We start from the raw sequence: 288,358 nt of genomic DNA on the forward strand, positions 1-288,358 counted from the left end.
ACTTGAAGGAGAAAAAGCTCAACAGAAATTAACTCCTCTATATTTCATTTTATTTTGACTGGCACCCTGTAACAGCTTTGGATGGACGACACTGAAATGAATTATTTTACCGCGTGAAATAATGCCATGCCTGACCGGGATTCGAGACCAAAGCCATCGGGTAAAAAGCAAAGATCTCTTGATCTCTGCAAAAAAAAAAATGAGACGAAATATTATTATTGTTCCTACGACCACTAGTACTGCTATTATTATTTGCAATGTTCTCACCAATTTTAAATAACAATGAAACAATTTTAAATATTTAAGAAGTTCTAGTTATATTCAACGTTATCAATTAAAATAAATTCTATTCGAATCGCATAATTAAGTTTTACCTGATATTTTAATTTTTTTATAATTTTCATTAACGCATTTATTTTGTAGAAGCGCTTTGTAAATAAGTTTGTATGAAAACTTACGTTTTCACTTACGTATTATAAAAATTATGAAACAAGAAAATTTTCAATTGAATCTCTGAAACCTCGATAATAGAAATAAAACTAGAACTGTTCTCTAAAATTAATTCACGGGAACCCCATACTGTTGTCTCTTAGAAATCATGATTTCTTCGGAACACAAACTAATGAAAAATAATAACGTAAAATACATCGCCGTTTTTCTTTATAAGCCTTATCTAGATAATTAAGTTATCTGAAATAATTTTTCGTAAAAATATGTCCTTTAACTTTATTTTTCGTAAAAAATAAAGTTTCTGTAAATAATCCAATGTAACAAAAGAATAATTACGTTCGCCCGAGCGGTCCCAACGTTTAATTGAACAACTGTACGATCAACACTTAACAGAGATTGTGATTTCTATAAAAATGTTTTCGAAAATATTACTGATACAACTCTTCTCCATTTAAATTGAAAGATAGTTAAAGACATACGTATTTAGCGGCGGAATCGGCACATTCATTATCCGGAATCCCCACGTGGCTAGAGATCCAGCAGAAACTCACTTGTGTGTTGCGATGGTTCAACTTGGCAATTGCATTATAAACTTCGGTGATAGTAGGATGTCTAGAATACAAATCTTCTAAAGCTTGGAGTGCACTACACGAGTCGCTACAAATAAGGATGTGAATTTGTTTTGGGTTAATGATATTCAAAGCCATATAGATGGCGTACAGTTCAGTAGTATAGATTTTTTCCTGGGCGCACAAGGAAGCGTTGTTATCAGCGCGCGGACACGATATTTATATAGTATGTAAATAAATATTAAAATCCAAACAGTGAAATATCTAAATTAATCAATAATCCAAACATCAATAATCTAAATTAAAACAATAAAATTACCATCTGAAATACGCCAAATGGGATAATTAGCTGAAACATACTGCATTAAAATTCAAATATTTTCGGACGGTCCTAAGAAATCGTAAAACATAAGGTAACATCAATTCATTATTCCTTAGTGTATTTCGCATGTTAGCCCCTAGTTTCAACTTGCAACGCAATGCCGCGTAACAAACAAAATCCCCAAGGCTGTAGTGAAGTTAATTGGAAGTCGGAGAGAACACAGGCGGGTGCATCTGATTGAGTCATCAGATATCCATTAGTGAGCCTAGTGAGGTGATTTCATAGACGATAGATTGTATAACGCAGACAATAGGGTGTATGGAGTACATATCACTAATGGCATGCAAAGCATTCATGGAATCTGAACAGGCAAATACGTGTTGGAATGTTGAGCTAAGTATATTTTAGCCCTACAGATATTTAAATCATCTACAAACAAGGAATACATATAAGGCTTTCCCATGCATTTTGTTATACTATTTATGGCTATAGTAAACAAAAATAACACTTAGGACTCTTCCTTGTGGTCTTCCGTTCTCTAGTGTGAAACTATCGGATATCGTCGTTCCAACTCAAATTCGAAAACACCGATTTTTGAGGAAACCCCTGATGAATGAAGATTATTTTGTATACTCCATTCATGAAGTGCATTTAGGATTCTTCTCCATTCCGTGTCATACGCTTTTTGCAAATCGAAAAATACAGCAACCAGGTGTTTGCGAAGTATTGAGGCGTTTTGAATAACAGGTTCCATGATCAATAGATGATTTAGCCTGGGGGAAACCGCATTGTTCAGGGGCAATTAGAGCGTTTCTCTTAAGGTACCACACTAGAAAACGGTTTACCATCACCTTGCACAGGGAACTGGTCAAAGAGATAGGACGATAACTTGAGGGGCATGATTTATCTTTCCCAGGTTTCAGTACGGGAATCACCAATGCTTCTGAGCAAGAATCTGGAAACACCTGGTCAGAGAATATTCTATTGCAGATACACAAAAGATGTCGTAATGCAATATCTGGGAGGTGTGATAACATACTGAGCCTGATACCATTTCCAGGGGAAGTGTTACGAGGATTATTGAAGGCATAACTTAGTTTACTAAAAGAAAGAGTATATTTAATTCGTTTTGCGAGTCTCCAGTGTACAGTCTCCAGTCCAATTGGCTACGGTGACTGTACCGATTGTGAACCGTTCTCACTAGTAGAATACGGGTGGCTACTACGAATTCCTTCATGAGAAAACCACACCACATCTTCATGTGTTCTCTGCCCTCAGTTTGAGGGACGCATCTTTCGCAGTGTATCCGCGAAAGGACACATCAACTCGGGGACGGAGGTGAGTCTCCTGCAGACACAGGATCGAAGAATTTTCTTCCTTTATTAGGATTTTAATATCCACATGGCGAGAACGGAGTCCGCAAACATTCCGATAAATAATATTAGTACCCAATAAAATATTATTTTCCTTTAGTATACAAAACTCTGCGTCCAGATTATTTGTCAAATATAATCCGGTTTTTCTTTTTACTATCGATAACTTTTAGGAAGTGCTTTGCTTCCTCGGAAACATCGGACCCATCCATAGTTCATAGAGGACTAAAAATATCGGCCTCCATATTTTCGAAATGACTTCGAGATGGTGGAGGGGACTTGGAAGCCTGGCTGGCTGGAGATACCAGTTTTTAGTAGAACCCTTCATAGGGATCTTGTTTGCTGCGTTATTGGTGCAGCGGGAATTCTCTTTGGTGGAGGATTGATTGAAGTGGTTTTCTGTAAACCGCTTTCGGACTATATAGCAGAAGTAACCTCCTTACTTGTACGCAGTGCTGTAACAGCAGGTGTGAGCGATTTTACTTGGTCTGACCCTCTACCATTTTGGTTAATTCTTTGCATGATGCCCATTCGTTCTCTTTCTGTACTTTGTTAGAGAGAGAGAGAGAGAGAGCTTGGACAAAACTAACAGCGGGTTGTACTGGATTTTCATAAATTCAGTAAATATATATATATATATATATATATATATATATATTGTTGATATATATGTTGAGGGATTTTCTAAATTTCCTAAGAACACAGGAAAGGATACCTTTTCTGCTTGGGACTCATTTTTTAATACAGCGTTTTTTTTTTACAAAAACAAATGAAAATATTGTAATTTTATTCACATTTTTCATTAAAAAAGAGAATAATGCAAAAACACGTGTAACCATAACAATGCTATTAAATTTAAATTAAAAATACTACTGAAAATTAAATGTCTATTTCTATGGAGATTTATTAACAAATAAATAATTGAATATCTCTTATTATAAGTAATAAGAATCTATTTTGTTGTACATCTATCGGTCTGCAACGAAATAAATTGAAAAAATCAAATTATCTGATAAAAAAGGAAAAACTCACCATTGAACACGTGTAATGTAACAAAACCCAAATTCCGGTCTGTTAGAAAAAAGTTTGGGTTGGCTAGTAGTGTAGGAATATTTTAGTACATTTTTTTTTTTTAAAGCAATACAAGCAGCTCCACCACAGATGTATTTTGAGTTATAACTAACACATATAAAATGACGGAAACAATAACATACCTAAATTTTATATAAAACTTATAAAAAATTATATAATATAATTTATAAGATTTTTCAAGCGGTCTCTAATACAAATCCGTACTCATCTGAAGTCGATTTCAGAAAGTTGCCATTATCTTCTGTCGTAATTGTTATGCGAAATTTTCAAATATTTGTAAATTGTTTTGCAACAATAAAATTGTTGTAAAACAATAAACAAATATTGTTAATCAGTTTACAAATTGTATTTGTAAATTGTTTGTGCTTACTGTTGAAGAAAACCACGTCTGAAATTAAAATTCAAAAATTATTTATATTTAAAGAAATGTTAAATAAAAGGAAACTTTTGTTATTTATACAAATATACGAGAGAATATTTAATAAAAGGATACAGATTTATTAATTCTATTTATTTATACTAATAAATTCTGAGTAATAAAATAATAAAAACAGTAAATTAATAAAGCATATTTTAAGTATATACTTTAAATATCCAGTTCATTTTTGGTAAATTAAGAGGACAAAGAGAAGAAATATATAAGAGAGCTGGTACCACATAAAAATATTTTTTATTTTTTCTTGACTAGTGATTTTCAATTCGGTTCTGTACAATTTTCTCCTCGCTATACTCGTACATACACAATATTTACTATAACTTCTTTTTTTGGGAGTGAGAAAAAAGCTTTTGCGTTATCGTAGTCCGGAAAAAACATAATACAATATTATAAAGGAAATAATTATTAAATAATAATAAAATAATTAAATTATAATTAATTTAATTATAATAATTAAACATAATTGTTTAATAATAATTAAACAATTATTATTTAAATAATTATTAAATAGCTGAATACAGACGCACGGTCTAAAGAAACAAGATATTCGATAGAATTTCCTAGATATCTCGGATGTTAGCTCCTAATTTAAATTTACGACGCAATGCCGCATAACACACATACAGTTACAAGAATATGGTGTATCGTTAATTGGCAGCTGTAGCGAACACAAAGGGTCCATCGGTCTGACTCGTTAGGTGTCCATGTGTAAGATTAGTGCGCCCTATTCGTAAATGGGAATTAATAAAACTATACCTTAAAATAAATTTTAATATATTCAATTTTAATTTTTTTTTTTTGGGCATACAACGAAGGTTTATTATTAGCGCTCAAAAGCAATAATTTTACAATATACAAACTAATTTTTATTAGTTTGTATTTAGTATTAAAATGCAGATGTTAAAAATCTGGAAGTTTTTCACCAAAACGTTTATTTTATGAACACTCGTACCGAAAAATCGCAAGGTGAACCCGTGGTAGTCGGTCGAAAGTAATTTCCTATTAAACCTTTAGTCCAATTCTCTTCTTTGAGATTATTTTTAATGTAAAAACAGTTTGCTTATCATGAACTCATATTTACTATTCATATTGACGGTATTAAGATAAAATCTAGTAATATCTAGCAATACATAGTAATTTCAGTAATCCTAACTTTTCCTGATTGTTTCCTTTAATTTTTTTTATCATTTCCGTTGCATTACACGCATTGGAATATATATATATATTTTTGGTTAAATTTATTTTCTCTTTTGTAATGTATTCTAAATCCTCTCTGAAGCTGGCACTTTACTTTTACATCATTTTTGATAAATCTCGTCAAAAAAAAAAGATTGTACCTAAATGTCTTTTCAAGGTGTTAAAAAATTCTACAACAACCTTAATTCATTTTATCGCGTTTTATATAACGAAAAAATTAACACTTAATAGTAAATTATACGCCATATTTTGTAATCCAATAAAATTATAGAATAAATTATAAGTAGCATTTTAAGTATGAAACATGTTCTATTATTATATGCACAGTTTCTTGATCTTTTTTATTATTGGTATTTCAGAAATTTCTTTATCTCTTTAACTGTAAAAATGATATGCCACAAACGAAAAAAAATGTTTAAAATAAATTGAAATATTCACACAAAATTCTAGTAATGATTACTGGTATCACGCAGGTAGGATGTGTTGCCTGTAAGTCAGTGATTAACGACGCTACCTCACGAGAGCTGTGAACATGCAAATCCAATTACCGCCTGCATCTAAATTTTTATGACAGTAAAGAATAACTCTTAAGTCATTATTTGATTAACCTAATTTTAATAATGATGACCTAGTGTTTAAATTTACCAAATATTCTCCACCCTGCTGTTGCGAAATAAGAATATTTCACAAATATTCTGTAACTCGAGTATATTTTTCGTGTACAAATATTATTATTATAAGAATATATATTTTTTATTTCTTTTAATAGTATTCACGTAACAGAAATATCTCAGCATTACTTATACACTACCACTTCAAATAAAGTATTTACTTTTTTGTCGATGTTTCTTTTAATCTGTTAATATTCTCTATTGCATTTTACATATTATTTACATATATAAATGGTTGTTGCTTAGTACTACAAAGAAAAATTGGGAATTGATTATTCTTATAAAAAATTTCTCTTCCTCCTAGTAACGGTGACTAAATTTTCTTTGATAATTATAGAGCTGGGTCTTTAATTCATCTTTTTGATTAATACCTTTAAAAAACTTCTAATTTAGAGAAATTACAATTTTCCCGATAACATTTAAGCCTTATTTTATTCCCTTTTTATTTCCCTGTTCATTTTTGACTTTTTAAAAAAATGAAATCGTTATTGATATTTCATAAATAAAGTAACTTAATGTATAGTGCACGAATGAATAAAGCCTTTAAAAAAAAATCAAGAAAAAAATTCTCAGTACGATTCCGGAGATCGCGTAGGTTGGATAAATTGCATGTAACTTTGTTTCATATACTACAGTAACTTAAAAACTTATAGTTCTAAAATAATGTCGCCGAATGACTAACTAACAATTAGTGGAAAAAATGCTGATTTACTCCTATACTCGTATACATGATCCTGGAGGATCCCTTTCTAGAACGCAACCATTAGTATTATAGAACGCCTATAGAAACTTAATGCAATGTTTTTCTTCTTCGTCCTTTAAAATAATAGATTATTATCAGGATTTTAAATAGTAAAAATGTTCTATTCTCCAAATATAATTCTGATGATTTTATATTTCAGATATAGACAAAATTCTCAGTACTGTTGCCAACGGTTCGTGGTGGTAAACAGAGAGGTAGGGTGGAGGCCCCACCTTTGATGTTAAAATAAATATTTAAATTTCGTAAGTACGAAAATTAAAATTCTGTATGTAAATTTCTTAAGTAAGAAAATATTGCCAAATGGATTACTGTAGTTAGTAATGGAAATAAGTGGGAATATAATTCTACGCTTAGTTATAATATTATCATTGACTTGCTTATTGCGTAAGATTTAAGTAGAAATAAAAAATAATAATTTCTGGTTTGCGAACTATTCCTTTCAAAAAGTAGCTTAGGAATAATCAATTTATTTAGAAAAATCATTCCTGTCTAAATTTCTGAAAGTAGTACATCTTTTTTATATTTTACTAATACAAATATATTAATAAAGATTTATTTAATAACTTTTCTATTTAGTAACTTTTAAATAAGTAGTTGAAATTTACAGAAGCAGTAATATTAAACGATAATTATTTACTTTTATAGTATTAACGTTTACAAAACACATTTTTTATTTCATCTGTCAAGTATTTAACTTTAGTTTTGTTTTTTTCTTATTAACATTTTCGTAAATATCGAATGTTTCAATCTTTCGGAAGTTATACCAATTCACTGTAAATAAAAAATGATTCTTCTCGATGAATATGTAGGTAAAATATTTTATATTTCATTGCTGGATTTGAATTTATACCTTACTTTATCATCTTCGTTTTCAAATTTTTTTTGCTTTGCAATCTCCTAATTACAATTACTACAAAAATTAACCGTTTCCACTTGTATTTATTTGTTTGAAAATTTGCTTTGCCAAGATGGCTTAACTTTACGTTTTTATAAGACTTCTTTTATATTCCAGTAACTTAAAAACAAAGTGAGTGGTTATAGTTCTAATATCCGAATGAACTAATGTAGTAGTTACTAGTGGGAAATGTGAATATAATTCATCACAAGACTTATACTAATTAGATGTAATATCGTGAGATCATGACTTATATTTCATATACGATCGGTTTGCTTATCGCTTTATTAATAAGCCGAAATAGAATTATAATTATATTTTATTTAATTTCTGTTTGAATTTCTACGAGAAATACAGGTAATTTAGATCAAGAAAAAAGGTCAATAAAGTTCGCAATGTAAATCAATACCTTCGGATGAAAAATATTTATTAAAAGAAACACACAAGAAACCAATACTCCTGCCAAGTATAAAAAAGGGATATTTCAATTTAACCATAATAATTTTCGTGTTTCTTATAAGTTGAAATATTTTTAAATAATATATAAAAATTATACAAAATATTTTTTAAAAATAAACTTCTCGAAATTTATTTTTATTTTTTATTTAAATATATCTTTTAATACTTAGCGTTGGAAATAACGATTTAGCAATCAAAGGAAGTTTGTAAAAACTTGAAATTTTTTCATGTTAGTGTACGTAGATGAACGGATTTCGATAAAATCCAAAAATAGAATGATTGGATTCTGAAAATGGTGATTGAAATTTAAACGAAAGTAAATTTATTAATGAAGGATCAAGTTTACTTTAAAACTAACGAAGAAATTAAAAATTCGCAAATGTATAAACGGTTTAAACTTTTATGCCATCTTCTGCTTTCCCATTACATTTATTGCAAAAATATATAATAATATTAGTAAAAAATAAATAATATAATATTATTACGTAAATAATATTAATAAAATAATAAATAATATAAGTAGAACTTAAATTTCGAGGGGTATTTAAATCTGATTATCTACGGATGAAAAAATTTAAAACTAAACATTAAGTATTGAATCACCTAAATGATACGAAACATTATCATTGTTCTCAGTGGAAAAATTGTTTAAAATTTGGCCGTCTACTTACGATTTTTTCAACTAATAAAAGCGAACATTAACTCTCGAATCTCTCAGGGGGTACGAAGCTGTATAATTTTTTCTAAAAAAAAAATCTATTTGATAAGTTTAGGCTCCTAAATGAACTAACTAATCCGACCACGAAAGACGTAATAATGATGGAATTATTTAGCCAGTATTTAAATTCAAGTCAGTTCTTTCATGGAGGTATTCTCCTTTGGGCAAAATAATAGGAATGATTAGACATTCTAGATAGAGTTTTAACATTCTACGATAAGTCTGTTTTCTGGATGATTTGTCTGAGAAGACATCTTCAAACTTGGCCGTTACCTTCTAGCAGGTTGGAAATGCTTTAGTTTAAGAATATTTTAAAGACAAGGGCTAATGAACACAATACAGTCAATGCCCTCAATCCTCCCCTACAAAAAAAAAAGAAAAAAAAGGTAAAAGCAAGTGTAGTAAGACAGTCAAAAAAATACGCTTATTGTTTATAATTGTAGGAAATAATTATTAAAGCGAAGGATTCATTTTATAACAAGCGAATATTATAGATATCATTCGAAAGCGACTGGATCAAACTGATGTGGGAAGTTACCATGGTAACTAGTCTAAACTGCATACGACTGTAACAGACATTTTACAATAAACATCCTCTCATTATACACGTGCCGTTTCCCTCGTACTATTTAACATAATAAACAAATAAATTATGCTAAGCATAATGAAAATACCTTTTTGTGGGCATTGTTTATATTTATAACGACTTATTTAAATTTTTAAGGTATAATTAAAAATAGTCATTTTAAACGAGGAATCAATAATAAGATTATTTTAATCATCCTTTAAGTTTATAGTTAAGCAATTCTACTTGCACCAGACAAAAGTTTTCAGTACATTTAAAAATAAGAGCGTAATTTTTACGACGCGATTTATGTTATTACTTTAATATCAACTTTAATCTTCAAATAGTGCAGGGTTAAATAAAATAAACCCTTTTAAGAATTCACAATTTATACTATTTATAATATTTTAAAAACTCGTTAATTTTAACAAATAAATGAAATATATTTTTAAGTAAATTCATTGTAGAAAAAAAGCTGGAAAAGCGTTGCACAACTTTCCCGGTGAAGTTACCGGGCCCCGTCGGTGACTGTAACTCCCCGCCACCTACATCGATTGTAACTAAAATTTAACGGCATCGATGATCTATTAACCTATATTTACAAGTTATTAGACAAAATTTCTGTAATTGTTCAGTTGAAACTGCGTGTACTTGAACGAGAGAAATCCCGTTCTTTTTTCATTTATTAAACAGCTTCAAATCTACGTCTAACACGTTTATCCACCATTTTATTTAGATTTTAAATTCTTATCCAAATTCTTGTTGTAATGATGATTCCAACAGTATCCAACTTATAGCAAAACGCCTGTCAGATCCCTGTTTGCACTTCTACATAAAACGTCAAGGGCGTATTAAAAATCTTTTGTGGAACTGGTACGCGGCAGAGTGATAAATAAAGGTTAGATGGAAAACGTCTTAGAATAAATAAACTACCATTTTTTATGGTTGTAAAAAATGGCTGAAAAATGCGTTTCTTTCTGTTTTCAAGTCGATAAAAAAGGGAAATGAGATGCAATTGTTATTCATATTTTACGCAGTAAGGATTGATTATTTTAATTGTGTAATTCAATTTTTTCAACGACTTATTTTTGACGACAGTCAGTCGCCGAGTTATAAGGAGTTTAGTTCTGGATTAGAAAGACTGAAACCAGGCAGAGAGTAAAAAAGAAACAGAGAATGTAGAGATCTCATCTACGCAGGGGGCATTTATAAACAACTACGGTAAACAAAGGTAGGAGCTAAAGAACGTTGCATCTGTAACACTGATACAAGAAGCGCATCAATTTAAAAGCCATAGTCGTAGTCCTAATGCTATAACACGCCACACCTTACTTTTGTAGTCCTGACACACATATACAAGCAGACCCCGTCTACCTGTTGCCTATCACTGGTCTACAGGGCCGTCACCTCGTATGTTTTACTAAATAACATCGACGTGGTCCGATGTAGACGGACGATGCCTTTGGAATGAAACTGCCTTTCCTTTAGGAGTACGGAAAGACGACGGTCGAGGGAGGAGAAGGAGAAAGGAGAAAAGAGAAAATCGTGTCTCACATCGTCTGAAGGAAGTTTGGCGCCAGGTAGTAAAAATCCAGGTACTAAATATTAGGTTGTTCCTCGTTCGGATACGGTCCGCTTTTACCGCACGTCATCGTCAGCCGCATACACAATTCGACGACCATAAATCAAACCGGTAACTATTATACGTTATATAGGTACATAAACATGTAATCTTCGGCTAGTAAAATCACTCAAATTTAATCATAAATCTTTCTTTTCTTTTTAAATTGATTTCTATTTATTTAACAGACAAATAATCAACCGATAAAATAAATGAATTAGGAAAACAAAACATCGACAGATAACGTAATGAAAGTGCATCAAAACAATTCAAATCTTTATAAAAAAAATCTCTTCAATTTGAGAGAAATTACTTGATATAAGGTAACATACAAATTGTGAAGTCGGTTGAAATTAAATAAAGGAGTATAATAATTACATTTTAAAAGAAATTCACTTTAACAAGAGCTATTTATTAGTCCCTTAAGTAATTGGATTATTTTTGGAGGTCAAACCTTTGCCGTCGATCTTTAACCTACATCCATACAACCTAAGGAACTCAAAATTGGCACGTACATTATAATGAATGACATTACAATAAGGTACAAAACGTTTTCGCGAATAATTGTTTTAAGTGGAAAATAAATTGTTTCTATGATATATGATTTTCAAATGTATATACACGAAGTTGGCTGAAAGAAAGGGAAAGAGTGTGAGGGTGTTGTCTGCTAACATGCTTCGTGTGCTACTCTGTTGATTCGCTCGATTTTTTGACGGTGGGTGTTGAAGTCGGGGCTCCATATCAGCGGAAAAGTTCCAAGGCATTTCTTCTCGGTCTCAATGAAATGTTTAGTGATATTACGCTAGGTAAGCTACTTAAGATTCCTAATTAACCTCGACCTGAGGTTGTTAAATATTGAAAAGTTCTTTTAAATACAGTCTATCGTACTGAAATTTACAGAATATAAATTCTAATTAGCAAACCATATAAACAATCGCGTTCCAATCTTCGTGTTATTCTGCTTAAAACTAAAAGCTTATTAACAATTTTCCTCTTAAGTATCTGTAGAATAGAGTTTCCCAGAGTTACCGGAATTTTTTGTCTTCATCATAGCTTAGTGATAAATTTTTTACACCGAAATATACCCGGATTTCATTCTCGTATTAAAAGTATTTTCATCAACTGCAAAAAAAAAATAATCGAAATTAAATAATAATAAAAGATTTCTGCATTTTAAAGATTCTTACCTCGAACACGGTAACAGAAATTTAATGTGTCGTTTCTATGTAGTACATTCTTTTAAATTTTATTGAGAGGTTCTCGCCTTTTTTATTTTTAGTTAATTATTTTATCTTATTAAAATAAGATAAAATATTATATTTATTATTTTTTTATTACTTACTAAAAAAATTTATTTTTTTATTATTTACTTTTTATTTATTAAATAAATAAAAAGTTTATTTATGTTTAGTTACTTTATTTATACTTGCCCATTTATTATTTTTTATTTACGTCTAGCAGCATTATAAATAAAAATAAAACTGATTTCTAAAAGAAAACAAAAATGATTTCGAAATCGAAATAAAAATTTATTTTTTTCAATTCTTTAAATTTTTACTTCTTCAAGTCATTGCGAAACATTGAGTTTTTTTTAAGAGCAATTAATATATATATATATATATATATATATATATATATATATATATATATATATATATATATATATATATATATATATATATATATTATATTTTTATATATATATTTATTTATTATTATTTATATTTATATATTTATATATATATATATATATATATATATATATATATATATATATATATATATATATATTAATTGCTTATTAATAACTTTAACCTTATTAAAAAAAGTTTATTAAAACTTTAATATTTTACAAAAAATATATTAAATATACTGCTCGTTCGAAAATAGTAATTTTATTTATTTATGAAAGCAATTTAAACACATAAAGAATTATTGCATTAAAAATAACACTACGATCATTTTAAAAGAAACATAATAATAGTAAAATAGTAATAAAATACATAAACAACTGATAAATAGAATATAATTTATATATAAAATAAACTATTAAAATAACCAAAAAAAAAAGGTATAACTTATGATGCGAATATAAATGCAAATCAGCTTAAAATTGAGGAAATAAATGAAGTTTAAATAATAAGCGAGGAACACTTAACGATATACTTTAAAAATGTACCTCCACGAGCACACAGCATTTAATACGATAATAATATATTAAGTGCGCTTATCCGTAGTGCATGTACATACACGGCACACTCACAAAGTGCCTAGCGTACTCTTATGAATACATATATAAAATATTATTATTAATATCCTTATACCCACACGTAAGATCACGTTAAGTAATATATTATTTAAAATTACAACAGTAATGATGATACTTAAAACTTTTGTATCTGTATTCGGTCATGATATAAAATCTGTAAATAACTATTAAAAATACATAAAAATAGAAAACCACCTAATGTAATCATTATCGTGTCAAATACTGTATTATCTTTATTATAAATTAAGTATTACTCTAATCGTTTTACTTTTCTCACACGTAATTTACTGCATTTTAAAATTTAAAAGAGAACCTACTCTTTCATTTTACATTACGTCCCTTACCGACGCCTTTCTCTTCAGTTTTTAATAGGACACGGGATCATAAGTTTAAATTATTAATACCCGTTCGTAATATTGAAACCGACGCCGGTATTTAAACATTTAAAATATAATAGAAGGGGATTTAATTTATATACCGTTTATTCTTAGTCGGTAATGATTCTCGATTACGTACTTCCAAAAGAATAAACGTACGTGAGCGTGCGTGAAAGCGAATGACTTTTATTTGACCCCGATAAAGTATACGCTAACTTATTCTAATAGTACATGTTACATCAATTGCATGTTGAACGGACGAAGGCGCTACAAAAAAATATTTTTCAATACTTTTTAAATTTGGAATTTTAAAAACAGATACCGAGTTTATTTCTCTATTTATAATTTTTATTTATTTAATTTTAATTTCTAGTTTTACGTGAAATATTGATAAGCGATTTCAACGCACAAATAGGCAAGGACAAAACAGATGATAGAGAATCGGTTAATTACACAGAACATAGGAGAACGAATAGAAATTATTTAAGATTTATCTCTCTGTTTAAAGTGTTAAACGTAAAATTATGACGACACATTTAAAAAGGAACCTCCGAAAGATGGAATCCCCGTGCGAGAGAATCTGTGAATTTCAAATTGATCATGTAGCCATTTCCAAAAGGAACACTCAAGAGATCACGAAGGTTAAATTGAAGAAGGGACTTAATTCTGACTCGGATCACTATTTCACCACAACAAAATGAAATTCATCCTTCAGAATAAAAAGACCACGTCCCAAGATAAAATTCGCAGGATAGATATCAAGAATTACTAGAAAATGCGACCGGTTCCAAGAATGACTGGAAAACTTTAACCCCTAAAATTGGCAGGCAGACCCTGATACTGGAACCAGCGTCCGGGGTTTGGTATGTATGGTCGCATACGAATAGAGAGATTTCATTCGCTCAGGAACCGTCGGAGTAGAGAAGGTTACATTAAGTGAAGATGTTGGTACATCAACACCGTTCTCCTTCCTCATTATCCTCTGAACAGAAGAGACTGACTGCGGGGACAATTCTTCTGATATCTCTGATAGTTCAATACCAGCCAAGTCACGGCAGACAATAACCCCCTTGCAAGAATTTAAGGTATTACGATATTATATAAGGTATTAATTGAGGTAACGTCGTTCCACGTTCACTTCCTTCTTCCCTATGAACTTAAGGGCTAGTAGCATCCGACTCTAGCGCAGAGCAGATTTTTAGCCTGAAAACAGTCATCAGGAAATACAACTTGGCGTACAAGAGAAAAGTGACCTTTGTAGATTATAAAAAAGGCCTATAATTCAGTTGACCGGGAAACACTGTTTAACGTTCTTAAAGAATTTGGGATAGACCCAAAACTAATAAACCTTATCAAGCAGTCTCAGACACAAAGTCCAAGATTAAAGAAAAACATCCCATCCTTTTGGAATCAAGTCAGGAGTAAGGCAAGAGGTGGACTGTCTCCTTTTCTCTTTTTACTGTGGCCTTGAAAAAGGTCGAAAGAGAATGGAGGATAGCTTGCCTGAAGCAAGTCAAATCGGGATATGCGAGGGAGAATCTGAAAATTCATTGTCTGTCCTTTGTAGATGATCTTGACCTCCCGGCAGAAGATATAGAAACGACAGAACAAGAATTTAATGTTCTACATGGAATTGCCAAAAAGGCAGGCTCACAAATTTCCATAGAAAAAACAAAGTATACGACGAATATTAAGAACCCAGCAAAATCGTTACGGGCAGAGCTCGGAAGGATTAAGAAGACGAGCAAATTTAGGTACTATGGTGAAGTTATCCAACCAAATAGAGTGAACAAGGAAGCAAACATCGTCAGGATCAATAAGATTCTAAAATCCAACGGCCTAACGAAGGACGTGTACAAAAGAAATGGATGTCAAGGATAGGCAAGATCAGGCACTCTACAGCGGTAATCCGATCAGGAGTTTTATACGCGGCAGAATGCGTAACATTGAACGAAGGGGAAATACATAAACTGGAACTTGTTGAAAGACAGATACTAAGGTAAATCCTAGGCCCACAAAAACTAACGATGGTTGGAAATTAAGGAAGAATGAGGAACTTTGCCAGGAGTTAGATAGAATTATGGAAGCAATACGTAGGCGAAGGCTGGCATCTACCGACGTCTGACAAGAGTAGATTCAAGCACGTTTACGATGAAAGTTTTTGACAAGGGTAATGGTAACAACAAGAATGGTAAACGGTTCAAACAAGTTAAAAAGGACCTAAAGGTAGGAAAGATAAACGTGACGGTTTTAAAAGACCAAAGACTGTTAGAAAAATTCTTAGATTACGAAAGGATCCAAAAGGAGAAGAAAGAATGCGCTAACAACAAACAGTTCGTAAGAATTTAAGAAACTTACGCATTAGTAAATAAATAAAGGGGAGAGTAAATAAACGATATAAAGAAACCGTTGCTGAACGTGAGCTACGGCTCTCTAGAATTAGAATGTGTTAAATCTTTACAAACATAGTTGTTTTTGTTTTTTTTAATTGTCACATTACTTTTATATATATATATAATATCCTTTCAACGATAAAAATTTATCATCACATTATAACAATTCAATAATAATAATAATTGGCGTTTACAAAAAATTAAAAATATCAAATGATAGTATTTGATCATTTTAAATAATATTTAAAATTTTGTTTTAAGTTGTTTCTCTCAAGTGAAACGATTGAAGCAAAATTAATCCGTTCTAAAATTTGCTAAGAAAAGTACATATCAAAAAAAAGAAGATATCATTATAAAATCTATCCACGAACGTGTAACGCGAGATACTACAGCTGAAAAATGTTAATAAAATTTTGACAGCATTAGTTAAACGAAGAAATATATAAATTAAATAAATAATAATGATTATTAATACCCACATAATCAAAAGAAAACTAATAAACGGTTATAAACCGTTACAAACATGACCTTTAGTTGATAATAACAATACTGAAAATATAGGAAACATTATTACAATAATAATAATGTATCATAATATTATCGGTGTAACATTTGTTATGCTTTTACAGACAGCCCAAGTTCAACCACTGACCACTACATAATAATTTACTTAATCAATTTACTGTACCGATCATATAACTAACACTATGCGATAAATTACGTCTTTTATTTATTTGTTATATTAAAGTCGAAGTCTAGCAAACTACTATCTACTGTAAACGTAATTGTAATTATTATAATACAAACTAAGCGTGTCTACATATAAAATTAAAATTAACATGCGTTAAATGAAGTTTATCATTCAATAAAAACATAAACTTTGAGTTGAATTTACCGGATATACCCTTGTACCAATGCGCACCAGATTTGGAAAATAAAAAAAGTTTTGCATTTAGTCAACTTTTTTTCATTTTATTAACAAAATCATCACAGAAGATTGAACGTATTGTTATTTGCATAACGTTATTAAATCAGTCTATACTGTAAATATTTAATTAAAAAAATAGAAAGTGTAGTAAGTGTGTATACTTTAGTTAGTGTATACACTAATTGGTGTGTTTACACTAATTGGGAGATCAAAATTCAAGTCTGATTATAAATGGTCGGTTTACGAAGATATTTAGACGTTGAAGAACAGATGTCACTCGATCGACGACGACGGCGACGATATATAATAATAATCTGATCACAGTTTCCAACAATCAGTCTTCTCTTTAAATGATCGGTCGTATGATCCCTAAAAAACTGGTCGACGCACTCAGGGGCATTTAATCTGGTCCAGTACTAATTCTTTGAAGAATGAATTAGTACTGGACCAGATAAAGGACCAGATAAAAGGAATGAATGAAGATTCATTCCTTTTCTTGTACTCGAATGACGATACGGGTGGAAATTTTCCACCTTCGGTAGGGATATTTTCTTTTAAAATTACGAATCAAAATTTTCAATTCGAGTTTGGATCAATAAATTAAAGAATTTTCTATTTATAAAATAAAATTATAAAGGAAGGAGAAAATAAAATGAATAAGAAAAAAAGGCACAAATAAGGAGAGCAACCATTCAGAAAACAATATCTGAAATTATCAAAAATAGATCGAAGAATTAGAAAGATATTCTTTAAACTATATGTATGAAGTGTAGCGTTTTAAACGAATAAGGAAAAACAGATTAAGGTACGAATAGAGACCTTATCGATGCGATATTAAAATATTATATTGGAAAATCGGGTGGGCTGATAAACTACGAAGTATAGAGATAGGTCTTAGGACGAATAAATGAGCGGACAGCTTTATGGGAACATTTTTTAACAAACTAGATAGTTTGATCGTATGTTAAGGATCAAAGTTTAATCAATTTGGTAATTGAGGTATGTTTAAAAGATAACAACTACGCAGGAAATTTAAAACTGCGTTGTAAGTTAATTCAGAAAGTTATTTTTTTCAACAGAAAAAACACAGAGAATTAATTGTTAACACGTCGTCCAGTTTTTTCAAAAGAAATGCGCGGTAAAAACCTACGCTGAAAAATATTTAAGAAACCAATTCAAAACTGAATGCAAGCCGATTATAACGTTCAACTTGCCTAGAAAAAAAATGATAGATGGCGTTGCAATAATTCGATAGTGGCAATGCATTATATCCGATTTCAAAACATTAAAAAGCTGATAACGTAGTTATACTACTTTCTTGGCACCGGTTATTTATTTTTATATATGGAAAAATAATGATACATGAAAATAAATTAAAAAAAAACTTTAAAAAATCTATATCTTTAAACTTTGATCGCTTCCCCCACCATCAAAGTACTTTTTTTGGGTCACTTGCAAAAAATATGCAATAAATAATAAGTTAGCTTTTCTGATTTTTGGAGAAGGGGGAACTATGGATTGTTTCTTTTTTAAATTTTAAGATAAGTATGCACACTAGTATTGAGCTTAGTACAGAATGGGGATATGTTCGCAAAATTTTGAGAAAATTAATCCCGAAAAACTATCTACCCCATCCGCAAGAGATATTGACCCCAGAATTTTACCAACAAACTGCCCCATATACACGAGTCTCTGTACAAAATTTCATCGAAATCGGTTATTCCAGCCACACGTTATTAAACTTCAAATTCACCAACACACGAACATACTACATATGAACATTACGTCTCACTTATTTTTTGAAAAAAAAAACACCTATACACAATTTTTTGACTGTTTACCATAGTTTCCTCTAGAACTAAGTGTTTTGTTTTTCTTTACAATAACGCTATAAGAGATAATTATACTGCTTTTATCTTTTATCTTTTAACTTAAAACTTTTTGTTAAAATACGGCTGTTATTTAAATTTGATTGATTTCGTTTTAGATTTTATATAATTTCTCTCTTTGGTACTAACACCCACGTTAAGTTTCAACCTTCTATTTCATCGTTTGACGATGACGACGAATTGGAAAATGGCGTTATTACGTGCGTTTAAGTCACTGGTGGGAGGAATTACTTGAAGAGGAAACGAAGAAGCTAGTGAAACTGCTATGAAAAATGTGTTTAAGTTGAAAATAGCTTTGTAGAAAATAGTAAATAAATGCAATTTTGTTGCTTAAGTAATAAAGTTCGTTCATATTTTTCAGTTTTGTTTTTATTTCAAGATGGAACCCTTAAATTTAAAAACACGCCTCAAATATATACATAAAAAATTTCAACTACAAATTGAACAAAAAAAAAATTATAACGTTTTTAATGACTTAAATCTAAAAACGCGTCTTTGTGACCGACCGATATTGCTTTCTCACCCTGCATCAGCTGATGTTATACTGATGGCTTTTTTTTTTAATAAGGAAACAAATTTAGAATATAATTGAAAAATATGTCTGATATGAATTGATTATTAGTGTTGTCGAGTAATCATATATTTCATACATTCAAGTCTATTGAGATGTGGGGGTTTAGCGCGTATTTATATATCAGAGATCGTCAATGCCGGTGGATCTCTGATTTGTATTTATAAGACGATTGACAAATATTGACGATGTTAATGTGGAGGATTGTGAAGTGTTTATTGTTACTTTATTTCAAATTGCATCCTCTGTGAAATACACAGAACATCGTTTGGTCAGTATAGTTTAATTTATATATTCCAGGAGCGTTGTGTTTGTTTGCGAGATCGTGTTCAGATTTTGTTTTGTTTGTTGTTCTACATTGTATCCACAATTTTTTAAATTCTTTGAGCCATTGTTTATGTTTATTAACGTGATATACCTTTCGTTTGTTTATCTTTATTTTTATTTATTTTGTGCAGGAGTGTGTGCATGAGCTGTTGTATTCACTTGTGTTAGGTATTTTGCAGTGCTTAGAAGTAATACAAAAAAAAAATATTAAAACTTTAAAAAATATTTAATAAAAATACTCAAATTTTTGTAGTGGGCATGATAAAATGAAAAATGTTTAATATCATAATAGCCAACATTTATGCGAGAAAGAGAAAAATCCAGAAACAACAAAGAGGAACGATTGAAAAATTTTCCAGAATAATTAAGAAGGTTAGGATAATATATATTTTGAAACCGTTACTCTTAAATAAACAAGGCGATAAATTGTATGCTGTTATATCAGGACAAGCCGTACGACGTCAGCGGTATACATACTGCCGAGTATCAGCAACTGGATTGTACGATAAAATTCGAAATTAATCAGCGAAACGTAAGTACACGAACGAAGAGTGCTTCACGAACATATTCCGATTTGCGTTAAAAGTGCGACAGTGTTCCGTCCTGCTGTCAAGTACGAGAAGTTGTTCGGTGAGTTCGCTGTAAACAAGAGACAGGGAATCATTATTCAAAGATAAAACTGTAAGCTAGTTTCCATTTGTAAATAGTAGAAGTAAATACTCGTAATTCTTGTATAAAGTTTAATAATTATTTTGTAATTGCTATCTCACTGCCATTATCAATTGTTAATTTTGTATTAATTATCACTAACTGTAAATTTCATAGCAGAATACGAATTTTTCTGAAATTATTATTTTTTTTAAATACAAGTATCCGAAAAGAACTATGGGGTTTCAGGAACAAATATTTTTTTAAAATTTTTTAGCACTCAGTGTTTTATGCGTAATTCTGAAGCGGCAACAATTAAAATTTGGTTTACACATCCGTCAGATAACAGCTGTGATACTGCACTGCACACGCCTAGATGTTATGAGCCCGGTCTTCAGACCATGGTATCGTCACAAGAGAAAGTACAGTGCGTGAACAGGTTCGGAGAAACAAAATCAGTTACTGTCGTATGAAGGAATTATATGCAAGTCTATCGTAGAAATTCTTCGAGTGACACAATCATGTGTAAGTGGTGCGAACAGTTTTTGGAAACCGGAAGCGTTTTGAAAGGACACTCACCAAGTGCCTAAAACAAAGAAATAATTGGACTGTATTTCCAACGAAGTCGAAAAAGTACAGTTTTTAGTAGTCGTCGACTAAACATTCCTAAAAGTACTGTCACGATGTAGTTCGTAAGCGAGTGAAACAGAATAGAGCCTGCTGCACAACATGCAGAAATGCAGAATGCGCTTAACGACAGGTTCCCAGAAGGCCGGATAGGCATAAGAAGTTTCCATCGCTTAGCCACCGCGAAGTCCCGATTTGACACCGATGGAATTCTTCTTTTGTGAGCTACGTAAAACATCGTTAAGATATCTTATACCGAGAAAAATTCCAGTTACTCGATCACCTCTGGCAATGTATAACAGCGGAAGAGGTTTCTGCACACATGCTCGCCAGAGTTTGGAATGAGGTGGGTTATAGGTTTGACGTCTGGAGAGTTGTAAAGAGTACATATTAAGTTACATTAAGAGGTAAATAAAAAGCTTTAGACTCTACGTTGATGCAATAAAAATAATACTTTTGGAATTCTAAATGTAATAAAATTAATTTAACACAGCAAAGCTGTTTTTCAGACATCATATATTAAGATACAAAACAGATTAAGATATAAAACTTTATATTTGTACGAATTTTAACGATTTTAATCTCTCAATATCCTTTGTCCAAGCGATACTAAGCGGCAATTTTAATATCATTTAAAACACTAAGATACGTATCATACTAACAGATGACATTTTTTGTTTTGGTTCTACCAGGAGACATAATATACACACAACTGTTCGCCATAATGAAAATAATTTTATTAATCATATCTTGCATTTGAATGGTTTGTTTAAATGAGTTAAAAGGTCAAATGAACTGGGTTAGATTACAGGAAGTAAACACATAACATTCATATAGAATTTTGAAAATAATTATAGGATATATATAACCTAAAACGAAAAAAGATTACTTAAATTTTGGGATGAAGAGGGTTTAAATTAATAGCAATACTTCTATACGACTTTGAGAAGTAAAAATGATTCTTACAGTCCAAATTGTTTTTGATTTTAGGTTTTTTGGACACTTTTGCTTTAGTCGATTGCAGTTAAAAAGGGAGGTGCACAACTAGATGTTACAACAGTCTTAAATCCAAAATTTCAACATCCTACGGCTAATAGATTTTGAGTTATGCGAGATACATACGAACGTACGTACATACAGAAAGCTGAAAAATTTTTGCTATCACAATACTTCCTTTACTTTGTAAAAGGAAGTAACAATAAAAAGGAAGTAACAATAAGTAAAAATAACAATAAAAACCTATAAAAGCAACGTTTTTAAATGTACACAAACAAAACCAAAGAGGGATAAATAAGAAAAAATATTGACATGAATAACGAGTAACAAATATTGAAAAATTATTACGGAAAATCATTAATATTATTCTCCTAAAATGAAAAAAACACATTATTAAAATAAATGAAACTCGATGTCATTTTTAAAAATATATCCATTTTATATATAAGGGTTTTTGAAAAATAGTAGAATTAACATTAATTAAAAAAAGGCCAAAATTTAATTGAAACCTGATTGTCCTTAAACAGATGAACAATTAATTTTGAATCAGAAAACCAGATAAAATAAAATAAAACGAAATAGCAAACTGCATCAAAGCATAATCAATTGCGTTATCGTGTATATAAAAACAAATTGAATAATGAACCAAAAAAGAATAATAAAGTTGGATTTCATTAAATTTCTTACCGATAGACATGAACCGATGAGTTTCAGATAGCTGTTCAGATTAAAATAAATAAGTAAAACAAAAAAAGGTAGCCAAGACTGCAAAACATTTCTGATGCTGTTCGTTATGTCCAACAAAATTTAGTTAAGTACAATTTATTTAATTTTAAATAAGATGGGTAAATATTATTATTATTATTATGATTGATATTTTACGAATGCAAAAATAGAAACCATATTTTTTAAGTGCCACGTATTTAATTATTAAATTATTTATAAATTATTATTAATAAATAATTTTATTAATGATAATATAGTAAACGAAAATAAAAACTGCGAATATTATTATTGAGTCATTATTATTATTATTATTATTATTTCTATCATCGGTACTTTTTCCAAAGTCTTCGAGAGGATTCTATTTAGACATGTTTATGACCATGTTCTCCCGATATTGTCGTCATTTCAGCATGGATTTATTAACGGTCGTTCACCAGCTTCTAATTTGGCCGCCTTTTTGCAGGACTCAGTTAATGCAATTGAGCATAGGGGTCAAGTGGATGTGATATATTTTGATTTTACCAAAGCTTTTGACAAGATACCCCATCATTTGTTGTTAACAAAGACCAAGGGCTTCGGCTTCAGCGATCGTTTTAATGATTGGCTATCCTCTTATCTTCGTGACAGGCGTTTTTCGGTTCGTTTTGGTGGACAGATGTCTGAGGAATCCTTCTTGGCTAAGTCTGGAGTGCCGCAAGGCTCTGTTTTGGGTCCCATTCTTTTTATAAATGATATCGGGCATCTTTTGACGTGCAATTTTCAGATGTTTGCGGACGACGTCAAAATATATTGTCCGATCAGAAATAGTATGGATCACCTGTTGCTACAATTGAATATTAACAAGGTTGTTGAGTGGGCTGACCGCAATTGTATGCCCTTGAATTTTCGGAAGACCAAACATTTGACTTTGTCTCGTAAGACGTCGAGCTCTGTTTTCAGCTATAGGATTGGTACGCACGTTATTGTCGCTGAGACATTGGTTGAGGACCTCGGGGTTTTATTTGACGCGAAGTTGTATTTTCACGAATATGTTGCTCGGATTGTCAGTAAAGCACGCCGGGACCTTGGTCTTGTCCTTTGGATTTGTGGACGGTTTAGCAATATTTCCACTTGTAACCTGCTGTACAAGTCTTTGGTGAGGAGTCGCTTGGAGTACTCGACCGTGGTGTGGAATAGTACACGATGTTTTGCCTCTGATCTGGTTGAGGGTGTTCAGGATAGGTTCTTGAACTGGATGCGTTTTAAGTTTGGAGATTGTTTTGTTGGTGCTAGTAGAGAGGATATGTTGAGGCAATTAGGCCTTTCCAGGTTATCTGATAGAAACCCACCGGGTTGGTCTAGTGGTGAACGCGTCTTCCCAAATCAGCTGATTTGGAAGTCGAGAGTTCCAGCGTTCAAGTCCTAGTAAAGCCAGCTATTTTTACACGGACTTGAATACTAGATCGTGGATACCGGTGTTCTTTGGTGGTTGGGTTTCAATTAACCACACATCTCAGGAGTGGTCGAACTGAGAATGTACAAGACTACACTTCATTCACACTCATACATAACATCCTCATTCATCATCTGAAGTATTATCTAAACGGTAGTTACCGGAGGCTAAACAGGAAAAAGAAAGAAAAGGTTACCTGATAGAAGAACGTACTTTGACTTGGTTTTCTTTTATAAAGCTCTGCACAACAGACTTCCGACGCGTTATCATGTTGTCTTGCGGAACCAGGCCAGGTCAGTGAGGTCTTTTAGGCAATTTGTGACGCCGGTTGGTGTACCAGTGTTGCAGTGGAGTTCCAGGATAAGCTAAGCTTTTGGGAAGATGAGGCAACCTTCGTTAAAAATTTGAGAGGGTTACGTGGCGATGGATCATTGTCCTTGGTGTGATGCTCACTTTCATGATTTTAAAATTATTGTTGTTTTTTTAAGGATTATTGCTTATAACTTGTTTTATTTGGAATGTATTAGTAATGTTGTCTTTTTGTTTTTGTATGTTTTCATCTATGTGTTTTTATTATCACTCCGTAGCTACCGTTTTTAAAGTTCTAATTATTTTTTTGTATTTGACTGCATAATTGTTATTATTATTATTGTGTTTTGAATATTGTATTTTTAATTTATATGTGGGTTGTTGACTTGTGGCTGTTCTTTTGTGACTTTATGTGATATTGTGCGGCATACAAAGGTTTTGTAACTGTTCTGTTGCACAAACAAGGCAAATAAAAAAAAATAAATAAATAAATAAAAAAATTATTAAAAGAATTATTATCAATTATAATCATAATTTTACATTAATTATAGTAAAAATATATATATATATTTTAAATTAACCCCCTTGATAAAATAACCATTTATCTTAAAAGTTATAAAGTATTAAAAGTATGATTGTGTAAAACATCAAAATTCATAGTAAAAAAAAAAATGTCTGGGTTCTAGTCAACCACTTTAACCCATGACATTTTTATCAAAAATTATTAGTGTATTAAAATATAATTACTAAAACAAACAAAAATTATTTTTAAAAAATTTCTCTTTTTACACCTTTTTCTATAAATATCTCGTATAAAAAACGTTTTAATAACAGTCTGGAAAACAGATAAAAGTTATAAAAAAAATATATATATAAAAGAAAAAAAACCAAATTTTTTAAATTCTTAAATCGGATCCAATGGGACTCCCTTTTTTAAAAAGGTTCTTCGTGGTCTACATTAATATATTATATTAAATTGGATTTTCAGTTTGTAAATTTAAATTTAAAAAAACTGATATTTTAAGTATGGGACAAATTCAGTATCCTTTTTTCGAGGCTTAAACGGAGTAATTATTTACTTCCAGAGTTGGGGCAATGTTATTCTAGACTAAAGAAATAATAAACTGTACTAAAAAAAAAATGGTATCGTGATTCACCTAAGCCGGATGAGGTCGAAAATCGGCCTAAAGCTGGGAAAATTGTTTAATAATAATTATGAATATCCCCCCCACCACTAATTCTGATCGATTTAAAACTTTGAAATTTTAAATAACTTAATAAAGTACTTTCACCGTACTTAAAATTCAATTTTCTACGACCGTTATAAAAAAAGTCAAAAACTCCTTCGTGTTTAATTTTGTCCAAAATTTAATATATTTAATGTCCCATATAATAAACGTTTTTCCCCCAATTTTCAAAGAATTTATGTTAATCCAATTCGGATATATTAATCAAAATGCAGACCGACCAACGTGTTCGTACATAATCTTTAAAATTTACAAAATTTAGAATTTTGACCGAAAGCTATACTTACTTCCCTTTGAGAAGTTATACTTCTGCGGCAGCAATAAAGCTTTTACTAGTAAAATAAAACGTTAAAATAGACATACAAACAAATTAATGACTAAACAATTTAACATAATTTATAACATTAAAATTATCTATTAAAAGTTAAAACATGTATGGCCTAAATGCAATCTCACAAAAAAAAAATCATGTTATTCTTCGTTTAACTATAGATTTCTGTATACCTAAAACAAAGACCAGGTAACGGTGTGGTTGACAGAGCTTTACGATATAACGCAATCCTTCCATCACGTCCAATTTAAAAATAAAATTGTGCGTTAGTGTGTTTTAAACCGTCGACATTAATGAAAAGCTGTTTGCAAACAAGTTCTGATTGTTCATTAAGGGTCTTTTTGCTTCGAGTTCAATTGCTGATAATATTAAAAATTCTCTCCACTACGGGTTTTATGTGAACGTTTTATGTTATGGTTTATTAAAACTACCTTTTCTGTCCTTCGAATAACAAGGACCCCCGACAATTGTTCCCCCTAATCCATTCTGTCTGAAAATAAAAGACCGTACTGTAATCATCATCTCCGCCACTGAATCGCGTCAATTTTAAAAGAGACAACCGACACGAATACCGGTTCCACCAGTACAAAATTCAATGTTCTATTGTTTAAGTTTGTTCAATAAACAAATAAAAAGAAAACAAAAGAAATAAAAATAAAACAAAACGTTCACGTTAAAGCATCAGAAAAAAAAAAACAAAACGGGAAAATGTAGGAAAAAAGGATCAAAATGTAACACGAAGTAGTCACTCTAATTACTGCTTTTATTTTGAACTCGGCAACGGATAACCGATCATTATACAAAACATGTTACAGAATTAAAAAAAAAAACTCAAGATAAAAGAATTTTATATATAAAAAAAATAATGGTAGTTACTACGAGTTACTCAATGAAAAGAATTACAAGCACTAAAAAATTTTAAATATTTCTTTCGTAACTTAACAATACATTTTTATACAGTTTACAATAGTCAAATATATCTTTCTAAATAATTATAAGTTTACAAGCTTTAATTAACCTTTGTTCAGCTAGGAACCGGCCTTTCATATATTACCAGGTTAGCAATTAAATTAAAATTATTTCAAAAAATTATTTATATGAAAATTTTATTTGCTTTAATTATTGTATCCTACAATATTTAACTCTAAAACATCTTCCAGAAGCAAATCACAAAAGAATAAATATTCCTACAAGATAAGAGAACGAATCACTGTTTGAAATATTAAAAAATATTTTTAATGATAATTTTTTTAAATTTTTAGAGGAGCGCGGGAAATTTAAATAGTTAAATTTAAATAGACTTCAGAGCTACTGCTTGAGTCGGCTTGGACTGTAACATCGTTTTATGTCCCGTAGATACCGTTTAGTTACGATACAGCGCCAATCACGAGTGAATCAGGCGTTTGCAGTAAACATTTTTTTATGTAAATTGTAACTTATGGAGCTGTGCGTCAAGATTTCGTCATACTTTCTACTTTGGCATTATGATCCTATTCCATCGGCTCACTCTACATATCCGTGGATCGAAAATTTTTAAGCAGTAGGTTCGGTGCCAGTAAGAAACAACCGAACCTGATAAAAAAGTACCTGAGCAGCAAATGCTCTAATTCTGCGAAGTCCGTTCAGCACGACAATAGCCTTCCTCTTCTCATTTGTACTGGAATATCGATCCTAGATCTAATCCTTTGTCTATATGAGATTCCGGTGGTCCGGGAAATTAAATCAGGATTTTAATATAAGACTTATTTTTGTCGAACAGGTTTTAGAAAAATGTGATGAGAACTATAATTTTTTGAAAAATCTTTGTATGTTTGATAAAAACCAATTTAATGTAAACGATTAAATGTTTCTGGAAACAGCATTTTATCTCGAACGACGATATGATTGGCCCGCTGAATCGCCAGATTTACAATTATAATGGATCATTTTGAAAATCTGACTATTTTTACCATATATTAATTAGCGAAAGATCCTAAGCGATCTCTGTTCAGATGTTGCAAGAATTATAAATGGTTTTATCTAAATTTGCTGAAGTCGAACATTATTCACAAAATTTTAGGAGATATCTATTCTGAATGTCTATTCTGAAAAATAAAAATTAATTTAAATTTTAATAAATGTTAACTGAATCATCTGTTCCCGCCAATCACTCGGAATTAAGTTAAAATTGTTTTAGTTTGAAACATTTTTGAAAAATTGGATCCTTAACTAACATATTAACTCAAAAACGTTATAAAAAAAAGGATGAAAATTCAGTTTCTCGTTTGAAATTAAAAAGAAAATTTCAAGAGGAATTGTTTTAGATTTCATCATCCGTTGAAAATTATTGCTTAAAATGAGCCCCAGTCGTCTTTTCCAAAAAGAGAATGGGTTTAAGCTCCTTTTTTTGAGATCATCATGAGCATGCTAATTCCAACAATTATTAAGTGGAGGATTAACGAAGAGGAAGTCTGTAAATATTCCGAGTGGACATAGCTAAGGTCTAATCTGACAAATTCTTACGCCCGGTTAAAATAAGTTCAGTACCCATGTTTCATTTTAATTCGTTACAAGTTTTACTTGTTCTTGTATTCGTACAAACAGAAATCGATATAAATGACTGAAACGGTAATAATAATCTCTGATATGGATCGGATTGAACGTTTGTTCAATCGGATTGAACACGCTTGTAAATGTAATTCTGGGAAGGGACAGTGGAGCCTGATCCTCGCCAGAGACATCGCCTTTTGCCATCTGGAGGAATGGCAATTTATAACAGAACATATTTAAGGTGGTTTAAACAGAGGAGTATACATGCCACTCTTGTCTCGAGCAAAGATAACCGACCTCCATGGGGATTATAGGTAATGGATGTCCACTACCTAAATAATTATCTAAAAAGATTATAATAAATGAACGAGCATACACTCGTATATACACAACCACACAACGCATTCAAAAGATCATATGACCTAAAATGGACGGACGCCTATCCTAAACAACTTATAAGTTTGTTGTTATAAGGTTCTTGGCGAGGAGGATATTTGTGATAAGATTATGGAGCTGTTTCGTGAAGTTTTCAATGACCATGTTCCACGAACTATGTGCTTCACGGTCCCCAGATCTCACACCGCCAGATTTTTATTTATGGGATCATCTGAAAGATAGACTGTTTTCAAGAACGACTAGCACGCATTGGATGAATCGAAAGAAAATATCGAAAAAAGATCCAGCAACTCTAATAAAAGTTTTAATGATTATGAAAAAATACTGATGGATCAACGCTCAAGGTAGGCATTTTGATAATTTATTGCGACATGTAGATGGAAAAATTAAAAATATAGTCTGCTTAGTTACCTTATCACTTAAATAAATAACTTTTCATTAAATAAATATCATCTCTTATACGGGTTGCGTGACTTAATGATACTTGTATGTTTAAAGACCGTAAAATCTGTAGTAATTTACGGATGAAAACTTTCGAAATTTCGACAAGAGCTACAGTATCTTTTCAACCAAACAATTTTTGGCGACTGAGTACAGACTCTAGTTTTATAAATACAAAAAGAAAAAATAATATATATATAAATAATACCTTTTTGAAAACTCAAATAATTCATCAACATATTGACCAGTGTGCTAATTAAATTCAACAAATAATTTAACCACTAAAACAATAATAGAAAAAAAAACTAATACCAATAGCCGACTTTTGCGGAATCCCGCATCATCAGCCGGTACACAATTTTATAATTACATCAAACAAATAACGAAGAAAAAAACGTAAATATTTAGAAAACATAAACACACTATTAACCAATTAGTTAGTAATGTGTTTAACACTACTTAACTGTGTTTAATACTACTTACTCAAATGTAGTGTTATTAGTGTTACTACTACCGATAGTTGAAAACTACTACAAAATTTGTAATAACCCAACTCCACTGCCATTACCGGAACTGATGTAAATTTAAAACGTCACACTTATTCGTAATCATTGTTGCCAATTGCTACAACTCACTGTGTCCTTAATTAAAACATTATCTCCAAATACGATCTAGTGGTTCATTAATTCATACTCGTACTTTCGTTTAAATTTATAAATATAAAATATATATATATATATAATTATAAATTAAAGTACAGAAAGTTACCTGAGGAAGATTCCTCTCCCAGTAATACTCAAAACACTTGGCCAATAACCGAATCAGAATGTCGTAAAATGAGGTAACCCTAAGAACCGGATAAAATACATTTTTACCCGTACGATGGACGGGGAACCAGCGATGTAATATTTTTAAAATGGAGGCAGACTATTTTGAAACTCGCATTCTTTAGATCACTCAAAGTTTCGGGTCCTCTACTGACCAAAATGTTGCTGTGAAGAAATATACTGATGTTTTTTTATTTTATAAACTGAACAGGCTTTCGTTTTTATTCATCATTATCATTCTTATAAGAATGAGTTTAACGAATACAGAAGGATCCAGGAGGCAGAGTCCCCTGGCTAGACCGGAAAGGTGAGCGAAGAGAGCCCTGACCTGCCAAATATCCCCCGACTGCGACGGGAAACGTAAATAACCATATATCACGGACGAAGCGGGACAGGGGATGTTAGCACTTATGTGTCAGATAAATAAGTTTGCTATTAAAAGAAATATCGCGGGCAAAAGCCGCTAGTGTATTATATATACGTATATGACAAAAAAAACAACGGCAACAGCATTTGACAGTGGAAAGAAATAAATTAATTCATTTAAATACCTGTAAAGTGTAGTTTACTCTGAATGGAAAGCAAACGTTATTTTGAGAAGGCAACATTTAATTATAACAACAAACATTTATTGAAGAAAAGACCTACGAATTAATAAAGATAATTTTTAGTTGTCTTATATCGAGTTAAATGGGTTATACATGAACTGTATAACACGGTTCATATATAAAATCTTCCTATTTCTTCAATAGTAATTTAATTTCAATACAATACTATTATTACTATTAGATATACAATATCTAATAGTAATTTTGTAACCGGACGCTGATAACTACACCTCGTTGCGCGCCCGGGATAAAAGTCACGACATGTAATTTTATATATATATTTATAGAAATAATAATAATTTATAGATATAATATTTATATTACAGATATAATTTATAATTATTATTAATAAATTACATATCGAGATACATAAATATACTCGTACATTTGTCTCAATATTGGGAAATTTAAGAAAAATGTCGGGTAGGTAGCAAAGAATAACTTATTTGGGTAACCACAATATTGCCGTTAGGAGTTCTGGTACTTGCTATTTTGCCAATGTTAAAATTACAAATTTTATTTTCCTTTTTCTTAGTAACTATTTAAGCTAACCGCCTGAAATTTTTTGTATTCTTTATTACATACTAAAACCCTGAAATCTATACATTTTATATTTGATTTTTAAAAAAGAATGTTTGTTTATTTTTTATGGTAATTTTTTTTAGATTTTTAAAACAGCTGAAATATATTTGAAAAGTATTAGTTTCCACACATTCTCTGTGACAGAAAAACAAAAATTAAACTAATCGCTTTAGTAGTTTTTTACAAAAGGGAATATAAATTTGAAAAAAAAAATCATATTTTCGGAAAAATGCAATTAAGACAATTTGAATTGTAATTACTTTTTTAGTAATAGCTTGATGCATATGAAGGGCCAGCTTGAGTATTCTGAGCTTGCTATATCTTCTAGTCTTCTGTTGGTAGTTTCTGTTCTTTCATGGGCCAGCCTTCGAAATTCATTAGCTGCTTTTTCTGCTCTATGTACGCGTTCTATGTCAAGTGACGTCACTCTCTGAACGCAGTACCTTCCAGGTTTTAGTCCAATCCTTTGAAGTAAAGCCCTTTAAAATATTATCCTCAATAAAGCTGCAAACTACATCATAAATTGCAACAAATACTACTTTTGGTAAACGATATCAGATAATGTAATTTACAGATTCGTTACGATTCTGAGTCTTTTTATGTAAATACTTTTTTAAAAGATTTTCTTCAGTTAAATCCTTGAATATAGATTTAATTGATTGCAAAACAACAGTGCTCTGAATGTGAAAATAATGGTCATTGTCATTTGTTTTTCTTCTCTTGAGTTTTTACGAATTTACACCATGTCCCTTCGACTTTTGGAAACAGTCCTGTTGTGGATCATCATTAAAGGATTTAACATGAAAATGCATAACTTAAACGGGTATCTTCGCACTATTAAATTGCACGAATAAATTTGCAACTAAATATTATTTCATCAAAACTATTTGTTTTTCAAAATATCACTTATTCCTGAGACACCTGCACGCGTGCGTGTGTAAAAATACACATGTTTCAACATTAACACGGAAGAGAACTGAATGGAGAATACCATTAGTCAAACGGCTGATAAAAGCTACAAATACAAAAATAATTTTTTGACCGAAAAACAATAAGTTCGGAAAAATGTTATATAAAATGAAACTTAACTAGCACAATTAGTGAAATATTTTTAACAGATAACACCTACGAACATTTATCAGTTATTTACAAATGTTTAAACATTTTTTTATTTACGTAATAAAATTTAAAGAGAACATTACGTTTTAAATATTACTGATTAATAAAGATATTTTATATTTTCGTATTAAATGAATTTGACCACAGTTAATAAAAAAAAACCCATTAATTTACAATAAAAAATGTCTTTAAGATATAAACCTGATTAAAAAGAAGGTTAAAATTTTATTGTTGAAAAGATAAATTTTATAATTTACTGTTTCATAAAATTAATAATAAAATTCTCACATTATTTGCAATATAATTTGATTTTTATGACAGTCACCGTTATAATAGATGTTATTTACATCCACACAACTGTATAGGTGTTTTTAATCACCTATACAGAAATAAAAAAAGTAAATATTTTTTTTAATTTTTACTATAACAATTAACACCATGTTTGTGTTTTAGTTATAAACTCTAAAATTGGATTAATATTCTGATTCATCTCGTAGGCATACTGCAATATGAATTAAAATAAATATTAGCGCAATAAACTACATTCAATACAATGATTTCCAAATGAACAAAGAAATTTTAAGTAATATCTGGAGCATGATTAACATGTGGATGATCACCGATAATTTATACATGTCCTGCAGATAACATCTACACTAAGAGCCATTCGACTTCGCTAGTGACTAAAAAAAGTGGACACCGCATGACTTCCTTGTACACCTACTAAATTACATATACATATTTTTAGAAATACATAAAATTTTATTTCACTAATAACTTCAGATATTTTTTCATATTTTTTTATTGTTATTACAAAAAAAAAAAACGTTTTTACAATCACAGGTTAATAATTATTAATAAATCAATATATTTTAATTACAAAAAAAGGAGTTGAAGTCATGATTGGAACCGATGTACCTTCCCCTTGTACGATCAAAATATTTCATTAATTAAACTGTTATTTAGCTATAACTCTGGAACCGATGAAAATAAGTACCACTTATGATATATCGTTGGAAAGCTCTCAATAAGGGCTTATTACTTCAGTTAAGAAAACGTCCGTTGGAGTTCGGCCTTTTTTGGACACTTTTGGTCCAGTTAATTGCAATCAAAAGGGAAGGTGCACAACTAGATGTTACAGCAGTCCTAAATCCAAAATTTCAACAATCTACTACTAATTGTTTTTGAGTTAAAATGGATATTTTAACTAGTCAAAATGGATATTTCCGTTGAAATAAAAAAAATTTCGTGATTACAATACTTTCTTTACTTCGTATAAGGAAGTTAAAATTATACTTTACTGCAAAAGAAATATGGGTGCTGCAAAAAAAAAGTGACTTCTTGTCCGATGAAGTTGAAAATTAGGTCAAAACCGGGATGGTTACAGCCAAATGTTTCTACAAAGTATCAACCTGTTTTGGTAATCGGGTCAAATCAGATCGATTTAAAACATTGGAATTTTTATAACTTCATCGTACAAAATCTCAATTTTTACATCCATTACAAAAAAAAGTGGCAAAAACTACCCCTCCTTTTTTTAATTGTGACCAAAATTTAATGCCATCAGTTTCTCTTGTATAGAAGTTTTTTGAAAAAATCTACGTTGAGCCAGTCTGCAGATACTCATCAAAATAAAGGACAAGGGATACGTATAAGTATATACAACTTACACGTGCACAAATACATCTTCCGCCCTTAATAGGTATGGTGCGTGCTACAGGAGCGACCGAGAGAGTAAAAACCGACTGCTATAAAAACTTGATATTCTAATATATTGTTCATTTAATTCTTATTTACAACTATACTGAATAAATCCTAAAAAGGTTCGTGAAAATTTATGTAAAAGTGCATTCCGTATCTTGAAGCACGTCTTGCAATAAATTTAGTACTAAATCTTCAGTGTAACACGCGGTTCGACTAATAATAATTTGAAATGTAAAGAAAATTATAGAAAAACTTAATGTTAAATATTTTATAAATTAAAAAGGAGCGCTTGGAAAAACAGTTCTCTCGTACAAATAATAAAGTAGGAAATGAATTGGAATCCACCGACTGAACAGAATTGCAATCACAGGAACTTTTTTTTTTCAATGTACGCAGGCTACGTTGTAAGAAGAGACGATCGATTAGTGCACGTTAAGATTTTAATACTGGCTGCACTAAATCTAATTTCCGATGGGTTTTGTGACAACTTCACGCCTCAGCAATAGAAATACAAAGCAATAAATAATTTTTTTTTAAATAAATTGCTATCACTTAAAATTAAAAACAATTTTCAATTGACGTAAATTAAGAAAATCTTTGAATGTAAACAATTTTGTGTATCTATCTTAAACAAGTGGTTATCGATAACAGTAAACATAAAAACGATTTAATAAGAAAGTAAATATCATTAAAATACTACACTTTAGATTATATCAGGATAGATTCATTTCAAGGACAAAACCGATTCTTTTAAAAGGAATTCTATTAACTAATACTACTTGTTCAATCACAATCTAATCTAATTGTGTGTAAAAGTATATAAGAAAAAGTGTTAATAATTAACGAACATGAAATTTTACCATTCATTTTCCAATAAAATACAAAAAATTATAACAATTAAAAAATAAAATGTACTTTTAAATAAATAAATCCTACTTTTTTATTTTTGATACACCCCCAAGTCAGGAGGTCCCCGCCGGTTAGACATAACTCGGTTACCTCAGGGTACCATCGCAGCACCTGCCCCCTCTAGCTTGGCCCAACCCAGAGGCCACCCACCGGGGTCCCCCCTGGATCGCAAAGACGCCCCGACTCCCTCTTCCTCTTTAGCCAAAGATTTGTCAATCAACATACAGAATTTATAACCAAGGTTTCACTATTTTTGAATATGAGGCCCTCAAAATGATGAGCGATACAAAAAACCGGCAAACTATTGCAAAACCTTTTCTTTTCTTTTCCTGTTTAGCCTCCGGCAATTACCGTTCAGATAATACTTGAGAGGATGAATGAAGATGGATATGCATGAGTGTAAATGAAGTATAATCTTATATAGTCTCAGTTCGACCATTCCTGAGATGTTTGGTTAATTGAAACCCAACCACCAAAGAACACCGGTATTCACGATCTAGTATTCAAATCCGTGTAAAAATAACTGATTTTCCTAGGACTTGAACGCTGGAACTCTCGACTGATTACAAAACTTGCCCAACAATGTTCCTTACGTTCAACAAAATTGAAATAATATATAAAATTAGGTTGATCACTAGCATTTATTTAATTTTAAACAGATTGTAAATGTTATCAAAACACATTCTGTCAAGCTTAAAATTTCATTCGATCATTTCCCTACTACATGAAGTTTCTTTTATATTTCAACATAAGACATTTTTTTCTACACACAACTCTATACCTAAACCTATTTATATCGAGATAATTTTTTTGCAAACCATTTATACTAGGTCTCAACGAAAGAGAGACGACGAACAAAATGTATCAAAACTTAATTTTAAATATTATTCTCAATAATAATAATAATAATAATAGTATTCTTAATAGATGGAACTGCCCATAGAGTTTCATTAAGAATTAATAAAAATTATCTTATACTTAAATAAAAATAAACTTTGTATTGTCGAATGAAAGTTTAATACACCATGCAGTGAAAATATTATACTAATAATAAATTATGAAAAATACTTGACAGAATGTGTTTTGATTTCACTTTTATCATACTGCTGTATCTGAAAGTGAATTGCAAATAAGTCACAGAATTTTGCGGAGCATCATTAGTCCGATGTAAAAGACACTCCACATCAGAGACATGGCTGAATACCATATGTTCTAGTATGGACGTTTTATTTACATAAATATTAATATAAACTTTTTCATTCTATTTAATTTTTTTTCTCTCTCATTTATAATACATAATATATCATTTGATCGATCGGAGCACTCGTAAGTCTGAAGTCTACAAACTTTCTGAGTAGTTACTGTGTAACATTGATGGGCTCCAATAAAAGAAAAAAAAGAAGAATTCTAATCGTAAAACTATTTTGCGCATAAGATTACATTTTTACAAAATGTAAAAGACAATTCATATATCCAAAATCACTCTTATTTATTTAATAAAATGAATTTTAAAGTACGGAAGGTACCGAAAACCCTATTTTAACGATTAAAGAGGTAGCGTCGCCGTCCCTCGATCATCCGGCTTTTACGAATGCATAAAACAAACAATTATTTAGTGTCAAAAAGCTAATAATTTTATAAAAAAATAAATAAATTAATATAAAAATTGTTAATATTATTAAATAAAAATCATTAGTGATTATATACTATCAATAATAGAGAAAAAATAGTGTTTTTATCGATTTGGCTGGCCGGGTACAAGAAGTAGATTTAACCCGAAAATACGAAAACAAAAATAAACAGAAAAAACATCTGGGTCTCAGTTGAGGTTCTCTTGATCAATGACGTTCTTACCTTAAAAATTAAGCAGTATAAAAGTATAATTTTAAAAAAAAGTCAAAATTGTTATTTTAAAAATTTGGGTCCAATTTGAACCCCTTGCTCAATAGTTAGTTCATACAACATTTTTAATAACAGCCAGTAACGACTCAAATAACAAATATGAAAAATAATTTAAATAAAACCTCAAAAAAAATTTAATTCTTAAATGAGATCGCATGGGACCATCTTTTTTAAAATGGATTGTTACCAGAAGGATTTACTAATCTTGAAAATTAGTTTAAAAATTGATATTTTAAGCGTACTTGTTTTTGTTGCTTAAAGTTTATTTGTTAAAGTAACTATTTACTTCAATAAGCCGGCCAGAATCGGCGCACTATTCAACAAGACTTAAAAAAAAAAATGATGCCCCTTTGTCCGATCGAGGCGGATAACTGGATTAATCTGTTGCTTAGACTTTCTGCCCCGTTCTTTCTTATAGCTCCGATACCTAAGGCACTTGAAAAAAAGTAGCAGTAAACAGAATTTTTTTCTATAATTATAATGATGACTTTCCCTATACAGACGATTTCTACAATAAACAAGGTTTTGTAGTTGATTTTTAGTTCGGCATTTAGTTAATAGTAATTTATGGGCAATAATGACCGTTCGGTTACTACTGCTTTAACATTACATATACTGCTTTAATTTACCAGTAAAGTACACTTGTATTTTACATGCTGCTGTGTGTAGTATAGTACATGTAATTGACGTTTACTTTAGGGTGAGTTGCGAATTAGATTAATATATAACGGGATAGATTATACCGTCTAATTAATAATAAGTGTTTTTTATAACGTATTGTAATTATTAAATTCAATTTTGGTTATCTCCGTATGATTCCCCCTTCGTTAATTAATATGAGTACGATGCAAATTAATTATAAATGATAACGTTTATTATTATTAAACAATTATATTAAATTAAACAGGAAGAAATTTCGGATGGCGCCAACTTAATGATAAAACATACAAGACCCTTGTCCTTTGACATTCATTTATTGATCTTTACTTGTCTTCATATTCTTTGCGATATTTAGTTCTCTGAAAATCCTGTTAATTTAACCGGATATTACAACATATTCTAATATTAAAAAAAAATCGGAGGTCAATTAATTGATCTACCTCGATTACCTCATATATATATATATATATATATATATATATATATAATAATTTATCCGTATTAAGTATACTAACAATTCGCGTTCCGTACAAAGATTTTTGTTTCTTTGTACGGAGTCGTTTGTAAGTCAGTGGTGAAAAGTAATTTTAAGTAAAAAATAAGATCGGGTTAATTAATTGATCATTACAAAATTTGAATATATTATATCATAAGTTAAAGTAGAAAACCAGTTTGTAAAAAAAAAAAAAAAAATTATGATTTGTTCAATGTTGAGTCAATTCTATTTATTTTGACTTTCTTGGCTTTAATTGTGTGGAAAACAAAAACAATTATTGATGTCAGCCAATAAAAGTTTTTGTTTTTTCCGGCTATGGTTCTATTGCTGCTGCTGCAGCATAACTAGAAAAGGTAAAGTATATTAATCCGCCAAAATTTTTGGTATCGAGGTTTTTGTAAATTTCAACGATTTAAGACTCCTTTGTCCAAAAAAAATTTTCAGAAATTTCCGGAAGGTGTATGTATTACATGTACGTACGTGTTGACTTGTATTTTGACTAATATCTTGAGACTGGTTCATCATAAATTCTTCAAAAACGGTTCGAAAAAATTCTATTCATGGGAAATTAATTGTATTAAATTTTTTACAAAATTAGAAAAAGGAAAGGATAATTTTCACCGTTTTTAATCTTTGTGCAGTAGTCGAAGAAAACACCTTTAGTACCAAAACATTTTTTATTAAGTACTTAAATTTAAAAAGTTTTAATTCAATCGAATTTGGGAATCGTGACGGGATTCATATTGTACCCTGAATATGTATTATGAATCTTCATATCCGTCATTATTTTTAAACAGTTTTTGCCTAAAATTTCGAAAACCCGTTTTCTCTCAAATCTCCCAGTTTGGCTCATCCGATCCTCATTTTTAGTGCAGTGTAGAGGAAATCCGCATGAATACCAGCTTTCTGCAATAACTCCGTTGTTTACTGACTAATTTTCAAAAATATAGTGTCATTTTGTTTAGAATGATAAGACTTAACATTTTAACTAATAAAATATATTTTGATAAACCTCACAATTACAGAGATTTAAAAAATTAGAATGAATGTAATTTTGAAATTTGCGAATGTGTTTACACCATAATTTATGTATTAGAGAAAGCTCACTTCGATATTGAAATATAAATATTCCTTAAAAAAAAAACAAAAAAAAAAAAAAAAAACAGAAAATAAGAGAGAGAAGGAAATCGAAGGGAAACTGTCATTTTTTCATAACACATTTTTCTTTGGTTTTGATAAGTAGTATTCAAAAATGAGTAGATATAACTTTCTGTTACTTCTGCTTATTTATTTCTTTGAAACATAAAATTTATCTAAACACTGAGTTACACATATATATGGCGCTTAAAGCTTGATGATGTACAATAAAAAAACACCCTCTGTGTGCGGGGATACTTATATATTCTATACAGCCTTAGCATACGCTAGGCAGTAGTCTCTTAACACATTTTCTAATTTTTATTTTGACGTAATATTATTTTTACTTCCTTATACGAAGTAAAGGAAGTATTGTGATGACGAAAAATTTCGATTTTCAGATTTCAACGGAAATATCCATTTTGACCATCCCTTAATCCATTTTGACATCATTTTGAGCATCGGCGTGACGTCTTTACGTACGTACTTATTTATCTCGCATAACTCAAAACGATTAGCCACAGGATGTTGAAATTTTGTATTTGGGACTCCTGTAACATCTAGTTGTATACCTCCCATTTTGATTGCAATCGACTAAACCAAAAGTGTCCAAAAAAACCCAAAATCCCCAAAAATTGGATTTTGGACTTTTTGTTAACTGTAGTAATAAGCCATCATTGAGAGTTTTTCAACGATATATAATAAGCGGTACTTATTTTCATTGGTTCCACAATTATAGCCAAATAATTTTAATTAATAAAATATTTGAAGCTTACAAGAGGCACATTGGTTCAAATCCGACTTTTATCTCCTTTTTTTAAACTTTCTTTTTAATTTAAATATACTGATTTATTATTAACCTCCGATTGTAAAAAAATCTCTAAAATAAATAATTCAGTAACAATAAAAAAAAAGAAAAAATATCAGAATGAAATAAAATGTTATGTACTTTTTATTTAAAAAAATGTGTGTATGCTATTTAATAGGCGTACAAGGAAGTCATGTAGTGTCCACATCAGATATTTACATTACAATCAACAACTAATATTTTTGTCTGCCGAGCAATATCTAAAATAAGAATAAAAAAATATAAAAGAAAATGACGCTTAAAAAAACGCACAGAAAAGTAAACAATAATACTAATGCAATTCTTATTTAAATCTCACCTTTTTTGCTTAGCAGTACATCAATTCATCGGTTGGTCTAGAGACGAACTCATCATTGCAAATCAGCTGATTTTCGAAGTCGGGAGTTCTAAGGTTCAAATCCTAGTAAAGCCAGTCACTTTTATACGGAGTTGAATACTAGATCTTGGATACAGGTGTTCTTTGGTGGTTGGGTTTCAATTAACCAAAGATCTCAGGAATAGTCGCCTAAAACTGTACAAAACTACATTTCATTTACACTCTCACATATCATTCTCTGAAGTAATACCTTACCGTAATTCCGGAGGCTAAACAGAAAAAGAGAGAAAGCTGATACTTGTGTTTGTTAATAATTTGACGCCGTTTTAAAAAATTTAAATCGAATAGGTTTTTTTTGAAAACGATCTAATTAAAAAAAAAAACTTTTATTATTGAAATAATAATCCTTTAAAAAGTATACTCTTTACTTAATAATAAGAACAAATTAAATATAACAGTACGATTACAGTACTTGTAAAACAAACAAACATAAAACAAATATGTTGAAACAATATGAAAAAAGTTTTAAATGTAAACACAATTTATCTTTAAGGTTTTTTAAATTATAAAATAAAATTAGGATATGAAAAGAATTTTTAAATAAAATCTAAGAGCAGATGTACATCAATAAAAAATGTTGTAAGATAAAACATTAACAATTCAAAAGTCACGTAAACATTTTATTAATTAATAATCAGATAAACTAACCTTTTTCAAAGATAATTTTATACATTTAAAATCACGTATTTCAGCAATAATTAAGGAGTAATATGTTGTAATATCTAAGAAGAAAATTTCATTATCAACCAGAATGTACTAACAAAAATAAATGTACATATATGAAGGAAAAAACTGGTATAATTCTTCTATTAAATAAACATTTATTATACATACAAAATTTAAAATTAAAATTTTAATTCATTAAATCATGAAGTAACAATTTTGAATCGATCTTTTATTTATAATGAGATAGCTAAATGACATTTTTAAATTGTTTTTTTTCGAAATGTTTTAAATTTTAATTGAATTTTTACCGTTTGAATAAAAGTTGAAACAAACGGCGCGGTTAGAAATTGTTGTAGCCTTTGTCTAAATATGGGGATACAAGAAACAACAAGCGAGTTAGCTGTTCAGTTCATTCGAAGAAACTCCAACTTTGCCGGTCACAATGACCGAGAGAGGTCATCGGCTACAGGAGGTCTAATAGTACAGGATACTAAATACTTAGTATTTATTATTATTCACTGATGTTTGCAATATAAAAAAGATAACAAAGAAAATTCATTCATTCATTCAGATCATTTATCACATTTTCAAATAAAAACTAGTATGAAAAATAATATCTTTTACGAACAATTGCCGCGATACAGGAATTTAAGTAAATTCCTGCATCCTACTTAAAATTGGTAACCTTACATTCTTTATAATATATATGTATATATTTATTATCTGTAAAACTGAAGCATCAAAATAATAATTTGTATTTAGAAATATTTCCATGATTTTTTAATTAAAATGAAGGAGAACTTAACATGAAATAAAAATAATGAGCGGTAATGATGGAGAGGAATGCGCATCTCTTAGATAAAAAGACCCATTACAAAAAGAAAAGCTGGAAAACTATTGCCAGCTAACAGGAGTATAATTTTGATTTTTAGTAGAATCTGAATTTTTCGCGATTACGCCGATCAAAATGTTGTATTATAAAATCATAAAAAAATTGTAAAATAAAAAATTCTACAAATTTGTAAAAAAACAGAAAATAACAAAATATCGTAAGAATTTCGACGAAATTATAAAATAGCCTTAAAAAATTACATGTCCTTGTACAATTTTTCAGTATTAAAAGGCTGTTTTAACAAAACTAATCCCAAAATTAGTTTCATAAACTATGAGATCAAAAAAACTAAAAACTAAAGAACTCCGAATTTTTAAAAATTTTGGAGCCCAAGTATCACGTAGGCATTTTTATTGATTCTGATGATTATCAAAATAAAATTGAAGCATCAAAAAATTCCCAAATTTAGAATAAAAAAGTTTTTAATTTTAGAGCCTCCTTATTCAGTGGGAAAATTTAGGAAAATATTTTTAATAAAGAAATGACCTTAAAAAAAATTAATTTGAAAGAGAACTGTTTAAAAGTATTGACAAAATAAAGTACAGTACTTTTTTAATGAAAGTAATAAAAAAACTGCTTTTTATTTTGGGTCCGGTATATAATATAGATGACAAAGTTACTTTAATAGTCCTTTCAGTGTTACGTAAGGGCTTTTAATAGCTCCGTAAAATATAATTATTTTTCTTAATAATAAACATCAAAAGAGAATATACATTTTTTAGAGGGGGGAAATTAATTTTATGAAAAATGTTTCTAAAAATATTCATATCTATTTATATAGGTAAAGTATAACAAATTTGCTTAAGTAAAGTTTTTTCTAAATCTAACACCCTCATCAATAAAGACTAAAATAAGAAAAAAACTTTTCAAAAAAAAAAACTTAAAGACTTTTCTTGATAGTTCTATGCATAAACTTTCATAAAAAATTGAAAAAAACGCACAACCGCACAAACCGAAGGAAGATAGAACAAAAAAACAAAAAACACGGATTTCAATTTTAAGAGGTGTTGCTTAATTTTTAAAATTTTTTTTTTCTTTACTTATATATGCCTTGTAGGTAATAAATTTTCTTTAATAAAGTTTTCTCTAAAATATCTCTGAAAAATAAACTCAAAATTGGTTATTTCCCGATATCCTGCTACTTCCTTCATGAATTTCTAAAAAAAGATTAATGTGATTAATTCTCCATTTACAGAAATATTTGAACCAAATTTGAAGAAAATCGGTTCGGTTAATCCTGAGATATAAGGTCAAAAGCAGAGCAACACACATACGTATGTGTAAAAAACTCTGATGTGGAGAACAGCACATGACTTACTTGTACGCCTATTAAATTACATATACACATTTTTTTATTAAATGAAAAGTACATAAAATTCTATTTCATTAATAACTTCTGATATTTTTTCATATTTTTTTCTACTGTTATTATTGAATTCTTATTTATTGTAATTTTTTTTACAATCTGAGATTAATAATTATTAATAAATCAATATAATTAGATTAAAAAAAAAGAGATGTAGTCGGATTCGAACCTTCGAATTTGCCTTCTTGTAAGAACCAAATAGCTACCTCATTAATTAAAATTTTATTTGGCTATAACTCTGGAACCAATGAAAATAAGTACCACTTATGACATATAATAACAATAAAAAAAATATGAAAAAATATCAGAAGTTATTAATGAAATAGAATTTTATGTACGTTTCAGGCTCTCAGTGAGGGTTTATTATTGCAGTTAAGAAAAATTTCATAATTAAATTATTTTTTGGATTTTAGGCTTTTTTGGTCACTTTTGGTCCAGTTGATTGCAATAAGAAGGGTAGATGCACAACTAGATGTTACAACAGTCCTAAATCAAAAATTTTAACATCCTACGGCTAATCGTTTTTGAGTTATGCAAGATACATATGTACAGACGTCACGCCGAAACTAGTCAAAATGGATTCAGGGATGGTCAAAATGAATATTTCCGTTGAAATCTGAAAACCGATATTTTACGCGATCACAATACTTCCTTTACTTCGTACAAGGAAGTAAAAAACATATGTATGTACGTACATACATATATATATAAAAGAAAAACATATGTACGTATGTACATGTTTTTTTTTGGTCTAGGTGAACTAAATGGACCAAAAGACGTAATGACTTGCAAAAAAAACCGATACCCCATTTCTGACATAACTATACTTTTCCCTTTAATATTCTACCTATATTCGCCGGGAAATTAATAAGTTGGCCAATATTCAAAGAAAATTAAGGTATTACTTCTGGTTGCATGTGTCAGTGAAGGAGGTGGAGTAAAAATGAATTTTCTGCTTTTTGCTTATTTCTGTTTATTGTTATTTCTTAATTAGTTTTCTTTGTAAAATTTTTAATTAGAATGAATTGATGTTTTTCAGAACGAAACAAAATAGAATAATTAAAAGCCAGTCTTCTTGCACAGAATCGCGCAAGTTTTTTATTTTAATTTGCATCTTAAGAACGGATTGATATACTTAAATGACATTTGGAGTACAAGGTAAATGTATCCAATAACACCTACAAAATAAATAAGTTTTACAAATTTGACGCTGTTCTAATCGATCATTAATAACTCCGTAAATATTAGTTTAATGAAATCAAGTTTTGTTATGTTATGCTGGCGGAAAGAATAAAATAATATCTTAAACAGCAGGTATGTGTACTATGACGAGAGACATGTGAGAGACTATGTAAACGACATGTGGCGTGAGGAATGGAAGAGGACTCGAGTTCGGGGTTTAACGATGGAAACTTCCCTCCATCGAACTTCACCATACCTGTGCCTAAGAAAAACAGCGGTATTTCACCCAGACTAACGGATAATAAATTTTAAAATGTCACTTTATTTTTTGATAACTGGGTACTTTATCCTTACTTACTTTTATGGACGCAGAAAACTCAATAAACTTTTGGCCACTATTTCGGTCTTCCTAAGAATCTGGGATTTTGATTCTCCACTTCATTACTTGTTTTCTTATCTTCTCAATATATGTCAAATTAATCGAAATTTGAAAAAGTATTAATTTATTCTAAAATTATGTGACGTCTTCTAAAATGCGAGAAATGTTTTGAAAAAGTCTAATCACGGTATGGGAATCTAGCGGCTAGTGTATCTCACTGGGAGCTGAACTTTATAAAAGATTTACTTACTCGTGTTTTTTTTCCATCATAAAAACAAATAAACCACAAACACAACCCTATTCTAAAAAGTCTACTTTTTTTGCAGATCAAATTTTTTAATCATTATTATTATTCTTAAAATAAGAAACGTTATTAGGATACTAATAACATTATATCCATGCATCAGAGAGTTAGATGTTAATCGAAAATAAGTAATTTTTTACTAGAGCAATCAATGGAATTTAATAATTCTATTTTTTAAAAGAGAAAGGAGAATTTTGTTTACGTTTCTGTTTTACAAACAGCGTAAAATATCCCCATTTTTGCTTTTTGTAAAATGGGGATATTAAAAGGAGATGTAAAAGATGTAACATTTTACATCTTTTGTCTTTCTCCATTAGTATAAACGTCTTCCCCATCCTAAGAGGCTAATAAATTTAAAAATGTTAGAATACTTTCCAGTTTTTCTTGTAAGCATAACAAGAAAAACGTATCTGAAGTACAAGCAACATATCACAGTTGCCTCCTTTAATATATATATATATATATATATATATATATATATATATATAGAAGCATTGGAATCTTATTTTCAAACGTTAACCTTGGAAAAATTAAATTTAGCAGATGCTACTACATCAAAACAATTTTTTTGTATTAAATCACCACATCCCTAGCCATCACGGAAAAGGGATAAAAAATAAATTTTAATAGAAAAGAGTTACCAAAATCAAATCAAATATTTTTTTTGTTAAGATCTTAATTTATTATCTTTTTTAGTTGTCACATAAAATTATAAAGGATAGTGGAAAACAAAAATGTTGACGTAAAAAACTTCTTGCTACAATTTGCTTCAAAAAAAGGTATACTACAATACTTAAATAATAATTTACTTAGTAGCAAATGCTTCTACCTCAATGCGGTATTTTTTGATACCAGACCGCTTCTTGGGACACACTGTAAGCCACTTTAAAAAGAAAATGTGAAGTACATTAAATAACCACCTCACGGTTTTACTTCAAAAAAATGTATCACAATCTTACCCTTTCCATTTAATTTTTTTTTATTTTCTCTCTACCCTTGAAGATCCTCTGGATGCTTTTGGTGTGCTGGTCTCATACCTAAATAATACATTTTTTCGAATAAGAGCAATGGCGGAAGTTAATTTTTCTATGTTTAACGGTTGAAAAGTTTAAGGGATTTCCATACTTTATGTACACCTGAATATTTACCATATTATTACACAGTCAGTCCTTTAGTTGAATAACATAAGCGGCAGTAGTCGGGATATCGTTGGTCCCGGTGTAGTGATATACTTTAGTACATTCGACTCGGTAAAGAAGATAAAGGACATTAAATATTTGTCATTTCTGAGATGAAAAATGCCTTTTATCGTCAACAATTTTTGTCTTTACTAAAAAGAAAAGTCATTTGTTCCCGAAGGGTTATATCAATAATGGTTTTGGCTACTTTCCCCGTCAAACCAATAATTTAATTTATCATATTTAAGACAGGTGCTGCTGGTAGATAAATTCGTTTCACGCCTATCATGATAATATCTCTTTTTTTATGAATCGACAACAAATTTTGTTTATAAAGTAATAGATCGTTTAAAAATTAAATGAACAAGGTATACCGAAAACACGTTATTTAAGCCTTTTAAAGTTTAAATACGTGTAAGTTTTCTTCGTAAGCATTAGAAGAGATAAATAATAAAATGTTTATAATCAAATAGCAGTAAAGTAATGCTTAGTTATCATTATCACGTTTGGCTAGATTTTACAATATAATGCATGAGATATATAAAATACGCAAGACTTACTGAATTAGAATGGTATTATAACAGTAATAATATTACTATAATAATATAATTAATGCGGTGAATGCGTGTAACTACATCGGGCGATAATTTTCAAACCGTGAATAATTAAACACCGCCGCTATAGCCGCGTGACTGTTCATCTCTTTTAAATAAAAGCCCTAACTAATGCATTAAAATATAATTCACACGTTTTACTAGTATTGACCCGAATTGCCACACTTTACAACTATTTAATTGCATAAAATATTGAATGGAATCATTACAAGTATCGCCCATATAAAATAAATTATCTCAAACACGTGTATTTTATTTCATAATGTAATATGTTTACTGCTTGTAGTGTACCTCGGTTATACACAAAATACTGCAATTGCTGATATGCTGTGAAATTGAGCATTTGAAATTCAGGAAAAGCGATACGTAACAGCAAAAATATCAAATATTTAATTTTTTTCATATTCTAAAAATAACGCCACTTTTTTAAAAATAGTTTTGCTGTAAACCGATAACAATTCATTTAAATTAAAATTCCTTGTTTTTAAACCGCAAATATTTAACTATTTTTCAATAGAATTCCCGTTAACATCTCAGTATTTTTAAGATCGAGAGAGGACCTCTATGATCCCCCGTCGAAAAACTCTGCTGCCCGATCCTTGAACCTATCGGTGACAGTTTGGTGAACGTCGACTACGTCAGCATTCATTTTCCGCTCAAAAACTCTTTTAATTTCAGGAAAAAAATGAAATCTTATGACGTAAGATCCCATCAGGAATGGTCCAACACCTACCGTTGAAAAGTTTCCAAATGATCTGCGGTAATTTGAGCGACAAGAAAGGAGACGAGATGTCGTGGAAAACACATTCCCTAATCGAGCGGATCAGGCTGACGGCTCTATATTAAGGTTTCTCAATATATTTCTGCCTCAACGAATCCTTATCGAGGCAGATAGTCGATTAGAAGAATGCCTTTTCACAAAAATTTCAATGATAACAAATGAGCCTCCAGATCTTGCTTCATCGTGAATGTTTGTTCTCTGTTGGTTGAATAACCGGCGTTTTCTTTGTTTATGAAATTTCCTTAATAAACTTCGACTAGTTCTCGATGGTTTCAACGGAACAAGTATTTTTTTTTAAATTAAAAACGAATCACCGATCTCCATCTCGCAATCGGGAAGATTCACAATCGATTTAATTAATGAAATGTAACTGAAAATTAAGATCTGATGGATTCAAGAGCTTGGACTGGACTGACCGCTTCACGAACAAATTAAGGCGCGTTCAAGTCCGGGTTGCACCCCAAAGCATCAACCTGTGTTGTTCATATACACAAACAATTCTTACTTTAATAATGATCATTGTGTCTTGCAAAGAAAATATTAGCATTTTAAGAAGAAAAACTAATATACCGTAAAAGCAAGTTGAAACTGTTATTGAAAGCAACAAAAAAAAAAATGAAACTGATAAGAAACGCAAAGATGGTAAATAGTGATGACGTAAATAAAGTATACCAGACTTTTTAAGTCTATTCGGGTACCAAGTAAGACTACTCCGTTGGAAGGCATTCCATTTGTGTGTCGATCGTTCCCATTTTTTTCCTTCCTTTCTTTATCCTTTATTCCCCCAATCTAGTCGAGTGCCATAAGGATTGAGCCTATCATTCCTTATTAGAACTCAGCAAAATAGTAACCTTTTGAGACAGTGAAACTGTCCGAGAATCCTCTCTCTTACCCAGGAGTTGCATAGATAATCGAATTAGCCGCAGTTCCCAACAGGATAAAACCGGGTCTCCTATTCTTTTTAACTTAAAATCGAGTCAAGCTTCTGGCCTAGAAATTAGGCGTAAATGAAGGAGATTACTTTCACCGGATTCAATAAATTTAAATATATTCCTTGTCGTATAAGGAACATACACCCGTGAAAACAATCGAACAGTTTATTTACGATTAAAAAATCGACATAATTTTTTATTATGAATAAAATGTTTTACATACTATTAATATATCTATTTAACTACGGATATTCGTAAAATAATCACGGTTAAGGATTTATGGAAGGTAGAGAAAGATTTTGTGATAAGCTATTAATCTATTGTAAAACACCTACCGCGACTATTTTTATAATTTAAACGGGACGTTGTGAAAAAGTCCTTCGGCTGGACTTATTAAGGAATCATCAATCCCATGCCGAGCTTGGAAATTAATCCGTGAAATAATTTCCTGTTGCATTATTCGATTTTACTGATTAGGCTTATCACAACGTTCAAAATATATTCAGTCTTACCAGTAACACTAAATCTTGTTTACCGAAATTATCAGGTGTTAGTGAACAATATAATTTTCACACAAGTTAAGCTAGCCCTCTTCTACATCAGATGTATTTACTCGGTTAACAGTCAAAGTTTAGGACAGATAGTGAAAAGCAACAAATAGATTTATATTTTCTGTAGGGAAACTTACATAATTTATAGATAAGCGTATATATTCGCTAAACGATAGTTTTTAAAGGAGAGAGAGGATCTGGATTATCGATTATGATATAAGAATTTTACCCTCCGTAAAATTATAAAATGAGCAATGGTTTTCCTTAAATCTTTAACGTTTTCCTTGATAAATCTCACAGATCAGCCTAATATTCACAGCAGATATATATGTAGTAATACGAGTCTTAACATACGGAGAAAAAATAATCGGTTGTAACAAGTATAGTTAATACGAATAAATCATCTGTGTTCCATCCTTAGTAGAGGTTCCCTGAAGTCTGTGGGCGGATAGATACTAATTCCTTACACACCTGAGGTATTCCTACGGGTGTGATAGTTCGTTTTGTAACGCTCTTACCACTGAATCATACTTTTATCAACATCCATCTCATTCATTTATCTTACCCGATAGGTTTTGCTGATGTTCACAGGATCCACGTTAAATATGTAGATATAATTTTATTACTGCATCCCGGTATTTATGTGATGTAATGGAAACAGTTTAATTTATGGATCTATCTAAGGATTCCTGATTCATTTAAAGACTAAACTCAGTTCCATGTATTAATCGTATAAAGTCGGTCCTCAAAATTCTACGTTAATACAATATTAATCACGAAGTTCGTTAGGACTTTCCCAGTAGGAGTCTGCAGAACTGGACGGCATGGCGAAGTCAATGAACTATGTTTGCAGTTCTAAACGTGGCCTAACCTAAAAGTGAAATGAAAATGGGGGAAAAATAAAAAAATAAGCATGAAAACATTATATTTCAGTTCAATTAGATTTGTAATAAAGAATACTTTCAAAAAATACTTCGAATTTTGTTAGGCAACGTTTTTTTTCTTACATTTGATGAACCGCGGGACTCGAATATGTCACTTTTTCCTCAAAAAGGTGGGTTTACGAATCGCGCCGCTAGGTAGCGGCATACTAGGTAGCATGATAGTACTAGGTAGTGTACTAAAACCTGATAATGTACTTTAAATAATAAAATTTAAAAGAAAATATACTACAGCTTGACTTAATAGTAAATGAAAGTACTGAAGATGAAACAATATTTTTAATTCCCATCTCTTCATTAAAAAAAAAAATAAATAAAAGTATTAGTTTACAAGAGATTATAGCTGCTAATAAAACACAAACACAAACGGTAGGAAATTGTTGCAAATGTGGCAACAAAGATTTGTTACATAAATAAATTCGATTAGTAAAATTTTTATTCTACAATTAGAACTAATTGATGGCAAAATAAATAAAATTTCATTTAATACTAATATAAAAAGTGTGTCCGCGGATACGATAAAAATCGAAGGGTACACTTACTTTGTAAGTGTACCCTTCGATTTGCATATTGCAATACTACATCACGGATCTTCGATTCGTGAAGGTCCATTATTATACTACTTTAATTACAAAAGAAAAAATATAATATTAAGTAAATGATATGAGTATCAAAAAAGAAATTGGCCGAAAAATTAAAAAAATGTATATTTATTTGTTATAGAAAGGCAATAAATTTTGATAATAAATCCATAAGATAATAATCAGTAATTCGTAAAAAAAAATTTAACAAAACGCAGGATATAAAAAAAAAAAGACAATGAAATTGTAAACCGTACGGTAAGAGTCTCGCAGATATTATTTCTTCACCCACCGGGTTGGTCTAGTGTTGAACGCGTCTTCCCAAATCAGCTGATTTGGAAGTCGAGAGTTCCAGCGTTCAAATCCTAGTAAAGCCAGTTATTTTTACACGGATTTGAATACTAGATCGTGGATACCGGTGTTCTTTGGTGGTTGGGTTTCAATTAACCACACATCTCAGGAATGGTCGAACTGAGAATGTACAAGACTACACTTCATTTACACTCATACATATCATCCTCATTCATCCTCTGAAGAATTATCTAAACGGTAGTTACCGGAGGCTAAACAGGAAAAAGAAAGAAAAGATATTATTTCTTAACCTCCGTGGCGCGAGTGGTAGGGTCTCGGCCTTTCACCCGGAGGTCCTGGGTTCGAATCCCAGTCGGGCATGGCATTTTTCAAATACGTTACAAAACATTCATCTCATCCTCTGCGGAAAAATATTGCTTAACTGCAGACCCAGAGGTTAAAAAAAAGATGATATTATTTCTTCAGTTCAAAAAACAAAAATTTCTGTAATATAAATAAAACTATTTTTAACAAATGATGCTGATATCAAAAAAGGTAAGACTACATTTCTATTATCAAAATCTGTTATTAATTTACAATTTTGTTAAAGAAAAAATACATGTTAAATATATTAAATAGTTAATAGATATACAATAATAGATAATAAACTATGTTTAAGCGTTCCGTATAATAAGCAAAAAATTAAAAAAAATTGTTACAAAACTCTTACCGGCCCGATTACATTTATATGTAATACACGCCACATTTACAGAAATAATACAATTATTATGATTATTCGTTGTTTAATAAATTTTGATAACAGAATGTAGTATCTTTTTTTTCGACTTAAGTATAATTTTATTAAAAACAGTTTTATTTATATTACAGAAATTTTTGTTTTTGAGCGGAAGAAATGATATCTGCGAGACAACTACCGTAAGGTTTACAATTTCATTGTAATCTCTTTGAATGGATTGAATTACACAAATATTCATAATTTTCTGCAGTACGGCCATGTTTTTTGAGCCGATTTTATTTTTTGTTTTTTTGATTAATATTGTAAATATATCTAAAATGCTTATACGAAAAAATAAAACACTTTTACCGATTGGCAAACGAATATGCAATTTATAAATAATATATCGGTATTTATTTCACCATATAAAACTTCAATTATTCAAAATATAATTACTGCAACAGAAAATTAAATAACTTGTAAATAAATATATAACCACGATAAATTCTTGGATGTATTTTTATAATCAAGATATTCACTTCTACAAAAATAGTTCGTATTCAGATCGAATTGAAATGGCCTCTTTAAGACAAAATAATAATTCTTATTTATATAAAGTCAAGTCAAGATGATAGACTGATACTAAAGATTACTTGATTATAATGGAATACTTAAGAAATTTCCTTAAAAAAAAAACTACCATTAGGATTGTACACCTCTTCCTTACATACATAAACGGAAAGCTTGGCGAATGGTATAAGAAATAAATAATATTTTTGTTCTTTTTTAATACTAAAGATATCAAAAAATAAATGAGTATGACTATTAACATACACTATTATAACTGTAAAAAATTTGTTGGTCAACAGTTCATATACACCCGTGTAGGTGTGTGTAGGTAGTACTTATAGATACGTGGATGCTAAATTGTATATCGATACATGTTTACACAATCTCTATTCCTTTTTCTAGATTTAAGTTATACATTTGTATAGAAATACATATATTAACCTAATAAATAAATTATTACCGTTTAACAAATCTGAAACCGTTCCGAAGAGAAATCTTTCTGTTCCGTTATATTTAACCAAGAAAATACGAAGTCCAAGATTTACGGGAAAGTTAGGTTCTTTGATGTTATCATACTCCTGGTGATCTATCGTACGCTATTCTGGCGTATGAACTGTGAAATTTCCCTTAATATCTCGTAGATCTCATCTAAGCCGGTAATTTAACTTAGAAAGGCCACACAAATAATTTATTGAGAATTTTCCGAAAGTGGCACAAATGTTTTGTTTTTCATTTTTGCCAAACGCTTCATCCGTTTAACGTTCTGTGTTCTGTGTGCGCTTGCGTTTCCGGATCGACAAAATTCATTTTACGGTCAAAGGTTAGGTGATTAAATGCTCCATCATCACCGACCGCATTATACACGCCTTCCGCAAATCTTGAAATACTAACATATTCAGGTCTCACATGCTGTTCTAACACGGAATAAAATTTCAGAGGAACGGTTCGTTAAAGAACTTAGGAAAATCTCTATATACAAATCCTGACAAAGAAATCATCCTCGATTAGTTTCCCTCTTGCTAAAAGACATCTACGGTATCACGGGTCACCCCTGATTTTCTAACGAGCTAGGACAAACTTCCCGAAAGTAAGAACACCGATTATCGGTGGTACCGGCATCAATTTCTAACTTGCGTTCGCTACACAATACTATATGTAATATCGACTCACCGATAAATCACTTTTAGATTTTTCAAAAAATTAATCTACTAAAAAAGTCGACTGCTGTCCAATCGGGCACCCCGAGTTATACTTGCTGCACCGTAAATTTTTTTAACCGTATAAAAAATTCCTATCATAAACGACAACTCATTTTCTTATGATATGAGTAACACCCACCCCCCGATCAAAAAATTCAGCAAAGAATATTCACTTTACTATTCCCCTCCCCCGTTCAAAGTATATTTTTCATTAAAATACAAAATAAACTACCATAATTAAACACAGCAATACTATTTCAACCGACCTATATGCAAAACTGAATGAACAATACTCTAACTAATGTAAAAATAACAGCATAAGTTACTTTCTTCTGCAATGTTATATAGTTAACATTTTTCTTTTGAATGCAATATACTAAGAAAGCAACAACCAAAAGTAACCAAACCCGTGAAACAGATACGCAGCTTATTCAGGTAGTAGATAATACAAAAATACCGAAATTTTCATTATCATATTTTCAATAAATAAAATATATTATAAAATAATATATTAATATATTTTTCATTAATTATTTATAATTTTAATTCTACAACTGTTTTGCTACACAAGAATATTACTACTGTTGATCTAATCGACGTGCAAAACTTAACGTTAATGTGTATTCTAGACACATGTGTTTTCTATTTTTTACTCCGATGTCAATAAATAATTTAGTAAATTGTATTTTAGCAGTAGAATATATACAGAAAGATTCAAGAGAAAAGGGATGTATGTAATTTGGGAACAAATTCTAGAGCTTGTAAAAAAGAACTCCATACAAACATATGTTCGAAAACGTTTCGTTGTCAAGTTAGCGAAAAATTTCGTCCGGATTTGTCTTCCTGGTGAAATGAGGTCTACTGAAATTTTTAAGGCGTTACATAAAGATAAAATTGATGGTTTCTTACGTTTTTTGACCAGAAAATCTATAAAACAAGTCCCAGAACTCTATCTCCTGAAGTTATCATGATACAAACGTAAAACAGAAAGATTCAGTGTCCAAAAACACGTCTTTTTTTACGTTTGAAGTACAATAACTATCTTAAATAACTAATGAAAGCGTAAATTGTATTATCAAAACTTGTAAAGAATTTAATTCTAAGAAAATTGATGTAATAAAGCCTACGGAAACCAAAAAAAAGATTCAACTACGGAAAAACAAAAAAAAAAAAAAACAAAATTTAACAGAAAAATTATATGAATTTGAAAAATTAAAAACATATGTCTTTAGTACAATAAATTTAGCGGCTGGATTTTTTTCTGGTATACGACATCTTTTAAGTAGCCCCAAAATAGGAAATCAGAGAGCGTCAAATTGGGAATTCGCGGAAACCAATCAATGGGAACTTCTCTTCCTCTTCGGCCTTCTGAACCTATCGCTGAGCGCAGTCCGCACAAGTTGTGAACTATTTGAAAGGGTTCTGTTTGAAAATAAGGCACTCCATATTTTTAATTTGTGGAAACACAAATTTCTATAAATATGGCTGTAATAGTCTGCTCAATGAAAAAAAAATTGCCCAAAAATTTGATTATACCACATCAAAAATTCACTTAAACAGCTACGGAAGAATTCCACCGGTTAGTGTAGATTTCTGAGCCCCATACTCGATAATTATGGCGAATCACGACTCCATGAGTACAAAAAGTTAGTTCAACAGGAAATAAAACGCGCTGCGGGTAATTTCATCAGTAGAAATGATGTCTAACGTGATCATTACAAATTTAACTTTTTCAAGCTTATCGTTAGGTTTAATTTCATAGAATTCCTGCGGTTTATAATTACAAAGTTTTAATCGCTTGCGAACAACTTCATGGACAGTACTTTGAGGAATTTTAGTCGACTAACACTACGAACTGAACGTTTTGGACTTCGCTGGAAAAACAGTCGAATTCTTTCTGTCTGCCTACAAGTGAGTGTCCTTTCAAGGGGAGTGTCCTTTTGGAGAGCTGTTCGCACCACTTACGTATGCTTTGTCATCGAAGAATTTCTACACACTCATTTTTTTTCTGCAGTACACGCACTGTGCTTTCTGTTGTAGCGATTCCATGGTAATAAAGCCCGAGCTCATAAGCGCCTGTGTAACAGTCTAATGCAGCTGTTCTCTGACAGAGTAGTGTAAATTACAACCTAATTACTGTCGCTTCAAGATTACGCATAAAACACCATTGAGTGTTGCAAAATAAAAGCATTTTAGGTTCTTGAAACCCTGTAGTTCTTTTTTGGAGTCCCGGTATTTATTTTTGAGGAAAATAAACCAAAAAGAAATAAAAAAATAAAAAAGTGGGTTTGGAAAAGGTCAGGTTTTTGGAATATTAAACAAATAAGGAAGAATTTAAAATAAAATGAAGAAAAAAACTCTTCAGGACCGAGAAAATACCCAAATTTCAAGTCGATAAATGTCAAATTTACATTTACAAAAAAAAAGAATGAACGCAAACGGGAACGTAGAAAAATAAATAATTATTAAAAAAAAAAATTAATCATAAAATAACCTTTATAACATAATCTATAAATAACTTACAGTAAAAGAAAAAATGTGTGAAGAAGTGTTCACGTTACAAGTAAATTACGTCTTATTAGATTATGTATCCTATGGGCTAATATGTCGTAGGTCTTAATGGCTGTACGATATACTACGATAGGCCTAGTATAATAAAAAGGTGATCGCTACAAGAACGGTGGAGAAGGGAGATCCGAAAGGTATACGAAGCGGTCGGCGAGATCATGCCGCACGGCACGATAGGATAAGGACAGACGGACGAAGTAAAAAGGAGCGTAAAGAAGTAGTAGCAAAAGCCGGCAAGGCTTGGGTGACGTGCGGTTACAGAATTTATTCGCGTTAATAATATTATCCGACGGGGTGGCGGAGGAGTTTCGTAGGAATACCGGAAAAAAAATAAAAGATAGGATGAGAGTAGAAGTAAAAGATTAAGAGAGAAAGAAAGACGATCTCTAACACCCGTAACAGAGGCGGAGGCCAGCAAACAGCTTGAGGTCTTGATTACAGCGACCATCGCTTGCCTCCCCGGTGGATGTTATTACCATAAATAAAGGAAACACGTGAATTAAAAGTCGACGGTCGGCTACACGGTTTACGGTGGTATAGTACTGTATTACTATGCACATAACCACTTGTGACTGCTTGTTTTCATCACGGACGTTACACGGAGTAACAGACCGACAACTGGTTCAGACATGATCTTATAATACAACGTATTCCTCCCGATGGACCGTGCGCTCGATTACTGAAAACTCCTCCTCTTCAGATTAACGATAAAAACAATCACCGCTCAGTAAAATCATATTTTAATAAATTTTATATGCATATAATTTTAAAAAAAGCCGGCAAAAGACTGCAAAACTTTCCCGGAGCTGTCTCGTAAAAAAGTAAAGTCATTTTAAAAAAGTTTTAATGGAAATATAAAAAATTTACGTGTTGAGTAAATTTATTTACTTTTAAATAAAAATTGTAAATATTATTATTCGGCTTTTAAGATTACAACAAACAACAATATTTAATCCCACGATGTTAATAATTTTATTAAATAAATTAAACTGCAATAAATTTAAATTAATTTTATTAAATAAATTAAATTTAAATAGCGAATATTATTATTAAACATAAATTATTATTAATAATGTAACATTTCATACCCATAAAACATTGTAACAAGCATAACTTGAAAGGTACATATCAGAAAGTATTTTTTAAATTCTTAAGTAGTCTTCATTAGCCGTGGTGTACGCCAAATACAGAGGAGCCCTGGCCGCACACAGACGGTGCTGTCTCCGCGCCATATCTGCGTACCGAACTGTCTCGGATGCGGCTGCAGAAGTCTTGGCTGGTCTTCTTTCCATCGACCTGATAGTCGAGCAACGAAGAAGGCTGAGGCAGATAAGAACTCTCCCTACCGAGGAAAGGAAGCTGAAGACGGCTAACATAATGGACGAAATATATGGCAGCGGAGATGGGACCGGCGTGAGAGAGGACGGTAGACACATCGGATGATTGATGACATTAAGCGCTAGAGCAGCAGGCGATACGATTCCCTGGATTACTTCCTAACTCAGTTTCTGGCGGGCCAGGATGGTTTCAGGACATTACGTTTGGCCTGGACCACTCAGATGAATGCCCTGTCTGCCAAGAGGAGGAAACCACTCACCACATGTTTTTTAGATGCAAACGATAAACGTGAGAGGAGAAGCCTTTTTTGAAGCCCTACACAAAGAAGATATGTTCACACCAGAAGAACTGCAAGATATATTACTGCACTTAGAGAGAAACTGGAGAGCTATTGCAGACTATGTCAAGGCAATTAAGCAATATTTAAAAACCTGGGAAGAGACCCGTGCATGAGCGAGGCATCGGAGGGTGCGTGGACGGACAGGCCTTCGGATGAGCGCCTAGGGGCCTCCCCAAACGTGTGGGAATCGTTTTGGCGTGATGAAGCTGTGGGCACTCCGCTCATGTGCCAGACGGCGGCCTTGGCAGTTAGCATGACAGGTGTGTGAACTGTGCCTGCGATATGGGTGTTTGCTGTGACTAGATCGTGGTGGTTCTTTGGTGTGACAAGTGATATGTACATCATGTATCCTATATATTATTTATTGTATATTGTATATTATTGTATCCTGTTGTATAGTATTAGGTGTTGTCTATTATATTGATTTTTATGTTTGTTTTCCTTTCTGAGTAGTACGAATGTATTGTATATGATGTTTCAGTTTGTTATTGCAAGAGGATACCTGGCGTATGTATATAGATGGTGTTCCATTGTTATATGATTATGAATGTTTGGTTTGTATTATGATTATACTGCTTTATAGTTTGCTGTAGTTGCTCTGCATAGTATGTTTGGATTGTATAATGGTTTGCGATTTGTTTCATGATCCGTGTGTCTTAGTCCTACTCGTGGGCGATCCTTGCTGTACTTAGCTTAAGTTGATTCTGGTTGTATTATGTATTATGTATATTGTAATTGTATAATGTTCTAGTTGTTCCTGCACGAAGGTGCCTGGTTTTTATGTATACATGATGTACTAAATTGATTTATTTTTATGTATTATGTCGATTATTGTACTAAAATTGTTATGTTACTGTATTAGAATTAGTACTTGTAGTGTGACTGGTGTACGGTTGCGTGTGTGTGGGCGAGCTCCCCCTCCCTGATGAAATGCCTCATTGGCTATTCCAGAGAGGATGGATAGCAAGGGGTGGTGGGTGGTTTATTCGGTAGTGCGCAGGTTTACATACGCATATTAATAACATATTGCGGCACCTGTTATCGAGCCCGACACTGCTTAGGCGTCCGTAAGTGGGATTCTCCATCTCTTAAAGTAGTCTTCATTAATTTTAGATACAGTTGACTTCAATCTTAAAAATTAAAGTTAAAAAATTTGATTTTTTATGAATCATTCTGTTCAGTACCCTTGTTTTTGGGGGACTTAGGTTTAAGTTTATGTATTGGAGTTGGACAACATTTACTTAAAAACGTCGGCGTTTTTCGGTGCAACGTAATTCAACAAAGCTAAAAACAATTATAGTCCACTAAAATAAAATATGGATATCTTAATGCTTATTTGTTTGAAGGGGTTGAAAATCAGATCAAAAAAACGTTTCGGCCAAATTTCAACTATTTTAGTGAACAGGTTTTTGAGACGTGAACCAAAAACCGTTCACAAAAAGTTTAATATCCTCGACTCATAAAGCCGTTTGACTTAAAACTTAGGAATTTTAAATAGATTGATAATTATTTTCATTTTAATAAACATCAATTTTCTACGACAATTATATAAAAAAGAAAAAAAACTGAAAATTGCAAAAACTACTTCTACCCCTTTGATTTTGTCAAAAATTTAATGCAACCAATGCCCCAAAAATAATGTTATTTTTGAGCCATTTACAAAGAAGTTATATCGGGTTAGTCCGGAGAGATAAATAAATATACTGGCCAACACAAATACGTACATTTTCCGGAAATCTCTAAAAGATTTTTTGTGTTTATTGGACCAAGGTCGACATTTGAAAAACCCTTTTTACGCAAAATTCAAAAAGTTTTGGGTCAACCGGGACCCAAAATATTTTACTAATAATTTTGATTTTTTTTTTTTGTTTTACTTTTAATACTGCATAATTTTTAAGCTACAAACGTCATTAGATAGAGGGAGTTAAATTTCTTTTATTGAATATTTTTATTTTTCCTCAGTAACTGTATTCCTAATATTGCATAATTATGTTATTAATATTTCAAAAATTTATCGCGTATTTGATATAAAAATATGATAGGAACAAAGCCAAGAAAGATATGCAACTCTTTGTCAGTTTTATTTTATTATCAAGCCGATTCAGATAGAAAATATTATTTGGTATATAAAAAATTAGAGTAGTATATAAGAAAACCTTAGGAATTTTTTTTTTTTTTTAAATTACTTAAACAATAAAAAAATTCGTTTAATAATCGAAAAAAGTCCGAACTCAAGGTAACTACTTACGCATAACGTTGTATCATAAACCAACTGCAACTGAAAAAAATTAACTAGTACGATTTATAGAAAACGAGCAGTTATGAGAATTTAAATATTTTTGGGTTAACAAAGAAATAAACATTTTTTGTAATTATGATTTTAATTTTAGACCACAGACTCTGTTAGCTTTCGGATTGAAGCGACTGGACAGCTTGATTTAGTCTCCTTATCATAAGTCGTTCAATTTTATGAAAATATTATTCTGATCCTGCATTACATACGATTCCATAAATAACAATAATTTTTAGACGTTAGATGATAACTGAAAAAATGTATTCCACGATATACAATTGTTGAAACCATTGTCTAACTGCGAAAAATATAATAATTATATAAATAAAAAATATCTGTCAGGAAATTACAGAATTACAAAATTCGATAACGCGATAGACGGTTTTTAAATAAAATATACCTTCCAGAAGTGTAACTTAGTCGAAGATAATACTAATGAGCCCATCAGCGGGCGGTATGAAAAGGAAAAATACGTTGTTTACCTATATATTCTCCTTTTCATTTTATTCCTAACTTTTATACGAAAATGAAATAAAATGAGAAAAATTAATGTTAAAGTTTTTCTCAAGATTAAAATCGATCCAGACAAACGCTGGACAATCTATTTTTAATCCGTGGAGTCGCATATTTACCAATTTAACGTGATTTATATTATGTACCTATTATAATAAAATAATTAATTAATCGTACAAGAAATGATATACAGCAGTATAAGAAACGATTCTACAGTACATACAAGGGTAATGGATTCTATTAAGTTTTTGAAAAATTGCTAGAGGGATAGGATGAGGAGATCAGAAGATAAAAATATACGAAGGATACATTTTTTAAAACCCACCCTTTCCTTAAATATTTCAAATGTACGAATTTCAATCTATAGTGTTGTTTGTTAAATTGAAATGAGATTTAGTTGTTAAATATTAAAAAAAATATTTTTATAAGGAAGAATATGTCTCATTTTGATGAATTTTGCTAAAGGAGTGGGAAGAGTAACAAAATTTAGTTGAATTTTATATATCCGAACTCCGTTAACGTAAACACTTGAAATGCAGTAGGATAAAAATATTTTACACGGGATTCTGATGCTATTAAAACTTTTAAAAAATCAACCGATCGGGCGGGGAGATATAAGGTTGGGGCATCGTGTCTCAATAAAAATATAAGAGGAACATATTCTTTTACTAACTTATTTGTTATAAATAAGTAATAATAATAATAAGTAATATTTTCATAAAATTCTACCCGCTTCCACTTTGAGATATGAATTGTGAGAACTTAAATCTTAATTCAATAAAAATTTCAAGAGAAGTGAAGAGGGTAACAAGAATTTTAATTATGCCGTCTCTGTTAATCTCCGTCTTTGTTGACATAAAAACTTGAAATTACGTAACATGGTTTTCTATAAATATAAGTGCTATAAATAATTTTTTTAAATAACACATTTTTTTATTTAAAAATAATTTTTTGATGTGGAAGAAAAAACCTGAATAGCAATAGGTTAATTACTTCCATAAAAACAAGTTAATTCGAAAAAAGAATAGTTTAGATCAATTTTACAAATCAAAAATCAGACATTACATAATTTTAAAAGAAAATTATTTAAAAATATAAATTGAAAATGCTAAAAATAATAACAAAAAACAATGGAACCTAATAAACAATTTCTTAAAAACACATAAGGATATATTCTTCATAAGACATACATTTTATTTTAAATTATTATTTTCTAAATACAGGAATTATTTAATTACATTTCACATAGAAATAAAATAAAAGAAAAATGAATAGTACATATCTGAAATTTCAAACAAAATAAAGCTGTTAATAATAAAGTGGAAAAGATAGATATTAGAGGAATCGTTGGAATTTATTGAATTCTTATTTAAAAGAAAGATATTGTAATAAAAATGATGTATTAAAAAGGGGGAAAGATAACCTACGGAACATCAACAGGGATCCTTTTAAGCCTATTATTATTAAATACCCGCATAAATTTATTTATTATTATTCATAGAGTCTACATTGCAATTTGTTCATCTAGTGAACAAATCTAGTGAATCTAGTGAACAAGCAACCCCCAATAGACCTCATCTCATTAGATCCCACGATCTAACGAGATGAGGATGATATAAGACATGTAAATGAGGTGTATCTTGTACAGACTCAGGCCGACCATTCTTGAGACGTATGGTTAATGGAATCCCAACAACCAAAGTACATATGCATCCACTGTCTAGCAATAAAATCGTATAAAAACAGCCAACTTTAACTAGGATTTGAACCTCAGAACCTTCGACTTCGAAAATCAGACATTAAACAACTGATTTAAACTGAAGTTTAATCACTAGACCAGCCCGCTGGGATGTATGCATAAATTGTATTACAAATATAAATGTAAACGGAGAAATTATACTTTTTGCGGACGATACAGCTTTAATTGTTAAAGCAGACAAGGACTGACTTTCTAAAACAAATAATGATTTATATAGTGTTAAAGATTGGCTACAAGCCAGTAAACCATTTGTAAACATAAGCTAAACAGAATACATAAAATTTTCTAAAAATTATGACTGTAACAAAATTATAATATACAATTATGACTGCGACCTTGACAAGAATTGTATTTGCCTAACAGTTAAACCCGTTGACTCCTACAAGTTTTTAGATTACGTAATAAATAAACATTTAAATTTTAACTTTCATGGAGACAAAGTAATTAAAAATATAAAATAACACAAAAAGGCTTTAAGTGTAGCATAAAGGAAGTATTTAAACAATCAGTTTATTCCACTTTCATACAGTCTTATCTATATATACTATTAAAATATGGGGAATACCAGATTTATTGCAGTTATTAGAACTGCATAAAACAATTGTAAAAGCATTCAAAACACAAAATTTCACTAATAGATAAATTATTTTTATATAGTATAAAAAAAACTGACAACAGTAGTAGGACTTTCCCGTCACGCGGCTAAAAAGCCGCGATCCAGGAAAGTCCTAAACTGTGGATTGTTTGTGATGCAAGGCTTACACATACAACTTAATTAAAAATATTTATCATTTTATTTAAATATAATATTTTTTAATTTATTTAATTCAATGATTAAAACTAAAGTGCGCGCGCATATCGTATTTAGTTCGAGCGGGTGTGGCGGTACTAGCGGCGACGGTCAACACTAACTAAACTTATGTAATTTCACAACTTGCATAGAAAAAAATTCGCTTGTACGGTCGGCAGAAAGGTGTAACCGCGAGGCATTAGGTACCGAGTCAACTCAGCGATCGAGTCGAGACCCAGCCAGATCGACTTACTTTTTACACTTTAAATATCACTGATTTATTAATTCTATCGCTCACCTGTGACGTCAAACATAAAAGGCAAATACAACAGCTGTATATCAGTACTACTAACCTTTGAAATATTAACTAAATAAAATAAAATAAATAACTAATATTTAAACTGTAAAAAATAAATTGATTAACAACCCTGTGGAATTTCAAACTTCCCGGTCCCAGAGGACGAGGAAAAGGGAATTTCCCACAGGGAAAAAGGGAAATTCCAAGATGGCAGATTGCGAAACTGTGCTCCTTGTGGTGACAGGGCAAACTATTGACGCAGTATGCCTACTTAGCCGCTAGTTTGAAGCATATTTTTGGAATAGGGGTGCGATTTAAACAAAAAACATGCGAATATTGTTATTTTTTAATTGTTAACAAATGTGCCTAAGAAAAATATGACCTTAATTAGACGAAATCTCGAGATACTGAGAGTGATCTTGCTCTACAGTCTCATCCCCTCAACCTCTTAGGTTTAAAATTTAATGGTATCAATGCCCCATATACAGAAGTACCATTTTGACCAGACAAAGTCTGGTCAAAATCGGTCCAGTAGTTCCGGAGATATAAGGTGACTTAGAGGCCAAAACCCAACACACACGTATATACGAATATTAACATCTGGAAAATTTCCATCCGGATTTTTGAGTACCTTAGGTGTCACATCTCGATTCCCCCACCCACTAAGAGTAGAAGATCCCGCCTTCATAGCGTGTCCGGTCGCTACACCACCCCCTCCGTTCCTTGCCAACCTTAGGTGTCACAATGTCACGATCCGGTAAAAACCGCATATGCCGAAATTGGACCGATTACAATACTTTCCTTTCTAGATTTATAGCACTGCTATAGAGCCATCTAGACGGAAAGTAAAAGGGGAAACTTCGAACGATGGAAGATAAATGAACATTTTTAAAATACTATATTAAATTATAATAAAATTATTTACGTATGATCTAATTAAGTACTTTTCTAAAGAAGATAACAAAATGCATTAAAATAAAAATTACCGACGTGATAAAAGTCCGTTTTAAAACATTTTCAAATGTCATAAAAACGTCCCTTTTAAACGTAATCTAGTGTTTAAGAAACGTAAACTAACATTTCACGTTCTCAGTAAACGTTTATCGAACGTCAAAACGTTACTGAATCTTAAAAAACGTAATTAAAAGTTTAAAAATGTTGGACGATCTTAATCGATCGTTCATAAATTACTTGCTAGACGTTGCTAAAATAACGTGACTACCTAAAAACACATTTTTAACTATTTACTAAAATAATATCCTTTAATGGTAAGATTATGAAAAAAATATTAAACAATGTAATCTGACAACCAAAATTACTATATATTCGTACTAACGTGGAAAAATAACACATATTACTAAGCATTGTAGTTGTACGGTAACTAAATTTAAATTATTGCTATTCTGTACACAACTTATACGAAACAAGTTTTATTTTATATTTCGTAACTATTTATCAAATAGAAACTTCTTTTTAACTAATAATAGACTAAGTAAGAGAATTTCTCTTCTAACAAAGAGAAAAAATACATTTTGATGTCACGTAAAACCAACGCTTAAAAAAATTAAACTCTTATGCACACGTTAAATGGTCACTTAGAACGTAAAAAAAATAAATAACAACATAGAATAATCCACCATTTCTCGGGACAATATAACAAAATTACTAACACAGTTCAGGATCTTTAATCGTTTGGTAAATTAACTTATCACAGTAATTAATTATTAAAAGCAACACAACGTCCTATTAAATAATTACGTTTCGTTATCCTTTAAATCTGTACTGTTACATAACACATTAACAAATACATTGCGGCTTTCCAGTTATTTTATCCGGTTTTTTTAATGTAGAACTCAAACATATTTTGTTACAAACATTGTACCCAGAATAAAAAAAAAAATGTATCTGTTATTTATCATTTGTTCGAAGACTAAATACTGTGAGAATTTTTTCTTAGAATCCCTTTTGAAATACTTAAGACAAATATTCCTGTGTTATCTTTTCCCCCTATAATCAATAAGTCAATAAAATTGCACACAAGTATTATTTTTATTCTACAGTTCTTGCTCGATTAGCGCCTACTTTTTTCTTGATTTCTATTCAACTTACTTTTAATTTTGTAAAATTTTCAATCAAATTTTGTAAATGCAGCCATCGCTTCCTGAAGTTCTGCTTCTTTCTCCGGTTTATCTACGCGAGTAAATAAGTTTTATAAACACTTATCTAACTCTTTACAGCTATTGATATATTTCCCTAAGTGTGTATGGAATTAACATATTCAAGGATTTCGAATTGATCTATATTAAATTTATTGTTAATATTACCATAAGTTATTTGTTATTTCCTCACGTATCTCCCGGTTCGGAATTTTTATCACAACTATATATTACCATGTATCATAGTATGTAAAATACCCTAAATCTAACATAAAATGTAAAGATAGATATACGAGTACATCCTTAACAACTAACTCACCGTATTTTCTGTTTTTAACTATTTTACTTAACACTCGAATCTCATTAACTGTAATTTTATGAGAAATTTCAATTTCTTTTATCCCACTGTTCAAAAGAAGTACTTTCATTTACAAGCACTTCCAATAACTCCTCTACCGCTCCTGTTTGTACACAATAATTAGAAAATACTATAGTTTGAAAATATTTAACTATTGAATACATATTTGGTAGCTTAACACTGCTACCAACTACATGGCTTATTTAGTAGCTTAGAACTACTACCGTGCTAAAATTCCAGTCATTTTGTCAGGCGTTCTAAATTTTTCTGCCGATCTATTAACATCTTCTAACGTGAAACCATAATAAAAACTAAACGGATGATTCCGTTTAAAAGCGTATTATCGGTTCAACTACGGATATTGAAGATTACACTCGTTAAAATTTTTACAAGCATGCAATTTATTTACTCTTTAGTACTTTAGTCTTTACAAAATAAGTAAATTATGTTAAACAATAATCGTGATTCTATTATGGAATTCACAATAACTAATGAAAATTCATTCACAATTTAAGAAAGGATTATGACGGTAACATTACAGTAACGAAATCAATAGTAAAATTTACGAGTATACAAGAATTATTTAAAAAGAAGGATAGCGATGACAAAGGAAATCTTCAGTAAGAAAAGGGAATTACTGTGTAGCAAAAGTCTACACTTACGAGTTAAGTAAGATGTTAGCCGAATGCTATTTATGGAGTGTCTTATTGCATGGAAGTGACGCGTGGACGATGAGAAAGCCAGAGAAAGAGAGAGAGAGAGAGAGAGAGTGAGAGAGAGTACTGGATTTAGGATTTTGAGATGTGGACATGAAAAAGGATGGAGAAAGTAAGATGGATGGATAAGTAAGGAATGAGGAAGTAATGAACAGAATTAAACAAGAAAGAGGACTTATGTGGAAAGTACACAAAAGAAAAGGAAACTGGTTAGAGGAAGTGTAATCTTAACAACTGCATCGTTAGGGACAGCAGGAGGAGAAAGGATGAGGAAAAAGAAGGATGGAGTGATGATGAAGAATTGAGTAACAGATGAGGTGAAGATTGAGAGCACAAGAGAGCGAAGGAAAAGGCTTGGTACAGAAATGGATGGAGACAACGGTGGCGTAAGGAATCTACCGCCAGGCAGAACACCAGATGATGATGATGAGAGTAGAATGACGTAAAAAAACTAAGAGAACTGACCCAAAATCAAATGGGATAAACCCAGAATAAAGGAAAAGTTATTACTACTTCTATGTGATTATACTTTTTATTTATAAAAAAAAATGTGATGTTTTATTAAATTACACATTTGCTCGTTCATATATGTTCCCTTTCACTCGAAGAAATAATATTGAATCGCAGAGTACTTCAGATAGAAACCTCCATTTTAGCCGACCGTTTGGTTTCATATTTTAAGTATGGGGGTTTTACGGCCGGATACCAGTTGTCTTTCTGAGACTGCGAACGCTGGGGTTGCTCCAAGTCAGCTGTTCCACAGCCACTTTTCTATATGCTCCTGTCTAAGCAGACAATTTCTAATTGCTGCCTCTATTTCAGATATGTGAAGAAGATCACAGATGAAGTTTTTTATCAGAAAGTTTACTTTCCGACCTGTGTGGTCCGCGGAGTTAGTTTATTACCCTCCAATCCTCTCAATATCTTGTCTGTTATCCGGCGATCATTAATTAATAATTAATGTTAAATAATTATATTTCATTTTGAAGTTATAATTATATTAAAATTGTTTAATATAATTAATAATAATGTACGAGTAAATTAATTAATAGAGCGACTGTGGTAGATAATTAATTCAAATACAAATTTAAAATGCTAACTTCCACTTCGTAAAGCTACTAGACATTTCCGAGAAGTATAACGGTTACCGACTGATCTTTCGAGCTAGCACATATTACACACTCACAGGAAATCCTATGAGTATGATAATCTGAGGACTTCATAGTATTGTAGCATTTACGGCATCGATACCTTCTTTTATCCGGAAGTTCCTCGTTCAACGCCTAACTACTTCCTTCAAAATTCTACACCCGGACTTTTAACGGTACCAGCTGATGATACCGCAACATTCCGATGGATATGGCGTCGAAATAACCGTAAAATTATCACCATTTTTGTGCAACGTTTTAATCGCAAACGCAATTAAGATTTTCTTAAGGTAACCGACACTCCGTCATAAAGAATCATCTACTATTATCCAATGTTACCAGAACAAAAACTATGTTTGTAATCGCCCTTTTCACTTTTTTTTTCAACGGTTGATTCGTTACAATAATTAAATATGTAAATAACAACTACGAACTATGAACTCTCACTAAATGGGCTGTTATGTTTAACTAAGTAACCATGTCTTATGATATTTCAATAAACAATTTTCACAACAATCCGAACATTCAAACATTAACCGCATATTAAATTATAAGACGTAACGAAAACGAATTACAGAAAGGAAGAGACGGTTATGAAATAATGACCGGCAGCGATAACAGAAGCAGAAAGAAGAGAGAGCGAGCTACCGACGATAAAAACACCGGAGAAACAAGACAAGTTAATTAGTATGCATAACATGAAGAAGGGATGGGACAGTAAACGAAAAGCGGGAATCAAAGTGTAAGGGGTAAATACAGATAGTCGCTATAGTCGACATATCCCCGCTTTATAATTTAAACTTAACGAACCCACATTATACAATATGAGAAAAACAAACGCATAATAAATTATATAAAGTGAAAAAATAGATAAATAAAATAAATGAAAATGTTTATTCACCGGAGGCAATTAACAATAAGTAATGGAGATTCAATATAAAATTAAAATATTTCATAAAATAAATTTAATTTATTATAAAACATAAATACGCGCACAACTATAATTAAATATAGCGTGGTAGTACTTAAACAGCCGTCTAATTGTTTTCCATTAAAACCTGTATTATGTGTCTGTAATAACTAGATGACAATGTATTAATTAAAATTCTTTAATAATTTATAACAGTTATAAGTTAATCAATAATTATACTATTACTAAATGCAAGGTACAAAGAGGTAAGTAAGATTTGTTATTCATGAGATTATTAAGTAAAGTAGCTAAGATAATTATTTATTATTGAATTAAAGAAATTGAATTTAAAATAATAGAAAGAGTCGTTTACATCTCTTCTACTAAAAGACTGTATTCAAGTGAACAATTAATATAGTAGTAATAATAAAAAATATAATGATCCAATTACAGATTTAAAGATTAATAAATTCTTGGATTTTACGAATTAAAATTTTAAAATATAAATACATAAATAAAAACAAATCTTTTACTTTGATCGGTACATAATAAAATACTTTACCCAGAGTACGTCAAGAATGAGTAGATATTCTACTCCATGGATAACAAAAAGGCACAGTTTCAACGTTTCCCTGGATAGACCAAGGGAAACCGTAGTAAAACCTTTATCAGAACAGCATTAAAAAGTACACAATTATAAAATAAAAAATAGGTGTAAGTAAAAGTCCGTTTCATTATTTAAAATATAAACGCGTGAAATAATGTTAAATGTAAATAGGAGGGTGATTTTAAACATAAAAATAACTACAAACTAATTCACAAATTCAGAAGGCCTTAAAGAAAACTATTTGAGCACATATTTATGTACACGTTAAACTGGACGAGAAGAAAAGATTAGAAGCTTTTAAAATGTGGTGCTATAGGAGAATGTTAAAAATCAGATGAGTGGATAAAGTGACAAATGAAGAGGTGTTGCGGCAAATAGATGAAGAAAGAAGCATTTGGAAAAACATAGCTAAACGAAGACACAGACTTATAGGCCACATATTAAGGCACCCTGAAATAGTCGCTTTAATATTGGAAAGACAGGTAGAAGGAAAAAATTGTGTAAGCAGGTCACGTTTGGAATATGTAAAACAATTGTTAGGGATGTAGGATGTAGGGGGTATACCGAAATGAAACGACTAGCACTAGATAGGGAATCTTGGAGAGCTGCATCAAACCAGTCAAATGACTGAAGACAAAAAAAAGTATTATTAAAAACTCACCGACAGAATAATACTTTAAATAGATCGACTAATATTAAAAGTACCATTATATTTTACATAAATCAAGAGGAAGATTTTTCAAACAGTTCAATAATGATTAAAAATTTGAAAGAAAAGCATAATTAAATATTTTTCCAAAGTCGAAGTATTGTGTCTTAATTACAGCAAAACAGTTTTTATAAAGTGTATTACTTTTTAAAAATAAGTGGCTATCCTTTTTTTAACAAACAAATACATATATTTTACAAGCATTTTTAATTTTCTAAATATCTAATTGCGTGATTCAGATTTACGAAAGCCAAACAATGATCTGATACCCACATTTATGAAATGATTTGAAAACCATCTCTATTCTAAAACTCGTTCTCACTTTTGAAAATGTTATTTCAATTTCAAATTTTTATCCTCGAATTTGTATTGCACTTATTCCAACGATACCAAATTTATCGCAAAACGTACATCAGATCTCGGAATGTGCTTCTTTTGTAAAAAAAAAATCTATCATGGGCGTTTTATCAAACTTTGCTCGGTAGAGTAGTAAGTATAAAAATGTTAGAATATCAAATATTAACGGCGTCAGTTATTTTCGTGCACTTGTCTAAATTTTACATTTTCGAAAATCTCCAAATAAACCTACTAATTTCCTATTTCCAATCAAAAGAAAACTGAAAACGACACTCAAGTGTTTTTTTGTAAACTTTACTGGGTAAAATGCCAGATTATTTACTTTGTGATAAATTGTGTGCCGGTGAAAGGCGGAAACTAATTAATTGAGATTCCAGGGATTAAAGTATTATTAAAATTAGAACGTTACCGACAGTTCTAATAAACCAGGATCGGTGTAGCCGTACAGCGCCATCTCTAATATGCAATATCTTAAAAAGCATGTTGTAACAGTTTAACTTTAAACCCTGTTAAAAAATTACGGTAATACATTAATAACGAAGTATTATCGGTGAGGTAAAAAAATCTTTCAAAAAAAAAATCTACTACGAGAAACGGGTGATGGTATCGGACATTATTTTTTCTACATAAAAAGATACTAAAATAGAACTAACTAAAATTACAAAAAAAGAATCTTAAAGACGTATAACAAGGTGTAATCAAAAACACAGTAAAAAAAAAAAAAGAAAAAAAAAGACGTACAAGCAGATAATTAAATGTACGCATATACTAGTCCCCTGCGCCTATTTTTTCATAGCAGTATAATGATTTTGCCAACAGTGTGCGCGTTACTACGGACGTTGTTTACAGATATTTAAAGGTTCTAAATGATTTTCAACATTAAAAACCTTTCTTTTTCCTGTTTAGCCTCCGGTAACTACCGTTTAGATAATACATTCTCAGTTTGTCTTGTACATTCTCAGTTCAACCAATCCTGAGATGTGTGGTTAATTGAAACCCAACCACCAAAGAACACCGGTATCCACGATCTAGCATTCAAATCCATGTGAAAATAACTGGCTTTACTAGGACTTGAACGCTGGAACTGTCGGCTTCCAAATCAGCTTATTTGGGAAGACGCGTTCACCACTAGACCAACCCGGTGGGTTCAACAATAAAAACCTGCTACACGATTAGTCATCATCGAATTCTCAATACCGTTTTAATTTTAAAACTTTTAAGTATAAACAAACTTCAATGGTTTAAAAAAAAAAAACAACAAAATGTCGCCATTCCTTCCGACCCGATGTAACTGATAAAAAAAAAAATGTTCCTGGTGAATAAAAATGAAGTATTGACTCATTTAGGTTTGTTAATTTTATTTTTATTATAAAAAATACATTAATAAATAAAAAATAAAATACAGGAAATATTTTTGACATAGTAATTACATCATTCACTGTAAAAAATTTCGTATTAGTTTGGTATAAATCACTGGCAGAAGCAAGGCTTGTGCATTAGCAGCGTAGATTAACAGAGCTAGAAAAAATCAACAAAGTCGAAATATAGATACAAGAGAAAAAGAAGGTAGTTAAGAAAAAAAGGAGAACCGTCGAAAACGGTTAGCCTTTATAACATATTAGTTAATAAAATTTACTAGTAGGATAATCTGATTTAAGGTGAACATTTTTCCTTAATCCACTCCTCAATCTAAGTATTACTTGTAATAGGACAAAAGTCATAATTACTGTAATTAGATTGAAATTTATTTTTATTTTTTAATAAGTAGTAAATTAAGTATTGCAAATCAAGTTGACGAATTGTCCAGACTCCTAATATTTTAAAAAGGATTCTACTACGAAACAAGTATGGAAAACCAAAGGCCGCTTTTAAGAGGTATTTTTGAATAATTAATTAATGAGTGTGAGTATCTAGTGCTGCTCCCCAGACCATTACACAATACTGAAACAGAGATTAAGCATTTGCAAAACATATAGTTTTTTTTATAATGCCAGTATCTTTAATTCTGTTAACAGGGAACGATTAAAATCTTTCATTTTTTTATGGGTTGAAGGGGATCAAATGGGATCCAAATTTTCCAAATGGGATCCAACAAAATAAATTCAATACAATACAGTAAATAAAATAAAATTTAGATGAAAAAGAACATCATTTTATCAAGATCAATTACGATCCACATTTTTAATTAACAATTCACACTTTTCTCAGTTATATTTTTAATATTGAATAATTTTGAAAGTAATTTCATTTGATCAAGGGGTGTAAATCAGACCTAAATTTCTTTTATTGCAGATTTTTATCTTTTCCCTTATTTAAATATTGCATAACTAATTCAAATAATATTGAATTAATAAATAAATTAATAATATTCAATAATTGACGTATAATATAATTATAAATATTGCATAATATTTAATATCTTTTTTATTTATTATATAATAACCCTTTGGAATATTTGAAATAAAATATCTTCCAAAGACAAATCCAGAAAAGTTATGCAACTTTTTTCTTTTACCTTTTTTTTTTACGCATTTGACCTTGAGTTCAAATGGTGCACGCAGGGTCAAAAAAGCTGCAAGACTCGAGATGTTTTGATCATTTACCATCAATGAAGTAAGTTTTGTACTCGACACTAAACCACTTCTATTTCCAGATTAAACATACGGATATCCGAAAAAGAAATGTTAAATAAAAAGAAATAATGTTAATGTTCATTATTATATAAATTTATATCGGTCCCAGAAACGGGATCCGAGTGAAACAGATAACATTATACTGGAGGCATGTTATAAATGAATAAATAAAAGAGCGATCGATTAATGAATTAAAAAAAGGGCTACTTAAAAAGTACGTGCATAAATATTTAACAAATTTATAACGACTGACACAACAGGAAGAGAAATTAATACGCTGTTTAGCATTTGTCTAACAAGCTATGTACTCTAATTACCGGTACTAAAACTCGACAAGTATTCAATTATACATTCGTCGACTAAGTTACGTACGTACCTATATATAAAGTTATTAGATAGAAGTGCATGTCTGCATATTAACTACAACACCATTAAAATTTAAATTCACAACATAAATAAACTTAAATGAAATTTAAATTAACATCAAGATATAGAAATCGACGGTAGAATGTAATCGACAACTTTATTATTACAGTCCGATTATTATTAGTATTATCGGAGAGTACAGTATTTCTTAATAAAAGAGAAAACCTGGAAAAGAATATCTAACAGAAAAAAATCCCCTTCGGCACGCCGGAAGGCGGAGGTAGATTTCACCGGTGCTAAGTACGGGATAAAAAAAATGTCCACCTTAAAGTTAAGAAAAACTTCAAACTTACTCAATTCGATAACGGTTGCATATGAAAAAAGTTTCACGTATTTAGCATACGATAAGGCCCATCTTATAATTCCAGCAACATTTTGGTGGCCGTAAGGGTACATCATATCAAAAATTGTTTCAGACAAAAGTTTAAGTACGTTAAAAGGAATAACAATCACTTCAAACCGATTCGATACTGTGCCTATTAAGGACGAATGATTTGGTTTGTCTTCGAAACCCCATTTTTCCCATCTCCTGGGCCAATGGTTGGGAAGAAATCTTTACTTACATAAATTTTAGGCCCTTATTAATAGAAGAGAAGGAACTTTAAACGAATTCGATGTTTTACTTAATAAGAAAGTTACGATATTTTGTTTTATTGAAAAAGCCATCTGCACCCCATGGTCCAATTTTGACCGTTAACGAACTCGACCGAGATTTTGGGTCCAGTTATTTTTAGGGAACAATTTGAAAGTGATCGGCGTAAAATCACGGCAGTTATCGTATCCACAAGCAAGTGAAATATATATAAATATAAACTTTTGATCTGATGGTGGTTTTGGGGCTGGAGGACGTGAAATGCGAAGATATGTCGAAATTTTCCGGAAGTCGAATCATGGTACCCATTAAAATAGGCAGATTTCATAAGAATGCTACCTAAAAACACCGGTCTTTTGTATTACCCAACCCAAGTTTCAGTAATATTTTAACTAATTCTATTTATTCATCAAAATAAAAATAATCCAGTTTTTAATCAAAAAGAACTGTTCAAAATTTACACTGAATTTATGATAAAAAATTTATTACAAAAAAGAGAAGAATAAAATATAGGAGGGCGAAAAATGAAATGCCTACGGTTTGATGACGATATGGCAATCTTTTGAAGTACACACGCGGTTCAAAATTGCTAATAACCCTAGAGGAAGGAATGAGAGTGTGTATGTAATAAAAATAAATATAGGAGAAACTAATGTAATGGAAATAGATTAATAAGAGGATTTAGTGATAAGAAAAAGTGAAGGTAGAATAAATGGCGTAGCGTGGGTTTCAGCCGCCGTCAATGTGAATTGGACTACTGATGTTGCATGTGTTATTAAACAATATTGAACTCTATTCTTTATATGAAAGAATTTATTCACGCTAAAAATTCGACGTGAACAATCCGAGCACAAAATAAAACACGGGGAATTACCGCAAGGCAACCAGTTAGTACAAACGGTGTTGCCAGTCGCTAGAGCGAGCGAGATGACTACATTCACTTAAAGAAAGGGGATTCCCCGGTTCCGTCACAGATTAAATAATAAAAAGTTCCGTGCTCATTTTAATCGGTCAGAATTGTAGGTGCGAGAAAAATAAGAAAAGAAATGGTTCAAATTTTTAGTGTAGATTACAAGATATTATTATTTATTGTGAAATTTTGCCGCCCCCAAAAAGTGCCGCCCGAGGCGGGCCACCCCCGCTACGCTACGCCAGTGGGTAGAATAGAAAAAGAAAAAAATTACTGATATTTGAGGACAATGGTGACAGAGATGGTGTAAGAACACAATGGAAATAAAAGCAAGGATAGCGATGGCAAAGGAAACTCTTCAGTAAGTAGACAGAAATACTATTCCCTCTATAACTGTAAGAGGAAATCATTATTACGTCTTCATTTAGTAAAAGTCTCGACTTAGAGTTAAGAAAGAGAGAGTTAAGAAATGTTATGTAAGGTATGTTTTGTCGTGTGGAAGTGAAACGTGGACGATGAGATAGATGGAGAGGGACTGGATCGAAGCTTTTGAGATATGGATATGAAGGATGGACAAACTAAGATAAACTGAGATAATAATGAGTAGGATTAAAGAGGAAAGAGCACTTATGTAGGAAGAACAAAAAATAAAACGAAACCGGTTAGAGGAAGTAGAATCTTAACAACTGAATCGTTAGGGACAATAGGATGAGAAAGAAAGCGAGAAAAAAAAGACGGTTGAAGTTAAGAGATGAGGTAAGAATGGAAATTACAAGGAGACGAAGGAGAAGAGACTTGGGACAGAAATCTATGGAGTCGGCAGAGGCGTAAAGACCTGTTGCTAGATAACACCAGATTTGAAAAATAAAAAAGCACTTAACGCATTAGGTTTAAAGAATGGAATAATTAACATCAGTAAATGAGATGTTTATATTATCTGCAGAAGTCTTTTTACGAATGCATATCGATCAACTGAAAGCAAAATCACAATATTCGTCATAACTAAATCGCATGTTGACGCGAAAATTAATAAAACTCATCATGTGATTTAGTTATGACGAAACTAAGAAAGGTAGATAAATGAACTCGATATAAAAATTATGACAATCTTAACAAAAAAAAAATATATTTTAATAGTAATCACAATAAGATTTGACAATAATTAACAAAAATCCATAAATTAGTACCAGTCTACAAAGTTTGAAGAAAATCAGTCAACGGGGTCCAGATTTTACGACCACATACAGGCCAACGTACATACGTACAAATGTCCGTTTGGCAAACGGAATTTTTTTTTATTTGGGAGAATTGAAATAATTTTTTTCGCTGATTAATTAGAATGTATTTAATTAATTAATTTTTTTTATGTCTACGGTACAAAACCACGAAGGCAAAAAAGACGGCAACCTTATTTGATTTTTTTTTTTTATCGTTCTATACACTTACCCGATTTGTCTTTAGTAACAATATTGCATATATATAACCGGGAAAGTAAAAAGTCTGACGTCAGTGTACCAGTTGTAGAAATAGCATCGTTTAAAAAGATTTCTGTAATACCACCAATAGTCCGTTATTATTACTTCAAATTAAAATCCTTCTCTATTTTATTGACAATGTCAACCTATACTAATTTTTTCTATGTTAAGAATTCTTAAATCATATTACTGAAAAATGTATATAAATGGGATTGATGTAAAAAACGTGTATTAATTTTCAATAATTTTATTATATTTTCTTTTATTGTTAGTATTATTATTGTTGTGTTATTTTGTAACTTGGGTGATCATTGTATGGCGTTCAGCTCTCGTATTATTCATTATTTGTTTAATTTTAAAATAGATTTTTTAAATACAGAGTATTTATTATTTACGGATGTTTTCTGGTATGAATTGATCTAGTTTAACGTTTTGAAATTGGCTTGTGTTTTTAATCCGAGTGTGAATTTGATGGTTTCTCATGTACATACTGAAAGATTTAATTTTTAAAGCTGCTTCTGCTTTCAACACAAGTTTATCTTTTAAGAGAAGCTCTGATTGCAATATATATATATAATTCTATTCAACCGTTTTATTTATGGTTTTGTTTAATTTTATAAACCTATTTATGGTTTTGTTTAATTTTATAAACCGTTTTTTAATTTTTCATTATCAAAGAAATAAATAAAATAACAAAGTTGTATATTTTCATTGCAGTAAGTTTTGTACGAGTAGAAAATGTCCTTTTAAATATTATTTCTAAAGAAAATAATTATAATTTTAGTTAGTTAAAAATTAATATTTACTTTCGGTATGGTTTAGTAAGATATCGTTTCCTCCAAACACTTTTATTTTTCGTTTTAAATAAAAGTAGGTTTTAAGTTTGCACATGTTTTTCTTTACCTTTATTTTAGTTTTTATTACGTTTATTTACTCGTACATTATGAGTAAATTTAGAATAATTTTATTGTATAAAAAATTGGTTTAGAATGGATATTTGTTTATTGACAAATTAACAAAGTTAAATTTACCCAAAATCTAAACAAAGTGTGTTTTGAACTTTCAATAATATTCCTTAAAGTTAATTAATTAAGTCAAATACAATATAAATCACTAATTTTACCCCAATTTATATATATATATATATAAATTGGTCTAGTTTTATATATATATATATATATAAAATCAGGAATTTTATAGCATTATTATTTTAGATTGGATCACAGATCATGGGAAAATTTTTTTGATAGCTGTAATAACTCGAAAATGAAAAGACTCATACCCAAATTAATTTTATTCTTAGCATAAAGATATTTTGGTAATTTGGTAAACCAATTTGTTTATCATCCATGATAAATTCGCTAAAAATTAACCTAATGTATAGAAACTCCTGGTTTCATTGATTGAACTGAATAAACTCTGATCAGACCGTCACTCATTACCCTTATTGGAACATTTAAATAATCATTTAAATTTCATCTAAATTTCTGAATTCATATTCGACTCAAAATATATACGTAGACCAACGTGTTAAGCCCCTTTAGTAGTATGTGGCTAAAAGGTCTCCGGCCTGATATCCGACTAGAAATACCGGGAGAACATTTTGTTGAATTCAGTATTTCCAATGATTTAAAAAAAAATTCAAAGTTGGTATAAAAAAAAAATTAAAAACGAGGCTAGTCTATAAGATGCTGAAGAAAAAATTTTTAGACATGTTAGAGTAATTTCATCTGTTTTTTTTTTTACCGCTTCATTTGTACAATTTGCTTTTTATTACCGACCAACATAATTTTGATATTTTTAATAATTATTAAAATAACGTATATTATTAAAACTAAAAGTTAAAAAAATAACCTACCTTTATTTGAATTCAGAAAATAAAAACGAACGACAGTGCGATATTCATGATTAAATGTTGACAGTACAGATCATCCCAAGATGCAACTTCGATCAACCGTGATTTAATTATCAATTTGTGGTCTGTTTAATTCTATAAAATTTTATTTTAATAATAAATTAGTTTATTAAATCATTTTACTAAAAGAAAAAACCGGCAAAGAATCACAAAACTTTCCCGACGCTGTTCCTTACATTCAATAAAACTTTAAATGAAAATCACTCAATAATCGACCCAAATTCTGGAGCTACAACGATTTATTTAATCAATATGCCTTTTTTCATTTTTCTCCAGAAACGTTAATACACTTTGAAAGTTAAGTTTTTATTTTTAATTTAATTTTTAAAAAAAATTAATGTATTTAAGTTATCTACAACTTACTTATTTACTACAAGTTACAAAGTTAATACACTTGTCCCATCTCTCAATCGCATTCTTCATGCCTGTTGGAAAGAAAGCTAAGTCTTGATGTCGGAGCCAATTTAGCATATTTTCTTTGACGTCATCATTTCCATTAAATTTCTTAACAAATAGCGCTTCCTTGAGCGGACCGAACAAGTGGAAATTCGATTGGGCCAAGTCAGGACTTTGTGTAAAAATGCATCACTCCTGCTGATACCGTAATTTCAGTTCTGTGCACATTCCAATAAGGACATGGCTGTGCACATGTTTTCCTTATGGTGATTTAATCACTAATGGTGTTTTACGATAATTCAGCCGGTCAGTGATAATGTTATGAACTGTACCGATACTTAATTGTAATTTTTCAGCTATAATCTGAAATTCAATCCGTCGATCTTCTTGGATGAGAGAGTCTACGCGAGTTTCAAGCGCTAGAGTTTAAACTTCAATCACACGTCCACAACGGTTCTCGTCAGTCATTGATATTTGACCGATACAACTTTTTTCAAATTACTTACTCGTACGAGAGTACATATTAAATGGTTTTTCACCTTCGGAAAGCAAAATCGGATCACTGCACGCTGTTTAACCGATTCGCAAACTTCTGGGCAACTCGTTATCGTAAAACGAGATTTTGAGGTTATAATTAAAACAATTTTATTCAAATAGCTGATCAAAAGTCATCACAAACTTGCTCTCCTGAGAGTACCATTACTAAGTGTTTTGTCTCCGTAGCTCTTTGTGTCTTTAATTATTCAATGACCCTCGAAATAAAATAAAGTTAAGTTAGAAACATTTATTTAATTTTAAATAAAAATGCTAAATATTATTATTATTCGGCTTTTAGGAAAGCAAAAATCAAGCAATATTTTGTGACATGAATTTGAAAATAATACTAAATACAATGGAATAAAAGAAAAAAAAAACTGAAAATATTATTAATAAAATTCATTAATTAATTAATCAATATTTATACTGTAGTAGTGAAATTGTGTTTTTATCGATTTGACTGACCGGTTACAAGAAAACACATTTGACCCACAAAAACGAAAAAGATCAAACCATTCATTAGAAAACTTTGGATCCCCGTTGACCTCCTTGTTTGAAAGCTACCTCATATAATATCTTTAATAACAACCACAACTGGAAAAATAGATAAAATATCGGAAATTATAAAAAAAGATTAAAGATTTAAAGATTACGGTGGAACCACCGTAATGTATTACTTCAGAGGATGAAATGTATAAATATAAATGAAAAATAATGTTGAATATTCCCATACCTAAATCCAATCGGTTTAAACCTTATAATTACATCGTACTAAATATTATTTTTCTACAACCTCTATAAAAAAAGTCAAAAATTAATAATTGCGAAAACTATTCCTATCCCGTTTTTAATTTCCTCCGAAATTTAATGCCAAAAATGCCCCACATACGCATTTTTTTTGAGCCATTCTTGTAGAATTTATGACGAACCAGGGGCGATATATTAACGGGAATACACAGTAACACACGTGCATACATCTTCCTGAAATTTCTATAATTTTTTTTGAAATAAGGGATCTTGAAACGTCGATATTTGGAATAACTGGAATAACCAGAATCTTGCCCGATCGCTACACTTTTCCTTTATAGTTATCCTGGGCAGCAGCACTAAAAGAGCTACATACGGGAAAGTGTAAGGTTATGGTAACAATTCATGACTTCTGGGATTACCGAGTAAAATTATTACTTGTACATTAAACTATGAATTCTTGTCGATATGATACGCTCATGTTACCGCAAAAATACTTGCAGCGACTGAATATAAGTAAAGATGCAGGGAAAAGGAAAATATCATATGTAGCCGTAACAGATTTTAAATAAGTACTACTAAGTTAATAAATGATTATTAATAAAAAATAAAGTTAAAAATAAAATTAAATGGGAGTGCTCGATATAAATATAAATCGCAAATAACTTTGCTATATATTAATCTTATAGGCTGCGACTATAGGATAGGATATTATTATTACTTTAGCATTAAGTAGGCGAATGGACATGACGGCTCATATACGGTGCACTGCCTCGCCTTTAATCTTATCCTTTTTTCTTACGTATAAGTATATATATATATATGCAGCTTATGTATACTTGAACGAGGGACGTTGTCATCTAGTTCGCCCACAAATTTCTTATTTTAAAAAGATATTTAAAAAATAAAAAAATGTAATGAAGTCCTTGTCTCCTCTATTGCTAACATTATGTATTAAAAGAGAACCACAACCCCGATCTGATAGGCAACAGACACTTGTTCTCCTACATTTTTCTCCCTTCCTGTTGTTAATAATTCTGTTTCCTTTTACAACAGTGTAAAATAGAAGCTTATAAACAGATATCTTAACTTCGTACCATCATGATCGGCCATCTTTTTAAATAACAATCCATTTATTCAATTTTATAAACGTTTAATAACGTTAAATTAAATCACTTTTTTTATAGATTAAATTTACTTATACTAAAACAATTAACCTAAAAATAAAAATCATGTATAACAAAATCATTGATCGATGTGTCTGAAGGCGTATCTATAATAATTAATTCATTCTTTACGCTTATGAAATCGTTTTATTTGTGTACAGAGAAAAAATATTAATTTTATGACGTTATTATTTATTAAACATTTTGTACGGGTTACGATGTGTCTATAATATGAAAATGTTTACCTGATGCCCAGAAGCATAGGCGTCGTGGAGTGAGTATACGTAATTTTTTTTTTAGGTACTTTGGTATCGGTTCGATATCCGGCTTTACTTGATGGTACTTAAGGAATGATTGTAACGGCTTAACTGAAACGTTTAGTTCCCTCCTAATCCCTCCATCTAAGTACGGATTTAGTGCAAAACTCCGACTGCACCTACGGAACCCGACAAATTTTATACATAAAGGATGTTAATGAAGTATGAGAATCCTTAAATTAATATTCGATAGTTAAACGTAGAAAAATGGAATTTAATAATTAACCCTCAGGAGGGTCATATTTAGGAAAACTAAACAATATTTACTGAAACTACACAGAACCGGTTTAAGAATCAACCGATAGGTTTGTTTGGCGCTAGGACTACGAAAATTCTACAAAGTATAAGTTAACGAAAAAACATATTCGTTAATTTCTACTAAATAAATTAACGAATATTAACTTCTTTAGTTAATATTCGTTAACTAAAACAAAAAAATATAATAGCCGACTACAACAACAACAAAAAAAAAAAAACGGGTAAAGTTTTTATAAAAATAAATTTGTAATATTTACAAGTTTTATGTTTTAAACAACCTCGTATATTTCGATTTGCTTTCTAGAACTTCGTTTCGATATCCAATACCTAATTTTTATAACGGATCCTGACAATCTTAAATATGTACCTTGCTAGATTTATAATACAGAGAAAGACTTGTAAAGAGAAAATTAAATTAGAAGATGTGTAACTAATTAAAAAGTAAACACAAAGAAAAGCATCATCAATAAAGATAAGAAATAACAACAGAAAAAATATATACCACAAGCTCGTGTAATATTCACGTTCATAGTTTTCTTTTTAACAATGTTGATATAACCTATTTATAATCTGAAACCATTACGGCGTGTACTTGTTTTAGTTGCTATAAAAAAGGCAGTTATGGCCTTTGAAGGTCGTCGTCAATTAATACAAACACCAATAAAGCTGTACAATTAAACACTGAAATAGGCTAATAAGCAGCGGTATTTGCAGTTTTATGGGACCAAGATGAATAAAAGTTTATTAATTAATAACATCTGTAAAATGTAGGTCTACCTGTGACAAAACAAAATTAAAAAAGCTTAAAATTACTGAGATGGTTTTATTAAAAAAAAAAAATCAACAGTGAAATGTGTATAATATCGACAGCATGCAGATACTGAATTCGCATATACACTTGTTCGATAACGTATATCTAAAATCGGTCTCAAATAATATATAAGCACTATTCATTTCATATTAGAATATGAAGAGTTAGTTTAAGCAATGGATACAATTTTTTTATGGTATTCTTCTATAAATCCGAAGAATCCTGTAGATTCCTTACCACTCCTACTTTAGGCTACCTCAATTAAATAATTTACTATTTAATTCATACTTTATTAAATGCTTAAGGTAAAGCGTTCAAGAGTGATGTAGAATTTGAGCTCTCTAGTTCCCCATGCATCTTAATCCCTTCTTAGCTGTCATCAGTAAATAAGAATTGTAATATTTGATATTAGATACTGAAGAAGAGTTGATATAAAACAATATTACGTTTGTCCTTTTAAAAACTCTTGTTTATCTTCAAGTAGATATAACTCAATGATGTCATTTAGTTCACCCGTTAGCTTCTCCACAGACCTTCTATACTATTTCATTTGACAAAAAAACAAAATATGCAATACAAACTGTCCTTTTTGTAAACTTATTCTGCTCTTGAGAGTAAGCAAATATGTTAATGTTCTTAAAAACTGATGACTCTCCTTACCAGATCGAACGCCCAATGACTCTTATCTGACTTTAATAGGAAAAAATTTTGTATAATATTCCTGTAATTAGCTTACAATTTTTTTAACGCCTTCTACAGCCAAGTGAACATACAACAAGTGAACAAGTGAAATACTCGGTGGTAAAAAAAGATGTATGTGTGCGTATATATATATATATATATATATATATATATATTTATTTAGGAATTTAGATAGAATTGGACTGATGGTAACCTATGATCAGGATCACAATTTCTAGGAGTAATCAGTCAAATTGATGAGAGATGAAAAGAAATTGACACTTTATCACATGAAACCGTCAAATTTGATTTCTAGTTTTAGATACCGCTAAAAATATTCTAAATATTACATCATAATTAAAAACAAAAAATGTATATTTTATATATATTTAAAACAATTTTTTCCTTATTTTTTAAAAGCATCAGTTCTTTTATGACAATGGTTGATTCCTATATAAAATTCTCAGTTGAGTAGAAGTAATGAAAAAATATTCAAGATAATTCTGGAATCCAACACCTTCGATATACGGGACGGTTAATCTTATCGACTGAGATCTGTCACCGATAACAATCGGTACCTCACAATCGGAAAGTGAGTTAAACTTTTTAATTATAAATTGGTCATAAAGTTGAATAATGTTTTAATTAAGATAAGTAGTTTGAGAAAGTAGAAAACATAACAAATTCCAAGAGATTTCATCTCTTGGAAGAGATGAAATCTCTTGGAATTTTCCTTTACTGTTTATCCTTAATATATCCATGTGTTAGAGATATTTTAGGAAGGGTACAAGTTCTAAAATTTCCAACAGCAGAGATCTATCTGAAAGATTTATAGTTAAATTATGTTTCTAAAAAATAAAAAAAAAGTACTGTACAATGCATTCTTTAAGGAATGTACACTCTATTCTAAACTTTTATCATCTTGTGGGAATATATGTTTGCAGCACATTTTTGAGATTTTCGATACAAAATTTTCGAAAGCTAAAAAGAAAAAATACTCAGAATTGTCTTCCTCACATGATACCACTACTATCTTCCGAAGAATTTAGCCGAAATAGATATCCAATACCCAGATAAGGCCTTGAAGCCTTTACGTGAGTATCTTCGTCTGGTTTCGTAATACCTCTCTGTTTAGATCGTCTCTTTTTCAAGATATCAAATTTTCCTTATCTTTGATAGCTAACGTCTGGATATTGTTTTTTTGGGAATCGACTAGACGTCCAGTGAATTCAAGGTAAATGTATGGGAATTGGCTGAACATTTTGTAATTCACTAAAACAGAATTCGTACAATTCTAGCAACGATGAAACGTTTTCCTTACGAACATCCATTCCTGTTGTCGGGTACATAATTAGTATAAGGAAATAATTAATTATAAGAAAAAACCTTTGGCTAATCGGTATAACATTATAGTTGAGAAATGTGCTGCTGCCATCCTCAGTAAAGATACACCGAATTCTCTCGGGAATTATGGACGCAGTGCTTGGAAGATGATCGATCCATTGCGGGGGGGGAAGGGGGAGGGGGTTAGATTTGTTTGTCCTATTTTGGGCGAAATTTGATGTATATTTTACTGAATGTCTGCCCAGGCATTTACATACATCGGTGGTATCCCGACCAAGGCCTGGCTGATGACTATGAGATGTAATCAGTTGGAGGGTCTAAAGACGACCTCCGGTAAAGCCTTTCAGGGCTTGGAATGGAGGGGATGGTATGGCGACCGGTTAAGTCTCAAGGTGGGTGGCTTCCCCCTAAGGAGTTGGGATGTCCTATTTTGGGATCCTCTTCGGGTAGATAGTCCACTTCTCCGTATTCATTTCATTCCCTTATCCTTGAGCTGTTCCCCGAAGGATTGTGGGTTTTTGATTAGACGCCCGATGAATATATGTGATACGGGGTTTGGTATTTGTGTTGTTCGGTTGTCGGTTCTTTACTTATACACCCGAACGAGGATTTTGTTTGTAAAATAATCCCTACCTGGTACTAAAGAGTTTATCGGGTAAAAACCAAGTTTCTAATCCCTCCTGGTATCATAATTTGCGCGTATAAGTTTATAGTTACTGGGTCTATGACCGATGGTTTTTTACCCTACAGAAAGCGCAAAAGTTTTAGATGAGGATCGATCCTACAGCCGAATAAATGTGAGTAAAACCAAAATATTCTTTACCAAATTAGAGTTAGGTATTACAAATAGGTCAGGAACAAGGCTGTCCTAAATCCATCAATTAGTGATTACTAATACATACTATATCATAAATTAACATCAAATTAAAGAATATTATAACAAATTTTCATAATCTAGTTCTAAAAACTTACGAGACATGCTTCAATAAATTATCAGATATAAATAAAGCTGTTGCGTTTTACTCGTACTGCAGAACCATTACAGTTAATTTTGTGTACTAGAATCTGAAAGCTCCCTTTAATGATGCTCGTTAGGGTTCTATTATACGATATCTCATCAATTAATAATCTGAAACAGAAGAAAATCAACTTCTAAATTTTAACTGTCTTACAGTTTGTTAGGAAACAATGTAACAACTCAAAATTAAATGAAGCTGTAAACAATTCATAAACTTTAAAAGGAAATTTATAAAATTGTACATTTTTAAAAAAAAAGTTAATAACGGTTGATGATAATAAAGTCTTATTTAACACGAATATAATTCTACATCTAACCATATTTATATTTCTTTTAAATCTTTAAAATAACTTGTGTTAAAATTTTACAAGACAACATTAACTTAAATATAAAGGTAGTCATCAACAAGCAAAATAAAACAAGGAACACGGGTCAGTCTTTATTTTCATCGGTCGTAATTTTCGACTAAGAAATAAATTAAAAATGGATAACCTAAAGTTGATGTTGCTGTTTAATAAAATACTACTAACGACTAAAGGTATCATACAATGAACACACATACACACACAACCTGTGTATGTATACGTACACACATACACACACTCTCTCGTTCTGAAAGAAATGCTTCCAGTTTACAGATTTATTTACGAGGTAAGATTGAAGCCAAGGTAACGCCTTCTACGGATAAAATTGAAATAGCCTCTGTTTACATATACATTATGACCTGCCATAAATATAAAATATACACCTTTAAAATAGCTACATATCTGTTAACGAATTTTAGTCAAATTCAGATATCAGTGGTAAATAAATTATCTAAAAAGTAAAGCGTTCATTTTTTCCTTACTTTATTAATTTACTTTTTTTATTTGTGACCAATGCCTATCAACCAAAAGATGTGATGTTATCATCAAACTTTTCTGAAGATGCTCGGCCGAAGTTTAAATAATGACGATAATAGAACCCTTTAAGATATAATATAAATATCGGATATGTCGTTCGGTCCCGGAGGTAGAAAAAAAAAAGTGACTCCAATACGTACTCGAGAACGTAAGTGCTGCGCAGGGATGTATTCAAAATTCTTTTCTAAAATATGATAAATATGTACACTTTTGCTAATGTAAAAACAAAATTTAATTTAATTTACGTTTTAATTTTTATTCAAAAAATGTTACATGTAGCAACTGTGTTAAAACCTGTAGCGGTTCGGTTTTAAGTTTCTCCCATGAAAATATGTATATTATATTATTATTATTATATGTATATTATATTATTTTAATATGTATATTATTTTTCCCCCGCCAAAAAAAAATAGTTATTTAGGTGTTTCGTTTTATTTACATTTTATTTTTTTCGTCCATACGTTTTCCGCAAAATCTGTTGACTTCTATTTTTTATTATTATAAAATATTCTCAAATATTTTAATAAATGTTTGTAAATAAAATATTTTATTAACAACTAAATATTTCGGCTCGCTGGTCTAGGAGAAGAAAGTAGCAACTACGGCGGAAATCCACAGTCGAATTGGTCAAGCAACCGCAGAATTTGCTTCCTTGAAGTGGTGCTAGTGGAAACGGAAGAAACACCTCGCTGAAGACCCGAGTTCGTCTTTTCTGGACCCTGATCCAACACACCTTAAGACAGACCTGAGCAAACTCGAAGCGTTCCAAACTCGATGCCTACGCTAGATCAAGTCTCACTCTGCGATCGCATTCGAAACGAGGACATCCGCCTTCGCGGAACAGAGGAACAGATTCAAAAACCAAGACTGCGATGATTTGGCCATGTCTATAGAATATGTGAAAACCGATTACCATACAAACTCCTCTGGCGTGAACGACCCACCCGTTAGAGAGCCCAACGAACAGCTCCAAAGAAAACGTGGATCAGGCAGATCGATGATGATATAAAAAAACAGCAGGCTGAACCTTAATGAGGCCAGGCCAATGGCCGTGTATCGCCGTGCACGGAAGCGTCTTGTTAACGAAATCAGACAACCATTGGCACCCACAGCAGCGTACGGGCTTAGGAGTCGACCCAATCCAAACGCCAGCTAGGGATCAAGAAAAGGGAAGAAGATTATTCCAGCAAAAAATATTTGTTTTATAGCTTTTCTATTGTTACATTATCAATTAGTAATGCTAATTTCACCTTCCCCTGTAGTATCTGCTGGTGATGGCTGATAAAAACAGAAATGATCACTTATTTTTATATTTTAGTAATTTCTTTTTTTGTGAACGGTTTTTGTACGTAATCTTGATTCCAATTTATTTCAACAACCCTTCATCGTAGTTCTTCTTTATCCATTAACAATTGCTTTACTAAATTTATGCTGCCAATCTAATACAGCTACGCTTCGGTAAAACAAGTCTAAATAAAAAAAAAAGGTTTTACAACCCAATTTTCTTGCGGTTTTCTGCAAATGTAACTGTCATGCTTCTTTCTGTTTGTATTGAGATACGAGTATACATATTAGTGGTTCTTTTTTCACCGTCGGTTATTCAGCTAACAACTAAAACTCGAGTGTTTTCTTTCGCTACCCAGATTAACACGGGTTCTACAGTTAGAAATAAAAACTGACCGTTGCGAGAGCTACTCTCATTAATTTACAATTCCACACGACTATCAATAAATGAATAATTAATAATCCATCAACAGTTGGAATAATGTAATCTATAAATAAAAAACATCTTTTTATCGAGTCGATGTGCATTTCTAGATAAACATTATAAGAACCGCAAAGAAATTTAACGGCAACAAGTAGGAGGAGAGGAGTTTTAATAAATATATATTCGACCCGATAATTGGTAACAGTGTGTAGAATACTTACAATAAAATTCATTTCCAAACATGACAATCGGTAATTAAACAACAATTATACCGTTTTAAATCATCAAACCCATTACGTAAAGCCGTAAAAGTTCAGTACAATCGATAAAACCAGTACGGTTATAACAGTCGCAATTAAATTCCGTACATCCCCGTAACTAGAAACACCACTTTATAAATTAATAACGGAAACGTAATAAATTATTATCAAATCAAACACGACAAATCATTATTACTCGTATACCGTGCTTTTAATATAAATACCCTCATCTAATACAAATATTAAACTATCACTCGCGTTATAAATATGCATAAACTACTTCCACGAATACATAAATGCATTATCACTAAATAAAATACAAAGACCTCACAGACAAGCCGTGTCTTCATTTACATATTTTATCACCGTATGCGGCGGCAATTAGTACATCATAGCACATTAACCGAAGAGCCCTAAGCTAAAATATAAACTGGATAAAATATTCTTGGCAGTCTAATTACATAAAAAATGTACAATTAAAAATAGATTTTCTAATACCAGAAATTATCTTGACTGCCTGCCATAAAATCATTATATATATATAAAATATATATACACACACACACAGTGTCTCAAAAAATGTATACACAGTTGAAGGTAATATTTTAATAAAGAGAAAAGTTTGATGCATGATACTTTTGTTAACTTAAAACTACTTATACAAACCCACCGGGTTGGTCTAGTGGTGAACGCGTCTTCCCAAATTAGCCGATTTGAAAGTCGAGGGTTCCAGCGTTCAAGTCCTAGTAAAGGCAGTTACTTTTATACGGATTTGAATACTAGCGCGTGGATACCGGTGTTCTTTGATGGTTGGCTTTCAATTAACCACATATCTCAGAAATGGTCGAACTGAGAATGTACAAGACTACACTTCACTTACACTCGTACATGTCATCCTCATTCATCCTCTGAAATACCTAAAAACGTTAATTCCCGGAGGCTAATTTTTTCAGGAAAAAAGAATACTACTTGTACAGTACGAACTTCGATTATATCCATTTTTTAGAAAATTCAAAAAAAATATTTTTGCTTTACTCGTTCGCTACAAACAAGCAACTAAACGCACGCGTTCGAAATTTATCAACACACCATCTTGACAAATATCATTGTCATTCGATCATACTTGCGCCATCTCTGGGTCAATCCGAGAACTTTCCGAACGACCCTGGTAAATATAAGCAGATATTTTTACTTTTATAAACATCGGTGTACAGGATTCATATATATGGGCCACAAACAACGATTTAACAACTCATCTTTCATATTTTGAAAATTCGTTCTGACTTTTTTAAACGATTCACAAGAGATTAATATTGTTGAACATATTTAAATTTATTAAATTATATTACATTTTTTATCCATAAAAAAAATTTATAGAAACAAGTAATGAAATTACCGTTTACTAATATACGTTCAGGTAGAAATAAGGCAAAGAAATTTGCATTTTTTTAACTGGCTATTACAAAACTAAAAAATTTTTTCTTAACAAACAATTTATTTGGAACCTCTATACGTAATATATATTTAAGTAGGCTAATATATAACGTAACAAAAAATTTCTAATATTATAAATATTATTTGTTTTAAATATTGAGGTACCACAGAATGAAGTTCCCATAAACAGTAATACATACCGGTATCTATTTAAAAAAATATATCAAACAGGTTTATCCAATCAACACCTTCGAATGCATGGAAACAAGGTTTAAAGTGAGTAATTAACATATATTTACATGTCATAATTTACTTTATTCGATTAATATAAATAACTTTCCATTCTTGTTGCGAAATAATAATTTTAAAACTTGTAATTATACATGAATAATAAAGTTGGTAATAGAAATTAACAGAAAATATACACGTTTACAAAATTTATGGAGACGGTGTAAAAATATGATTAAATTATAAAATTTACTGCGAAAAAATATTTTTAATTGAAAATAATAAAATGGACACTAATAATATTATTATCGATTTTATTTTTAAATTGTCATTAATTCTTAAATTAAGATACTATATTAATCACAAAACCCCTTTTATTGTAGATATCTTTATATAAACGAGAAGACAGAGCAGTATAAAACGTAATTTCTACATGCCAGAATTAACTGCAATTGAAAATATGTCATCGAAGCCGAATAACGTTCATTAAAAAATAATAATGCATTTTTACATAATCTATCTTTCTTTTTCATCGAATTCGCTTATATTTACCTACACCACAGGATCCTTCCTTTATCTTTATTTATAATTATTTATTACTAATTATATAACTAATTAGGTTTAAAGTTATAACTAATTATATAACTAATTACGGTAGTAATTTAAATACCTAATACAGTAAAAACCTAGTCCGGTAACATCCCTTTTGAACGACACTTCTTTTTCGGTAATTTCCCGATTTTAAATACAGAACGACCCCTAGTTTTACTGGTTGTACATTTTTCAGTGGAATGTTTTTAGTAACATAGTAAACGTAGAAAAATCAAAAAATGTTCTTGGAAGATGATTTTAGAGATGGGAGGAACAGAATGAAAAAAAATACCAATTTTTTTTTTAATTTTAAACTTTTCTTTGGTTTATTTAAACATATAATGATGAATTTTACAAGAAAACTTCAACATAATTTACCCCCACCTCAAAAATGACAACTTAAGTAACTTTTTACATTACTATTCCACTATATGAGAATAAATAACCAACCCATACCAGGAAGGCATTATAATCTTTTTGATTCTTTTTTAATGCACTCAAAAATCGAGGAATTTCCTTTTAAATTCCTTTAAAATCCTTTTAAATTCTTTGTAGCTTTTCTGGTTTATAAAATTCCAATAGTGTTATAAAATGAACAATCACTGTAATTTAATCGCTCATATTTATTTTTTTAATAATAAATTTTGTAATGCAACTGTTTTTTTTTTCTCACAGTTTTCAAACTAAACTGCCAAACCCTTTTTCTACACGTACAAAATAACAAATATAACCTTTTTTGACGTAATCTACACCGTAATTTATAAATTTCTAATTATCTACTAAATAAATTTATGTTTTATTTTATTTTTTTATCAATCTAGGAACAATTTTTTCTATTAATCAACGTGAAGTATTGAGAAACAAAAAACTTTAGCATTTTAAGAATGAATGTTATGTAAACGGCTGTAAAAATTGTAACAAAAACAGTGTATTTGTCCTAAAAGATTACGCCCGCACTACTTCCGTCGCATTTACATTTTTGTGATTGTCACACCTTTATACTGTACGTTTTTTATAAATAGAATTTTCCTAGTTATTTTATACCGTGTGAGCAACTTCAAACCTAACCGTTACGGACTGAACACAGTTAACCCAGTTGCGTCAGCGAAATGTAACAGTTTATGAATGAAATGAAAAAACGAAAACGTAAATTAAATTCTATACTTACATCAGCAAAATTTTACATATTTACCATTTTATACAAAATATGTACGAAAAGAGCGCCCTGCACAGCGATGTACTTTGTCGCTCGATTGATTATATTGAGAGTCACCAGACGCAAAAAGTTGACAATACCGTCGATTTCTTGTTGAATGTTCACCTTAATTTCATCGACAGTGTGTGGGGATTTCATAATTAAATTCTATCCTTCCAACAGTCCCGAAAGAAAAACTCGCAACTCGACAAACCTGGTATACAGAAGCCACTTAGTTCTGCTGACAGTTCGTTTTTCTGTGAATCGTTTGATGTGCGATACATCGATCCGTGTTGTTGGAAGAAGCAATTCTTTCTCACGATCTGTTAACCGCGCATAGATTTTTTCGAAAATTGAAAGGTATATTCCTGTATTGACAGTTAAGTCAAAAATCGGCTCGACTATACGATTTCGATAAACATCATGTCATACACCGATTTTCTCTCTGCCGTTTGCGAATAGGGCACACTAGGATCACTCATGGATATCTGATGACTCGAACAGATGCACCAGTTTGTGCTCGCTGTGACGACTGACAGTGCACCACATCCTTGTGAATTTTTATCTGTTATACGACATTACGTTGCAAGTTTAAGCTTATTTTTTTTTCTCTCTCAGCTCCCCTGGGCCGGACCGACTTGTTGGTATTACGCCGCCCAGGGGAGTGTCTTTAAACTCAAATAGGCCTCCCCACCTACCGGCTATATACCGGCAAGGCAGGTCGGCCTACCGGTTAGCTCTTTTTGAGAGTTCTTTATCAATATTGCCCCTTTGGGGACACAAAAGGGCAATATTAATACACCACATTATTACACCACGCCAGACCCAGTTCGCCGCGACGCGGCGCCGGGTCCCTTCAGTATTCAGTGTGCTGTTGCCTGACTGTTACTCGTGGAGTCCTTGGTGGCTCATCAGTGCCAACACACCGCAGCATGCTGGACCTCACCAGCAAGGCACAGTCCTATTCTAGCCAACACCTTGTCTTCTCTCATCGGAGTATTTCTGTAGAACAACTTGTCTAACAAAACTAGCAAAATTATTCCAGTTTGACTCGCTTCTTAGCATGTAGTCTATTGTTGTCTCTGGAGTTATACCTGTGAGTGCCTTACTATGTCTAAGTGTGTCCCACCTATTGCACTCAAAAAAGGTGTGCTCAGCATCATCTATCTCGTTGCAGTAGTTGCAAATTGGCTCTTCTCTCTTGCCTATTTTGCGCAGGTAGTTATTGAAGGAACCATATCCTGTAAAAAACTGCGATAGGTGATGATCAACCTCACCAAATCTTCTCGACAACCATGGCTTGATGTTGGGGATGAGGGTTCTCGTCCATCGACCCACAGCTTCCTGCGACCATCTTTCCTGCCAGATATTATAAACGGCATCCCTAACCTCTTGTTCTGGCTTGCCTTGTGCCCTCTCCACCCTCTTTTTTGCGATTAGGTCAATAGGAGGTGTACCCGATAACACGCACTGGGCGGCATAGGACACTGTCCTGTATGCGGACACAACACCTAGGAGCACACACCTGTGCGTCCTCGCCAGTCTCTCTTTGTTGCGCCTGATGGCGATAGAGCGCCACCAGGCCGGAACGGCATACATAAGCGAAGACACGACGGTGGTCGCCAGTAAACGGCGCTTTGAGGCCCGAGGGGCATTCTGCGATGACATAATGATGTTTAGACTTTTTATCATCCTTTCTGCCTTGTTGCATACATTGACTATGTGCTCGGTGTATCTACCGTTTTTCTGGAGGAAAACTCCTAAGTACTTGATGTTATTCGCTTCTTCTATAGCATGCCCGTTGATGGAAATATTGAACGGTTCTAGCACTCTTCTACCCGTAAAGGCAATACACCGGCATTTTTCCGTAGACAGTTGCAGACCACTGGACCTCAACCACTCCTGTATAATGTCGATGGCCGCATACATCCTCTCCCGCACCTCCAAGACCGTCCTTCCCTCTACGAGGACTGCAAGGTCATCTGCAAAAGCCAGGACCTGGACGCCGACAGGAAACTCCTTCTGAAGGAGTTCATCTATAATCACCAGCCACAACAACGGCCCCAGAACAGAGCCCTGCGGAACTCCACCGTGCATTTCAAAATGTACTGTTTCTTCCTCTGCTTCCACCAGACATCCTCTGTTGGACAAGTAACATTCAATTTGCCTACGCAGGTACGGGCTGAGGCCCCTACCCGCAATTGCGTCATTAATGTGACCCCAACCAATAGCCTCGAACGCGTTTTTTATGTCTAGTGACAGCATCAGTGGAATTCTCCTGGTTCGCCAAGTGCCTCTCTTCACCTCGTTTAAGCTGTGGGCTAACATTCGAACTATTCTAGGCGATGATAAAAAATATTTTTATCTTATGTTCTATGGTTACTTAAATTTACTATGTTTATTTAAATTACTGCAGTGTATATCAGCTATTCATGCCTACTGCCGTATGACAGTTTGAAATTTTAATATTTTAACTGAAATATAAAATGTAATATATGTTTGTTAATTACAACAAACGTGTCGAGTCCGGGCGATGATAATGCCGAAGCGTTTATCGCCCACAAAAAACCAAAAAAAAAAAAAAAAATCATCGTAAAGTGGACATTTAACCGGTGAGAATTTTCAGTCATCCGAAAACTGGCGTAGACAAATGAAAACATCTGGCGTGAAATACAGAACATGGTCTTTCTAACCACCGACAATGTTTTTGAGAACCAGTCCCAGTAATTAAGACGTTTCGACTTGTCTGTTTTCTTAAATTGTTGAACAGTTGTTACACGATACGGTTTAAAATTTAAATTATGAATTACAAATTCATATCATGAATTATAAATTTAAATTATTATGCATTTTACATCGCTTTGTTGTGATAACTTAATTACTGATATTTTTAGACCAGCAGACATTCTTCTTTGAATATCAGATACGACCTATCTTTTCTCAGTACGCCACTTTTTAACCGAATCGTGTATGTTACTCTTTGCTGGAATACTGGCATTCGAAAATTTTACCGCGAATCTTAGATGCGTTTCAGAACAACCGTACAACTATCATTACAGTAACCCTTTCCTCGATCGAATAAGTAATTTTAGAAAAATACAATTATAAACAACGAAACTATACTGCACTAAAGCATAAACGGTTTATAATTGATAACTACAGAGGATAGTAGTAACATACACAACCAATAGTGGCGCTAGTAGTAATAGCAACAGCGTTAATGTAACCTCAAATAATTGCAGTTTGAGTTGATCGGTTAAATTTAAAGTTGTTAACTCTATACACTGTAATATAAAATAAATTAAATTTAAAACGATCGGTTTAAAAAAATCTCATTAATTGTGTTTTATTATTACTAATTTTTATTTGAACTGCAATTATTATATTTTTAAAAATAATCGATTTACAATTAATTTTTGATAATTAATTAATTTATTAACAAATTAATTAAAAGAAAACAGACATATTCATCATTACGCAGTTGAATCATCACGAATTTTGAGGTAAAAAGAAAATCTCGAATAATTAATATTTTAATATTATATGGCTGTATGAAGTACAAGTAATGAAGTTTCACATTGTAGACGCTTGTTTACATAAAAAAAAGTTATGTTTCAACATAATCATTTACGAGATTTCTTTGTTGATTTTTATAGCTTGTTTTACGATCTTTTATCGTAAAATATAACAAGAGTCGAATCTACGAGTACGTAATTTAAACATAGTAAAAAACCACACCTACTTAATAGATTACTTAGAAGGAATTTACCAGCAACTATAAAAAAAATCAACATATTTTCAATTTACCGTTTATCACTCTTAAAACTGTACCCTTGTTTTATTTATTATTATACAAAATAGTAAATTATTGTTTATTTTACCCGGAACAGAACCAAATGTTATTTGATGAACCTTTCATCGCCAAGCGCGACAAATAAAGAACGTTTTTCACTACAAATACTTTTACAAGATAAGAAATCAAGTATAAGTTAACAGTATATCTAGGTCAGTGAGTTTGAAACTTACTTGTTGCAAAATAAATGTGGAACTGTAAAAATTTTCGAGGGTTGTAATTTTTTTTTATGTAACAATTACTGGCATTTGTCTTATAAAATTGAAGTACTAAACAAAAATACAGCTTTTGACTACTGTTTTTTAACTTGACACAAGTACGCCTGTGTGAAATACAAAAAAATATACAAAAGTATATTCTATTAACTGCTTAAATAATTAATATTTTCTAATTTTCCCTCCGGTTTTTAAATTTTTTAAATCAACATTATTTCGGTTACTGGCAATTATTTTTTAATAGCTATTTCAATCACGAATACGTGTTTAAATTATAAACTTGTACTTTCATTTTATAAGCTGAAAAGAAGTTTTGAACAGTCCCCGAAATTAACACCATGTACAACGAGAAAAGTACTGTAAAGATAGCTTAATAATAGAAAACTAGGAGTAGCTGTTTTCGTAGAACATCACGCAGCACGTTACAAATTAAAAGAGATATTTTAACTTTTGAACTACTTCCTCTTCCAACCCCGGTAAATACGAAAAACGTTTTTATTAAAATGGAGCTACGAGAGGGTAAGAGCCATACTACACGAGATAGTGTTTCTTGAACACTGTCTCGATACGGGAACATCATGTCCGGCCGAGCTACCTGACCTTTAAGCATAATATTTTTTCTTCCTCTAAGAGCGTATGAGAATTTAAGTATAGAGACCACCGGTATTTCAGACGATTTATAAGTTATCAGACAGAAGCCGCTAAAAATTAATCGAATAATCTGCCACCCGACCCAAAGCGCCGATCCTACACTTTTAAGTTTATTGTTACAGGTTTTTCAGAGAAACAGATATTTTGCTGAGACTGACTAGATGAGGTCAAAACGAAGAGATTATGTGTCAAGTCATCCCTCCGTCTGTATTATTAGTTTCGCAGCAGTACAAGAAGCATGGTATTTTCACAAGCCCGACTTATATTTATTCAGAAGGATTACATGCTTTCTGTTTTATAGTGAATGTTTTTAAGACTAGATTTCCCGTTATACAGTACCAAATAAATCGAATACTTTTCGTTCAGCATCAAGATTTAGTAAAAAAAGAAATTTATTTCATCGTAAACATAGCGGTCGTCCGTCAGTATTACATAATTATAGTTTGCGCTTCATTCAGCAGTCACTTAAACGTTCTCCAAGAAGTCACTCGGGAAAACATTCTCAATTCTGTTGAGAATGTTCTTTCACGATGAAATCCGTTCGGTCAGGAATGTTACATCGCTAGTATAGACTCAAATTTCGCCGTATCGAATTCAAGTAGCGCAAGAAATTGAAGAACCTGACTTTAACGGATCACTTCAGTACTATATGTGGCTCAAACATTTCATTCCAAGTGATTTGTACGCCTTTTTGTACAATGTTTTTTTTTTTAATCAGATTAAGCCTGGTTTCATCTTTCTGGATAGGTTAAATCGAGTAAGGATTATCATGAAAGGCATTTTTTTTAAAGTTGGTGGTCGTTGAGAGATTTCGCGACGAATGGAGATCGGACCCATTTTTTCATGGAAACATTAATTGCAGTAAAGTTTTCATAAATTACTGAAAATTTTGTAGCATCGCTTGAAACTAAAATTGAAGAGCGAAATGCCGGTTACAGGAAAACTGTGTACACACTGCCGATTCGGCTGTTGTAAAATGAACGTTTCGATAACCGTGTGACTTTTCGAGAACTAGGGCCTCCACCTCCCAAATCTCTCACGCCCAGATTTCAATCTACGGGATTATTTGAAAGATATTGTTTTCAAGAAGAACCCGCAGAATCCGGATGAATCGAAAGAAAATATCGAAACCGGCATCTCTAAACTCAATGCAGGAACTCTAAGGAACATCTCACTTACTATAAAGAAAGGAGATGACATCAAAGCTCATGATGGACCCTTTTACCTATGAGTAGAAACACACGCGCGCGCGCACTCGCACAAATATAAAGTATAAAAAATTAAAAATGGTCAGCTAAATTTCCTGCATCATACAGGAGGCGATGAAATGTAATGCACACTGGATAATGAGAGAACAAAACGTCGTTCAAAGCAACAGGTGCTGCCATCTTGTAGTTTCATTCCCTTATTACGAAGATTCCGAAACCCGATGACCCTCGCTTGCCCTCTCATTTTCTATCAGTCGCCTTGTTTAGGAGTCGAGAACGTCTGATATGTCAACGTGCTCAAAACAACTTGCAGTGATTTAATTTCTAACAGCGGAAAAGTGAACGTTAGTGACATTCATCGTCGTCAAAAAATTATATATGGTTATGAAACGTTCGATCGAAAAACTTTCGGCAACAATTTTTTTTACATCAGAAGCCAGTAGAGCGAATATTGAGGATGAACTTCTCAATGGTCGACGATTTTTTGTAACCGATGGGAAGCATCAAAAGGAGCTTGAAGAATCGATTCAAAATCACCGTCGCATCACACAACATCGCACCGCCATCCAAATAGGCATCATGAAAGAATAGTTAGGATACATTACTGCACAAATGAGCTACTGTAAAATGAGTTCGCAATGGGTGGAACGCAAACTTATAAAAAAACAAACAAACAAACAACAACGAAAGGATCGTTGTGAACAGTTCTAATGCGTTACGAAAGAGAAATTCCTTTTCCTTTTCGATATTGCAACGGAAGACGAAACTCGAGTGTATCATTACAACCCGGAAGAAAAACGGCAGACCATGATATACCAGCACTATGGTTCGCCATAATCAAAAAATATATATCACATCCCTTTGCAAAAAAAAATTTATTGACAGTATTCTGGGATTCCAAACACATATATTTGATTGAATATGTATATATGGAATCTGGTTTAACAGTAAATTCTGTGCGATACATATGGGCGTTAAAACATCTTACGAGTCGTGTGACAATCCACGGTGTCGATAATTCTGCCATCCAGACACATTACGTGCAACCGTCGAGGCTCTTGTGAAAATGAAATTTACCCCTACACTACATCCTCTAAACAAACCAGATTTGGTAATTTTCTGCAAATTTCTGCAATTTTCAGTCCTTTCAGAAAAAAAGGGGGTTATTAAGGGTATTAATTTCACCATGGATGAACTAGACTCGGAGAGGTCGAAAGTCAAGGAAAGACCACTAACATTCTTCGCTGACGGAATATATAAAAATTGGTTCATCGTCGAGAGAAACCTGTAGCTCTAAATAGCGACTACGTGGAAAAATAAATATAACATTTTGTTGGAAATTAAATGTACTTTTACGCCGTAATAGTTTCATTTGAGTACATCTTTTCATTTACGAATTGAGAACGGATGTACATATATTTCAGCCACCCCTAATATAATTAAATTATTCTTGTCATTTAACGTGTATTGCATTACTTTATTAAAACTGTATAAAAAGGGTGTAAATAAATACCCCTATATTATTTTTTAATATTAGTTCTAATATTTTTACTTCATTGTTCATACAAGAAAGTATTGTAATCGCGAAAAATTTCGATTTTCAGATTTCAACGAAAATATCCATTTTGACCATCCCTGAATCCATCTTGACTAGTTTCGGCGTGACGTCTGTACGTATGTATCTCGCATAACTGAAAAACAATTAGCAGTAGGATGTCAACATTTTTTATTTAGGAATGCTGTAACGTTTAGTTGTGCACCTCCCCTTTTGATACCAATGGACTGGACCAAAAGCTTCCAAAAAACCCAAAATCCCAAAAATTTTGATTTTTGACTTTTTCTTAACTGCAGTAATATGCCCTCATCGAGAGCTTCTCACGATATATCATAGCGGTACTTATTTTCATTGGTTCCAATTATAGACAAAAAAAAATTTTATTAATGTAATATATATTATATGGATCTTACCATGGGAAGGCACATCGATTCAAATCAGACTTCATTTCCTGTTTTTTTAATTTAAAAATATTCATTTATTAATTATTATTGACCTGTTTGTTTTAAAAAATTTACAATAAATAATAATTCAGTAATAATAATTTTAAAAAAATATGAAAAAAATCAGTTATTACTGAAATAAAATATTATGTACTTTTAAAAATGTGTATATGTAATTTAATAGGCGTTTAAGCAAGTCATGTGGTGTCCGCAGCAGATTTTTTTGTCTTGTTTTAATGTTTTTTCTCTATTTGTTTTAATTTTTCTTTTCTTGGGTTTTTATGAATTACTCAGCAAACCTATCGAATGTCAACGGTGAATCGGTGGTCGTCTGAAGGATCTAATTTTTAAATCATAAAATGTTGCGAATTCCACATAATTTAAGTGCTTTTGCCTATAAAATTTGTTTGTAAGTTACGATTATCGTACTCTACTGAAGATTCATTTCCGATAGTTATAGTTCGTATCAAAAAAGAATATAATTAAAAAAAAAAATTATAATATCGAGAAAATGAAAATGTTAATTTAGACGTGTCGAGATCGCAAAATAAATAAAAATGTTTTATTTTAATAGATGTACTATATACAGCAGACAACGTACGGCTTTTAGCAGTATACTTAAAATATATAGTCGTATACTATAAATACAACACCAGGACTACGTAAAATACCATAAACGCTATCTACAGGCAAAACTAAGAATTCATTCTAGTCCGGAGGACAAGAAGAGTAGACTCATAATAATACAATATTTATATCATGCACAGCATGGCCGTATAACGTGCACTCCGTTACGAACATGGTGAACGTAGGATGTCTCAAGGCTTGCGGGGTTTACCTCCTTTTCGTGGCGGTGGCGGTTCCAGTAACGTATGCATATCAAATACCAGAAAATGGAATACACTTAGCTGAAAGAGGTAATTAGTTGTATATTTCTCACATTTTATTTATTATTGTTTTATTTATTAACATAATATTTACAGCCAAATAAAAATTATCTCACAATATTAATACAAACATTTCGGTAATTAATTACATTCATCGCAAACCAAATTAGTAAATTACATTAAATAAGTAAATATTATAGTATTATGAATATTATGTTTCTGAAAAAATTAATTTTCAAATTTCAGACCGCTTTATCTCAAAAGAGGTAGCAACCCAAATGACAGTTTAGCAGTCAGCCTAATACAGCATTAGATGAAATTCTTGTTCATAGAGGGTGTCATTAATTAACTTAGACAATTTACACATAAGTAACTAAAAAAACTTTTTTTATAAAAATCGAGATAAGTTATATTACAATTTTTTCTTTCCTGGTAAAGATCTATTGCTTCTGCATAAGCAAATCTATAAAGGGAAGGTAAACTTTGGCCATGATCAACCAAAATTTTGGGTATCCGGGATTTTGCAAACATCGACGTTTCAAGAACCCCTTAGTCCAAAATCATAAAAAAAGCTATAGATATTTTCGAAATTAGTATGTACATGGTTTGCTTATATTGTTTTTAATATCTTCAGAGAAAAATTCTACATACACTCATTGTCGGTATTAAATTTTGAACAAAATTAGAAAAAGGAAGTGAAATTTCACCATTTCTAATCGTTTACTTTCCGTATAACGGTTGCAAAAAAATTGAGTTTTAGTACGATGTAGTTATTATTAAATTAAATGTCAAAGTTTTAAGTCGATTAGATTTAGGGATGGAAGATATTCAACATTATTTCTAAACACGTTTTGCCTTCATCTAGAAAATCCGTGGACCATGAAAGTCTAAATCTGGCAAAAATATTTGGCTATAAAATATCCCAGCTTCGACCTGATTTTCGATCCCATCGGATAAGGGGCATCACAATAATCATATTAATTTTGTAGTAAACAAATATTTGTTTAGTCTTGTTGGATATCTTCGCACCAATCTCGAGAAAATCACTCCAATAAATAAAGTTTTAAACCCCAGAAAATAAGGAGGCTGAATAGTATCAATACTTAAGATATAATCTTTAAGATTAAAATTCAATTGATTATTAATGTAAACGACAAGGAACTTTGTCTTTTAAAAATAGGAGGTCGGCTCCATGAAACCAGGACTTGTAAATAGTTAATAAACAATAAATAAGTTAATGATAATAAATCGTTAATTAAATTGGTTAAATACATATACTGGAACTGTAAAATCCATTCTCCAATCAGCTTCCTCCTTTAATAGGGGAAATGTCATAGATAATTAGGTTTATTATCTATAATAAATTTTAAGTTTATACCTCTACTGGTTGAGAAGTTATGTAGATATTAAAGCACCATTCCTCTAATGGGCTATCAAATAAAAGTATTCAAAATGAGAATTTAAAAAAGTAATATTATTGGGTTTTAATAACATTTTGCTGAAGAGTTGTTTAGTATATATATACATGGGTATATAAATCCTAAAATTGAAAACCCTCACAAACTCCCTTATCACAAATTCTCCCATACGGAAGAAAAGGGTAAAATTTGGCGTACTTATTTTATTTTAAAGGTGACCCTTTTCAAAATGCCGATACTACAATTCTTACAATTCCGCTCATGGGTACTATCTTTTACAGAAATTTCTAAATTCGAACACACATTACTGAGAGAATGAGGTAAATATGCCAGGCAAATTCAGTAGTATACCTCTACTGAAATTAATAACTGAAAAATGTATCGGGTGCACTTTTCACCTGCTTAATGGCGGGTCAGAAGAATCCTACTTTAACCGGTGACCAGTCTCTCAAAAGGAATATTCCTGCCAAGTTTTAATTTTCCAGCTCTTGGGCTCCGTAAAAAAAAATTTACAAAATAAACCATAGGAAGTCGTATTTTCATTTAAAAAGGCCGGGGCAATAAAATGAAAAGCAATAATGTATTTAAAAAAAAAGGATTCATCAATAGAAAAATTTGTTTCGTTACATTATCTATTAGACAAAGATAGAAAGCAGACAAAAAATAATATTTAACAATACACAGAGTCAAAGTTGACGGTTCAGATGAAATATTATCGGAATTCTGTAAAATATATTTAATTATATAGCATCATTAGATAGTAATAAACAATGTGTCTTGTATTAAACTGAATTCCTAAGAATTTCAACATATATCAATACTTATGTATTAGATCTAGAAGAAATCCTTGCCGTTTAGCTAGAGGATTCTGCCCCCTTCCAGCGTTCTAGTCCTAGTAAAGTCAGTTATTTTTACACGGATTTGAATACTAGATCGTGGATACCAGTGTTCTTTGGGGGTTGGGTTTCAATTAACCACACATCTCAGGAATGGTCGACCTGAGACTGTACAAGACTACACCTCATTTACAACCATACATATCACCCTCATTCATCCTCTGAAGTATAATCTGAACGGTAATTACCGGAAGCTAAACAGGAAAATGAAGAAGAGGATTCTGCCCCCTCGTCCAACACAGTGTTCGTTACCCTCATGGTTATGAGAATAACACTAATAAATAACAATTAAAGTGTTCAGGCTTTATAGATAACTAAAAAAAAATTGCGAAAGACAGAATAGTAGTAACCGTGGGAACTAAAGTACCATAGTTTATTATTTTCCTAATGTATAAGTTGCAATCTGTTCAACTAATGAATAATAAAATCCCCCCCCACACCTCCACCATCCAGTGAAATGGGAAAGATATGACATGTAAATGAGATGTAGTCTTGTACACTCAGGCCGACCATTCCCGAGACGTGCAGTTACTTGAACCCCAACCGCCACAGTACACCAATATCCACTGTCTACTATTCAAACCTGTATAAAGGAACTAACTCTTACTAGGATTTGAACCTCAGAACCTCCGACTCAACACAACTCTGATGACGAAAACTTCGTAACTTAATTCTGTTGCCATGGTGACTAATATAATAATGAATAAAAGCATTGATTATCTTTTCTTTAATGAATATCTTTAACTCACCATTACTGTATAAGTAAATCTAAAGTACTGTATAAGTAATTACGAATTACAATTAAATATCTATAAGTGATTATAAATATAAGTAAATTTTTTTCGAAAAATTAAAGTAATTTATTTTATAATATTAAATAATTAAGTAAAAAAAAGATACAGTAGTAAAATATCTATTTTAGAGGATGACTACGCGCGTATGTTGCATAAATATAATACGAGTCCACTATACTATTACTGGTAATTACATTATGCAATCCCACACTCAATTATCGCGTATCGACTATTAGTCTACCTAATTTAAACTTGGTGAATCATGCATCTGTTACTCTGAATAAAATATTATTTAGATTAATTTTTTTAATATGTCTTAAAAGAGTTAAATTTAGACGGTACCAACAAAATTTAAGCCTCTTTTTTGTGAAAATTATAAAATTTTCCTGTTTTTACAAAATTACAAAAATTCCCGCATTTTCATATTTTCAGAAACACGTAATCATTTCAGAGGTTTGTAACAATTTTGTACGGTAATGTAATTAACCATTGCCTGCGGCTGCCGCGCGAGACGAGTTACATTTGAAAACAAAATCTGATGTGGACACTTCGTGACTTCCTTGTACGCGTATTAAATTATATATACACGATTTTTTTTTTTTAATGAAAAGTACATAAAATCTTATTTCATTAATAACTTCTATGTTTTCATATATATTTTTTTTATTGTTATTATTGAATTATTATTTATCGTGACTTTTTTTACAATCAGAGGTTAAATCAATATATTTAAATTAAAAAAAAGAGTTCTGCCTTCCCCTTGTAAGATTAAAACATTTCATTAATTAAAATTTCATTTGGCTATAACTGTGGAACCAACGAAAATAAGTACCACTTATGATATATCCCTGAAAAGCTCTTAATGAGGGCTTATTATTGCAGTTAAGAAAAAGTCCAAAATTCATTTTTTTTTTGGGGGGCTTTTTTTGGACACTTTTTATTTAGTGGATTGCTATCAAAAGGAGAGGTGCAAAACTAGATGTTACATTACTCCTAAATCAAAAATTTCGACATCCTACGGCTAATCGTTATTTGAGTAATGCGAGATACTACATACGTACGTACAGACGTCACGCCGAAACTAGTCAAAATGTGATTCAGAGATGGTAAAAATGGATATTTCCGTTGAAATCTGAAAACCGAAATTTTTCGCGATCACAATACTTCCTTTACTTCGCATAAGGAAGTAAAAAAAGTTAAAAAAATAAAAGTTGCTTTTATTTGAGTTAAAAATGATTCGATCATCGAAGAAATATGCGACAGACAATAATCGGATGTTCCTATGCTTCAGTTATTAATGGATTAAAAGATAACACGAATATATGTTTTATTCTCTACAATATGCAAATAAACTAATTTTCTAATTTATATAAATATATAAACGAGTTAAAGTTTGTTAAAATAAAACTTTTGTTGCGGAATGTGATACTGTAAGAGAGATTCATAGATTCATAATTAAAGATACAACAAATTAAACATTTATTTTAAATATATCATGAGGCCTACAATATTAGGTTATCGAAAAGGTTAATGTGATGTTAAAAAAAAAAGAAAAAAAACCGAAACGCAGATTATTTGAATCTGTTTTCATCTTATTTTTTTATTTAAAACTTATTTCAAATAATCATTTAAATACAACAGACGAGTAATTTATTTTATTAAGTGATAAACGAACGGGAAAATGACTCAATTTCTATTATCATCTGTTTATATAAATATATTTATGCGTCTGTATTTAAAATATATCCGAATTAATGTTCGGCCAATTACAGCCAATTATTTAAGCGTCTGCTTTAATATAAAAATAATATAACTTGGGAATGACGATTTAAATTTGAACTTTTTTTTGTTCATTTTTTCCTGTTGTTCGGTAATCAGTCGTGTCTTTTAAATTGTGGAAGTACATACTAATTAAATTTAGGAGAAAATTAGGTTATGTCCTACTGAACATTTGCCTTTTATTTACACAATACTCACAAAAAAAAGCGATATTAATTTTCTAAAGAATCAAAATACGAATAATAAACAAAAAAGATAAAATAGAGCAAGTGATTTTAAATTAAAATTAATGGTTATGGTTATGTGAAAAATAAGATATATAGTTTTAATGTAACAAAAAAAAGAAAGAAAATTAAATATGAGGCGTTCTCAAATCTCGATCCAAACGCAATGTCCCGAGATAATATATAGAATATTCTGAACTAAAAATTAGGAGTAGTATATAGATAAATACTTATAATTTTGGATAAAGTAATAAAATTCAGGACGATTTCGCATCTTAAGACTGATCTTAATACAAATATTGATGAAGATTCGATTGGAGAAACATCGAATCGCAGGTAGATATAACATAACGAAAGTATTTCTATTGCCGATAAAACGAATTTCTGGGTTTTTTAGTAGACGACAAGTTCTCGTAGAATGATCACACTGATTTCGTTTACAATAAAATCAATTACTGTTTTGTTTTAAAGCGTCTAAGTTTGTTAATATATTTTTTTACAAAACGTATAAAGTGTAATATTACCTCACTGGGAGCTTCTTCAAAAAATCAGTGCAAGCTTTCAAGATACAAAAATGGACTGTCAGATCACCGTTTGGCTCCCGAAAGTATGAATAATGTAGAACCGATATTTAGGAAATTAAACATGATTTCTTATCTTTTTGCAGATATTAAAATAATAATATCCAACAGACAACAGGACTGTTTTCGAGTAACTCAACACTGTATTTAAGCTTACAAGAAAGGATCTTATGCTTTAATAAACCAGCAAATCATTTAAAAAGTCCTTCGCATTTATTTAAAACTATCTTTAACAGAAAAAATATATTACGCTATCGATCAATTTTTAGATAAATCTAATTAAAAAGTAAAACCTAGAAATCTATACATCTAAATTAAATGTGTGCGTAATGTGATCACCGGATTTTTATTATCATCGGAATTATGATTTATTTTTTAATTATTTTGTTACATTTAGTATCGTAAATTTAACTATCTTATTGCCATTCTATGTGTTTATATTTTAAATAATTAATACGGGCTTTAATCATTTCTGTTTTTTATTTTATAATTAATCGTGTATTTTGTGATGTTGTTCTAATCAAGATTTAACCATGGTTTCCTATGATCCAACCATACAAACCCTGAGCAATTACTTTTTTTTGTGGAGTAGCATATTTACCATACTCATATTTATTCACCATATTTAACTTATTTATTCCTGACGTATAATTGTAATAACGTATAATTACATTAATTGTAATGAAGTATAATTGTATTAAAAAATTTACTAGTATCATGTTTAGTTTCTATCTTTTGTTTCGTATTCTTCGTTACCGTCTACCATTTTTCTACCTCTTTCGCGTGAAAATTCTAGGAATAGATTTTAAAACATTTTGTTTTACAACATTTTGCTTCCATTCCTGACGTGATCTATTTCATGAATTATTATGCACCGGTCATTTTATTTATTTATACATTACCCGTTTCAGGTAATACAAACCGTATGTAATCGTAGAACGGATGCTGCAGCCTTACACGATCGTAGGCGACCTGAACTAGACAAAAGACATTCCGAAAAATGGCATAGATATCTGGATAATAAAATATCTTATGAAACGCTTACCAGGAGAAAAGTAAAGAGTACAGGCCGTTTCCTGATTTTTTTTTATTTTCTAAACTAATTATGCTGAGACGTATATAATCATACAAAATCTTCGACGTACGAGTATTATTCTGCCTACCAAAAAAAATCCGCAAGGATTGGACGACTGATGAACATAAACATTTTCATAGAAATTCTAATTAATATCGCTATAATCCTTTAAATAAACTATAGTTATATATAAGATTACGACATAGCATAGCGATAAATAAATAATTGAATCTTACGATAGTAGGATTCAATTACTGAATTATAATTATTCAATTATATGTAGATATATCTATAAGTATAATAGAGTGTATCAATAAGATATAAGATAATAGAGTGTAAGTATAAGATACTTGTGGAAAGTCGGAATCAAAAGAAAGAGCGCCATACAAGCTGCGAGGAGGGTATTTAGAAATTGTGGACTGCTTTACAAATTTTGGCAGTAAGATAACGTCAGATGGCAGAGAAAAAAAGGAAATAGGCAGCCGTATCCACCAGGCTGAGAATAGATTTTACAAAAAGCCAAAACTATGCATTTCAAAGAAACATAATGATGACCTCAAGAAGTGGATGTTAAAAACATGTATAGAGTGTGTTTTTATACGGAAGCGAGACGTGGATTCTTAGGATAGAGGAAAGGAGAATTAAAGTTATTGAGACGTCTTGCTACCGTAGAATGAAACATCCGGTAAATAGAAAAACTGATTAATCAGGAGGTACTAAGTATGGTGCACAGATAAACCTTACTCTTGAACAAGTTAAAGCAAAGTAGGGCCAGCAAAGTTAACACGTAACGGGTTGACTAAAACGGTATTAGAAGTTGTAGCGGAAGGAAAGAATGCTAAAGGAAGACCGAGGCTCAACTATATCGACCAGTTAATAAGACATTTCTTTGGATGTAGTACCTGAACGGAGTTAAAGAGATCTGCTGAAAATAAAGTAGAATGGATGTCAACTGGAAACCAATCCTAGGATTATCAACAAAAAAAGAGAGAAGAAGAAGATATGTGAAACAATTTACGATATACACTGTTTCCAACTGATTGGTTAAATTATAATTTCAAAATTTAAGCAAAATATAATAAAACAATTTATCTTAAAACAAAATTAGTCTCAAATAACAGAAAAAAAATATAAAATATTTTACGGTAAAGTATTATAATATTAAATCTTATAAAAATTTATCCTACCGTTAAAAATATAATAAACAATATTAATAAAAATAAAAAAAATCAGCCGGTAATTTACAAGATGCTGGTTTAACAGGTACAGGTTAAACACCTTAACATTAATTAATGCCATCTTAATCTGTTACTAACATTAATTTTACAAAAGCTAAAATTTAAATAATAATATACTTTAAGTGATTATTATGAGTAGGTGTATTGTAAAGTTAATTTAGCAAAAATATTCTACACGTAATGAAGGAAACTCCATTGAAAGTATTAAACTTAAGAATTTATAAATATATAATCCTTGATAACGTAATAAAAGTAATTTGTTTTCGGTATAATATTATAAAAAAAAACCGTACAACCGGTTTCTTGACCATGAAATTGTAAAGATGAAGTCATATGGATTTCACACCTTTTTAAAGACAAAAACCCTGTGATGCAGAGGGAAAACCAGCAATTTTAAAAGATAAGAAGATAATATAATATATTTTCGAGGATTTTTTGAAGGCAAATTACTGCAAGGTAAAAAACATTACTGAATATTCCAAGAAATAAAATATCGCTTTCTATGCAACATGATGTCATTAAACATTTAAAGATCTCCACTTTAAAACAAATTATTATCTTAACCCGCTTTATAAATCAATGTATGGTCCACCGTGAATAAAAAGTCAAAATCGATGATATTTTTTAATTGTCTATTAACTAAATCTAAATACATAAAAGAACATGTCGTGAGTAATTCATAATCAAAGCCCAGGAAAAACTACTGAAGATAAATTAATGAAAATTGTATACCATGTTCTTCTTACGGCGTAAGTGCACACTAAGAAAGGATTTTCTGAAATTCCGAGTTTAAAAGGTTAAAATGGTTAAAAGATTAAAATGGGGTAACATTAAATTGTACTATTTTTGTAATTTCTAGGTAGCAAATAAAGATGTCAACTTAATTTTTAGAGTAAGTAGTCTTCATGTGAATATATAAAAGCCAATTTCTAGGCTTTTAGATTTTCTACCTTCAAAGAGATAAAGGAAGGTAAAAAAAATTTGAACAAAGATAGCACATTTTCCTCAATTTCTACTATATTAAATTATATATTTATTCACCATATCTGAGATTGCAAACATTCTTCAGATAAATATCTAAGAAAAATTTTCGGTTTTTTTAATTACGATTTTTTACGGGGAGCGATTGTGTACGACGCAGCAACTCAACACAGCCACAGTGCTGTGTGTCGCATCACATATACAAAAGTATATGTGACTGGCTGCACCTGTCTCCGATTACTTAAAAAAAAAAAAAGAAGGAAAACATTGACCACGACAGGAAACGCAAGTAACCATATTAGAGCGTGCGAAGCTACGATGAGGGTGGTAGTTAATTTATAAATATAGAGGTATCGCAAAAAGAAACAAAGAATTTCAGAAGATATTTTACAAGTGAAATTAAAGAAAAATGTTCTTGTAAACATGAATCCGTAAACGTTCACTTTTGAGTTAGAACTTACGAATAATTTCGTCTTGATTTCTGATATAAGAATAAAATGAGTCCGCACAGAAATTAATAAAACATAAATTGAGGAATAAATTTCACGGTTTTATATAGTTTTTCACCTGAAAAATTGAATACAACTGATCCTAGAACTGCATACGGTAGTAATCTCAAATAAAAATAATGTAAAAAATAAAAATACGCTGACAACACAGTTGTATTACTTTCTTGGCATTGGTTATTTATTCTCATATAGTAGGAAATGATGATACATGAAATAAACCAAAAAACGTTTTAAGAAATTCAAAAAAGCAATATTTCTAAATCTGATCTGCTCCCCATACCCGATACTGCCCCCCAAAATTTTTTTTTGAGATCACTTCCTACAATGACATAAAAAAAATCTTTGTTAAAAAAGTATGCAACAAATAAAGCGATAGTTTTTCGATTTTGGGTCGAAGGGGGAAAATTTAAAAAAACATGTTAAAGTAAGCATCCACGTATGTTCTGACTTTAATCTTAATGTGGGGTTATGTTTGAAAAATGTTCAGGAAATTGACTACCAAAAAACTATCTACTCCACCATCTGGAGATATAAACCCCAATATTTACCAATAAATTGTCCCATATACAGGAATCTGTACAAAACTTCATCAAAATCGATTTACCCAGTCAAAAGTTATTAAGCTTCAAACACACGCCAACATACGTACATACGTAAAACGAACATTCCTCCCGCTATTTTTGTTTTTTGGGGTCTCTGGGTCATGAATTGTCGAGAAAAGGGGAAAACTTCGCACCCCATTTTTGACACATTACCATAACTTCCTTCTTGTAGCATAACTTCGAAAAAACCATTTTTAAGGTTTGACATACAATAATTTCGTTAAACTGCCAGTAAAAGAATAACATTTTGCGACAAAATATTAAAGCGGCTGCTTTAATATTTTATAAAATAAAACATAATTCTATAAAACTAATATTTACGATCTACTAATGATTTAACAAATTAATTTAGCCAAACATTCTGGAATTTTTAAACTAATTTATTTGTAGAAGTAGTTATCTGGTATATATATATTAAATTTCATTAAAATACCTCAATCCAATAGATATAAATTTTTATTGAAGAAAACAAAATGGACACTGGGAAAATGAAGCGAGATAAGGTATTTTGGCCATATAATCTATTTATTTTGATGTACTGAATCAGCCCCTTAAGTTTGGTAATACCTCCCGGGACACTATTTTTTTGCGCATATTATTGCATACTCAAGTTCTACGATACACTATCCAGGTCCGGGTTTACTGTCTTCCTAGTGAATGAGACGATTGAAAGCGGACAGAACGGTGAATATTGTGTTAGTTAAGCTGACGAAACCGCTTTGAAAAGACGTAAATTAACGTTTTGATAAATTATTATTAAATTAAATACAAATTATTATTAACAAACGCAATTACATTAAACTCATGTTACGTGATTCCTGAATTCGTTTTAAAAAAAAAGAAAATTTTTCGATGATACAGAAATTACACCGTTCATTTAAAGATAAAAAACGGCTAATTTTCGCTCGAATTATATTTTAAAAACTGTATCTATAGTTTTTTCAAGTTGTCCCAAAAATAAGCGCATCACCGCATATAGTAAAATCACTTACGGAAGGAATTCTAAACTCGCAATGAATAAAATAATTGACTATATTATATTTTCTTATATTTCATTTTTACTTTACCGACTATAGCTCCATTACGATTGCAGAAACATAAACATAAAGGGAAAGTATAGCTCTCGGCCAAAATTTTGAGTATCGAAGTTTTTGCTTCGATACTCAAATGTCGACATTTGAAGTATCTCCCTAAGTAAAAACTCAGAAAAAAATTATAGAAATTTCCTGAAGATGTATGTACGCATACTGGCCTATAGTTTGATTAATACTCCGGACTGGCTAAATGAAAATAATTTTATACATGGCACAATGATGGTATTAAATTTTAGGCAGAATGAAATGAGGAGAAGTGGGTAATTTTCGCAATTTCTTAATTTTAACTTTTTGCGGACAGTTGGACGACGCCTTCCACGTGGTGTATGAATGCAATAAATATGAATTAATGTGCACGGAGACTGTATGTCGGCTCGATATCATCGGGCCGACGTTGGATCTAAGTGCGAATTGAAGAAACTAGGCTGAATGGACGATCGTGGAATATTTTCTTGTTTACGTGGTATTTTTTTGTAAACCATAATTTTTTTACTCTTATTGAATAACACTGCACCAAATCGGGCCGTCGTATTAAGTAAATAATTACTTAAATAAATAAATTTTTAAGTCCAAAAAACAAGAGGCTTAATGGAACCCGTACTTAAAATATCACAATTTAAAAACTCTTCCAAGACTGAAAATCCAACTTTATCTAGGCAGGGTATTCAACTTAAAATAGACCCCATCACTCCATCTAAATACATATATTGCTGTAGCATTGGTAAAATAATGTGGAAGATGTTGGTACGACTGAAGCTAGAGTGGAGAGGACTGCTTATTGTTTGGACATTCGAGTAACGCCAATCTGTATTGAGCATTGTCTTTTGAACAAGGTTGCGTAATCGTGTTGTTTTTTAAAATGCGGTTAACTGTTGAAGAACGTATATTCGTGATGAAAACTTATTTAGAGATGAAATCTCATTCCAAGTGTCGGCGAAATTTGAAAAGGAAGCACGTGAAAAGTGTTTTTCAGAAGTTAGTTAAAAGATTTCCTGAAACAGGTTCGGTATTAGACAATAAACGTACCCGACACAGGTCAGTTTTAAAGGCACGGGTCATACATGACATTAAATATTTGGTTATGAAATATCCTAGTAAATATTTGCGAAGAATAAGCCGGGAAAAGAACATTTCACTAGGTTCAACCCTCAATGCAGTGAGGAGAATGTTGAAATGTTATCCGTATCCAATTCAGGTTTTCCATGAGCTAACTAATGCTGATTTTGCTAAGAGTTCACTACTGTTAATTCAGGAATTTCATTAGAGGGAATATTAGCGTTTTATATCAAGTGTTTTTCATAGATGAAGCGTGGAGAGTATGTTAACAGTCAGAACTGCTACACCTGGGATACTGAAAATCCGCACATTTTCTTTGAATCTCCCTACACCCACAAAAAGTAGGCGTACCTTTAGTACGCACACCTTTTGAAAGTTGTCCTATCTTTTAAAGGTAGGTGGTGTGCGGCATCAAGGCGACGAATAATAAAACCCTTGTTTTTTTGAAAAAAACTGTGGGTGCTGCCGTCTACCAAGAAATTATCCAACAGTTCACAGCCTTACTGCTAGAGGATGAGCGTGACTACTAGTTGCAACAAGACAGAGCCATTTACCACACAGCTCGCTCTATTATGGAGATGCTATAGGATTTTTTCGGTGGAAGAATCATTTCTAAAGGATTGCAGCCACCAAAATTCCTTAATCTGATTAATGTAGACTTCTTTCCGTGGGTTAACTTAAAAGAAATCGTTTATATAAGTAATCTACAATGTTTTTTATAGAAGACAAACATTACCAACACCATCCAGGAAATAGACAGAGTACAGCTAACAAGAGTAGCCAAGAATACGATCTAACGTGTTGAAAAATGCATGGAAGTGGATGGAAATAATTTTCAACACCTGTAAATTATTATGCAAGTGTTTGCCAATAAACTGTTATTTATAGACTAAACTAAGTGATGGGGCCTTTTTTAGGTTGAACATTCAATATTAATGTAGACATCGGAGACCCGTCTTGATTTAAGAATTTAAAAATATTTTTAATTTTTGATACTTCATTTGCTTTTCAAGTTGTAGCTTTTATTAGTAGTGTGATATAGATAGGTGGGTAGCTGTCGCAAAAGGGTCAAATGGGACCCAACCTTTTTTAGAAATTATATTCTAAATACAGTATAATCTTGATTATAGAAAAGTTATTCGGTCAAGTCATCAAAACCTTTGGCGTACAAACAATAAAAAAACTGTCAAGTTCAAAACCGGTAAAAAAGCTTTTTGCAACATAAAAAGTAAAATAATAAAAAAGTGGTAAACCGGTATATTAAATTTAGACAACCCAGTTACGCAAACCCACGGGTTGGTCTAGTGATGAACGTGTCTTCCCAAATCAGCTGATTTGGAAATCGAGAGTTCCAGCGTTCAAGTCCTAGTAAAGTCAGTTATTTTTATACGGATTTGAATACTAGATCGTGGATACCGGTATTCTTTGGTGGTTGGTTTTAAATTAACCACACATCTCAGGAACGGTCGAACTGAGACTGTACAAGAATACACTTCATTTATACTCATACATATCATCCTCATTCATCCTCTGAAGTAATATCTGAACGGTAATCACCGGAGGCTAAACACGAAAAGAAAGAAGAACCCAGTTGCACATCTAATCTTATTTATAATCGACACAACAAACAGCAGTTAACACAATTTTTCTCTTTTTTCTGCTAAAATGAATGTTTATAATAATAACGAGGATGCAAAATTCAATCCACCTAAATTACTTAGTTATACTTTTATCTTTCCTTCTTAAAGAAATATTATTTGTTCCTGTCGGCCACGAACTGCTGTACAGATTATTGGCACTCTCGATGCTGTAATTAATTTGAAAAAATCCTAAAAATAATATGCACAAGTATTAATAATAGTATTTACTCAAATCGTTTAAAATATAATTAAAAAAACTTAAAAATAGATTTGTATTAGAACATTGGATATTATTATCCTGCGCGAATACGTTTTAATAATACGTAACAGTATTACCGATGATTACTCGACAAAAAATTTGAAAAAATAATTCCAGTATCTCACAAAAGTCCGTTTGTCCTATCACAAATAAAACGAAATCAAATATGCTAATACGTTTTGGCGAAAAATCTAAAAAAAATTTTCTGTGTCTTTCCGCAACCGAATTGTTTTTCGTCACCAAAAACCGAATACCAGTTCGAACCTCAAGAGTTGGGCTTATTTATTTCGAAAACATTATAACTTGAGTATTTAATAATGATAATATTATTTCACTCATACGCCTAACAATTTGTGATAAATAATCACTTACACACAAGAAATACATAATCCAAAAAATTCTCTTGTAAATTTAAAACAGATCCTGTACTAAACATGCATTTCTCCAAAATAACAAAAAATTTAATCTTTTAGTGTATTTAAAAATAATATTCTGGATATTTAATTAACGTATGCTGTAGGCGATTAAATTTTATATTCCAAATAAAATTACACAAAATTTTATCACTATAAAATATTAGATATAATTGCGTATCAAAGTAAACAAAATAAAATATTTTATGTAAAACGAACCTTGATGATTATGATGATGATAATAATATACTCGTAAATGTGTATACCAAGCTGCAAAACCTGGCAACATAATAAAGATTCGCGTTAACATGCGGTTCGTCCAGGGTCACTGGCAGGCCAATTATACTAACAAACATACAGCGATATAATACACGTACGATTATCGGCACCGGCAACGGATGTTATACAGTTGCATTATTTTTCTTATTAAGGATTAAATTCGCCATTCAAACATTGACTTAACAAAACGAGTTTCAAGATGCCCATCAACGCAGCAAATCTTCCGTCAGATTTATTCTTAAAAATCAACAGATAGTCTTGACAATTACTACCTAACTTTTTATATTACTATTTCTAACATCAGAAATAATAATATATAACTGAATTTATATTACCGCTGCTCAGAATATACTCACTTAATTTTAAATATACATAATGAAAGTCATTCAATAATTAAAGAGACAAACAGGAAAAACTATTAAATAGATAAACTGAAACTGTTTGTCGTTCAAGTTGGGACCCCTGACATAAAAAATATCAGCTGTACGAAAAGAATTTCTTTTGTTTATTAAAAAATGTCGGCTTCGCTTGAAACATTACCTCGAAACATTAACGTGTTTTGATAGGAGATTTATTTTCTGAAAGTGTAAAACTGATCCAAATTTACTCGTGGGTGTTAAAACGGTACGATAAAAAGAGAAAAACAATGCAAATTGTTACAAGTGGCCCGAACAGTTTAAATCGGCCAGAACAAGTGTCACTGATTTTCATCGTAGCCGAAGACTGTGAAAGTTTCGATTGACGCTTATTCGAAAGACCAGAAACAATTTGAGAAATCGCTGAAATTTAAATTGCTATTATCCATTCCATTATGTACCGTATAATAAGCTGAATTACCGACACCGGTATTTGAGATGGGTTTCCAGACGGTTGACTGATAAAACAAATAGACCCGAATTTACATTTTAAGGAACTTGAAATGCCGGTTTATAGTGGAATATAACGATTTTTTTAGATCCCATAATAACTGGCGATAAAACTTAATCTAAATGTTAGATTATAAATGGAAATATTATCCGATTATGCCGGCCAAGAAAAAATTCAAAACCTACGAGTGTCAGCCGGTAAAGTGATGCTAACGATGTTTTTTGAGACTATAAAGGCCCAATCTTTTTGCGATTTTTTTGGAAGAACCACATATAATCATTAGAGAATAGTATTGTGACTTACTAGAAAATAAACCAAAGTAAGAAAGAAACATCCTCTTTCTCTTCAAAAGGCATAGTTTATCTGCATGATAACGTCCATATTGCTAAAACAAATAAAAATAAAAAAGGAAGCTATTAAAAACTCGGGTAAGGTGGTTCGTCAGATGAAAGTCGAGAATTCTAAGGTTCAAATCCTAGTAAAGGCAGTAACTTTTATACTGGATCGTGGATACCGGGTATTCTTTGGTTGTTGGGTTTAAATTAACCACATATCTCATGAATGGTCGACTTGAGACTGCACAACACTACACTTCATTTGCATTCACATATATGATCCTCATTCATTCTCTGGAATAATACCTTACGATGGTATCGGAGGTTAAAAAAAAGAAAAAAAAGTGGTTTGTCACATTCACATTCCCTAACAATCCCGATTTAACACCATCATTGTTTTTTGTTTTTTTGATAATCTCAAAGAGTTTTTACGTGTGACCGACGCAACAATGAATCCGGTACAAGAACGATTCAAACACCGGGGTGTTAGTAATTCATTACTACTACAATAAGAAAGTTCACAGAAGGATGGGACAGGTTCCTAAATGTAGCTGGAGATTAGTTTTAGCATTAATATAGGAAGAGTTTTTATTTTTAACTCTTTAAATTTATTTAATAAAAGTTAGTAAATTAAATGCCATTTTTTTTTGTACAAATTTCGAAGAAAAATGTTTAAGAAAATCATTCACAGTGTAAAATAATAATAAAAGCTAAAGCAGCGTATTTTTCTCCTCAAAATTTTCGAGCGATATCATTCTAATTATATCATATAATAAATCAAAATAGTATACTATAAAAAACAAAAGAGATAAGCTACTTATAAATTGTTTCGGAGAAAAAGTGGTTGAAAATTTTGATAACCAAAAATATAATTTTTATATTTTGCTTCGTTAAGTTTTTCATTCCTTGCATTATAAAAATGGTAGAATTATTAAACTACATTAAATTCGCAAAATCTCTCTCTCTATGACCAATTAAAGCGGAGATATGAAATAATTCTCACTTGTAAAGAACCTCCGCAACTTACCTAATAAGTGAAATAAACAATGTAATATGTGAACTCTTGTTACTTCCTTATATGAAGTAAAGGAATTATTGTAATCGCGAAAAGTTTCGGTTTTCAGATTTCAACGGAAATATCCATTTTGACTAGTTTCGGCGTGACGTCTTACGTACGTACGTATGTATCTCACATAAATCAAAATCTATTAACCGTAGGATGTTGAAATTTTGGATTTAGGACTGCTATAAGATCTAGTTGTGCACCTCCCCTTTTTATAGCAATCGACTGGATCAAAAGTGTCCTAAAAAAGACCAAAATCAAACGAAATTGAATTTTGGACTTTTTGTTAACTGCAGTAATAAGCCCTCATTGAGAACATTTCAACGATATTATCATAGTGGTACATATTTTCATTGGTTCCAGAGTTATAGACAAGTAAAATTTTAATTAATGAAATATTTTGATCTTACAAGGAGAAGGAACATCGGTTTGAATCAGACTTCATTTCCTTTTTTTACCTTTTTTCTTTAATTTAAATATACTGATTTATTAATAATTATTAATCTCTGATTGTAAAAAAATGTTTTATAATTAATAATAATTCAATAACCAAAAAGATAATAAATCAGAAGTTATTAGTGAAATAAATTTTTTTTGACCTTTAAAATGTGTATATATAATTTAATAGGCGTACAAGGAAGTCATGTGGTGTCCACATCAGATTTTTTATTTTAATTTTTGGACAGAACTTTGCTAGTACACGAACATCAACTTTACACGTTCGGAATGACTTCATGGAAAGTGTGATGATTTTCATCGCTCCGTACTCGGTTATATTAACCGTTCGCGTAAATAACAACATGAAAAAAACAAGCATTCAATAAGCACGATTTAGTGCGCCTCGATCTTGCTTTATAACAAAAGATCAAAACATTCAAACGAATTTCACAGTTCAGTTCTTTCAATTGACGAAAAACACTGATGCGGTAAGAACGCGATTTCTATTTATTTATTTTTTACTTTTTTTGTAACCGAATTGTTAATTCCAGGCGCAATTAACAATCTGATCTGTCAGGATAACGTTTTAAAGATTTTTTGCACGAGGGAATAAAACCTTCTTTCATGTCTTCAAGAATTTCGGGATTAACGGAGTCTTGTATACGTATATCCGATTCTGTACGCCTCCGGTCACACAAAATTTACATTGTGAAATCGTTGGTTTACTGTGAACTGCAAAATTGAGGGTTTCAACAGAAGCTAGTTTTCACACGTTCGAAAGAAACATACGGAAAATCTCTTATGTATTATGGCTTGTTCTTTTCAAACGATGTAGTTGAACGACTTAAAGGAACAACAAACGAAAATACAAAAATGATGTCGGTGCACGAAAAGATTAATCGACTTCTACGTGTGCGGCTAACTTCGATTACAGCATGCTAATTCATAACAAGAGGAAGTAAAAATTTATCCTTATACAATATATACCATCGATTTTATAACTGTCCCTTCTGAAAAACCTATTTACTTCTCTTCCAAAAACGTTTTGGGGAATAATAATTGAGGTAATAAATCCGATCCTAGAGAGAAAAGTTATGTAACGCAATTTCTTTTTAACTTTTTATTAGTTCAAATGATTTGACTCGAACATTTTTTTAAAATTAATATTAAATGGCAAAAAAACTACATATATTCAGTTTTCCTCGAGTTCAAAAGGAAAACCTATTCATATCGAATTACAATTCACTAGCAGATATCAATGCCTCCTTTCCATATAATAAATACTTACTCTATTTTATACAAAGATGTTAATATTAAAAATATTTGGATGATAATGTGCATAATGGACAAGAGTGGTAATCATGGACTATTCGTGTGCAAAACTATAATTTTTAATCCAAAAATTTTACAAAACAAGAATAATTAAACATATGGAATTATTAAACAATATATTTTGGGTGTGATCGATTTCTGCTCCAGCATTGTGGTGAGCTGTATAGGAAACTCGCATCCTTAAATTATGCATTATTCAGAAATATGGTAAAAGCGGCCTTTGGTTTACAGTTTATTTTCCAGAAGAACCCTTTTCGAATTCTCAGAAGTCTTAAAAATTCGTCAATCTTTATGTACAAAGTTTAATTTATTACTTATTTAAAAATAACAATAAATTTCAGTTTCATCACAGTAACACTAAAAGACAAATTGTATATATATTCCAGTAGCAAATTAATAAAATTTAATCCCTTGCCATTTTTTTTTTTTTTTTTTTTTTTTTGCTAACGGAATTAAAGTAGATAAGGAAAACTTTTATTTCAAATTAGATTATCTTAGTAAATTATATTTAAGTAATACATATTACGAAGACTAACCATTTTTGAATGGTTTTCCTCTTTTTTTTCTTCTATCTATTTTCGACTCAATCTCTGAATAACTACACCGCTAGCATATGAGCCTATCTTCTGCTAATGGATTTTATCAAATGAGATGATAAATTTTTTTCAATATTAATGAATTTAGTTATTATGGTGTTAAAATTTAGTTTTTACTTCCTTGAACGAAGTAAAGGAAGTATTGTGATCGCGAATAATTACAGTTTTCAGATTTCAACGGAAATATCCATTTTTACTAGTTTCGGCGTGACATCTGCACGTTCGTACGTATTTATCTTGCATAACTCAAAAACGATTAGCCGCGTTGAAATTTTGGATTTAATAGACTGTTGTAACATCTAGTTGTGTACCTCCCCTTTTGATTGCAATCGACTGGACAAAAAGTGTCCAAAAAAGCCCAAAATCCCCCAAAAAATTGAAAAACATTTATTAACATATCATAAGTGGTACTTATTTTCATCGGTTCCAGTTATATCCAAATAAAATTTTAATAATGAAATATATGGATCTTTGTTCGAACAGACTTTATCTCCTTTTTTTTATTTAAATATACTGATTTATTAATAATTAATATCGTAAATATTTTACGATGAATAATAATTCAACAAAAGAAAAAAAAAATTAAAAAATATCAGAAGTTATTAATGAAATAAAATTGTATGTACTATTCACTTAAAAAAATATACGTATATGTAATTTAACAGGCGTACAAGGAAGTTATGTGGTGTCCACATCAGATTTTTTTTATATTTTAGTAAGTAAACATGAAATGTAGCCGATACCATGGCATAAAAGTCTTCAATCTTTATTCCAGAGATAGTGAGTAAATTTAATAGAAACTATAATCTTTTTACAAAATCTAATACGTTGTAATTTGTTATTTTTAAATTACTTTTAAGAAAACCTGAAAATATAGTACTACTGATTTTTTTCGTGGTTTTATATCTAATAAAAACCAGCGATTTTTATAACTAAACCAGCAGTGCTTTTATATCTAAGATAAACCAGATCTATTTACTTTTTAAGGTTAAAAAAGTGCTAGAAATTTTTTTAATTATTTTTCTTTAGTTAAGAGATTAACTAAGAAATTACGTAGTACACCACTTTTATGACTAATAAAAATAGTAAGTCAAATCATTAATAAATAATATATGTATTTTAATAAATTTACATACTTCAGCTACCGGAGGTAGGTTTTTTTTGGCTTCAAAATCTTTAATTTTTTTGCCTTTAAAATCATTGCGATAAGGGGACTTCACAAATAATTACATTATCTTCCATATAATGTACAGAGTAAATTACCTAATAATACTAACTATAAAAAATATATAAATACAATGCATACTGTATTATTATTTTGCGGTTTTATACAGCACTTAGAAAATTATACTACAATTAGATATATTAAAAATAATAAACTACGATAATGTAGCTCCTTGGTGATTAAAGTGATATTAATAGAATGTATAGAAAACATAATAAAATAATACTGATGGAAAATTTGAAAAATGTATATATTAGAACCTCAATTTGATTAAAAAATAAAATTCCTGTCATAAAAAAAATTGCTCGTTTCGTTAAAAACGGCTAATTCTCTTGCACCACTTAGATTTCGATTACTATATTTTAATATCAAGCGAATTCAAAAGTCTGATAAGACAGAAATTTATTTAAAAATTTGAACGGGTATTTTTTTTTAAATTTAATGTACGATAATTTTCAACGATTCAGATTTACGAATTTTAATTCAATCCCCCCAAGAAGGTAGCATGATGACTTTATAATAAATGTGTATACAGAGTGTATCAAAAGGTTTTCTCGGGAATTTTATAACCCCCTTCTACTCGTGAAAATAATGGGAAAAAATTATATACGTCCTAAAATGTTTCGTTTGCGAGGCACAGCTAGTGAAAGATTTCCCTCGCATTTCAGCTACCCATAACTACACTAACTTCAGCTATAACCTTTTTAAGTGGGTAATAAACGCATAAAAAAAAAACTTGTAGAGAATTTAATTCTGAACAAAATGGCTGAATAAAACAAACAAGGATTAGTAAAATTCGAATTTTATTTAGAAACACTACATTTGCCAGAAAAGTACTTATTTAATGTAAAATAAACCCAAATTTTTTTTTGGTGATGTGTTGATTGATAAATTAACAAACTTTATTTTATTTCAAACATAAAAACGTGTATTTTCCGACAAAACGTTTTCGTGTTTTATTCCGTTTTTCTTAAAACCTATGGGAGATAAAAAGTCTGGGACCACTTTTATTCAATTTCTTAGATAAAAAACCATAAGGAAGCACCAAACCCTCAATTTGTACACCAAGAATTTTAGTACGGTTTAATTTCACAGAGGGAGCAGAAAGGAGAGCTAAATATTTCGAGAGCCAAAACGCTCGAACGAACCGTTTTCTGCCCTATGTTTATATGAACTTTTTTTTAATTTTTTTTTCTACAGAATCATCTTCCGAGAAATTGCCGTGCAATTTGGAATCATCTGTATATAAACTGACTATTTTTTATTGTTATTTAGATCCGACTTCGATCCGCTCAGTTGTACTCGAAAAGATCCAAAGGGACTCTCTCTACCTAACCGCACGGGAACCACAGACGCAGTAACTTTATACGACTCCATTAATTACACAGAACCGGTAGACTTTTAGCCAAAATCCACAGAGAGAAGGAATCTGATAAAGGAAAAAATGGATGTATAATAAAAAACGCGAAAGAGTGCTTTCAGAACCCTTCAGGAAGATGGATGCCCATTTTTCCAATAATTCATAAGGAAATCGATTTTTATTAACCCGGGACCGAAACCAATACATTAATGCATTGGTCTCACGAGTACCATTAGGTGTACTTAATGCAGTTTTTTGCCCTGTTTTCATATATGTATTCAGAATTTCTCCATCACCCACAGTTTTTTTTGTTATTTTATTTTTTTTAAATATTTTAAAACGTTTTTTCGTCCAGTGTCAAGTAAAAGCTCCTAGAGTATTGTAAATATGATGGAACCAAATGAACTAACTCAAAGGGTAGCATTGCTACTGTTGTGCAGGTTTAGACGTGTATAAACATGTAAAAACGTGATCTAGTGTAGCACATATTCATCAGAACGATTCCAGTTGTGAGACAGTAGTGAACCAGTAAACATGTCACCGTGAGTGCTTGTGTGTATGAATTATTGTTTATTACATATTTACAAATTCATTTCTTTTAATTAATTACAAAATGACGCCTATAGTTTATTTAAATCATCCTAACTATTTTGTATTGTATGTGACGAAGTGACGCTCAAGTCCCAAAGGGGAAACCTTACTCCATTAGTAAAAAAGTGTTATAACCTTTATTTTGGGTGTAAAGTCGGAGACCAAACAAGGGCCTGGGCCCCACATATCTGTTGTTTATCGAGTTCTAGGGTTCTCACTGCATGGAAAAATGGCACACGCCACATGCCATTTCCTATCCCTATGATTTGGAGGAAAACCAGAGATCACTCTTCTGACTGTTATTTCTGTTTAATAAACATTAAAGGGATTACGTCAAAATCAAAACGTACAGTGGTGTACTCTAACTTGCAATCTTCAATGACACCGGTTCCACGCTGCGAAGAAGTGCCCTTACCAAAGCCTCCAGAACATGTGACATTAGATAAAGAGAACTTGAGTTTCATGGAAGTAACGAAGAAAAAGAAAGAGATTCTGGTGATACATATTTTGAACAAAGCAGTTCATCTGAGCCTCGTTTACTAACTCAAGAAAATCTTAACGATCTATCTCAAACAAAATTTAATGATATCCAAAAAATAGTCTGAAATGCTTGCTTCCAGGCTAAAAGGATAAAAATTTTTTCAAAAGAATACAAAGATATGTACTTATCGTGATCGGCAATCTGAATTTAAAGACTATTCTTCTGAAGAAAATGGCTTACTGTTTTGTAATGACATTTCTTCTCTTACAGAGACACATTGTAATGAACATAACCCAAAAGAAACATGAGTACTTTAAATTTATATTGGAAAAGCTTCAATATTCAGTGTATGAATGGAATAATTGTGGTGATTTGAAGGTAATTGAACTAATTCTTAGTCTACAGCTTGGTTACACAAAGTACTGTTGTTTTTTGTGTTGTGTGAGTGGGATAGTAGGCACAGAAAACCCCCATTTCATTAGAAAAGAAGGCCTAAACGCGAATCACTCATTCCTGAATAGAATGTGAAACATGACCCATTGTGTAATCCTAAAAATGTGTATCTATCTCCGTTACACATCAAACTAGGATTAATGAAGAATTTTGTCAAGGCCATGGACAATGCTCCTGGTTTCATGAACTTCAAAACAAAATTTTCCTAAAATTAGGGATGCAAAAATTAAAGAAGGAATATTTGTGGGTCCAAAAATACTATCAATAATGCATGATGAAAAGTTTGAGGAACTATTGAATCCACTGGAGAAAGCAGCTTGGCAAGCATGCAAAAATGTTATTCAAAAATGAGAGATTTTGGAAAATCGAAAGGCGGAAAATTACCGTGATATTGTCAACGATCTTATAACATCTTACAAAAATTTGGGTTGTAATATCTCCTTAAAAGTATACTTCCTGAACTGGCAGCTAGATTTCTTCCAGGAAAATCTTGCAGTGAGCGATGAGTACGGGGAACACTTTCATCAGGAAATTTCAGCTATGGAAAAGAGGTATCAAAGCAAATGGAATCCTAATATGCTGGCCGATTATTGTTGGACCATCAAAAGGGATGCTCCACAGGCAAGATATAACAGAAAATCGTAATTTCTTACTTTCTAGGCGAGTCAAATGTTTGAATATTGTGTAGTTAAGAATGCAGAAAGTATTAAAATGTTTGAAATTATAAATTCCTGTCTCTCGGAAACCTTGCGTGATGGGGAAAAACCGATAACACATTTGAATTCAGGAGAAAAAATACTATCAGAATCGCATATTTTTCTTCCCAAATCTTTTTTTGTTCCCAAGTGTGATCAAACGTTACACTTTTGTGTTCTCCGATTTGAATATATGCAGCGGAAATTGGTGTTCCCGTTCATAATAAAAATTCATCCGAGAACGACCTCAATATTTCCTAACGAACAGTCATACATCCCCGGAGCCAAAAGGCGAATGAAAATCACGAAACGCAGTATTTTAATGATATATGTTCGCTTAGGACGATCGATAATTGTAATAACTTACATAAAAACGACTTAAAATTAGAATCATTGCAACAATTTATTATTTTTTTACAATTAAGAGATGCTTACTGGATTATGATTATATGTAGCGGGAGAAAACAAAACGACGCTTCCTTTTGATATTTAGGAATGCTTTAGGAAATTTATTAGAATTAATAAACAAGGATGTTAATGACGTAGAAGTTAAAGAAAATAAGTTTTCCAAAAATAATAATTAACGAAACGATATTTTTCAAAGAACATAATAATCTTTTTATTACAGAAATCATTATGATTTAAAGGCGCAAATTAAAATATGATTATGGCTAGATGATTTTTTCATGTTAGGAAATTATTTAAATCTATTAAAAAAACCCCAGCACGATTGAATCTAATTTTCTGTTAAATTCTGTTAAACTCTTTATCATTTTACCAAGTGACATTTATTTTATTATATTTTTACATAATATTTATTTTTACTGTAGTTTACAATATTTTTATTTTGCTTATCGAATTATATTTTCAATAGTTTAATAACACGGGTCAACAGTGTATCTGCAACACAGACAAAATTATAATATCTATTATTTTCCTTGTAATTTGAAGTTAACCCAGCAACTCACATTTGTTGACATAGTAATAACATTAATTGCAACTCTCCATCATAATTTAGTATTTTTATTCATTATTTAAGCAAACAAACAGTTTTACGGCATAATGAACAAGAAGCCACTTTTAACAATTACTTAAGAAACATATAATAAATAACCTAGTCGCAATTGAAGGCAATTAATTAAAAAAGTTTAATCAGCAAATTTATAGGAATTTGAAGGTCATAGCTACACTAATATGCCTTAAGATGGGTTCACAAAATATTATTATTTTTCATGATATGGGAAAACGCAGATGACGGCAGCATTCTGCCAAAAAAAAAGATGAGTTAAAAAAATCAAATATTTCATACGCTGCTCTTCAACAACTCATGAAGATTCTTCTTACCCCGTTTTACATCTGGTTAAGATGGATGAAAAAATATTTAAAGGTCGTGGAAAAAGAAAGGAAAGCCTTCACAAAAATAAGAGAACTCTTTTGTAGATAAATAAAGTCAAACTTAAAGGGAGTGTATTTGATATGCCTGATGTTAAAAAAGTGACTCGCAACCCTGCTTTTGCAGGAAAACAACCAAAAGGAAGTAACAGAACGGAGTTCATTTGTGAATTTGGTAAAAGGATTTTAAGGCAACAAAAAGGAAGAAAACCAAAAGACCTTTCTTAATTCCTTTTAAACCGTGGGATGTCGAATGTCATTTACAATAAATAATACACATTCTACATCAATTATATCAGCTGTCAATTATATCAAAGTATATAAATTTCTATACGGGAAATTATGGTACAGTTAGGAGTAAACAATGTGTGGTTAACTGGTTTCAATTAACCACACATCTCAAGAATGGTCGAACTGAGAATGTACAAGACTACACTTCAATTACACTCATACATATCATCCTCATTCATCCTCTGAAGAATTATCTAAACGGTAGTTACCGGAGGCTAAACAGGAAAAAGAGAGAGGAGTAAACAAAGAAAAATTCCACAAGAACATTAGTATTATGGAGATCAGACACCGAGACCGCTGGGACCCAGAAATGACGCAGGTGACAGCTGGTTTGTAAAAATATATTTGACTACAGAAAAAAGTAAAAAATCTTATGTGAACCAGACGACTTTCTTGTACGCCTATTAAATTACATATACACCTTTTTTTACAATCAGAGGTTTATAATTTTGAATAAATCAATATATTTAAATTAAAAAAAGGAAATGAGATGTGATTTGAACCGATGTGCCTTCCCCTTTTAAGATCCAAATGTTTCATTACTTAAAATTTCATTTGGCTATAACTCTGTTACCAATGAAAGTATGTACCACTTATGATACATGGTTGAAAATCTCTCAATGAGCGCTTATTACTGCAGTTAAGAAAAAGTCCAAAATCCAATTTTTTTTTTAATTTTTGGTTTTTTGGACACTTTTAGTTCAGTTTACAAAAAAAAGGGGGGAGGTGCACAACTACATATTTACAACAGTCCTAAATCCAAAATTTCAACATCCTACGGCTAATCGTTTTTGAGTTATGCGAGATACATATTTACAGACGTCACGCCGAAATTAATCAAATGGCTTCAGGGATGGTGAAAATGGATATCTCCGTTGAAATCTGGAAACCTAAATTTTCCGTGATCACAATACTTCCTTTACTTCGTTCAAGGAAGTAAAAATAGTTTGCCGTTCTTATATGTTAACAATTTGTTATTTTCTTTTAGCATTGCCTAAGATTTCGCAGTCTAATAAAATGTTAGTTCACTATAAAAACAAAAGATTCTTAATAAAACGAATGTTCCGATAAACATTTTCTATGACGTGTACAATAATTTTTCACATAAAAAACTATATTTTCACAGCTTTTTTGCAATCCTTTTTAATTTTTCGCTACAAAATTAGAGAAATTTATAATTTAATTGATATTACAACAAAAATGATATTTTTTTGTAAACCAGTGTAATCAATGACCATTTACGACCAAATATTTAGTTGTTACTTAAGACTAAAACAGTAGTATTTCAACTTTGTAATAAGTACCGAAATCGTTACAACCACCATAGAACTTCATTTTGCTTAAAAAAAAAACAAAAAAAATATAAACTGAATCTGAAAAAAATTGGAAAATTTATATGAAGAACTCTTGAGAAGGTTACGGTAAATATTTTGCTCTCCTCATACCAACTGCTTATAGAGTAACTTACTTGGATAAAAATACAAAAAACTAACTTAATCCAAGGAACAATTTAAATGCCAAAATTAATAAAACACGAAATTTTAGGAATGTGTTACGATTTTCTTTTTATAAACAAAAAAGAAATTTATTTCTTTAAAAAAATTTTTTCAAAAAAATAAATAAATTTTCACAGCCTTTCATGTCCGTTTTTTTTTAATCAAGCCCCTTAAGTAAACAACCTCAATACAATGAACGTAAATTAAATTATTTCGGAGATATAAACATAAAAAGACGCCAATGCACATACAATTACTCTTACTCAAGAAATTATTGTTAAATACAAATGCATTTTACCTCGAATCTTTGAAAAAAAAAAGCCTTGAAGGAGGAAATGTTTTACCGATATAATAAAACAATCGGCAAAGCAAAATTGTAATATAAAATTATCATAAAAATATTAAAAATTGTAATGTATCACTTAAAATAATTTTATGACATCAGATAATGATTACCTTAAAAAAAGAGAAGATATGCAGCATCTCCGTAGCAGATTCAGAACCTTGGAAGCTTCAAGGTCAATTCTCTACGATTTCCCAAATTGGAAATTGACTGTGAAGAACGTCTTACTATATAAAATTAATAATACTTTATTTAACAGGCTAACCGTTTCAACAGATGCCTGTAAATAACATGTTTTAGTATCAAATTCAAGTTTTGTTCGTTTGTGTCTAGGAGGTGATTATTATTTATTTACTACAGAAACTTTCCTGTACTAATTTAATCGTTTCTTCAGCAGCGTTATAGGCTATAGACATATATAATCACGTTATTCTCTGACGGGTACTTCCCCTAATTTTTCTTCATTAATAATACGATTTAAATACATACAGACATAAAAAATAAACTCCAATGGTGAAAAAAACCCGTTAATACGTATCCGTTAACAAAGTTTGTAATTCGACTTTTAAGGATAAGACATTGAAATCGAACAAATTTTAAAATACTTAAGCACATATTTTTAAAAATATATTCTCACTTTCTAAATATGTACCTGAAACCAGTAGTTTTCGTTTTTTTGATAAAAGTTGCAATCGTATATCCCGATCTGTATTTAACAGCTTCCATATTTGTTCAAATTTAGTTACTTTCCTATCTAAGAAAAAAAAAATCCTATAACTAATGGCAGCTACGTTACAAATCTGTGAGGTTAAATTAATTTTCAGGACTTAGCTGATAAGATCCGTAAGGTAATGGCTACACTGTACTAACACTAATGACGTAGTAATTTATAAAAGTAATTAAAAATTACAGTAAATGCGGTACACTACTTGAACGTCAAAAGATGAGAGCGCATGATTTAGTTAAGATTTACATAAACTTCAAATCGTCAACAGTTGACGTCAACGTATTAACGTTAAAATTGTTGAAAATATCCTCATAGGGTAATAATGTTATTTCAATTGTTTGAAATACAAATTACATTCTGTACAATACTGAAACATCTTATAAAAAAATTTAAATCTATAAAAAGAACTTGGTGTTGAACGAGTATTGAATGATAATAATGCGCTGATTATAATAAATTCTGATTTTTCCAAGGTAATATATGCATACAAGGTCGATTATACATGTAATTATACATAAATTTTTACGTTTCTTTTTTTTAACTGAAAACTATAAAACAATGTTTCCTTCACTACAATTACTAAGAATTTCAAATTTGTCTCCGGCAGCCAAGTTAGAATTAAAATCATTTTTCAAAGAAATTTCTTTATAATACCGGATGCTCAGAAAGTCGGTTTCCCCAATTACTAACAAGAAGTAATTAATAAAAGAAAGGTTTTTCTACTATTACAGATATAATATGCATCAGATGAAGCGTTCAAAGTATCCTTTAACTTTAATTTATTCATGCCAGCGTTTAACTACTGAATTATACATTTTTTTAATAAAATTTGTTCTAGTATTTTAAAATCAACTGAATTTTCTATCGATCAAAATGGATCAGGATTTAAAGAAAATACCATTTGACGATTCCTCGGAAAAAAAATTGCAAGGCGTCAAATCACACCAACGAAGGGGCCGATTCGACTGTTGCTCCCACTCCGATCCGGGAAAACTTTCAACGAGATCCTGTTGCCAAACACAGGGTTCATATTCGAATCAAATAAGGGGTGATTTAATAGCTCGAGTATATCATATGATATAAATGACCCGTCACATTTCCGTCTATGAAATTAGATCCCATCACATTTTTTGTGATCCACAGGCGAACACGAAACCTTTTAAATAAAATTCCTCGATAATTACGCAAGAATATTTTATTTATCACACCTATAAACACACATTAATGACGGTTTATTAAGTCAGCGAATTAATGATGCAGATCAATGAAATGAGTTTCATCAGACAGTGTCACTGTGCAAAAAAAATTACATTTTGACACCAAAATTATAAAGTCTTCATAAACTTCTATCCTTCTACCAAAAATTATCTTCATTAAGTGGATACAGTAATATTCACCGATACAATTTAACTTCATTAATCTTTCGTGAACTTATTCCCGGTACTTCTAGCCTAACTGAAGCTTTTCCGGTTAACGTTAGAAGGCTCTTTACATTTGATCGTCGAGCGATCTCCAACGCCTTTAGTATTTTCACAAATTTTATGTTCAGCTTACGAAATTTTGACGGGTTGATAATGGAGAGTTAGGAAACGGTGCGTGTGATTCTTCATGGACAGAAGCAATATCCGGAGAAAGACTTCGACTCGTCGGTTGACAGACTAGCTGAGGACGCAAAATCGAAGTCTATCTCCTTCCACTATGCACATCAATGGGCGAATGGAATAAGTATTTTACGGGGTCCAAAATAATTTAGCTTACAGTGAAGAAAACAAAATCGATAGCTGCGAAATAATTTTTATATTAAAGTAAAAGTATTAGAGTACAACGTGTGCAAATTTCAGACCTTAATGTTGACAAATGAGGTCGTAGAAATTTTTTGAGAAAAAAATTATCTTGGCTCCATTTAGGTCGTAGAGCCAATATATTTTAATTTAAAATTCGTAGAAAAATGGCAGCTATCGAATGGAAACAGTGCCAATTCGATGGAATTCCAACTTTAAAAAATAACTGAAATTTTTCCAGCCGAAGAAAAGTCGATGTTTTGGTCGATTTTTCGCATATTTGCAATTGTTTTGCAATACGCGCACTATTTTCAAAAGTTAGTACAATTCTTAAACAAAACTTTAATGCCCGGATAGGCCGTTTAGGTGCATTACAGTTTGAGTTATTCGAATTTTAAGAAAACGTATTTTTCGAAAAAATTGATTTTTGCAAAAATTATTGAATATTTTGCAAGTCAAAAAAGTGCTTATACTACTCGTCAAGGAGTACATATTCTGGAAGTTACGTCAAAAAATCTTTTTTTCATTTTAAATATATTTATAATTGAAGACAACCTTATTTTTACCGCTAAAATATAAAATATATAATTATCAGATACTGCTCTTATGAAATGAAATTTATTTTTATTACCTATCAATTTTTGTGTTTTCATTTCTTCCAAATATTCCATTTTTAAAAATATATTTTGCTTTCATTTTCTTGGTACGTATTACTTCTTGTTTGACTAAATATACATTATACGCTTGTGGCGAGTTGACTTCCGAAAAGATTCGGGATATCGAGCAACATACTCGTAGTTATGATATATCGCACGCTAGATGGGATGAGAGAGCTGATGGGCGATATACGCACGATCTCTTCCCAGACATTAAAAACTTGCGGATCGCCTCATGGGTGTCCCCTAACAAGTACGTAACTCAGTTTCTTACCGGTCACAGGGCCTTCATGGGCAGACTGGCTGGGTTCGACCTGGTGGATTCGGGTCTGTGCTCTCAGTGTAGGGTGCAGGACGATGCCTTCCGTGTGGTGATGAGTGCGCCAAATACGATCTGCAGCGCACCGCTGTAATTTGTCGACTGGATACCATCGGAGCAACGCTTGACATCAGTCAAAACTGGAAGGGCCGGGCTGAATGGTCAGCGGTTGTAAATTTTTTCCACTATTTGGCTATGGAACGGATTGCTGAGGGAACCTAGGGTGCTGGTTGGTCTTGTTACTGCGTTACAATTTGTTTTGTTAGGATTTCTTGTTAGTGTTGTTTCTGTTTTGTTAGTTTATATCGTTTTGGTTATTTTTTTATTAGGTTTATTTTCGTGTTTCTGTTTTTTAGTTTTTTCCGCGTTTGTGTCGCATGTGGACTCATTTAAAATACCTTTCGGGTAGGTAGGTGATTCAATTCCTTCGACAAGGACAGAAGATGTTTCAACAGAGTGTTTTGTTAATTTTAGTAATAGTTACACCGATGGGAATATCGCTTGTGGCGTTCGCATCGGTGACATCCAGGGTCAAGGCGACTAAGAGATGTCATATGCAGAGGTTTAAAAGATGACCCCGGTAAAGCCTATCAGGGCTAGGTACGGAGGAGGTGGTTGGAGCGTGTCTTTCCCTACGGGATCAGGATGCATTAAATATTCTCAGTTTATGAGATGCCTTATCCATTAGACAAAGATTTAGGGCACTTATGGCAAGTCAGGTGTACTAAATCGCCTGAATGCCGTTACACACATGGTATTTTTCCTGATGCGCAGGTAGTAGGTGGATTTCCCCCAATCGGCAAATTACATAGTTTCTTTCTGGACATGGTGATTTTCGAGATAGTTTGAGCAGATCTAGTTTGATTAATTCAGGCTTCTGTCCGAAACGTAAGGCCATTACTGATGTGCTTCTTGTCATATATTTGCCCCAGGTAGAAGCTGAACGTACCAAAGTAGCTAGAGAGCTTGCAAGGATCAATTCTGGTTTTGTCTGCAAGTTACTTGGAAAACCGAAAGAGAATAGAACATAGTTGCTGGCTTTCTTAGATTCTTAGCCCTGCGGAGAATGGCTGAGAGGGTGTGATCATTTATAGATGTGTAGATAGAATTGCAACCCGGGTGGCTAAGGACCCGCCTGAATGCTTACTTCGCCAAGATAGCGTTAATATTTGCTGTTAGGATGAGATGGATGTGTGAAGAACTCTGTGATGGAACAGTGATGTGGTAGGATATAGGCATGGATCTCGCTCCCTAAAGCGGACCATAGCAGTAAGAGATAGGGTATGTTTTCATTAGAGGCTTATTAAATTTGTAAATCTGTTTCTTGATTCTGAAGTAAATTAAAAGTACTGTGAGTAAATTGAATTGTAGGGCAAAATTGTCGTTGTTGCAATCAACACTTGTTTTGTTGATATAAGTATAGTATTTTTGTTGTTTAAATTACACTCAATCAAGTAATGATCTGTGTGTGTAGTGTAATTGAAGTTAGATATAGAAATAGTTATTGTGTGAAACCTTCGGTGTCAGATGAAGACGCGGAGATCGCGCTTCCGCGTATCGCTTAATTTGACAGTTGAGGGTTGGAAGTTATGGTGGATGATAGTGGTTGGAAGAGGCCATACAAAGGCGATAGTAAGTTGTGTAAATAAACTGACAGAAATGTCTGCCGAGGCATTTGCATCGGTGGCATCCTGACAGAGACCAAACTGATGAATATGTTGTTACCAACTCCAGAGTTTCTAAAATACGATCTCCGGTGAAGCCCATAAGGGCTACGAACGTAGAGGGTGGTGTGGCTACCGGGACCGTCACGAGGCGGTTGTCTTCCTCTACGAGGGTCAGGATGCATTAAATATTGGACAAAATTAAAAAAAGAAGAAGGGTTAAATTTTGCCATTTTTAATTTTTGATTGTTTGTATAAATGTCGAAAAAATTGAACTTTAGTCCGGTGAGAGTACTTATCAAATTATTTAAAATTCTAAACTTTTAAGTCGATCGGATTTAGGAATAGAGATACTGTACTTAAAAACAGTTTTTGCCACATAACTCAAAAACCTGTTGAACAAAAGATTTTAAAGTTGGCTTTAGTCAATTTTTTATTTGACCCCATTTGAAAAAGGGGCATCACGGAACCTATTTTTTTTTTTTTTTTTTTTTTAGTAAACTACAACTTTTAACCTTGTAACCTTGTTGAATAATGTTGCACTAAATCGGGCCGACTTATTGAGATAAACATTTACTCCAATAAATAAAGTTTTAAGCCTAAAAAAAAAAAAAAAACAATGAGCAATAAACTAGTACTTAAAATATCTTTTTTTTAAATTTTGATTTAAAAAATTGAAAATCCAACTGGTTCTACATTAATATAACCAAATTGGGAACTTTTTCAAAAGAGAGGACCCATGAGGTCCAAATTAAGAATTTAAAAAAATTGTTTGGATTTTTTTAATTTTTGGAACTTTTTTTTTAAGTTGTCGTTATTAAAATTGTTATATGAGGTAGTAGTTCAACAACGGGCTCAAACGGGATCCAAATTTTTTTACTAAAATTGTTGATAATTTTCTTTAGCAATTATTCTATACACTATAATTTTGATAACAGAAACGTTATTTGGTCGTCAACCGGGACCCAATATTGTTTACTAAGAATTTTTTTTCTCATGCTTTTAATGCTACTTAAGGTTTTAGGCAAAAACATAGTTTGATCTAGGGGATGAAATCGGATCCATATATTTTTACAGAATCTTTTGATATTTTTCGCAATTGCATTCTGAGTATTGCAAAATTGAATCATTAACCCTATGAAAAACCCTATGACGTATTTTAAAAACAAATTTCTGAAGGACAAAGCCGGGAATGCCAAACAAATCCGGTTATGCAAACTTTTGCCGGCTTTTTTCTTTTTATTCCTTAAAGATTCATCATCATTATTTTACGATTTGATAATTCCACTTCCAGGCTTTAAATACCTGATCACAACAAGGCCATCGACCTCATACACGTATTCTCGAATAGCTTGTTAACTTGTTTCAATCTGGATATCGAATATTTAGACTGAATTAATATACGTAATACATTTTGTTACGTTTGCGATCAGGACACAGTCATCTCCCCGAAATTATAAAATTTTAAATTAATAAACTGCGTGTATACATGCAACTAACAATAAATTAATTACCCAAAAGTCTATTAAAATGAGATTAAAGTAATATCGACCAAATTAATTAATGTATTTATTATTATACTAAAGTGTAACAAGATAAGAACATAAATATTCTATGGGAAAAGCAATCTATTGAATCTGATGTTAGTTTTGTCTAAATGTATATAATACAATTCTTTCTCATATTAAATGCTCTTTCGTATTTATTCAGGTTTTTATTATTCGTTTTGCATATCCTACACAACCAACGATAAATTAATGGAAGTAAATATATATTATTTATTTATTTACATTTTATGGCATTATATACAGTTCAGACAATTTATACGTTATTATTAACGTATAATAATAATAATCGCATTAAGAGTGGTCGATCAATGACTTTGGAATTTAGTCTGCAAAACCAAGCATCAAATATACTAGCAATTCCAAGAAATATTTTTTTTTTAATATTACGTATTATGATTATTATAACGAGAAAAATTCGCGTAATACAAAAAAGTTGTAAAGTAAATGAAAGCACTTTCGACTGCCTAAAACGCAATAAATAAATTCTTTTATTCTCATCGGTACATAATAATCCATTATATAGATCACTTCAGGAATAGTACATGTAACTCCACAGATAAAATAAAATTAATCTTTTTTTAAGGATATAATTTTTATTTACGGAATATAAGGATTATAAACATTTTTTTAAGGAATACGAGGTCTGTTCAGAAAATAACCGAATATTTTTAATTACGCGTCAACGGAGATATTTAGTGATGTGCGGTTGGCAGCATTGTGCTCCACATAACCTCTTCTATAACCACACGGTATTGGATTGTTGATATCTTGTTTAGTTTTTGTTTCATTGTTATTTGAGAGTAACGTGATTAAGTGATAATAGCGATTTTCGGGAGCAACGATACAACGTAAACGTTTGCGTGAAACTGGGGAAAACTTTCACACAAACGTTTCAACCTTTGAAACAAGCTTATGGAGATGATGCTCTGGGTCATACGCAATGTTACGAATGGTTTTCACGATTTAAAAGTGGTCGTCATTCAATTGAAAATGACCCTGACCAGGAAGGCCTTCGGTTTCAACTGATGACACCCGCGTTCAAAAAACAACGATCTGATGCATGCAAATCGCCGATTGACTGTCAGAGAACTTTCAAAAGAGATTAGCATTTCGATTGGATCATGCCGTGACATTTTGACTGAAAGATTGAACACGCATCGAGTTGAGCAAAGTTTGTTCGTTTGATAACGGGAGACGAAAGCCTGATATACGGCTACGACATAGAGACAAAAATTCAATCATCACAATGGATCGGCAAAGGAGCTCCACGTCCCAAAAAAGCATGTTAGTCTCGATCCGATGTCAAACTGATGCTCTCTGTTTTTTTTATTTTAATGGAATTTTGCATTTTGAATTCTTGTCTCAAGATGAAATAGTGAACTGTGCGTACTATCAAGGCGTTTTACAACGGTTACTTGAAAAAAATCCGCAACAATAGACCGGACTTGTGGCGAGAAACTCGTGGTTCCTTCACCACGACCACGGTTATATTTTGTTACCTAATGATCTGTATGCCTATTGATCTAGAAACTGCTTTTAAATAGATGCAAAAAGCAACAATTAACTCCTTTTCTGAAGCAAGATATAACTAAAAAAAAAATTTTTTTTTCCTGAAGTATCAAAGTAAAAATTTGAAATTTTATTTCTATCTAAACACTCACAACCCATTCTTCAATTTTTGTAAAAATTTAATATATTCTTTCCCCTCGAAAGTATACCTGTCTACAGAGTTTGAAGAAAATCGGTTAACGGGGTCCAGAGTTTAAGACCAAATACAGACCGACGTACATACGAAATTAACAAATACTCGTACGTACAAATGTTCTTCAGAAAAATTTGATTTTCTGGAGTTGGTATTTTTTGGTCAAAGGAAAAACATAATTAAGGAGAGAAAAAAAGACTAGGAATAAAACAAAGAGGGGACAAATGAGAGATGTGGAAGTAATGATAATAAGGTTTAATAATAACAGAATACATGATGTGTCTGAACATACTACTTCGCATTAAAGCGACCTTGAAACCGTTTCGTATTTCACAAACAGAATAAAAATTATAATATACCGATATTAATAAATTTACATAGTACAAGTAAAAAAATATGTGGCATACAATTATGCCACACATATAATAATGTAGTGTACAAAATACGAGTATGTGGCATATGCAAGTATAAACTGGTTTATAGAATTTTGTAGTATTAAATAAAACAACTGAATTCTTGGAATATTTTTATCAAACAAAAATTTTAGATAAATAACCTTTAATTCTTTATTATTAAAATAACAACGCTTCCGAGAATATTACATAAAAATTAGAATGGCTCATTTATTACATGTCCTTTACTGTAAAATCCTTATTAAATTTATCTATTGTTAGGAGCCGACATTGAACATTTACTTAATAAAAAGTGAGATATCAATTCTGCATAACCATGATTTAAAAAAGCGAAGAAATAATCCCGTTCCAGATCAATTGAGAACGATTACAGATTTTAACAACAAATACATAAATTCTGAATACATAAATAAAAAAAATATTAACTGTCCCAGCATTTTCTTGGATAGATAAAAGGGAAACCGAGGTAAAATCTTCACTACAGCAGGATTACATAATTAAATATAAAACAGAAAATAGATGTGATTAAAGAACATACTAATTATTTAAAATATAGATACGTGAAATAATATTGAGGTACTAAATTCAAATAATTTTAAGAAGGCGTAAATAAAAATTATTGAGTACACAATTTTCATATTTTGTACATTTCGAACACATACAGAAAATTCAGGGGTTTATTTTTAATTCTTCAGTAAATACAGTTTAAAAATTCGACACTAATATTGTTTACACAAAAAACCTGTAACTGTATTTTAAATAAATCGGTTGGAAGATTATTTTAAATGGTTTGGTACTTTAAAACCGAAGAAATTGCGACGAGTTACATGAAAACAGTTTTGTAATCTAATTTGACAGAGATGGATCCTGCTACTTTTTAAGAAAAATTGACTTGTTTAAAGCAAAGATTGCGTATTCATAAATATAAACAATTAAGTAAACATTTCAGATAAGAAATTTTCTAAACAACGATCAACACTTATGGGCACCAAACATGCTGTGTATTTTGACAACCCATTTTTATATCCTGAAAACTTATTCTGACTTTTTGGGAGAGCCCCCTGAGATATTATATTTCAGACGGGAGTATACATAAGTTTAATAATGATGACAAGCTTAGCGTCTCTTAGGGCACTTCAAAGCAAAAAGTACAGTTTGATTTTATTACAAACGAAATAAATTGATCATCCAAAAAAATTAAGTCATCTAATAAAGCACTTAAGACATTTTCCTTTATGGGCAAAAAAAATACTATTATCATTAATGGGAATCTTATCCACACACTCTTATAATCACAATCCAATGATTTTAATCCATACTAAAGTTACATGATTACTAGAGAACGGATTATATGCAATGTCATGTTAAGCCCATTCTCACCGGTTATTGCATATTTTCCTTAAAATCTAGTGATGATGCATATTTTCGATATATTACAATATTTTTCGGTAGAATACCTTGTTAATAAATGAAATCTTCCGGTTTTCCGGAAGAATAAATGAAGTCGTCCGGCTTAAACCTATTAGCCGCACGACTTTTAGAGCGCACTTAGCAGTCGCGCGTCTAATCTTTTGGTAGGATAATATTATTTTAAGGCCAAGTAAAACACAGACTCACGCGAAACAAGGACGGACGATACCGTTCCGCATCACGCACGCCTACTGCAGCACTAAACCCCACTAGACATTTAAATTACGCATGTTATTGTTTATGCGCTCAATGCAACAATTTAGTTTTTTATTTTTTTGTGCAAAGTCTAATGTGTACCGTGCCTCCCGAAAAAAAAACTTCGTGGATAGCTGACTATCCTGGAACATTTATATACGACGGAAATGTGTTATATTGTTGAGCTTGCGAGAAAAATATTTGGTGAACAAGCCTTCATATCGGAGGATTGCAAAAGAAGGGAGACTGTACAAGACTACACTTTATCTACATTCATACATATCATTCGTTCTCAAAGTGGGCTATAACGCCCCCTTGTGGGCGCTGGAAGCCTTCAGAGGGGCGGTAGAAGGCCCATAGACAACAACTTACAACAGCGGCAAGTAGCGGTGATTTCAACGCCAAAAGTAAATAAAAAAAACACTTTAGCGTGGATTTATGTGAAGCATTGCTTACAAGTAATATTCCTCATCACAAATCCTACCTTCAAAGATTTTTTGCGAATATTGCTTTAATCAAAATATACCGGATGAATCAACATTGCGTAAAAATTACATATCAACAATTTACCTACATGTTCTGGAAGAAATGCACAATGAACACAAGAATAAGTAGTTTTTAGTATTAAAAAATTATGCTGAATTTTGAAATAAAAAAAATAAAAATTACAATTTTTTTATTATTCAAAGTTGAATATGTTGACACTTTTCATGCATATTTCAAGCTTTTTATGTCGCATATAATCCAGTCTCTAATGATTAAAAAACATTCAATGAATAATTTTTTGAGCTACTAATGTACAATATTTAAGTTCTTCTAAATAATTATGTTTAGATATCAATATAATTGTGCTTTTCAGCAGAGAGTAACAATAAATTGAGTCAAGATTTTGGGGCAGATCATTAATAAATATAAGAAATGTAAGGGATCACGGAACTTTCTGAAGCACTTTATGTTTTCATATTGAAGTAAGGATCTACATTTCACACATATATTCTTTCAAAATATTTAATTCTATCAGCCTGTTTAGAGTCAGTAAGATATGACATAACTAATTGTAAACAGCTTTTCTGATAATCATTTTTGCTGACTTTTTTATAAATAAAAATTTTGACATGCTTTACTGATATCACAAAATAATGAAAACATAAAATTTTTGCTGTTGACGCTATTTAAAATATTTTCTAAATACTGGGTAATGACTGTGTCAATAAAACAATGGATAGGATACATTTTAGAACAGCAAAACAATCAAAAGAAAAAACAAATCCACATATAAAGATTATGCTGGCCTCTGTGGCACGTAGTGGAAGCGTCTCGGCCTTTCACCCAGAGGTCCTGGGTTCGAATCCCGATCAGGCATGGCATTCTCACACACACTACAAAGCATCCATCTCATCTGCGGGAATAAATGCTTAACTGCGTGCACCCGGAGGTTAAACAAAAAAAGATATAAAGATTATAAGATCTTGTTTTGGGGAAAAATATTTAAAAAATACAATTAAATTGTATGAATTCATTAATAATAGAGATATTTAATTTGAAGTAAATATGAGTGAAAAAGGGTAATAAAATCTTACAAAAAAAGAAGATACTGGGTGAGTTAACATTGTCATCCATAATTTAACTGTTTGATGAGCTTCTATCACTTCTGTATTCTGTTCTGATTTTATAATCTTAAAATACATTCTCAACTATCTGTTTCATGAATTTTTAAACTTCAGACATTCCTCATTTTCTTGTAGTATGTAATGATTCTTTATTCTCTCATCACTTTTTCAGTAGTCCCGACTCTAGTTTTAGAGATCCAGTTTAAGGACTATTTTACACAAGAGGAATGAATAAAAAGTTACGACTGCTGAATTTAAATGTGGTCGTACGCAAACATCTTGATACAATGTGTCCATTTCATTTTAAATGATGTTTTACATATGAAAAAGATTTCCGATAGATGGGACCAGCGTTTTTTAACAGTCGACCGAAAACCCATTTGTCTGAACACTTCTAAAGTGTGTTTAGACTTACTTAAACATGATTCCACTGAGTTTCTTTGACATTTTAATAATAGATGAAACATGGATTCACTGTTGCAAACCAGAGATCAAACATATTTGTTCCAGTTCATTATTTACAACTGAAAATTTACTGACAAAATGATAAAGTAAATATTAAAATATTATAAGCATGAAAGGAAGGAGGTAGGTCAATCATCACTGTTTTCCACTAATTAATTATGTGTTGAACTGAAATTTTAAATTAATATTTAAAAGAGTTAAATATTAACAAATTTATCATTCTTTTTCTTATTTTTTTAATAGGTGGAATCAATTCATTTTCAAGAGATAAAAGGGCATTACCATCTAAAGGTAAACCACAAGTAAGTTATAAAAACAACTAAAATAATGCGCTAAATTTAAATTTTAAAGAAATATTATATATAACTAGATAATAAATGTACATCAATAATCCATAATTTTTTGACAAATGATCATCATATACAAAACTAAAGATAAATATTAGTACACAATATAAAAATGTGTTAAACTTTATTCGTATCAAATTTATTGACTTATTCAACATTTAATTTTTTTTTATTAAAAGAATAATTATTATTTTAAAATAAATAAAATTATCCTTTATGATAAAAATTACTTTTTAAAGTTATTTAGGAAATAATATAATTTCTTCCACAGTACAAACTGAAAACCGTTTCGTCATGTATTCATATATCAGAATATAAATTATTGAAATAGGTATTAGGAAATGAGTTAAAATTAAAATAACTTTGGAGATATATTACCATGTACAAGCAGTTCTAGAAAGATCCATTTGATAGTACAAAATACAATAAAAGCATAGTTTTCCTGTTTGAACCTATAAATTATTTACCAGCGTGTGGTAGCAGCAATTAAAAAATTTTCTTTTGATATTTTCAAAGTTAAAAGACTTTGTTAAAGGGAGACAGAACAAGCAAATTCTTTTTTATTTTTTTAAAAATATTTTCAAGAATTTTCTTTCTAAAATGATGCCTAACTTATAGAAAACTATTAATTAGAAATATTTTTAACAAATTTTTATGCCTGCATGAACTGTAGAGAAAAAATGCAAATTTTTCTTTTGAAATATTCTAAATATCTTTAAGAACATAAAGGATTTATGTAAACTAGCAGAACTAAGTCTCATGGGTGAAGATGACAGAAAAAATTAGAATGCATAACAATGTCATCCCACTAACGAACGGGTTCTAGGCTAAGGAAATTAAAAAAAGTTTTTTTTTTAATTTAAAAAAGTGCTTGGTGGTAAAAATTGCCTTATGAACCCAACTATTAACCTCTTGCAAGCAAACTATAGAAATGCAATCAGAAATATTGTGATAATGTTGAAACCACAAGAAAAACAATATGGGCTGTCAATTTTTATAACTTTTCCACCAATGACAATCCATGTCATTGGCTACACCATAGAGATAACAATTCAAGGTGTATTTAAAAAACCTAATTTCTCAAGAAAAAGGACACTAATCATAAAAGTTCATGGTTTCAGGCATAATGAAGGCTATTAAACTTACACTTAAAGCACTTTCTGAAGAACTTTTGGAAAAACACCTGCATGGTCATATCAAAAATCTCAATGAGTATAAACATTGTTCTTTGAAAACAGTTTTCAAAAACTGTATTTGTAAGTTTCAAGTGCTACATTTAGCACACCACCTGATGCTTTATTAAGTTTTACTTGTGATATATAAAAAAATTAATTTTTAATATGAAAACAGAATGTATTACAAAAACTTAGGATTAACCCTGAAATAGTTATAGTAAGAAGCTAAATTAAGTGAGATGATAATTATGGTATCATTAGAGCCAAATGTTCTTTTCAAAAAATATAAAAACCAAGAAAAAATTCATTAAGACAAATAAATACTAAAAATGAAGAAAACAAGAGGACCTGTAATTTGAAACTTTTAAAGTGTGAGTTCATTCAATAAAAAATAATTCCAACAATTTGTTTTTTTTTACAAATCAAATTCTTTAATATGCAATCACAATTTTTTAAAGAAAATATCAAAAATACAGAAGATTCCCATGGATAAACTTTGAAGAGCTTGAAAACTGTATACCACAGTGCTACAACATTAAATTGATATACAAACATTGCTTGTACAAACTGTTGTTCTTGAGAAAAATGTACCAAATCTAATATGTGAAAGATGGAACTCAGACAAAAAAATTAATACACTTACGCGTTTCAGAAAAAAAAATCATGTTTTTTTAAGGTTATGTAGCTTGTGGTAAAGATAATAACAGTTATGAAATGCCTCTTCAACAGAATACATTTTTTTGAAAATCAGCAAAAATGAGACAAACCAGGAACAACCACTACTAATTTCACTAGTACAATAAAATTACAATGATCAAGACTGGATATTAACCAGGGTTGACTACAACGAACTTACATTGGTAGGCTGGAAATATTCAAGACATGTTCAATATTGTAAATGTTACATTCCTGTTTGTTGTATGGTTTATATACAAAGTTTGTGTTTTTTCTGTATCCAATTTTTTATACTTTTTCTAAAAAAAATTATGTAAATGTTACATATTAATCTGCAGTGTAGCATTTTTTTATAGTTTTAATGTTCAGGCACAATAACAAACATCTGGTTGTTTGCTCTTTAAAAAAGAGCCAGTGCAATACTGAATTCGTGTATTATTCAGATTCAGGTGAAGAAAGTTTCAATTAGTTTAATTTATTGTCTTACCAAAAACATTAGTATTTCTGATTTAAGTTTTGTCTATAATATGTGATTTTGTATTACAAATTATAAAGATATATTAAATAATTACACGTACTGAAATGATTCAGGTATATTTTAAAACTAATAATGCCTAGACGATGCCCATGGCCACTGTTCTACTACTGGGTTCTAATTAATAATATATCCTGCTTGGCAATCCATGCACATAATATGAAAACAAGTAGGGATGCAACTGCTAACAACCCCCAACTTACGACTAAATCTCTTGAGATGTCTAGAATATCATATGAATCAATTAAAAATAAATGTTATGTAAAAAGATAATGAATATATTTTAATTTTGTTGCAGGTAACAGGTGAAACATGTACCGGCTATGACGGTCAAAAAGGAAGGTGTTTACAGTTAGAGAATTGTGTACTTCAAGCATTAAAAGAAAATTATATTAAATACAAAGCCTACTACTGCATAACACCACAAAGGTAAATCCAATTATTATAAGAAACACATTTTAAACAAAGTCCATCTTACATTTAGAGAAAATTTATTCTTAAGATCAAAATTATCACAGTGATCCAGACCAGTCCATCCAGCTGCTGACATATTAACATATAATAATTAATTAATAAAAATATAAAATACCTTCCAATTGTGATGTTAAAGCAGAAATGCAGTTCTTTATAATAAAAAGAAATTTTTTTATGGAAATTCAGAGGCAAATTTCTAAGATCTAAGGGCCAAACAAGACATTAAAGTTAGACAATGTCATTATTTTCAAGAACAAAAACAAATATTCCTATTTTGATATAAAACTTACAACCACCAATCCTAAAACTCTAATAGTACGATACCTATCAGAAATAATAGGTGTTATACAGATAAAAAAGTGAACTGACCCAGCATTTATATCGAAGGATCAAGTGAAAGTACACAAAAACTTGATCAGAGCAGGATTACAAACTACAAAATTATTGGAAAAAAAGAAGTTGGTTTTTGGTCTATTATTATAAGAAAAAAAAAAATATATATATATATATGAACTATTGAGAGATAAGGGAAGATAACAAATAAATAAAATAAAATCAGCACAGAATGAATTAATAACTTTGAGAGCAGTAATCTACAAATGTTTGAACCCAACAATTCAACAGCACCTTCCAAAACCCTACCTACTGCTCTGAGCTAACATCAAGCAGTTAAGATATTTTGCTACATTTTAAACAATACCTGATACCCTTAAGATTTTCGAAAATTGTGGACTGAAAAAACTGTGTTAATAGATGGTTGAAGTTAATGGCAGACACTTTCAAATATGAAATAAAAAACTATAAAAATGGTTTGAAAAATGTGTTGTAATCATGTTAAAATATATTATAACATAACACATGTAAATATATTTGTTGATCTTGTTTTATTGTAATAAGATGTATTTTAAAATACATTAATATTACTTTAAAAAATTCATTATTAAAAAAAATTTAGTTCTTTTTTTATAAAATAACAGAAAGAGAAACTACTACAACAGATAATTTAAGTTTAAAAATATAATTCATTGGTAAATTTGGAAACTGTCAGTACCATAACATAAGATATTATACAGAACACTCCGTATTTAAAAAAAAAAATAATAAACTATTTGAACAAGATCATTTTCTCTTAGTCATAAAATGTTACAAAAAACCCACATTGGAATCAATGATTTCTAAATTATTTTTTGATAATATACTAGAATATTTTCTGTTAATAAATTGAAATTATCTATTATGAAATAAATATTTTGTAAGAAAAGTAAAACAAAAATACCTGTGATATTTTGGGATGAAAATTATACAAACAATTAAAATTTTTTCTTAATTAAAATGATTTGGTTTGTCATTAAAGATAAAGGAAAATTTACTTCAATTTATATGTTTTAAAAACTAATAATACTTTCTGTCACCTTCAATGGTTGTTTCAGGGAAGTTGTTTTCTTGAATTATGAAAACATCTATTTAATATGTGAACAAAATTTTATATAAGATTTAAATCATGTCATTTTATTTTGTATTCAGAGCTACCTGTATCACTGTCTCACGCAAAAAACCAAATTCAGAGAATATGCAGCTCAGAAAATTGACGTAATTTTGTGTTTGTTTTCATGTCCTCCACTTTATTTATTTATTGTTAATTATAGTATTTAAATTAGTACCAAATAGACTAATAATTAAAAAAATAAAACAACTACCTGTAATAATCTTACATTAATTATTGTAGAACATTAGGTGTAACTAAACAGTTAACAATTGTTAAAAGTTAACAGAGATGTTCAAAGCGTCCATCATTAGAAATTACACAAGTCTCCAGTCTTTTTCTGAGAGATTGTCTTAACCGTTCAAAAATTCCAGGAGTATTTCTAATGTCTTGAAATTCGTTTTGGATCCTTTGTTGAAGATCCTTAATGTAAAGTTGAATAAACAATAATATGTTTCAAATGGCCCCGCAGATAGAAGTCAAGAGGGTTTATGTCAGGTGATCGGGCAGGCCAGGGCACTGGCCCTCAGCAGCCTATCTATTTTTCATGGAAAGTTTCATGCAGGAAATCAGATACCAACTGACTGAAATTTGCTGGAGCTCCATCATGGTGAAACCACATATTTCCTCTTAAATGTAGAGGTAGGTCTTCCAAAAAATGTGGAAAATTTTTGGTTAAATGAACAAGACAATTTTCTCCGCTTAAACAATTTGTTAGTATGACAGGACCTAAAAGATAGTTATTAAAAATACATGCCCATATGTTCAGGGGAAATATTTGTTGGCTACTTTGGAAGGTACCATGAGGATTTTTGTTACTCCAAATACACTGGATGTGATAGTTTTGAACACCATTCCTGTTAAAGGAAGCTTCATTTTTACACTGTTAACATGATCAACAGTAATAGTTACTGTGTAAAATTATTCAAAAGTAAAAAATTAATATCGATTGTTTTATTATTATTTAATATTACATCTTATTGTGAGAAAATTGTTACTTAATTTGATACTGATTTACAATACTAGAATTAACAATAAATAAAAACAATTAATATTCAATCGAATTGAAAGTAAAGTGGAGGACATGAAAACAGACACAGAATTACAATATCAATTTTCTGCCATAACTTGACTATTTGTTAACCAATTTTAAAAAATAAAATGTTATTTTATTTAAAATAAAAGGCTTAATATTTTAGCAACTAACATAAATTTTGATAAAACTATATTTATGGAGATATAAGGGATTGAAAAAAAAACATGGCCGCCATTTTATAATTTGCTAAGGTATTTAATTACTGATTTTTTCTAATTTTAAAACTTTATTATCAAGACACAAATATTAATATGATTCATCAAACTGAACTTGAGATAGAAATTTTTATATAAAAATAACAAAACACCGGACAGGGGGAAAACGAAGGAGAAATCACAATTTTTCCCCAAGGATATTTTTTGTTTAGTTTTACAAGTAGAACTGAAAAAGTACATTCAGCCCACCATTATAAAACACTCTGTATAATATTTATCATCATATATGTAATCAAATACATAAAATACGAGGGCTATTCAGAAAGTAAGTAACGTTTCCACCTGACGCCGCCAGGCTCACGCCAATCGCGTATATATTGGTGTGCTCGTGCTCGGCACTTCAGTCAGCGTCCAACCGTGACAACGGGAACATCTCCGCACTGCCTGTTTTTTTTTTTATATACAAATTTGAAATGTATGCTGCAATCGAAAATCCCGCCAGTTGTGAGGTGCGGTCTGTGATATAATAGAAATTCATCGGGAACTGTGTGAAGTGTATGGGAACAACGTAATGAGTGAAAGTTCTGTCAAGAAGTGGTGCATTCAGTTTAAAAATGGCCGAACAAACGTTCACGATAAAGAGAAGAGTGAACGTCCGAGCATTGTGACTGACGATCTGGTCTCCAAAGTTGACAAAAATATTCGTGAAAACCGCCGTTTCACAATAACTGAGCTTTCTCTATGTTTCCCACAAGTTTCACGGATTTTATTGTTTGAAATTGTTTCACAGAAGCTAGGCTACCACAAATTTTGTTGAAGATGGGTGCGTCACCGAGTGGTTGAGATCACAGGCGGCAGAATTCTATGACACAGGAATTTCAAAGCTTGTCCACCGCTATGATAAGTGCCTGAATTTGTATGGTGATTATGTTGAAAAGTCGTATTTTAGTCCCTCATTCACATGTACATAATAAAAAGTTTTTCTTGAACTTGGTTTTATAAAATTCCAAAACGTTCCTTACTTTCTGAATAGCCCTCGTATATAATTATTTATCATCATATTAAACCATTTATATATATATATATATATATAATTGTTTCCAATAATTAAAATGACTTTTTTCTTTAATTTTTAGCACCGTCGGTGTATGCTGTCCGAGTACAGTTGCTATACCAGATGTTTATGATGAAAGAACATTTTCATCGCAAGGTACCTCCGGAGGGAGAAGGAGATCATCTAGAAGTATACAACAAAAAAGCCATCATCGTCGATTATCAAGAAGCATTGCTGATGAAGCAAACAGTAAGATATACACTGAGAAATTGAACAGTAATAAATGTATATATACTCATAAAATAACATTAAGAATAAAATCGTTCTAACCAAGTTACTAAGCGCTAACACAATTCTCTAACGATGTTAGAGTTACCACAGCAATGATATTTTTCAACCAGCATTTTTATCTAATTAGTGATTAAAATGAAGAACAACTCCTGTGCAGTTACCATTTAAAATATACAATTTAGTTTCTATCTCTGCCAAAAAAGAAGGCTTCTACACGCCCTTTAGCCATGTAAAATATGTAACCCCAAGGGTTATAACAGTTACAAATTTAAAAAATGTATGAATATAAAATTAAAATTTTATTTGGAATTAGTCAGATCTTAAATGATATACTTTATATTATGTCCATATATATAGACATACACAAAATTGAAAGATCTTATATGAAAAATAATGTAACCTGTAAACTCCTTGTATTCATTATTTTTCTTCTTTTTATTCCAGAGGATGAAAAGTAGATTGGTAGTATTCTATGTTTTTCTGGTCAGTAACAGTAAATTTTCCTACTCCTCATTCTTGAATAATTTTTTGATTCTCTACTATTTTACAAATGACAAAAAACTGTAGTTTTAAATGACAATAACTAGTATGTAACATTTAAACTGCTGAGCTAGGAAAGACAACCATTTCTGAAATAACACACACACACACACACACACTTGAATGAAGTAGAATAAGAAAGAAATTATATAAAAGAGGTCAATGCTCGTTTCAGAAAAGAATATGCTAAAGGCCTATAAATACATATTTTATTTATTTCTGATTGATCCACATTAATATATGCATCATATCAAGAATGGGTAGTTATGTCACACACAGATAAAAAAAGAAAGGCATTTTCCTGGATGAATCAAAGAAACCCTAGTAAAATCCTGGTCAGAGCAGCATCTCAAAATACGTAATTAATTACAAAATAAAAATGGCTGTTATTAAAAGTCAATATTAATTATTTGAAATATAAAAACATAAAATAATGTTAAGATAAAAATGTAAAGATACAAAATATAAAAATAAATTACAATTTAAAAATTATTTGAGCACATATTTATGTATAAATTGAACCGGATACAGAAAAATTAACATTTATTGTTTAAATTTTTTAATTGGTGTTATTTAAAAATTCATCTATGGAATAATACTGTCTGTAAAAGAAAAATTTTTAATAGTGTTCTAAATGAATTAAGAAAAGATTTTTTTTAAATGGTTCAGTAAATTATTGATAATGGCAATGGAAGCATAAGACCTTTTCCTACAAGCCAAAGTACTGTGTTAAGAGTTACACAAAAACCATTGATAGAAATGGATATTGTTATTTTTTTAAGAATAGCCATTTCTTTAAAGCACATTCATAAATATAAACAAAAGTATAAGTTCATGTTTTTAATTTATTTCAGTTTATTTTGTGATCCTATTTCAATTCATATTTGTTGATGTAATATTACTTTACCACACAGAAATTAACATTTTCTCTTTTGTTTGCACTGATAATGATAAAACAGTAATCAGATAAGAGTGGTTCTACTTTACTTGAATTAAATGAAATAATTTTTATTGCTATTAATTAATTAGGTTTAGGCCTCTTCTGGAGCAAGAAAAGTTAAAAAAAAACAAAGCATTCAGTAATAATAGTTGAAACTAAACAAGAGATGTATTTTCATTAAAAAAATTAGAGCTACTATAATAATTAGTTTTATTAATTCTTTTTTTTTTTTATTACATGATTTTTCTTTTATAAACAGAAAATCTGTTTGAAACAAATATATATTATACATATGATCAATAACTATGATGAATAGGTAGTAAGTACTTTAAGAAAGATATTCTATTTAGAAAATCTTTTCATTGACCTTTTAGCGTCTTCATTAGCAAGAATATTGTGCCTTCATTATATCTGACGTTGCTATAGAGTGAAATTTCAACAAGAAAACTTTTCAGAATACAATGCACATGTATGACATTAGTATTGAAATAAAAAAATATGTTAAAAGTGTTAAAAATACATTAAACAAAATATGAAAATATTCTTACTCTTTCAACAAATACTGAATGACTTCCAACTCAATGCCAATAAATAATTTGGCAAATTGCATCCTACCAGCAGAGTATAATTATTATTAAAAATCAATTTTTGTTTCATTTAATTGTTTTTTCTGATAAATAATAAAACCATTGTTTTAGGTCCCTAATTTTAATACATATTTAAAATCTTAATTTGAATAATTTAATTGCCGAAAACGATTTAAATTTGCTGATCTCTGAGTGGTCTTGGCCTTTTCATCAAAGGTCCTGCATTTGAATTCCAGTCAGGTATGGTATTTTTCATATGCTACAAAATTTACATTTCATATCCCATGCACAATCTTCCAGCTTATATGGTGAATTAACATAAAAAAAAAAACAAATAAAATGTATATTTCCTAACCCAGATTTTACATGTTGATTAATTACAAAATTTCTTTTTTTTGCTGCTTTATATTATGATATTTTCTCAAGAGCAAGTTAAGTTTCTAACACTTGCTTATTTTAAATAATTGAAAGAATGGCCTTATTTTTTTAATGTGATAAGAGTAATTAAAATTCTGTTTACTGCGTTCCTGAAATGTTTTTTTCCATTTCTATATGTCTTACAATTTTTCCCTCCACTATCTTTTTTACAAACTCAGTACTGTGCAAATTAATCCAAGCACAGATGTTATTTAATAAAAAGTAATTTTATTTAGGAAAAAATAATTAATTAATTTGTCCTCCTTTATTCTTAATCACTTCACATACATGATTTTCAACAAGTGTACTACACATTATTTTGATCTCTTCATCATAAAACCATAATGATATATTGCTTTAATGATGTTAGTTTTTATGGTACAATTGATTTTTGAGAGTGGGTTTTTTTATTATTGCCCAAAGATTTTCAATTGGTTTAAGTCTGGAGGAGTTGCCTGGCCATGGAGCAGTTTAATGTTTTGTTCTTCAAAAACTTTTTCCACTTTTTTGGTAGTATGGCATGGTACCATACTGCCATATTGTTGTTGAAACACTCTGTTGCCTAGGAATTTGTTTTGAAGTTGTGTCACAATCCTCTTCTTCAGAATCTTGATACACCGATCAATTTTAACATACCATCCACTGGAAGTGATGAAAAAATACCTTCAAATGTGAAACAACCCCAAAACATATTTTATGGGAATGTTTAACTAATAGTGGATATGAGCAGATGATGTATTTTCATCTGATGCTTTTCTAATGCATGGAACATAAAAATGTGATTCATAAAAATGCACCTGAACATAAAAATGTTATTCATTGGAAATCATAACATTTTCCCAGTCTTCTTTTGTCCAGTATGTGTTTTGGTCCTCAAGAGCCTTTTTTGTACATTGTTGGTGTTAAAAGCAGCTTTTTAGCTGGCCAACAAGCTTTCCACCAGGCTGCAAGAAGTCTGTGTATAACAGTTGACACGTGTAAATTTGTTCCACTGGCTGCTAATTCTCAATTTAACTCTGCAGCAGATAATTTTGGATCAAATTTACTTTTTCTCATAAATAACCAATCCTATGTAGGAGTAGTTTTTTTATTTATGGCCACATTTCCCTTTCCTTTAAGGTGAAACGGAACCAGTTTCTTTAAACTGTTTTAAAATAGCATTCACTGTCCCTATTCCAACACCACAATACCACATTCAGAAGCTATTTGTCATTGTTCATACTGGTATGCTCAGAAAGAGAAACAATTTTCGAACGCTTTCTTGGAGTTATGTCCATTATTATATACTCAAGACACACTGAACAAATAATACAAAATTATTATTTTGTAATAAAAAATAGAATAAACTTTCACAAGACACTATTTATAACATGAAAATTGCTAACTAACCAAAGAACAATAACCTCACATTTAACAGAAAACTTAAAGAATGGGTGTAGTCAAGCAGTATAGCCACAGCATAGAAATAAACAAGAATTCCCTTAGTTTATATTAATTTGCATGCTACTGTAGTAATTTATTATAAATATTGGAATTAGAGTTATTAATTATTTTAACTATTTTATTTTATTAAAAAAGCAAAAAGTGTTAATTTTAATACATGCTTTTTGTTTTTAACTTAAAAAAAACTGCAAACCAGTAAATGATAGAAAAATGCTCACTTGTTGATTAAAGAGAAAAAATTTAATCTAAAAATATATATTTCAAACACAATTCCCATAAAAAGGGTTACTTTTAAAACCTAAAGAGATAGTTTGTTCAACAGCAAATCTCTTTAGTAATAAATCAAAATGAGATTATTCATTTCATTTTAAATGCGAGATAACATGCTATACTTTTACAAAAGAATTAAACAGAAACTGTAGTGCGTCCATAGAATTAAAGATACTCATCTCATCAGTAAGAAGTCACAAAAATTGGACTCATGGCTCATTTTAAAGCTAACATTAATAAATATAAATTAATAGTATTAATAAATATCAAATACCTGTAATAAAAACAACCAAGCCTCTTTACAACTATTAATAAAGAAAAAATCTAAATTATTATTAAATTTTCTCTAATTAGCCTTTCAGAATATGAAGTTCTGAAACTTATGCAATGTATGAGGAAAATGTTTTCTTCAAAGTAGATACTCTGTTTATTTTATGCTTGCTTGTATATTAATATGGAAGTAAGGAAAAAATGGATATAGTTTATGAAAAGCCATGTAAAAAATTTCCCCAATCATTGTACGAAGTAAAGGAAAAATTTTAAAAAATTCGGTTTTCAGATTTCAATGGAAATATCCATTTTGACTAGTTTCAGCGTGACGTCTGTACGTATGTATGTATCTTGCATAACTCAAAAACAATTACCATAGAATGTTGAAATTTTGGATTTAGGACTGTTGTAACATCTAGGTATGTATCTCCCCTTTTGATTGCAATCAATTGGACCAGAAGTGTCCAAAAAAAGGACAAAATTCAAAACATTTGGAATTTGGGCTTTTTATTAACTGTACTAATAAGCCCTCATTGAGAGCTTTTCAACGATATATCTTAAGTGGTCCTTATTTTCATTGGTTCCAGAGTTATAGGCAAATAACATTTTAATTAATGTGGTATTTGGTTCTTACAAGAAGGCAAATTCGAAGGTTCGAATCCGACTACAACATCTCTTTTTTTTTAACTTTTTTTTTTTAATCTAATTATATTGATTTATTAATCTCAGATTCCTCCTCTATGAATCATGAGACCTTGCCGTTGGTGAGGGGGCTTGAGTGTTCAGGGATACAGAGTAGCTGGACCGAAGGTGCAACCATATCGGAGAGGTATCTGTTGAGAGCCAGACTAAGGAATGATTCCTGAAAGAGGGCAGCAGCTCTTTCAGTAGTTGTTAGGGGCGTGAGTCACAATGACTTAAACGGCCGTATCAACATCACTCAGTTCTCTGAGTACTGCGCAGCTGAAAGCAATGGAAAACTACAGCTGCTTTTTTTCCAAGAAAATGTGGCTCTCTGCATTTTCACATAGCAATAATGGAGGCGCCTTCCTTGGTAAAATATTCCGGAGGTAAAATAGTCCCCCGTTCGGATCTCCGGGTGGGGACTACTAAGGAAGGGGTCACCAGAAAATTAAAAAATAACATTCTACGAGTCGGAGCGTGGAATGTTAGAAGCTTAAAAAAGGTTGGTAGGCTAGAAAATTTAAAAAGGGAAATGGATAGGGTGAATGTGGATATAGTAGGAATTAGTGAGGTTCGGTGGGAAGAGGAAGGCGACTTTTGGTCGGGTGATTTTAGAGTAATTAATTCAACGTCAAATAATGGGCAGGCAGGAGTAGGTTTCGTGATGAACAAGAAGATAGGGAGGAGAGTGGAGTATTTCAAAACGCATAGCGATAGAATCATTGTAATAAGGATAAAATCAAAACCTAAACCGACAACGATTGTTAACGTTTATATGCCTACAAGCGCCCATGATGATGATGAGGTAGAGTGTGTATACGAAGAGATTGATGAAGCAATTAAACACGTAAAAGGAGATGAAAATTTAATAATAGTTGGAGATTGGAATGCAAGCATTGGAAAAGGCAAGGAAGGAAATATAGTGGGTGAATACGGGCTGGGCAAAAGGAATGAAAGAGGGGACCGACTTATAGAGTTTTGCACGAAGTATAATTTAGTAATTGCCAACACCCAATTTAAAAATCATAATAGAAGAATATACACTTGGAAAAAGCCAGGCGATACTGCAAGGTATCAGATAGATTATATCATGGTTAAGCAAAGATTTAGAAATCAACTCGTTGACTGCAAAACTTACCCTGGAGCAGACATTGATAGCGACCATAATTTGGTGATAATGAAATGTAGATTGGGGTTTAAAAACCTGAAGAAAACGTGTCAGATGAATCGGTGGAATTTAGAGAAGCTTGAGGAAGAGGGGGTAAAGAAGATTTTTGAGGAGGACATCGCAAGAGGTCTGAGAAAAAAAGATAAGGTAGAAAATGTAGAAGAAGAATGGGAGAATGTTAAAAAGGAAATTCTTAAATCAGCAGAAGCAAACTTAGGCGGAATAAAGAGAACTGGTAGAAAACCTTGGGTTTCAGACAATATATTGCAGCTGATGGATGAACGTAGAAAATATAAGAATGCTAATGATGAAGAAAGTAAAAGGAACTATCGGCAATTAAGAAATGCTATAAACAGGAAGTGCAAACTGGTGAAAGAAGAGTGGATTAAAGAAAAGTGTTCAGAAGTGGAAAGAGAAATGAACATTGGTAAAATAGACGGAGCATACAGGAAAGTTAAGGAAAATTTTGGGGTACATAAATTAAAATGTAATAATGTGTTAAACAAAGATGGTACACCAATATATAATACGAAAGGTAAAGTCGATAGATGGGTGGAATATATTGAAGAGTTATACGGAGGAAATGAATTAGAAAATGGTGTTATAGAGGAAGAAGAGGAAGTTGAGGAGGATGAAATGGGAGAAACAATACTGAGATCTGAATTTAAGAGAGCATTAAAAGATTTAAATGGCAGAAAGGCTCCTGGAATAGACGGAATACCTGTAGAATTACTGCGCAGTGCAGGTGAGGAAGCGATTGATAGATTATACAAACTGGTGTGTAATATTTATGAAAAAGGGGAATTTCCATCAGACTTCAAAAAAAGTGTTATAGTTATGATACCAAAGAAAGCAGGGGCAGATAAATGTAAAGAATATAGAACAATTAGTTTAACTAGTCATGCATCAAAAATCTTAACTAGAATTTTATACAGAAGAATTGAGAGGAGAGTGGAAGAAGTGTTAGGAGAAGACCAATTTGGTTTCAGAAAAAGTATAGGGACAAGGGAAGCAATTTTAGGCCTCAGATTAATAGTAGAAGGAAGATTAAAGAAAAACAAACCAACATACTTGGCGTTTATAGACCTAGAAAAGGCTTTCGATAACGTAGATTGGAATATAATGTTCAGCGTTTTAAAAAAATTAGGGTTCAAATACAGAGATAGAAGAACAATTGCTAACATGTACAGGAACCAAACAGCAACAATAACAATTGAAGAACATAAGAAAGAAGACGTAATAAGAAAGGGAGTCCGACAAGGATGTTCCCTATCTCCGTTACTTTTTAATCTTTACATGGAACTAGCAGTTAATGATGTGAAAGAACAATTTAGATTCGGAGTAACAGTACAAGGCGAAAAGATAAAGATGCTACGGTTTGCTGATGATATAGTAATTCTAGCCGAGAGTAAAAAGGATTTAGAAGAAACAATGAACGGCATAGATGAAGTCCTACGCAAGAACTATCGCATGAAAATAAACAAGAACAAAACAAAAGTAATGAAATGTAGTAGAAATAACAAAGATGGACCACTGAATGTGAAAATAGGAGGAGAAAAGATTATGGAGGTAGAAGAATTTTGTTATTTGGGAAGTAAAATTACTAAAGATGGACGAAGCAGGAGCGATATAAAATGCCGAATAGCACAAGCTAAACGAGCCTTCAGTTAGAAATATAATTTGTTTACATCAAAAATTAATTTAAATGTCAGGAAAAGATTTTTGAAAGTATGTTTGGAGTGTCGCTTTATATGGAAGTGAAACTTGGACAATCGGAATATCTGAGAAGAAAAGAATAGAAGCTTTTGAAATGTGGTGCTATAGGAGAATGTTAAAAATCAGATGGGTGGATAAAGTGACAAATGAAGAGGTATTGCGGCAAATAGATGAAGAAAGAAGCATTTGGAAAAATATAGTTAAAAGAAGAGACAGACTTATAGGCCACATACTAAGGCATCCTGGAATAGTCGCTTTAATATTGGAAGGACAGGTAGAAGGGAAAAATTGTGTAGGCAGGCCACGTTTGGAGTATGTAAAACAAATTGTTGGGGATGTAGGATGTAGAGGGTATACTGAAATGAAACGAATAGCACTAGATAGGGAATCTTGGAGAGCTGCATCAAACCAGTCAAATGACTGAAGACAAAAAAAAAAAAATTACAATAAATAAGAATTCAATCATAACAATAGAAAAAAAATATGAAAAAATATCAGAAGTTATTAATGAAATAAAATTCTATGTATATTTCATTTTAAAAAAATGTGTTTATGTAATTTAATAAGCATACAAGGAAGTCATGTGGTGTCCACATCAGATTATCTTATTATTAATAAAAGGATAAGAGTGTTAGAACCATTTTGCTGTATACCTCAGAATGGAAAGAAGTGCTTTAAACATTTTAATTACTGAAGGAAAGTTCTTCTTCATATGTCCTACAAGCTACATCGTATCAACCAATTTAAGTGGAAAATGTAATAAAAAATTAGGATAAATCTAGAAAGTTGTATGATTGTTTTTTATATAAGTTTTAGATATTTTATGATCAAGAAAAAACAAGTCTTTAAAATAAGTCATGAATTCATTTTATGTGATATCTCACTGGTGATACACGACTGACTCATTTCACACAATATAAAGGTATAATTTCAGTTTGACAATACCACAATCAAATCAACAGAATTATTATGCAGACTTTACAATGACTGAAGCATAACTTTACAGAAACAAAACTGTATTTTATGTAAAAATCTCTTATTTTATTTTTTTCTGTTACAGGTTGTGGCCGTAATGGCAGATTATTATCACAGGTGTCAAACAATAGAGCAATTGAAAATAAAGCATGGCCATGGGCTGTGTCAATTATTAATGCTGATACACAAGAACACCACTGTGGAGCAACATTAATTTCAAGATATCATATTTTATCAGCTGCACATTGCTTCTACTAGTAAGTAATCAATTATTAAATGAATAATTGCAAACATGAAGAAAAATAATGAGAAACTTACAATGATAAGACCGAAAATAACTCAATAACATTTTGAAATAAAATGACCCCCTGAATTATTAATTTTTATTATATTAGAAAAGATTAATAAGCCTGAATTCAACTGATATGCAAATCAGCCCTGAGCTTAGCTTATTATACAACCACCAGATGGGAAACAAGAGTCCTCAGACAGGTCTATTAAGTAGGCCTCCCCCTCACATCTCACAATTGTCAAGACATTGTATTTTATAGAGATACCACAACCACAAGATGGAGTGAGTAGCAAAAACAAATAGAAAATCATTGGGAAGGAAATTTTTAAGAAAAAAAAAGTTAACACAAGAATGACTATTTGAAGAGGAATCCAAATTGAGACAAATAACCCTTCCCAAAAAGAATATTTCTAATTTGTAAATAAAATGTATACACCTGATGTATAAAAATTATGAATTGGCTGTCATTTTACTTTTTTTTTGCAATCTTATGTTTCTATACAAAAAAAAGGATAAAAATGTCAATTATTTTAGAATTTATTTCTACATGAATTGTTTATTTATTCCAATTTAGCACAAAAAATTCTAAACTAGTCGGCAAAACTTGAAAAAGATTCTTGTTTCATTAATTACTAAATCATCAAAAACCGGGTTAATTACTAAAACCTGTCAGAAGTACAGCACATAGTTATAGCTGATGGCCAAGGGTTTTTCTTAGGGAAGTCTGACACTGTTCTAGTGCCTCTCACAAGTGCTCTATCTTTCTAGTAGTCATATTTACAGATGTACTGGGCTCTGGATTACTGCCTGGAAGGCTAAGAAGGATCCTTTTATGGTTTTTTCTTGCTTTTGAAATTAAATAATTACTTTCTCACATTCAACTCTTTTCTTATCATTGATTCCTTCTCTCTCAAATGTACTGCTAGTTTAAGGCAGCTGCTCGCTAAATCCTTGTTAAGAATAGGGGAGACCAACATAATTACTTTACCCATTCTATTTGTGGATTTCACTACATGTAGCTTTGCCAATGGATTTTGTTTCCAACACAGCAGCTGTACAATTGTTCTGCCTATGGCTGAATCCCTTTCCAAGTAAAGGAGGGCTTCTTTCACAAAAACATTCATTTCATTTCATTACACAATGACTATTTCAATTCAGACAATCTTGAACATTACCAATCACAAAAAAAATTCAGTTAAATACCATTAAAAATATGATACACACAAATTTTGTTTGATAGATTTCAAAATTAATTAACATGAAACATTTCCAGAACCCTAGGGATCTCAGATCTCCACATAGAATTAATTCAATATAAAATTAATTTCCAATGCTTTTAGTTTTTCAAAAACTAAAAGTCAAGTGAAAAAGCTGATGAATTTTTTTCCATAGATCTACATACCTTTCATTAACCAATTCAAAGAAAATCAAGTAAATCTGTTGGCTTCTCTAAATGCTTTGTTTTTGGTAACAAACAATAACCAAAAGTAATAATTTAAACAAAATTCAAAAAATTATACAGACATTGATATGAAAAACACTGCAGTAATAAATGAAAAAAGTTCTATCAACTTACTGAAACACCACAGACCATAAAATATTGCCAACATTCTAATTATCAAACAAACAGCAATAAAATACTAGTCCCTAAAAATCCTCTTTCCATCGATACACAAAAAAAAAAACTGAAATCATTCTTAAAACTTAAGATATGCTACTTGAAATAATACTTGATTGTATAATCCCAACAAAAATAAATAAACCTCTAACATTTATACATATGTAATATTTCATTAAATCTAAATCTTTTTTACAGTGGCGGAGCGTACGTATTAAAAGACAGAGTAAGAGCTAGACTGGGCGAATATGATTTCCTGAAAAAAGATGATGCAGGATCTAATGATTATGAAATAGCTAACATTATTGTACATGAAGATTACGACGAGCCTACACATGAAAACGATGTGGCCATTATTGTTTTAGCACGTCCAGCACGTTACAATATATATGTGCAACCTGCCTGTATGCCAACTCCAGGTGAAGAGTATGATAACAGAACAGCAGTTGTTGTAGGTAAGCCAAACGTACATAACTGTACATAAATATTAAATATATTTAAGGTTTAATTTTCAACTCAATATAAAAATGGTGACTAAAAACCAAATCTTTAAGTATTAAAGAAAATAATATTAAATAAACATAAGAATAAATATTTATCTTTTATTTCTACAGTTGTTTTTTATAATACTGCAATTTGATTTGGCCAGACACTGGAGTAATATTTTAAGTAATTTTATCAAACAAAACACCACATCTAAGACAAAAAAAAACAAAAACAAAACTATAAAATTATGATTACAGTTTTCACAGCTGTGATTGAAAGTGATTGAAACACCTTATGTTAGTAAATATTGCAAGGTGAGATAAGACCCACACGAAAAGTTTAGTTTAAGCAAATAATTAAGCGTGTAAGTTTAATAAAGATTTAATTAGCACAAAAAGACTTATAAATTCATCGTATACAAGTTTAGTGTATAAAGTCTGTATCATAATGTTTAAGCTAGATTTGTTTAAGTACAAGTAATACTATGTTTAAACAAATCTGTGCTGAGCCATTGTCGTTAGTCGACTCATAATGAGAGGGTCTCCCCACCACTTAATACATAAGACATTAAAAATTACATTATTACATTTTATTAAATTACATTTATTAAAATTACATTTTATTTTATTAATTACATTTTGGCATTCAAAACGTTAACACCTTACTAAAATATTGTCTCTAAAAGCAACTGGTATTTAGGAGAAGATAAATTAATTTTGATACCAACAACTGATTTATATTACAACTTAATCAGATAACCACTACCTAGTCAACTGTTATAGCGAACAGCGTATAGGTATGTCATTGCGTGTGAGAGAGATAGTCTGATAGGATGGGTGAAACAGTTATAGTTATTCCTTTATGAAAACATCTCGTATGGCTCCGTACACTTACATAGTATGCAGTACATTGTTATGCATGGGGGATAGTTAATAGCGTGGTAACCCAGCTGTCAGCCTACGTGCACAGCAATAGGCCGCCTGCTACACCATTTATTAACCCACAATGGGTTGTGGAAAATTATGATATGAGATCACGCAGAGAGGTTTCCTTCAAGTTAGCAAGACAAGTCTAAAATAAATTTATTTGGATTTTACCAACACAACATTTATTTATTTAGTTTTTACTTTTGTTTTACTTTTCCAGCTATGTATAGCTATACCGTAGTCATATACTTGTATGAGAAAATATGATAATTAATTAAATTTTGCATGTCAGGCTTTTTTCAGATCTTGACATTTGATGTCCTTTCTAAAAAATAAACAACTTTAGTATTGAAATATTTCACTGTAGAAATTTATATATAGACATATATGTTGGCTTAGTTCTTTCTTGATGGCTATGAATTTGAAAAAAATACAAAAAAAAATTGCAGCCAATAAATCCATTTCAAAAGAAGTTACAGAAATCACTGATTGTGTAACATGCTTATAGTAAAGTCACTACTGGGTCAATCCATCAATCCGTTTGAAGTGTCCCAAAAAAACATAAGCTGGTGCTTGGCCAATTAAAAAAAAATTGAGACTTGTCTACTTGTTTCAGAATCTAAAAACAATTTTTTTTTTTAAGCATTTTACCTGTGGCAACCATTTTTTTGTTATGGTGCGCACACCTATTTTTGTAATTATAAGGGTTCATGGAAAAAATCATAACTAAAAAATTATTGGTCCTGGAAGATGAAACAAAAAGCAATTTAATCATATTTTCTCAAGGTAAAAGATTGGTTCAGTGGTTTATTTACCTATCTCTTTTCTTTCTATGAGAAAATTACCAATAAAGTTGAACATGAAAAATGGTGAAATTTCACTTTTGGTAATTTTTTTTAAGAGGCAAGGATGGCATACACAGTTTTAATTATTTTTTTAAATGGTGATATACTTACCCCTAAATTTTTATGAATCTTTGAAAACTAATTTTTTTTAAAATTCAAACTTTGGCTTCAAGTAACTCTCATGGAGCTTGTGATAAAAATCTCATATTTGCACAACTTTCAGTGTTTTTTACATGTTTATGGCAAATAAAAAAGTTTCTTGCGTATTGTACTAATAAAAAAGTTATAACCTCTCAAAAATCATGAAAAACCTTTTAAAATCATACCATTTTTACTCACTAAATAAGTGCTCCAAGGGGGATTTTTTTTTATTAGTAGAATACACAAGAAACTTTTTTATTCATAATAAACATCTACAAAAATACTGTAAATTGTGCAAATTTTAAATTTTTATCACCAGTCCCAACAGAGTTATTTGAAGCCAAAATTTGAATTTTTAAAAAAATTAGTTTTCAAAAGTTTATAAAATTTTAGGGGTAAGTATATCACCATTAATATTTTTTATGATAAAACTATTAACATATACCTACATATAAAAAAATAATTTAACTGTGCATGCCATCCTTGCCTCTTGAAAAAAATTACCATAATTGAAATTTCACAGTTTTTCATGTTCAACTTTATTCGTAATTTTCTCATAGAAAGAATAAAGATAGGTAAATAAATCACAGGACTAACCTTTTAGCTTGAGAAAATATGAATACATTGCTTTTTTCTTTCATCCTTCCAGGACCAATAGATGATTTTTTCCGTAAATCCTTACAATCACAAAAATAGGTGTGTGCACTGTAATAAAAACAGCCGCCACAGGTAAAATGCTTAAATAAAAAATTAAAAAAAAAAACAGTTTTAAGGTCCTGAGACATGTAGGAGGAGCAAGTGGGTAAGTTTTAATTTTTTCACTTGGTCAAGCAACCACCCTTGGGTCACTTCAAATGGACCCTGCTTCTAGTTTACATAAATGATGATACTAATTTATGTTAACAAGTTACAACAATCTACTTGTAATCTAGAAAAAATACAAACAATTTACTAGCATCAATTACTCTAGAAAAGCAAATAACTTTATAATTTATGATACTGGAGAATGGCCGAATTTTGTTAACACAATAATAATACAGATATCTAAAAAGGTTGGAAACAAAAAATGTGAAGAACATATAACTATCATCTTAATACCACATGCTGAGAGTTATGAACAGAAGGTTGATCACAGAAATGGAGGAGAATGCCGAGGAAGAACAGTTGGATTCAGAAAAAGAAAAGAAACAAGAAAAGTTGTAGGACTGACATAATGGTTGGAGAGAGATGTTTTGATGGAGAAAAAGGATTGAGCTTGTGTTTTATAGGTATGGAAAAGGCATTCGACAGAATAAAGTGGGAAAAGTTGTTTGACATTTTGAAAGAAAAAAGAGTTGATGAGAAAGATAGCAGACTGATCAGAGAATTGTATATGAAGCAAAAAGCAGCTGCGAAAAATGAGACTCTCAAAGAATGGTTAAAATTAGGCAGAGGAATAAGGCAAGGCTGCTGTTTATCATAAACACTGTTCACCCTTTATGTTGAGGAAATGTTGAAAGAAATATTGGATGGACAAAAAAGAGCAAGCATAGGACACAAAATTATAAATTGTGTCAGATTTGCTAACTGTAGCTAAAGACAATCAGAAATTACAAGGAATGATAAAAATATTGTAAGTAGGGATTAAGGAATAGGGATGAAGATAAATGTGAGGAAAACAAAAGTTACGAAGGTGAGTGAGAGGGAAGGTATGGATGTTGTTATGATGGTGAATGAGAGGGAAAGGAAAACTGAGGAAATAAAAATATACAGATAACTTGGGACAGTTCTAACTGAAGATTGGAGGAGTAAAGAAAAGATTAAGATGAGAATTGCAATGGCAAATGAAGACGTTTTAGAAAGAAAAACTTATACTGCAGCAACATGGTTCTGAACCTGAGGAAGAAATTGGTAAAACGCTATGTTTGGAGTATACTTTTGTAAAGTATTGAAACATGGATACTGGAGAAAAAGGAAAAAGATAAGATAGGCTTTTGAGATGTGAGTCTAGAGGAAGATGGAGAAGATAAAATGGGTGGGTAGAGTAAGTAACATAGATGTATTAAGAAGAATAAATGAAGACAGAACAACAATGGTGACAATCAGTTGTAAAGGAGTAATCAGGAGTATTGGGCATATAATTATGGGAAAAGGAATAATGAACACAGTTCTTGAAGGCTCTGTTGAAAGTGAAAAAAGAAGAGGAAGTAATAGACTGAAGTTAATAACCAACATAAGGGTAGTGAGGCTTATGATGAGATGAAAAGAAAAGCATGGAACAGAAACACATGAAGACAACAGGGATGCCAAGGACCTGCCAACAGGCAGAACATCATATGATGATGATGATTAACTTTTAATATATGAATAGAAAATCAATGTGGTCAACAAGCTAAAAAATTAAATTATTTATTATATTTTATTATTTGCTTGTTATTTCATCTGACAACTGTTTAACAATGAATTGTTTATAAACATAAATAATTTCAAAGAAAAATTTGAAATGGTTATTAATATACAGTGAATGCATTTTATCAAGTATCATGCACATTGCTGTAAGAGTATACTATTTTAGGGGAACAAGATATAATATTACAAATCATTAGAACTGTATCAATTGATGGAGAAGGTCAGTGTTCAAAAGTAAACAAAATAAACAAAAATAAGAAAACAGGGAAATTTTTCATTAAATTATTTAATGCTGATTAGATTTAAAGTACGTAAAGCATTTCAAATAGTACACTAATGTAGCCCTCACACAATTATCCTATGTCCAGGTGAGACAAATCAGTTTTTGCGATTTTCAGCAGTTCCAGAAATTCTAGAGTATCATCGTTTAAAAGCAAGGGGAATTGAAAATTATTTACAACCTTTTTTCTGTATGTAAAATAAATTATATTAAGCTCAAATTACTCATTAATGTAATAATTACAATGACAACATTTTAATATAATTTAAAATTGTAATTTCAGGATGGGGAATGATAGAATTTGCAGGACCATCAAGTTCAGTGTTGAGAGAAGTAACGGTACCAGTTTGGGAACATGCTTCTTGTGCAAACAATTATTTACAGACAATATTTACTACAAATGTATGTGCTGCTTCCTATGAAGGAGGAAAAGATTCATGCCAGGTAAGATACTTATGTAAAATATCTGCCATAACTGCATTTTTTTAAATTTATTTAAATAAAAACTAAAATACGAATCTAATCATAAACAATAAAATGTACCTCTTCATATCCTGTAGATTTCATCATACACAAAGATATTAGAGATAACAAATTTAATTAAGTAAGAATTTAAAATAAAGATAAATACTGACATCTAAACTTGACATAATGAAGTAGTTCCTATTAATACTTAAAATTTATAAAATCAGGTAAAATTTTCAATCCAATGAGAAACAGCATTTCGTTGAAAAGTATAAGAGAAATTATAAAATATTAATAAATAAGAAAAATTTACAAAAATGCCGTAATATTACACCCAAAAAATCACAACGAGCCATGGCTGTTGTGAAAAAATTTGACGACAGCAAGATCATGCTGGCAGTCCTTATAATTATCAAGGCATGGTTCATCGTGAACATGCTCCTCAAAGGCCAACTATGAGCTATCTATAACAAGTGACTGCAGCTTTGGGAAAATGGCGATTGGAAAATTCATCTTAAACAACTTTGGGACCAAACAACTTCAGCCTGCTTTTACTCACCAGACATGGCTCCCTGCAATTTTTGGCTGTTTCCTAAGCTTAAAATTCCAATTAAGGAAAAAAAATTGAAGGGAGAGAAGCTACCAAAATAAATGTGACAGGAGAGGAAATCTTCATTATTCGGGAAAAATAAATAAATCTAAGAAATTTAACCCTGATACAAAAGTACTAAAAAAAATTATTATTATGGTGCTCATTGAAAATGACTGAAAAATGCTTCAACAGGAGAAATATAGCTGGGATAAGCGTGTTATATCAGAAGGAACCTACTAAGGGAACAAGTCTGAACAACTCTTGAACTAAATAAGATATGTATTTATGTTTTTATGAGCCGGATACTACTTTTGATCACACTTTGTATGTATAATATAAAAAAATTGTATATATAAATATCTGGAATAGCATTAATTATGTTTTATTTTATTCCAGGGTGATTCAGGTGGACCTCTTGTTGTACAAAGGCAAGATGGCAGATGGGAAATAATTGGAATTGTGTCATGGGGTGTTCAGTGCGGTTTGAAAGGAAAACCTGGAATATATGCTCAAGTCAATAAATATTACGACTGGTTTAATGAAAGATTAAATTGATTACTCTAATTTCATTTTATTTATAATGTTATTAAATTTACTTTTATGTTTCGCAATTTTTTTTGTACATATTTACAAAAATTAATAAAATATACATTTTAATTACATATTTTTAGTACATGTAAATCCTGTCTTTTTCCTATCCTGAACTTTCAGAGAATTGTAGTTATATTCATTTATTTACTCACATCAGAAGCAAATAACAATCCAATATTCTAAATTTTTACAGAATATTGTAAAATTAAATAAATTCATATTATAACTACAGAGATCTCCGTCGATCAAAAATGCTTTATTTTCTAGTAACATAATTTTTAATCCACTTCAACAAATTAAAATTTTGACACAGGGAATGTGAAAGCGGAATGATGAAATCATCCAACAGGACACAAGAATCGATGAGTTGGTTTTCAGGTGGCCATCAACCACATAACCTTAACAATAAACTGGTTCTAAAGGTCTCGGCATCTTCAGTACAATGAAGGACGTAGCAGAATCAGATCTTCACCCACAGAACCAATAATGGGGAAGAAAGGACCAGTGATGAGGAAATGAAATGGGAATGAGAAAAAACAATGAAAGGGTAGGTTGAGGTAATATAATGTCATGCCCAGGTTCTTTAACTGAACTGTGCAGTTGAGAAAATTATAGCTTGTTTAAAATACAAGGTGATTAAATAATAAGACTGATACAATAACTCTCCCTTTTTTATATTATAATATGATAGGGTTTTCCCTTCAAATATAATGCACATTAACACTTTCAAATCAAGCCAGTCTTGTTTTCTACTGGGCAATGGAGTAAAACAGTTTCTGCCAGCAGTATTAATACATTGACCGTTTTCTTCTTTATTGCATCAACTAACTCAAAAATGTTCCTTTCATAGATTTCACAAATACAGTAAATGTTTCAATTTAGTAGTAATTTGTTTGTCAGCCAAAAACTGCTTTATAAGAGTATTATGCGAGCAGCACATTGTCCTGATGAAGAATGAAACCATTTTTCCTCAGTACTAGTTTTTTTTGACTCCTTCTCTCAGCTTTGTCAAAACTATCTTAGAATGCTGGTCACTAATGTACCTTCTGGACCATTATACTAAAATTACATTCTTAACATAAATAGTGACCATGGCTTTCAATTTAGATTCACTATGACAAGTTTTTGTCATTGTTAGTGATAATGGTATATTCCATTGCATTAACTATCATTTCATCTCAGGATCATGCTGGAAGATCCAGGCTGCAGTATAAGTGATGAATTTCTTTTAAAACACGTTGGGAGTTGGCATCAAGCTCTTTTAGAATGTCAATGCAAGTTTCTTTGTAGCATTCTTTTTTTTCTGGTTTGAGGACCTTAGGGACCATCTTGGCATAAATATTTTTTGTGCTGATATCTTCCAAAACTTTCCACACAGTATCTTTGTCAATGTTTAAGGCTTCAGTTATCTTTTGGACACACAAGTAGACAGTCTTCTCGAACAAGCTGGCTAATTTTTGCTACATTTTCTTAATTTTTTTAAGTGGAAAGTCGTCCAGGTCATTCTTCATCTTCGATTTTCTGACATCCTTCACTGAATTATATGTGCCGCTCAGACTCATGTGCATGAAACACAGAGTTTTCCTTGTAAACCTCAGCAAAATTTGAAATCATTCCACTGGAGTCTTGTTCAATTTTATTAAAAATTTCAAATTGATACATCACTCAACTTTTCAACTTAGCATCAATAAAGACCACAAGAGAAAACAACTGTATAAAATGATGCCTCACAACCAACTGAATGGTAGAGATCGATGTTTGTCATTGATGTTGAGACATATCCAAGACACATGCCAAAAAGCTCACAATCAATTCTTACTGCTTACTGTTTTCTCTAAGAAGTCAAAACACAGTCTTATTATGTAATAAGACACACACCTCACAAATTTTCTATTTTGTGGATGATTTTGCACAGTTACAAGTAGTGGGACTGAAATCTATAAATAGAGGCTTGTATGAGTAAAATCAAAAAAATATGTATAAATTAGAATTATTAAACAACTCTTTATATCTGACTATTTTCTACTGCAAAAATAGTGAAAAAAAAAGAAGGTATGTAATGTATTTAATGGATGTCTAATATAATTAATAGTAAAGATCTATCCTGATATTTCTTATAGAGCTTAAAATTTAATCCTTTAACCACAGATAATTGTAAATTAGTATATATATATATATATATATATGTGCCTAACCACATAATATAATATTTTTTCAGCCACTCTACAAAGTACAGAATTTAAAGAACATTCTTACATTTACTTTTTTTTGTTCATTATAGCGCTTTCAGGCATAAGACCATCTTTAGTAATGCTTTCTTGAAATTTTTTCTCTTTTACATTTATGGATTAAAAATAAAATATACTATATTAAAATTTATAAAACAAATATTTGCTCAACCAATAACTTTTTTTTAAATTTAAAACATTTTTTTAAACATGCTATCTTACGTTAAAACAGTACTGTACTGATTAATTGATTTATTAATATTCTTATCAATGTATTACCAACTTAAATAATATTTATAAGAATGTCCCCATCAAATTCTGTCTGCAGATTCATGAGGCTGAATTTACGTTTATATTTATATATATAAAATTTTTCTAAAATTTCTAACATTTTATTATTTATTTACATTCAATATTTACTTTATCAATTATTTCTAAATTATTTTCAGTCTGCTACGTTTAAGAAACCTATTTTGTTATTTTTAAATGATCTGAAATGTTCATTAAAAATATCTTTGAAGGACCTATTTGTTTTTTCCAATATGTATTTATTCACTATTATTGCATTTTATTTTACAAATATCAGAAGAAATGTATTTATTTTTTACTATTTTATTATTATAATATTTTAAATGTTTTATTATATCAGGTTTATATCAAAGGTTTATATTGATTATCAATATGCTTTAATCAAGTTTTCTATAATTTTATTTGTGTAGGAGTAATTTATATAAATATTCACATTGTTTTCATTTTCATTTATGGGTTTTAATATAGTAATGTTTATTTTATTAAAGTATTTGGAATTATATTTTTTATAGATAATATCGATCAATGAGGTAAGAGAGAGCTAAGATTTAAAACATGGAAATTGCTATATTTAAAATAAATTCATCTGCAAGTTTCATTAAAAGTGATAAATGTAAAGTATTTTACCAATCTTATATAGTCCTACATATCACAAAAACACAAAAGCAAGATATGGACTAACATGAAAATCCACACAAATTGAAATTTTAGTCTTTTACTTTAATTTTACACAAAATAAAAAAAAAAATTGTTTAGTAATTTACATATTTAACTCTTTATACAGTGGTAGTGCTCAATATAATAATTTAATCCCTAGGCTACATACCCCCTGACAGTAAAACAATAAAATGTTCATTTAATCATATATAATGTAACAAGACCGGTATAGGGAGCCAACGGATTCCTACCAATTATGAAAATAATGATTGGAAGAATCCAGAAAGGGACAAAAGAACCCTTTTTGTAAAGAATAGGTCCGTTTTACAATTGTGTTTTGTTATATTGTCCACTAACACACAATGAACACCTGTTGTACGGCGAGAGAAGACCAAGATTGGAATTCATGGAAACAAAGCCTCGGTTGACTCTTTTCATCCTTCGACTTGGGTCCAGTCCTACAGGTAAAGAGATTAACAGCATAAATAGCTCAGTAATATCAGCTAAAAATCAGTTCGACAGAGTTCTGTGAACCAATCTGCGTGGCATTACGGCGTTGGTCCTGCAAGGACAGTTTTGCAAGGAGAGGCTGCGAGATGTGTGGAATCATGTGAGTTTGGCTGGAGTTCTGCAAACCAATCTGCGAGGTGTTACGGCGTCGGTCCTGCAAGGGCAATTCTGCAAGGAGTTCGGCGAGAAGAGGCTGCGAGTTCGACGGAGTTCTGAGAACCAGTCTACGAGGTGTTAACGCGTCAGTGTCGCAAGGGCAGTTCTGTGAGGAGTTCAGCGAGGACAGACTGCGAGTTGTGTGGGTTCGACGGAGTTCTGTGAAACTCCCTCGAGCCCACGGTCAAGCATGGAGAGTCACAGGTGTGAGTCTTGCGAGGACAGTACACAGTTTGATACGATTAAAGTGACTCCACCAGTAATTCCAGTAACCTAGAAATACTATGGGTGAGTTACAGTAAAACTATAAGTGTATAAGTGAAAGAAATAATGCAATAGACTTCATTCATAGACTGTTAGGTAGACAACAAAATGGGATTTGCAAGTGAATCTTAAAAGATTGTTTGATAATATAACACTACTGGTTAAAAAGGGCTAAAACTAGCGATTTCTTTTGTTAATAGGTCAGAATACTAGTTTTCTGTTTATATACCTGGAATAAATTCCAAACGATTACTTATTTTGAACTCTGTCTTATGTGTAATCTGTATTTACTTATTTACTATCATTATTTGATGACTATTTGATAACTTGATTGTTAATCTTTGTTGATTACGTCATGTATTTTTCTGTTTTTATGTCATGCTTACTGTTTTGATTATGTTATGTTTTATGTCATATAACTATCGTTTACTACTATTATCCTGACTATTATTGTCACTGTTTTATTATTGTCACTTATTTTTTATTATTATCATTATTGTATTTATCACTTATTGTTATTATTTTTTAATTTGCCAGGTTGTAATTTGTACATTTTAAACCAACAGACTGTAATTATATAAACATTCTAATTGTCTACAACCTCTCAATATCCTGATCGAACCGCGTGGAACCACGCGACAATATATATCTCGATATATAAATGTTCTCAGAATACCAATATAAATAATATTGTCGTATATTGAATATTCAAAATACACTGAAACAGATGACTATAAACACAGTTTTTATTTGCTACCAATAGATTGCTCTCTCAATGGGATTTAATTGAGATGGAGAACTGGACAGGTGAACAGCACACACTCACTTATGAATAAAGCATTTTATAAAATAGGCAATAGTTTTAGTGCTGCACAATGATCAGTTCAATACCACTTCAATATTCAAAAGAATGGCACTATATTTAATTAAAGTTGGGCATGTATTAAATGATGCTGATAAGTTATTTGTGTAATTTTTTTGTCACCAACTGCTGAATCTTATGAAACCATTGATAAAATTGAAATGATGATAACATTTCCACTTGGAATGAAACACAAGTGCGTGCGTGTATTTTTGTGTGGTTATCGGTTCTATTTAAATTGATTTTAAGGTAGATGGAGTTTGGGATTGCGTTCCAATCTTTTTTTGATCACAGGTTTCATAATACGTTACTAGTGGGGTTATACCTTGGGAGATCAGTTTAATATTTTCATCCTCCTCCTTCTGACGCGATTCTTCTCCTCCGGTGAAGTCCTTCGATCCAGCAGGAAAAAGTAACTAGTCTGGGTGAGTCTTGAACCTGGTTGTCTGGTAGAGCAGGAAACTGGTGCGTTAGACCGCACGGCATCGGCGTCCCCCGTTTTTGCTAGTATGAATAAACAAAACTTCTCTAACCCTAATGGAATGCATCAACAACCACTGCCCAGTACTGAAGTCACCATAAGGTATTCAATTGATCCTCTGATATAATGGGCTACATATCTTTGAAGACAACATTGGAAATCGTGTAACCGTCAACTCAAAGTGATATCTCCGAACGATTGATGAAATACCTCCTGAAGTGGTAGAAAACATAAAATCGACCTTGATATGTTTGTTTTCCATAAGATGGGGCGACTGGTCATGCAACTGGGAAATTGTTTACAATGTATGCAAAGTTATGTATGAAATTAAACGATTGTTTTCAGGCCACCTTATTACAGATACGGCGAATTATATTCCTTGGATCGAGGTAGTGAATAACATGTTACAATACCACTTTTTATCTTCACTGTTGTTTTTCTACAGTTGTCTAAAATTTATTTTCCCGAAAATTTTCTGAAAAAACGTCTTTTTTTTATTTTCACACCAATATATAGAAAACGAAAATTACACGCAAGTATTGCTTTATACATTTGACGTAGAAAAAATTTTGACTGTAATAGTGAAATTAAATTTTTTCTAGCATTTTTTCTTGACGATACAATAACACAGCAAATTCATCCCTCCCCCCAAATTATATATCGCTTGGTACATTATGCGTACGCCTACAAGTTATTTTAAATGCCCCGCCAACAAATAACGAATGGTGGGAGTGAGGTAGACGTAATACGCTATCTATTAGTTAAGGTTTGAAGTAATCGGTAAAATGTTCAGCTTAACGGCCAAAAGAATCATTCATATTTAAAGATGACCATCAACCGGTTGTTCGGACGTACTTCGCTATTTCTACTAATTTGTATTCCTCTCGCAGTTCTTTCATACTCGCAGTACAAATATGAATATAAATACGGTAAGTACTAAAACAATCACATTTATTTATTTTTATTAATATTAATGGTAATTAATTATTATTGACATTAAAATAAATGACCTAGTGTAATTATTACATCTATTCAATAATTTACTTTTCATTTTTTTAATTAAAAATAACAAGGTTAAATCTTTAATTATTTCCAATACAAAATGTATTTATAATTACACTTCATTTATTTAATTGTACTAACAAAAAGAACACAGTAGTGAATCTCATTTTACTTGTTCGTTTACCAACTGCCGGTTAGTTTATAATATGCTAGAATAAACAAGAATCATATTTTTTTAAAATTAAGCACCTAAAATCGGAATGATTCGTTACGATTAAAATAGGTAATAAGAAGAGGCATAAAGAAAGCGAGAAAAAAGAATAATATTCAATTTCTTTTTTTCTGTTACCTTAAACAAAAATATACTTATTCGGGTTCGAATCTTGGTTAAAAATGGCAGTTTTTCATACGCTACAAATTTCCACTAACATATTCCCACATACAAGCTTTGAGCTTCCGTAGTGATTTAATTTATCAAGAAAAAGACACTGAAACGGCAAAAAACTCAATTTCCATTCAATCTTTATACTCGTAAATGTTTTAATCCTATCGAAACATAACAGTACATAATGTAAATAATGTTAGGAACCAGTAAGTTTTTATTCCAGGAATAAAAAACATAAACTGTACCCCTCCAATAAGGAAAACCGTGGTAAAATTTTGATTAGAGTAATGCACAACAAAATGTACAACTTTTTTCATAAAAAAAAAAAGAAGTGTTTTTAAATTCACATTAATAATTGAAATAGTATCTGGTTTTTATAATACATTTTTTTCTAATAAAAAATATATTATTTAATATTTTAGTATTATTACAGAATTTTATAAAATAAATTATAAAAGAAAAACATTAAAATAGTTACAAAATAAATATTATTTTAGAAAGCTTAATTACAATTATTTGTACACGTTAAACGGAGATTCAGAGAATTTAGGGTTTTTTAAATCTTTTAATTAGTACTACTTTTAAGCTCACCAAAAAAGTTCCTGAAAATGAAAATCTATTAATTTTATTTTAAAGAGATTGATTAGAAAGCTCTTTTTCGTAAGTTTAAGTATTGTTTTGAGTTACATGAAAACATTTCTGCTATCTGATTTGATAAACGTGTATATATATACACACATACACATACACACCCACCAAGTGTTCATTAGGAATGACAAACCTCTAATAACTTTTCAACCGTTAAACGTAGGAAAAAAAAATTTTGCAAATGTTCCTAACTCAAAACTACTAATTTTCGGTATGAGACCACACAACCCCCAAGTCCCGATAGGTGCAAATACAACAATTTTTAATAGAAATAGTAGGTTGTAATACATAATTTTACAGGGCATTAAAATAAAAAAAAATGGATACAGAAAAACGATTGGATATACAACCTCCCGTCTAAACGTCTAAAATTCTGTATTTAATATTTTTAACAGCTAGTTTCAAAAGTGGCATAGAATACATTCCTATTAGCGATTTCATACCGAAAACCGAAAAATATATCGTTTCGAGGTAGGAGAGTACTTTGTTAAATTTGATTTTTTTCAGAGTTTCACTGTTAAACAGTTATTTAAAAGTTACTGCAGAATACTTTTTAACTAGCCATAAAAAAAAAACATTAAACAACCGCCATTTTCGTTAGGGCTACTGTAGCACAAAGTTTTTTTTTACTTCAAAATTGTTTATCTTCAATTCTCTTTAATAATGTGCAACAAAATCTTACAACAGTATTTTATTTAAAATTCTTGAATTGCCCCCACTTCAAAAAATGGGGGCTGAGAGATGTGATACTCTCACTGAAACAAAATACATCGTTTCGAGGTAGGTGCATTAAATAAGTTTTATTTTTCTACGTTACGGTTAACAAATTCTCAAATAACTGCCGCACATTTGACCATAATCTCTCTTTCGCTCTCTTCTCTCTCTATCTGTGTGTGCGCGCATGTGTGTATACATATGTATCTATATTTTAAAAAGGTTGTACCTTCGAAAAATCTAAACGCACGATTAAATTAAAAATTTTTATTTATTAAACATGCTCTAATAAACAATTCATAGTAATATGACTTGTAGTAATATGACATAGTACTATGACATAGTAATATGAGAGTGTAACGCAAACATGCGTTACACTCTATCACGGAGTTCGTTATAACTTTGTCGGTAAAAGTCAACGAACTACGTTGACTTCGCTTTTACCTAAAAGTAAAATGAAAATGGAGAAAAAATTAAAAATTAAGTATGAAAACATCATATTTCAGTTCAATTAGATTTATAATAAAGGATACTTTCAAAAAATACTTAGAATTTTGTTAGACAACGTTTTTTCCATCTGATAAACCGCGGGACTCGAATACGTCACCTTATTCATTTTTTTACTGTAACTTTACGAATTGCGCCGCTAGATAGCAGTACTTGATAGTACTAGGAAGCGTACAAAAACTGGATATAATAAAATTTAAAAAGAAAATATACTACAGCTTGTTTTAATAGTAAATGCTGTTATGTAAATGAAAGTACTGAAGATGAAACAATTTTTTTAATTCCCATCAGTTCTTTAAAAAAAATAAAATAAAAGTATTAGTTTACAAGAGATTATACTAGTTTTATTAAAAAAGGAAAAATATGTTATGAAGTGAATGAGTATCAACAAAAAAAATTGGCCGTGAAATTCAATTTGTTTGTTCTAGACAGGCAATAAATTTTAATAATAAATCCATAAGATAATAATCAGTAACTCATAAAAAAATAAAAGAATAATCTAACAAAACCCAGTGAAATCCAAGAAAATTATGAAATTGTAAACCGTACGGTTAAGAGTCTCGCAGATATCATTTACGTAATAAATATTTAAATTATTTAGTAAGCCGGCCTCCGTGGCGCGAGTGGTAGCGTTTCGGCCTTTCATTCGGAGGTCCCGGGATTGAATCCCGATTTAGGCATGGCAATGGCATTTTCACACACGCTATACGTAATTCATCTCATCCTCTGAAACAATAGCTAACGGTGGTCCCAGAGGTTAAACAAAAAGATATCACTTCTCCGCTTAAAAAACAAAAATTTCTGTAATATAAATAAAACTGTTTTTAACAAACCGATACTGATATCAAAAAAGATGAAATACTACACATTTCTATTATCAAAAGCTGTTATTAATTTAGAATTTTCTTTAAAAAAAGATACATGTTAAATGTGTGTAATAGATAATAGATATGCAATAATTGATAACAAGCAACGTTTAAGCGTTTCATATAATAAGCAAAAAAAAAGAAAAATTTGTTACAAAACTCTTACCGACCCGATTTCATTTATTAAACAACGAATAATACAAATCACATTTACAGAAATAATATAATTCTTATAATTATTCAATGTTTAATAAATGATATCGGGCCGGTAAAAGTTTTTAACATTTTTTTTTTTTATTATTATATGGAACGCTTAAACGTTGTTTATTATATATTATTTACATCTATTGTTTATTACATATATTTAAGATGCATTTTTTTAAAGAAAATTCTAAATTAATTACAGATTTTTATAATAAAAATATAGTCTTTTTTTCATATCAGTTATCGTTATGTTAAAAACAGTTTTATTTATATTACAGAAATTGTTGTTTTTTAAGCGGAAGAATTATATCTGCAAGACTCTTACCATACGGTTTACAATTTCATTGTAATTTTTTTAAACATTTAATAATGACAACTATTTTTTTATTTATTTATTTTTTTTAAGACACTAACGTAAATCAGAACCGTTCGATTTTTTTTTGCAAACGAATTAATCCGATCGTCCCGAAGGAATTTTACATCTAACTAAAACCGAGAAATGCATTTCTTTATATGTCCGACAGTAATACTACTACTGCTGTTAATAGTACTGTTAACCGTATTGTTAATAGTATCGTATTCCTAACGATTAGCGATGTTACGTCTACTTGAAAAGCAAGTACTAAACTCAAGTCAGTTGAAAACCACCTGGTGAATAATTGTTTGCATTAACATAATTTTTTTTTACATTTTTACATAAAAAAATCAACATACGCACCAAAAGGAAAAAGTAACAGTATTCATATATATATCCTTCATAACTATTGGCGGAATTCTCCAGTAGAAAAATAATAATCGGGATCTTTCTAGATGTCAAATCATACTTTTGAAGAATACAAAATTTAATTTTAATAAGCTGGTACCCAGTTATACACAAAAAAAACCAGAAGAAGAAACAGTTTTCTTTAAATCGATCTAAATTTATATTAAATTATCTCTTCATATTCATTTTCATAATTATTGGATTTATTAAATTATATTTTAATTATTTTCATCATCCTTTCTGAAACCATTTTCCCACTTTTCTTCGAATATAATCAGAAAAACTACCCAAGTAAATATTTAATATATATATTTGTGAAATCTCTCTGAAAAATTTCCATTTCATATTCCAATCGGTAATTTTGGTATTGAAAAAAGAAATATCGTCTACTATGAACTTCTTGTTAAATTTTTATAAAAGTTATCTGTTACTGGCTGATTGAGACGAGTTATTCGATAAACATTTCATGGAAATAAGTACAAGTATCTCGAGATAAAAGGAGTACAAAAAATACACCATCGGAACACCTCTTCCACGAGATATTCAAGCAGAAATAAATATGTAAAATATGTAACATAAAAGGATTATTTTTAAGACGACTAGAACAAAATTTTAACGGTAATATTTTTTAAAATATTTCTTACATCTAACAATAACTTTGAATTAAGAATTTCCCTTATATGCATCTTCTAATGCGAAAAAAGTAGGATAAAAATATGTTTCGGAACAAAGAACAAAAAAACAACAAAATACATAAGCGATTCACAAACTTAACGGCCCTAAGCGCAAAAAGGAAGCGGACAGTTCAGGTAACAAACAAATGAAAGTGTTATTAGGTAACATTCGGAAACAGGTAGCCAGTTCTTAGAAACAAGTTCACAAACAAGGAAACAGTAGTACGACTTCGATTGTTAAGTAAAAATGTATAAAACAGAAAATCGTTCGAATGTGACATTAACGAACAATAATATCGATATACTAAACGAATGAACAGCAATGTCAAAGATCTAATAAAATTATTTTAAACCTCATCCGAAAAACCGGTCTTACAATAAAACATATTTATCGATTAAAATAACGCAAACACACACACATCGTTTTTTCATTAATAGCTAGTTAAGATACGGTCATTTAAAGAGGTGATCTTCTCTTAACAGTATGTTTTTGATTAAAAAAAATTGTCAAGGAAAATGCTACCACATGATATAATTGCGCACAAACTTATACATTTTTCGCAGATTATCCATACATGGTTTTAAAATCATCCTAAATTACAATTTTTCTTACCTCAGCATTTACAGGAAATTATCCTTCTTGACGGATAATGTACAATGCATCCCTGTAACGTATAGGTATGATAATTTCTAGTTTATTAGAAATAACATTTCAACCGTTAAAAAAAAAATTAACAAATGCTCCTACTAAAAAACAATCTTTTTTTCGTATAAGAGTTGCGTATAAGAGTTTTATAAGAGTTGAGTATAAGAGTTGCTGTACTGTACGAACAACCTGCAAATTTATTTATTTTTAATTTATTTTATATCAAAATAGTAAATTTAATAAAATAATTAATAATAATAATAAAACTAACACAAATTAAAAGAATTTAACAAAACTCTCAGCAGAGTATTTGCAATCGTACATTATTTTTACAACGTCAGTATAAACAAATAAAAACACGCAAAATATAAAAGTACCTGCACAGCAAAAACGTAACACTTTTTTGGAGAAACATTATAATAATTTCGAATAGCCATAATTTCTCATCAGACTTAAGTTATTTTTAAGCAGTAAATCCGAACCCATAATGAAACCAATATCCAACCATAATCAAACGTAGTGTTGGGTTGAGACCGAACACTACGTTTGAAAGAATCAAACACAACTAGCGCCACTAGTGAATGCATATGTTACTACTGATTGTTGCTGTCGTTTGTCAGGTGGTTACTTGTCAGTGCAGTATACGTTTTGTTGCAGTGCAGTTGTGTTTGTGTAAAATGCCTTATTCAATCCAGGAGAGGATAGATATAATTGAGGCCCGAGTTCGTTCTGGATCGTTTGAAGCATCGCGTCAAGTACTCGTAGAAAATTTCCGAATGCCTGTATCCCAACGAAGAATGCCATAAACGATTTAGTTAAAACCGGCGTACAACAGGTTCAGTTTCAAATGCAAAACGAAACAGGCAACCTTCCGTTAGGAATCCACAGGTTGTTGCCGATATTGAAAGGAGAATTACTGCCAGTCCGGATGACGCCATTTTCGAAGAATTCTATGCGTAATTAACTGATAATGAAAAAGAATACAGCTTCTTCCAACAAGACGGAGCAACGTGGCACACATCGAACGTTTCAATGAATCGCGTTCATGTAGCTTTCACAAATGAACGAGCCGTCACCAGAGGACGGTTGTCTCACGTTCCCCAGAAAAGTCTACTTGCGATTTTTTCCTTTGGGCTACTTAAAGTAGAGATTTTATGCATCTAATTCCCACAATATTGACAAACTGAAGGTGAACATTCAACTAGAAATCAACGCAATTGACAACAACGTTTTGCGTCAGATGATTCTCAATATGATCAGTCGAGCACAAAAGTGCATCGATCCCCAGGGTAATCATTCTGAACATCTTTTGTAACAATAAGGTACATAAATGAAACATTTTAATTACGTTTTATGTTTTTCTTATTTATTTAATTTATCCGTATCATTCATAAAATTTCATTCCAATATAACCTACCGATTCTGCAGCGGTTACGTTATGAGTTCGGTTTTGATGCTGCTCACTCTGTCTTATTTTCATTATTTTTATATAGTTCATATTTACACAACATCGTAAAGTATTTTTAAGTTAATATTTTATTCTAAGCGTGTGAATGAAAGAAAAATCAAACCTACCCCATATTGCTGTAAATTCAGAACCGATTAGTGTTAAATTATCGCGTAACATGTATATCAACAACAGTTATTACCGGACAGAAGACCTCTCCATCTACCTACCGGCAGTCACCCCGGATCTTACCGAAGATTTCGGCATGAAATTCAAAATTTGTTTTCGAATAATCAAGGAATATAAGTTCACTATCGGAAGAAATGCAAAAGAGGGCGAACAATTACGCCCAGAAAAATAAAATAAAGCGGCCTCCGGACAGCATATACCCATTTCGCTCACAATTCGTCAGATCGGGACATCTTTATTCCGATATGAGTAACACATTACAGATTGAAAATTTGATGTTGACCGAACTAAATATGTACAGCAACAAAAATTTGTTTTTCTCCAATAATTATGGCCACCAGCAAAAAAAATGCATGCCTAAATTATTATTTTTTATTTACTTTAAATTTATATATAGAGTATATATAAGCCAATTTGTGTGTTTTCCAATAAACTTACGAACGTATTGAGATACCTAAATGAAGTTTTACTTAAATATTAGTTTTATGGGATTATATTTATTTAACATATTTTAAGATTTTTACTGGGAACACCTCTTGAAAAAAATGTTACCTCATTTATTCAAATGTATTAATAACCGGTTGATATATATGGCTAAACTGTCAAAGATGATCGTAAAAATTAAGTAATTTGACAAATTTGTGCCTGTTTTCACTTCCTTGACTAATTGAATCTAAATTAATTAATAATAATAACAGAACAGACGGATAGAGAGAAAATGAAACGATATAAGAACATTTGTCCACGTAAACCTTTTCTTTTTTTTTTTTAATTTTAATGTCCTGAATCAGTCCCTCAAGTTTGGCTAACATCTCCTCCCAAACAGGAAATCCAGTATATACATATTGGATAAGGTAATCTTAAAAGGTAAATTTTTACGGAATGAAAAACCCCCGAAGTAGGCTTAGAGAAGGGTATATAATTAAAATTTATACTATGTTTATATTACAAGGTAAGCATTGAATGAAAGAATAAATATAATTTTTCATTACAAAGGAGATGAATGTGAAGCGATTAAAAAAGAGTGTTCGACTTGTTTACTTGATCACTACTCTATAGAAAAGAAACGTGTATAACACTTTTTTTAAATTCTTTAAAGTAATAACCAGCACGAAGATCAATCAGGAAGAAACTGGTATTATGTAATAAGCATGTTGATATATTTAATAACTATAATCAAATACGCGAATTATAAAAAATATGTACATTTAAATTTAACTTTACATAACCTTGCAATCCAAATGAAAAAGATGTATGATGGGTTAAACTAATCATCCTAGCTTAACCACCAGCTATTCACGGACACGTAATTTAAATATTAAAATCGATAGGTCAGCATTTATAAGGTCATACAAGACCGCGTAATAGTGGGTAATACTTATATTAACATTTTCTGGAAGAGATAGGTAAAAAGATTTACTGCACGGTCTCGAATGTTGATCACTGTAATTGCTGTAATATATATATATATATAAATAAATAAATTCGCACACATGCACAATTAAATAAATTTTATAATATAGTTCTCCTGATGATTTAAAAATAAATAAATTATGATATAGAAGTGATTTCTGAAGTGGGTATAAGGGCTTTGACGGGTATTACAAGAAAAGGGCACTAGAAGAATCGATCTTACAGTATGGCGAACAAAGCGGTCGCCTTATATGCCGGGTATGAAGAGGGATCCGTAACGAATGAGATAGTGTCATTTAAAAAAATTAAATTTAATCGTAATTTATGACCTTATTTGTGGTTTCTTCGACATACGTGTATATGTTTAAAATAAAATATTATTAGGCTTATCTACCTTAACATACTTCTTTCTAACAGGCGTAACGAATCCACGTAAACGACTCGACAATGTATCTCCTACAAGTTAAACTGATTCTGACAGTAGGTGACACGAGGGATAATAACTAACATATATTAGGATTTGAACCTCACAACCTTCGACTTCGAAAATCAGCTGTTAACTGATTTGAAACGAGTTAATCACTAGACAGCCCGATGGGCTATTCTAAATAAAAAAAGATAATTATTTACGACTCATTTATTTTGAATGGCATGTACTTTTTTCGTGGCAAATGACATGAGAAAATGAAAACCGGCCCAAAATTCTGTCTGATTTTTCTCCACTTTAGAACTTGAGCTTTCTCTCGTTACGATTCCGACTCTGTCAACTACTATAATGTATCCAGATTTTACCGAACAAAACACAAATTCCATCGGACAAATAGTTACGGGAATAAAAAACTGGAACGGCCACCGATCTGCAATTTGAAAAAGAATAAACGCGAAATTCATTTATTTCGTAAAAAAAAAACGGATTTTCAACATATTTTTATAGGAACTTCTTTCGCTTTAATAATCCCAATCATTTTCTGAAGTTACGCCGTTTACTTGAGTTACATCTTTTTTTTTATCTACAGGAGAGCTCACGCGTGTACGTATTAAATAGAGAATGTAAGTGCTGTTATAATGGATTATCCTTCGAGGAAAAGTATTGAAGAATTAAACATTTTAACGCTTATTAACAAACTTTTTTCAAGAAAATGTTAAAGTTTTACTATACAATTTTGCATGGTAACATAAGTATTATTTTTCTTTGAAAAAAAATCTTTTATAATTTAAGTAACTTAATGATGCCATCAATTTTCTAGTCACACGTTTCGACCGCCTATCACTTCCTAGCTTCATTTAAAAAGTAAATGGAATAGATGCTAGTTAAATTACGCTTAAACGCTATATTATTATTCAAGTACCGTAAAATAAAATTTACTCTGCATCCAGCACAATTAACTGAAGGATCCACCGCAGTAGTGCCGCTTTTCTTGTTCCGAAATTTTTAACATATTGTCGCGTGTTTGCTGCTCGATCAGGATATTGAGAGATTGACTATTCAAAATGTTTATATAATTACAATTTATTAGTTAAAAAACATAAGTAAAACAAGACAAATCAATAATAATGGCAATAGTTAATAATAATAATAGGGAAAATAATAAATAACTCACAATAATATTTAGAATAATGACAATAATGGCAACAGTAAACAATAATAATATTAAATGTAAATAAAAATAAAAATAAAAATAATAATAATAATAATAGTCAACAATAATAATAATAATAAATAGTGATTGCATATAAAACAGAATTTAAAGTAATCCTCAGGATTTATTCACAGTTAGATAAAAAATGAAAAGCATAACTGCTAGTCTTATCACTTTTAACTACTAGTCTTGTATTAACAATAGTACAATAGATAAGACAAGAATAAAGTTCTTTTATTTCAAATACCTTTAATGTTCACAAATAAAACTACCCTAACAGTTTATGAATGAATTTATCTCTTTCACTTACAGTCTTACAGTAACTCATCGAACCATTTCTTGTTTTCATGTACTGCAATTACTTGTGACGTCACCTTAAACGCGTTGAATTCACATCCTCCTCTACCGCAGCACTCTCATCTCGTAGACTGACATCATAACGTCTCGCTTAGAATGATTCGCGGAACCCATTTCAACTGGTCTTCCCCGGAGTATTTATACTCCGATCTTCTTTACCTGCAGGAGCAGACCCCAGTTGAGCGTGAGAACGATCGACCGATCCCTTTCATTCCCATGCATTCCTACCCTGGTCCGGTCATTCTTCTCACATAGCATTTGTTTAGGTGTGTCAGTGGGCAGTATTACAAAAGACGATTGTTAAACAGACCTGTTACCTTTACTAAAAGGGTTCCTTCCAACCCCTTTCTGGATTCCTCCCATTATTATATTTTCTAAATTTTACTTCATAATTGGTAGGAATCCATTACTCAGGTCCGCTATACCGGTCTTGTTACAATATATACGCGTACGCTCATCGGAACAAAGAGTAACATTATTCGATCAACCAACGATCCTGTTTCGTCTCGATCTTTTACGATTACCTTCCTTTGTAAAGTAAATATGAACGAACACATTTTCTGGTATTTACGAAAAGGTTCGATAAGGTTTTACCCGTTAGGCGGAGCGATACCCATGTAACGATTTCCCATAATTTTTTCCATTTAAAACCAGTGATCGCTTATAGAGAAGGTGAAGTGGAGGTATGATGGAGGGAAAGTTACTCCACCGACTTATCGCTGCCGCGAACTGAATTTATGGTCTCTCCTCCGCAACTGACACATCGAACGTCTCAACAGTAAAAAATAGTTAAGTAGTTTTAACGTTTTAAATTGTTAAATCTATCGTATATTACTCCATCCTAGGCCCTAACGGTGCACATCCTTGTCCACGGCCGCCACACTAGTCGAGTTCAAATGTTTTGCCCCCAGACAATGGAGATGTGCCGCCTCGAGCGGCAAAAAGAACTACTCGTGTCCATTTTTAATCCAGCGAGAAAGACGGTTCTTTTAAACAGTTGTCTCATTGTAGAAGGTTTTAGCATGTTTCTCTTGTTCGACGCGCGACAGGAAACGGATAACAAGAAGTATAAAATTTTAATTCAATTTTACAGCTCGAAAGAGTTATGGAACTCAAAATTACTAATTATCACAAGAGATAGCTACGCGAAGACGCCGAGGGTAACGGAAAAGATACTGTAAATTTGTGTAGCAAGAATTTTAAATGTTGTAGTTAATCTTTCTTATATGGAAATAGCTTTACCAAAAACTTGTATTCATTTTCTTTACATCGGTTTCAATCTATGAGTATAACGTAGCAGAGTTGTTTCTCATTGATCGGCTAAAATTTCTTATTATGTTTTCAATCGATTCAAATGTTACGTCTTTTAACAATCAAAGTTGATTTTCATAAACTATTACATCAATTTTATCAGAAATAAATTCTCTACGAGTTTTGATAATAAAGTTAACGCATATATTAGTCATTTAACAAAGTAACTGTTTTTCAAACCTAAAAAACGTGTTTTTCATCACCGAATTTTTTTGTTTACGTTGGATATCATTCATTAGATATTAGAGGTACAGGTCTGAAACCTGTTTTATTTGATTTTTCAGGTCAAAACACACTATAAACCGTTAAGTTTATCCTTTATATAACACCTTAAAAATATCAGTATGACCTCATTTCATCGGGGAACTGAAAACCGGGCGAAGTTTTTCGCCAGACGTAACTCGATAACAAAGCGTTTCGAACATATGCTATTATGAACGTCTGTTGCTTATTTCAAGCTCGAGAATCGGTTTCTCAATTATTACACTTTCCTCCTGAATCACTCTGTTTATATTTTGCTACAAAACTAATCGTCTTAGGTAAACCGACAATCATTCACAAAAATACCAAAACCAGCCCCAAAATTACGAAGTATTCGCGATACTTCTATTAACGAAAGCGAGGAGAGAAGTGAATTCCCGTAATCTTATTTTTGATGAACTGAACGTCCTCCTATCAGACATCAGCATGCCGTATACACTGAAAGCAAGTGATAATCCCCCCTAAAAGTCGTACCTTCACTCAAATCATCACCGAGGTCCGCCGCATAGTGAACATAATTAATTTTTCTTATAATAAATCAGTACCTTTAATATCGCGATGATTTATACGCGTCAAAGCCGTAATAAAGACTAAGACAGTTAATATAAAAAAAACAAAAATTTTTTTCCCGAAAAAAATCAACCATAATACAAAGTAATTATAGTCTATATCACAAGTCAGTAGAGTACAATTCTTCGAAGTCGGATAAAAATAAACTGGGAACAATAAAGTTGACAATGTACAGTTATATTTATTTATTTGTAAACAACAAACAAATGAAGGTAATAATCAACAAAATTAAATGATACGTCTTCAGTAAACAAAAAATTGAAAAATTACGAGTATTTTATCTCATTTACATTTATCATAGGAAGACTAAACCTATTTCAAGGAAATCAACGTAGTTATATTACCTGGAAATGATCCATCGTATGTAGTTAAGTTAATGTTCATACCGGCCCACGCTCTTTATAATAAATAACAATCATCAAAATCTCATTTAGAAAAAAGAAGAGTACAATAAAAAAATAATTTTTAAGAAATTATTTTTTATACCGAATTATGAACACTGCACATTTTTACATCGACTATAATAAAATAATTTAACTAAACGTTGATAAGATCATGCTGAACCCTCACAACATTAAATAAAATATAAATAAATAAACAAAGATTTAGTTATTTTCTTCATATGATAAAACTAAAAGCCGTAATATTACTTCCATAATTATATAATTTAAATTCTTGAATATTATCGGCCATTATTTCATAACCCTTCAATAGAGTCCAAATTATTAATATCTTTTTTAAACTACTTTATTTTAATGTATAAATAAACAATAAGAAATATTCTATACATATTATGTCTACATACAGCAAACTTCGCTTATTTTTTGGAATTAAAAAAATTTATTTCTAAATTAATAAAATGCATATTAAAATAAAGAAAAAAACGAAATCATCCATCGTAACCGATTGTGGAAGATTGAACTATAGCTAAAAATAACGATGTAAAAATATTATCGGCGGTTTCCAGGGAAACCGGATATCACTTAATGACGGCTATAGAGAGCCATCATTATCTTGGAAGTGTAGTTGAAGTACACCTCCGATGTTGTGTTTTTCATTTTTAATATTGCAATGAAAAAAAAATTATAAAAAAAAAATAAGAAAACGATCTGACACAAACGTCAGGCTAAAAGGTGGAGTAAAATCTGAAAAATATCTTTACTTCCTATAATAGCATAGCTTATAAGGCAAGACTGAAAGTGATTGTGACATCAACAGTGGACGAATAACTACGGGTTTTTTTGGGTTTTTTTTTATAGCTAATTTTAAACACACTTATTATCCGCCTGCTTGGAAGAAAACGTTTTGCATGAAGGAAGGAGCGACAAATAATCGCGCGGGATTGAAATCTATCACCGAAATTAATGCATAGCCTTCCACGCGTTGTGTGCCATCTTACGCGAAAGAATCGACGTGTAAGAACAATTACGTGTTATCTGGCTGTAACACTTTTTATGTGAAACATACAGTTTTATAATAGTACTTTGGCTGCAATTTATTTGGGTTATAAGTACTACGTTATGGATTCAATTCAAATAAGAAATGTTACACCCGCCGTTACTTTAGCAAGCCTTTGTGAAGTAACGGAAAAAAGACAACCGCCCAGGTTTCCGATCAAAAAATACAGACAACGATTTGGCCACCTCCTTTCGTCGTGAAAATCATTCGTATGACTTCAAAAATTATTTAAGAAAAGGCGGTTTACCTTTTAACTTCTTACTTGGTGGAATCAAACACAAAATAGAGAAAAAAGCACGATAATGATAATCATTAACGCAAAGGGCAATTTTATAATCACTTAGGGGTTTATGGCCGTTTGACAACCTTTAAGGACCGTCACAGAATAGATCCGCAACACATTCAATTATACGCGATTGTTTACACGACAGATCAAATGCAATTCTTTTTTCTCCATTATATTATACACACTAATTACGTACGTTGTTTCTCACGCGATAGTGCATAATCTTATCTAAAGCACAAGAAAGAACGTGCATGACATACTTATAAATCCAATACATTAACAGGTGTAGAGTTAGCGAAGGTAACTTCCTCTTTACCATATTACATCCCTCAAAATTTTCTATACTGATAGCAAGAGCCGATCAAAACAGAAAATCCTATGAAAAATCGTTACACATGTGACGTTCTGCCTAAACATATTTGGGAAAAATGTTTTTTTTTTTAATTCGGAAAAGCAGTTATCATTGGCGTTATAAAGAGACGAAGAGCCAAAAGCATGAGTTAAAATAGCAGAACCTTACAATTATTAGTACAAAAGCATTACTTTCCTAAATCTTAAAAATTTTGGATTATAAAACAACAAAAAAAAAAACTGAAAAGGGTTGTATAACATTATCGGCTTCGCCTTTGACGGATTTTTATTTTAAATAAGCCGTGAAGTTTTTAAATAATAATTATTAGTTTTATCGTTTAAAATCGATAGTGATACGCGAAGAATGTGACAAACTTTAAGGATATGTTCTAGTGGTGAAAATAAAGAACAAACTTCAAATAAAATATATATGGAAACGCTTCATTGGCGAAACTTTCGGCTGGCAAAAGATTTTGCCTTGATCTCTGCGCCTTCGGTAAAATTAAGACTGACTGTAATCCTAGGAAACCAAACTTAATTATGAAATCTGACCCAAAAAAAATACCTCCCACAACTTAATATTTTGGAGATATCGAGAGTAAAAGACAAAAGATTGGGTTCGAAAAACATACTATTCTATATTTGGCATAATATATCATTGTTAAATAAACATAAAAACATTATACAAACAAAACTTGTAAAAATTTGATTCTGAGTAAAATGAAAATGAATTAAGTCCACAGAAACCAAATACAAACGTAATAATTTCGAAGTTTATCACAAACAAAACATATCAAAATGTGGTCAGTCATGTTCAGTTTACTTGTTTAAAAAAGTCGCATTTAAGTGTTATCTAACTGGTAGATAAATGTATGGAGTTGCCCCATCGTGCTAGAAAATCATCTTTTTGTTAGCAAAGAAACATCTTCCTATACTTGTGGAAAATTATTCAGCAAAAAATTTAACTAAGAAGCACCCGAAACATTCTCACAGGAACAAATGGTCCCAATATTTTTTTGTCTGTAATACCACATCAAACGTTTACGTGGAATCTTTATCGGTATCTAGTTTCGACGGTGCCGTATGGTTGTTCCTGACTCCATGTATGATTGGTTTTTTAAAATAAACATTCCATTTCGAGTGAACGTACTTCATCTCGAAAAACAAAATAGCATATAAGTTCTTCTTACGTTTGTACTTAGTTTTTGTGAATATACATAACTACATTATGCATAACGTTTTACTCAGAATCAAATTCTGTACAAGTTTTATTTTTATAACGTTACCCATTTAAAGAAGTTATTTAACGCCCAGCATAAAATAAGTGTGTTCTTCGACCCCAATCTTTTGTCTCCTACTCCAGATTTCTTGAAAACTACTTAACATTAAGTAGTGTGTCCTATTCTTTAGGTCAGATTTCACATAAAACCGCTAAATTTACCCCTTAATTTGGGTGCCGAGAATTATAACCGTGCTTAATTTTACCAAAAGCGCAGAAATCAAGGTGAAATTTTTCGCCGCCGACACTCGCTTCCGAAGCGTTTCCGAACCTAGTTTGTATGAACTTTGTTCTTTATTTTTACCAATAGAACATGTTCTGAAAGTATGTAACATTTTTCGTGAATCATCTATATTTTAACCAATTTCAATAAGGAAGGAGGTTTTCCATTCATTACAATCTGAGCAATTTGTTTTTCTCTTTTATGTACTGTACGTATGATTAGATTTTCTCTTTTCCCGGTCTATCTATTTCGATGAGTTTTTTTTTATTATAAGTAAATTCCAAGTAAGTAAATTTTATTTTAAGTAAGTGTTTTCCATATAACTAGAGCGTAACATTTTTAAACCAAAATTTACATCGCATAAATGAATCGTCATTATTACTGAATTGTTAAAGCAGAATGATATATAGACCGTTGTACATATAAGTACATTTGCAGAAAAATCAGTAAAATTAATTGTAAAACGTAAGATAAAAATTATAAAACTTTTCCGCATTCCAAAGAGCCTTAACTCAGTCTCTTTACGTCTAATTTCTATTAAAACGTAGGTTTCTGACATCTGCGTTTTTTGCAAACGGAATTTTTCAAACGAGTAGCATTTTTGTGTTAGCCTGTGCATCACTTTAAATAACAATAAAAATATATAACATCATAAAACTGTCTTCACACAAAACCTGTCAAATAATATAAAAAAATATAAAAAAAATACTTTTTCAATTTTTTTGAAGTCTTTATCCGATCAAATGGTATCACTAGTTGCGCCATCTTCTGATATTATAAATCTAAAAAAGTGTATTCTTTAAAGGGGTAATTTTTTTATATAGGTTTATGTTTTAATTACTTTTGTTTTATCTAGTTTTAGGAGTTTCGTGTTTATTCAAACTCAAATTACAACAATAACAATTCGTAAAATACGATTTATTTAATCTTATCTCTAATAGACAACACTCTGATGATGAAATTATTAAGGGGCGATCGGTGCGAACTTTGCTCCTCCGACTTGTTTCATCTGTACCACTCTGGACATATGAACGTCGCTCAACGGTCTCGTAAAACAGAAGATAATGAATTAAAACTAGTTGGATGGGTTTTTTTTTCATTTCTCTATATAACCTATAATTTAAATATTTCTATATTCCAGAGAACTTTAGCTCACCCTCGATATGACCCTGCATTCCTTTTTTATTTTTTGAAAAACATATGTTTTCCGTTTTTGCCTTTCATACGAACGTAATTTCCATATTTTGATGTTATTTATGGGTCTTCACATATTTTTTTTACAAAAATGAAACAAAATAATACTATTTTAATAAAGTAATATAAACTACTTTAAGAAGAAAACTACTCTAAAGGGATATAAAAATATTTTTTCAAAATATTAAAAACTGTTTTACGATTCTAGATGAACATCTAGGGTCCACGGAATATCCATTCCGTAGAATATATACCAGATCCTCGCCGGGAAACCGAATATTTCATAAATTTCAGTAACTTCTTATTAGATATATAGTATAAAAATAGTCGTATTAACATTATTAGATGTACCGCATATAAAATTAACGAAAAGATAACCGAGAATTCCAACCGGTGTCATTTAAAAAATAAATCATACGTTCATGAAAAAGGAAATTTAAAATTATAAAAAATTCATTACAATTTTATTTCAACCTATTACTGATTTGTTATTTACACAAAACTAAGAAAATCCGACGCGATAATGCACCATTTTACCGTTGTAGATCTACTTTCAAAAATTTTTTTTATGTGTATGAAATCAATTAACTGATAAAAATTGAATAAAAACAACAAAGTAAAGTCAATGTTTTCTATTATTGAATAATTCGTAATACAGTCACAACGAAAATAATTTATTTTTCATTATTTTAAACAGAATTACGTGAATAAATAAAAATGAAAACCGGTTGGATCTTAAAAACCATAAATGTCGGTGCATAGAATATGTTCAAATTAAAAATCACAGTATTCCGTAATAAAAAAAAACTTGAGATAATGTTAACAAAATATGGTAAACAAAAACACAATTCAATCAAGAAATTGGCAACGAACCAAATTATACTATAATATGAGTTTGGTAACTAACAAAGAAAATTAATCGATAAACAAAAATTTCTTTTTACAGAAAATATCTAGCAAGTTATATTTTAATCGGTTATTAAGTCAAAATCATTATGAGACAAACAAATATTTTAATAATTATAAAACGATTACTTATAAAGATGTATTCGTTAATTTTTAGATATATCTATTATCTACTAATAATATAATTTTTTTATATTTCTTTCCATTACTTGACAGTATAAAATATAAGTACACATTTATGACCACTCGCGCATACACACACAATCGTATAAAATCAAAGAATTCTATAGAACAGGTTAAAATTGTTTAAGCCCATAAAACTATTCATGTCAATATGGTAGCACTTCTGTCTTTCAAACGGAAATTTCTGGGTTCAATTTCTAGTCGGGTTTGGAATTTTTACATACGTTTCAAAAACCGTTCTCCCTATCGACCGGGTCAAAATATCTGTTGTGTCACTTAAAGAATTAATTTTTTTGGACTGAAACAGATTTTAAATAGTTCACTTTTGAATACTGTATTTTTCCACTTGATATGATCTTTCAGGACTTCAAACGTTAGTTGGATATCAAGTAATATAGTACAATTACTTATAAAATAAAATTAACCTGGCATCTGTTCGATTTTAATTCTCTGAAATATAAGACTATATCTAATACTGAATTATTCAGTATCGGTAAATTATCAGTTTGCCACAGATATAATAAGTAAATTAAGACGTAAATTAAATAAATAAATTTTGTCGAGGCTTAAATTAAAGTTCGAAGCCGCTTACATATAGGCTTAATAGAGCGATTCGCTGAGGTTTTATCGGTCGGTGTATACAGGATCAAGTGTCATACCGACCTTCATTACACTAACGTTGTGACTTCAGTAAATCATAACTTACAGAAGCCATAAATGGCATTCGCGATTCTGGTAAAACATATCCGATTTCTTTTTTTTAAATATACATTATTTCCTTCATTCAACTATAGAAAAATAAGATAAAATCTCAGGATGGTTTCAACAATAATTATTTTGAATACTTCATTCGTTTTATTATTTTCAATTTCCGTACAGTTACGTTCATAACATAAAATATTACAATTACGGATTGCGACTTGCCTTTATAAATTATCTTCCCACGCTACTTAAACACGGTTCAAATTATCAAACAGTTATCGAAGTTCTACTACGCGCCCGAGTGACAAAGGCAATTAACCTTTCTTAACAGAAGACAGAAGTTCAAGGTCCGGCCAGACCGGTTACGTTTTAGCATTAATTTCTCTTCAAAAACGTACCCTGACTGCTATTCTCTAACTATATTTTAATTAAAATCACATTCTTGCTTGGCAATCCGACGACATAACGAGCAGAGATATATTCATTAAAGTCCAATTACACATATACAGGGCATATTCAACTCATGTGGACGCAATTTACACTATATTGGAAGGTAAGTGTGCGGCTTCCGAAAAAAAATTGCTCGTATCGTTTTTTTACGTCTTTACCTTCACAATTTACATCTCTACTGAAAATTCTGTAATAAAATGTTTTAATAATAAGAAAATCGAAAACAAAACATAAGGTGGGGTTTGCACCCTGCATGAAAAAACGCAAAACTGAAGGACAGTATGTTATTTAATTATTTGATCTACTATGCAAGAAAGTTGTAGTAATATTTTCATATGTTAAAATATTCTTTCAACGTAATGTCGGGAGCACAGAGAGGAGTGATTACAATTTCTATTAAATTTTCGTCGTTCATTTTGCCTTTATATATAAATTAAAGTATTTTATGAATAAAGTTATGACTTCATAATATTACAAACGTATAAAAATTATACAACAACCGACTTACGAGTTGTGCGACTTGAGTTTGTATACACAAAGTTCCGTTAACGATTACGAGTGTCGGAGCAAAAAATATCGCAGCCGCCGATACTCTACCGGGCGTTGGTCGTGCATTTTCCAACCCTGACGTCACGCGGTAGTAATAATTATTGTGAAACATAAAAACACGCTTGTAATATTGGTTCCGCAGTCGTCCAATGACTGAACTGCCAATGCCCGGTTCATGAATAAATAAAGCCTTACACAAACGAGCGATGCAGCTGCCTGCGGGCCGAACCAACAAAGCTACTTACATTAGATATTTATTTATCGTCAGATAATAATCGTTTAGGTACACACAGCATATAATCACGAAGTAGAGACATTACATTAGTAAAATTTACGTGGCTAATTGCTCCAGTAAAATTTCCATTAATGATGCCCGTAAAAACGAAATTCTAACTGTTTTATTACGTGACAAATTCTCATGGGATTATCATAATAATTTCGTTTTCAACAAAATCAAATCGTACTATTTTACTTCGAGGCGGCTCAAAAAAACGGTAAAGTCATACATCAGTGTATATTTATAAATATACAGTCGGCAAAAAAAGTAGCCGCTGGTTGTTTAAAAAACAAAAGCTGCTTTTACCAAATCGGGCAACACAACTGTTTTATATGTAACTCGATACAACACATCTACATACGAGAAAACCCTAATTTTGCCTCCATTACTATTTTTAATAAATTACTCAACTATTTAAAATACCTAATACCCATCCATATAAAATAAACCTGAAAGATTTTCTTTTACGGAAACACTATTACTTTGTTGATGTAATTTTTAAAAATTGAATTTTCTCTGTTCAACGCCTATATAAATATTTGCTCAAATAATTTTTTTAACACTTTCTTAATTGTATCTATTTTGTAATTAATTTATAATATATATCATCTTTATATTGCTTATATTCTTTATATTAATATTATTTTTGTTTATTTATATTTTAAATTGTCTATATAGACTTTTTATCTATTTTTTTCTTTTTTTATAATTAATTACGGTATTTTTTAATATTGCTCTGAAAAAGGTTTTACCATGGTTTCCCTTGATTCATCCATCCATCCATTTTTGATTAGTTCCTACCTACCAATTCCTACAATTATATGCGATCTTTATAATTTATTATTATCTATAATCAGAAAAGAAGCTCTATTTACTGTGGATATTTCGAAATATAAAAACTGTCTTCTCCTCTCAATTGTAATATTGTTTAGTGTTGATTTGAATGATGTACTACAAATCCGGATATCATCTTTGAAAAGGTAATCTCGTTTGCGAATTTACTAAACAGTATTCACGATCCAAGAAAGGAAAATCAAAAAAAGGTTTCAAAACTTATCATTAATGAATCTAGTCAAAAATTATTATTCAGTCAACAACTTTGAAGTAATTTAATCAAGACTCACTAAATAATTAACTGACAAATTAGCACGTACGTCATATTAAGCAGGGTAATTAATTTTAATATTTCCGAAGTGTTGTGTTCAGTTACAAGAAAATAGTTCTGTTGTCTGATTTGGTAGAAAAATGGATTTATTTATTTATTACTTTTTTTTTTAGAACAAGCAGCTACTACTTTTAGCAAAGATTGCACATCCATAAACAAAAACACAAGGATAAGTTAACATTTAAATTTTTCTAAATATCTGTTTACATATTTCATACTTGCGGATGCCAAAAAAAAACGATCTGACAGCCTATTTTTGTGTTTTGAAAACTCATTCTGGGTTTGGAGGGAGACTGAAGAAATGATATGGTTCAGACAAGAATATATATAAGCATAATAAATATTTTACAATAATGACATACTCAGCAGTCTATGATGCTTCATAATCAAAACAATATGATTTAAATTTGCAGCTAACCAAATCCAATTTAGTTATCCCATGAAAATTTGTCATCCAACAAAACACCCACAAATTTTGTTTTATGGACAACATAAATATTATCACTATTATTAAAGGGAAATTCATCCCCATCTACCAGAAAAGTACAATGGTTTTACCGACTTTAAAATTGGACGGTTACAATAACCCACCCAGTAAATAATCTTTTTAACTGTTATTGTACAATTTTCAATTCCTTCTAAACAATTATCTTCAGATATAAAGTTATTAACGATTCAAGATTTTGAGAGCGGATAATTAATAAAAAATAAGTAGGGCGAGGAACCAAGAACAGTGGAAGGACTTACTATTTATATGTATACTCTTATTTAAACGAGAAATTTCATCTGACAGTTTGCTTCAGTAAGGCATGACTTTAACCGACTGTAAGAAGTTCATCTGATAACATAGCTAGAAATAATGTGCTGAATTTTTATCTCAAGTTATTTTTCAAATTACAGTATTTCACAGGTATTTTCCAGTCGACCGGTCGGTCTAGGTAAATTAATATATTTATAAATTATATTACATCAGTGATAATTATATTTACAATTGATAGAGTAAAAGGTAATTCTGATACGAGAGCAGTTACCTATAAAACAATAAATGAAAAGAGCCAGAGTGATAATCTCAAACTAAAATGAATCGGTGGAGCGGTTAAATAATTACCAAACAGTAATAATATTTTTTCTTCTTACAGATAACCCTGAACACTTTCATGGGAGAAACAGAAGAGCACTGCCGGTAACCACAAAACCAACAGTAAGTAAAACAAAAAATTATGTACTTGGATAAATAGAAAGGTATTTTACAACTCAAATACAGTAATACCAATCACTACAAGAGTTATTTATCTTTGAACCATACTATCGGGTAACTGATAACAATTACTTTATGGTAACTGTTATTATAGGTAGCAAAATAATTTTGTCGTACTCAGAATATTACATCAGTCGTCATTAGGTAGATCATCAGTGTTTCAAAGGAAGGTAGAAACTGATCTATTACCTCATACCTGATTGATACAGCGTACACTTTGTACAACAGTTAAGGTAACTGGTGGCAGTGACGGTAACTGATGAGAATCACAACGAGTCGAATCGTGATAAATTATACAACACAAATTTACAAAACAAGAATTAATTAATATGTAAAAAATTCTTAATTTTTTAATAGAGAACATATGTAATAGTGTAAAATATTTAAATTTAAAATGTAATTATAGATGATTACAGGCTCTGTGAAATACAGAAGACATTTTATCTGTAGTGCATCCCAAATCATATGAATGATATCCACATGTATGATAACGAAACATTTACGTTTGTGTTTAATATAAACCCACAGAATAGAGAGTATTAAGACAGGTGATCTTGGTAGCCGAACTTTTCTTCCAAGAATAATGTTATAACACGAATGAAGCAATAGGTATACAAAAAATGAAGGTATACCAGTGGATCGCTTCAAAAAATAAATTATTTCTTCATGAAGCCTGAAATCATGCTATTGGACAGAATAAAGCGTATCTGAGTAATCTGTTACAATCTGAGTAAGACATCGGTTGCAATCGGTTCAATAAAAATAAAGGATTATATATTTTAAAAAACATAAAGCAAATTAGATTCCGATGAATCTCTTACACGTGCAAATATCTCAAGTGGGGCTTTTGTAACCAATAACCTAATTACAGGAAATTACCTTATCGATCACATGTAAAGAAGCGTTGACTCAAAACACAATTTACAAAGGAAAGTTCCATCAATCACCATCATATTGTCAATCAATCATCTCAGTAGAATATTCATGGTCATAATCACTCAAAGCTTGCATCATCAGTTCTAAGTACAGAAATTTCTTCAGAATCTTCCAATGTATAATCTCAAATTTAATCACAATTCTTAGAATGATGAAAACATATACATCAGTCCTTTCTGTTCAATCACATCAGGCATCTTGTCTGCAACAGAATTATTTTCAAGAAAATTATTACATCGTGCAAATAATTATTGAAGCAGTTCTTTTTAAAAAACTGGTTCTGAATTTCCTCTACATGGAGGTGACTATTTGCCAGTCAGAAAAACAACAAACAGTAAACACATCTGTATTTGTATACAAATCATGATAATTAGAGTTAAATGTAAATTTAATTATTTATATATCATCAACTGGATGCATCCTGAGCTAACAGCTAGGCAATATTAAAACTTAAATATTTATTGCTTTCAGCAATAAATATTTGACTTCCTTAAGATTCAAACATAGTCTTTAATAACTAATTTAAAAGCATGATAAATGTATAAGACTAGTATGACATGATCTCATAATAATAAAGTAATAATTATGCAAAACTTGAATGCAACTGGTGAGGCCAGTGAGGCTTGAACGCAACCAGCAAACTACGAATAATCACAATCATTATCTACTTACTATATCTAAAATCAATCAGCGATTAGCTTCAGTATCACAATGTATGCAATACAAGAGTAAGCCAATTTTAACTGTACCAAGTGGAGAAAAGATGCGATAGTAGCAACTGCTTACTACTTTGCTTGAAAAAAATATAATTTTTTAACAAGACTGCTAAATAGTTCATATGAATTATGAGTAAATAAAGAACAAAGGAAGAAAGAATGAGAGTGCAAGAGATTGTGAATAATTACAATCTGGTACTTCCCTCTTTTTGAACATTTGTGTAAAAGATTTTGATTATATATTTCATTTTATTATTTTTACATCTAGGACTAAAAAATGCAAAATAAAACCTGGTTATTACTATTCAGTACAAAACAAACAAAAAAATAAATAAATTAAAACATTTATACAGCGATAATTTATTAGTCATTTGCATATGCACTTTTTTGGTGATGCATGACCTGGACCTAACTAGACCCTATGACATGCACGAGGCTAAATTCAAGCAACATATAGCTTGGCCACAAAACCAGTTTTTGATGTATGTGTAAAAGAAACCAAATTTTTAGACATCATGGGGCTGTTACTCTTTTTTCAACACAGAAATAACATCAAATCATTCATTATCAGTCAACTGGGTTTGGACTTGCAGGGTTGACAGTGATTTTATTCCTCAGGTGGACAGAAGTTTCCAATTTCAAACTCTGTGCAGGGTCTATGCTACCGAGGTTAATTTGTTTTTCAACTTGCCCCCCTGGGGGGGGGGGGGGGTTTGTGGTTTCTGTCTAATACTTCTACAGGTCAGATCTGGGTAAACTCCATACAGTAAATGATTTCAGCCTGTTTAAGGTCCCCTTAGTCTACTGCTCATCACAGGAGAGCAGTACATGTTTTTTATGTATTTGATGGTGAGTCTAGTGACTGCACTAGAGAAAGGTTTTGGTGAGCTCCAAATCAGGTCCAACTGTAATATAATTGCATTGGTTTTCATGTCAAGCTCCTCTTGAAGCAGAGTACATGTGAATTAACCTACCTTACAAATACCTCTGGTGAACATACCAAGTGCATACTGGCCTTACATTAAATACTGAAAATGTCAGTCCATGAACAACATAAATTTTGTTTCATAACTCATTACTAAATTCAACTGTACCAGTGGTACACATAAACTAAATACAAAAAGAGAAAAAAAATTTAAAATAACTTTTTTCTTTGACTCATCAGACATAATTATTGGGATTTTCAAATGACAGGCAAATCCAAAGACTCACAAAAACTCACATTTTGAGATTTTCTAAAAATCATTTCTTAAATGAGTGTGTTGAAATTAACTGCTCTGTATTGCAAATTTTTTATAATATATTTCATATTCGTAACATAATATAATGTCATAAAAAGATACAGTCACTATAATAAAATAAATGTTACAGTTAACAGGTGAGTCTTGCTATGGATATAAAGGAACAAAAGGAAGATGTTTAGATTTAGAAGTGTGTGTGCTTAAACCATTAGAAGAGGATTACATTAAGTACAAAGATTATTTCTGCATAACTAAACAAAGGTAAATAAATAAATATTATTTCAATTAGTAAACAATTTATTTACTTGTTACTAACAACTGGTTAACACCCCATTATACCTTTACATTTATTGCTAATAAATGGTATAAATGTAAATGTAAATAAAAGGTATAAATGTATACCTTTACATTTATTGATGAAATCGAGAAAAGGCAATTTACATGAATAAAAATTTAGATAATATCAGTGAGAATTTAGTATAATTATAAATTAACTAAATTTCAGACAAAATAAGAATCTTTTTTATTGAATTTAAAATGAAATATAAGAGATAAAAACAAAATTTAAAACATATAAACGGATAACAATGAATTGAATGAGAATCTTTATACTAAATTTCTACAAAATGATTAATTGCTAACAAATATTCTACAAAATACTGATTAAATAGTAGAGCACAATGACAGTGTACACAATTTTAAAAAATTAAAACTGAATGATGAATTAAAAACATTAACTTATCACAGTCGCACATTAAATTTGTAATTTTTTAGTGTATTCATAATTTTCTAATCTTAAATTTTCATGAAAAGCATACAAAAGGTAAAAATTAAATTACATTAAAAAGGTAAACTTTATGGACAAAATTTACTCTCTAACAAACTCAATTTAACTGTTGAATTATTCTTTTCCTTACACAAAAGGATTAGAATTATATTTAATATTTATTAAATTAGACATTAGTCGGTATTTGTTTTTTCTTCCTATGATTGTTTAGAGACTGAAGGATTTGATTTTCATAATCTAACCATTATACAGATTTTTTATTGCTGTAGCTACTAGTTTAGGGAAAGGAACTACACATTATTAAATAACTAGATCTAACACATTTAAGAGCGCAGCATAACCTTTGTACAGCAGCTGATATTGGCAGTGAGGAATGTGAAATGACCTTTGAGGTAACTTTTTAATTTTATTTTATTTACACGATTTCATGATTTATTTGACAATGCTTTTATAAAATGTTCTATTAAAACAAATGTTCTGTAACATGAAAAACCAAAAAAACATAACTTACAATTATGAAAAATATATTTTTTAGTAAGTTTTTTGTTTATGAATAAATAAATATAAAATCAAGGTACATTTATATAACTGCCTTAACCCAGGAAATTATTAAATAATTCATTAATACCAATAAAAGAACATTCTTGAAGATTTTCAACACCTATCTTATGTACAAAGACAAAGGATTTAATAACAGGAACTATTAGAACCTTACAAGCTAACATGACAAACTTTTTTCATCACAAATCGAAAAGAATTTTTGAATGTTAGGATAGTTTTAATATAAATTTCAATTCTTTTTTATTTGGAATAAGGTAAATGAAATACTAGGGTAGAAAAACAACCTTCCTTCCAAAAGCAAATAATAGTTACAAAACATAAACCATCTTTTGAAAAAAGTAATATTAAGAAAATTTCTTATCAGAATGACTGATAATATTTCATTTCCTTCATATACAGACTCTGATTTAAATGGAATAAATGATCAAATTAATTAACAAGCAAATTTCCTCACATACTACCTTTTTGTATTTCTTTAAGAGTTGTAATTTTTTTAAGGACACATCTAAACTCATTAAATTGGGACTTAATGATAAATAAATACATATATATTTTGCGAATATATAATCTAAAGAAACAAAAATGACAGACACTAACAATTAATAGATCACTATTACAAATAAATTATTAGTATTAAAGTTCTTTAAACTATAAAACTCATCTGCTAACAAACAAACACAATAAAAATAATCTTATAAAAATGATAATATAAAAAAAGGGAATAAAATATAAATATATTAAAATAAAATAATACTTAAATAATAATTATATAATTTACAGGAAGGTAGGTGTGTGCTGTCCAAATGCAATGGCAATACCACAATCATACAATCCAAATAAATCAAAAACAGCAATATCTACAAGTGATAAAGCAGCTAGGCAAAAAAGAATGGCAGATTTTGATGTTCCAAAAAGCATAATAGTTGAAGAGAATAGTAAGTAAAAAATTTATAATAATTTAATACAGTAATATTTTAGACAAAAAAAAACAAAAAATCTCTTTACGCATACTGGAAGGCAGAGGTAGATTTCACAGGTGCTAAGTAGAGGATAAAAAAGATTTCCACCTTAAAATTAAGAAAAACTTCAAATTTACTCAATACAAAAATCGTTGCATGTGAAAAAAAGCTTCACATGTTTAGCACACGACAAGCCCCATCTTACAAGTCCAGCAACATTCTGGTCATCCCTTGCAGTAAGGTTTGGTCATATCAAAATTGTTTCTGATAAAAGTTTTAGGTAATATTTAGAGGACTAACAACCACTTTAAAGCGATTTGGTACTGTGCCTATTAAGGGAGCTATGATTCTTTTTTGTCTCCAATACCCCATTCTTTTTCAATACCCTGGGTCAATGATTAGTGATAAAAAAAATTTCCTTAGATAAGCTTTAGGCCCTTATCCAAAGAATAGTAGAAATTTTAAACGAATTCAATATTTTACTTAACAAAGTTTAGCAATTTTTTTTTTTTTTGGTGATCCCTTGCCATAAGGGTGATGTCAAAAATTGTTTCAGAAAAAAGTTTTAGGTAATGTTTAGAGGACTAAAAACCATTTTAAACCGATTCAATACTGTGCCTATTACAGGAGGTATGTTTTTTTTTTTCAAAACCCCATTTTTCCACCATTTTTTGATATCACCAAATAGTTGGCGATATCAAAAAATTTTATTTACATAAGTTTCAGGCCCTTATCCAAACAATGATATGAACTTTACACAAATTCAATATTTTACTTAATAAGAAAGTTATAGCGATATTTTCTTTTTTTTTTCGAAAAAGCCCTCCACCCCATTTCCACCACCATAGGCCGATTTTGGCCTTAATGAACTCCACTGAGATTTTGGGACGAGTTATTTTTAAGGAACAATTTGAAAGTGATTGGTGCAAAATTACGGCAGTTATTGTGTCCACAAGAAAGATTATATAATATACAAGACACAGACAAGAATATATATATAAATGTATAAATAAACTTTTGAGCTGATGGTGGTTTTGGGGTCTGGGAGATGTGAAATACAAAGATATGTTGAAATTTTCCAGAAGTCAAATCATGGTACCCATTACAATAGGTAGCTTTCTTATGAAATCTACCTGAAAAAGAATCATTATATTATTGTCAAATATTTAATGAACCGACATAACCAAACAACTGTATACCAGTACATTATTTTAAAACTATTGTATAAACTTGAAACAAATTCCATACACACATATTTTTAATTACCTTTCAAAATGTGCCTATAATAAAATAGACTACTTCATTCATTATATGGCAATTCAGTGACTGAAGATAGCAACTTTGTGAAAAGACAAGGGCAAATGAAAACATTCTGAAGTAAGTTATTAAAAACAGATTTTATCAGTGTAAAAAAAAAGTTAATTTTTTTTTACCTGAATTATTACACCAAATAATTTTTAAACAGATGCCCAATTTTTACATATTTTATCTTTAACTCGTTAATTTTGATGGCAAAGTAAAAAGAAATCACAAATTGTAGGAAAAATAATTTTTCTAAAACTTAATTTTCTTATATCCTTAATTGCACAATTTATCAAAAAGGATTAACACATAACACTGATTTAACATAATTAGTAACCAACAATTTTTAACATCTTTTACAACCATTTCTCACCTAGACCAATCAACTTACAAGGACTTTACAGAATCTAATTAATCTGAAATTAAACATACTAAATAAAAACACCATTGGTCCTTAATTATTTCCTTATTACAACTTTTTTGGACAATTCTGCTGATTATACTCTAGATAGTTTTTCAAAATTTCACAATTTTAAATAAATTTTTTCATCATGGTCATTAGATTTTATTATCATGGTTGAAATCACAACAAAAATTACATACATTAGTACAGTTTAGAAATATTATGCAATTCATACAAGCAACACTACTGGTGGCACCATTACACCAAATGAAAATTAATAAAATTTATAATAAAGAGAACCTTTACTATAATTAATTAAAAATTTGGAAATATAATTAAGATTTATTTCTAAAAGAAGAACGTATAGAATATATCATACAAACATTCTCACATTTATTGGCAGTGTGAACTCTTAAAGCAGTCATCTTACTTCAAGGCAAATAGTGTGAATACAACTAAAACGGAGGAGGAAGTTACTACAAAAACACTGAACAAAAGTAAGACACATGAAATAATGATCATAAATATTTCCAGCTGTAATGAATGTGATATTTATATTATAAACTTAACTCAATATTATTTCATAAATGGATAAATATAAATTACTTATAATCTTTATAGTACATACATAGGATGCAATATTATCATTACTACTTCCCACTGTACTGCAAGAGAAATGCATTAATATTATTCAGAGCCTTTTTTATTATTATTTGTGTCCTATATGTTTTGACTTGTTTACTTTGTTTTAATTCTTTTGGATCCAAGTAAAACATTTTATATATAATCATATATTTCATCTGCTTAACACGAGTAACTGAAGTAACTCGTATTAGTTACTGAGATAAGCTACATTTTTAATTAATTTTTTTAATACAATCATAGAATGTAAAAAGGAATGACAGTCTAAACCACGTTTCTCAACCTGGGGGTGGCGACCCCCACACATCAAAAACTTAGCCTGTAACTTTACATGTAAACAATAATGAAATCATTTTATGAGAAAAAAAAATCATTTATTATAACCTACTTTACTACAAAAATCAATTTTAACCGTTTAAACTATATTATATTTCAAAAAATTTATAATAATTTTTAGAAATTCACATGAATATTACAACCAAAAATCTAGTTGATATCTTCATTTGTTAGGGGGAAATTAAAAAAAAAAAAGTAAATTTCATTCTTACTTATTTTAACCCCTTTAAACTCAGAATTTCAAAAAATCTGAAAGATTTGCTGAATTTCAAGATCCATTTCAGAATTTTGTGTACTTTATAAGTCATATATAAAGATAATAAATTACCAAGATGGTTACATTTGTTTTTCATTGAAAAGTTTCTCCATATCCAAGTCAAATACACAAAAGCAAATTGTTTTCAAGTGGTAAAAGACGATTCCTACATTTAAATTTTAGTGCAACCACAGACGAAAAACACTATTCACAGAGGTAAGACGTGGAAAAAGAAATTAATATTTTCTGTGGGATTAATGATTCTGTGACCAAATTTACATATTCACTTCGATGAGTGAATTGTAGTTGTAACGTTTTATAAGCAAACATTTTGATGAGCTGATCATGAAGCTACACTGGTAACTAAGCCAACTGCAACAACTTTTTCACTAAATGGACTCAGTACCCATCTCTTCGAGAAACCATTTTTATCTTTTGTAAATGCAATGCCAACTGAATTTTTAGCTCATACAAATGCATCTTCAAGCTATTCAAACTGTGGTGAATAATAGTGTCTTCTCCATCAAAATTTTCCTCAATATAATCGAAAGTGAGTGGAAACATATGAAAATTTTTGATTTAAAGGCGAATAATCCAGATACTAAGCTTCTTAACGAAAGCATGAACTTTATCTGTCATTAATAAGTTGCTTTTATCATGTCCTTTTAAATTTACATTCCAGTTATTTAGGCAATGAAAATGAATTAGCTAAGTAAGCCAACAGCAACATATACTCATTATTTTGTAAAAACATTGAGAATAGCATTTATCTTGGAAAATTAATTAACTCATCTCACAATTCCAATAACTAGATTAACACTTTCCCCTATAACTGATAGATAACCACCAGACTTCTGCAAGAAAAGAAGAGATTTTTTCTTTTTACCAATTCACTGCATAGTTTAGCAAACTGTCTATTCTGTAATGGTTGACTTTTTAAGATTTTCCGGCATATTTTTTGTGCTAAGAGCATGTCTGTGAAGAAAGCAGTGCATCCATTTCGCCCTTGGTAAAAGATGATCTTTTAATTTTTTTTCAGAAATCCACTGTTTTTTCCTATCTCTGCTTTTGCACCATCACTACATACATACTGCAATACATTTTGTCCAATCTATATTATAGTTTTTAGTAACTTCATAAAAAAAACATCAAAAAGACATTGTCCTGTTGCATGACCAGGTACTGATTTGCAAAACAACATATTTTCTTTGACTGTTTTATCACATTCATATCTCACAAAAAATAACAACTAAGAAATGTTTGCCACATCTGTTGATTCATTACATTGAATACTAAAAAATTCACTTGATCTCATTTGCTAAATTATCTGATCATGAAAATCGGCAGCCATGTCACTGACTCACTTTGATACTGTGGAATTTTTTCTAATCTTTTGCTTCGTCCACGCCTATTAAAACACTGACCAACATTGATTGCAACAGGAAATATGAGGTTTTCTGCGATTGTATGGGGTTTGGACATCTTAGCTACTCTTAATGGCATGAGATAAGATGCTTCAAATATACATTTATCAATATGGCTTGATTTACAAATAGAAGCTTGCTGATTTCTCAAAGTACATAATTTTTCTTATGTAAAGGATACCACATGACTTCCTTATATGCCTATTAAATTTTCTTTTAAAATGAAAAGTACATAAAATTTTATTTCATCAATAACTTCTGATATTTTTTCATATATATTTTTTTTTACTGTTATTATTGAATTATTTATCATAATTTTTTTTTACAATCAGAGATTAATAATAATGATTAATAATCAATACATAAGTATTTAAATTAAATTAATACACATTATTTAAATTTTAATTAATCATTACACAAGTATTTAAATTAAAAAAAAAGTAAAAAATCTAGATGAGATGAAGTCTGATTCGAACCGATGCCCCTTGTAAGAGCCAAATATTTCATTATTGGCTATAACTCTGGAACCAATGAAAATAAGTACCACTTATAATAATTCATTGAAAAGCTCTCAATCAAAGCTTATTACTACAAATAAGAAAAAGTCAAAAATCCAATTTGTTTTTGATTTTGGGCTTTTTTGGTCACTTTTGGTTTGTCATTGCAATCAAATGGGAAGGTGCACAACTAGATATTACAACAGTCCTAAATCCAAAATTTCAAAATCCTACGACTAATCATTTTTGAGTTATGCAAGATACATACATATGTACGTACTTACATCATGCCAAACTAGTCAAAATGGATTCAGGGATGGTCAAAATGGGTATTTCTGTTGAAATCTGAAAACCAACATTTTTTGCGATCACAATATTACCTTTACTCTGTACAAGGAAGTAAAATTTCCAAGAGTTTGCTTCTATGATCCAGATGTTTAGTTTCCAAGTGTCAAATTAATTTTGATGGTTTATGCTGGTTTTAAAAAAATTACAAAAGGGTTATAATTCCAATAAATGTATATTTTTAAAAATTTCACAGCATTAAAATTAAAGTTTCACAGTTTAAAATTAAATTGTTATAGTCATGTAAGTAAACCAGTAGAATAACAATATAAACAGTTTCAAAAGGCAATTTAATTTCCAGTACATTAATCGCCCACAAAAAAACTTTAATATAACTAACTATCTCTTTAACTACCTTCAGTAAAACTGTAAAATGAACTACCAGCCTCATAAAAAAACACAAAATGGATCACGTAAAAATATTATTTCTAAAAAAAATACACATACATGCATGAATATTTAACAAGCTATATAATTTCTTCACATGAAAAATATATAGTATCATATTGCATAAGATTAAGATTTGAGACAAGTATAACAGTTTACGGCAGTAAAATATAAAAAATAAGAATAGTAAAGAAAAATTATTAAAGGATGGAGTTACAGGAGAATAAAAGAAATTAGATGACTGTAAGAAGTTCAAAATTAATTAAAAAAAGAGAAAAGTTAAAAGAATAGGTGAAAAATTTTCAGTATGAAAATTTTAAGACAGTATGAATTTGGTTTATATCATATTTAGATATCCTACATTAGTTAAATTGATAAATAAGCAAAGATTAAAATTAGAATTGAACCAAATAACTGAAGATTTAGGTTATAAAAAATATATTGAAATTCAACAAACTGTTTGTGACCAATTACAGAAATTAAAAAGGAAAATGAATCTGACCTTATATCAGGTTTATCTTTTCATAATAATTATAATTTTTTCCAATAAATCACTTTTTTCTTTAATTACAGCTTGTGGAAGAAATGGTAAACTGTTATCAGAAGATCTGAGTGCTAAAACATGGCCATGGATGGCATCAATTATGGTACCCATAGATAATGAACTCAGGCATCACTGTGGAGGAACTTTAATAACTCGCTTTCATGTTCTCACTGCTGCTCATTGTTTTGTTTTGTAAGTATTAAGTATTAATCGATATAGTGTAATAATAATACCAAAATCTTGAAATAATTTTATGGAACTGAATCATTTAAACCAAAATAATACATTACACAAACATTCAATAAAAGTCCAGGGGCAAGACAAGACTGTAAACTACTCCAATAAACTGTGATCAGAAATGATCTCTCTCTTCTCTGCACTTCTTTCCTTATAATCTATTCCTAGGCTAACAAGTGCCACCCATCCGTAACCATAGACTATGCTGATACATTCTGGTAGCCAGGAAGATGACTACTTCTTTATTACGAGGAATATCTCTAAAGTAAAGACCGCTGGGAAACTTCTGTCCTTAAGGTCGGCGAACCTGTCATTCATGGCCACGTTAATATGTACACACTGCATTGTTGTCTGTAAGTTGTCGTGGTGTAGTATCTTTGATTATGTGATTATAAAATGAATAGGAAAATCAATGTTGCTGTTGACTGCGAAATACTTAAGAGTCAAACGGTTTTTAAACCATCAAAACGTTAAGCCGGTTGAAATTCATAGGCAGTTGGTTGCTGTGTACAGTGATAATGTAATGAATGAAACATCAAAGAATGAAGAACCGTTAGTGGAGGCCCTTGATAATCACCGAGGACTTGAAACGGGTCTATGATGAAATCAGAAAAGATCGTCGCTCAACGATTTCCGAGCTGACGCTTCTTTTTCCGGATGTTTCAAAACAGGGTGTTATGGGTCACATTGTTCATAACCGTTTAGGCTACAGAAACGTTTGCGCATGTTGGATGCCACACGTCTTAAAGGAACGTCACTAAAAAATCCGAACGGGATCTGCTTTGGAATTGTTGATGCACTACAAAAAAGAAGGTGATGAGTTCCTTAATTCGATTGTTACCGGCGATGAAACATGGATTTCGTATTACACGCCAGAGAGAAAACGTCAGTCAAGTGAATGGCGTCATCCTCAATCACCAACCAGACCAACAAAGGTCAAGCTACAGCCATTTGGACGCAAACTGATGGCCACAGTCTTTTGGGATCGGTTTGCCATACTGCGGATCGATTTCATGCCGCGTGGATCGACTATAAATGCAGAAGCCTATTGCGAAACTTTACGTAAGTTACGGCGCGTCATTCAAAATCGGTGACGAGGGCGGCTGACCGACGGCGTCGTCCTGCTGCACGATATTGCAAGTCATGTTGCGGGTACGACACGTGATTTACTGAGAACATTTGGATGGGAAATTTACAATCGCCCACCTTATAGTATGGACTTTGCTCCTTCTGATTACCACCGTTGGTTTGGGAAATAAAAGAATTTTTGACTGGTAAGCAATTCGCGGGTGACGATGGACTTAAAAATGTTGTTAATCAGTGGTTAAATGGACTGGCGGCAGAAGAATACGACGAGGGTATATTGAAGCTGGTGTATCGCTACGACAAATGTCTTAATTCATGTGACGATTATGTAAAGAAATAGTATAAGGTATGTAGTTTAAGAGAAATAAAAAATATTTATAAGGTTGTCAGAATAAAATTTTACAATAACGGTCTTTACTTTAGAAATAACCTCTTGTAGAACTTAGGGAAGTTAGCAATCCTTACCTGTGGAACTATTCAAATGCTTTGTTTCGTATCCAAGGATATTTCTTAATGAGATGTCTGCTGGGTGAAGCCAGGCAACCTTTGCTGTAGAGTAGTATTGTTCCTACTTCATCCGAAAGGTTGTGTGTTTATATCCTGGTCAGGTTTGGCATTTTTCACATGCTACAAGATTCATTTTTTGTACAAAAATAAATTGGGTAGCTGTAATAAGGTATAAGCTGTAGGTACCACAGGAAAAATAGATAAACATTAAAAAAATAAACATTACTTTTACAAGAAGTAAATGTTTATTATTTTTATACAAAAAAGCTTTAAAGTAGCATACAAAAACAATAATAGGGTGCATATAAAATGAAATAAGGTCACAAAAAATTAGTTAAAATTTATCTGTATAATTTTAAATCAGGAAGTTTATTAAAAAATAAATTCATCATATGTAGGATGTAGAGGGTATACTGAAATGAAACGGCTAGCACTAGATAGGGAATCTTGGAGAGCTGCATCAAACCAGTCAAATGACTGAAGACAAAAAAAAAAAAAAAAAAAATTAAAAAATATAAAGAATGTTTATTTTTTTCTAATGTGTATGTTGCAATCTATTTAATTAGTGAACACTAAGCAACCCCCGCCCCCACCACCAGGCTCAATGTGATGAGGATGATATATATAACATGTTAATAAGGTGTATAGTCTTGTACAGACTCAGACATGTAAGCAATTAATTGAACCCCAACTACCAAAATACACTGATATCAACTGTCTAGTATTCAAATCCATTCAAAAGCAACAAATTTTTACTAGGATTGGAACCTCAGAACCTTCAATTTTGAAAATCAGATGTTAAACAACTGAATTAACCGATTTAACACACGATGAGTTAACCACTAGACCAGCTTGATGTGCTAAGAACATTCAGCTTTATAATATGAATACTTCTACTCTGTTATGCATGTCACATAGAAAAAAAAATATTTGCAATGGAAAAATCGCCTAAAAATAATAGAATAAAAGTAAAAATAAAACTAAATATCAAATTTAAATTTAAATTAAGTTAATATTGCAAATGAATAATCATATTAAAAATCATAATTTAATTCACTACTGCTGCCATACATAATAACTAACATAATCTACATAAAACATCTACGCTTAGTTTTAATTTATCTAATTATAGAAAACAGTATTTCCTTTCATACTTTTTAATCATAAAAAAGCACTTCTAAAAGATCCATTGAAAATTGTTTAAGGTATATACTTTCAGGATGCATTATAAAAATTTATTTATAAGAATATAATTATTAAAAAGAAAAAAATGTAAATGTTTATTTTGTTTTTTAATTAAAAAAATTATATTGTTATAATTTTCTAATTAAAAATTAAATACATCTGTATCAGAGTTTATGGCACAAACTCATCCTAGCCACAACAGAATAAATTGTGGTAGAAATAAACTTAATTGAACAATGACTAAGAGTAAAATGGAAGACAAAAAAGATATTACCAGTCGATTCATAAAGTGGTCCATATTAGGTAAAAATACTAGCTGTAGTCAATGAACCTGGTCATGAAAAAATATATTTTCATACTTGGCTAAACAATTTCCAACTGGCTACATAATTGCAACAATAAACTGCCATAAAACATTCCCATCTAGTCACCTTAAGATCTTAAAAATACTAAATTTCTCAAACTAACTTCTCTAAGATTAAACTTCTCATAGCAACAAGATGATCACACTCTCAGAAGGGTAGAATTTTATTTTAAGTGTCCTTAGAAGGCTAATGGAGATGTGATAAATGAAAGAGTGAACAGATTTTTCTTTTATGTAGGTAATATAATTACTAACTTTGATTTTTTCTTTATATTACAGCAAAGAAGGAATAGCAGTCAAAGATTTTATAACGGTTCGCTTAGGTGAATATGATTTTGATAAAGCAGATGAAACAGAATCTTCTGATTATAAAGTAGCAGATATGATAAATCATGAAGACTATGACCTTTACACATACGAAAATGATATTACTCTACTGGTTTTAGACCGTCCAGTCAAGTACAGTATCTACATTCAACCAATATGTATGCCAAAGCAGAATGAAGATTATAAAGATAAAAAAACAATCGTTGTAGGTAAATACTGTATAATTCATTTATTCCAGTAATTTTTTTTTATACCTAAAAATCTGACACCTAAATGAATTTTTGATGTAAATGGCAATTATCAATAAAAATAATAAAATTATTCATTTTAATGACAAATGAAACCAGATCTACTTCAAAAAACATTTTTATATTTATATCATAATATTTTCAATTGTTATTAGCTATAATCAATGATGGTTTTGTTTTGTTTTTCACTATGGCATCGGCTGATCATTTTTTAAAAGAAACAATTTAACCCTCTATAACATACAATATCCTATTTTATCACTTTATTTTTAAGTAATTTACAACTAGTTAAGTATTTAATCTAACTACTTTATGACTTTATTTATTCTTTATACTGTTAATCAAGAGACTTTATTTGGTTTGGCAAGTACAGTATCAGTGGATGATATTGTGTGGCACTTTACTGATCGTTGGTATGCAGGTAGAAGAAAAAAATTAACTACAACTCTGAAATTAGTAATGTTTATTTGGTTTGATTTAATAATAGACTCAGAATTTAAAGTAAAACTTAAAAATTGTTTAAAAATAACTGCCAATCTCTACGGTGGAGTGATAGCACCTCAGTCTTTCATATAGAGGTCCCAACTTCAAATATTGGTAAGGCATGGCAATAATATATATATATATTACTTTAAAACAACAAATAGATATATAAATACATAACTTAACCAGGTAATAGAAAACACAGAGTTCCAGTAATTAAAATCTTGGTATTATGAATTATTAAATGAGAATACTAAATATCAATTCTACTAAGCAATTCTAATAAGACAAACTTAACAAATAAAAAAAATTCCACAATCAAATTATATTAAAATATCCTTATTCAAGAAGCACTATTTATTCCATCATTATTAACACGACAATAAAATTGTAAAAAAAAATAGCAAATATTAAGATATTATTTTTAATAAATCAGCAAGACATTTAGATTTTTGAAGATTTTAAAAGTGGTCAAGTAATGACATTATAGGTTCAACTATTAGAATAGGAACTCAAAAAAACATGAAATGTCACCTTTGCTTTTAAGAAAAAAATGTTTACATTATATTAGCAAAATTTGTAACTGTTTACTGCTTTATTAATTAAAATAATTAAATATAGATAATTTATCAGTTTGTAATAATGTATAATTTTGTTCAGGATGGGGTCATACAAAACATGGCGGGCCAGGAAGCAATGTCCTAAAACAAATTGAACTACCTATATGGACATATGGATCTTGTTCTAATAATATGACACAGACAATATTTACAACAAATCTCTGTGCAGGTGATACTGAAGGCAAAAGAGATTCATGTCAGGTTAGTTATTTCAATTATTTACTTACTTAATGTTTTGATTTTAAATTTAAATTATTCATTTTTTACTAAAGTAGAATAATAACCATTTATTATAGAAACCTGATGGCCTATGCTTAGTGATAAAGTGTAAATTTATGGCATTTGAAAAGTCCAAAACTAACCTAAACATTCTGATTAAAAGATCTGATGTTAGCACCACAACATGACTTCCTATGGTTGGTGTATCAAAAAATCTTTACTTAAATAAGTTTTAGCTCCTTATCCAAAGAATAGCAGGAACTTTAAAAAAGTTCGATAGTTTACTTAATAAAAAAGTTATAGCCATATTTTGTTTTTTTCGATAAAGGCCCCCCATTTCCACTCAAATGGTCCGATTTTTCCCATTAACGAACTCGACCGAGATTTTGAGTCGTTATATTTTATGAATCAATTTGAAAGTGATTGGCGCAAAATTACGGCAATTATCGTGTCCACAAGAAAGAGATTTTACGGAAGTCGAATCATGGTTACAATTACAACAGGTAGCGTGTTCTTATAAAATCTACCTAAAAAAAAAGTTTACGAGAGCTTCAATAAATCGCACACCCGTCTGAGAACATGAATTTCTTTTTATAGTTTGCTCTAGGAAAACGTTCAAGCAATAATTGACAAGCATAAACACGTATTTTTTTTTTTTTGTGGAATCGATGCCTCTGTAGTAGCACACGTTTCGGCTTAGTGCTCGGCCTCCCACTGCGTGGCGCATCAAGAACACTTCTCGCTGCAAAACCTTCTTTTCCAGTGTCAGTAACGTTTGCCATGATGGTGACGATTTCCCAAAACGCACAAAGAAGTCATTCATAATGTTCTCCAATGTTTTACCAGTGTGTGGACGTTCGTGGACAAGCTAACAAACGCTCTTCGACAGTAAATACATTCGTACATCGTTCCACCCTAGATTACGACTAAGATCATCCCACCACGGATGAACACACCGGACGATCCCCACCTTTTCCAGCAGCAGTGAACGATATCAGCGGTGAAAATTGGCAGCAGTAGAGCCCAATTAAGCTGGATTTATTACAGTGTAAAGGGACTTTCCACCCACAAAGTATAAATCCTTTATTACTTCGCAAGAAGTATTATCATCGGTATATTTCATAATCATATGAACTGGATACAATTTTTGCAATTCTATGCTGTTCAAAAGAAACTCTAAACAATTAATTTTTTATTGAAATAAATAACGTTTGAATAAAAAATGTAAATGGAATTTACCATTTATCTATTGAAGGAATCATATGATTTTTTCATGCAGAAATTTCTACAATCAGCTTTAAAATTTGCAGTAAACCTTCTACAACTGAACCGCTTATTGACACAATATCTAATTACCAGCAAAATAAAGATATGTAATTTTCTTACACATTTACATTGCCTAATACATACACCTTTGTTAGTCGACTACACTGAAGAACTTTATTTAAAAATAAACATCTAGCACATTGTAATGGCTTCCCATTAATACTAATAAAAATATTATATAAAGCACAGCATAAAATCAAAAACACATTTAGAAAATACTTTACAATAACGTGCATCGATCAAGTCATACAGGCTTGCCAATATTTTCAGGAAATAAGGATACTGTACACTTCCAAAACAAATAAAATACACACCATACATAATACAAATAGAATGCACTGATGAATTCAGTAACCATGGAATGTACAAAGTAGACCAGAGTAATTGCACTAATTACTTAATGAAACAGTCAGAGCATATACTTACCAGCAGATATAAGAAATAAATATAGGCAATACACAAATAACAAAAGAATTTGAGTTTGAAAATCAACTCATAGACATTGAATACCTATACAGAGATTTCAATCACAACATGCAAATGATACACATAGCACATTAAAAAAAAAGATTCCACGCTGAACAATACAATATGAAATTTACAAGCCCATTTAATTTGATGAAAAAAAATAACATACCAAATATATAAATACAAAATGATCAAATAAATTATTTAAACATAATTTAGGGGGGGTTGTTAACCTAATCAGTTTTGGCGTAAACCTCACTGATAGGAGTGTACTTCAGTTGCCTATTCAGCTTTATATATTAAGGAGTAGCAGAAATAGTGCTGCCTGTAACTTCTGAAAAGGGTGCTTCTATAGCTCCAAAAGTTTCTATGAAAGAAAAAATTTCATTTTGTAAGAAAGTTATTTATTTTTTACATGTTATCACATCTCATCATGCTGTTCAACGAACAACAAATTTTCACACCACATTTTCTCTAAAATGTTGCGTTCAACGAAATATTACCATGAAATATTCCAAATTCCTCCATCCCACAACTACTGAATAAATAAACTTATTCTACTCAATATATAATAATATAATACATAGGTCACATCAGGAATCATTATTTCTTACTGTTTTACATTATTATTTAAACAAAACACAACATAACACCAAAATAAATGACTAAGAATTGTACATTCAAGCATGAAAGGTAATAAGTAGAGATTTTGTTTCAAAGAAGAGTAAGCACAATAAGACTCAAACATTATTCCAAATATAAACACAAGATATAATAAAAGGCCACCAATTTTGAAAAAGAAAGTATTAATTAAATGGAAAGCAAAATCTACAGAAATAACTTGTACCTATCTCTTTCTTAATATCTTAAAACAAACATCATTAAAAAAATAGTAATTATAGGGCTTAATAATTTACTTATTTATTATACCTCATTAATAGTTGGTATCATATTATTTTTTTTAATACAGTTTGTTAGCTAATTTTTCTCAGAGTTTAAATTACACTCCTGTGTGAAAATGAAGCTTAGTAGTATTTTCAAGTTGGCATCCACTAGTTATCTAAACTATTAGTACTATATTTAAGAACAAAGTGCAAATAACCGCACCTTGTAAAAGGCTAGATGTTGTAGAGTGCTTAAGCTTCAGAATTGTCAATTTGATTGTAGTTTTTTTTAACATTATGTTGAAATTGAAATAAATCAGATTGTTGTTTACAATCTACTAGACACTAATGAGCTGCACCCCATAATTTATAAAAATAAATACTGCAAGAAAATAATCACAATCAAGTTATCAATTACTAGACAACAAACAAAATACGAAAAACATGGGAAATATCATTTACTTAAAGTTAGTAATGTTATGACGAATTAGAAACCGGAATATTTTTTATATTAATTATCAAACTTAATAACGTCAAATCGGCTTGACCAGGCTACTACTGACATGTCACACCCTATTCGGTACATAGCCCTTATCAAAACTGTGTGATTACCGCAAGTATTTACGACTTGTCTTAAAAATAAATACGCATTAGGTTAAACCCTTTTGAGATTTAAATAAAAATCTCTTTCAAAGTACCAATCAAAATAACTATTATTTCCATAAATGTCTATACTCATTGCGTTGTTCTAGTGGCAAAATCGTCGTCATAAAAGTAAATTACTATTATTCGGACATGAATAGTAAACAGTGGATACCGGTGTACTTTGGTGGTTTGGGATTCAACTCTTAATTTGACATCTCAGAAAAGGTCGATCTCTAATTCTGAACAAGACTACATCTCATTTACCTGTTACATATATTTCATCATCTAATTGGGCCTTGAGGTTATTTAATGTTCATAAATTGAACAGATTGCACTGTATATATTAGGAATAGAAAATGTTTTACATACGTTTCATGCACTGTATATATTGCAGAATAAATTACTTATCACATACCTTCAAAATGTTCAGTATACACACTCTTAAAAATTAATTACACAAAAATAATATTACAAAGATTTCCCACATTAACAATAAACAAATTTTAAAATGCACTGCCTTTCTGATTAAATTTCGATAACCGTACAATCACGAAGTTATGAGGGAAGCATTTATCGAGTCGTTCTTTAAGGCTAATGACAAAACTTTTAACCAAAACCTTTATCGAATCGTTCTTTAACAGTAGTAGCACAATTAATTGGTTATAATTACATTTAACGCGTCTGGTTACAATAATTGCCCGTATTTTCGTGGAAGGAAAGTTGTGCTGAAGATCGGCGAAAAGTATAAAAACGTGTTACAATACAGAAGCGAAAAAAACTTCTGTTGCCATTAATTACATTATCATTAGAAAAGAAGGACAAATCAACGACGAATGTTGGCAACACCAAATACTAAACATAAGAACAGAGAAAGAAAATATTTATAATCTATGCTTCGAAAGAAGCCAAGTGGAGTACGGTTTTATAAATTAACTTGGATGTCAACAACTATTTTTTTTACAAATTAAACATGATTAAAAACTCGCTCAATAATTCAAAGTTAATTTTTTCCTATTCTTCCAGTGATTTTAATTACTGAAATAGAATTAGATTTAAAACGTAATACGCCACAATATAATTAAAAACTATAAACATAACAAATAATTAAAGATATAAAAAGTACAAAGTAAGAAAATAAACTGAAATAATAAAAACTGTTTTGTCTTCTCCACCCACTAAGTCGCCTTGGGGGGAATCACAAGGTGGTACTTACCGCTAACATGTGCAAACGCGATCTTATTCCAATCTTTTTTCTCCGTAGTGTTGTTTATCTCCTACAAAAACTTATATTACCAATTTAATTAAATCTGGATGTACCCAACAACATAGTTAACGCTTTACAATATTCTGTCTCAAAACTATCCTGTCCCATTCATTTAAAATTTTATTATTCACCTAATCTTTAACATCCTCCCATAACACCGTATTTCTAATCAATTCAGTCCTTTACTTTCTCTTTTCCCGTTGTCCATGTTTTCCAATCATAATCCATTATACAACACAAATAATTTATGAACTTGTAAATTCTCAAATCTATATATTTCTTCTTTCTTTCCTGTTTAGCCTCCTGGAAGTACCATTCAGGTATTACTACAGAGGATGAATGAGTATGATATGGTGTAAATGAAGTGTAGTCTTGTACAGTCTCAGTTCGACCATTCCTGAAATGTATGGTTAATTGAAACCCAACCACCAAAGAACACTGGTATCCACGATCTAGTATTCAAATCCATATAAAAAATTGATATATTTAATATTAGCAAACTAATTGTTTATACAAAACCTCTCCTTACTTGTACCTTGCTTTTAATTTCTATTCTATTTCATGCATCCTTTGTAAATTTACTTCCCAAACAACTAAATTTTCCATCTACTGATTTTTTGTTTTATTAAAATACTTAATTCATCATTATCTTCTTTTCTATCATATTTCATTACATTTACTTTATTCTTATTTTTTTCAAACAGAAATTTTTTCTTAGCAATAAATCAACACTATTCAGAATTTTTTTAAATCATTTTTATTTTCTATTAAGGTAACAGCATAATCTGTGATCTCAACATTTTTATTTGCTCTCTTTTGTAGTTACTACTATACTTCCAAATTTGACACTAAATTCCAGAATTGTGTCTTATACTTAAAAGTTGAAAACATAAGGATTATACTGGTGTTGTCTCATTCCTTTCTGAATCAGAGCTTGCTTTTCCCCATTTTCTATTCTTCAACTGTTACCTGAGTCCAATCAGATTATAAATTACTTTCTTAAAATTTAAACTTTTGTAATGGTATACCAAACCAAGTTGTATAATAAAATGTTTTAAAAAATCCAACTTCAGTCATTTTTGTGAACATCTTTAATAAGTATAACTGCTGTTTTAACTCTGGCTGGTTTGTTTTTAAATAGGTAAATATGTAATAAAATGTATTCAAAAAGTCTGTGTGATTTGAATTATCTGTTCATTTGTATATCATTTTAGGTGTTTTTTTTTTTTTTAACAAACAAATAATCCACTATATAATCAAACCCTTTTTACAGATCTACAAATGCAATGTTTTATTTTGTTAACCATGCCTTCGGAAATTAATCTTAAGACGGGAATGGCTTCTCTTGTATCTGTCCTCTTACTGAATTTTAGCTAATGTTTATCTAACACATAACTTACTTGCTAATCATCTGTAAAATAGTCTAGTAATCATTTTTACATACATTAAACTATATTACTCCTAGGCACTACAGCCTAATGTGACCTCTTGCCTCCTAAACACAGTCCCACCATCTGCCTCGATCCCCTGCTTGTCTTCTCCAACTGAAAAAAACAAGGTCCTCAAGTCATGCTCCACATCAACCATCATTCTTTTCTTCTTCTATTGTACATCATTTCTCTCCAGATCCTTTTTGCCATCCCCTCTTTCCCATTTTCACGACATTACCCACACATTTAATTCTTTCCGATTTAACAAACGTTATACCTTCATTTTCAAGTGTGGCATTCATTAGTTTCAACATTATTTCTTGCTCTTCATTTTCCATTACCACAAACTGATCTATTGATTCTTCTCATTATTCTTCTTTCAAAAATTCTCAGTTTCAATGCATCATTCACCATCAACACCTATGTTTCAGTAATTTGTATTTAGCTCTTGGCCTAATTAGACACAACCTTTCCAATCCTGGTTTGAAACTTAACAGTTTTCTTCTCATTTTTTTATTGATAAAGAAACCAATGCACCATAACCCATCCTATCAACCCTTCTGCTACACAATATAAAAAAATCCTTTTTAACAGTTTGTCCACTACTGTACCATATCATCTCCTGCAGTACCGCCGCACCCATCCTATAATTAATCAGCACTGACGCCATCTCCTTCATCCTCACCAATGTCAACATCAATCTCACATTCCATGTTGCTACTCTCCAGTCGGTGTCTTTACCTCTTTTCCATACTCCCTCATTCATATTCATAGTTGTACTCTGTTTAATTCTCCATAAGTATCGCCCATTCCAGGACTTGTTTCCTGGTTTTGTAACAATAAATTCTTTACACGGCCAAGGAGTTAGTTCAACGCAAGACCCCACAACCTGGAGGACCAGAGGATGTTCATTTGGAATTTCCTTCTCCTAGGAGGTTTGCTTCTACCACAGCTCACAGAGCACATCCTACTCTGGATTTTCTTCAGGTTCTCCCTAGGCTCTTCCGCCCTCTCCACTGGAAATTTCTTCATTACATAATACTAACTAATGGGGCAATAGTTCTCACATTTATCTGCTCCTCCTTGGTAGGGTCTCTTAAATTCTTTTTGAAATATATACTTATTCCACTAATTTCCAAATTTTATAAAATTTATAATTTCAATACTAATGTGTAAGAGTTACTCAGTTCTATTTCATCCAGACAGCCTAATAATTTAAATGATATTTTATCAATACTTACTGTTTTATTCAAAGTTTACAGTTAATTTTAAATTGATTAATCTTATTTAAAGTAAGTTTTGCAATATGACTTTATTTTCTATAATTTTTCAAAATACATTCACCACACATTATACACTTCCCATACTTTGAAAATAGTTTTCAAAGAAACCCTCCCATGCGTTATTAGAGATCTTGGCACACTTATCATCCTAAACTGTCATCATTGCTCATAAAATGCCTCCCTTTCAGTTTCCTCTTCATCTGGGGGAATAATCCAAAGTCACGTGTCACAGACTTAGGGAGGGGGCTCTAACAGTTTTATTCCATGTTGGCCCAAATACTCAGAGCAAACTTTGGAGTGGTGCACTGGAATATTATTATGGCGAAGAAACCATATATCCATCCTTGAATTTGGGTGCTGCTTCTTGACAGCTTTGACATTAGACAGGCATTCCTTATTATACCACTTCCTTGTAATTGTCTTTTGGGTTTCTAATGCAACTTTCTCTAAAACTCCTTTCGCACTAAAAAAAATGCAGCCACCATTCTCTTCTTGCTGATCTGGATTTTTTAATAGCCACAGGAGTCTCCTTCTATTCGAACACCCACACTTTATGAGCCTTTGTCAAGATGTCATAATTGCACAGTAAAGTTTCATCACCTGTCACAATACTATTCACATAGGGAGATTTACATTTTTAAACTTTTTTAGCATTTCAGTTCACCACGAAACATGACCATCTGATAGTCAGTCAAGTTATATGGCACCCAAAAGGTTCAAAGCTTTGTAACTTGAAAGTGATTTTGCAGAATATCTTGTATTCCTGGTGTATTAATTCTGAAGGACACCTCTATTTGTGGTAGGTTTCAACCATTTTTTGTGCTGCAGCAATCATCTTCTTCAGTCATAAATGAAGACAATCGACCTGACCTTGGAGCATCCTCAAAATTCCTCTCTCAAAAGGTCAGTACCACCTAAATATTGTTATACGATGAAAACAATTTTCTGCAAACATAGCAGTTATATCCTCTAAACACTGACCAGCGCTTAATCCACATGCAAAACTGCTCAGTATTCAGTTGAAGACCACAAATACATCACTACCTCTTTTCACTAATAGCTAAAAAGTGAAAATGACTATTCACTTTATGAGTCCCAAAATTTTAAAATTTTTTCTAAGAGTAGAATAGATTTTTCTGTAATTTTTTAATTACATACTTAATGTTTCACTTAATTTTTACATCATCCAGAGCAATGCCCTTCTTAGTGCCAGCTTTTTTTTAATTATACAGTACAAATTAAAAAAACTTAGTAACATCACTAAATGAATAAATTTGTATTTAGTTACTAATATAAAATTTGTTTGATTTTAGGCTGATTCTGGTGGACCGCTGATGATACAAAGGAAAGTTGGAGTAGCAAGACGATGGGAAATAGCAGGAATTGTTTCATGGGGTATTCGATGTGCTGAAAAAGGAAGACCTGGTGTTTATACTCAGGTTAACAAGTACCTTAACTGGATTTATGAAAAGATTAATGCATAAATAGTTGGTTTTATATATAAATAAAGAAAATGTTTTATACAATTTTTAATTTTTCTAATTTGGTTATAACTTACTGTTGAATAATTAGTATATTAAAGTACTATGTAATTAAATTTATATTAAATCTTATTTCACTCTTAATCTCGGGTTATATCCTTAAAAACTAAAACAGTTTTTACTTCCTTCACTGATTTAATTAGAAATAATTTATATTACTAGCAACAACAGAACAGGCACAAAATTGTCAGACTGGATAATTTTTCCAATCCAGTTTAACAATTTCAGCCATATCTCAACTGTTTATTGGTGAATTTAAACAAGCTTAACACTTTATCCAGTAAAATATAATTCGAAAAAACTAATATATACAGAAATGTGTTAATGAATACAACATTTAAAAGACTGCCATTTGGAATTTTCAAAAGTAAAATTTTCAAACTTATTTATTTTATAGCTATTCTTGGTATATGTACTCCAAATTTTATTAAAATATATAATCCGATTTTAAGGCAAAAATTTTTATTGAAAAAACATGAAATGGTGGAAAGTGAAATGAAGTAAAGCATTGCCCATATGAACCTTTTTGTTTATTTTGATACGCTGAATCAGTCCCCTATGTTTGGCCAGCACTTCCTGGGACACTCTGTACATGTTAGTATTATACCAAAAATTCATATCTTTCGGATATATAGTAAAACTTCTCATAAGCATAATAATACAAGCAGAATATGTTTCACGCACAACAAAATTCCATTTTTTTGAAAAAAAGTTTCACTATAAAATTAGTAAAATAGAAAACAACAAACTACTCATTTTCTATAACCCAAATGAGATCTGTGAATTTTAAAATCTACTGACAAGATTCATACTGATTTTTTCAATTGTCAATGTTTTTTTTTTATTTCCCAATAAGTATAAGTGGAAGACTATCTTACTGTATTAATTAAGACTAATCTTAATGTATTACTACATAAATAAGAGTAACCTTTTCTATGCTCTTTTTGTAACCAGATGCCTGTTCTTTTGATTAAATGTCAAGGCTCATTGTAAGTGATATCTTTCTAGATATCATTGTAGAAACTCCTTTCTTACTGATATTGTACTCTTGATCCCATATATATTCTACTGTAATTTTTAAAATGTTTACAACATTTTTATTACAAGGTAATTGTTCCCTCAGCATAAACTGTGAGACGTAATGGTGGATTTCCCTGTTTAATTATTTAGAACTATCATAAGAGTGTTTATATGAGTGTGTGACATCTAGGTTACTAGCAAAAATTTTACAATTTCCTTTAAAATGGATCATGAACACTGTTGTTTTTTTCACTGATAAAGAAACCAGTCATGTACAGCTTCAATTAGCATTTCATAATCAAAGTTCATTATTCTATATTGTGATCAATTCACCAGCTTTTGCAGAAAATAATAAATAAGCTGATGACCAATAATATTAACTATAATGGACAATAATGAATTTTATAGTGTGTGACAAATGTCAATTATTTTCCTTTTTGTAATAAAAAAATGTGATTTAATATGTAACCACACCACACTGAAAGTTGTGAAGGTAAAAAAAAACAATAAAAATTAAAAACAATTAATAGTTATACACACAAAGATAAAAAACTTCTGGCTTAGGTTTTGGCTTTACTATATATTTGTATATTCTGAAGTGATATTTAATTTATGAAAAAGTGGTCAGAGTAATTACTACCCCGCATTTCTTGCCTACATCACTAAGAAATCATCTACATTTATCTAGTATAAAACATAATATTGTGCTTAATACAATTAACAGGACTTTACTACAAGTTGTAAAAATAGAGTACAATAGACCTATTGAATTTTGGCCATACAACAAATTGAAATTAAGTAATGCATAGAGCCCATTCCTGGCAGAGCACAAAAACAAATAAAAAATTAAACGTTACCTTTACAATATTTGATGTTTCTGCTTATGGAAAATTCAGATAGAGAAGTTTGGATGTAAACTACTTCACTGTATTATTTAATTTTGGTTATGAGGAGTTGTTCCTCTTCCCAGTTCAGGCTTGGTATATTAAACCAGGACAAAATTTTAATTCCCAGATTGTGCAAAGGATCAGTACAGTAGAGAAGTAGAACAAACAGTTTTAACAACTACTTATTCAATTACTAGAGGAGTTTAAGTGTACATTATTTTAAACATAAAAACTACACGACAGTTGAATAATTCAACCAATTAAAAAAAATAAAATAAAAAAATAAACTACAATTATTGCAAAGTATGTTTTTTTTACTGGCATCATGGCTTTACTTATAAAAACGTAATAAATTAAAATGGATTCAATATGTTGTTTTTAAAAAACGACATAATTTACCCTTAATGCAAGGTTGTTTGGAAAGTTCTGTGCCTGACAAAAAACATACGATTTTTCAAAAAGTCTTTTTTTTTACTTTCCAATAACCTTGCACAATTCAATGCAACTTTTAACTTGAGTATAATGCAATCCGTCCAACTCTGCAAAACAAGCAGTCGTCTCAGTATTGACCTAATAATTTGAAGTGAATCTTCATCCAGCCAAATCTTTAGGTTTGAGAAGAGGAAATAATCACTAGGAGCCAAATACAATGTACTGGAAGCATTTGAAACGCAGGTCATGGATTTATGCAGCAACAATCTGAGACGTGTGTGCAGGCACATTATCGTGGTGAAAATGCACTTTCTTTTCTTTTTGTGGCTAAATATGAGTGTTTAGCTGGAATAGGACTCTTTTATCAATCTAGTAGTGGAATGTAATACTCCTCAATGATGGTCCTATCTTTTTCCAGGTAGTCAGTCTGTGAGCACCACACAACAAGAATCATAAAAAACTATAGTCATGAATTTTTCTGCAGATAGAACTGTTTTTTATTTCTATGGCACACTTTCACCTGGTTCCACCCATTGTTTTATCTCTGGCATATAATGGTGAATCCATATTTCATCTATTGTTATAAAACACTAAACAAATTCAGAAGAACAGTGTTTTATATATAAGTCTTAAACACTTGCAACAATTAAGTCAAATGAATTTTCTGTCTATTATTAACAAACATGGCACCTATCAAGCAAAAAGCTTTTCATATGCAAACATCATGTAAAATGTAATGGACATAATCCATTGAGATGTTTATGATGTTAGCAACATGTACCTCCAGTTGGAGATCATTTAATAAGAATGGCATAGTGGATTTTTATAACAACTTTGTTGGTTGTAATGGTTTTTGGATATTCCAGGTGTTCATCATCTTGAATGAATGTACTATTACACTTAAATCCAATTTTATTTTACCATTGAAAATGAAGGGAAGAATCCTTTTAAATTGACTCTTAACTCTTTTTGTGCATTCATCAGGGTTAATCCTTTTAAAACTAAGTGGTTTATAACAGTTCAAACTTCAATTTTATTCATTTTTCAACAAATATCAAAAATTGTTTGTTTATTCAACCACCACAAACATGTAACTAATAGCATGTCTGTAATTTAACAACTGCCATCTAAAGGATCACACTTTTAAGAATATTATAGTCATTTAGTCATACTTGGATCATCTCCATTTCAGGCTGAAAATGACCCTGGTATTAAAAAAAAAATTCAATTACTGCATGTATCTGTCCTGATCCATACCTAAAGACATAATATGACAGCAAAGATACTATTTTTGGGGATTTTAATCAGTGTAAAATGATTTTCATGAGATGTAAACCTTACTGTCTATATTCATGAAAAAAATTATTGATCAGCAACATAAAAAGAATTTTGATAATAGAGACCCACATGCACTAATCTAATTTAATTTCTACATGCATTTTAAACAATGTATTAAAAATGTGATATGAATCTGTTTAAGAATTTGATTGCATTCTTGAAGTCAAATTTTGTTGGTATCAGAATACTTCTATTTCCTTTAAAATATTATATATTTATTTATTAAAAGGGTTACAAATAAAATGAAAAAATAAAATCTGTAATATGGTTACCCCATCACTTTATTTAAAAGAAGATTAAAAGAAAAAAATGAATCAACAACATTATACAGTATACTTAAAAAAAAAAATAGTTGACAGAACAAAAAAATATCTAAAGAAATACATGACGGCTATATACAGAGATCAATAATATGTCAGAGTAACACTACCCCCAAAACCAGCACAAAAAAAAAAAAAAAAAAAAAAAAATCAACTGTACACTCATATTATAAGGGACACTTAAGCCTATATACAAAATACTACAAGACCTTACATTATACAATTTATTTTTATTTTAAAAACAAGGCTAAAAATATTAGGATAAAAATGATACTTGCAGCCCATTATTATTCAGTGGTAGAATTTCTTACAGACTATGTTTAAAGAAAGAAACAAAACAAAATAACTAATAGCCCTGCAGTATTCAATACAACAATAATAATTGTATTATTATTACATTATAGAAAAAGATTCTTTAATTGAGCTATTCACAGTATTTCTATGATATAAAAAAAAATGAAAGGTTTACATATTTTTAACTATTACAACTGAAGAATTATTGAAATAAATATTTAAACAAATCATTAATTACTAACAAAACAGAAATTAACATATTATAGGTCCAACCATAAGTACTAAATTGTGATAGGTTACATAGGTATGAAATAAACAAAATAATTTTAATATAAAATTATTACATATAAATAATTTTTAATTTATAATCATTTGAGCAAAGGTAGAATTGTTAATCAATACAGCAAGATTTTATGTTTGTATTGTAATATAATTGCAATTTTTCTAATTACTGCCCTTCGTTATTTCTTTGTTTAAAATGAAAGTAAATTATAATTTTAAAATTATTACCACTTAAGTGTAGTTAAGGTTTATACACATTACACAATACCTGAGGGTAATTCCTGGAGGTTAAACAGGAAAAAGGAAGAAGGTTTATACACATTGAAAGCACAATAAATCTAGAACTGTGTAATGTAATACGAACAGGGGAAGAAGTAATTCTAATGCTATTTCCCTAATTCCACTATGAACTCCTTTTTATACCATAGGAAAGCAAAGTACAGTTTAAAACAAAAGACGTTTCTGCACGTAACGTATAGCCAATTCTTAGTAAATTTTCTAGGTCAGGAGTGAGTAGACTAAATCTAGGTATAACTGAAATACAAATAAAATAAAGTAATAAATGATTTGAATTCATTGCTGTGGAGGAAATTTCATATGAAAGTAAATAAGAATAAAAAAAAAGTAATGAAATAAAACGAGGAGTAAATATTATTAGGATAGTGTTACACAATATACAAGAGACTGCAGAATATCTTTATTTAGTAAAATTACAAAGGATGTTTGAAATGAGATATCAGAAGAACTTTCATTCATAAAAGTAATCTATTAGTATCAAACATGTACAGATCATAACTGGTGAGTTATATGTGATGTAACACAAGACTACAGTCATTCCTGAAAATATCATAACCATTCCCACAAATAAAAAATATCCATATGCCATACTACGTGAGCTGATCCATGTTACCAATATCTGAGACTATAAAAGTGTTGCTGGTTCAGTCCAATTCTGGAAGCTAGCTTCACTAAACAGTCTCAATATAAATACGTACAATCTACCTCACTTTCCCCTCACATACTAGAGTTTACGAGAACTGATCATGATTATACTTGGATTTGTATTTGTATTTACTTCTTGGATTTGTATTGAAGATGCTTCAATAAGTTCATCAGTTCTATTATATGAAGATGTCATGTTACTTCAGAAATGATATATTTTTAAATTTATGACATATAAATGTCATCATTAACTATTGTACCACTTTATACTAGAGGCATTTCTGGAAGTGGTCAGTAGAAAGCTATCTATTGTTGTTGTAATAGATCACAATTTTGCATTTATATAAGCATGAATTATTTTAATTATAACAGCATAATTTCTATATCAACGTTTTCATAGTAATTTATTTACTTGTTGATAATAGAAAAAAATTAATATTTCAACAACTTACTAGAATTCAGGCATCTATGAATGTAGTTACATATTTTTTTTATACCTCTAAAAACTTTACATCATTCTAAGACTATAACAATAAGTTCTTTTACTAATTTATAATAAAATACTATTTAATATATAAAAATAAATACATTATAAAAAACAGAAACGAGCATATTAGCACAGGGCTTACTTATAAATGAAAACACATATATTATAACATTATGTAGGTTCTATTGGCAGTGATAATTGAGAACAACCTTTTATTACAAAGGATATAAAATACCCATTATTACAGAACTATATTTGCCATTACTTAATTAGAGCGCCTATATTTAATTGGATGATTAATACAATTTTCTTAGATCATTTAATTTTTCTAGGATGGCTATTTGAGGTAGCATCAAAAAATATGGGTTATATTACTCCAAAAAATACAACTTTGTAACAAAAAAAAACTTTTTTTTTATAAACTTATGATCTATATACATCAAAACAGACAAATAATGCATAAGATTGCTCACATTTCTTTGCGTGATGTCCAAACTCTTTGGATACTATCTGCAACAGTGTAATTTTCCTTATTTCATATGTCTAAACATGCGGGGTTTATGAGATAATGATTTTAATAAGCATTTAATATTAAATTAAAATAAAAATTGAAGGGCAATATAAGAAAAATTACTATTAAAATTGAAAAGAAGATTTAAAAAAAATTAATTAGTAAACAATGTAACAAACTAATAGTACTAAATTAACAAATCAGTTGTAAATTTGTTATTAAGGGAAAGATACAATTTAACAGAAATTAAACATTTTTATAAGTTCAGTATATAACAATACTATTGAATTAGCAACTGAGACAAATTTTTCCAACCTTCTAAATTGCTTTTAATAAAATTTGTCTACAAACACAAAATATTTATGTAATGTTTTTATACTTAGACTTTAATCCAAAAGGTTTATTATTTTTGTTCATGTATCCTCCTGTATTTATGAAATATACATTATTTTCAGTACATAAATTACAGAATTTGCAAATGTTTTAATATATAAAAAAAATACATAAATATAATCAATTAGCACACTGTTAATTCAAAAAAAGTAAATCTATTCATGCAATTAAATAAAACAAAAAAAAAAAAAAAATCATACCTAAATTCAAAAATAATTTTTTTTAAACATTATATATTTATATTAAACAACATAAAATGAATCAATTAAAATATGATACAATTCAATAAAAATAATGGTTTATTTTTGAATATGGGAACCTAGAAGCAAGCAAATAATTACAAAAACTTATAATCAATTGTAATTAAAAAAATATATATATATTTTTACCAAATTTATTAAATAGTAGAAATTTATAATTAATTGTGATAATTGTAAAAATATTTATGCCACAAACAATATATAATTTAAAAAAAATTGCATTATATTTTAATAAAAAAAAAAAAAAAAAATGTATATACATATATAAAGTATATAAATTAAAACAATTAAAAACCAATATTGCACGCTACATAAAATGTGGGGAAAATATTTTTTTAATTACTTTTGTAAGGAATCCAATTAAAAAATAGGTAATATCAGAAAAATATACTTTATTTTTACATACATACCTAGTAATAACAAGCAAAATATACAACAGAAGTAATAAAATAATACATTAATTATTATTAAAAATCAAAAATCTAAACAATATTATATTATAAAATAAAGTTAATATTAATAAATATACCAATAAATAAATACATATGTACAATTTATCCTACTCCTTTGTTTTATTTTTATTAACTTAAAAAAAAAAAATCAGAAATATACAACTTTATAATAATTGTTGATAAATTACATAATACAAAAATTAAATTTTAATAAAAAATCAAATTCTGTATTACATTTTTTAATATGATGTAGTAGTAATAATAATAGTAATAGTCATAACAGTAAAAAAATTAAATTGTTAATATTTAAAAAATTAAATATCTCATTTGTTATCTAAATAATATTTTACGTTACCATAAAAAATTAAAAGATGCCTAAAATTGGATTATTTAACAAAATGACCAATTATTAAAAAAAAAATTATCATGTTTTTAATAAATCAATTTAAGTTTTAATTGTGAAAGAAGATACAAACAACATTTTTGTATCAAATAAAATTACAATGTAAGGCATTATTTTTATGTTACAAATTAGATGGAATCTTTTTCAAGAGAACTATTTTTATCTGAAGTGGGCTACTTTATTTAAAGTATGTAGTTACAGATTGAGATTTGATGATGCAATCTACGGACACTGATTAATGCAGCAGCAAGTCCTACTGAGTCCCTTTTTACTCCTACTCTTTATTTGTTTACATATCCTACTTCACAGTTCTAATGTAATATTTATTTCCATATTTTATTGTATTTTAAATTAATTTAAATCAATAAAAAACACATGTAGAATACAAATTACAGTAACACAGGTTTCATATCAAAGAAACAAGTATTTAAGAAAGTGGACAAAAAATATAAAAGCTAATGGGGAAATAGAGTAACGAAATTATATGAAAGCAACTAAGACCGATACAAAACCAGAACCTGCCACCTCAACTACACATTGTTGTATATTGTACAAATACAAGGTGCTATATAAAATCTTATTTATGATTTTATTTTTTTTTTGAATGGCTTATTTAATCAATTAAGAAATAATAATACAAAAATTAGAACAATTTTTGTCACTGAAGAATTTCATAATTGAGTTATTACAGAAAAAAACAGTCTGTGTTTGTCAACAGTTAGTAGAAAGTTTTATGATTAATAAACAGTTATGTAATATATTTAACAAACCTGAACTGAAAAAACTGATTATTGTCACAAAGACATATTGACAAAATGAAGTGATATGCATATTGGCATGCGTAATATACAAATCACATGCTTAGCTGTAATGATTGTTATTCAGTACTGTAATACTATAAAGTGATAGTATGGATAAAAAAAATCTAATTTCTTCAAGTATTATGTAATGTAAGATATCTAGACAGATGAATTAGGCATATTGTTGTACCGTCAAAAATTGCTTTAAAAATGTACCAGTTCTATGAAAGACATTTTTTAAGAAACATTTTAAATTTACTAAAATTTATTGTTGGGATAAGACAGTGCATATACAACATACTGCAACTTCCATGGTGAAGAAGTAACAGCTTTTTATCTTTCATCCAGAATGTTTTGGGTACCGTGCCCTAATCAGGTGTCAATCTATTCCAACTTCAATAAAAAAGTATATCAATATTAGTATCAAATGGCATACATTATGCTGATTATAGGAATAGGAGATTGGATAGAAACAGGGTTTTGTCATATCTACCAAACGAATATCAATTTAAGGTTATTTTATTGCATTTAACTGAAACATTGTCATGCTAAGTTGTTTGAATAGACTATAAATAATAGTAATAATAGATAATAATTTACAATCAAGCATGACCATCATGTTCTGATGCTTAAATATGCTGTTCAACAACTCTGTAAAATTCCCAAAGCTTCTATTCTTGTGGCAAACATTATAATAATCATGATATTACATATTATTATAAATGAATTCTCAAGTAAACAATTCTATAGGCTGTGAAGCTTTGAGCTATACATTTCATTTCATGATACTGAATAACATAACTATCAAAGAAATTTATAAGGAAAAATTCATTGCCAATCAATTACCTATTATAAAATTTTAAAAATTCGCCAGACAATCAAACTAATCAAACAAATCTGATGCATGGTAATGTAGTAGGATTTTTTTTTATGACAATGCTCAAATTCACAGAGTAAACTAAACAATTCAAAAGTTAAAGTGATTCTGTTAAGAAATGTATGACGACCCCTACAACAAACCCAACTTACTACTTGTGAGTTGATTATTATCTTTTCTTCTTACTTTATGCAATTGCTTTCATAAAAGAGGTTTGAAAATTTGATGAATGTTGATTTTGGGTGTGTGTGTATTGTTTTTACTTGCATATAGTACACTTATTTTTAATTCTAAAAAAGGCTTACTAAAAAATATTACTACTACTAATATCACCATATTTTCTGTAAAAGACTTATAAATATTATGCCGCATAGACATAATCAATTTTTATAGGCATAATAAGGAAAAATCACAGTCAGCAACTTCATCTTTGAATCTAAGTTCAAACTGTTCTTAGATGATAGCTACCCAAGGAAAAAATTTTTTTTTTAAATATGGGTTTACTTATTCATCAAAATTTTTCTTTGATTCATCCAAAGAACTAAATTTAGTTAACATTTTAAAAAAATTCCCTGATGGTTTTTACAAAAAATAAATTTTTGGATATGGAACGTTTTCTATTTTAACTAGAATCGCTGGAATAACACAAATTTAACAGTAAAATTCTGAAATCAAATTAAAATTGAAAAACCAAGTTCTGGAGTGTAATGGTTGCCTAATTTTTAGCTGAAAACAAATTTCATAAATATTATTTTATTATTGAGTGACAGTCTTAATTTTAATTATTATTACTATTATCATAAAGTAATAAACAAGGCCAATTATGAAAAATTTTTTAAAGATTAAACTCGTGACATAACAAGGAAATTACACAAGACGTTTATATAAAAATAAAAAATTGGAGTGCACATTATTTATTATACTGCAGTGCATAAAGCTAAAAAACAATAATTTTTTAACAACTTACTAGAACAAAAATAAAAATATCAGATTAACTTAATTCAAAACATAATTTTCTCATTAATTAAAACAATAACGATCCATGTAAATAAATACAAATTAAATTTACAATATATATTTTTATTAATTACTAAGAAACATTATTATTATTATTATTATTAACAACAAACCTGATTTAATTAATACACAGCATTAATTAATTTAAGAATATATAATACTAAGTGGTTATTATAATAAAAATAATGACAATAATAATTACTCTACTATAATTATTGTTTAATAATGAAAAAATTAAAAAACTTCAATAAAAGTATTATATGTATTTAAAATTATTAATAAATTATTATTATTATTATTGCATTAGTTTATAATATAATACAGTTTACAGTACTGGCATATGTAAGTACATAAAAATTGGACGTTTAAAGTAAATGTCAAACAAAACTTTTCTTTCTATCTAATAAAGATGGGAAAATATTATATAACACTTAGGATCTGGCAAATTTTAAAAATTTATAATCTGTTAACATATTTTCTCAATGGGATTTATTGACATATATCCAAAATGATTTTTACAAGTAAAAACAACTCTTTACTTACCATTTAAAATCACTAGTATACACTCAAAAGTTTTGTTCATCAATATGTAATGTTAACATTTTTATAAAAGCATGTTTATTTGTAACATAATATTTATTTGTGGTGTAAAAATATTTTGAAAAAGCTGACCTTAATGTGATCAAAATTTTAATCACTGAATCTATATTTGTTTATACATAACTCTTAAAAAAAAAACAATTACCAGATAACTTTAACATACTTTATTACATAATAGTGTGATTGTATTGACAAAATCTTTATCAAGTGTATCCCGGAATATAAAAGCATTTCAAATAATGAAAAACACCAAAAAACCTCTAGTAGCAGCACATTGCTATAGAATGTTACTTCTTTAGTTGTATGTTTTTAATTTGCTTGAATCAACTTTAATAAGTAAATCAAATGTGCTGCAATTAATTACATAGTTTAAGTTACTTGAACCAATACAGTTGTTTGCTTGGTTTTACTATATCATACAACACTGATAATTTCTTTATTTACAAATTTGTTTGAAAGTCTTTATAATGTTTTTCAATTTTAAAATAAATGAACAATTAGACTGAAGAATTAAAAACTGTAGCCTTAATAGAACAAAAGTTTTCATGATTCAGTCAAGAAGAATTGCTTAAAATATAACAATTAATGAGTAAGCCTGATGAAAACTATTTATATAGAAAATATTAAATATAAACTATTATATAGTTAAAATATATAAAAGTATATATATAGTTATATTATATAAACTATTTTATGTAGAAAATATTTTGTTTATACTTTTTCTCTTTTTCAATGCAGGCATTAAATAAAATATATAACTATTAAAAAAAATAATGAAATCAATCATGTGATTGTTAACTTTCATTGTTTGTGTATATGTTAAAATCATAAATCACTTTGATAAGACCCATATTCATATTTCTATCAATGCCTTTCTTGGGTACCAATTCCAAAGTGTTATACAGTTAACGTAATTATTAGGGTAATTAAAATTTTTTAAAACTTTGTACTCCTGATTACATGTAAGAAATGTGACTAAAAGAAGTAACTGCAACAAAAATAATACAGGTAAATATTCACAATATGATGATGAATTTTATAAAAAAAATTGTATACCTGAAAATCTCAGGTAAATTAGTTACTCAAAAAAAACCATTACTTAAGATTAAAATTAAAAAGAATTTAGTAAAATGATATCAATGCAATATAAACAAATATATTAGGCCTCCAAAATAAAAATTATAAAAACAAAAAATATAAGGAACTTTATTACCAAAATAAATTTAATTTTTTTCAAAAATGTAGCATATACATATAAACAATAAGGATAACTCAATAATACTATTTAAAAAAAAAAAAAATCTTGAATTTACATTAAAGTAGAATAATAGAATGGAAAATAATTTTTATATTAGGCACGAATGTTGTCTCCTTCAGAAATTAAAAAAGAATTTGTAATAAAACTGAATTTCAGTTTTATTAACTTTTTATAAGACTTAAGGAAAAATTTATGACATTTATTATTTAATTACATTATCTATAATACATAATAATTTAAGATAAAAATTTCAATTAATGTTTTTGTAAAAAATAAATATTGTACATTATTATATCATTCATATAAAAAAATTTGTATATAAAATATATATATTTGTTTTACATTTTTAAAATAATAATAATAATAATAAATATAGCAAGAAATGTAATATTTATATTATCACTTATAATGTAGACAATAAAATTTTATAACAATGACAATAAATATATTAGCTATGAATAATAGGCAGATATATTGTGCTCAAAGATAATATTTTTACTCATTTATTTTATTACTTTTTTAATATTAATTTAATTAAAATTTAAAAACTTACCCAGACCAGCTAGCTACCTGTGTAAAACAATTAATACGCCATATTTTATTAAAATTCATAATATATATTGGAGCACAATTAATCATTATTTATTAATTTATTATTCTTTTGTTAATTTAAAAATAAATTAGCACTTCATTATCAGTTCATTTATTTTATTAATAAAAGAGTTCATCCACATAAGTTATTAAAAAATCAAAAAATCATAATATTATTGAAATAGAATGATAACAAATATGTTTTTAATTGTATTGAATTATGATTCAGTCTTCAATATAATAATGTTCTACTCAATTTATTTCTACATTAAAAACAAAAAAAAAACAAAGAAAAACAAAAAATTGAGCGTTAAAATCATTGTTTTCGATGATCAGGGTCTGGTTCTTTACTATGTTTAGAAGGTCGTGGTTCCGTTTGTTCTAACATCGAGGACGAATTCGATCGAGGAACCAATATAACGGATCCATCTGCTGCCTGTTGTAAACTCCAATCGTACGGTGAATATGGATTACCATCAGGGTCTCTTAATGCCTGAAAATTAATTAAAATCAATTATCATTTAAATAAGATAAGTAAAAAGTAAATAAGCTAACTATTTGCAATAGTCTTGATCAGTTAAACATGAAATCAGCTTCTCGCTAAAAGAAAAAAAAAAAAAATAACAATCATAATATAAAGTATAGATTAATAAGAAAAAAGAATTACGTTAAATGCTTCTTTTCTTTTTTCTGTAGGTAAAAGTGATTCAGTTTTATCTAATAACCTCCTCTTTAATCCCAGCTCAAGCTTTTATACAGTTAGGCTGACCTGGAAGAGTCCCATGGGTTGAAGTAAATCAAGGGAGCATGAGGATTGGCTATATTACTGGCTGTAGATCTGTGTGCAAAATCTAGCAAGTGTCCAGTAATCTAGCCCACTGATGAGCAACGAGTGCTGCAATTCATGATCCCACAAAGAATAAAGTACGAAGAATAATCCGATTTTTGATGGCAAAAAACAATTCTGCTGCTGAAACTCACAGGCAAATTTATGACATTTACAGACCATATATTATAAGCAATGGTGAAATAAAATAGTGATGCTGTTGATTTTAAGAATGAAACAAATGTTCACGATGAAGAATGTAGCAGGTTGTCGATGACAATGGATGATGATTTGACTGATAAAAATTTAGAAAATCAGAACTTCATTGTGTCATAACTGTCTTTCTGCCTCTTTTCCTGTCCCACAGCAATGTAAACGTTATGCAGAAATGCTGAAGAAGAAACGGGAGACTAGTCTGTCCCGAATGCAGCTGGAGATGATTCTTTTTGTAAATATTTAGGAAGGAGTAACAGAAAAACAAGCAAAGAGATGAAGGACAAATTCCAGGTCGTCTTATGTCAGAAGAGGTCGAACTTGAAAATTCATAACATAAGGGTGACCAAAAAGGGGTTAGTTGTCACTGCTGATGACAAAGAGACAGCAAAACTTATCTCTGACTCACTCAAGTTTGGTAAACAACTTTGATGTTTACATGAAAGGGTGACTTTCATGTCTTTCTTAGGGGGGTGACTTTCTGAAATTTTACACAAATTACTTGATGATTTACTGCCCGATGACAGTGAAGTTGGAGAGATCGCATACCACCTACGAATATGGCGTGAGGTCGCTCAGTTCTGCAGGGGTGCAGTGTCCTTGGAGATTACTGAGGCCAAGGTGCGTCAAGCTATCTGCAATTTAGATAGGGGTAAGGCCCCAGACTTTGATGGAATAATGGCAGAGATTCTTGTTTGTTCAATTGGGGTGAGTGTGAGAGAGATCACAGAAGTTTTCAATAAATTGTTGTTTGGAGGATACTTCCCAGTGTGTTGGAAGAAGAGGATTTTAAATTGTTGTTTAAAGATGGTGACACGGATCCCTCTATTAGTTCATCATACAGGCCCTTGACTAACCGCTTACCAATAACCGCCCTAGCAGGTCATTGAAAAGGTTCTGTAGCTGTTTAGGCTTATTGATGGAGAATAAGTACGGGTTTTGTCTAGGAAAGGGTACTGAGGACACCATACTTTGTGTGATGAGTGTGGTAACTACCAGTGAGGTGGAGTATGTCCTGGGAATTTTCCTGGACATTTCATAATCTGTGGTGGCCCTCTGCCATTTACCAACTCCAGAAGAGGAAATTGTACTGTGAGTGAATCGCAGGTTATGCAAAGTTACTTCAATCATTAGGATGTGCTGCTCCGCGAGGACAGCCATGAGGTTGGGAAGACACTGTCCAAATGAAGTCTCCCGGGCAGTGTGTTAGGTCCTTTGATGTGGGTGGTGGAGTTTGATTCTCTCCTATGGCTGAGATTGCCTGGTGGGTGTCGCGTTGTGGCTTATGCTGAAGTTGGGCTTCTGCTAATTGAAGGATGCCGCAGAAGCAGGTTGAACTGTGAGCCACTCAAGCTTGCAGAATACTTGAACTGTGGGGTCATCAATATAAGATGACATTCAGCCCAGAGAAGACCACGACGATGTTACTCAAAGGCCATTCGGCAGTGAGTCAGCAACTATTTTTTGATGTCGGGCCAGCATATCAAGTTTGTTCAGGTTCAAAAGTACCTCGGGGTGTTTTTGGTGAGAAATTGCAATTTAAGAAGTATGTTGCAAAGAAGGCCTATTGTGCCTTCTTTGCAGTACAACATGTGGTCAATCCTGATTGTGGTCTTAACTTCAAGACCATGTGTGTCCTGTATAAGGGCTTATGTGAGGCTATTATTATGCTATATGAGGCGCTAGTTTAGGTAAATAGGCTAAAATTCAAAAGCTACAGAGATATTTTATTGGGCTCAATGCCTTATATTGTTAATAATGGGTGGTTACTGAAAAATTTCACAGAGTGAGAGACCTTTGATTGGGTCTGAGAAAGCATTATGTTGCTAGGAAGTCCGGTGATTTGACTTCAATGAAAGTGTGGGAAATTGAACAATGTGGCAATACTTTGTGGCAGGCCAGATGGGATGAAACAGAGAGTGGGCGTTACACATATGATATCTTTCCAGATGTTGTTGATTAGCAGGGTGCCTCTTGGGTACACCCTAAAAAGTACAGGAAGCAATTTTTTCTGGACATGGCGCTTTCAGAGACAGATTGCAGAGACTCGGCCTGGTATACTCTGGTATGTGTCCGCAATGTGTACAGTTGGACGATGCCTATGTTCTTTAAGTATGCCCTAAGTATAAGTAATGCGCATGGAGACGATTTGTCAGCTTGATATTATCGGGTTGGTGTTAGATCTCCATGTAAATTGGAGGGACCAGGCCCAGTGAATGATCATTGAGAATTTCATTATTTACTTAGGAGGGGAAAGGATTACCAAAAGAGTTTCAGGTTCCACTTGGATTTGCCTTATCCTACATGTTTTTTTTTGTTGTTTTTGGTTTTGTTTTTATATTTTGTTATTGTTTCTTGTTTTCGTGTTGTATTTTGCACTAATGTTGCATGTTGAACTCAACTTTTTCCTATTTCAGGTAGGTAGTTGTGATTTCAGTTCCTTCTAGTTGTCTAATCTGTCTTGTTTAGACTTGGACTTGTGTTTTGTTTTTAAAGAGTTATCTAGTAGGTAGCAGTACACTGATTGATGAGAATATCACATGTGGCATTTGCTTCAATGGTATCCTGACTGAGACAAGAACAAGGCTGAGAGATACCTTTTGCTGAGCTTTTGAAGATGACCTCTGGTAAAGCCCATCAGAGCTAGGTTCAGAGGGAGTGGCATGGTGATTGAAACCATCACATGGAGGGTGTCTTCCTCTATGGGGTCAGGATGTCTTTTATGTATTAAGATTTGACTGAAAAATTGGGCTACAAAAAAGTGTGTACTGGATGGGAGCTAAAGGAATTAACCAACACACATAAGGAAAATGTCTTGCTGCAGTGTATACAAGATTTTTTCATCTTCATTTTCAAAACGCTGCATTTTTGTGTTTACAAAAATGAAGGTAATGATTTATTGCACAATTTAAGGTAATGACTGTGCTGTTACTGGAGATGAAACCTGGCTTTTTATTCTTATGTAGAAACAAAGCAGCAGTTGATACGATGGGAGAATTCATCATCTTGTAGACTGAAGAAATTTAAACAGGAATGTTCAGTACAGAAAATTATGGCTACTTTTTTTTGGGATCGTTTGTCAAATTTAGTAATCACAGAATTGCTGTGAATACCGATATGTACTGTGAAATATTAAAAAATCTTATAAGAGCTATAAAAAACAAACGAAATGGGATACTATCCTATGGATTTTGGTTTTATATGACGATGGTCGGTCCAACAACAAATCAGACAGTGAGGTGATTGAAAAAAATTTTGTTGGAAACTCTTCAATCATCCACCCCATAGGTCTGTATTTTCAGTAATTATTTTTTCTTCATCTTAAAACAGTGGCTTGCATCACAAAGGTTTGATGAGAATGACACATTGAAAAATGTGTTCTATATGGTTTAAGTATTGATCATAGAATTTCTTGAAGCTGGAATGAAGAAGCTAGTGAAACACTATGAAAAATGCATTGAAGTTGAAGGCAACTCTGTAGAAAAGTAGTAAATAAATGTATTTTTTACACATAAGTAATAGAATTTGTTCATATTCTTCAATTTTGTTTTTATTTCAAAACGGATCTTACTTTAAAACATGCCTTTTATATATATAAGTGTACATTATGCATAATTAAATTATGTATTTTTTATCAGAAAAAATGTTTATTATATTTGAAATATCGGTTTTGCTCTGTTATTTTTTAAAGCATTATACCAAGATAAAGCAAATTTATTTTTAATTGTCACCGATTGGCTTCGACGGCATGTGGCACTTACTAACTTTATGGTAGCACTGAAAAGGACTATTGTCGTCGAATGGCTTCGACAGCTTGTTGTAATTACTAACCTATGGTAGCCCTGAGAAGGGCTGTTGTCATCGAATGGCTTTGACGACTCGTAATTCATAACCTTGTGGTGGCCCTGAAAGGAACCGTTTTTTGCATTAGTTCTGATAAGAGCTGTTGGGTTTAGAAGCTGGTCTCCAGTGAAGTCAAAGAGTTGCAGCTCGTCCATTGAAGTGAGACTGGGTTTTCCTTCAGCGGCAGTAGGGTCCCCACTACAGTGTGGCCGTGGTGGCTCCCAGAGCCCCGCAGTGTCGGGTTGGTATCGGTCATCCTTCATCGGCACAGCCGAGGTGATTCTCCCTGAGTGATCCCACGCTGAGCTGGCCACTGCTGCTGAGTCCACCAGCTAAGGCGATTGAAGCCCGGCGAGCTGGAGCGGAAAGGTAGTATCTGCATCCAGCAGCTTCCTTGGCAGGCCGGCTAGGCCTGCTGCTACAGCAGGGGTGTTGGCATCTGCCGGGAGGTCTCATGTTGAGGTGGCTAGGGAACTTCTGTCTTCTTCCATCTTCTTCTTCTTAGTCTTCTCCAAGTGGTGGTCAATGATGAATTGAAAATTTACTCTCATGCACGCTCTTTTATTGGAGCCTGAGAGTGATGCAGCTGCAGCGCCACTATTGTGGGAGAACTGCGCAGTCATCTGCGTGGCGGTAGTGATGCTTATCAGCGCGTACGTATACTGTGCGCCAGCTCATAGGCGGATGACCGCCGATATTAAATTAGGCATATATATGGTAAAAAAACCTATAATTCTGGACAAACTTTCTACTCTAAGAGTAGAAATAAAAAACAGACATCAGTATATGAAATACTTCTAAAAATAATCGTGACCTTCACTAACTGCCAACCTGTTACTGGATTTACAACTTTTATATCAGTATAATCTCAAAAAGTTATCAGGTAAAAAAAATATATATATATAACAAATACCTGAAATATGTGCCTATATAACTGGCTGAGTTTATTTTTAACTCTTTGCCGTTCAGCTATAAGAAAATCATGTTCTCTGACCAGCCGCTGTTTTCTTTCTCTCATTTGTTTAACTTCATCGGCAAGACTCATTATCTGGTCTAATTTTCTCTTTCTGCAGTTTTGAGCAGCCACCTTATAAAAAAAATAAATACACAAACAACAATAAACAATTTTTTTCACTATTTTATTAATAATAATAATTACTACAATTTGTATATATTGTAAAATTCTTATTATGATATAACTTTTCTTTTCTTTTTCTGTTTAGCCTCCAGAACTACCGTAAGGTATTACTTCAGAGAATGAATGAGATGATATGTATGAATGTACATGAAGTATAGTCTTGTACAGTCTCAGGTAGATCACTCCTGAGGTGTGTAGTTAATTAAAACCCAACCACCAAAGAACACTAGTATGCAAGATGTAGTATTCAAATTCATATAAAAGTCTTTACTAGGATTTGAACCTTATAACTCTCAACTTCGAAATCTGCTGATTTGCAATGACAAATTCACCATTAGATCAACCTGGTAGGATAACTGGTTTACAATAACTGGCTGTTATTTATAATAATAATAATAATAAAATATATATTTTTTTAAATAATTGCAATAATTAAAAAATAAACAATAAATTAACAGTAATGTCTACTAAACTAAAAAAAAAACAAAAACAACAGATCAAGGAAGGGATTGATTCTTGGATTTAAGTCAATATATTTTTCTTAATAAAAATTCATTTTCTACTCATATGTGCAATGCTTATACAACTCATTAAAAAACACAAAAAAATAAGAAATTTACCTTATTTTTGCCTCGTCTTCGTATGTCTCTTATTAATGAAAGTTGTGATTCACTTAGATCATATTTTGATAACCTTTCATTAAATTCATCCATTGGTAGATTAATAATATCATTAACTGGTAATGGAACATTTAATGCTCTTGCCCTCTTTTCATCTCTAGTCATATGCTCCTCCTCACTCCTTTTCCCTGTGTATTACAAAATAATATATATATATATAACATGTAATATTTATAATTGTAGTTATAATCATATACAATAGCTACATAATAGTTCTTAAATGTTGCAATAAACTTATTACAACTTTTTCTTTATGTTAAGTTATGTCAAAATTTACGAGATCAAAGAATTTTCTTTCCTGTTAAACATAAAACATAACATAAAGATACCTTAATCAACTAAGTCCTGAATTACAAGTATATATTATAAATACTCAATTCAATGAAAATAAATTCAAATCAATACACAAAAATTCTTCAGAGGATTAATTTTTCATCAAGAAATTCAACATATTTTTTAAAAGAATTACTAATCAAAGGATCCAACAAAACACTGATAAAATATACGAGGGTTATTTTTTTTTCAAGGTCCGATTGGTGACGAAATAAAAACCCATGCAAAAATTGAATGCCCTTTGCGCATATGTGTTGCGCCTTCAATCACGCCACGTCACTTTGATTAGTTCTGAACACGCAGCTAGCATGTAAACATGTCTACAACAATAGCATCTCCCGCCAAGTGTCAAGTGCGTGCAGTAATTAGATTTCTTCAGGCTGAGGGGTGTAATGCAGCTGAAATTCATAGACGAATAAGTAATGTGTACAGTGAAACTTCAATGAGTGACAGCAAACTGCGACAATGGTGCAGGAACTTTAAAGCAGGACGTACAGATGTTCATGATACAGGTGGTCAGGGAAGGAAGCGAGTGTCAACCGATGATCTCGTTGAGCGAGTGGATGAGGCAATTCGAGAAAATCGTCAGTTCACAATTTCTGTATTGAGTGATTGGTTTCCTGAAATTTCAAGGTCAGCTCTCTACACCATTGTGAGTGAGAGACTTCAGTACCGCAAACTGTGTGCTAGATGGATTCCCAAGTTGCTATCCGACCATCACAAAACAATGAGAATGGACGCCTCCCTAACGTTTCTCCAGCGCTACCACAATGAAGGAGAAGATTTTTTGAACAAGATTGTCACAGGGAACGGAGACCTGAGTCCATTTCGAAACTGAAGAAACAAAAGAACAATCCAAACATTGGACCCATTCTCATTCTCCCAGTAAACCAAAGAAGTTCAATCAAACCTTCTGCAACACAAAGGGTGTGGCTAGTGTGTTCTGGGACCGGAATGGAGTTCTCTTGGTGGAATTAATGGAACGTGGTACGACCATCACTGCAGCCTCATACTGCGTGACTCTTCAACGTCTACAAAGGGCCATTCAGAATAAGCGGAGAGGAATGTTGTCATCAGGCATTGTCTTTCTCCATGACAATGCTCGGCCGCACACTGCAGCTGTAACAAAGAAGCTCCTGTAGCGTTTTTGTCGGGAAGTGTTTGATCACCCACCATACAGCCCGAACTTGGCTCCATCCGATTTTCACCTCTTTGCTCACATGAAATGCTGGCTAGGAGGACAACATTTTGGCACAGACACCGAGCTGCAGACCAGCGTAGAAACATGGCTGAAACATAGGCGGCTCCGTTCTATGACGAGGGTATTGCAAAGTTGGTACCACGGTATGACAAATGTCTAAATCGGAGTGGCGACTATGTAGATAAATAGCGTAACTATGTAAGTACTTGTTACAAATAAAAAATTTTTTATTTTCACTGTGGCTTTAATTTCGTGACCAATCGGACCTTGAAAAAAAAAATAACCCTCGTAGATTAAATACTCGCTAGTGAATAACATAAAAATGATTATTTAACTATAGGACAAACAGTTTCAAAAAAAAGATCACTTAGATCACCAGAGTATCCAATGTCTATCAAAGTTTAAAAATAACAAAAACTCCTTTTTTTTCTAATCAATCTTGTCCTAACCTATTATACTTATTGTTAGTAACAGAATGTACCAAACTGTAGAGTTTCATATCAAACATGCAACCATAGAGTTGCAAGTTTATAGAAAGTATTATTAAATAATTTTAGATGAAACTGATAAAAAAGTATGCCTGTTCTGCAGTTATTCATACAAACACTTTAACAGATTCATAAATTTATTAGGGTTTGCTAAAACGGCATAAAAAAAATTAGCATGGCTGGTTTAATTTTTCAACAGAAACAAAATTTTGGAATAAATTCTTTTGTGAAATATTTACTTGGCATAATGTAAATTTACTCCTATAAATGATTTTTATATAAAATTTAAAAAGAGGATTTATTAAATCGTTTTTATATGACTAAAATAAAATTCTGGTGAGCAATAATATGATATTGAAGTCTATAAAATTATCTGAATGCAGTTTTGCTAAGGTAGCAATAAAGCACTCAAGTAGTCTACTTCATTTAATTTATTGTGATAAAATTATTATTTTCAGACATAACAATTAAAAGATATACCCAATGCATAGGAATTAAATTACAATAATTACGTTTTGTTAATGACCTTATAATTAGAAATAATTGTTTTTGACAAAAAAAAATTATTTGTAATACTGTCAAGATACCTTATAAAAGGAAAACATTTTTGCTGTTTATCAAAATAATAAATAACCATCTCTGAATGAAATAAGTTTGAAAAAATTATGTGCTTCAAAAAATAAGATGTATGTCAAGTTTGATCGTTTAAATGATGTGCAGTGAAATTTCAGACATGTTGAATTTAGTTTTTTGTGGCTCTCGAGTAAAGTAAACAAGTTTTGACATTTTCTGAAAAATGGGTGAAACTGAGGTTCGAGCTATTAAAAAGTACTTCTTTTTAAAAGATTTAACCCTGAAGAACATACAAAAAGAATTACACTTAACTTTAAATATTCTTCCTCTTTATTTTCAATAGTGAAAAAGCAGTCTGGTGAATTTAAACATGGTTGCACACCCATTCAAGACGATGAATGCTCAGGATGCCCGAAAACCATGACGACCAACAAAGCGTCATTAAATTCTAAATGATATATTAGATGATCTTCGACTGAAGGTATGTGAACTTACTTTTTTTTTGTCTTCAGTCATTTGACTGGTTTGATGCAGCTCTCCAAGATTCCCTATCTAGTGCTAGTCGTTTCATTTCAGTATACCCTCTACATCCTACATCCCTAACAATTTGTTTTACATATTCCAAACGTGGCCTGCCTACACAATTTTTCCCTTCTACCTGTCCCTCCAATATTAAAGCGACTATTCCAGGATGCCTTAGTATGTGGCCTATTAAGTCTGTCTCTTCTTTTAACTATATTTTTCCAAATGCTTCTTTCTTCATCTATTTACCGCAATACCTCTTCATTTGTCACTTTATCCACCCATCTGATTTTTAACATTCTCCTATAGCACCACATTTCAAAAGCTTCTAATCTTTTCTTCTCAGATACTCCGATTGTCCAAGTTTCACTTCCATATAAAGCGACACTCCAAACATACACTTTCAAAAATCTTTTCCTGACATTTAAATTAATTTTTGATGTAAACAAATTATATTTCTTACTGAAGGCTCGTTTAGCTTGTGCTATTCGGCATTTTATATCGCTCCTGCTTCGTCCATCTTTAGTAATTCTACCTCCCAAATAACAAAATTCTTCTACCTCCATAATCTTTTCTCCTCCTATTTTCACATTCAGTGGTCCATCTTTGTTATTTCTACTACATTTCATTACTTTTGTTTTGTTCTTGTTTATTTTCATGCGATAGTTCTTGCGTAGGACTTCATCTATGCCGTTCATTGTTTCTTCTAAATCCTTTTTACTCTCGGCTAGAATTACTATATCATCAGCAAATCGTAGCATCTTTATCTTTTCACCTTGCACTGTTACTCCGAATCTAAATTGTTCTTTCACATCATTAACTGCTAGTTCCGTGTAAAGATTAAAAAGTAACGGGGATAGGGAACATCCTTGTAGGACTCCCTTTCTTATTACGTCTTCTTTCTTATGTTCTTCAATTGTTACTGTTGCTGTTTGGTTCCTGTACATGTTAGCAATTGTTCTTCTATCTCTGTATTTGAATCCTAATTTTTTTTAAATGCTGAACATTTTATTCCAGTCTACGTTATCGAATGCCTTTTCTAGGTTATAAACGCCAAGTATATTGGTTTGTTTTTCTTTAATCTTCCTTCTACTATTAATTTGAGGCCTGAAATTGCTTCCCTTGTCCCTATACTTTTCCTGAAACCAAATTGGTCTTCTCCTAACACTTCCTCCACTCTCCTCTCAATTCTTCTGTATAGAATTCTAGTTAAGATTTTTGATGCATGACTAGTTAAACTAATTGTTCTGTATTCTTCACATTTATCTGCTCCTGCTTTCTTTGGTATCATTACTATAACACTTTTTTTGAAATCTGACGGAAATTCCCCTTTTTCATAAATATTACACACCAGTTTTTATAATCTATCAATCGCTTCCTCACCCGCACTGCGCAGTAATTCTACAGGTATTCCGTCTATTCCAGGACCCTTTCTGCCATTTAAATCTTTTAATGCTCTCTTAAATTCAGATCTCAGTATTGGTTCTCCCATTTCATCCTCCTCAACTTCCTCTTCTTCCTCTATAAAACCATTTTCTAATTCATTTCCTCCATATAACTCTTCAATATATTCCACCCATCTATCGACTTTACCTTTCGTATTATATATTGGTGTACCATCTTCGTTTAAAACATTATTAGATTTTAATTTATGTACCCTAAAATTTTCCTTAACTTTCCTGTATGCTCCGTCTATTTTACCAATGTTCATTTCTCTTTCCACTTCTGAACACTTTTCTTTAAACCACTCTTCTTTCGCCAGTTTGCACTTCCTGTTTATAGCGTTTCTTAATTGCCGATAGTTCCTTTTACTTTCTTCATCACTATTATTCTTATATTTTCTACGTTCATTTATCAGCTGCAATATAACGTCTGAACCCCAAGTTTTTCTACCCGTTCTCTTTATTCCGCCTAAGTTTGCTTCTGCTGATTTAAAAATTTCCTTTTTAACATTTTCCCATTCTTCTTCTACATTTTCTACCTTATCTTTTTTACTCAGACCTCTTGCGATGTCCTCCTCTTCTTTACCTCCTCTTCCTCAAGCTTCTCTAAATTCCACCGATTCATCTGACACCTTTTCTTCAGGTTTTTAAACCCCAATCTACATTTCATTATCACCAAATTATGGTCGCTATCAATGTCTGCTCCAGGGTAAGTTTTGCAGTCAACGAGTTGATTTCTAAATCTTTGCTTAACCATGATATAATGTATCTGATACCTTGCAGTATCGCCTGGCTTTTTCCAAGTGTATATTCTTCTATTATGATTTTTAAATTGGGTGTTGGCAATTACTAAATTATACTTTGTGCAAAACTCTATAAGTCGGTCCCCTCTTTCATTCCTTTTGCCCAGCCCATATTCATCCACTATATTTCCTTCCTTGCCTTTTCCAATGCTTGCATTCCAATCTCCAACTATTATTAAATTTTCATCTCCTTTTACGTGTTTAATTGCTTCATCAATCTCTTCGTATACACACTCTACCTCATCATCATCATAGGCGCTTGTAGGCATATAGACGTTAACAATCGTTGTCGGTTTAGGTTTTGATTTTATCCTTATTACAATGATTCTATCGCTATGCGTCTTGAAATACTCCACTCTCCTCCCTATCTTCTTGTTCATCACGAAACCTACTCCTGCCTGCCCATTATTTGACGCTGAGTTAATTAATTACTCTAAAATCACCCTGAACTTACTGAGAATGTAAATTTTGAAAAATCATATTACTACATTTTATATGATGTTTTGCAGATGAAAAAGCATTCTGTCTGATATTTGCAGCATTTTTTAACAATTGAACTATTACTCATTTGACTGAACACTTCTCAAGAGTGTTTAGGATTATTTAAACACAATTCTGCTGTTTTTCTTGCATGTTTTATAAAGTAGATGAAACATGCATTAACCATTATATGCCAGAGAACAAAGTGTAGTATAAACAGTAGATGGGAGTAGGTGAAAGTGTAGCGATAAAAGCAAAAACAATTCTATCTGCAGGAAATGTCATGGCTATGGTTTTTTTGGAATTCTCATGATGTGGTGCTTATAGACTACCTGGAAAAAGGTAGGACCATCACTGGGCAGTATCATGCTTTACTACTGAACTGACTGAAGGGTGCTATTCAAGCTAAACATCCACATCTGGTCAAAAATAAACTGCTCTTTCACTACTATAATGGACCTGCACACATGCCTCAGGTTGTTGCTGCAAAACTCTATGATCTATGCTTCACTTATAAATCACTGTTTATTAAGTGCTTCCACATGCACTATATTCAACTCCCAGAGATTACTTCATATTCCAATACCTGAAGAAATAGCTCAGCAGACAGAGAGGTACACTTCAAAGCTGAGACAAGCACTTATTGTACAGAATTGGACAAATTGCATAATGCAGTTATTAAGAAGTTTGAAAGTAGTTGGTCTAAATGTATCAAATTGCAAAGGTGACTAAGTTGAAAAATAAAAAAAAAATTGAAAGATCTACTCTTTTTGTTTGTCAGGCTGAGAAATTTCTAGAGAATCCTCATACAAATGCCAAATATCACTCCCATGATTATCACAATATATCCAAATCATTAGTTCTAAAAGGCTGAAATATGGTAAATTGTCTTAGGAACCCACTCAGAAGGCTTTCTGATAATAGCAAGGTTAAAAGGGGGTTAAAGGGGTGAGTTAAAAATTAACATTTTTTTTTGTCAATAATTTAAATATCTGCACTAAATCTGTTGAAAATCTCTGCGTTATTTTTTCAAAAAAGTGAAAGAGACATAAAGACATACTATTATATAATAATATGACTACTATACTGTTATATAATATATATATATATATATATATTTATTATTATTAAAAATGTCTATTATAAAGACATACTATGATATTACAGTATAATTGCTGAGCTTGTCTTAGTACCAAATTCTCATTTTTTTCTCAGATATTTTAAATGAATACAAAGTTTTCTTTCCAATATCATTAACACTTTCAGTGGCAGTTTGAATATTTTGAAATTATTAAAAAATCCAAACAGATATTTTAACATAATTTAATTTATTAATGTGTAGTGAGTATATTTATGTAAAAAAAAAATATTGGCTCTGTTTAAAACCAAATAATGAAATGACGCATACAATGCGATTGATTGAGAAGTGTGTGTACAGCGCCACTGGTTGAACATGTGGCAACAGTCGTTTAGTAGTTCTCGGTCAGCGATACAACTACTTATTCTTTATTATTACCATATTTGTGTTGATTATTATTATGAGTAGTCAAAGCTTGTTTATGTTGTTATTTGATATTATGGCCTATCTACACATAAAACAAACACTTTTATTTTTAGTATAATTATTATACAGAAACAAACTATAGAATAATGTTACGCAAAACAAATCAAAAATACATAAAATTAGAGATAAAATTAATTTTATTATTTATTCATTGTTCCAGGTTCTACAAATTTTTTATACAAATTCTATTTACACACAGATAACATAGAAAAATAAAAAATAATTTAACAATTCTGATTAAAGTAAATAGGATATTTTTCAAAGTTGGCGGTAATGATGCTCACAAAATAATAGCAGGTAAATCTGTAGGTGTTTGTTTATTAGTAACAGAAGTCTGTTTGTCATTGCTTTGTTCGTAAATAAGTTTTAAAAATAATCGTCGTCGGAATTTTGTACTGTAATAAGTGTCATCTTTTCTTCATCATCTTTTCCAGTTTCACAATCATAGTCACTATCATTTCCCACTCATAGTACAAGTCACTATCACATCAAAATCTTCATCACTAATATCGTTTTCTAAAAATATTTTTAATTCAAACTAGGACATTACTTTTTTTATGTTTAGTTGTTGGCTCTTTGGTTGTGAAGGTCCTGGGGTATTTCATTATCTGCCGAAATAAATAATTAAGAAAAAAAAACAGAGACCAAGCACGAATTTACGTTGTTCAAATGACATTCCACTAGAATATATAAAAATAAAAATATATTTATTTTTATTGGAGTAAAATTTTTACTTAAGTTTTATTTCTTTTTTATGGCCCTCTTTTCAAATATTTTTCACTGCTTCTTCAGGCAAGAAAAGTTTTAACATCATTAATTTTTTTATGATAATACTTATTTATCTGTCATGGTAGATTTAAAGTTTTAAATCACTTAATACTAAACAGTGATATAATTATTCTGGTAATTTTAAAATTCAGTAAACCATTGAAAAATATTTTTTTCAGATTAAAATTGACATTCATATCACTTCTGAGTACAAAAAAGTTTTTGGTAGTAAAAGAGAATTTTAAAATCAATCTGATATTAATTATAAAATTAATTAATGATATTAATTATAAAATTAATGTCATTCACTAATTATCTGTATAAAACAGCTAGAATTCATAAACAATAAAGTCTACTTTTTGACAATTAAAAACATCAATCTAATCCCAAGTTTAATAATAAATATCTGATGTCTTAATGAATTTGTAATTTTAAAAACCAAAGACTTTAATAACTAACTTACCTTTTTGTTTGTCTCTTGTTATTGGCCTCTGCATAGCACCTGCTTGTTCTGGTGGTAAATGATACGTGTGATTATGAGCAACATGTTCCAGCGGAGTCCTAACAGCTGCAACATAAAAACAAAAATCACGTCAACTGCATACCACCAATGCAAGTAATTTGCTGATGTTATTTGTTTATTACATTAGTAAGAATAAAAATTTAACAAAGATATATTATGAAAGATTTTAAATTACAGCAAATTTGAAAAAAGGAGTTATCATAAACATAACTAATGATTAAATAGACTCACTAATAGCTATTTATTTCAACAGTAATCACAGCTATAATACTATTCTAAAAACATTCCCTCTTAAAATTTAAATCAACTGTATATTAGATTTTATAAATTCTTTTCTACATCGTTATTTATTTTGAAACTTTTCATGTTTAATTTACTATTATTTCATGTATTTATTATGTTTGAATGTTAATGTGCACTTCAACTATTTTTTTTATTTTTATAACTGTGTATTTTGTGATGTTTGTCTGATCAAGGTTTTACCAAGATTTCTCTTCATCTATTCAGGCAAATGTTAGAATAGTTCTCTTTTTATCCATGAAGTGGCAGGCAAACAAATTTCTAATCTGATCAATTGGTACCCATCAGAATAAAAAAGTTAATACTGAAATCATGATAACAATTTGAATTTAAGTATGTCGCTGTTTTTAAAACATAAATTTATACTGTTATGAAATAAGATATTGCATTTCTATATTTTAATATAGCATAAAGTAGATTAATATTTACAAACTGGGATAGAATTTTCTTAAATTAATTTTTCATTACTAGTCCAGTAATTCTTTTTTTATTTGAACATAATTAGAGAATCTATCAAAATTCATGTTTCACAAATTAAATTAAAATAATGTATAAATTTTAATAATACAAAGTAAAATACTTTACAACAATTTCTTTAAAACCCTAAAATATTTTTAAAATTACCATAATCTTCAATTTATACAAATTAAACCACCAAATTTAAACCATAAAAAAATCCTAATGTTTAGTTCACACTATCTCAGTACATTTATATTTCTGAGTATCATTAAATGTTGAGCTGCTTAGGTTCTCTTTTTTGAAACACATATAGAAAGTTAATGATTCTGTTTTTAAATAATCACAACTTTAATTGTTTACAATGATTAATTTACAAAATGTATTTAACAGACGTGTAATGGGCTTTTCCAACTTATTACATTTATATTTAAATGTAATGAGTTAAATATAAAAATTATTCATAATCTTTCAGAAAAACAGAAGAATAATCTCTTTTAGAAGAGATAATCTTTTTTGTTAGATTCCAAGATTTGAAGGCTGAGACAAAGAAGGTACAATGGAATGTTGTTAATAAGATATTACACATGTGGTAGAAATTCCACTTTTCAACAAGTATAAAATTATAAAACCTATATATCAAACTTGTGCTACGGATAATGATTTTAAGAAAAATAACAATAAGGCTGACATCTTAAAGTTTCCACAACTATAAATCTTATCTAGTTTGGTGTTTTTGGTGAATTTGACATCTTAAGGTCACAAGCATTTGTGACCATATAATGCAAGTTAATAATGCTCATTTCTCAATTTATAATCATTTCAATAACATATGTAGATATGTTATAGAGTAAAATATTATAATGGTTTACAAATGCAAATATTATGGTTTTAAGGCAAAAGATATATAATTATAACTTCAATCAAAATACATACAGAATGTTTCATTTACTTAAAAGTTCTAATTCAGATAAAGAGATTGAGAAATACAAAAAGCAGAAAAACTCATGTTAATCATAAATTAAACCATTGAAAAAAATTCTGTAATTAAGTCTGTTTATGGCTTAAATGACATAATAGTAGACATGACATAGAAAATAGCAATAAGCCATACCATACTCATGCCATGTTTATTAGGAAAACAAAGAGGAGAGAGTGCTTTCCTGTTATTTTATTCACTGAACCAAATACAACACAGCATATCAGGATTCCTACCTACCACAATGTAGTGACATTCTGCTTGCAAATAACACTTTCTTTTTCCTCTCTACAGAACTGGATGTACAGTGAACATCAATGCCATCAGAGACAGCAACATTACAGTAGAGTTTTTTATACCTTAGGTATACATATATGAAGTTTAATCACACATTGTATGAAAATAAATTGAAGGTCACAAAACTTCACTTCAAATTATAATGAAAAACCCTTCCAATAATGAAATTAATCTTTCACATAAATCCCTTAAGAATACATTTTGTTCAATTTATCATTAAAAGAGTTAGCAATTTCTTGTAATCTTCACTATCAACTTCAAGAATAACATCATACTTTAGTATGTATAAAATGACTAAAAAATGGGAAACCATCTGTCTCTCTGTTATACGGGGCGTGTTCTTTAAGTAAGGGCTGTTTTCAATTTCTCGCCATTAGATGCGGTGGAAATTGATGGCACTAGTGTAGCATGCTTATTTATATCAACGATCATCTGTTCGCAACAACAGGTTAACGTTATTTGCGTTAGTTGCTTATATAGCCTGACTGAAATGAGTGCTACAATAACTAATCCTGTGAGTTGTGAAGTGCGATCAGTAATTCATTATCTACTAGTTAAAAACAAATCTGCTGCTGATATTAATAGAGAAATTGTTGATGTTTATTGACCCAGTGTTATATGCAAAGGTAAAGTTCACCAATGGTGACTGTTTTGTGGAAGAATGAATGCTCACAACAAAGAACGTAGTGGTTGCTCGACTGTCATCACAGATAAATTGACTGTAAATGTGAATGCAAAAATCTGTGAAAACAGAAGGCTAACTGTTTCTCAATTATTGATTGAATTTCTTTTTGTTTCGTGATCAGTAATTTACAACATTTTAACTGAAAAAAAAAACTGAGTTATAGAAAGTTGTGTTCCAAATGGATACCAAACGTTTTGACAGAAACACAAAGAAAAACATCCCACTGCAGGCAAACTTTTGAGGCGCTATGAAAATGAAGGTGATGATTTATGGAAACACATGACTGTTGATGAAACACCAGTTCATCTTATTCAAACGTTGAGATAAAGCAGCAATCAATTCAATGGCAGCATCCATCATCCCCAAAGTGTAAAAAGTTTAAACGAGACAGTTCAATGAAAAAGCTTATGGCTACAATTTATTGAGATGCTGAAGAAACCTGTGATACTGCTGATTGAATTTCTTGAACGTGGAAGAACTGTTAATACTGATATGTATTGTGAAACAATTACAAAACTTAGACATTCAAAATAAAAAGGCACAGGAAGCTAACCAATAGAAGTTTTTATTATTAGGACTTTTTTTCTCCACAATAATACATGACCTCACATTGCAAACAAAACCACTGAACAATTGTAATGATTTCATTGGGAAATCTTTGAACATCCGCCTTGCAGTCTACAACTTGCACTGACTGATTATTACCCTTTCCTCCATTTAAACAATGGCTACATCGCAGAAGTTTGAAGATGATGAGGAACTGCAAAACAGAGTAATTGGTTTAAATCAGACGGGAGAATTCTTCAGTAATGGAATAATGAGGCTGGTAAGCCGATATCAAAAATGTATTGCAGTAAATGACAAATATGCAGAAAAATAGTATTTATATATATATATATATGTAAGTTTACTGTGTCATAATGAAGTTTTTTCAATTTCATTTATTTCAATTTTTATATCAAAATGGCCCTTACTTAAAAAAACATGTATTGTACAATGTAGATGTATATGTGAGAAGGGTTTAAGCTGTAAAGAAAGTTGTTTGTTATAACCTCTATAAAATTTTATAAAACTGTAAATACCAGTTTAAAATAGTATGTTAAATTAAAATGTAAACCTTACCTAAATTTTGCCTAGAGAATTCTAAACTACAGCTATATTTCATTTCTGACTGTTGTGGTTTTGAAATGTCAAGTGGTGATGCTGTAGCAAATGAATTTGTTGAAACAATTCCACCTCCTGAAGCTTGGTTACCATCTGTACCAGGAAATTCAAATTTAACATTCGACATAGTTGGATGTGAAGTACTATGTGGAATTAGACTACTTGGAGGAACTCCTTGGGGGAAAAAAATTGCATAATCAGTTTTCATAAAAAAAAAAAATATACACAAAATCTAAATATTTATATTATCAGCAATTAATAAATTACATATTACTATTCTTAGCAAACTACATACTACTGATATCAATTTTTTGATTACACCAGCAAAGTTAAGTATTTTACCTTTGTAAAACTAATACAGATTAATAAACATTTTTAAAAGAAAGATGGGTGCAGAAATTAGCAGGCTGATATGCATTATGCTGATATACCACTTATGCAACAAACATACCCATACAACCAGCAAACAATATATTTTAGAATTAAAAATAATTAAAATTTATTAATTTTATTAACATTCAATTATACAGATTCAGTTTGTAGACAAAATTTCAAAGAAATATAATCCAAGTTAATTGTTTTGTTGAATGATTGCTTTGTACCAATGAGGTGGGCAATTTTAAAGGCATCTGCTTCATCTTTCTTTGTATGGAGTCCATATACTACAGAATCTGTCATACTCTTTTAAACTATTGAACTTCGTATTAAAATTTTTAACATAATCAATAAATATACATTATACAGAATACTTTATTCATAAATTGTGTAGACATTTTTAAAAAAAAAAAAAATTTTCCTTTACAGAAAAACTTTCTTTCATATTTATTCAAGTTTGTGGTAAAGTCTATTATATTAAACTCTAATTATTATTACCCGTTCCTTGTTCCTGGAAGAATCGTTTTCCATATAAATGATGCTTTTTCTGGGCAACCGGGTGTATACGTGAGTTTCCATTACTGACAGGCCCTTCTCCAGAATGTTGCCGATTTGAGTAACTATAATCGTACCAACGATATTTATTACTGTAACAACAAGAACTGTAATTCATTCAAAAAAAAAAGTTTCATGTGAAATACTAAACTTAATTATCACTGGTTTAAAGCTGTTACTATAAAAGCACAATGATGAGTTTCAATTCTAAGTTTAAGATGTCTGGAATATTTTTAAATCTTGGAATTAATCAGCTGATTAAAAGCTATTAAATTAAAAACTGTCTGTGACATTCTGAATTCCTTTCAGACTTCATTTTATTACAGGAAACATTTTTATATAAAAATGAAAATTTATCTGTTTAGACAGCACAGTTTTCTCCCAAACAATAGATTCAGTTTTAATAAAAATTGCAGGTTGACTTAGTTACAGACTTGATTGAAACCTAGGTTACATGTAAGACTTCCAGCCTCTGTGTTTATTAGAGCTTGAAAAAAAATAGAGCTTCATTAAAAAATGACTAACATTAAAAAAAGGTTTGATACCTTATTCTTGAAAAAATCAAAATCTTAATTTTGTAATATTAGTATTCTCTTGAACCACATTTATTGATAATTTGTTTAGATTATAACATTCATGTGTTCTCTTATTTTTTTTTCTTATCACCAGTTTTGAACTATTTTTTATTTTAAAGAATTTAAAATAATTTAATGTAAATTATGCCTTCATAATGTTTATATTTATTAATTTATTAAACAGCATTCAAGTTAATTTGAACAATTATTGTTAATATTTTCATAATTACTTTGATTAAAAGATGTATATTTTTTATTTTCTAATTGATCTGTATATATAATATTGCAGTGAAATCCTATAAAACCTATCTGGATCAGATATGCTAGTGGTGCTTTTCAAATACAGCCGACAGGCATATCTACTGAATCTAATTTACATGATCTCAGTTAAAAATTCAGTATAGATTCATCAAATAACTTTAATAATGATATTATATCATACCATTTTTGGTATTTGGCTGAGGCTGGACTGTAACAAGTATATATTTAAGATAAACATGTATGCAAGCACAAATTTAAATAATAATACTAAATTAATCAAATACAGTATAAAGTGAATGTTTCCAAATAAAAATGCAAGATGAAACAGCAGAGAATAGAAAGGCAGCGTTACAGACAACATTACATAACTTTTTTCTTCATCACAACAGGAAAAAATAGGCAATTAACAGAATCATTTATAAAGATAAAAGCATGATTTGTGAAAGCATGAATTTGTCTATTCTGTCTTATTCTGGAATGAAAATAGTATTTTGATTTACTAATGATGACTGACAATTTAGGATTTTTTTATATACAGATTTAATTTTTTTAATTGCAACTCAACTTGCTGTTAAACCAGACCTTAAAAGTAAGTTGCATAATAGATACTTTGTGATAACAGTAAATGCAATAAAAAATAATCAGCTTATTTCTGGACTTATGGCATTAATAAATAAGTGATTTAACTATCTGATAATAGATGAAAGCTCTTTTTTGCTGTTTCTGTTAATTATAAGGATGAAAGAGTTATTTTGGTTATTGTATATTTTAGACTAACATGAATTAAGGAATCTTCTGCAACTATTAGTTTTATTATAGAGTTATTATTATACAACTATTGATAGTTTTATTTAATGTGATATATTTCATATATGTCTACTCAAACTCTAAATAATGTGCACTAACTGAATACATGTATTAGAAAAATATGCATTTGCTACATAAATAAATTGTTAGTATATAATAACAAAGAATGTAATTTACAAGAATAAAATTTCTACTTCAGTATTCCGTAGAGAAATTGGACGTATTATATATATATTTAAACCAAAATTATAATAAACAATAAAAAATTTATAATGAATAACATCTATTACTTACCTATGGTAATCGGTGTAATGATCAGCAGGGGTATGTCCTGAATCTGAATTAGTTTCCATCCATTCTGTGTCTGATGATAATGAAGGTACTCGTTCAGAACCCATAGAGGACACAGCACTATCAGAATCAGCTCCTCTTTCGGCACATGCTGCACCACCATCCAGCATTCGCATTGTGTACATTCCTAAATATTACACAAACTATAAGTTACACATTAAGTTCATTATCATTAATCAAAACTTTAAAACATGTGACAGTACAATCGATAATTAAATCAAGTCAAATATCTAGTACAGTACGTAGGTCTTCAGTCTAAAACATAAACAATTCAATTTCAGTCATAAACATAAACAATCTATTTTAATTTCTATCCTTGACTGATGATGATAAAAATATAAAAAAGACAAATAATTCTCCGGTGAACAGAAGATTTATTGTGTACATTCCTTGCCTCCTCAATAAAATCCCAGATATACAGTAAAATATATATATATATATATATATATATTACTACATGAAATATGAACACCACCAGATCAAAGTAATTAGATAGATAAGTTGAACTTAATATATTAATTTGCTATAACTGATATTCGCAGTATCCTGCATCTTCAGTTGGTATTAAATTCTATATTTATTACAGTGAAACATTTTTTAATGCCATTTTTTTTTGAAATTTTTTTATACTATATTCAGTTACCGTGAAGAATAAAGAAATGTTGCATTTGTGTTAGTGATTTCGTCATGTTTCTGGTAAGTCACGTCCTTTGTATCAGTGCTGATTCACAATGTAGCCGTATCTACATACAGTAAAATAATCATTACTCACATTAGTCACCGTATAATTAGTCATACAGTAGTCATGAAATCAAATGTTTATAAATTAAAAATATTATGTCTTTCAGTTCTATTAAAACCCCGGATCTTTTCATATGATTACTCTTGTGTTCTCATGTTCAATTTTGAGATGCTTGTGAATTAGGTGTCTGAACACGCATACACACAATTTGTTTACTTTACCTCTATAAGCTAACTGAATTTGGTATAATGTGAAATTTTGAGTGATTATAAGTATACATGCAATTTTGCTGTCCAGTACTGGAATAATTTAATCTTTAAAACACAATATTTTGCTTTGTTCTATTGTCGTTATTGCCAAATGTTAAGATTGTATTTTTATTATGTTTTTAATTAAATCATCATCCTTGAATGTGATCTAGTGGTTCATCATTTAAAATTTTTGTTTATATTTATAAATGTAATATTTCTCCAGCATATTCACTGTATAAACAATATAACAGTATATTCAGCTTACAAAAATAATTCAGAGATTTTGGAGATTTGTTATAATGATAAAAAAATGAATATGTAAAAAACTATAAGGTACAATTTTATTTTTGTTTTAGAAATATAAATAAAGATGTAAGAAATAAGATTATTTATACATTTTTAAAGAAGTTCAGATTGTTGTTAAAAAAACTACAAGTACCGCACTACTTCAACAAAACTAAAACTGAGAGAACTGAGCTTCAGAATATTAATGATTTTAACAATTAGTACCAAGGCATAATTTCATATAATATATATATAAATACTCACATTAGCAATTATTTTCAGTCATGAGTATATTGCTGGAACTAAAACTACAAATTGAGTACAATTTCTGATCAAAACTAACCAAGGTACAAGTTCAAAAATCCTGATATCAATAAAGCAGCATGGTTTTATTTCTGTTTAAAATCAGAAAAGCGTTTGAAAAATTATACAGATTTTGTTTCTAAGTTTCAGAGTAGAACGATAGTTAGCGCTAGATTTCCCAACTCCTTAAACAGGAGGTTTATTTAAGACCCAGGAAAAGCAGGTATAATTATAATTTTTTTTTAACCATAATAATTAATTCCTACAGCTTCTCGATACCAGCTCTTGGCTACTATCTGTTATTGGTTTCTAACTTAACCCTTCCTAGTGATGCATAGATTTAAAAACCTACATTATGATTGATTATTTTATTACTTTTTATTTATATATTTATAACAGAATATTATACATTTACTAAGAAACAATAATAAAAGATATTCAAAATTAACCTGTAGAACACACAAAAATTATTACAATTATCATTATTTACTCCCCATCAAAGAAAAACTTGAATGATAGGAACTAGTAACAATTTAATAAAACATCAATTTGTCAATAATTTATTTGTTTTTCACGGTTTTTATAAACATATACTAATGAATACTAAAGGTCAAATAAATATCGTATCATTTATAAGAATAAATAGAATAACATTGAAGATACTTAATTACAATTATTTATAATCTTAGGTTATAAAATTCAGATGAAAATAAAATGCTTTCTCTTTTTGAAAATAATCATCAGTATTAAAACAAATAATATAACACATAATCAGCTATGTTTTACTCCATTTCACTGCACAATTGGTATTTTATAGTTTGATTAACTGTTACAATTTTAACAGCTAAGTTAAATACTTAAACCCACCGGGTTGGTCTAGTGGTAAACGCGTCTTCCCAAATCAGTTGATTTGGAAAAGTCGAGAGTTCCAGCGTTCAAGTCCTAGTAAAGCCAGCTATTTTTACACGGACTTGAATACTAGATCGTGGATACCGGTGTTCTTTGGTGGTTGGGTTTCAATTAGCCACACATCTCAGATATGGTCGAACTGAGAATGTACACAAGACTACACTTCATTCACACTCATACATATCATCCTCATTCATCCTCTGAAGTATTATCTGAACGGTAGTTACCGGTGGCTAAACAGGGGAAAAAAAAGAAAAATTAAATACTTTAAGACATTTAATATTTCTTAATTCAATTGACACATTATTTAATAATATTATATTCCTGTAAGTGTAGTTTAATTATAAGAAGAAAGGATAATAGTTATCAGCCTTAAATCAAGAGAGCAAAATTATATTCAGAAACTTCTGGTTAAAAGGAACGGAACAATGAAAATTTACTTTTCTGTGACAAATATATATTTCATATTTCTCCTTAAAGCTTGACATTATAAAATTTAAATACCTTATTCGAAATAAGGTATTTAAAAAAGTAACATATATTTATTTTATTATAACAGTAGAACATGCACTGATTGTTCTTATGATGATTAAAAAGTGGCATATTAAAAAAGATATCAATACATGAAACTAAGCTTAGAAAAAACAAGTTATGCTTTATATAACTTACAATGTTTAATTTAAAAAATAAATGTTAAAATTGCATATTATTTAAAAGATTAATTTTTAATTAATTATTAAATGCAGTATTTAGCATTTTTAAACAACATGTACAAATCTTTTAATAATTTCCTCCAGAGAAAATGTACTAATATATGAATTCCACTAATTTAAAAAATGTCAAGTAATAAAATTGAGTAGTAAATTTGTTTTTGTTTGCAGTTACATATTATCTCAATGGCCACTCTATTTTTCACAACAAAACAACACAATAAAAAAAATTGTTTATCACCTACTTACACCTTCATTTACTACAACTTATATTAACAACACTTCGAAGTAAGCATGATTACCCATCACAATTTTTTTTAATGATGCAAAATAATGATTCATGTGTTTTTTACTTTTATTCATAATTAAACTGCCTTGCCACTGGTTTTAAGCCTAATTACAGTTTCATTTTGTCCGGACTCATGGGAACCATTTTTCATACAGTGACATTAATCAATAATTAGTAATAATAAAGGCAATTCATTTTGTCTCAAGTAACTGAATTTGAACAAGGGTGTCACAGCATCACAAATGAACATTAAACTGCACAAAATGTATGCTTATTAAAATAGACTACTAGAAAAAAAGTTTCATATTGTCAGGAAGTTGAACCACAAGCATGTTAAAGAGTACATACTCCCAAGAAGTCAGCATGATTTCCAAGAGAGGTCAACATTCCAAAAATGAAATATTATAAAAAGGTTTCAAAAAGAATTAACATAAACAAAAAATTAAAACACAAATTATATTTAGTTAAAATACACTTTATATAAAAATAATTATATTCTTAAGGAGAACTGAACACCAAAGAATTATGATTTTAAATAATTTTTTATTTCTTTATATTGTACAGTACTCCTATAGTACAAGTAGGTCAAGCAGTTTCTACGTCAATCATACAGTTCCTCATGTCGTAAGGTTCCAGGGAAAAGCAAATTTGTTCCTTTATGAATCTTGTATTTGTTCTCAGGCCTTAATTTCTTCTGTACTGTTATGAATCTGTGTTCTTTGTAATTATTCTATAAGAAGGTGTCTCCTACAGAACTACAAAATCTCAGTTTTCTCTCCGTAGTTCCATAACTAATTAATTCCTGAGGCTGAAGTGCTTATCAAAAAAGCGGTGCCAATTTAAGATAAAAGCTCTAATATACCACACCATAACAAATAACATTTTTTTAAATATAAAACACCTCTCTAAATCTAATATATACTTGTAGTAAGAAACCTACTTTATTTTTGCAAAGGCTCACTAAATTGTTAATTTTTGGAAAATCTGAATACTAAAAAGTTAATAAAATATAACTGTAACCATTCATAATACCACAAATATCCATAAAAACAATTTATCAAAAATGAAAGGTAAACAAAAAGAGATTTTATTTTGTAATAAAAGTTCTAACTATCTTTAGTTAGAACAATTTTCTGAGAAAAATTAAATACACTTTTTACATTAGTCGCAAGATGTGGAAGTCAAAATTAACTAAAATCGGTAAAGCAATCTTTGACATTCTAAATTTAATTTTTCCAAAACTGATAATAAGTAACAATAAATAAATAAAAAATATTTTAACAGACTTCACAAATAATTTTTTTTTATTTATGAAAAAAACTATACTTATTTTGTATGTGTTCGAGTCTTATTCCATCAATGTACACTAAATACACAATGATGTTTACATGTATTTTTTGTAGAGGAAGTTCTGCTGATCATATCATAATAAGTTTATTACAAATAATATACATGAAAAATTTTCTAAATAAAAAAAACTTACAGCCTACAAAACAATTTGAAGATAATATTTCTTTGCAGTCATTATTGATGATTAGCATTGGGTTAATATAAAACAATAATATATAAGCTGATGTCATTCTGATATTACTAGTGTTTTCACACAAAACTCCAACAAATTTTGTAAGAAAACAAGGTAAAACTTAATACAACTAACTCCTGAATTACAGACAGGAAATGTACACCATGCTCAGAAATATTTTTTTCACGTTCTTTTATGAAATCTGCATCATAGAAGGTTTTATTAATCAATTTTTGTTTTTAGCAAACTTTTTTATCACCCAGCCAGCATTATGTTTTCTTGTTTGAGTGTTCATATAAAAAAAGTAAACATTTTTAGATAAAAATAAAACTGATTTAAAAATCACTTAAAAAAGAGAAAGTAATATTTATCAATTATTCTTTAAATTTCAACTTCTGAATATTGTATCAAATTAATGGCTTGTAAGTTGCTTATGGTTTTTTGATTTAAACTTAGTGTCGACTTCAAAAAAGAAATTAATACTAAAAAAAAATCGAAAGAAAAATAGATAGTTTTTCCTTTTTTATTAAATTTATTATTATTGATTTTTTCTCTTTTAAAATTGATTTATTTATTTATATGGAAGACTGGAGTATTAGTTAGAACATTTAATTTATGTAATTGCTTCAGCTTCGTTCAAAAATATTTTCTATTCTGTCTAAATAAAAGATTTAGTTAATGTAAAAATTTTGGCTTGTCTATTATACATCGAACTTAATGTAAATTCTATTATAAATATTTATCACTCTATTTTATAATTAGGAAAAAAAATATTACCATATCATAGTAAATAAATTTTTTTCTATCTCAATAATATAAAAGATATTTTACTGTGCAACATATCTTTTTCATGTATACAAAAGTACATATTAAAATAATACATTACCAGACTTGCAAGCATCATGATGAAAAAGATGAAACCAAATAAAACAACAATGACAGTTGTTTTTGGTACAAGGCAGAGAAATTAGATTCATGTACACAGAAAAGAAATATATGTAAATAACTTTTAAAAATAGAAACCATAAGAGATAATTTTTTTTTAATAACTTTTAATGACTGTAATAAGAGGACACTGGACAAACAACTGAAAGATTGATTTATGGTGACTAAGTGATTTTCCAAGAAATGTAATAAAAATTGTAATTACTTCCCCCTCTAAGAAAATTAATTATAACAATATTTATTTATAAATACTATATATATGTGTGTGTGTGTATATTTAAACCTACATCAGCATTTCATTGATTATAAGGATTTTTTTAAATATTTAATATACACAATTCTGTGAATAGACTCATTAGTTTATAAACTACATCATCAAACAAAACAGGAAATACAATATTTCAAATAAAGCCATTATTTATTTACTGTATTTTATAGGATTTTTTTTATATTAACAAATGATTTATTTAATGTATACACATGCTAATACTATGATATTCACAAAATTCTATTAAAATAAAATAAAAATTACACGAATAATATAAATAAAATTTTAATTAAAAAAAAATCTTTTACATAAAAAAAATTTATTTTTGTTAAGAGACTGAAAGAAAACAGATATATTCGTTGAACATTTTAAATTTAATGATACCTAATTTTTAATAAAAGATCCTCTGGTGAACTGATGATCACCAAAAAGTGCTCATGACAATATAAAAATTGAAAGGAGTAAATTGAGTTTTCATTACTTGATATAATTATAATGATATTATACTGATATTTATAATGCAAAATTATTGGAAGGGAACAAAGTTTAGATTCACTAGATTTTCAAAATAATAAAATTCCTAATAAAATATTCATTCAATTGTGGTATGAGAAGCTTGTGATAACTTTCTTCCATTTAGACTTAAAATAATTAATTATAAGATTTCTTTTTGGCTTTTAGAAAGGGCACATAGAAATTCTGAAGTAGTTTTAAACATATTATGAAACTGAATGTAACAATTTATTTACATGTTATGAAACCTGCATCTTAAAATTAAATAAAGAATCTGGTGAGTTTTGAAAAAAAATCAACAATTTTTATAGCACAAGTAAAATTACAATCAAAACAATAATAATAAATAAAATAATTTGGGAAGCAGCTTGAATAGCAGTAGTGAACACTGGCTCGAATATAGTGATCCTTTTATACTTGGCTAGCAAACAACAGAAGAAAAAGAATTTTAATATCTATTAATATGAAATTATGTAAGATTTCTAAATTTAATAAATCTTTTTTTAAATTATTTACATCTTTGCTTCTGAAATTTACTACAAAAATACAATGTTAGAAAATATTTTCTAACATTGTAAAAGAATTTTGAAAATCAGATGAATTTGAAATTTCCCCATGTGATGCTAGGAAACATCATATAATATTATCTGTCAATTTAAGTAACAAAGTAAATACCAAATAAAATAACCTCATTATCTGATAAACAGTATTCTACCTAATCCCTTGCTTTATATTTTAAACTATCACAATATTCATAACAAGAATTAGTTTCTTCAAAAAAGGGCTCAAACTGTCACCACAATTTTACTAAAACTGTAAATATAATTAATCTTAATTCACACTAAACTACTGACAATTTAAACAGTTTTAAAGATTAAATTTTAAAGTTGTAATGTTAATTAGAATACTTTTCTACTTAAGTTAATTTTTTTTTTTTTTTAATAATACTGAAGTGAAATGATTGATGAAATTAAACTGTATTAAATTTTCAAGTGTGGCTAGAATCATACTGATGTGGTTTTGAAAATGCTTCTGAAAATACTTACATTGAACAGGAGAATGTTTATTAATATTATTATTGCCTTGGCAATCTGTTATTATTTATAGCTGTTGCAGGACTCAGGTAAGAATCTGATAAAAGATGTGATTTAGATTCTAGATTTCAAGAAGAGAACTGCTATTTACTGACAGGCACTTCGATTGCTAATTTGGCTTTTAGTGCGATCACCAGACATGAAACACTGTCTCATAAAATTAAAGTAGCTCTGTCAGCTACTAGAAGGTGCCATAACTACGCCAGGGTAGCAATCAACAAAATTCCCATGATACCAATAAGAGTAGGCTTACCATACAACCGGGATTAGCCCGGACAGTCCTGGTTTTTTAGTGCTGTCCAGGGTAATGTCTGGACATCTTTATAACCCCAGGGGAGGCTTGGCTACTGGTCTCGCCACTACCTTTTACTTACTCATTTGGCAACACAATAGGAACAACGTGTTTATGTTGTTTTCATGTGTGAAGTAACTTGTCTACACATTTTTGATAATTTTATCTCTATTTGTTTTTTTGTCTCATCGCTTAGCAAAGGGCAGAAGAAAATGTGTTTAATGTTAACCTGCAACAGGAATACAAATTTTTGAAATTCTGTAATGACAGTAACAATGAACGTGTTTATTGCACACTATGTACTGTAGAATCTTCTGTTGCACATTCAGGAAAGGGTAATATTGAAGACCACGTGAAAACGGCTAAACACAGGAGTGCTATTAATGCTACTGCTTCGGCAAACACAAGAGAGTTTTATCAAGCCAAAGGTGGGAATAACAATAACAGTGATTTGAAGTGTGCTGCTAAAGAAGCTACATTTCATAGCACACTGCTATGAAATGTAGCTTCTTTAGCTACAAATGTCTCAGTGCAATCACTGAGATCATCTCAGTGATTGCACATTGACTGCATGAAATGACATTGCACGAAATGATTGCACATCTAAATTGGTTAAAAAGTTATAAGAACCAAAATTTCATCTGCTAGAACCAAAACTGAGGCAATTAACGTTAACGTTATTTTGCCATTTATATTTGATAATGTGTTGTGTTCTTTGGAAAACATTAATTATGTAACAGTAATGATAGATAGCTCAAACAGAAGAGAAGTAAAACTTGTTCCAATTGTTGTAAGATATTTCAGTCTGGAGGAGGGAATTCAAGTTAAACTTTTAAATTTTGATGAAGTGCAAGGTGAAATTGCTGAAATTTTGACTCGTATCTTTTGCAGTGTGTGAAAAATACAAACGTGAACAAAAGTTGGTTTGTTATACTGCTGATAACACTAACAGTAATTTTGGTGGTGTGAACATGTTTATTGCACACTGGAGAATGAAAATGTACTCAGAAAAGTTCAAAGTGATTTAAATAACCTATTTTAGAAATTGGTTGTTCAGCCCACATTGTACACAATTCAGTACAAACAGCATGTGATTCTTTACCCCGAGACATAGAAGTTATTGTTATAGAAATGTATAAACATTTTCACATATATACAGTAACAGCAATGAAACATAAAGAGTTTTGTGAATTTATGGAAACAGATTACAAAAAAGTATTATCTCATAGCAGCACAAGGTTCTTTAGTTTGTTACCTGCAATAGATTCCTTCTATTTTTGATGGCCTATAATCATAACTCTTATCTTGCAACAAATGTCCAAAATTATTATTTGATTTTTTAAAAATCCAGAAAGTGAACTGTTTTTGAAATTTTTATATAGTACTCTACAGTTATTTAATAATATAGTTCTGAAACTGAAAGCTAATTCTATCTCAGCAACAGAAGCATTTCAGACATATTCTGAATTAATTTGTCAACTTAAGGAAAGAAAAACCCTCAAATTTATACCATATTCTGCCAAGCTAAAAGAAAACAGTGATGTTCAGGAACAAAAATTCTTCTCAAGCATAGAACATTTCTAAAATTAGAGTATTCAATACTTACAGTTGTGGAGAACCAGTTTTGATAAAGTTAGTAAGTTTCAGTGGATAAATTTATGAACTGAAATTGCCTGTTCTGATTTAGATGAGAGTGCCTAAGTTGTTAATGAAATTATAAAGATTCTATAAATACTGATGAATTATTTGATGAACATACATTGTTGAACCAGGTAATTCAAAACCAGAGGGTAGATTATGGTTCAAGTTCTGAAAAAGTACCAGATACTATTGAAGAGAAGTGGAAAGCAATTTTAAGGTGTTTCAAAAGACTGATATTTCTTGTTTTGCAATATTTCTAAAATGGTTGAGCTTACAATGTTTTTGCCTGGGACATCTGCTCCAGCTGAGAGAGTTTTTTCAATTATGGGGAACATTTGGTCAGCAGAAAGGGGTAAACCTTCAGTATCTATTGTTAAACAGCTTCTAAATGTTAAAATTAATCCAGAACTTCTTGTTGTGAATTTTATGATGTAATTAAAACAAACAATTTCTGAAAAAGTCATGTCTAGTGAAAAATAAGACTAAATAAATAAAGTTTAATGTTTCAGTAAACTGTTAAGACTTTTAAGTAATTTCAAAAATATGTCCTGGGTTGGACTCAAAATAATATGTAAGCTTAAATGAGAGAGGAGTTAAAAATGGAGTATTATAATGAAAAGAACGATGGGGATATTTTGATAGGGATTGGATTGAGGTAGTCTACTGTCAACCAATGACCAAAAAGGTACTTTGAATAGATTTGAATACCCATATTATCAAAATTATTTTTATTTAAAGTGTTCAATTAATTAATGTCTGCACTATATCAGAATGATTGAAATTGGACAAGATTGACTGTAAGTCAATAACTGGATGATTAATATTCTGTTATTATAAGAGTATAATCTTGAAGTAAAATATTAAATTAAAAAAAAATTACATTACAATTAAATGTGATTAAAAAAACTGTCAGCAGATTTACAGAAAAAAAATCTTTATTATAAAATTAACAATCTTCTAAAAAAAGAACAAATTATAAGCTGCATCTGACAATTGAATAATGCAGCAAACAGCTATTATGCACCCGGTTCTCTTGTGTAAGCAATGTTCTAATGTTTCTTTCAAAAGCTATTTTATATAGGCAACCCCCCACCGTATGGTACAGTGAATAATGGAATCTGAAATGGAAATTTGACACTCACAAATGAAATGGTTTTTTTTATATTAAATTTTAATTTACAATGCAAATTATAATTTTCAGTTATTATAGTTTCATAATTATATATTAATAAACTGTTTAGTATGTAGTTTAAGTACACATTAAAATCTTATGAACTTGATAATAAATTTTTTGAGTAAATTTAGAACAAAAATCAAAGTAACAGTTTTTCAAGTCATAGCTGCTCAACCTGGAATTTTAATTTAATTATTCAGGACCAAATAATCAGATAATGAATTTCAATAACTCTTTTTGTATTAATAATATCAATTATAATTCCTTGGAGCACAATCATTTTGATGTAATATTATAAGTTAATCAAAAATTAAGTTAAGTTTATCAATAATTATCTAACAGTGTTATATGTGGAACCAAGAAAAAAGGAAATGAATTCTTCATTACATTTATTTTTTTATCTTAATAATATAATTAATTGTTGATTTTTATTGATGTTGTTTGTGATGGATAAAGTCAACATGATTAAATAAACATTGGTGTTTTGAACTGTAATTTTTTTTGCAATATTTTTTCAGTTCCTAAATGATTTTTTTTTCACCATCTCTTATGACTAAGTACAGATTGTAGGATCAGTCAAAAGTTGAACTCAATTAAGTAAACACCTTACTTATTACTGAGTTACAATTTATTATTGGGAAGGGTAAGTCTTCAATACAATAAAAAAGCTTTAAATCAAGAATTGTTTTCTCCTTTTCATAAGCATTTTGTACCTCAGTTACTGTAAATAAACTCTCTTTGAACTTTGGTCTAAAATAAGACAATTTATATTCAAATAATCTTTACAGTATTACAAAGTATTAAAAGTGTTATCGTATGAATATGTGTAAACATACTCAGTTCATTTCTTGTATTATAATTGAACCAAGATTTCTTTTAAAATCTGCCTACAACTGATTGTTATTGCTTCATAAATTAATAAAAAAATAAATTTCTTCTTAAATAAATAGTGATGATGTTAATGAAATTTGGGTAATTACTTTTGATTTTTAACAACTAAAAAGTAATTTTACAATGTTACCTTCTGTATGCAGGTACTTTTGGCAACACGGTCAATAATAACCTAAATGGGTGTTTGCCATAAAATAAAAAACTTGTAACCTAATATAAAAATTTACACCAAGTAAATGCAACAGATGCATTCTAAGCTTTGCATAACAGCTGCTGATATCACTGGGGAAGATCAAACCAGCATTCAGTCAAATTTCTTAATTTAAAATATAATAATTACTTATAATCAGTTACAGACCAGTACAGTTAGAAATTTCAACTCTAGTCTAAATTTTTTTGATACAAAAAATAAAGAAACAGGAAATACTAAATAAAGGGGAGGACAAAAAGATGCATTGAAAGAAAAATATTTTGACTAAAAAAAAAGAAAAGATTTTTAGTACAATAATAACTCTTAAATGGGAATAAACAATACAAAACTAAAATAAATCTATGATGTGGTAGTAATATTAAAAAAAAAACTTCCTGTAATAAAAGATGAAATAAAATAAATAGCTATAAAAAAACATGCAATATCGGCAATTGTTTTATTAAAACAAAGAGAAAATTTTTACTTCTATTACAATGACTGTAGACTAGGTCAGTGATATTCTTGATTTCACAATCTAATAAAACTATTATGTTGGTTATTACCGGTAGCTCATATTGTGAATACATCAGCTAAATATTACATAAGTACTTCCTAAAAATAATATTTCTATATTAATTTAAATTTTACTTCCTAGGTAGTCAGATTAATACATTTAAAAGCATAAGTATTCACTGTGTATTCAGGTGTATAATATTTTGCATGTAAGCATTATATGTAATACACACCTGAATTATGAAACAAAGTGGAAAAACAACTATCACAACACAAAATCTTGAAACTAAAATAGTCTATATAAAAGTCACAAGTAGGAGGTAAGTATAAGATAAGATATAATACAGAAACTGCAATTCAAGGTAGTAAAATATACAACTGATATCAATAGTCATAAAGTAGCAGAAAAAACAGTATACATACATATATATATATATATATATATATAACAGTACACTGAAGAAACAATTTTTTAAGGCATTTCCAAGGTCATTAGTAAAAAATTCCAACAGTAATCAGTTACCGAACCAAATGTAAACTGCACAATGTAACAGGAGATTTATTTAAGATCAATAATTTAAAGGAACTGGTTGAATGTAAAATGATTTCATTTACTGGTACAAATATATTTGCTACAATTTAAAAAAAATAATAAATATTCATTTATTCATAATTCAATTTGTTTCCAAGATTTTACTCACTAAAATTTTTCAATTGTTACAGTACCATAAAATAATAAGGAACATCAGTTAACTATGTTATCCAGTGTAGTCAAACAATATTAAACACAAATTGTATTCATTATTTAAAAAGCATGTGTATCATTTAAAAATTCCATTTTTAAATGATATACATGCTTTCTGAATACACATGACACACAAGCATTTTGAATATGGAGAATTCATTCCTCTAGAGTGAGGTAATGAATAATGAAAAACTGAGAACATAGATGTAAGTTGTGATAGCAAAGAATGGTAAAATATTCAATCATTTGATAACATTTGCGTAGTTATAAAGTGTGCCGTTAATTCTCGTCAAGAAAGAAAGTGGTAAAAAAACAAATGTTAATTAATTACAAGGATTATTTTTTTCAAGGTCCGATCGGTCACGAAATTAAAACTGCAATGGAAATTTTAAAATCTTTTATTTGTAACAAGTACTTACATAGTTACGCTATTTCTCTACATAGTCGCCACTCTGATTTAGACATTTGTTGTAGCGTGGTACCAACTTTCCAATACCCTCGTCATAGAATGGAGCCGCCTGTGTTTTCAGCCATGTTTCTACGCTGCTCTGCAGCTCAATGTCTGTGCTAAAATGTTGTCCTCCTAGCCAATGTTTCATGTGAGCAAAGAGGTGAAAATCGGATAGAGTCAAGTCCGGGCAGTATGGTGGGTGATCAAACAATTCCCAACGAAAACGCTGCAGGAGCTTCTTTGTTACAGCTGCAGTGTGTAGCCGAGCATTGTCATGGAGAAAGACAATGCCTGATGACAACATTCCTCTCCGCTTATTCTGAATTGCCCTTCATAGACATTGAAGTTACGCAGAATGAGGCTGATGGTCGTGCCACGTTCCATGAATTCCACCAAGAGAACTCCATTCCGGTCCCAGAACACAGTAGCCATACAATTTCTGTTGGAGAAGGTTCGTTCTTTGGTTTACTGGGAGAATGAGAATGCATCCACAGTTTGGATTGTTCTTTTGTTTCTTCAGTTTTGAAATGGACCCATGTCTCTTCCCCTGTGACAATTTTGTTCAAAAAATCTTTCCTTCATTGTGGTAGCGCTGGAGAAACGTTAGGGAGGCGTCCATTCTCATTGTTTTGTGATGGTCGGACAGCATCTTGGGAACCCATCTCGCACACAGTTTGCGGTACTGAAGGCTCTCACTCACATTGGTGTAGAGAGCTGAACTTGAAACTTCAGGAAACGAATCACTCAATACAGAAATTGTGAACTGACGATTTTCTCGAATTGCCTCATCCACTCGCTCAACGAGATCATCGGTTGACACTCGCTTCCTTCGCTGACCGCCTGCATCATGAACATCTGTATGTTCTGTTTTAAAGTTCCTGCACCATTGTCGCACTTTGCTGTCACTCATTGAAGTTTCACCGTACACATTACTTATTCGTCAATGAATTTCAGCTGCATTACACCTTTCAGCCTGAAGAAATCGAATTACCGCATGCACTTCACACTTGGCGGGAGATGCTATTGTTGTAGACATGTTTACGTGCTAGCTGCGTGTTCAGAACTAAACGAAGTGATGCGGCGTGATTGACGACCATACTAGAAACCCTGCGCAACACATATGCACAAAGGTTCATCCGATTTTTGCACGGGTTTTTATTTCGCGACCGATCAGACCTTGAAAAAAATAACCCTCGTAAATTAATTCATTAATACATGAAATAAGTGATCCTGTCTGAACAATTTTGGGCAAAAGATAGGTACACTCACTCATGTAGATTTAATAATACAGTCTGTTTAAAAAGGTACTGTAGATCTCAATGTTACACGTGACAGAAATAAAGTTTACCATATTCCTTAATATTTTTTCCTACTACTGACATCCATTCCAATTATTATTTAATGTTACCTTTACAGTGTTTTGTTTTTAGGTAGCAATTCATAATAATTTATATAACAATGATTGAGATTTATGTTTGTTTATAGTAAAACTAAATAAAATTTTATCTAAATAATGTCTGATAAAAAAAAAAAAAAAGAATTGTTTTAATTTTGTTTTGCATTTATAAATAAAAAAAATAAAAAATGTTTATTGTGTGTGTTCCACAAAAATTGCCAGTTTTTTTCAAAAACCATCATCTGATTAAAAAAAATTTTTTTTAACAAGATAAAATACTCCTAAGGCAGTTTTCTTCAGTAACTACAGGAAAAATTTCTCATTAGTCACTGAAGAAAGTAGAACACATGTTGATTGTACCTTAAGTTACAATTAGCATTTTTATAGCCTTTGTGTTTTCCAAATTGGGACGATATACTTAAGAGATGATATTTATAACCATGTTGTACTTTTCTTAACTCATTTTAAACATTTATTTCCATAATACACAGTAACTGCTTCAACTATAACTATAATTGAAGTTTTAGATAATTATGAATCTACCCCATAAATTGATTTTGTTTTCATAAGTATAGAGAAGGTGTAAATTTCTATGATTAAAAAGAAGCTGTGAGAAGCAAAGAGGATAATGTACATTGAGGACATACATTAATATAGTAAAGGAAATGTCATAGAAAAAGAGGGATTTTTTTGGATGTCACCTGTAAGTTTTATCTTATCAAACTCATGATCAAAGTTCAGTCGCGTTCTCATTCAAACAAATTTTTTTTGCTATCGAGGATATTAAAATATTACTCTTCATATCAAATGCAATTGTTTCTTATTATTTCTGATTAATTTCTTTCATGATAGCAATTAAATAACTTTGGTTTATTCATGTTTAGTTGTAGAGGTGTGGTAGAAGTGCAATATTGTTGTTTCAACTTGCTGAAAAAGTTAACTCAAATGATAAATAAATACTCTCAGCAATGTGAAATTCTACAACACGAAAGAATGTGTCCTAACGACCATCAATGGTTAATGTGTGGTCTGATCATTGGTGATGCAATAGAAAAACATGCAGAATGGAAATCGGTATTTACATAAGGACACGTGACTGAACAATTGTAAGTTAACCATTTGATAAAATTGCATTATTTATTTATTGTGATATAAGGACACCACAACTAAATTCTGTGCTTATGTATTTGACATGAGAACAGAAGCAATCACAGATTTAAAATGTTATCTAAATAAGATTTGTGCTAATTTCTTAATTATTAATCCAGTCAGTATAAGAGGGCAGCCTGAATGCACAATAGAGATCAATGAATCATGTTTCTATAGGCAGAAACAAAATGATGTTGGATTTATTCTACTCAGTGGGTGTTGAGAAGTGTCTATAGAGAAACAAGTTATTCTTTCTTATATGTTGTGCTGGACTGGTATGTGAAACACTTCTAGAAGCAATCACTGCCAGCATTCTACCTGGTACAACAATTATACCTGAGAGAAGAAGGAAGTATGAGGGAATATGAAATATCCCTGAAACGCAGAATAAACATTCATTTTCAATTATTCAGAGAATTTAGTTGTCTGATTACAGGTGCACACACTCAAAGGACTGAACTACTTTGGGCAACTGCAAAACATAGGAACAATTGAAAATGTAGAACAAACAAGGCAATGACAGATTCCTATTTATGTGAATTTATATGGCAAACCTACCACAAAAGTGTGAATCTGCATGAAAAAATGTTATAAATAAACAGGTGAATGTTATATTTGATTATGATGTACTTACAGTTTTACAAGTTGCAGTAATGCAGCTGCAAGTTGACGTAATGAAGAATGAATATAAAATGAGGGAAAGTGATGATGTTTTTTTTTTTGTTTTAGAAGAGATATAATGCTGATTGGAAAATCACTGAAAGAGATCAAAAGTTTTATATGCATGGCAAATGAAATTTAAAATAGACTAAAAAAAAGAAAATTCATCATGCTCCACTTCTCACAGAAGAAAAAATTATCATAAAAGATGTAAGTTATTATGTATAAGATATATTGTGCTACATAATAATGCATAAATTAAAGACACGGAAGATCACAGAAAGGGATCGGAGCAGGTTTCAGCCTGAGAGTTATGAAAGAGGAAACCAAAAGAGAAGAAGTGAGAAGTATAGATATAATAGATGCGAGAGAGTATAAGGAAAACAGTTAAGTGAATGAGGTCATAAGATCCAGACGCCATTAAAAAATGGGCAAGGAAAAATTAGTAAGAGTGACTGAAAAAGCAGCGAATAAAAGAAGAAAAAGACGATGTTTGACAGTACAAGATGGAAAGAGTAGTGAAGGAATGTATGGAGAAGCGTAGCACATATCCAGACCTAGCAGTAGATTGAATAGAATCAGAATATGTAAGTATACATAATGAATTTCTAGCCAGAGTTTCTCATAGTATTATGAGAGATTTCAATTCATCAAGAATATTTAAGTAAAAAATTTATTAAAATACTAGTATAAACACAATGTTAAAAAAAAAGATTCAAACAGAAACACTTGTATATAAAAATAATTTAGGAAGGTTGGTGAATGACTAAACAAATGAAAAATTAAGAGTTAATTTTACTTTCAAAGACATATTTCACACATGTGTGCGCACACACATATACACAATATTGATATATAAATATATATATCTCAAGTTCACAACATTATGAGATATCACTACTTTACATGTGTTGGAACTGAGCAAGAGTCTGCATTTTGTAATACTCACTATCAACCACTCTATAGCTGTCAGCTGTAGGTAATAATAAGCTGTATCTAGTGATATAAGTCATCGAGTAAAAAAATGGTTTATAAAGTGTTCTATATTTTACAAAAATGTAAATACAAAGCAAAATATAATTCAAAATTTATTTTGTGTAAGGTGAATTAAAAATATAAAGTTAAATCCATGAAAAAAATCCAATGAAGTTAAATCCAGGATAAAAAGTTGAATCCATGTAAATTTATTGAATAAATATTAAAATTTACTAACCTTCATTCATAGCCATATCCATAAGCTGTAAATCTTCATCATTTAAAATTGATGAGAGAAATCCTTCAGTTGTATGATTCATTTCACTGGAACCATTCTAAGAAGAAAAAAAAATTACAATACATTATACATTATGAATTACAAAATTTTTAGAGATCTAATAAATAAAATACTTTCATACAAATTTTATGCCCTTTTCCTGACATCTCAACTCAATAAACATCTAGTTAGAATATACAAGTGAAAGAGTTTTCTGAAATAAACAAAAAAAAAATCTATAAAAAGGACTTACCACCAAATGGTAGATAACCAGAGATATATTTAATAATTTAAAATAAAAATGAAATATGGTAAAAATAAACAAAGAGAAGAAAATGCAATAAATCTCTGAAAACCTAACGTCATTCCTAATTTGTTATAAATAACATTTTAGATCTTCCTGCATGGGACAGCAGACAATAACTTTGAAAACATTAATGGTTCTGCAAAAATTCAGAAAAACTTTCAAGAATAAAAATAATACTGATAGTAAGGCATGAGAAGAATAAAATGCCAACAACATTCAATAAAATGGTTCCAGTAGGCAAATCAAAGTAGTAGTCGATTTTTCAGTTTATTAATTACATTGATTACTTATTTATTAGATTATTAGTTATTTATTCAATTTATAGGTTAGGACAGTTAGACCAACTTAATAAATTTTTCTGTGAATTCAGTTGTAAGGAATGGGAAACACATTAAAAAACTTTATACCGAATGGAACTTCTAACATAAGAGATCAAGTATGACTGTGCCTAGCAAGAAATGCTGCTGATATACCCTATGGCCAGATCACTTGAATCTGTTTATACAATGAACTTCATGCATTTTCAGTAATATGTAAAAATTTACGATTTTTATTTGATTAGTTTTTTTTTTTTTTGGTTTTTCAAGCAGTAAAATCTGATTCTTGAAATATCTATGTTTAAAAACACATGTTTGACTGAAAAATAAGATTAAATACCATTTTCACAATCCTTTTCATAATCTTCCTTTTTTTATTTTGTAAGAGAACAATTTTGTGGATTAGAAAATTCTCCTAATAAACTATGTATCTAATTTATATACAAAATAGCAAGACTGTTAAAATAGAGAGATAAAATTTTTAACTAAATACAGATTGAACACCAAAATAATAATCGATCTCAGAAAACAATCTTAAAAAAGATCACTATATATTTGTAATATAAAATAAATCAACTCATAATTATTATAAAAATTAGGCTAACACAAAATTCTGAAGATAGAAAAATTAATTTTTACAACACATATATTTTATTGAAAAATATATTCTTAATATTTTTCAGAAAACAAAAAATATACAAATAAAAATATTTAAAAAAAATTTCTTAAACAATTCAAAATTCTGTAAAAAGAAATAAATAACTGCAGGAAACAAAAATTGATGATTTTACATGCATTATATAAGAAATTATTACAATAAACAAGAACCAAAAACATTCAACTTTGCCACTGAAACCAAAACCTGACAACTATTTGGAACTGTGTGATCGAGAACAAAGGTTAGCATGACCAGTACACAGAATTGATTTTGATGACACTAACATCTCATAAATCAAACAGTAAGGGGATACCTGTTGGAAATTATTTTTCTTATATTTTACATAATTTTTACAAAATTTTATAATGGTATAGCAACCGACTGATAAATTGAAAAGGTTTGATTCTTATTTCTTGCTTATGATAAATAAATGAACCATAACTTTATTATTACACATAATTTCTTCTAATAACCAAACTGGAATACAATTTCTTTTTGTAAATAAAAAAAATTATAATTATTTCCAGTAATAACTATATTGTCACAAAATTTAGTTGCTACAGAAGCATTATTAAAAATATAAATTCATTTATAAATATACTTCTGAGCAAATATGTTACTACAATTGATGATCCTGTTTTTAACTCAATACTTATAAACTACTATTTATTGTTCTTTATAAAAGAGAGATACTATCCAGTCTTAATCTGATATTATATTAAACACACACACATCCGTGTTAGGTGGAAGTGTAAATGTACTTTATAGTTCCATCTCACAACAAAAACATACACATATAAAAAATACCTATTCAACCGACAACAAACATAACATTACATCAAATAATTATGAAAAGAAAATTAACAACAGGGTAACAACTCCTGGCTTACTTATCTATTTAACTGCCATAAACAGATTAGGATGAAAACACTTGAAAAAAAGAAAACTATACCCGCTTTTACTACCTTCAGAGAAATATTAGAATAGGTTAATTTGCTATACAAGATTTTGATCACTGATACTTTATTCTTCATATCCATTTGTTTTTCAAGATACTACCCTGAAGATATTCCAGGTGTATCAGGACTATCAGATTGTACACAAAGATGTACTTAAGTTTTCCTCAGTACTCGATTCATCAAGAGTTCATAGTACAGCTGAGGTAACAATAATCTTGATCTTTAATGAATTATAGCATTGATTAATAACTTATAAAACTAATTCCGTATATAAAAACATTTACCTGATAATACATCATATCTTGATTTTCCATTTTAAATGAGGCACCAGGTGGATCGCTACCCATCGGTTCACTACTATTTGTAAGATTCATAGATGTAGCAACAGCGGATCCAAGATTAGAGTGACCTTAAACATAATCAATAAAATTATCTGAGGGCTCAGACTAAATTACACTAACAGGTGAACATAAAGTTTTATTGTAATTGATTACAGATTAATATAACAGACTTCAAAAGATGCTGGAAGAATCATGAAATGAATACTCTGGATACTTTTCAGTTTGTTATGAAATAATTTAATCAAACGACTTCATAAAATAATTTTTATGCGTCCAATAACTATTTAGGCTATCTCAAAAAACTAATTAATAAAAACACAAAATCTTAACTTTGGAACCGAGTAGTTTTTGGGAGAAATAGGGACTCAATCGCTAATCTAATCAAAGGGACTGACCACCATATAATGTACCTTTGAAATAATTATCTGTTTTCTAGTAACACCACATTAGAGTGTCGCTGTGACCCACAATACAGTTCGGAGCCATTTTTCAAAACCAAGTTGATCTCCATATCTCTTTGTAAACTGAAAATACCAATAAAAGTTTTATACCAACTGTAACTATTTACTGATTCTTCAATAATGTACATAGAACCTACTGAATTCTTTTAAGTTCAATCCATATGCCGAATTTAGCAGTGCAGGTTGGGGTTGTCTTGCATAAGATATACCAGAAAAATACATTTACAGTATATACGTATTAATATATTCCTATGATTACAGTCATGAGAATCGATGTATTTAGATGAATGTTTTCAGAACAAAACAATTATTGATGGGGATTTAAATAGTGCTCAACAAATACTTATGAATGTTCTTAGGTAAATTTACTTGTAGACACAGCATCTTGTATGCAACAAATAATCAAATCATATCATTTCACTTTGAAGCAATTAAATCAACTTCTAACCTCATCTTTCTTGTTCAATATTTTATATAATATCTCTGTAAATTTGTATTTAAGACATACTATTACATCCTTGGACTAGTTTAAAACCAAAATGGGTGGTTTCCAGTTTACAAAAATGGGCTTCAATCTTTACTGATGGTAATTAGAATGATTAATAAAGTTTGAATTTTTAATGAATTAAAAATTCTAACATTACTATATTTACAAATGTGCTAATTTTGCTGAAAATCCATATGCTCACTTATTACTAAAAAATAACAATATTCACTCATTTCAAATCAGATAATAAATTTGTTTTTGAGTTACCAGCATAGCATTTTGACCAGTCTACAAAATTAATTATTATACTGCAGTCTTTGTTATTAATTCATTACCACACAATCCAAAGACCTTTCTGACCAATTTATTTAAAATTAAATTAAAATACAGTGTGACCAAGTTAACATTGCATGTGTCAAAAATGTTAACTAAAACTTTCTAAAGATCATCAGTGGCTCAGTAGTTATAAGATTACAAGTAAAAATGAATGCATATACTGCAAACATCCATTACAGCTATTCATGTGTTTTACATTAGTCATTGTTATTTTCTTTTGTATTTGATAATATATGGAACAAATTTTTATATTATTACTATTTGTAATCAGTGCAGATATTAATGTTTAATTTTGCATTTCTATTTACAGAATTTTCAGTTATCTTTAAATTTGGTCTACCAGTTCTTTTGTTGTTTTATCTATAAAAAGTATAACTATGTTATGATATGAATAAAGCATTTACCTTTTTATTTATTTGAACTTTAGAATTCAGTAAAATTAAAATAAAACATTATTGCCAAAAGAAATGAAGATAAGTGCACAAATAATAAATTACAATTTTTACACTAGTATTATTAAAAAAATTACAAAAAAAATTATTTACTCAACCATAAATGAAACATTAATATACACTTGAAAAAATGTAATTACATCACAAACTTTTAAGAAAGCAAAAATGAAATGTTGAAAATAAGTAAATCTTTTACTTAGATTGCTATACAGTTACAAATAATACAGATGACATCAGGAACAGGTAAGTACAATATTCCACATATAAAACTAGAATATCACAGTATTTACATGGATGGATGAAGTAAACCATTAAAAAAACCTTGATTAGAGCAGTGTCAAATAATACACAATTATAAAATAAAAAATATAAACAAAGTTATAAAATAATTCTGATGTGTTGAAATTACCTTTTTACAAACTTTTCAAAAAAGAGTACAGTATTACTTTAGACAGCATGGTAGGAGTGGGAGAGAAAATGAATTTTCTTTACGTTTTGAGGTATGACGAGTATGAAAATACCATTCACTTAAACTGTGGTTTCTTTATATATTTATTTATCTATAGGCCTAGGTATAAAATTTCATGGCTTCAAAATCTCCAAAACTATGATCAATTGAAATTTAGATATGTTGTAATAGTGTATCTGAAGTTGCATTGAAGCTGTATTGAAGCATGTGGAAATTTGACGAAGGACAGGTTGTCATTCTTGATTTATGCTCAATTTGAAATTGAAAAAAATTGAACGGGACAAGTTAGAAGCATGGTTTGTTATCATGCTGCAAGTTGGAACATGGAAACAAAATAAACTAACGAAAAGAGGGTCTTGCACAGAACTGTACAAATTTTTTTTTCTTTTATGTAGAAAAATAAAAAGTAGTTAAAATAAAATCAGTTTTAACTTTTTTGACTCTTAAAATTAATTTTATACATCCACAACTAAGAAAACAAAACAAATATCTAAAATAAAAAAAAACCCTTCATGATCTGTAACAGGAAATAATTATATTGTGCTCATTATAAAAAATCATAGAAAAAAAGCAATTTAAGAAATGCTTTCACTTCTTAATGTAAGATAATAAGTTCCTTCTTTAAAAATAACTATTAAAATAAGAAAAAAGAAATTAAACACTGAAAAATGATTACAATTAATCATTATTAATAAATAACTGAATAATTTATTTTCATTATTATTAAAAATAATAAATATTGCAAATGTTAAATATATTTAAATTATTTGCCTTGACTTATTTATTATTACTATTATTGCAATAACTATTATTACCGTAAGGTTATCCTTGTTAAAAAAAAAAAACATACTAACAGTAACAATAACAATAATGATAATAATTTTAGACAGACTTTCAGTCAATCAATTATTTAGCTTGTTACGACAGCAATACAGTACATACAGAGATGTAAAGGTTATAGATATAGTGAGCCTATCCGGTACACCAGATTTACATGTACACAAATGTACGTGTACGACTCGGTTTAATAGTGCCAATCAATTTTAATATTTTACTATTGTAACAAACGTTGGAACATTTAGGCGTTTATAAATAGTAATATATAAATCACAAATATAAAATTAATTTAATTACTGTTGTCACTCAAAAGTAAGTATTTTTCTTTTAAAATGTCACTTTTATACGTAGTGAATGTATTCTTTGGTACTCTATGGTTTTATATTACTACAATTTTGAAAAATACTTCATCAATGTTCTTTATTTGAATTCATTCTTTGTACTGGGCATAAGAAAAAAATTACTTTAAAACTGACCTCAAAAAAAGAAAAGAAGAAAGGAGATTCTTATTCAACGGATTGTACATAGTATATTTTTTATGTATGTTCACACCTTATTCTTCTGAATTTATAGATATTGAAGAATATTTTCTTTATTTTATAAAAGGGGTTCCTCTGATAGCCCTGTTTTAAGATATTTCCAAATAACTTTTGTGGAAGCATTTAAAAAACTATTGTGTGATTACGTACATTTTGAAGAGCTTTACTTTTTTTATATCATTGCTTGATATACATACATAATCAATAGTGTAATGTAATTTTGATAACAAGTAATGAAAATAACAATCATTTTCATATAAAACTCAAAAAAATTTGTTAAGAAAAAATACAAATAACTGCTTTCTAGGCAGCCTTAGCGCTTGATTAGTCTTGATCATATCTATATGATTCTTTACTTACTTTCATCAAGAACAAGCTTCTTGCTTAGCAGTTTTTATTAGCCTATTCAAATTTTAAATAAAAATCAATTATTTTTTTTTAAATTTATTTTTAATGTTCGACTTTTGAATTAGATTCTAAATTAAGAGTTAATTAGGGTAAAATATCACACATAAACTGATGCACTTTTTACATTATAGTTTATTTCATCATTTAAAAATATTTATTTCACTTGCTATTAACTATTATTAAGTGTAGCTATTAACTACACTGATGTGTTGAGATATTCTTAAATCTTTCTGGCAGTTATCAGAGCAGTTATTTTTAACAGTTTTTCTTGTAACCAGTGGAGCAGTACTCTTATCTATTAAGGGTTAACAAGTTGTTGGTAATTATTTACTCCTAATTCAGTGCCAATCCAGTTAATCATAATTTAGTTTCAAAAGTAGAACATTAAAGAATTGAAGGAATGCTATTTTTCAGTTTTCATACATTTTTGTAGTTTATTTTAAAATGATTTCCATCTTATCTTTTTAAAGTTCATTTCGGTAAATAAATAACTTCTTTTTCATAATTAGTATTAAATACCTGCTGGTATACCATACTTATCTCTAACTACGATGATCAGCCATCTCATTATTACACAACATAGAACTCTTCTTAAAAGGTTCGAGTTTAATAACCGATCAAAAATTCTTATTAGATTCACAGATTCAATGTGTCGGAACTGTTGCCAGTGATACTTTTAACTTATTCATTCTGATGGTATATACTAAGTTATTCATCAACATCAACACTATATTTTACCTAAAGGAGTGTATACTACTACTAACTTCCGGAACATCATCTCTGCACTCTTTTCACTGCTGGTGAACACATGTTAATATTTACGTGTAGTAAGTAAAACGTCTTTTAATTTTCCCATTTATCCTGCTGCTAAACTTATAGATTTTATAGCACACATTGATTTCCTCTAGTATAAAACATTCCTTCTAGACACTGAAAACAAGCTACCTGTTTAACAAATTGGTTTTCTAAAACAATTTTGTATCTTACAGGTTCTTACTACTTAAAGGTCACCACTAAGTAGTTTTCTCTTTAAAAATTTCATATTTACTAAATATTTTGTTTAAGATGAAAACTGCAAGTCACATTATATTTTCATTATCAGCTCCCTCCTCATACGCAAGTCAAAACCACAATCATCAATTTATCTATTAATCAATCCTGAAGTACTTTCATAATCTAATGGTTACGGGAAAGATTACATTCCGATGAAAAATTTTCATTAAGTACTATTGACATTGGTGTACTCTCTTCCTCTCCATATACCTTTGAATCTCTATAAACTGCCCTTATATTATTAAATTATCATTATCATCTCTATTATTAAATTCACAGGGACGCTACTTCTTTTTAAAACCTCAAATAAAATCATCCAAATCAACACAATTGAAAGCCTTAATGACATCTATAAACACAAACAAATATATTCTTGTTAATTGGCTTACATGACCTACAATTTATAAATCATGATTTTCTTCTAATAGTGTAACACCAATTAATGATTTCAATAAATTAAGTAATTTCTAAATAACAAACATATTCGCCTACTATAAAACAAATAAATGCTTTTAAGTTTTAATTTACTCCATTACAATGGTAACTTCTTAGTGTTTGCTGTATGCAGAAAACAACAGGGGATGATAATTTTATACTGCAGTTTTTAAAACTGTTTTATAATTAAAGGATAATTTTTTTTTATTCACAACAATCAAAATAAAAAAAAAAGTATTACGTATAAAGAGGTACCCATATTGCAGGATTGTACAAAACTAACTCACAAATTATTTTTCAATTATACTCCAAAATAAAAATACTAATTCTATAGTCATAAAAAAGTTAAAAATAAAGAAGAAAACAGGATAATTGACACTTTTAAAATCTTTTTAATTTGTTTTCATTTCATTATGAAGGGAAAAGGATCATCTTATGAGATAATAGTTTTATGATAAAACACAGTAAAATTAAAATATTTAAAAAGAAAATAAAATTTAAATTACACAGATGCAACAGAAACACAATTAATCTGAAATGCCCATACATAACAGTGATTAGTATGTGAGGAATGCCTGCAGCAACTGGACGCAGCAGTACTGTGCTGTACCTTGTTGGAATGTTTAAACTAACTGCTCGTTAAGAGAGCTCTACGATCTGTCTACACTTGGTAAAATACAATGTCTGTCAGCAGCTCCTCACACGCATTAATTTATCCACTGCTCAAAATAAAGCAATTTTTCTTAATAAATATCAAAGACAGATATTACTTTTAAAAATAAAAAAGATAAAATTAGTATATTAAGTATTAAAAAAAGTAATAAGAACTTGACTTTCTGGTAACAGGTTGACTGATTCATCTGATATTAAGAAATTTTCTGGATATCTAATGCGGCTATTTTTTATTTGAAGGCCTGTAGACAGTATATATTTTGTCTTGTAGCGAGTGAACTTGATGCTTGTTACAAGTCTGGATTGCCAGGCGAGGATGTGTTGTAAATCAGTACCCCACAAGAGAACAATGACTGGGAAACAGACAGTATCAAAGAGCTATTGCCATTAAAATACAACTGGTCCAGCCTGGTCTCAAACAGTCTACATTAGATCCTGACAATATAGATTTCTCGGTTGCAGAACTCTTTCTTGAATGGCAATAGTCCTTTTATATTCATGGATTAGAACCAAGAATTTAAGTTTCTCTACTGACAGAAACATTAATTCGAGGAATTTCTCTGAAGTGAGGACATTTCTAGGCTGCATAGGTACACAATTAACTGTAATACTTATAATAATCATCAAAATAATTATTTTTATCCTTATGTTTTATAACAGGAATTCATTTTCTTTTTCATTAATTACTGAATGAGCCATTTGTTATCCTTCTGACTCATATTTTTTTCAGAATGCAAAGTAGGAAAATCCTCCAGTCATAATTTATATGTTAAAGAAAGATGTGTAAAATGTATTGATTTGTGCAAAGCCAGTTAGTTAACTGTATACAATATTTTTGATTTAAAACAGTTATTGCCACTGTTTTATAAAAAGTAATTCTTGTTTATTTCCTTATTTTGTTTTATGATGTTTTGTTCAGAGCTTCATTTATTATTGTAAAATTATCTAATCTATTTTCACTCACCATAGTAGGTACATCCCAGATTAATCACACCGGGAACTTAGGCAATGGTTTATACAACAAAAATATATTTCATGGTATATGATATTTTTCCTTGATTTTTTATCAATCCAATGATCTTAAATAACATTTTACCAACTAAAACTAGATATACAGAGGTTATGGACAGTGAAAATTTTATTTTCTGCATTAAATGTCTTCTTGTCTGATGAGTCTTCTTGTAAAGAGCAATGTGCAGTAAAAGTTAAACCTAACCTTATAATAAGTCAATTCTCAAGTTTTTAGTATTGAAGCCATAACAAAAAAGTGAAGACTCTAGGGATATTTTTCATTAATTGATCAAAATGACGTAATATTTGATTAAACATGATAATTTTTTGTTAAAGAAAAAAATGTTCATTGTAATAACTGGTTTAAGCAGTTACTGAAATCAGAAGAAAACATAACCATTAAAGTGTATATATCATTAAACAGAGTAAACCACTTTGGGAATTTAATTAAATTTACATTTATGTGAAAAAATTTTAATAAATAAAACAATACGTATTGAATTAAAACATACTGAGGGATGAATAAGGTGTTGAAGTGCTGTTAAGATCACCAATCGGTGGCGCTAGAGTAGCATTATGTAGTAAAACATTTCTAGTGGAAGCAGTCTCTGCTCCGGAATGCGAATGTCCATGATAACTGCCTGGACTGCCTCCTGGATAGGGACTGCCAGGGTACGGACTACCCGGGTGTGGGTGTAGATGATGATAAGGATGATTCGGATCCGGTAAACTTAACAGGTTCGCCAGGTCCTGCCATCTTTGCTCCATGCTCATTGTACGGACATAAGGCATTCGCCCCTATAAACAAAAAGTGATAAATAATATTAAAATAAAATATATAATAAGTATAAAAAACCAACGATTGTATTATTAAGTTTATTATTCTTCTTATACTTCCTTTATACATCAAATCTTGAAAACAGTGGTACATTTTGAGACCAAGATAAAAATAAAATTATTAGATCATATTTAACAATGTAAATGTCAGTGTAAATAAAAAATATGAAAGCAAATACAAATGTAGACTGTTGACTTTGTAAATATTTTTAATTCGACGTGTTTTAATTACTGAAAACTATGTAATAATTACAATTTTTTCTTGAAGAAATATTTTGATAGTTTGATTGATATAATAACCTAGAAGTCTATAGACATCTAGAGAAGCTTTCTTGATCCAAGGCCAGTAAACAGCTACTTTTCATGTTTGTGAACTGAAAGAATATCTATTGCTTGTTACATCTCTGGACTGTCTGGAGGAGCATTTGGATCAACCAGGGGCTCTATGACTTTATTATTGTATTATGTGTACATTTATTTACTATATTAATCGCATAAAAAAAACCATGCAAGTCATTTCACACATTGTTTTTTTAACATAAAAATCTCCATGGTAAAGTTGTAGTGTCTCATCCACCTTCATCCAGAGGTCTTGGGTTGAAATCCTAGTCAGGCATGGAATTTTTCATATGCAATAAAATTCCATTTCCACATCTCATGCACAAGCTTCTCAAGCTTTTAAGGTGATATCATCAATCAAAAAAAGAAAAAATTTAATTCAGACAATTAATAAAAAAATCTAATTAAAAAAATAAATACCAATCACAACAGTACATAGAAATATTTTTTTTATTTTTAAAATGATTAACATCTAACGCACAAATTAAATATAAAAATATATTAAACTTAATTTACAATATTAATTACAAAGGAAAAAGCAAAATAGAATTAAGGGAATTGTATAAAAAGATTTCAATATAAAATTATCGCAAAAGTTAATATTGTTAATAAATAAATGTACCTATTACATGGTTATGCAGTGTAATTACAACAATATACATTAATTTAAGATTAAATATAAATGACAACAATTCTGGAATAAATCCAGCACATTAAAATAATATAATAAAGTCTTTATAGCTACTCAACTGAAGTAGTAAAGATTCAGTGTAATTAATCCAGAAATAAAAAAAGGAGCGTTTCTTTCTAGTCAGTACTAAAACCAAGATTATTAATATGCTTATGAGTTTAGAAGTTGAGTAGATTATTTAATAAAATAAAAGAAGTCACTATATTTAACTACCTTTTTTAGGAATGAAACATTAAGTAGAGTTCTCAAATCCTTAAATGAGAAGAAGTTTTCAGCACAAGGTAAACCAAATACATTACAGTAAATGTGATACAGAAAATTATACTGAATTCAGTCCTGCTTAATAATAAAGTTATCGATTCCAAACTGGAGTTGCGTATTCTAGCAAATTATAAACAAGTATGTTATGTTAGTGGAATATAATTTCTTAGTAGCCACTTTTAATGGTTGCACTGACCTCAGGAAGAGTAGCCTGCCCCTGATTGTTCTTTTCTTACCAGAGAAACATCCAGGTGGCTGGGAGACAGTATTAAGGATCTGTTGATGTTAAAATATAATAATCAGTTCAGCCATGCCTCAAATTATCTATCTTCTGTACAGCAAGCCAAGATTATTTAATGCTATTCTTCAGTACAAATCAGAAGCATCACTCTGATGTAAGACCTATACTTTCTGTTGAGATATAAATATAAATTTCTTGAGGTAACAGGCCGGTTGGAATCATGCAATACAGTTTATAATCAGTTGAATTAATGCTATTCTGAGAATCTGGGAACAGAGAAAGTTTTCCATATGGAAGTGTATTGCTGTTTTCTGTGGCTCTTTAACATCACAAAGAAAGATTAATTTGTCACAGCGAGTATTTGAAACAAACCTGGGTTTTAAATCAAGTATTTCTCCAGTCAGTGTAAAAACAAAATGAGATTTCTTGAAGGATTATTTGTCTACAGACGGAGGCGCGCCTTGAAGCACTCCGAATCGGTTTCTTTACTTCATTTCACAGTCCATCTGAGGGTAGATCATTCTTTTTTCACTACACACTCCCTTAGATCAATCTCGATTTTTTCTCCCCATCACTGTTCTGAAGAATTCGATCGGATGGTAAATTCTTTCTGAATTTACGGAAACTCACAAGTCGCTTCGACTTCGATGTTCGTACGATTCGACTGGAACGGCCTGCACATGAATCCGGTTCCTGAGTTCTCTATCCAGTGATAGAAAAAGTGCGACCGGAATCGGAGATATTTATCAGATAAAGTTAAAGCTTACTTCTTTCTAATACGTTATACATGATAAAAACATATTCTTAGAACCATTTGTCGATTAATGAATCAGTCGAAACATAAAGGAGTTGCATACTTATTTTTTATCGCCTTTTGATACCTCACCCGTAACATTCTACACTTTAAAAGAGAATGTTCCTACTTTACCGATGGTATCTTAATTTAAATTTGAATTTCACAGACCGAAAGGAACAGACAATTTTTCAAATAAAATTATATTTTTTCAACGGTATCAATGAATAGAGAGAGAGGAAGAAAATTTTACAAAAATAAAACAATTAAAATATGATGTATTCGACATAAGAAACTAATGAAGTATCTGATAAATGGAAACTAGATGATATACTAACTGACCAAAGAGAAAAAATATAAAACAAAAGTAGCTAGAGCATTCGTGTACAGTATAACCATATAAAAATTAATGCCGTACCGCATTAAATAAATAATGTGAACCAGTTTAAAGAGAGAAATAGATTAGAATAGAAGGAGTACAGGTAAGACAGATAGACAGAAGTGTTAAATTGACAAGTGAGGAAGAACATTTTTTACCTATACACAAACATACATGCACACACAACACACATATATATAAATTATACACACATACACGCCCGCGCGCGCGCGTACATCGCAGGTAGTGCGGGTTGACGACTGACGATCGGAACAGGCTACTAAAAAGAAATGAAATATAGAGAGAG

General features: G+C 30.3%; 3 protein-coding genes and 1 long non-coding RNA gene across 7 annotated transcripts in view; 2 read left to right on the forward strand and 2 right to left on the reverse strand.

The window, feature by feature from the left end:
• Positions 1-86,003: 86,003 nt before the first annotated feature.
• LOC142325444 (uncharacterized) lies at positions 86,004-196,895 on the reverse strand. Its single transcript, XR_012756545.1, has 2 exons — positions 196,644-196,895; positions 86,004-86,115 (listed from the first exon to the last, which is right to left on the reverse strand). It is a non-coding gene; the product is annotated as an uncharacterized LOC142325444 (long non-coding RNA).
• Positions 100,999-166,490, forward strand: LOC142325442 (venom protease-like). The gene is made up of 8 exons (XM_075367216.1): positions 100,999-101,164; positions 141,744-141,802; positions 144,531-144,661; positions 148,577-148,743; positions 157,881-158,052; positions 159,904-160,160; positions 165,055-165,215; positions 166,225-166,490. Exons 1-8 carry the CDS (start codon positions 101,047-101,049, stop codon positions 166,381-166,383), a joined length of 1,224 nt encoding a protein of 407 aa, XP_075223331.1. The 5' UTR covers positions 100,999-101,046; the 3' UTR covers positions 166,384-166,490.
• LOC142325443 (clotting factor G beta subunit-like) lies at positions 172,659-221,301 on the forward strand. The gene is made up of 8 exons (XM_075367217.1): positions 172,659-172,815; positions 195,646-195,707; positions 198,788-198,918; positions 200,786-200,940; positions 207,130-207,292; positions 210,759-211,015; positions 212,198-212,358; positions 220,990-221,301. Exons 1-8 carry the CDS (start codon positions 172,713-172,715, stop codon positions 221,158-221,160), a joined length of 1,203 nt encoding a protein of 400 aa, XP_075223332.1. The 5' UTR covers positions 172,659-172,712; the 3' UTR covers positions 221,161-221,301.
• A 12,899-nt stretch (positions 221,302-234,200) lies between these two features.
• cnc (NFE2 like bZIP transcription factor cap-n-collar) overlaps positions 234,201-288,358 on the reverse strand; it is a 667,227-nt gene continuing 613,069 nt past the window's right edge. The window contains exons 7-16 of one of the 4 annotated variants that reach the window (XM_075367220.1): positions 285,023-285,308; positions 277,294-277,418; positions 274,730-274,826; positions 256,527-256,710; positions 254,533-254,654; positions 253,618-253,833; positions 249,719-249,823; positions 241,022-241,209; positions 240,177-240,350; positions 234,201-234,874 (exon numbers count right to left, since the gene is read on the reverse strand). In XM_075367220.1, the coding sequence (XP_075223335.1) occupies positions 234,698-234,874; positions 240,177-240,350; positions 241,022-241,209; positions 249,719-249,823; positions 253,618-253,833; positions 254,533-254,654; positions 256,527-256,710; positions 274,730-274,826; positions 277,294-277,418; positions 285,023-285,308 (1,674 nt within the window). In that variant the 3' untranslated portion in view covers positions 234,201-234,697. Of the gene's footprint in view, positions 234,875-240,176; positions 240,351-241,021; positions 241,210-249,718; positions 249,824-253,617; positions 253,834-254,532; positions 254,697-256,526; positions 256,711-274,729; positions 274,827-277,293; positions 277,419-285,022; positions 285,309-288,358 lie in introns of all 4 variants that reach the window. The other 3 variants (XM_075367219.1, XM_075367218.1, XM_075367221.1) reach the window with 3 other exon arrangements.

Source organism: Lycorma delicatula, chromosome 5, assembly GCF_047948215.1.
Source record: "Lycorma delicatula isolate Av1 chromosome 5, ASM4794821v1, whole genome shotgun sequence".
Lineage (NCBI taxonomy): Eukaryota > Metazoa > Arthropoda > Insecta > Hemiptera > Fulgoridae > Lycorma > Lycorma delicatula.

What these genes read in the sequence shown, in the direction of transcription:
- LOC142325442 (XM_075367216.1), top strand. Translation starts at nt 101,047, where the DNA reads ATGGTGAACGTAGGATGTCTCAAGGCTTGCGGGGTTTACCTCCTTTTC. An exon ending in GCTGCACATTGCTTCTACTA is followed by an intron (nt 158,053 to 159,903) that starts GTAAGTAATCAA and finishes TCTTTTTTACAG; the next exon opens with TGGCGGAGCGTACGTATTAA. An exon ending in GAGGAAAAGATTCATGCCAG is followed by an intron (nt 165,216 to 166,224) that starts GTAAGATACTTA and finishes ATTTTATTCCAG; the next exon opens with GGTGATTCAGGTGGACCTCT.
- LOC142325443 (XM_075367217.1), top strand. Translation starts at nt 172,713, where the DNA reads ATGACCATCAACCGGTTGTTCGGACGTACTTCGCTATTTCTACTAATT. An exon ending in CAAATATGAATATAAATACG is followed by an intron (nt 172,816 to 195,645) that starts GTAAGTACTAAA and finishes TTCTTCTTACAG; the next exon opens with ATAACCCTGAACACTTTCAT. An exon ending in GCTGCTCATTGTTTTGTTTT is followed by an intron (nt 207,293 to 210,758) that starts GTAAGTATTAAG and finishes TTTATATTACAG; the next exon opens with CAAAGAAGGAATAGCAGTCA.